Source organism: Denticeps clupeoides, chromosome 19 (assembly GCF_900700375.1).
Source record: "Denticeps clupeoides chromosome 19, fDenClu1.1, whole genome shotgun sequence".
NCBI lineage: Eukaryota > Metazoa > Chordata > Actinopteri > Clupeiformes > Denticipitidae > Denticeps > Denticeps clupeoides.
In genome coordinates, this window is record NC_041725.1 from 18,753,953 (window position 1) to 19,037,260 (window position 283,308).

The 283,308-nt window shown below is 47.3% G+C and overlaps 17 protein-coding genes across 33 annotated transcripts in view; 6 read left to right on the forward strand and 11 right to left on the reverse strand.

Annotated features, from left to right (window-relative positions):
• Positions 1-10,681: 10,681 nt before the first annotated feature.
• On the reverse strand, positions 10,682-14,857 carry gfi1ab (growth factor independent 1A transcription repressor b). Its single transcript, XM_028961511.1, has 7 exons — positions 14,719-14,857; positions 13,617-14,032; positions 12,718-12,855; positions 12,369-12,631; positions 11,673-11,810; positions 11,408-11,573; positions 10,682-11,297 (listed from the first exon to the last, which is right to left on the reverse strand). Exons 2-7 carry the CDS (start codon positions 13,726-13,728, stop codon positions 11,119-11,121), a joined length of 996 nt encoding a protein of 331 aa, XP_028817344.1. The 5' UTR covers positions 13,729-14,032; positions 14,719-14,857; the 3' UTR covers positions 10,682-11,118.
• Positions 14,858-15,128: 271 nt separating this feature from the next.
• On the reverse strand, positions 15,129-55,140 carry evi5b (ecotropic viral integration site 5b). Of its 6 annotated transcripts, XM_028961505.1 has the most exons (21): positions 44,961-45,339; positions 43,785-44,014; positions 37,326-37,515; positions 33,504-33,728; positions 32,484-32,558; positions 32,082-32,207; positions 31,856-31,999; positions 31,558-31,647; positions 31,303-31,400; positions 31,073-31,133; positions 30,606-30,659; positions 29,659-29,691; positions 29,161-29,307; positions 28,330-28,461; positions 28,118-28,258; positions 26,988-27,146; positions 25,473-25,619; positions 23,966-24,061; positions 20,574-20,669; positions 16,318-16,327; positions 15,803-15,985 (listed from the first exon to the last, which is right to left on the reverse strand). In XM_028961505.1, the coding sequence occupies exons 1-21, from the start codon at positions 45,129-45,131 to the stop codon at positions 15,936-15,938; spliced, it is 2,475 nt and encodes an 824-aa protein (XP_028817338.1). In that variant the 5' UTR covers positions 45,132-45,339; the 3' UTR covers positions 15,803-15,935. The 6 variants fall into 6 exon arrangements, with proteins under 6 accessions (XP_028817334.1, XP_028817337.1, XP_028817336.1 ...); XM_028961501.1 differs by lacking the exon at positions 16,318-16,327 and having other exon boundaries at positions 15,129-15,985; positions 44,961-45,336; XM_028961503.1 differs by lacking the exons at positions 16,318-16,327; positions 44,961-45,339 and adding an exon at positions 54,994-55,140 and having other exon boundaries at positions 15,698-15,985.
• Positions 55,141-56,047: 907 nt separating this feature from the next.
• On the forward strand, positions 56,048-60,094 carry scamp4 (secretory carrier membrane protein 4). Of its 2 annotated transcripts, XM_028961772.1 has the most exons (7): positions 56,053-56,262; positions 56,575-56,609; positions 56,712-56,840; positions 57,688-57,844; positions 58,671-58,772; positions 58,978-59,095; positions 59,197-59,523. In XM_028961772.1, exons 2-7 carry the CDS (start codon positions 56,603-56,605, stop codon positions 59,377-59,379), a joined length of 696 nt encoding a protein of 231 aa, XP_028817605.1. In that variant the 5' UTR covers positions 56,053-56,262; positions 56,575-56,602; the 3' UTR covers positions 59,380-59,523. The 2 variants fall into 2 exon arrangements, with proteins under 2 accessions (XP_028817604.1, XP_028817605.1); XM_028961771.1 differs by lacking the exon at positions 58,978-59,095 and having other exon boundaries at positions 56,048-56,262; positions 59,197-60,094.
• LOC114769070 (semaphorin-4E) lies at positions 60,053-71,707 on the reverse strand. Of its 2 annotated transcripts, XM_028961769.1 has the most exons (15): positions 71,624-71,707; positions 68,588-68,905; positions 68,365-68,510; positions 68,221-68,283; positions 68,028-68,126; positions 67,860-67,959; positions 67,649-67,759; positions 66,682-66,833; positions 66,423-66,595; positions 66,184-66,337; positions 65,883-66,105; positions 65,687-65,802; positions 61,955-62,124; positions 61,822-61,874; positions 60,053-61,739 (listed from the first exon to the last, which is right to left on the reverse strand). In XM_028961769.1, exons 2-15 carry the CDS (start codon positions 68,676-68,678, stop codon positions 61,105-61,107), a joined length of 2,286 nt encoding a protein of 761 aa, XP_028817602.1. In that variant the 5' UTR covers positions 68,679-68,905; positions 71,624-71,707; the 3' UTR covers positions 60,053-61,104. The 2 variants fall into 2 exon arrangements, with proteins under 2 accessions (XP_028817602.1, XP_028817603.1); XM_028961770.1 differs by lacking the exon at positions 71,624-71,707 and having other exon boundaries at positions 68,588-70,213.
• Positions 71,708-72,283: 576 nt separating this feature from the next.
• Positions 72,284-76,155, reverse strand: LOC114769487 (uncharacterized). The gene is made up of 6 exons (XM_028962546.1): positions 76,088-76,155; positions 75,155-75,496; positions 74,931-74,951; positions 73,687-73,791; positions 73,137-73,226; positions 72,284-72,810 (listed from the first exon to the last, which is right to left on the reverse strand). The coding sequence occupies exons 1-6, from the start codon at positions 76,128-76,130 to the stop codon at positions 72,650-72,652; spliced, it is 762 nt and encodes a 253-aa protein (XP_028818379.1). The 5' UTR covers positions 76,131-76,155; the 3' UTR covers positions 72,284-72,649.
• Positions 76,156-77,735: 1,580 nt separating this feature from the next.
• On the reverse strand, positions 77,736-108,047 carry p3h2 (prolyl 3-hydroxylase 2). The gene is made up of 15 exons (XM_028962166.1): positions 107,367-108,047; positions 87,597-87,725; positions 86,763-86,952; positions 85,085-85,216; positions 84,553-84,680; positions 83,218-83,307; positions 83,063-83,103; positions 81,762-81,853; positions 81,550-81,677; positions 80,964-81,059; positions 80,738-80,888; positions 80,187-80,304; positions 79,706-79,781; positions 79,485-79,625; positions 77,736-78,919 (listed from the first exon to the last, which is right to left on the reverse strand). Exons 1-15 carry the CDS (start codon positions 107,760-107,762, stop codon positions 78,827-78,829), a joined length of 2,001 nt encoding a protein of 666 aa, XP_028817999.1. The 5' UTR covers positions 107,763-108,047; the 3' UTR covers positions 77,736-78,826.
• On the reverse strand, positions 81,368-114,717 carry LOC114769289 (claudin-1-like). Of its 2 annotated transcripts, XR_003743202.1 has the most exons (6): positions 114,567-114,717; positions 113,231-113,494; positions 112,883-113,047; positions 112,726-112,804; positions 112,455-112,642; positions 81,368-81,425 (listed from the first exon to the last, which is right to left on the reverse strand). XR_003743202.1 is itself a non-coding variant. In XM_028962170.1 (5 exons), the coding sequence occupies exons 2-5, from the start codon at positions 113,451-113,453 to the stop codon at positions 112,510-112,512; spliced, it is 600 nt and encodes a 199-aa protein (XP_028818003.1). In that variant the 5' UTR covers positions 113,454-113,494; positions 114,567-114,714; the 3' UTR covers positions 111,787-112,509. The 2 variants fall into 2 exon arrangements, 1 of the variants encoding a protein (XP_028818003.1); XM_028962170.1 differs by lacking the exon at positions 81,368-81,425 and having other exon boundaries at positions 111,787-112,642; positions 114,567-114,714.
• LOC114769288 (claudin-1-like) lies at positions 109,732-111,797 on the reverse strand. 2 transcript variants are annotated; one of them, XM_028962168.1, is made up of 4 exons: positions 111,417-111,797; positions 110,851-111,015; positions 110,673-110,754; positions 109,732-110,585 (listed from the first exon to the last, which is right to left on the reverse strand). In XM_028962168.1, exons 1-4 carry the CDS (start codon positions 111,763-111,765, stop codon positions 110,432-110,434), a joined length of 750 nt encoding a protein of 249 aa, XP_028818001.1. In that variant the 5' UTR covers positions 111,766-111,797; the 3' UTR covers positions 109,732-110,431. The 2 variants fall into 2 exon arrangements, with proteins under 2 accessions (XP_028818001.1, XP_028818000.1); XM_028962167.1 differs by having other exon boundaries at positions 109,732-110,754.
• A 5,806-nt stretch (positions 114,718-120,523) lies between the features above and the next one.
• On the reverse strand, positions 120,524-134,265 carry LOC114769720 (coiled-coil domain-containing protein 50-like). Of its 2 annotated transcripts, XM_028962990.1 has the most exons (12): positions 133,990-134,265; positions 130,879-130,941; positions 128,525-128,654; positions 127,244-127,334; positions 126,900-127,002; positions 123,669-124,436; positions 123,319-123,458; positions 122,977-123,030; positions 122,636-122,740; positions 122,476-122,555; positions 122,298-122,398; positions 120,524-120,954 (listed from the first exon to the last, which is right to left on the reverse strand). In XM_028962990.1, the coding sequence occupies exons 1-12, from the start codon at positions 134,042-134,044 to the stop codon at positions 120,935-120,937; spliced, it is 1,710 nt and encodes a 569-aa protein (XP_028818823.1). In that variant the 5' UTR covers positions 134,045-134,265; the 3' UTR covers positions 120,524-120,934. The 2 variants fall into 2 exon arrangements, with proteins under 2 accessions (XP_028818823.1, XP_028818824.1); XM_028962991.1 differs by lacking the exon at positions 123,669-124,436.
• A 4,005-nt stretch (positions 134,266-138,270) lies between these two features.
• Positions 138,271-140,689, forward strand: LOC114769342 (platelet glycoprotein V-like). The gene is made up of 2 exons (XM_028962274.1): positions 138,271-138,389; positions 138,721-140,689. The coding sequence occupies exon 2, from the start codon at positions 138,729-138,731 to the stop codon at positions 140,631-140,633; it is 1,905 nt and encodes a 634-aa protein (XP_028818107.1). The 5' UTR covers positions 138,271-138,389; positions 138,721-138,728; the 3' UTR covers positions 140,634-140,689.
• Positions 140,690-143,560: 2,871 nt separating this feature from the next.
• LOC114769360 (regulator of G-protein signaling 21-like) lies at positions 143,561-144,578 on the forward strand. The gene is made up of 5 exons (XM_028962297.1): positions 143,561-143,754; positions 143,837-143,896; positions 143,970-144,034; positions 144,111-144,277; positions 144,357-144,578. Exons 1-5 carry the CDS (start codon positions 143,696-143,698, stop codon positions 144,546-144,548), a joined length of 543 nt encoding a protein of 180 aa, XP_028818130.1. The 5' UTR covers positions 143,561-143,695; the 3' UTR covers positions 144,549-144,578.
• A 3,299-nt stretch (positions 144,579-147,877) lies between these two features.
• LOC114769356 (regulator of G-protein signaling 21-like) lies at positions 147,878-149,307 on the forward strand. 2 transcript variants are annotated; one of them, XM_028962293.1, is made up of 5 exons: positions 147,878-148,080; positions 148,147-148,212; positions 148,297-148,358; positions 148,438-148,604; positions 148,753-149,307. In XM_028962293.1, the coding sequence occupies exons 1-5, from the start codon at positions 147,992-147,994 to the stop codon at positions 148,945-148,947; spliced, it is 579 nt and encodes a 192-aa protein (XP_028818126.1). In that variant the 5' UTR covers positions 147,878-147,991; the 3' UTR covers positions 148,948-149,307. The 2 variants fall into 2 exon arrangements, with proteins under 2 accessions (XP_028818126.1, XP_028818125.1); XM_028962292.1 differs by having other exon boundaries at positions 147,878-148,212.
• A 1,567-nt stretch (positions 149,308-150,874) lies between these two features.
• On the reverse strand, positions 150,875-156,755 carry uchl5 (ubiquitin carboxyl-terminal hydrolase L5). The gene is made up of 11 exons (XM_028962284.1): positions 156,565-156,755; positions 156,225-156,288; positions 153,533-153,638; positions 153,301-153,426; positions 153,146-153,207; positions 152,856-152,986; positions 152,558-152,621; positions 152,170-152,272; positions 151,800-151,913; positions 151,627-151,725; positions 150,875-151,310 (listed from the first exon to the last, which is right to left on the reverse strand). Exons 1-11 carry the CDS (start codon positions 156,638-156,640, stop codon positions 151,266-151,268), a joined length of 990 nt encoding a protein of 329 aa, XP_028818117.1. The 5' UTR covers positions 156,641-156,755; the 3' UTR covers positions 150,875-151,265.
• A 1,663-nt stretch (positions 156,756-158,418) lies between these two features.
• On the reverse strand, positions 158,419-176,275 carry glrx2 (glutaredoxin 2). 6 transcript variants are annotated; one of them, XM_028962301.1, is made up of 5 exons: positions 160,699-161,669; positions 160,535-160,601; positions 160,242-160,418; positions 159,420-159,608; positions 158,419-159,137 (listed from the first exon to the last, which is right to left on the reverse strand). In XM_028962301.1, exons 1-4 carry the CDS (start codon positions 160,782-160,784, stop codon positions 159,447-159,449), a joined length of 492 nt encoding a protein of 163 aa, XP_028818134.1. In that variant the 5' UTR covers positions 160,785-161,669; the 3' UTR covers positions 158,419-159,137; positions 159,420-159,446. The 6 variants fall into 6 exon arrangements, with proteins under 6 accessions (XP_028818134.1, XP_028818138.1, XP_028818137.1 ...); XM_028962305.1 differs by lacking the exons at positions 158,419-159,137; positions 160,699-161,669 and adding exons at positions 171,670-171,813; positions 176,215-176,275 and having other exon boundaries at positions 159,279-159,608; XM_028962304.1 differs by lacking the exons at positions 158,419-159,137; positions 160,699-161,669 and adding an exon at positions 176,215-176,269 and having other exon boundaries at positions 159,279-159,608.
• A 2,219-nt stretch (positions 176,276-178,494) lies between these two features.
• On the reverse strand, positions 178,495-183,979 carry b3galt2 (UDP-Gal:betaGlcNAc beta 1,3-galactosyltransferase, polypeptide 2). Its single transcript, XM_028962283.1, has 2 exons — positions 183,341-183,979; positions 178,495-180,708 (listed from the first exon to the last, which is right to left on the reverse strand). Exon 2 carries the CDS (start codon positions 180,375-180,377, stop codon positions 179,094-179,096), a length of 1,284 nt encoding a protein of 427 aa, XP_028818116.1. The 5' UTR covers positions 180,378-180,708; positions 183,341-183,979; the 3' UTR covers positions 178,495-179,093.
• A 91,169-nt stretch (positions 183,980-275,148) lies between these two features.
• On the forward strand, positions 275,149-279,695 carry LOC114769345 (leucine-rich repeat-containing protein 15-like). Its single transcript, XM_028962277.1, has 6 exons — positions 275,149-275,333; positions 276,415-277,727; positions 277,792-277,860; positions 278,530-278,646; positions 278,826-278,893; positions 279,029-279,695. Exons 2-6 carry the CDS (start codon positions 276,419-276,421, stop codon positions 279,089-279,091), a joined length of 1,626 nt encoding a protein of 541 aa, XP_028818110.1. The 5' UTR covers positions 275,149-275,333; positions 276,415-276,418; the 3' UTR covers positions 279,092-279,695.
• A 325-nt stretch (positions 279,696-280,020) lies between these two features.
• LOC114769651 (complement factor H-like) overlaps positions 280,021-283,308 on the forward strand; it is a 19,007-nt gene continuing 15,719 nt past the window's right edge. Inside the window, exons 1-8 of the mRNA XM_028962846.1 lie at positions 280,021-280,244; positions 280,323-280,493; positions 280,575-280,680; positions 280,931-281,007; positions 281,280-281,462; positions 281,822-281,992; positions 282,082-282,267; positions 282,767-282,952. Of these exons, the coding sequence (XP_028818679.1) occupies positions 280,175-280,244; positions 280,323-280,493; positions 280,575-280,680; positions 280,931-281,007; positions 281,280-281,462; positions 281,822-281,992; positions 282,082-282,267; positions 282,767-282,952 (1,150 nt within the window). The 5' untranslated portion in view covers positions 280,021-280,174. The remainder of the gene's footprint in view (positions 280,245-280,322; positions 280,494-280,574; positions 280,681-280,930; positions 281,008-281,279; positions 281,463-281,821; positions 281,993-282,081; positions 282,268-282,766; positions 282,953-283,308) is intronic.

Consider the following 283,308-nt stretch of genomic DNA (forward strand, 5'->3'; position numbering starts at 1 on the left):
GGGGCGCCTTACAGTCAGTAGTTACAGGGACAGTCCCCCCCTGGAGACACTCAGGGTTAAGTGTCCTGCTCAGGGACACGATGGTAGTAAGTGGGGTTTTCTGCTTCATTGGTTACTTTTCTATAAATCCATCAGCCATTACATGTGTTGGAAGCTGAAAAAAAGGGTCAACTGTAAGGATTTTGGCGACTTTGACAAGGACCCCTCTCGGCTCTTCTGGGGTCTGCCGAGGTGAAACCCGGTGACCTGGCGGCAGCGTCATGGTCAGCCAAGGCTCGTTGATGTGTGTTGGGAGCAAATATCTGCTCTGTCCAGCAGAAGAGGCGCCCATTCTGAGCCGTGTCCAACCACCAAATCTCCCAACAACGACCATCGGACCTGGACCATGGGACAAAGAATCATGTCAATGTCCAACTGGAAACCTTGGGGCCGGCATGCATGTGGAATACCTCAAATTATCCCTTAAATTATGTTCAGATACACGCATGGAATATACACAAAGCAGCAAAAATACGGTGAAATAATAATGTGGATCTGTGTTTCGGCCGAGTGAGAGAGAGAGAGAGAGAGAGAGAGAGAGATCAACTCTGACTACTATGAATATTTTACACCCCGACACAGGACACCCGGAGTGACTCGCAGTAATATTTCCCGCCAGCGGGGGACGCCAGCTCGCGGCCCAGGAGGCGAAATGAAGCCCGTTTGTTTATCTTGCGCAGAGTGTACAGGCCAAACACCGGCACGACAAAAGAAGCCGCGAGTCGTCAACCGGGCCGCAATGAGCCGCGTTTACCGCAAACACGGCCTGTTGTGTGTAGGGACAGAAAATCAGTTACGCACACTACATAAATCTCGCATGTCACCCCAAACAGCGGCGGCGGGGCGCCGGCTCTCGGCCTCGGCTGCAGGCCTGTGGCGGCCGGCCGTGCGCCGAGGGCGAGACGCGGGTCAGCGCTATCGCGTAGCCGGCTGCTGCATATTTAATAAGCGCCCGCAACAACAACAACAGCGGCGTAACCCGACTACCCCGGTGCTCATCAGCTGGCGGCCGAATAAACAAGCAACCTTCCTGGGCCGGACAATACGCCACTTTCATCCAGAGCGCCTTGCGGTCGGTAGTGACGGGGACGGTCCCCCGGGAGACACTCGGGGTTAAGTGTCCCTCTCAGTGAGCGGGGTTTGAACCCGGGAACCTCGCCTGACCGGCATTATAACGTCTTGGGCGTCCCGTAAATGGTGAGATGCAGGCAGGGGCCGGGCCCTCGTGCCTGCGGCCCCCGGGGAGCGCGGTGGGAGCAGCTTAAACCGTCTGCCCCGGAGCTCCCCGGGCCCCGGCGCGCTTGTCAGGAAAAACTGCCATGTTTAGTCGGCCTCCCCGGGGCGTCCGCTCTCTCGGCCGGCGGCCGCAGACGGATTTCATGTGATTTCAAAAGGGGGGAAAAAGGCTCTTGGCCCAGATTTTCCTCTCTCTGAACATCCAGCTCCCCGAATACCAATTTATTCTGCGGAGGAGATGAAGGTCAGTCTTCCACTTGGTCGGGTACCAAATAAAACTCCGGAAGCACATCGTCATTTGGGGTGAAAGCAGAACGCAGCACCATGATCATCGTGGCTGAAACGTCCTCTGGGGTCCAGATGACGCCTTCAAAAGGAATATACGGGCTTTATTAAGATCCCGCATTAATATAATAAACAGGACATATATATATTTTTACCAGTTAAACAGCTGAAACATCACTAGAGTATTATATCACTTTCACTCTTAATAACTATGAGGAATTTCTGTGTGTTTGTTTAGAAAGCTGAAAACCTTTAAATAGTAAAATCATTGTATGCAAACTTAAATATTAAAATTATACTGTAATGTATAGGGCATGTTATAAAATAGCGGCAAATAATATAGTAAAATCCTTATATGCAAACTTAAATATTACAATTATAGTGTAATATATAGGGCCTGTTTATATAAAATAGCTGCAAATATTATAGTAAAATCCTTATATGCAAACTTAAATATTACAATTATAGTGTAATATATAGGGCCTGTTTATATAAAATAGCTGCAAATATTATAGTAAAATCATTATATGCAAACTTAAATATTAAAATTATAGTGTAATATATAGGGCCTGTTTATATAAAATAGCGGCAAATATTATAGTAAAATCATTATATGCAAACTTAAATATTAAAATTATAGTGTAATATATAGGGCCTGTTTATATAAAATAGCGGCAAATATTATAGTAAAATCATTATATGCAAACTTAAATATTAAAATTATAGTGTAATATATAGGGCCTGTTTATATAAAATAGCGGCAAATATTATAGTAAAATCATTATATGCAAACTTAAATATTAAAATTATAGTGTAATATATAGTGCCTGTTTATATAAAATAGCTGCAAAGATTAATATTGCACTGGTCAGTCATGATATATGATATGAAACATGATGGAAACACTGGGAAAGGATTTCCTGTCCAATGACGGCGTACTTGTGTGTTTACTAGAACACACACACACACACGCCCGCCTTTCCGCCGAGGGCGCGGAGAAACAACAGATCCATAGTCCTGTCGCTGCGACAGGCCCCGGACCTGCATGCCCGTTTGTAAATCGGCATTTTGATGGCAATTACCAGTGTCACGTTTGTCCCCAATCGATACGCGCGCAGCGGTGATCAATACCCTCCGTGTCTCCGAGAGCCCGGTCCCCGCCCGTGAGGGCCCGTGCGGCAGCCTGTCAGAGCGACTTTGCGTGTGCGGACGCTGACGGGCTGCTTTGGGGGGCGCGGCGCGTCTTGTTCGACGTGATGGAGGCTTTTAGGCCGCTTTTATTTATTTATTTTCCTTTATCCATCTGAGTGCTTGTTCGAGTGTCAGAATTCCTGTTCCACCTGCCTCGCCGTCTCTCGGGGACCCGCAGCCATGTCTCTTCCTCCTCCTCCTCCTCCTCCTCCTTCTTTCATCCTTTCTTTCTTTTGGTAAAGGGTTCGAATGTGATCACTCTCTTTTTTTCCCAGGTTATGTCCTAGAGTTCGAAATAAAGGAAATTCGTCGCCAGGCCTGACGGGACACGCCCACAGTAGGAAAATCCACGGGAGTCTGTGGCCGGATCAGGTTCCTCTCGCCCTCATGAATGTTTAACGCAGCGCCAGCGGGGGAACGGCTGAGCCGAGAGACACCGAACTCGGCTCCGGATCCCGGATCCGTTTCCCGGCGGCCTCGGCCGCTCCTCGCTTCGCTGCCCCCTCTAATAGCGTCTTCTGACCCCGGAGTGATCGGACCGAACGGCCTGACGCTTCACCGACTTTTTCTCCGTTCTGCCCGGGTCAACTTGAATTGATCTAACGGGTTTGAAGTTAAAGGAAATTGATTTAGTCGTTTTTAGTAAGAAGCTTGAATTGGTCACTTTCTGAACCTCCTCACGAAGGTCCACAGATGTCTGTGGTCATATTAAATAACTGGATGGTCTGCTAACCCTGCCGACGGGAAAGGTGAGCAAAAGTCTGATAATAGGGTGGACTCAGACGTGTAGAATCTGGGTAGACCCGAAAGTCAGTGAAGAACACTTTACAGCCACCAATCCTAGAAGAGGCAGAAGGGGGAAAAAAGGTTGGCAGAAATGAAGACGTTTAGGAAGTATATGTTGTGTCAAAGAACGTGCGCGGTTGTAATCGGGTTAACAGTAATAATTACTGTATGGGTGATGTTGTGGTACAGAGATGAAGGAAAGGTTGAAGAGAAAGTAAATGGGACTATGGTCATAACCGCTACATCTAGAGTGGCCAGAGCTAGTGCTTGGAAGCGGAAGTACTTCACCATTTATCGATGTAACAGACGGTATAAGTACACCATATATCTTCCCTACTCCTACGGTGTGTGTAAGCGCCAATACCACCTCGATCGTAACTGTACCAATAACTGCCCTTGTCAATGGGGAGTATAGAGCAATTTCTTATGCACAGTACCCGTGGTATATGACAGGTCAACAAGTTAATAGGGGATGGGATAACTTAGTAGCGGACCCAGCTGACTATGATTGGAAAGACTGGACAACCCACCCTTATGCAATACACCATAGGAAATTAATTTTGTTTGTTAAGTCCACTACTGCACATCACGTTGCTGTATTCAAGATGTTTTTCAATCTCACTGATCTAGACCTGTGGCTACCATCTGTCCACGGGAAAAATGATACGTACCAAGAAGACCGGGGTGGAAGATGCTGGGTATTCTTTTTTGGCCATATATTCATGTTCACCAACCTCCTTATTTTCCACTCCGAGTTTGTCAAATACCCGAGCGTAAGATGTACCATCCAACCTCTACAACTCATACAAAATGCAGCAGCACGACTGACCTTCAACCTTCCCAAGTTCTCCACACCGCCCCTCTGCTACCTTCCCTCCACTGGCTCCCAGTAGCTGCACCATCAGGTTCTAAATACTGATGCTGGCCTACAAAGCCAAACATGGAGTAGTACCATCCTACCTCACAGCCCTTATTACACCTCACACTGCACCTCGTATACTCCGAGCCTCCAGTACTGCTCGCCTGGTCCCTCCATCTCTGAAGGTAAAAGGAAGACGCTCATCTAGACTCTTCTCCGTCTTGGCCCCTCGGTGGTGGAATGAACTTCCAGCTCAGTCACTGAGCACCTTCACACGACAGCTCAACACCTTCCTCTTTAGAGAATATTTAGATGAACTTGTAACCTTCTTATTGTCGAACTTGTGTACAGAATCTAGAACAGAGTGAATAAAAAGATTGTATGCATATTTGGGGGTCCTAGTGAACCGGAATTGATCTCTTCATCCATGGTAACATGGAAGCACGTTGTAAGACGCTCTGGATACGGGCGTCTGCCAAATGGCGTAAATGTAAATGTAAATGTAATTATTAATACTGAGACAAGGTTCTTCATTTAGTGCCGTCGGTGCGTTCTTGTCAGAACAGAAACAACAGAGAACAAGATGCAGGTTTCTCTGAAAGCGCCGTGCTTGAACTACTCATCTCGTCTCAGAACGCATCACGCGTTTCCGTTCCGTACAGGTCCTGCGCATCAAAATAGACTTCGCGTCGATGCCTCATGCACCCTTTCCTGTAGGCCATCCAGATGATCGGTCCCCGGCGTCCCTCCTGGCAGGTCTCGGTCTTAACTGAACGTCCGGGGTGTCAGAACTGAAACATGCAAGACGAACTCAGACACGACGTGGGCCGAGTGCTGAGAATAAGAGGGTTCCCGACACGGGTCGCTGTGGCACACCAAAACTCTCTCTCTCTCTCTCTCTCTCTCGCTTTCTTTCTTTTTTTGTCTGTTGTGCATTTGTACTCCTTGTAGGCGTCTTGGAAACCACAGCAACCCAATAACACCAGTAACATCAATATCACACCTTTCAGTGTTTTCTTTCCTGCTCTTGTGTAGATGTAGAGTAAAATTACTCAGTGTGTGTGTGTGTGTAGATGCTGGGCCGTATTTCGAGGTCTCCTTCTCTTGGACTGAGTTTGGTTTCGCTGCAGTCTGACACATGGCCTGGCCTGCAGCGCGGGAATTACCGCCGCGCCGCTCCAACCGTTCATTAAATCACGACATCAAAAGCAACTTTACTTCAACGACTCGCCATCAAATATTCATCGGGCCTGAGAACAAATCTTTTGTCTTTTTTTAAAATTCCACCCTCCCCTCTTCCGGGCCTGTTCGGGTGCGGCGTTGAAATGGATCTTATGAATTTTTCAGGGGGATTCATAGCTCCAATCAGGTCCGGTTAAGTGGAGAGGCCCCGCCCACCCTCTATCAGCAGCCCTTTCAGGGGATCCGGAGGAGATTTGACTGGTACCGTGGTCTCCCATGACGCTGCTCTGCTGTGTGTGTGTGTGTGTGTGTGTGTGTGTGCACCCTACCCTACTTTCACTCTACATGACAAGCAGCGAGCGGAGAGCTTGGAGAGCAGCCATTACCGTCAAATGCAGAACAAGCGTAGCGGCTCTTACATAAAAGATTTTTCGGCCTTTCGCTCCTGTCACGTCGTTCGTCTTGTCACGTCGTGTCTGTTTCCTGGCGGAAGAGCTCTGTGCTGCTCTTAGCGTTCAGCCTCAGGGTCACGGTCAAGATTGGAGACGTAAAGAACCCCAAATCAGTTCTGTTTCCGGGGTTCCACTCGCACGGAAACATTCGCAGCCACAAACACCGAACGCACACAGCAAGACTGAGGATTAAAAAAAATTTTTTTTTTTTTTTTTTGTGAAATTTCATTTATTATAAATTTTTTTTTTTATCAAACCCGACAAAAAACCCAAATGGCGCGTTAGCAGCCAAAAAAAGCGGCGAGATGTCCGGACCCCCGAGTGCAGCCGGAGTGACAGCTCGCGTGCGGGTACAATGGTGATCTGTGATGCTAAATCAGGCAGATAAACACGTCTTTAAACGAGTGACCCCGCACGTCCACTCGGGCCCCCCCGCCGGACGCATGCTGTTCGGGGCCCGCCGTGGGGCCCGGACGTGTGTGCCGGGCTAATGGAAAGCTTTCAGGGCTCCGAGCCCCTAGAAGAATGTCGACTCGAATTTGGCCTCATGGGCTGGCCAGGCTCGCCGTAACAGATACTGGAGTGGCCACACACACACACACACACACACACACACACACACTCCTCCTTTGAAAGCAGACAGTGTAGAGTGCTTTGGGGGTTTGTGGGGACCTGAGGGACCTGCTTTATCAAACAGTCCTGAAGACAACAAGGCCCGAAACACAGTGAGTTTGTGTCACACGAGGGGGTGGGACATTGGAGGTGTGGCTTCCAGCTTGGGGGGGAGGGTGGGGCCAGGACAACAAACTTTCCCGTTTTCCTTCCAGCAAAATTTGAATTTTTACACTCCAAAACTATTCCAACATTTTAAATCAAAGTGATTTATTGCTTCTTAATTTTACTAAAGAGAATTCTACTAAACTGAAGTAAGTGAAAATTTGTAAAAACTTTGCAACGAAACGGCAATCCTTTTTTTTAATGAAAAGAACACCAAATCCGGCTTGGGACTTTTTAATTGACGGGATTTTTGTCTTTTTCCTGAAGTTACTGGACATTTTTCTCGCTTTAACATAAAGCCTGGCTGTGTTCTCTCCTCCTCTCCGCTCCTCCTTCATGAATAATTTGTGGCCGCGCGGTGACAGCTGCGCAGTTGGCCTGCAGTCGGTTTTTTTGGCTCAGGTGAATAATGGATAAGCTCCCTGCAACAAAAGAACGTGACCTATCCGAGGCGCGACGCGCCCGTGGCTGTGTACCGCGGCTGGCGCTGCCGGGCCGGAGGACAGGTGAGAGGGGAGGGGCCTTCTTCTTTTTTTAATCCCGACCAATGGCCGGGCTGGAATCCCTCCCTTGACCCTGACCTCTTCCGACAGAGTGAAGCTGTGCTTCGGAAAGCCGCTTTGATCTGCGAACAACAGAGGTGAGGTCTGTGCAGGTGAAGCGGTGGATGAAGAAGGCCACGAGTGAGAGAGAGAGAGAGAGAGAGAAATCTCCACATCTCCTACCTGTCCGCCAGGTGAAAGGCTTCGCGGGCCTGATGTCGAAGCTCCGTCGCTGCCCCAGAATCTTCAGATTTGCCCGGATTCGCAAAGAGACCAAATCTTTTCCACCTTTTATTCCACATCAATTATGCATGGCCCCAGACCAGCGAGAACCTCGGTTCTGCGGGTTCTAATTGCACAACCATGTCGGCTGCAGTGAGACGTTATTAAGCCGTGACCAGAGGCCCGCGCTGCCCGCGTGCTCGTGGCCGGAGGGCTGTGTGGGAGGGAGAGAAGATGGCTTCTGGTGGCTTTGGATTCCAGGCCCCAGAATGCAGCGCTCTGATTACTTGGCCATTTCCGACGCCCTTCTATCCATATTTGATGTGCCTCGGGGTAACGGCTGCAGAAATCTGGCTGCCGCTGTGCATCCTGGGTAAATACGTCCCAGAACTGGACCCACAGGGCAGACAGAACACGACGTTTCTCCGGAATCTGGTCCATACGTTACGTGCGGACATAAAGCAACTGGCGACATGAAATATGGGACACGAGCAGCATGGGAACAATGAAGGCAAACAATCATGTAGAGAACAAAGAAGACAGAGAGACAAACAGACAGACAGAGACAAACGGACAGATAGAGAGACGGCACTAAAAACCAGTGAAATAAACAATTACTTTGCAGAGGAACAAATATGCAAATACTGCTGTGAGAGAAATGTTATAGAATTTTCTGACCATATAAGGTACGTGAGTGGGCGTGCGAGTGTGCAATTTCGATTTGACAGATCTGTGTAAACATCACTGATCAGCTGTAGTTTATTAATGTTTACTAATCATTTATATCTCCAGGAGTCACGGCTAGTTACCTGCAAGTTGTAGAGGACTCACTAACTACCCACTTATTTCTGATGCCCAGAAGATGAACTTTAAACATGTTTTTATGAACAACTTTTTTAAAGGTGGAGGAGCCTGTAGGCATGATTGACAGGTCTCATACCCCCCCCCCCGTAGTGCAGCGTCTGTCTCCTCCCTTTACTGTTTTTTTTGCTCCTAATACAACTTGATGTGACAGAGGCATCGGCTAACGTCACTTATGTGACCACACCCACCACAAAACATTCCGTCTGATTAATTAGTCTCAATATGGTGATCATGTCACACCGTGATTGACGGCTGCCCGTAACCACTTCTGTTTTTGAATCTTTCTAGAACCATAAAAAAAACTGTGGTGGGGGGTTATAGATTATTATTATTATATATAATGTTTGCAGTACTGTGTGGAGAAACCAGTCAAACCAGTAAAACCAAAACCAGTTGTTGACCAGAGGTCAACAGTTATTTTCTCCAATCTTCCACTTTTTAATTATTACTTTTTACACTAATACTAATTTCAGCGTTACTGTATTTAGTTTCACTACTGTGTGTGTGTGTGTGTGTGTGTGTGTGTTTTACACAGTACTGTATGTTTATGTGTGTGTTAGTGTGACGTCAGCAGGTTTGTTTTATTTTATATTAAACCCGGGCAACTGGTGAGCATTTCAGTGGGAAGCCCGTCAGATGGTGTTCACAACTTCAGGCTGGATGCGAGCGTCTGTTCGGGATCCGCAGCTCCACTGTGGGAGTTATTTTCAGGACGTTGCAGAGCAGGTCGCCCATAACGGAGCCCATTAGACCAGCAGCAGGGGGTTCCACCTCCCTTCTCCTCAGACAAGCTCAGCAAACTTTACAAATCCTCCATTCCCTACTCCATCCTGCCCAAACAACAGGACTTTCTGTCCGGGTCAGTTTATGAGCGGGTGAGTTTGTAAGCGGGTGGGTTAGTTAATGAGCGGGTGAGTTAGTTATAAGCAGGTGAGTTTGTGTGCGGGTGAGTTTGTTAAGAAGCAGGTGAGTTAGTTATGAGCAGGTGAGTTTATAAGCGGGTGAGTTTGTTATAAGCGGGTGAGTTTGTGACCGGGTGAGTTTGTGAGCGGGTGAGTTAGTTATAAGCAGGTGAGTTTGTGAGCGGGTGAGTTAGTTATAAGCGGGTGAGTTTGTGAGCGGGTGAGTTTGTGAGCGAGTGAGTTAGTTATAAGCAGGTGAGTTTGTGAGCGGGTGAGTTAGTTATAAGCGGGTGAGTTTGTGAGCGGGTGAGTTTGTGAGCGAGTGAGTTAGTTATAAGCAGGTGAGTTTGTGAGCGGGTGAGTTAGTTATAAGCAGGTGAGTTTATGAGCGGGTGAGTTAGTTTTGAACAGGTGAGTTTGTGACCGGGTGAGTTTTGTAAGTGGGTGAGTTTGATGAGTGATTTCAGTTACTGCTTACTGAAGCTGAAGAGTCCTGATTACATGTTGATGTGTTCTATAAAAATGTCCTGACTCGGTGGGATCTCCTCACATCTGCTCAGCAGATATTCCGAGCGGCGAAGATCTGACGACCCGCATCTCCCACTGCGCATGCGCGCGGCCGCCGAGACGGACGTAAAACGTCGCCGAGTAAATAAAGGCGAGTGGGGATGTGATTCGTGCAAACAGCGTCCCGCTGCGGGCCGCGTTCTGATTTCTGCTGATTCCGTCATATCGTCCAAAAATTACAGTAAATACATAAAAACGAAACGCCGCGCCGCGTACAAAAAGTAGTAAAACTCGAATCAGTTCAATTAAACTTCGTTCATCGTCCAGAGAGGATCTGCTTTGTTATTAGTAGCGATATTCATATTCGCATGATTATCGGCATTAATAACTACTTTGAGATCATAATAAATAAAGAAACAAATAGAGACATGAACATAAAAATAAAACTTTATTCTGCGTCGGAACTGACGAGAAGCGGAATTTTCTCTCCCCGGTGCAGGAGCCGAGTGGCGAAAATTCGTTCAATTCGATTTTCTTTCGATGCTTTCCGGACTTAATCTGTGTTTTATGGCGGATTTGAAAGCGGAAATAAATCTTTATCGTGACGCGGAGAGACCTGAACTCGTCCCGTCTTCCTTCTCGCTCCGGGCGCCATTAAAAATTTACAGTTCGCCACAATGGCGTGTCATCCACTGTTACTCACATCTCTCCCCCAAAAAACCTTTTACGAATTATTGTGAATTATTGTCTGGCGCCTTTTCGGTTTCGGCTGCTTTCGTCGTTTCGTTTTTTTTGCGAATTCAAAGTAGAATAAATTGTGACAAGAAGCATCGTGGACAAGATCCAATGTATTTCATCAATAAGCGTTTTTATTATTAATAATAATATTCATACGTCAATACAGTAATAAATAATTCAAGGGCGTATTGAAATACTGTAGCCTACTGCACAGAAATATTTAAATACAGGCCTCTACTGCAGTCGGGCGTCATCATATAAATAATCGATGTGCAAATTCCAGTAAAAATATAAAACAGGAGCGAAATAAAAACACGACAATATCGAACGTTTCCACGTACGTCCTGCCCGCCGTAGTGCCAGCCACGCCCGCACACGGACGCGGGCCAATCAGAGCGCGTATGTCAATTGCGCGGCCAATCGGAGGCGCGGCCAATCGACCAATCGGCCGAAAGGCGAATAACGAAGAGAGAGAGACAGGGACAGAGAGAGAGAGAGAGAGAGAGCGGGAATAATGAAGGGACGCTGTCTCCGGGTCACTTCAGTCCGTGCTGCGTCTCCTTGTGTCGCCGCAGGTCCACCTTGCGCTGGAAGCCCTTCCCGCACAGGTCGCAGCCGAACGGCTTGAAGCCGGTGTGCTTGCGGCTGTGGGTGATGAGGTTGGAGCTCTGGCTGAACGCCTTGCCGCACACCTGACACTTGTGCGGCTTCTCGCCTGCGGGGGGGACGGGGGACGAGGCGCGTCAGCGTGGAAAGCGGCGCCCACGGGTGGGTGTGGGTGTCATGTGTGTGTGTTTTTTTTTTTTTTTTTTGGTCGGTACGCACCCGTGTGGATGAACGTGTGCTTCTTCATGTCGGACTTCTGGTGGAAGCGCTTGCCGCAGTACTGGCAGGGGTAGGGCCGCGTGTCGGAGTGGATCAGGAGGTGCGTGGACAGCGTGGACGACCTCTTAAAGCTCTTCCCGCAGATCTTGCAGTCGAAGCTGCGTTCCTGCGCGGATTTGTTCCGTCGTGGAATTAGTCGTGTTATTTCGTTAGTGTTTTGTTGGTGTGTGTGTGTGTGTGTGTGTGTGTGTGTGTGTGTGTGTACCTGAGAGTGCACCGCTTTGTGCTGCTCCAGACTCACTGCGTGCCCGAACGTCTTGCCGCACAGCTCACAGGCGAAGGGCCTGGTCCCGCTGTGGGACCTCCGGACGTGGACCTCCAGCCCGTGGGGGGTGGAGAAGACCTGCAGGAGGCCAATAAACCTTTATTTAAATGTCCCCTTACAAACAGAACCGAACTCGGAGCTCCAGGTGAGGATGGAGGATGGATCCACCACTGGATCATTTACAGTATTTACCAGACGTCCTTATCCAGAGGGACTTTCAGTCAGTAGTTACAGGGACAGCCCCCCCCCTGGAGACACTCAGGGTTAAGTGTCTTGCTCAGGGACACGATGGTAGTAAGTGGGGTTTGAACCTGGGTCTTCTGGTTCATAGGCGGTGGGGTTACCCGCTAGGCTACTACCACCCAACCACAACGAATTATTATTATTTTCATTTTTTTCTTTTGTTACTTTTATTAATCCCGAAGGAAATTGCTTCTCTGTATTTAACCGTCACCCCTGGGGAGCAGTGGGCACCATGACAGGCGCCCGGGGACCAGCGTGTGGGGACAGTGCACCTTGGCGGATCGGGATTCGAACCCGCAACCTTCTGATTACGGGGCCGATTCCAGAAAGCGGAAATCGTGGACGGGTGTGTGTGTGAGTGTGTGTGTGTGTGTGGGGGGGGGGGGGGGTCACCTTGCTGCACTTGACGCACTTGAAGGCCCCGCCCAGCACCAGGCGCGCGCACAGCATCTCGGACCCGGGCTTGGTCTCGGCGGCGCGCTCCGCGCCGCGCTCGGCGTAGAACCCGAGGCCGGAGTCCAGCGGGTGGTGCGAGTAGCTCCGCTGCACCAGGTGGCGGAGGTCCGAGCCGGAGTAGCCGCTCCACGCGTAGGGCCGGAAGGGCGCGGAGAACGGGTGCGCGTCGTCCGCCGAGGGCGAGAAGGATTTATCCGAGTCTGGAACGACGGGCCGTGTTAAATACATGCGTTCATAACGCGTTAAATACAAGCTTGTAACGCGTTATAACGAAGGCGGCGCTCACCCGGGGACGCGGACGGGGACGGCGGCCGCCAGTAGTCCGGGCAGCTCAGCGGCGACGCGGCGGGCCGCCCTGCCGGCTCCGCCAGCCGGGAGTCCGGGGAGAGTCCGCCGCAGCATCCGGCCTCCGGGAGTTTGGTGTCTGGGGACGAAACGCACTTTTTAATGCATAAAACAATTCAATTAAATGAACGAAAACGAAATATCGGTAGAATGCAAATGCATAAAAAAAAACCAAATACTTTACCAGCAGAGGGAATCATTACGGAAATAATTCTAATAAAATATCATGTAAACTGATGTCCATTAAAACGACTCAAGTGGTTATAAATGAATAGAATTAATTTATCAAAGCAGCTCAGTTGCATTTCGTCGTAAATATTTAATCATCCCGACTGGAGATTTTGTTACGCAGCGGCGACGAAGAGTTTAAAAAAAAAAAAAAAAGCACAAAATTCCCGACGAGTGTAGAACCGCGGTGCTGAATATTGATCTAGAAATCTGGAAATACAGATCCGCCCGCGTGTGTCTGGAAAACCAGGAGAAAAAGACCAACCAGGAGAAAAAAGAACAGGAGAAGAAGAACAGGAGAATAAACCAATCAGGAGAAGAAGACCATGAGAAGAAGAAGATCAGGAGGGGAAGAAGAAGACCACGAGAAGAAGACCAGGAGGAGACGAAGAAGACCATGAGAAGAAGAAGATCAGGAGGGGAAGAAGAAGACCACGAGAAGAAGATCAGGAGGGGAAGAAGAAGACCACGAGAAGAAGACCAGGAGGAGACGAAGAAGACCATGAGAAGAAGAAGATCAGGAGGGGAAGAAGAAGACCACGAGAAGAAGATCAGGAGGGGAAGAAGAAGAGCATGAGAAGAAGAAGAGCAGGAGTCTTGGTGCCGCCCTACCTGCGCAGATCTGCGCCAGGATGGAGTCCAGGCGGCTGCGCTCCTCGTCGCAGGAGCGCGGCTGGTGGTAGCTGTGCGCCTTCTTGCTCTTCACCAGGAAGGACCGGGGCATCGCGGCGTGCGTCTCTCGTCCAGAAGCCCCGGCAGCGTCCGCGTCGCGGCTTTATCTGCGCTCGGACGCCCCGTTCTGGCCGCGGTCGGAGCATGCGCAGTGGCCGCGCCCGTCTGCCAGGTGTTCGCAGGACAGGTGCTTTAAAAGAAGCCGCCGCCACCCCGGGCCTGTCCGGGCCCCGCCCACCGACTCCGATTGGGCCGCCGCGACAGGGGGGGGGGGGGGGGGGGGGGGGGGGGGTTATCGGGACGGGCACCGGGCACCCGCCACCGCGGCTGTAAATTTATAAAAGTGGCGGAATAATCTGTGAAAGGAGAGATTTTTATCAGATAAAAACGAACAACTCACGACTGTCGCGTGTGTCGTGCTTTAGTGACATTTTACGATGTGTCGCATCTTCTGTCCTAATTTGAAGAAACGAATAACCGCACTTTTTTATTTTATTATTATTATTTTTTTTAACCCAAAACGTCTTTCATGAATAAAAGCATAAATAAATAAACGACTTGAAAAGTAAGTTTGTCGTCTCGGGTTCCCGCGACAGTGGCGCCTTGTTCTCCGGACCCGCGGGGCGCGACGGCAGGAGGGGAGATGCGATCAGCGGCGATCGGCGCACGAAGCCGCTTATCGATCATCGCCAGTCCGCCGGTAATGAGCGCCCCCCCCCCGCGTAATTACGCTCGAATGAAGCTCCTTCGGACGCGTCGTTGATAAAGTTGAAGTTGCGTTGCTATAGAAACGGCCGGTGTTGGGGGGAGGAGGGGGGTTCCCCCCGGGCCGGAAGTCGGATCTCCACGTGCCCCGCGCTGATTAGACCCGCCGCGCCATCCGGGGAGATAAGACGGGTTTTTTTTTCCCGCGCAGTAAATACATAAATTAATAAAGGCGCGCATTGCGCATTAATAAAGGAGCTTCTTCCTAGAGGTTCCTTCTTGTTTGGTTGGACCAGCAGTAAAAGTAAAAAGAAGAAGAATACAAATATATAAATACCTGCCGCGACGTCACCGGCGCTCCGGACCAGCGCGGCGACTTCCTCAACCAGAACCCGCGACGTGACGTCACCGCGTTATTTATTTATTCAAGTCGGAGCCGCGCTTCAGTTCAATCAGACAATAAAAAAAAAAAAAAAGTGTCACTTTGATCAGCAGGTCGCCCGCGACACCGCGATTGGTCGCCGCTCTGGACCAATCGGAGGCCGGAACCGCGGGAGCCAATCAGCGCGCGCACAGGATGCGGCCCGCGGCCATCACGAAGCCCGGCGGGGGCGGACGTGAGGGAGAGCACCTGGACTCAGTCGCCCGCCGTCGCTGAAGAAACGTGGGAGACGCAACACGAATGACGTCACATGCCAAGAATAAATAACGCAACTTTATTTGGAACAAAAAAAAAAAAACCCAAACAGCAGCAGCAGATTCAGATTCTGTCGGAGGGGAGAAGAGACGCTTTTATTCGGGCAGCAGCCGCGTTCCTGTTCTAGAAAAATTGATCAGTGATCGGATCCGTTGAACGGTCCTGTGGTGGCGGAGACGTCCCCTGGGTGGAGCCCAAAATAAAATGTAATAAACATGTATTACACCTGAAAAGAATTCAGAACAATACACGTCACTTCCCTTTCTTTCGTAAAGAATTTTGGCTTGAAAACAGTCGTTTATTAAAAATACATTAATAATAATAATAATAATTAATCTCCCAATCGTAGGTGCTTGATATAAATCTGTAGCGTGCTGTCTTTAAATAAGAGGACATGCTGGAGGACGTTATCATGGACGAAGGAGAAAAGATGCAGACATGTACATATATACACGGGTACTCTGCTCCCTCGGATGACCCCTGACCCCTCCAGGAGACGGGACAGTGTTCGGGGCCCTCGGCGGGAGGGCGCGGGCGTGTCCCGCGTCTGGTACAAGTCGGTAAAACGCGACGCGGGTCCAGAATAAGGCAGCGGTGTGGGACATTCCTGACGGGTCTGTCACACTGTGGTGGTCTTTCGGCCGACGCCGGGTGGCACGGAGAGGCGAAGGTCCGCCCCGTCCTCGTCCCCCTCGCTGTCCGTCTCGCCCAGGTCGGGGTGCAGCGTGACGCGGCCGCCGGCGGCCTGCCGAGCCTCGAGGTGGGACGGGAGACTGATGGTGATGGCGGCGGCGTCTTCATCGGAGGAGCGGTCGGACTCGTCGGCGGCGCAGTAGTGGTTAACGATGTGGATGCCGTCAAAAGAGGGCGGGGCGGCCACGCCCCTCTGGCCTCTTAAACAGCGGATCTGCGGAGAGAAGAAGACGACGGCGATTTTACCAACCGGCCCAGACAATCACAACACCGCACGGCATGCTGGGAAACGGGCAAAACACGTACACGCAGGCCGAGCGCGATCTACAGAACCTAGAGAACCCGGGGAACGTGGCGGTTCTGCAGCAGCCACCACGGAACGTCCCCGCCACGAATGTGAGGACGTCAGGACGTTTTTTTTAACCGCCGGTAACTACTGCAGAACACGAGAATGAGTCGGGCTGGAAAAAGAAAATGGAAAAATAAAACGATGACGGGTCGGGTTTCCTGATTCAGGCGCGATCACGGCCACACGAGCACACTTACCTGGAAGCGACTGTCCCATCGAGACAGACATGTAGGAAGAGAGACAACGAGACACGTTTTTTACAGACACACACACGTTTCTCCTTTCATGCTTCGCTTCGAGAACCAGGACAAAATACGTCCTCCCGTTGGCTTTAAACATTTACATTATTCACCAGACGCCCTTATCCAGAGCGACTTACAATCAGTAGTTACAGGGACAGTCCCCCCCTGGAGACACTCAGGGTTAAGTGTCTTGCTCAGGGACATGATGGTAGAAAGTGGGATTTGAACCTGGGTCTTCTGGTTTATAAGCGAGTGTGTTACCCGCTAGGCCACCACCTCCCTCTGACATCGCAGTCACGGACCGGGTAACACCAGAATACCACAGGGTGTGTCCAGGGGGGACGGTCCCCGTCTCACCAGCTGGGATTAGACTCTGTGGAACAGGTTTTTCGCTCCAAAAGCAACTGAGCAACTTTTGAAATTAAGTTATTGCACTAAATTCACTTTTCCGCAATTAATGGCCAAATGTTCGTACAATTTCATTTTACGACTTAATTTTAAACCTTAAAACCAGGTTCTTTATTCTCTCTCAGTGTGACTCGCGGGTTCGCGACACCGATGCGGCGCCGGGTAACGGCAGGTAATTATTAGCGCCGCCGCAGCTTTCTGCAGAGCGGGCAGGCGTGTGACGAGGCGGAGGGGAAATGTGCAGGGGGGGCGATAGCGGCAGAGAGTAGAAAAAAAATAAAAAACACCACACACACACACACACACACACAATGCATGATTTAGTACGGGCAGGTTCGAGCGCGAGCTCCTCTCCTCCTCTTCCCTCCCCGGCCCGCCTCTATTCTTCCTTTCCGCAAATCTGACTTCATCCTGCCCCAGTAAATCATTTAAAACGTCCTTCTGTTCGCGGCCGAGATGCCGCTCGCTCGGGGCCAATCGCGAACAAAACAATCAGGAGCTCAGTTCCAGGGCAAAGACGATCTCCTCCGGTCCTCCACACCTTCTTCCGCCAAGTCTGATGACCTGAGAACGAAGTTCTACCCACTCTGAGTGAGAAATTTTCAAGAGCGATTCGGCATGTCATTAGCGAGAAGGCTGCAGATGAGTAAAATCACCACGAGAACGTTTCTGCTGAGCAGGCCCATGGATGGTGGATCTGGTGGAGCTAATAACACGAATACACACACACACACACACACACACACACACACACAACAGGGGTCCAGAGGATTAGACAGGAAATCCCACTCTGACCCAGCAGATGAATGGTGGTGAGGATCCGGGTTCTGATCAAAGCCGCACTCTGCAGTCAGATCTTCACCGCCTCACCTTCTCAACATGCCACTTAATACAGAGGGGAACAGAATTCTACTGGACTGCTTAATAAGCACGCCACGCCCAGCTGGTGTTCTAGCCTGGCAGGTGACACACTCACCTCTGAACCAGGAGACCACCAAGTCCCAGGTTCAAACACCCCACTCGTGTCCCTGAGCAAGACGGTTAACCCTGAGTGTCTCCGGGGGGGGACTGTCCCTGTCACTGCTGATTGGAAGGCGCTCTGGATAAGGGCGTCTGGTAAATGCTGGAAACGTAGATGTAGATTCCTAAGGGCGTACCCGCCCCTTATCTTTCAACACAGGCCACCCAGATACTGGTTCAGTCCAGCAATCTCACGACTGGACTACTGCAACTCCCTTCCAGCAGGTCCAGTATAAAACTCGCGAGGACCCCGGTCCAGATTAGTGCACGCATGTGGGCCCTATTTTCAGAACGCCATAATAAACACATAGCACTTGCAGAAATAAAGAAGTTGTGACAGGAAGTGGCTTGCTTGCTGGTTATCTGCAAGTCGGAGAGGAGGAACAAACCACCCGGTTCAGCCCTTTTTTGTTTGGGTGTAATTTCTCCCGACGCACAGAGGATTAATGATGTTTATATGAAAAATTTTTCCCAAAGGGGAGGAGCCTGTATGCATGATTGACAGCATGCCCGAATAGCGCAGCATCCATCTCCACCGTTTTCCTCTGTACAGAAATTAGACTAATTACAGAGCCTTGAAAAAGTACTCACACCCCTTGAACTTTCACATTTTGTCACCTTACAACTTTTTTTTATTGAGATTTTATGTGAGACCGACACAAAGTAGCACATAACTGTGAAGTGGAATAAAAACGAAACATGCACTAGTGGGTAACACACTCGCCTATGAACCAGAAGACCCGGGTTCGAATCCCGCTTACTACCATTGTGTCCCTGAGCAAGACACTTAACCCTAAGTTGCTCCAGGGGGGGACTGTCCCTGTAACTACTGATTGTAAGTCGCTCTGGATAAGGGCGCCTGATAAATGCTGTAAATGTAAATGTAAAAAGTGTGCCATGCATTTGTATTCAGCCTCCTGTACTCCGATACCCCTGAATAAAGTCCTATCAGAAGCCTTCAGAAATAACGTAGTGAGACAATTATGAGTCCACACGGGTGGAATTTAGTCTCACTATAAATACACCTGCTCTGTGAAGGCCTCGGTGGTTTGCTAGAGAACATTCATTAGTCATGAAGACCAAGGAATGTACCAGGCAGGTCACAGATAGGGGACACAGCAAACCTGTGGAATGAGGTTCTCTGGTCAGTTGAGACCAAAGTTGAAATTTGGGCCTAAAAGCCAAGCGCTGTGTGTGGCGAAAATATAACATGGCTCATCACCCCGAACCCACCATCCCCACTGTGAAATGTGGTGGGATGCTTTCCTTCGACCTGGACAGGGAAGCTGGTCAGGGATTCACCTTCCTGCAAGAAAATGACCTGAAACATGCAGCAAGAGCCACAATGGAGGAATGCTTTAGATCAAAGATGTGTTAGAATGTCCTGCTCAAATTCCCGTCCTAAGTCCCATTGAGCGCCTGTCATGGCTGCCCACTGCTCACTCAGGGCGATGGGTTAAATGCAGAGGACAAATTTCACTGTGTGCACCGTGTGCTGTGCATCACATGTGACAATCACTTCACTTTAATTAAAGTGCTTTTTTGCATTGGTCTCACATAAAATCCCAAAAAGAAACACTACCAACAGCAGCCAAATGCTGCGTGGCACAGAGGCAGAACGAAACGTCTCAACATCAAAGAAAGAAAGTCCAGTTGCTGCGACTCAACCATCGCGACTTCACCAGGATGACTGAGAATCGTCACAGACATTCAACACAGTTTTACAGGGTCACTTCCCCCCCTTTTTAAATGCCTGTTTAAATGGGTAATATTAATTTGTAAATTGTTAAGCGAATTGTTAGTTAACCGAGTTCAAGATACATGAAATGAAAAAAGAAATAAAGTGCAAGTGTTTTAAGGGCTTGATGACCTGTTGTTGAAAGGCAGCGGGGAGAGGGGGACGCTGGACCAGTACATTTATCACGGCACGTAACGTGTTTTATACGCGCACCGTGCTTTTTCAGAGTTTAAATTCGATTGTTTTACCCAGGCTCGGGGCGTGCAAGGTCAGGTTGTGCGTTTCAATTAGTGCAAAAAATCTGTGGGGTGTCACGTGTGACAACTTTCACTGTCAAATGGGCACTGAGGCAGTGAAGTGAAGACGAGCCAATGCCGATTACAAAAGCAAAGTCTGATGTGTCGGGAAAAAAAAAAAAAGCTTTGACCGTGAAAAACTGTGCTATAAAATGTATAAATGACGCACGCAAAGCATGTCGCAAGTTCGGGCTTTTAAAAATCTGTACTTGGGCTCGGGTCTAACTAACGTCCTATCAGAAAGCCGGCCCCGCCCTTCGCCATCTTCGATTGGTTTAGAACATGACCTGTTCAGAACACGTGTGTTTGGGCGCTTACAGAGACTTTATTTACCCCGAATGGATGGTCTCATCGACAAAATTGGACGCACGCTAGAGAACTGAGAGGAGGCAAAAAATGTATTCTGAAGGACGACCACGGTGAAGAATAGTGCATTCTTGAGTGGGCTTGTGGAGAGCCGCCATACACCTCTTCCTGCCTAATTTCCTGCCCACACACAGAATTCGGGGGCGAACTCTGGCCATTTTCGGTGGTGAACTGCAGCGTGTGCAGGAGAGACGCGCACTTGCCCGCTGAGAAGCAGAGACGCAGGAAGCGCTCTGCGTGTAGTCAACACGTTCAAAGGCCTGTTAATCCAACAGAAGGAACGTGAGTGGGTCAAAAACCAAATGGTGACAATGCCGAAGAGCCCCCTCGCACGGCCCCTGCTCATCGAGTGCTTTCATTACCCAGAATGCCTGCGGCCCCACCTCATGCTTCAGCTCGGCGATCTGGTCCTTGAGGTCGCGGATGTACTGGGTGGAGTCGGTGTGGTTCAGTTGGCCCTGGACCTTCCCCTCTTCTTTCTGAGATGAGAGAAACACGCACACGAAAAAAAGAAATCAACACACGACCAAAACGTTCTTCAGATTTAATACACGCAGCTCTACTACCGACATGACGGAGGCTTGCACTCATTTTTCGGTTCGTATGAAACCTCGATTGACTGTTTCGCAAGTGTCAAATTTGCCGCGGGCTACCGAAGCATCTGTGATGGAGGCTGCAGGTGCGGCTCGACGCAGGAAGACAACACAACGCCGTTTTCCCTTCGGCGGGTCTTTGGGGACCCGAGAGGCCGGAGGGGTGTTGTGTCTTAATTTTATCGCGTTGCCGCTTTAAAAAAAAAAAAAAATCCCGCACTAACCGAATCGAGAAAAAAATATATATATAAAAAGAAAGAAAGAAAGAAAGAAGAAACAGATACGGAGCAAGGTGACGAGAAGGGGCGGGGCCACGAGGCGCAGAGTTGTGATTGCCATCTCGGTCACCAAAGACCGCAAAGGCTCCGGGTTGTTTTTCTCTCAATTCCTGTGGTGAAGTGTGCACCGGCCCGATAGGCAGCGGCCCCGCCCCCCGCTCTCCCAGGAATCTGTGTTTTTGACTTGAGGTTTCACCCCCCCCCCCCCCCCCCCCCCCCCCTTCCCGTCCACCAAGGTGACGGCGATAAGGCAAGAGAGACGGTTAGCCGACTTCCTCGCGCTCAGCTGCCCGGGGCCGGCCAGGTGCCAGGCCGCGGCGCGGCTCGGGGGGCGTAAATGTCAAACGGCTCTAACTAATGGCTTCCTACCCGGCAGCTCGCAGTCAGCGGCCGGCGTGACTGACTTTCTTCCCCTTTCTACGGCAGCGCGGTGATGCAACGCTCCTCGTTTGACTCAAATCTGACGAGTAACATCGCGGCCATTTAAAAAAAAAAAACGCCAAGGCTCCATTTTACAGGAATAAAATCACCACCGGCGATGAATAGATTTCTTTCAAATAAAGCATGGTTTTGAGAAGATTCTACACACCTCTCAATGCTTTACACACTTTAAGAATATTTTCCTTCAAATTCTTCTGTTAATGTCCCCAAAACATGGCAAAATGCCAATTTAATATCCCTTCATGCCAATTTTAACTCACAAGAACTCCCAAAGTAACGGAAGCTGGACAGTTTCTGAAGACAGAGATCATACGAGGGGCTTCAACAAGTCAAGCAGGAAGCCAGACGTCTTCTCAAATGATAAGAAGCCGCCGTTTCATTTTTTTTTGTCCCGGGACGTGAGAGGAGAAGCATGAAGGACGGTGAGGATGGAGCAGGAGCAGGTGCACGCCGAGACCCGAGGAACCGACCTCTCCGGGAGGGACTGAGAACATGGCCGCGCGCTTCTCCTCCTACCCGGCAAAAAAAATCTCAGAGTTTTCATCTCCCCACAGCAGAGCGAATTATACAAAGTTAGCTTTGATTCTGAAAGCAAAAGCATGTTAATCTAAACCTGATAGGATGTGGTTTTGGGTGTGATGGAGAACACTGGTGAGCTGTGGTCTCGGCAAAGTGCTCGCATGCAGCAGCTTCCCCTTGACACAAGTTCAGTGCTCGGGGCGCTATTTACAACAAGCAGAGGTGGGCAAGAGAGTCAACATGTCAAAAGGTTTATATATATATAAAGATAAAAAAAAAAAAGCTTCAAAAAAAAAAAAAAATATATGAACTTTGACCCAAAGTTCAGAATCGGTGTCTGAAACCGAAACCTGTGGGTGACTGGAAAACATGTTGGAGGACGGGGTCACCGAACGCCATCGCACCGTCGCAAAATCAATGAGACACAGACTGAAAGCCACAACCTCCCGGAGCACCAGCCAGGTACACGAAACCACAGACCAAACGCTCACCGCAGCCAGCCGGGCTGAACAGAGAGGTTCGGGGAGCCACACCCGCTGGAGGGCCACGAGCCTCGGCTGTGGTTTTCATGGCACTGATTTCCCACAGATCACAGAGCAGGCTGGTTCTAGGCCACGAGATACGAACACGGCCAGGAGATCAAAGGATCTTCTGTCGGCAGGGTGGAAGAATCTGAGGGCCCGAAGACTTTCCAGTCGCGAAAAGACGCAGCGCCGGGCCTGCCGATGGTGACTGAAGATAGCGAGTCGCGCCCTGACTGTGATTAAAATAAAAGCCATTTCTAAAAAAAAAAAAAAAAGTGCACGTAAGCGCGCCAATTTACTCGCCAAATAGGGCACATTTGACTCATCCGCACAACTGACCGCACAGACACACACCTTCCACCTTCACACCGCGACGAAAATAGAGGCTGACTCGGCGCGTAGGTCGTGTAAAAGCACAGGTCCGGCGCCACTCACTCCAGACTGGGTTCTTATTTCCCCTCGACTTGCCTGAAAAGGAGCGAGGGACGCTTTTCTGTACAGCGCTACACATTTAGAATGGATAATTCGCGTTTCCTGTACATCGTGTACGTTTTTAACGCGGCTGAATGTGTCTTCAGGATTTATCAGATGAAATAAACAGATAGAAACAGGAAGTGACTGCTTGCTTGTTATCTGTATGTCGGCACCAGCCCTTTTTTTAGTTATTTCCAACACCCTACACAACATTAATGATGTTCTTAGGAACCATGTTTTAAAAGGGGGAGGGGCCTGTAGGCATGACTGACGGCCCTCGCACGCCCTACTTCCTCATTCTGGACTATTTAAGCCCCTCCTCCTCGCAACATGGCACAAACAAAGAAAAAGGGGAAGCAGCGGCAGATACGTGATTTTCCCCCCCAGTCCAAAAATGTGCCCTGACCATAACCGTAACCCTAAATTTAATACGGTGCCTCAGCCCAACATTTAAACCTCAGCACGCCTCACAATATCCTGGATGCAGTTCATATGCTGACCAGAGGAAGATGGCTTCCCCTTTCAGAGCCTTGGTTCCTCTTCCAAGTCTCTTTGATCTTTTCGAGTTTTACCTCGCCGCCGTCACCATTGGCCCGGTTCAGTGTAAAAAGTTCAATGCCGACGAGGAAGAGGGGAAAACTAGAACCCCAGTCACTCAGCTACTTGCCGGCCATCTGCAATCTTATTGTTAATCACAGTTGCACTTATCATGCTGATGAATGTTACGGAGCAGAAACGGTTGCTGCAATCTCTCCTTCCGATTAAGGACGGCTGTGTTGCAAATCTCTAAAAGGAGCCGCTCTTCAATAAGGAGTCCAAGGGTTCTCAACACCGCGCACATGTTCTCTTATTCGGCGTGTTTAGGGCCACTTTTCTTATTTTATAGGATGCGATATTCGTACCGAAACGGAATAAAGTTGAATGCGTCCCGCAGAACGCGCCGCACCTGAATCTCCAGCTCGGAGATCTGCTGCTGCAGTTCAGCCATGGCGGCGATGTTGTCCGCCTCTCGCAGCCTCACGGCCATCACTTCCTCTTTGTTCTGCCACAGCAAGAAAAGAAAGACAAGCAAACAACAGAAGGGTTGGAAGCGCTTGGAAAGTCAGACCTTCAGACCTTCGTTCTTTGGAGAACCTAAAGCGCTCCTGCAACACCACAGGGTTCGGTGTGCTGATGAGGGACAAACTATGAGCAAAAAAAAATCACTTTGCACAAAATCACTTTGCACAAAATGACTCTGTGCTTTTTACCTTACTGCTCTTTTTTTTTTTTTTTTATGGCTCTTTTTCTCTTTTCTTTAAACATTGTAAAAAAAACTGTAACTCATTTGCACACCTTCACCCTACCAGTTACACATATTTTATGTTAAAGACGTAAAAGTGTTATACTTGGTTATGTTTGCAATATTTGCATATTGGTTCACTGTTTACTTGCAACATTTGCAATACTGTGGTCTGTACAGTCGCAAAAAGCATTTCACTGCACATCATACCGTGTATGACTGTGTATGTGACAAATAAAATTTGAATTTGATTTGAAACTAGTTGGTCTGTTGACCACCACACACCCTAGAGATGAAAAACATAAATCACGTTATTTATCTTTCAGGGAGCCATTAACACTTATGCTAATGAGGGTCAAAAGGTTGAGGCTGCACAGGAACCAGCCGAGGGTTTGGCGGAGAAGCGAGGAAGGGCCGTGTGGGTGAGGTGTTGAGCTCTACCGGGCAGCAAACGACACCAGGGTGTCAGCGTCTTTCCACCTTGATCTAATCTCGGTGTTGCAATGAGCCAAAAAAAAAGAAGCAGAACTTCCGTTTTGCCCGTTCTAATCTTCTCCACGTGTTCTGCAGTTGATGGAGAACGAACTGGTGCACGAGACAGAGGAAACATCTGCCCCCAATCACAGTGAGCAGCTCTGCGTGATCTTTAACCTTTAACATACAAGTCCTACATAATAATTTGGTGGTGGGTGTAATGCAAATTACGTGTTTGCACATTTGTTCGAGATGGGCCGGTCTGGAATATGTTTCTGCAGAGTAGTAATTTTGTAATTAAATTTACATTTACAGCATTTGCCAGACGTCCTCATCGAGAGAGTCTTATAGTCAGTAGTTACAGGGACAGTCCCTCCTGGAGACACTCAGGGTTAAGTGTCCTGCTCAGGCACATGATGGTAGCAAGTGGGGTTTGAACCTGTGGCTTTGTGGTCTTCGGCTTCATATGCCAGTGTGTTCCCCACCAGGCTACTAACAGCAATTCTTTCATTCATGGGATGGTGGCGCACAGAGCACTCGAACCGATGCATTTTCTGTAACATCTGCTGCGCTGACAGGGAAAGTTGACGGGTGGCCATCACAAATAGAAAGGCAACGGGCCAAAGGGACGCGTGCTGGAGCACCACGTCGCGCGGCGACCCAGCTGAGCGTCCCCTCCCTCGTCGCATTGCCTCACCTTGCACTCGATCTCGGCCTGCTTGCGCCTGGTCTCCTGCAGCTCTGAGCACAGCTCCTTGTTCTGGCCGGCCAGCGCTTGCAGCCGGTCCTGCAGGTTCCGCGCCTCCTGTTCTGCCCTCCGCAGCTGATTGCTGTGGATCTGGTTCTGTAGGCGAGGAGCACAATAATGTGAGCAGATGCGTTTGATCGCATATCTACTGCCCTCTGTTGGCCACTGCATGGAAGAGTCGGTTTCAGAGCAGGATTAATTTGGTACATTTTTTTGCACGTTAACTAGTGTTGTTTTTTGGCGGCCTGTGTTCATTTTAGTTTTTATTAGTCTTAGTCACGTCCATACTCATTTTATCATACTACAAGTCTGAGCATTTTAGTCTTATTTTAGTCAGAATTATCCTGTGGAACTCCAAAATGTTCAAAGTTAAATAAATACGACACTGAAATAAATACCCACATGAATAGAGAATGATATATAATATCAGCATAATAATCTGCTGAAAAGTCACATTACGAAATAAATCAGGAAAAACGCCAAATAAAGGCAGACTCAGAAAAAATACGTTTTGTAATAAAAACTTCTGAAACTAAATAAAAAGCCTCCAAATAATAGCCATGAAATAATATTTCATTATAATAAGCATATTTAAATGTCAGAATGCAATATATTTCACAATAATAAGCTCTTTATCAAAACAAGTTTAATTATTTCACAATTTTGCTATCATAATTTTACTCTCCTTGTCATATATATTCATATGGTTATTTATTTCATGATGTCTTATTTATTTAATTCATTTCGAACACTTTGTAGTTCCATATTAATCATGACTATTTTAGTTTAAAACTGATTTTAATCTAGTTTTAATTAATGAAAATAGCATTTTAGTCGGTTTTTCTAGCGAATCTTTTTAACCCAGTCAATACAGTACCAAGCAGAATAGATAAAAACAACTGTTTCTTTTACCCATTTCATAAAACAAGATTATTATATTATTGTTACCTTAAAGACTCAAGAATACTCGACAGCCATTACAGACACAGAAGACGCTCTGATTTGTTCTATGTTTTTCCGACAAATATTGTTTCTTTTACAATTCAAAGTGTCAAAAGATCGCTTCGTCATTTTCTCCCAGCCATCCGCTAACCCATCTAATAAAATGAATTAATGCTGCAGTTGTGTATTGTGAAGCCATGAGATACAGGAAACAGAAAACGCAATATATTAATGCGACTAAACGAGGAAATAACGTCTCATTTTACAAAAATCAAGAGACATTATAGTATAGTTTTTATATTGTAAATCATATTTAGTCTTGTTTTTATTAGTCAACAATATAACATGATATGTGCTTTGTTATAATTATCAACACATGACCAGCATTTACTGCTCATTTTAATCACGTGATAAAGGTTTTTTTATTTAGTCCAAAATTTGGTTGTCGAAGACAATGCTACACATAATCTCTAGACCCGTAAATCCTGGAAGAGCGTACGCGCGTGTGACCTCGTGTGTCACCTGTGTCTCCAGCTCCAGCAGGCGGTGCCTGGTCTCTCTCAGCTCCGCCTGGGCCTCTGCTTCTCTCAGTCGAACACTCATCAGCTCGTCCTGCAGCTCGCTCACCGTGTTCTTCCGCGCACTGTCCTTCCAGCGGCCCGCGGTCCGCACCAAGTGCCTCTGTTAAATGTTCACGCACACAAACATCACAATGTACACACTCATTAGTGTTGGTTGGTGTGTGTGAAGTGTTTTTAAGAGAACAGAAATTAAAGTTAGTGAGTAGCAAGAGGCATCATCAGAACACAGTCAGATCTTTATCAAAACTGTAAGGAACAGAAAAGACGAACAAGACGCTTGCACAACTCTCAGAAAAGCTGAGGATGCTTGTTCACCGTTCCAGAACCATGCTTATCAAACTTCTGGCAGGAGAAGTGTGGTGATTTTGAGATCGAGTGACAAATCTGTTTCAGTTTCGAGCGCAGTTTCGAACCTTGCTTTTTTCAGTTCTGTTCCAAGCGAACCCTTTTTGCTCGGATTTGTCACTGACTGTTAAATTTCTGTTTGCATAGGTTGACCTGTAGAGGAGCTGGATGATGGAAACGGGGCGATTCAAACGATCCTCACCACGCCAATTACACACAAACAGGAAACCACGAAAGACGATAGTCTATAGATTTTTTTTTTCAGCTGTGGGCCAGTGGCCTAGCGGTTAAGGAAGCGGCCCCGTAATCAGAAGGTTGCCGGTTCGAAGTGCCACTGAGCAAAGCACCGTCCCCACACACTGCTCCCCGGGCGCCTGTCATGGCCGCCCACTGCTCAGTCAGGGTGATGGGTTAAATGCAGAGGACAAATTTCACTGTGTGCACCGTGTGCTGTGCTGCTGTGTATCACACGTGACAATCACTTCACTTTATAACTTTACATGCATGTTAGACGGAGCATAGTGAAACGAAACAACGTTTCCCCGGATCCTGGTGCTACATGCAACATTTGAACAGAGTTACGTGCTGACAACGTGACCGCGTGCAACACAGACAAACCGGTGTTTCAAGTAGCACAATACATACATCTCGGCACCTTGTCAAGAATAAAGACAAATCACGGACCAACGTTTGTCATGCGCATCATGAAACATGCCAACAACGCACCTGCCAGTGCTCCTCCAGGCCTCTGACCTGATGCCGGAGCTCCTTGAGGGAGGTCAGGGCTTCGGCCTCTCTCAGCTTGACGCCGATCAGCTCCTCCTGCAGCCGGACCACGTTGTTCTCCTCCGGCAGCGCCGTGTTTCTCTAAAACACCGAGACGTCGTCAGACTGGTACGAACGAACGGCGACTGGCGCGAGCTGCAAGAGGTACGCACCTTCTCCACCTCCAGGATCTTGTCTTGCATTTCCTTGAGCGCGCACTGAGACTCCGCCTCCTTCAGCCGGGCCTGAACCAGCTCCCTCTCCAGCTGCAGGACCGACTCCTCAGAGTAGCGGGGACGGCTCTTCTGGTAGTCGGTGGGAGAAAGGGGGGGACAGGGGGATCGAATGGAGAGTGGACAGAGAGAGGGGGGTGAAAAAGAGGACAACCTCGCCACAAAACTCCCAACAGACGGACACTCATGTTCTCGCCGTTGTCCACAATCAACCACGCTCGAATAAAGCGGCCAGCGTCTGTGGAACGAGGCGTTTCCATGTCGAACACGCACATTAAAGAAACATGACTTCTTCGGCGGGCTACGACACCCCGATAATTTCACACCTCATTATGTTTACAGCGGCGCCCATGAATACGTGAGCAGCATCTCAGACGCCCGCTCACGTATTCATGAGGCACGAGCGGCGAACATGCAAATGTGGCCGCGCCGCGGCAGCCCGTCGTGTTCTGGTGTGAAGTCGGCTGTGTGAAGAGGGCTCCAGCCGAAGGGAGGGGAGATCGCTGTTGCTAGGCAACCGATGGAAACGACGCCGTTCACGATTCTGAAAGACGGGTGTATGTAAATGTGAATGGGTGTGGCTTAAGGACGCCAGGCCCTAACTTTACGAGAATGTTGAATGCACTGTGCCTAAATATGATGGTTTCAAAAACCGATTCTGCATTTGTGAACAGGAAACACAGGAAGTCCACCAGCACCCGGGATTTCGGGCTCAGGCCTGGGTAAGTTCCTCCAGGTTGGACGGGAGGGGGCGCTGTGGCCATTCCTTACCCCTTGCGACGCCTGCTGGAGCTGCCTGCCGGTGCCATGGGCCTGTTCCAGCTGGGCACTGGCCTCCTCCAGCTGCTGTTTGACCGTGGCCAGCTCCCGTTTGACCAGGTAGTTCTCCTCGGCCTCCTGCGCTCGCGTCACCTGCCCCTTTTTCGGCGGGGAGGGTGGGGCGTATCGTGAACGAGGAGAGAGGTCAGCGTGAGTGCACGGGAAGGAGATGGCGGGGATGAGCGGTGAAGGGAAGCAGGCCGGACGGATGGGGATGTCGAGGGCACAAAGGTTGCTTATTGATTTGGCCAGCAGGATGATTTTAATGGATTTAAAATAAAACAAGAGGCATGCGGTTATTCTGGGGTTATTTATGGGGCTGAACGTGGAGTCTGGATCTGGTCTGATTTCAAGCACAAATCATGAGCATGCTGGGCCGGGCTGGGAGGGTTAAAATGGGAGGGGGGGGTGAGCGAAGTGATAAAAGATTTGTTTGTTTTTTTTTTGTACCTGGATCAATCTATCTGCCAGGGAAGCACTTTCCTACAAGAAAGAGGGAGAAATCCACAAGAGAAACCAAGAGAGAGACAACAATAATGATTTCCTTTTAATGACAGAAATCTCCAGTGTTCCTTTATCCGTCCCCGGGTTTGAGTTGCCTTTCGCTTTTATTACACTTCACAAAAAAATAAAACTAAAAAAAATCTGGGACAGATAGAAGAACATGAAGTGAGTGTGGCGGTGAAAGGGGTGCGGCTACAGCAACAACAACGTGAAGGACGGTGACGAGTAGAGGGCAGACAGAGCGAAGGATCTACGCCATGCTCGGATTTCGGCTTTATGAAACGGATTTCATAAAAGCCCCCCGCGTTGGGGGTTTCCAGGAAGGCTTGGGGCGATGGGGTTAGAGCACAATGTTCAGGTTCAGGGCTGAGGACCAGGAAGGCTGTGGTCACGGAGGGAGGGGGGTTGCATTTCCTCAAGCATGCGACAGTCCAGCATGCAGCGCTGCAGCCACGTGGCCTGGGCTACTGCTGTATCCGCTCGGGCATGCCCCGTCACAGCCGCAGTTAGTGGTGGGTGAGTGATATGGTGCCACCCGCGGGACCCTCAATGGGAGACCCTCAGTTCACTTACCTCCATCCGGTACGACCCGAGAACGTTCTCCACACCCGGAACCCCACGCGGTGACGGCGGGTGTTACGGATGCAGAAGCCCGGTTAGTGGAGACATGCTCTGCGCGTTTATGACGGACAGGAGACGGACGAGGGCGAACGGCGTCATAAACGCGTGCGCCGCGGCGACGGGCGTCGCGGTGGACACACACACTGGGGCGGCGACCAGAGGCCTACACGTCTCGCGCAGGGGGCGGGCGCTTTCCTCGCCACCTCGCTCGACCGAACTCCTCACGCGTTACCGAGTGAGCGTCAACCGCCTGTCCTCCGACACTCACTTACTTTCTCTAGTGTGTCAATCCTCTGCTTCAGGAGCCGGTTCTCGGTGCGAAGCCTCTGTAAGGCAGCGGGAGACAAGAGTCAGCTAAATCACTCTATTCACTGCTTTCACGACATTGCCCGCACAAATTTATTTATAAATAAAGTGATATATATGTGTGTGTGTGTGTGTGTGTGTGTGTGTGTGTGTGTGTGTGTGTGTGTGTGTGTGTGTGTGTGTGTGTGTGTGTGTATATATATGTATATATATATATATATATATATAAAAAACACATTTGTATCAGGATGCCAAGATGCAAATAAACGTTTACAATATTCAAGTCTTTTAAAATGCAACGACTGCAACTGCACAACCAATCAAGCTAAATATCTCTTGTGGATGTGTTGTCTGGGTTAGGGTTTATCTGTGACAAATAATCTTCGAATATATTTGCGTGAAATCGCATCACGTGGAGGTCCAACATTCCTACCTTGATCTCCACCTGCTCCTCCATCTCCTTGGTTTTGATAGTAGTGTATTCCTTTTCCAACCTGGGGAGTCAGAGTGAGGATATCGTGATTCCATCAGGACATCGCCTTCCTGACAATCTCGTTGTACTCCCTTCTCCTTTCCACCGCATTTAATTCACTTTGGCTTCGTAGCCGAAGCAAAGGCAGCCAAAGGACAGAGAGTCCAGAAAGAACGAGAAAAACCGCTCACTTCTTCATTTTCTTGGCATTATACTTGACTTGGTAAGCAGCTTGGATGACCTTATCTGGCCCACTGTCCAACTGATGTGGGATGACCTTCTGAAAGTGCTGCAGAGAAGTACACAGGAGACAGTAGACTGATTGCCTTTTATTTGAAACGTGATTTATTGCATGCGATTTACTTCCTTTTAATCTCCTTTCATAATAAAAATTTTAATCAGCTACAGTACAACACAAGTGTAGGTGGGTAAATTCCTGATTGAACCTGTAACATTCCCTCCATGTCCAACTGGACGAGCTCTGCCTGGTTCATCTGCAGGATGGCCAAGCCGACCCGGAACACAATCTCCAGACCCTGCGAGAGAGTCGGAGAAAAGCCTGCAGTAACACCAAGCGACCACCAGGTGGGCACAGAGTCCTGAACAATAAGCCCTCTACCCTCATGCATCACAGTGGCAATTTGGTCTTTCTACAAGGATGCTCTCCACTCAGCTCTGGTTAAAAAAAAAAAAAAATCTGCAGCTGTGCTGCTGATTCTCAGAATACTGACAAATAACACTCACCTCACACATGAAGATATCGAAGATGCGTGTGGCCACAGGGAGGGGAAAGGAGGTGAGGAAGATGGTGAGGAACCAGGAGGAGGCATACATGGAGGTGTGGAAGCTCTGTGCCTGGAAATGCATGTGCAGCTCAGGGAGGTGCTCCTGTAGAGAGCAAGGATTGGTACATGAGTCTCCAAAACTGCACAACGTGGCTGAAGTACAGACGCCTGTGCTGGCAGCTCACCTGGATCATGCACTCAAACTGGTACATGCAGAGGCCCAGCTCCGCCATGCTGGGCTTGAACAGCTCTCGGAGCCGGTAGTCCTGCATCAGTTTCACGAAGACACAGAAAGCCTCCTCCTCTGGCATCTGGAAACAACGCTCATTCTCAATATCTACAGTTCCAACAATAAACTCATATCACCTACACAGATTCTCTTTCAAAAGTTCTCTGTGCAAAATGCAAGACAAAATACTTCAGTATATCTGTGCTGCTCACAAAATAAAGTGCGGCAAAAGAACAGCAACTCTTTCCTGAACAGTTTATACGTTGCTGAGCAGTTTATGTACAGCGTAACTGCGATTTTGTTGCTAACGTAAAATGTATTCCTCAACATAGACGTGAGGAGCTGTGAGGGGCGTCACCTGCATGAGCAGCAGACCAACAATGAAGGCACTTCCCTGGCAATAACCCACTTCCCGATCCACCAGGGAATAAGCCTGAAAAAAACGAAACATTACAAATTTCATCAATATGTAAAAAAAATTTTTTTTTTTTAGATTAAATACACGTATTCTGGTCTGCCAGTTTGCAATGACTAAAACAGTTACGGCAACAAAACTAAAGCTGAAAATTTAATTTATATATATATATATATATAAGCTGTTTTAGTTCATGTTTTTTGCATGTTGTAAAAAACAAAAGTTTACTAGCAAACTCTACCATATTTTACAGTAGAGAAAGCACCACCCCAAACCTCCAACTGGTTTCAGTGTTTCTGTGGGTGTCAACCGAGGTGTGACATTTCTCTCTGTTCCTCTCTAACACACACACACACACTGTTCGTTTTTATTTCATCTAAGCCTCTAAGGGTCTGGATGCTGCAGGTATCTTTAAGTGCAAAACCAAAACAACGTCACAAAGCTGGAATTTAGCATGAAAAACTCAAAACGGCAATATACGGTTCTAAATTTCCATACATGTAACTTGAACACTTCACACCGTCTGTGAAAAATACAAAAACTTTGAAGAAAATGGACTTATATGGTACATTAAATTTACTATATAAAATGTTTCTAATTTTGCAGTGATTTATGATCAAATAAAATTCCGTTTTTAAACTTTTGACAAGGAAGTGCCCTGCAATGTATCGTGTACAACAGAATCCTCATTAATCCTGCTTTCATTTAATTTCATTTATATACATTTTGATTTAGTGCAAATTCAACTTTAAAAGCACACTAATTAATAACTTTAAAAAAAAAAAGTTTTGTGTTCTGATGTTCAGCAGCGGTGTATTCATCCATGCTTTTCAAAAACTCAAGGTAAATAGCTGGATCAACAAACGGCATGCAAAAGAAAACGTATCGATCAAGGCGGGATTTGTTAATTATGCGGTAATCCCGCAGTTTTATTTAAGTCCCTCCTTCAGTGTGAAATGTCACCTTCATGACGTTGAAGAGCACCTCCTGCCCCAGGCTGTCCTTCTCTTTGAAGAACTCGTGCTCGGGGTACGTGCGGGCAATGTCGCGGCGGATCAGCTTCTCGCAGGGTGACGTCATCTTCAGCAGTTCCGAGTACTGGTCCTTGATGGGCATGTTCTGGGCGTTGCACAGCAGCTGCCACACAATCGCCCGGAAGTGGTGCGGGATGCCCTTCCTCACCAGATCCTGGTGAATTTCATTGCATGATTGTGAAGGGTGTGAACAAAAAAAAAAAAATCAATAAATCATTAACAACTAAAGGACACTGGACTAAAACCTACTCTGCACTGTCCTGTGCCTCCAAACATGGACAGATGCTCTCTTATTGGACAAATCCTCACAACTCCTGCACTGATACCAATTACAGGCTGACTCTACCCTGGAAGGGTATCACTCCTTCCCAACGTTTCTTCCCACCTTTTTTCTAGTAGCCTAGTGGGTAACACACTCGCCTGTGAACCAGAAGACCCAGGTTCAAATCCCACTTACTACCATTGTGTCCCTGAGCAAGACACTTAACCCTAAGTTGCTCCAGGGGGGGACTGTCCCTGTAACTACTGATTGTAAGTCGCTCTGGATAAGGGCGTCTGATAAATGCTGTAAATGTAAACAATATAACAAAAACACAAATAAAACTTATTTATAATAATATATAGGCTACACTTGGTTAGCAACATATGATTTGTTTGAAAATTAGAATGAGTGTCGGATTATGTTATAAATGGATGAACAGAAATCTCAGGAGACCGAGAGTCTATTCTAGCTCCAGTCAGGAAGGAAGAAAGACTCTTGCTCTTTGTTTACATTCCGCTTGCCTTGCCTTGGGGTGCCCTTCCCATTGGGTATGGCCGAATGAGTACAAAATATACCAAACAAATATATATTGTATGGTTCTTATGCTGCAGGGTTAGTCTCAAAATATATCTAGTATCTGCCACACCTTATGAAGTCATTAATAGAAGAGAAGAGTGTACTTCTGGTCAGTTGAGTCCGGCTGGTTGAGGCACGTGGCAGCAACAAAGCAGCCATTATAACACCGCAGCAACGGTTTAGCTGACTCATACATTTAAACACCACATGTCATGTTAAATACGGCATGAAATGCACTAACAGAGCCACCACCGTCTCGGGACGGGCTAGAGCTTCTTTTAAATGGCACACAGAATTAAACCTAAATCTTCAACTCTCAGAAGCGATCTTTAAAAAGTCACATTTACATTTATCAGGGCTCTCAAGTTTTGAAGTTCTGGACAAGATCTTCCCCTTGCATCGCAATAAATTCCACTTATTCTCACAAGAAACGAAATACCTTTGCGTTAGACGTAAAACAATTGCAAATTCGTTGAAAGGAATACAAAAACATTTTTTGACTATCTTGTTGAAAGCTAATTAGACAAAGAGCTCAGGTAAGAGTGACATTCTCACCGTCCCGCCACGGTCCCGTCAAGAGTACTTAACCCGGATTTATGCATTTGGCAGATGCTTGTATTTAAAGCAGTGGGCCTTTGAATAGATTTGTGGAAAACTACGGACAATGAACTCTACTCTACACAATACATTTTCCAGACAAGAATTTTCCATTTAATATGAAAGCTGAACATCCATTCACCTGCTTATTTGGAAAAAGTACTATAGACAGGGCAGGTCACACCGAGCTAACTATATTGTATTATATTTACATATATATATATATATATATATATACACACACACACACACACACACACACACACACACACACACACAGGTGTCAGAACGAGTAGAATGAGCTTGTAGCCCCGTCCCAACATGGCAGCGGTACTGGCACGTGCCGAGAGGCCGAACGAGACATCCAGCGTTTATACCCACGTCGCCGACTCAGCACTTTCGTGCTTCCCTGTTTTCCGCAAGTCGGAACTTGCGCGATCAGCAATAAACAGAGGCCGCGGCGGAGCAAACGTCCTCCCGAGCTCACGCGGCACAGCAGCAACATCAAAACCGCTTCAGGCACCAGCGGGTCAAACCACTCAATTAATACTCATTAAGATTTGGGGTGAAGAAAGAAAAAAAAAAAGCGCCCAAAACAGGCAGTATTTTGGGTGCCTGCAGGCTGCAGCAGGGATCGATACGTCAGAGAGCCGATACGAGATGGCCTCCGGCCAAAAAGCCCGCGGTATTGATCGTAAACAGGAATAGTAGTGATCGCGTTGTGCTTCCGGAACGCTGGCCCCGGCCGCAGGTGTCGGCACAGATGACCGAGCGAGCGAGCGACTCCGGAAACAGGTGGCCGCTCCCGCGACAGACCACTTTTCACCCGGGCGGCGACGGGGCTTCTACTGCGACCGGCCAGAACGCTCACGTTCAAGGGCGCCGGGGTCAGGAGGTCACAGCTGTTGTGCTATCTTTACCCGAGGGGCTTGAACCCAGAAGTTCCTGGGTACAAATCACGGCAGCGTTCGCACATTCTACTCAGGGGGAAAAACGCGTTACAGCCAGGGCGTAGGTCAGAACTGGGCGTGTCCAAATCGGTCTCGTCCACACGGACGCTCTGCATTCTGGTCAAAAGAGTTTGGCTATTGATCCAGTTTAAAGTACTACATCGTCTGCACTATAATGTTTCCTAATAGCAGCTCAGAGTGCCTACAATGTCACCAAGGGCCAGCTACTGTACTTTTTTTTTTTTTTTAACCTACGATGTCACCAAGGGCCAGCTACTGTACTTTTTTTTTTTTTTTTAACCTACGATGTCACCAAGGGCCAGCTACTTTACTTTTTTTTTTTTTTTTAACCTACGATGTCACCAAGGGCCAGCTACTGTACTTTTTTTTTTTTTTTTTAACCTACGATGTCACCAAGGGCCAGCTACTGTACTTTTTTTTTTTTTTTTTTAAACCTACGATGTCACCAAGGGCCAGCTACTGTACTTTTTTTTTTTTTACCTACGATGTCACCAAGGGCCAGCTACTGTACTTTACTTTTTTTTTTACCTACGATGTCACCAAGGGCCAGCTACTGTACTTTTTTTTTTTTTTTTTTACCTACGATGCCACCAAGGGCCAGCTACTTTAGGCCACATGATCTGGAACTGCCAGTCATTGTACAATTTCTGGGCAAATATTTTCATAGTCTTGTCATCTTTATGTAATAGAATGATTGAAGCTACACCACACCCCTCCCCCCTCCAGATATAATTCTTACGATGTCTCACGACAAGGTGGCAGCTTTCGCCTCATTAATGGCCAGAAGACGTATTCTTCTGTTTGGCAGTTTTTGAGTTCTTGAAATGAAGAAAAACCTCAATAGTTGTGATATTTAAATATGTAAAAGCGTGACAGTGGCCTAGTCATTTACATTTACATTTACATTTATGGCATTTATGAGACGCCCTTATCCAGAGCGACTTACAATCAGTAGTTACAGGGACAGTCCCCCTGGAGCAACTTAGGGTAAAGTGTCTTGCTCAGGGACACAATGGTAGTAAGTGGGATCCGAACCCGGGTCTTCTGGTTCATAGGCGAGTGTGTTACCCACTAGGCTACTACCACCCGTCGGTAAGACACTTATTAATCAGAAGACAAGAAAGTCCCAGGTTTCAAACCCCACTTACTACCATCGTGTGCCTGAGCAGGACACTTAACCCCAAGTGTCTCCAGCGGGGGACTGTCCCTGTAACTACTGATTGTAAGACACTCTGGATAAGGATGTCTGGTAAACGTAGTTCTGCATGTAATAAAAACCATTCTGATCACAGGTATTGATGCGGTATGAAGTCTGCAGGAGGACAAAAGGTGTTCTGGATTTTACCTTCAGCAGCTTGTCCTTCTTCTTGCGCACCTCCTCCCACTCGTTGACGATGCGCCCCCACAGGATCCATGAGTCCTCCTCCAGGTGGGAGAGGTTGGAGGAGGCCGAGGAGCTGGACACCAGCGAGGAGCCGCTGTTCCGACGCGAGCCGTTCACCGAGCGCAGAGACTTGCAGTCCGTCTCCAACAGCCTGTCGACAGGAGACGCACACAAGCCAGGTCACATTCCGTCCCCTCATCCAAGGACCACACAATGACACGAACGTGGCCAAATGACAGCAGGGCTGTGTACTGCTCAGAATCCAAACGTCAAAATACTGGGGACAGATTCAATGTCGTGTGAAGCAGTATACACACACACACACACACACACACACACAGATATTTGAAATTGTGAAAGTGAAAGCGATTAGTCGTCCCATGCGACACCACAGCGCAGCACCCAGTGCACAGTGAAATGGTGTCTCTGCACCCCGAGGGAGCAGCGTGTGGGGACACCTCGGCGGTCGGGCATTCGAACCGACAACCTTCTGTCAACCACATCTTCTAACAGATGTGATCGTACCACACGTTATTCCGGGGCGCTGGCGGTTAAGGACGCGGCCCCGTAATCAGAAGGTTTCTGGTTCGAATCCCGACCTGCCAAAGCGCCACTGAGCAAAGCACCGTCCCCACACGTCGTCGTGGTGCCCACTGCTCACTCAGGGTGATGGTTAAATACAGAGGACAAATTTCCCTGTGTGCACCGTGTGCTGTGTATCACAATGACGATCTCTTTCACTATTCGCTGCTACAGCAGACTTGATTTCCTGGACTGATTCACTTTTTTTGCTGAGGTGTTGAAAGGAACTAAACTCCCTGCCCACGATTTTGCTCATTTTGCATTTAGAAGATGCCGCGCTGCTCTTCGAACCCGACCGCGAGCCGCAAGTCGTGAGTCGGCAGGAGCGGGAATCACGACAGCCGCCAGACGTAAACAGAGCCTTCGACTCTCTCGGAGGAATTAATCATCCGGATAAAACTGGCATCTGGCTCAGAGGAACCGGCACGGCTGATCTGAGAGCAGCGACCCGGCAGTGCAGGGCGAGCGGGACTGGGAACGTCGCCTTCTATGGCATCGCCCCATAGTGCGGGAGAAAGTCCCACACGTTCTGTTCTCCTGGGGAAGAAACCTGCTCACAGACCTGAAAAGTCCGGCCGCAGGCGAATTCACTTGTTCTTTTTCCCGTCACGTATGCGTCCTGCACAGATGAGTTAAACGGAATCTCTAAAATATCCCAGTGTACATTGGCAATGCTGGGCTAACCTTACACTGGCGGCATGGTTACACTCCCTCGACAAACGAGAAACATGGCAGACCAAGGTGGCTGAGACGGAGACCAAAGAGAGGAGGACATCAGCGTAGGACATGTTACCAGCGCAAGTGACTTTCATGTCCTGGCTGGAGCCATAAAAGCCCTGCAGATGGTCCAGAACATGGCAGCCCGCCTCATCTTCAACCAGCCTCTCCTCGCCTCTCTCCCGGTAGCTGCTCATATCGAGTTTAAATCCTTGATGCTGCCTACAGGGCTGTAAATGGAAGTTCTCCCTCTTACACCAACACACTACTAGCCAGATACACTCCTGCACACCCGCTCAGATCCGCACACTGAAAATTCCCTCTTCACGGGGTCTCCGATCCCAATCCACTCTGTTCTCCTTCGTTGCCCCTGTCTGGTGGGACAACTTGTCCTGCTCCATTCGACTAGACGAGACTACCACCGCCTTCAAGAAGCAGTTCAAAACCCTCTTGTTCAAAAAGTATTTCAGACGAATCTAACACATGCATACACACTCACAAAATAAAAAAAATTATTTGTCTAGCACTTAACAATTGCATGATGTAATCCTGACAAGTTGGGCCTTATCGGGGCTCTCAGTTTTGTAGCTAAAAATCTGTAGAAACCGAACGAGAATTGCTGGTGTCGTCTTCTTGTAAGTCGCTTTGGATAAAAGACCACCTGTTAGACCACAAATTAAACACTAATCCTGTACTAAAGTGCAGATAATGTAAACTATATGATCTACAAGGTACAACAGAAGAAGAGTTATCTTCCGCCGAAAGCGGTGGTTGGAAGGCATGCTGAGTGAAAATCATGAATGCAGGACACCTGGGTCACCAAAACATCGACCGGACACAAAGGCCCTGAAAGCAGATCTCCTGATTCCGAGACGCTCGCGTTCAGCCGGCGACGTCACGGTGGGTGTGGGTTTCAGGCGGTGAGGGCTACAGCCGGATCTGGGTCAGGAGGGTGCGTGATGGAATGATTGGTTTTGGATTGGTGTGTTTGGGCAGAATTTTGAACTGTAGAGGACGCGTTCCACAACAAAACCCACAGGGGGACAGGAACAGCTCCTCCAGCTTGTGTGTGTGTTCAAATTCTCATATCTGACATACAAATATCTAGATCTACAACTGAATTTCACTTAACATCATTACGTTATATATTTACCCCTTATAATATAGTCTCTCTAATTAATAAGAATTGAATACATTCTTCTTATAATCCACCCCCGGTGTACGAGAGGGCCAGCCCTGCACAGAATGGCACGTTCCCTGATCCACCACACCCGACTGAACTCAAGAACTTGGTGGAGTGTCGTAAACGCCCTCCAGGATCAGGGTTGGACGGACAATTATAGTTATATTTTCACGTAGCTTTTCGTTTATTTTTTAGCAGTAATGAACGGCATTGTTAGCTTTTTCACAGTGTCCTTTTTCCCCCCCATACTGATACAGACTTGGAAAGGGTTTAAACACGATTCTACACGTCTTTGGCACCATCTTTTCAGGAGCTCGGCGTTTGATTTACCACGTGGAGTCTGACCGACGAAACCCAGACAACCACAGAGGCATGAGGTCTCCTTCATTCTGACAAGCCGAATAAAGAGGGGAGAAACCCTCTCTAGACTGGGGCTGAGGCGGGACATGGCAGCGGAGCACCGGAACGTGACGCCGCCACAACACAAACAGTACAAGGTTCACTGAGACCGAAAACGTCCTCCGCTTCTGAAATTATTCACAATATCCAGACGTAAATCAGCTGTAAATTACATGACTTTTAAAAGGAGACACGCGGGCTGAGGAAGTTCTGGAATATGGAAGCATTGCACGCAACAGCGCGTGACGTGGTTCACTACGTAAAGCCAGCAAAGACACTACAGACCTTTACACTACAGTTTTACACGTTGAAAAACATCGTTATACGGGAACTATGTACTTCATTATATGTTCATGTGTCGATCAGATTTCAATGACTTTTCAAGAACTATATATGTATTTATTTCGTATTCCAAAACTTTTGAGGGCCTGGAAAATTCTCTTCAACACTATAAACATCAAAGAAAATACCCAAAACCTCTAATTTGGCAAGAAACTGCAACACAGAGTTCCCACACGAGTTGTGTTATTGTTACACGGCACTGTGGACCTTGTGGATCAAAAAATCCGAATGGTGGTGCGATTTATTTCCCCGAAAAATCACACAGCCCCGTTCTACGGAAACCCCAACAACGGCGAATTATTAACCAGTGGCTAAACAAAGAAACGGCCGTACGGCGAAACTCACAGAGAGAAACTTCAAGCCTGTACTGACCTCGGCATGGCTTCAGAATCTCAGCGCGTACGGATCTCAGACAGGGGAACTCCAGAGAAGCGCTCCGTCCAAAGGGACTTGCTGCATGGACTGTGGAGGCCACAGGTCTTCAACACACAAACACCAACGCTCCCTACTGTCTCTGGTCTGCTCCACCAAATGCTCACTTTTACTTTTATCAGCTGAGTGCAAAGGTCTTTAGGCCTCAATGGGCCATCAGCCCAGTCCTCATGGCCAGGAGCCGGTCCACGTTTTCCTTATGCTCCTGTTACAGAACATGAGGAGGAACGAAAACCTGGACAGGCTGAGAAACATGGCTGTAGGTAACCAAAGTACAGCAGAAGAACCAGCTCATCAGCTGCAACTGCAGGCTGTAGGTTGGCATGATGTGTAAAGCCATGAGACAAGAGTGACAGACAGAAATGACACAATCTTTAAGTGTGTAGGTGTGTGTGACACAAAGAGAGAGAGAGAGAGAGAGTGTGTGTGTGTGTGTGTGTGTGTGTGCGCGAGTGTGCATCGATTGGAGGGGGTGAGTGTAATCAGGTGTGGACTGAAGACCTTCACGATGGAGGTGGACTCAAAATATTGCACCAACAAGAAAAACATTTCTTTAAATGCGCGTAACATGTCAACATTAAGTTCCTTTGATTAAGTTATTTATAATGCAGTACATGTGACCGGGATCTGCTCATTCTTTTTTTAAGAATTATTGTCTCCGCTTGACGGGGAAGGTCAACAGGTATTTTTCATGAAGGCTCATTCACTTCTGGGACGGGCACGCGGTAAAAACCCAGAAAAAGGTTACCCGCATGGGGCTGAGCGGCAGGGAGCCCTTCAGGCATCCGGTGAATTTCTGTCGTCAAGGAGACCTAGAAACTCAGACGTGAGAAAAAAAAGACGACCTCAAAATGACCGAAGCTTCCGCGGACGCAGTCTGTACGTCTGAATAAAAGTAAAAAGATGTATTATTTACAAGCTAACGACGCGCCCGATAAACCACGATGACAAGCCACGGAAGCACACAGGACTACAACGGAACTGAAACTGAGCTTCGCATTTTTTTGTTGTGGCAACTCCTGTCACTATAAAAAAAAAAAAAAAAGCAAATATACATATTCTATTGGACCTTCCCAGAATCCACTGCTCTCGTGACATTTCTGCCAGTCTGTTACCTCTTTCTGTCACCCGAGGCCGTGAGTGGTGAACTCGTTCAGGAAAAGGAAGTCTCTGTGTGACGTGCAGGCTTTACGAGACGCGACAGATGATCGGCCATTGTCCTCCGGGGGAGGCGTGGCCAAAGGAACAAGTGGCGTCTGAAAAGGGCCCAGCTGTGTCCCTGCGAGCCTGAAAGGCGGCCGAGGTCAGAGGTCGGGTAGAGCCCCCTTCTTCACATGCCACGCGTTCCTCGAGAACAGGTCGGCCAGCTCGTAGGGCTGCATTTGTTCAAGAACACCGCGTTCGTAGGAACAGAACTTGTGGCCGTCGCTAATTAAAATATCAGACCAGAACACGAGCAGATCGAGCGCAGTCCACCGCGAGCGTGAAGCAGAGTAGAAACACCCGTCCCCGTCCCCGAGCGATACGGAGGGCAGAAAGGCAGCACTAATGTACGCGGCTCACCGACATAAACGGTATTCTAACGAAAAGTACTTTTTCTCACGCCTCACACCGGCCTCACCAAACATGGTACTGACACGTCAACAGTTCCAGTCCTACATCAGTAGGACAATCAGTAGTCGTGACATTTTTAAGCCAGATCACAACATTTCCTCTAAATCGCTGTATAAACGCAAAATTTGCGAAATAAGTGCTGAATTCTATTATATTATTATGGACACATTTCCGAGTCCTCCGGGTCCCTGTTGTCCAGTCTTGCGCTCCCGACTACTGTGATTATTGGTATTCACCATTTTGCCCCGTGGTTCGAGTGTTCACGTTTCATGATCACACGTCACTTATCTTCGCCGATACTCCGGTACGTAACGCGCACGAGAGTTTTCTGGTTGGGCGGGGCAGTGACCATACGTGCTGCCTGATTAACAGTAAAGTTAGGATTTACATTTACAGCATTTACCAGGCGCCCTTATCCAGAGCGACTTACATTCAGTAGTTACAGGGACAGTCCCCCCCTGGAGACACTCAGGGTTAAGTGTCCTGCTCAGGGACACAGTGGTAGTAAGTGGGGTTTGAACCTGGGTCTTCTGGTTCATAGGCGAGTGTGTTACCCGCTAGGCTACTGCCACCCCATATCATCGCACATGGAACAAGCTGAGACACATCAAGCGCATTCCATATAGCGCCGACCCCTATAAATACGGACGCCAGGGAGTTGTGCAAGCACGTGGCTGGAATGGTGAAACTGGTGCGCCACAAGAGCCTTCTACAGACGCTCACAGCAGCACTTACAGTCCACGATAAGGCCTCGTACCAGCGCCCACGGGTCAAATCTTATCACCACGTCGGAGCTCTTAACAGCAGTGCAGCGAGGACCTCCGGAGAACCAGCGTCAGCATTTCTGCAGAGTCTTCTCTGCGCTGCTGTCATGGAAGACATGAAAACTGACGAAACAGGACGTGAATCACTCCTGACCCTGCACGAAAGGCAATAATTCCTGGGTCGAAACCTCAACACAAACTCCTTTTTACTATTTTGCAGTCGTAGGACTGAAGTGTACGATGGAAAAGACCCAACATGGACGAGAGGATCTCACGGAATTACGAACAGCTGATCTCTACTTGACGTAGAATGGACCTGCCAGCAGACCGGATCTCCCGCGTTGCACCTTTAACGGACTTTAAACGGCGAGGTTACGTCGCTCGAACCTGTTCTGCTCCTCGAGCTTGGCCAGCAGCTCCACGTCGTCGGGGCTGAGCTGGGCGGGCGAGGACGGCGTGAGTGCCGGCGACGACGGCGAAGGCGCGCCGGCTGCTGCCATGTGCAGGCTGGAGGGCGCCGCCACCTGGCTAGCCATCTGACTGACCGTGTGCGACACCGAGTTCTTCACCCATGAGAGAGTAGAACTCAGCTTGCCTGCAACCTTGTCTGTCGCCACCTGGAGAGAGAGGGAGAGAGGGAGGGAGGGAGAGAGAGAGCGAGAGAGAGAGGGGTTATTAGTTGGGCTGGGGTGATGCATCCACGTCATCGATTGCGTTCATGCAAATACATTTTTTTTTTAAAAAACCCTGTTGGATCCGAAGCAAAGATGGCGTCGCAACGCGAGTGACCACAAAAGCAAAGATCATCAAAGATGTGGGTGTACGTGTAATTTGTACCTTGTACGCGATGTTGGAGTGGGATAGAAGAGGACACCTCAGAGCAGGGGCGGGACTGGGCAGGGGGGACGTATGTTTAAGCATTTACATTTAGGGCGTTTACCACACGTCCTTATCCAGAGCGACTTACCAACTTACAATCGGTAGTTGCAGGGAGAGTCCCCCCCTGGAGCAACTTAGGGTCTTAAGAGTCCTGCTCAGGGACACGTTGGTAGTAAGTGGGTTTTGAACCTGGGTCTGGGGCTACTACCACTCCTTAAGCATCTCCAAAACCCGTTTGTTGTTTCAGGCCAGACGCGATTCTGGGCCAGAATTGACTAACAGTGGCCATTTTTTCCCCAAATCATCTTTTCATGATGATGCCACCAAACGGCCTCCACCCTCAGTGGATCAGATCAGGTGATGAATGAAACGGCATGTCTCTATGACCGGCATTTTCAGCACGACTGTTAAATTCTGTAGGTTCAGGAGGTACACTGTAGGTACACTTCAAGCCCCCAACGTTGCACTTATTTCACTCTTACGTGAACCTTATTTTGTAATTTTCAGTTTAAGAGCTATAAATATGTTAAGAAATTGTACATCAGAATGCATACATTTCTAAATTAGTCAATTAATGGGGAAATAAAAATGAGAACCAAATCGAACTGATTAAGAAAAACTTATTGTTAGGTGCTAGATGAGTTGTTTAAAAAAGTCGTAATGAGCTGTACGTGATCTACACACCGTCGGTGGCGACCCTGTCTCCTGTCGGGCTGGTTGAGCTGCGACGCAGCAGAAGATGACAATCTGCTGGCGTTGAATTCGGTCATGTGAGAGGTGTGAAATGTGCAGGCAAGAACATCTGCGAACATTTCGGCGCAAGCGCTGCACGCGGCCAGGAAGGAAGCGCCTCATCGCTCCTGCCCGTTTAACGCACACACCTACGGGGTCAGCCGGCTTGACCTGTGACCTTAATTATTTTCATTCCGAACTCGGCAAACGCCGCCACCCCCAAAACCGCAACGATTCCCACTAATCACCGTTTACCCCGATACCCACAGCGGGAACGGCTCATTTGCAGATCAACTTCACCACCACCCTCTTATTTTGGGCTTCTCAGCATTAGTCATTAAAAATCCTCAAAGGCATTTATTTAAAAAAAAAAAATTATAATAATTTTACGAGTAAAAAGATTAATAATTCAACGAATATCACGTCACCTGCAGACCTCCCGGGAGTTCGCCGTGCGTTCGTATTATGGGCCGTAGTTTTGTTTTGTGGTTGCGGGCACGAGGTTAGTGCAGTAAAGGCGAACGTGTGATGTTTTACTGCGGAGCGCCTGATGGTCCCGTGAGCGCCGCGGGTAAAACTACGGCTGCTGCATTTAAACCAGCGAGGGCCGCGGTTAACTCCAGACTCTCCGCACAGCAGCAGAGTCCACGAACAACTGGGTGAACTGCAGCAGCCACTTGTTCAAAAAGTCTAACACACCCAGAAAATATATTATTTCTTCGTCTGGCACCTAACAATCCCCGATCATTTTCTTTTCCTGATAAGTTCGGCCTTATCGGGGCTCTTAGTTTTTTAACTCAAAATTTATAGAAACCGAAGGAGAATTGCTGGTGTCTCAATATACACTCGCTCACTTGGTCACATCATCCAATCACATGGCTTCTCGTATCACTCTTATGCTGATGACACCCAGCTCTATCTGTCATTCCCACCAGAAGATGCTACTATAGCAACAAAAATTTCGGCCTGCCTCTCAGACATATCGGCATGGATGTCTGAGCGACACCTCCAACTCAACCTATCCAAAACCGAGATTCTGATCTTTCCGGGCAACAATTCCCCTCAGCAAAACCTTTCAATTCAAATTGGATCGCTATTGTTAACACCCACGGCATCTGCAAAAAGCCTTGGAGTCTGGATAGATGACAAACTGAGTTTGAACCATCATGTTGCTGCGATCTCCAGATCCTGCAGGTTCACTCTCTACAACATTCGCAAGATTCGGCCTTTTCTCTCACAACAGGCTACGCAGCTCCTCGTCCAGGCAATGGTCATCTCCAAACTCGACTACTGTAACTCTCTCCTGGCTGGAGCCTCTGCAGTCACCATAAAACCACTCCAGATGGTCCAAAATATGGCAGCCCGTCTCATTTTCAATCAGCCAAAATACACCCATGTTACACCTCTTCTTACCTCCCTCCACTGGCTCCCGGTAGCTGCTCGCATTGAGTTCAAATCCTTGATGCTACCTACAGGGCTGTAAATGGAACTGCGCCCTCCTACATCAACACACTACTACCTAGCTACACTCCTGCACAGAAGCTACAATACTACCTAGCTACACTCCTGCACAGAAGCTACAATACTACCTCCTACATCAACACAATACTACCTAGCTACACCCCTGCACGCTCTCTCAGATCTGCAAACGAAAGGAGACTAAAAATTCCTTCTTCACGGGGTCTCAGATTCCAATCATCTCTGCTCTCCGTTGTTGTCCCTGGCTGGTGGAACAACCTGCCCTCCTCCACACGACTAGCCGAGACTATCACCACTTTTAAGAAGCAGGTGAAAACCCTCTTGTTCAAAAAATATTACAGACAAATCTAACACTTACACACGCACATGCGTACACATTGCACAAACAATACAAAAATGTATAAATATATTATAATTTTTCTTCGTCTAGCACCTAACAATCTCTGAGCATGCTCTCAACTGACAAGTTGAGCCTTATCAGTTTTGTAAACTCAATATTCTATAGAAATCGAAAGAGAATTGCTGGTGTCTTCCTCTTGTAAGTCACTTTGGATAAAAGCGTCTGCCAAGTAAAGTAAAAGCCGGTCTGCGTGAGGTCTGCTGGAAAAAAAAATCCACCTCACTCTTGCCAAGAGTAAAGATGGCTGCTTTCACTGATTTACAGGGTGGGCCATTTATATGGGTACACCTTAATAAAATGCGAATGGTTGGTGACATTGAACACATTTTATAAGTGGTCAGAAACTTGTAAATAGCTCACGAAAGAATAAAGTTACGTTAAAACCAAGCACACCATTGTTTTTCTTGTGAAATTACCAATAAATGTATTGTGTCACATGACCCTCTTCCTATTGAAAAAACAAAAGTTGGATCCAAGATGGCCGACTCCAAAATGGCCACTATGGTCACCACCCATCTTGAAAAGTTTGCCCCCTCACATATACTAATGTGGCACAAACAGGACGTTAATATCACCAACCGTTCCCATTTTATTAAGGTGGATCCGTGTAAATGGCTCACCCTGTAGAATGATGATATGATGATGTGGTGCAGGATCTAGCATATTTCTCCAGTCTGGTTTTAAACTGGACGTTTCGGCTGAACACATTACGGCAGTAACCTGTTTGACTGCAATTTCATTCAGCCGGCGGTGCGAGCGAGTTGAGCCCCGACTCCGATTCACATTCACGCACGTAAAATTAGCGAGTCGCGTTACAGCCTGGCAAAACGTCGGCTGTTATTCGCCAAACGTCGGGAAAAGGCAACGCACGGGCACATCCGCAGGGAGAGCATCAGCTTCGTATCTCAGAGTTCTGTCTAGATCGTGTGGGGTCTGACATTTACATTCATCCAGAGCGACTTACAATCAGTAGTTACAGGGACAGTCCCCCCCCGGAGACACTCAGGGTTAAGTGTCCTGCTCAGGGACACGATGGTAGTAAGTGGGGTTCGACCCTGGGTCTTCTGGTTCATAGGCGAGTGTGTTTCTGTAGGGGCAGCAGTGGCCTAGTGGTTAAGGAAGCGGCCCCGTAATCAGAAGGTTGCTGGTTCGAATCCCGATCTGCCAAGGTGCCACTGAGCAAAGCACTTTTTGACAGTTTGTCTCGCACTGAAACATTATTACAAAAGCTGTTGGGAATAAAATGAGCCATATCTTGTAAAAAAAGAAAAAACAAATCTTGATTAGAAATATATTTCAGCGCCACTTCGGGTCAATTTGTGCACAAGCGACGAGACTTCTGTCAGGGACTGAAGGGGCAGTGGTGGCCTAGCGGTTAAGGAAGCGGCCCCGCAACCAGAAGGTTGCTGGTTCGAATCCCGATCCGCCAAGGTACCACTGAGGTGCCACTGAGCAAAGCACCGTCCCCACACACTGCTCCCCGGGCGCCTGTCATGGCTGCCCACTGCTCACTCAGGGTGATGGGTTAAATGCAGAGGACACATTTCACTGTGTGCACTGTGTTGCTGTGTATCACGTGTGACAATCACTTCACTTTCTGTAGTCCAAACGTCGAGACGACGTCACTCGAGTCGCTTTTTGACTTTTGCCACAGTCTCTTTTCCCAGAAGAACACCTGCTGCCTCCGCTGTCGCACCTCGGGGCAACGGCAACGTGCGGATCTGAGATGCTGCCTGACAGACGTGACGTCAAAACCCTCCACACACACACACACACACACACACACACACACACACACACACACACACCTCAAACAGCTACTTACATGGGATTAATCATCTCTTGGTACTAAAAGAACGTGTCACGAGCCAGTCACGGCGTCACCGCGGGTCGGAGGGGCAGAGCGGCGCCCCAGGAAATCCACCGGCAGGCGAAACTGACACGCGCGTCGGTTAACCGCGAAAAGCCCGCCGGCTGCGGCCTCCCACCCAGCGGCGACTGTAAATTACCAACGGAGGTCGGCGTTCTGAAATTCACGATATTAATCACCGTAGACACTGCGCCAGTTTTAACGGCACGATCGCACGACTTTTACTACATCGTCGTTCCTTTAATTCCGGCCCACGTAGAACCTGCAGTGCTAGACCCAGCTCCCCGCGGGCCGCGGGACGTCCAGACCTGAAACGCTGCCGTGGAAACGTTGCCGAACGCCAGAAGGTCACACGTAGCTCGGCTGTTTTTTTTTTTTTTTTTTTTTGCCCGCTCTGACGCGAAAGCCACAGAAGATTGTTCCGGAGCTGTAACGGCATCGCGTCCCCGGCCCGGCCCCCTCAATTATTCATGGCGCGGCGATTCTGCGGTGCGGCGGGACGAGGGACGGGGGAGCTGGCTGGACGCCAGGTGTTTTCTTCTGGTTTCACAACTTTGGACCTGTAACGACGCAGCTCAGCGGCGGCTCCACTTCTCCAGGGCGGAGGACCTGCCGGACGGTTTATCCTCCGTTTTCACGAGAACGAGAGAGAGAGAGAGAGAGAGAGAGAGAGAGAGAGAGAGAGAGAGAGAGAGAGGGGGAAAACCTGCTGACAGGAACCAGGGGCGTCCCGTAAATAACCTGTCGTTTCAGCAAAATGCACACGCAGCACCCCCATAAAAACAGGAAACGGGACCCACAGATTAACACTCCCGACCCTAAACCAGCCCGAACAGAGCGAGGCGACTGGACCTCGGCAGGGCGCCAGCAGGGAGGAGCCAGAGAGGGAAAAGGGTCCGTCTTGACAGCTGTACGCGCACCGAAGTGCTTTAGAGAACACTTAAGGGGTGGTAGTAGTCTAGCGGGTAACACACTCACCTATGAACCAGAAGACCCAGGTTCAAACCCCACTTACTACCATCGTGTCCCTGAGCAGGACACTTAACCCTGAGTGTCTCCAGGGGGGGACTGTCCCTGTAACTACTGACTGTAAGTCGCTCTGGATAAGGGCGTCTGGTAAATGCTGTAAATGTAAATGTAAAAAGCCCTGTGATCTGATTACATATCTACATGATTACAGACAGATAATGAGGGAACAGCCCCCAACCGGGGCAGCAGTGGTGGCCTAGCGGTTAATCAGAAGGTTGCCGGTTCGAATCCCGATCCGCCAAGGTGCCACTGAGCAAAGTACCGTCCCCACACACTGCTCCCCGGGTGCCTGTGATGGGTTAAATGCAAAGGACACATTTCACTGTGTGCACCATGTGCTGTGCTGCTGTGTATCACAACGACAATCACGTCACTCTCACTCTCTCGCTTTGGCCTGAACCAGTCGGCGAGCTTGTGTCCTTTTCCTTGTTCAATTTTAGAATACGTTACATGCACGTACCAGCTTAGGTGAAACGTGCGCTCTGAAAACGTAGCGTGGCTACGTCTTGAGTCTCCGAAGGCCCGTAACAAGACGGCACGCGACGTGGCGCACATCCATCATACGGAAATGCGAAAAAGAAATTCACACGTGGCTCACGGGGCACTGAAGAAGCCCGCAGGCGTGGACGCGGCCCGCGTAAAGGAACAAACGCGATACACTGACAACCATTTAATCGGCGCAATTAAACGCATTTCTATCCACTTATTAACGGGTGGCGATTTACAGCCGGCTTTTGAGTAAACGCCACAGGCGGCCACACCAGTGTGTGTGTGTGTGTGTGTGTGTGTGTGTGTGTGTGTGTGTGGTCCTCAGACGGTTTGTGGTGTTTACGGTGGGCCAGCTGTATAAACCGTCCGGAGCCGAGGGAGTCGAATTTCCCCTTATCGGATGAGGGCACCAACGCCGCATGCGTATAACGGAGAGCCTCACACATCCCACAACTGAACCGAGTCGACCGGTTGTGCCGAGCAGCGCGGCGTTGCAGATAAACGACCCGGTTATCGGAGTCGTTATCTGACGATATGACATTCTCCTTCACGCTTCGTAACAGTCAAAAATTCAACGGAACTGTAAACAATGGCGCCACAAGGTACATTGCGTCCGTAGCGCCTGGACGCGTTCCTCACCCGTCCCTCTCTGAACCGGGACGAGGAGCCGGAATACGATCTTTACGGTATTTATCACTCGGGGGGGTTCACTTTCCTGCTCGGCAGCGCAATGACGGTACCTGAACCTGGGACTTGTGGTCTTCTGGTGCCAAACAAACCACGCTCTGGACCTAAAGGCCTGCAGAATCTCACGCTTCAACCCGAAGACCAGTGAGCGTAACGCCGGTGTGGACGGAGCAAGCTCATATGGACGCCGCAGATGGAAAAAACATGAAGACACGAGGAAGATCTGGGGCGGCGGCGGTGGCCTGGGGGCCCCGTAATCAGGTTCGAATCCCGATCCGCCACCGAGCAAAGCACCGTCCCCACACACTGCTCCCCGGGCGCCTGTCATGGCCGCCCACTGCTCACTCAGGGTGATGGTTAAATACAGAGGACAAGTTTCACCGTGTGCACCGTGTGCTGTGTTGCTTGCGTCCATTAAAATTCGTTTAGAAAAAAAAAATACTCATTAATAAACCAACTCCGTTCCTTCATCACGCCAACCAAGGCGGCGGTCCGGTCTAGAGCAGAAAACGTTCCTGCTCTACGGGGTTTATCGTCTGGTTCGCTTCGCCTCGACTTCCTGTTGGAAAAAGGGCTGCCCGGCACTACGCACAACGGCACCGCCGAAGCGAGAGAGACCTGCCACCAGCGGCGGGGAATTTCAATGAGGGGAGAGCGCGCCGTCACATTCAGCCGGCTGGGGGGGGGCGGAGGCGCCGAGAGTCGGAATAAAGGGCCCGGCGTTCCCACACCGGGGGACGGACAGAACAAGAGACCAGACCCGTTTCACGGATAATGCCAACGGAGTCCAAATCCTTCTGCAACTAAACTACTTTTAATCTGTGGCAGGTAGTAGCCTAGCGGGTAACACACTCGTCTATGAACCAGAAGACCCAGGTTCAAACCCCACTTACTACCATCGTGTCCCTGAGCAGGACACTTAACCCTGAGTGTCTCCAGGGGGGGACTATCCCTGTCACTACTGGGTGGTAGTAGCCTAGCGGGTAACACACTCACATATGAACCAGAAGACCCGGGTTCAAACCCCACTTACTACCATCGTGTCCCTGAGCAAGACACTTAACCCTGAGTCTCTCCAGGGGGGGACTGTCCCTGTAACTACTGACTGTAAGTCGCTCTGGATAAGGGCGTCTGGTAAATGCTGTAAATGTAAATGTACTTTATAAACCAGATGTTCTGGCGATAAAAGCAGGAACGCGACACCGGTGGAGTGGGGTGGGTTTAAAGAATTTACACTGGGCGTGCAGAGACAAGCAGGGGGCTCCGATTGTCTCTCTGCGGAGAAGGACGCCGTCCACACTTGCATTGGGAGTGACCTCCTGTACGCCCCTGAAACAGGGTGGTAGTGGCCTGGTGGGGTAACACACTCGCCTACGAACCAGGTTCAAACCCCACTTACTACCATTGTGTACCTGAGCAAGACACTTAACCCTGAGTGTCCCCAGGGGTACTACTGGTTGTGAGACACTCTGGATAAGGGCGTCTGGTAAACGCTGTAAATGTTAATGCCATACGCGATGTAAAGTTAAGATGACATTGCGGCATCCGCTCTGCCCCCAGACAAAGCCCCGCGTAACCGGAGGACTCGGTGGCGGCGGCGGCAATTTACGGAGTGGAATTACAGTAGAAGAAGGGAGCTGGGACGCTGCGGCGTCGCGACACCGTAATCTGCTCGGCCAGGGCCGTTTATAGGCGACACCGACCTAATCCAGACACGTCTGCAGGCGATCTGTAACGTAATCCCAGAATATTGCACACCGTTAAAACGTTATTCACATTTACGTCCAGAGCGACTTACAACCAGTAGTTACAGGGACAGTCCCCCCCTTAACACTCAGGGTTAAGTGTCCTGCTCAGGGACACGATGGTAGTAAGTGGGGATTGAACCTGGGTCTTCTGGTTCATAGGCGAGTGTGTTACCCGCTAGGTTACTACCACCCAGTAGTTACAGGGACAGTCCCCCCCTGGAGACACTCAGGGTTAAGTGTCCTGCTCAGGGACACGATGGTAGTAAGTGGGGTTCGAACCTGGGTCTTCTGGTTCATATGCGAGTGTGTTACCCGCTAGGGTGTAACACATACACTCTTATAAGTGTATTGAGAGTTAACGGAGCGCTTTAAATAAATACCTTGCATGTTTATTAGCCACTTGGAGGAAAGTATTTCTATTGCATCTGTCATTTGGAGGCTGTGTACGCGACACATTTGTCGAGGATTTATGCTTATTTGGGTTCCGTTCGGAGCTAAAAGCTAACAGCGCCGCACAAGGCTCAGAAAGTGACAGAAGAAGCGGAAAAAAAAGTGACAAATTGACTGTAACGCGGGCGAAAGGCGTTCTAAAAACGTTCTCCGTCGACGGTCCTCGACACCCCGTGAGCTGTCGCTCGGCTCGTAAAAGATTAAAACAAAAAAAGATCACGGCGATAAAAAAAAAAAAAAAAAAACCAAAGAGCGGCGGGCTTAGCGGAAGGCGACGGAGCCGCGACAGAATAAACGCTGAATAAACGACAACGGGGCCGCAATAAATAGTTAAAAAACGGTGACAAAAACAAAAAGTAAAAACCAAGGGACAAAAGTAAAAGTTTGTCTTTGCCGCCCGCTGACTCCGCGTAGTCGGGAGCTAGCCAGGCTAACGGTAGCAGCTAACAGTTTAAAGGGTGAATTTTCCAAAAGCGTCGAGCTGGCCGACAAACGCGTTTAAACTCTTTAAATGTTGTTTAACGCGAAGCAATAAGAAGAAGAAGAGGAGGAGGAGGAGGAGGAAGAGGGCCACACCGCCTGCGCACGGAGAACCTGTATGGGGAGGGGAACAACCAGCTGAAGCCCGTCTCTTCTTACCTTGGACGCGTTTTCAAATCCCGCAGTTTAAACGCGAACTTCCCACGGACCGCGACGCGGCGCCATCGTTAACTCTCGCTCACACCGGCGACGTCCGCCGTCCGCGCATTATGACGCGCCGAGCGCCGCCGAGTGCCCCGCGGGCTGCGTCCGGACTCGGAGCCGGTGCTGCCGGTGCTGCCGGTGCCAACGCGCGGCCGGCCAGCGTCAGCAGGCGGCCGGCCACGACCGGGCATGCGCGGAGAGCCCCGGTCAGCGGGGCACAACACTGCCCCCTGCGGCCCAGAGTCGGTGGTGCAGCGCCACAGAATGAAGTTCAAATGTTTACGTTAAACAGGTCAGTTCTTCATTTCTAGTTAAATCTGGCACGGAGTAACACTTTATATAGTACGGAGGGGGACTGTCCCCGTGACTTCTTATTGTAGGTCAGTCTGGATAAGGGCGTCTGATAAATGGGTGGTAGTGGCCTAGTGGGTAAGACACTCGCCTGTGAACCAGGAGACCCAGGTCCAAATCCCACTACCATCATGTCCCGGAGCAAGACACTTAACCTTAAGTTGCTCCAGGGAGACTGTCCCTGTAACTACTGATTGTAAGTCGCTCTGGATAAGGGGGTCTGATAAATGCTGTAAATGTAAATAGGCTTAATGGTGTTGTTTGATTACATTGTTAATTTAAGTTAAACCATTCGGTGATTTATTGTATAATAATTACATGTTTATTACAATTATATGTTTACGAATGTAAAAGAGTATTTCTGTGTATTTATTTTTTTAGAACAACGCAGTCAACATTGGTACTAGTATTAGCTTGTGAATTGTCAGTATTTTACAGCTTATTAATTCTGGCATGACTGAATAAATGACCGAAGGAATGAAGGTAATGAAGCAATTGCTTAACACCATAGGAACTGTGGCTAATCATTGACAAATGTGAAATGTTTACCAAGAAATAGTTTAAAGTGTTGGTTTTCTTTCAAACCCCTGGTGCGTCAGTGCTTTAAAGTGACAACTAAGGACAAAAATATTGCAAAACACGTTTTCTGTTTCCTGACATGGTACCAAATCATTTCCTTCCTGTCATCTTTATTTACTATGCAGAAACTAGATCATCTTAAAGCTGTTCGCCACCTGCATCTGTTCAGCACTGCTCTTTCACGTTGCGACACAAGTAAAAGAACCCAAAAACACTCACCATTCGTGAAAGCCATCTAAGTTGCCATCAACTTATGATCCAAAAAGTCCATAACGTTAAATAATCGCAGAGGACAGTTTTGGTTCCCAGGTGACAACAGCTCATGCAACCAACTTTTCTGGTTTTTCACAGACATGCGTACGTACAGGTCTTCCTCCACTTTCCCGACACTCCCTCACAAATTCGAAGGACTGATGCAATAACCCTGCCTACGTAACAGCCTATTCAGTGCTAAAATAGCAGCTATTGAAAGACACGCAAAATGAAAAAAGAAACGTGGCCTAATATATGCATCAGCGTCATCTGTGAATACAGAATGAAGCCGTTACAGAAAAAAACAGATACAGCACTTTGCAGTAGACCAAATGTCCAGGAAGGGACTATCTAAAAGTGTAAAGCACACAAATAACTATTACAAGGAACTGAAAGGGCCAATAATTTATTTTTATTGGCGAAATAGTTTATATGTAGTAATGTGATAGAATAGCTGGGTGTCAGTCTCTCACAATTCTGTAAAATAATGAATGGAAAGTCTACAGATGGAGAACAACACTGTGTTGCTGAATAATAGAAACGTAACACGTCATTGTTCAATAAAAATATGCGTTACGTAAATCTATATTTGATCACTTTTTTGTTGTATTAACAAAATAGCTTGCAGCTTACACAGACCGGGTTTTTTTCACTGGTTTGAATGGGCTTGCAACACTTTTGCACGGTACTGATTATTAATATTACACACTGGTAATGTGCCAATTAAGATATGCAAGAGATATAATTATGGACATAGCTGCCGATTGCGTTAATACATCCTTTGCTGTTAGCTTTTGTGTCTGGTTTCAGTCTAGGAGTTCTTAAAAACATCTAGACAACAATAAAAAAAAATATTTTTACACACCCCAACTCAAATGTTCTTTGTTTTCTACGTACATTCTTAGAGGGGTGTGGCCACTCCCGTTTTCTTTATAACAGAGGATTATGCTTGCGTTTCATAGCACTTCACTTCTGTTTAATTTGCCATCGAATGCCATCGTGCTTTTTAAAAAGAAAATTAACTCTGTTAAAACTTTCTTCTAGTCACGCAGTGCGCAGAACGCCCCGGGATTACACCGGGAAGTGTAGTTTTTAATGTTGTTAACATGTCCTTGCCGGTGCGGAAGCGTGGCTCCGTTTAGACTACAACTCCCACAATGCACCAAGCGCGTCCACAGGAGCCACGAGATGAAGGGAGGCGCGACGCATCCTCGTTCGACCAAACTTCACAGACAGGTAGGCTGGGCATCGTAAATACAGGGCAAAATAAATACTATTCTTAAATATAACGGCCGACGGGTGATGGTTTGATTGTAGATTGCGTGCATTTTGTATTTTTAAACAGTCCGAATTTGAACTTTGGTGAAGCAGTGGCCTCATGACTGCGTTGCGCGCCGTTAGTGGTTAGCCGAAGTGCTAACTTCACAACTAGCGTTGGTTAATGCATCGAGAGCTCAGCTGCAGGGCAGTCGTTTGTTTCAGCTCCCTGGTGTCCGCTGGATGACGTACGTCGGGCTGATAATGTGCTTTTCTACTGCATTTCCACAGTGGCGGTCACCGCAGCAGGGCGGAGATAATGACAGGTACGTTTTTAATGTCATGCCCTTTCTTACGGTGCTTTAAATGATCGTCGATGCATATGGTGACTTTTTTTTTTTTTTTCCCCTCTCTCTCTGTCTCTTAAGAGAAAGTCAACAACTTCCCCCCGCTGCCCAAGTTCCTGCGCATCAAGCCCTGCTTCTATCAGAATGTGGAGGAGGAGATCCCCCCCGCGCATCGCCAGCTTGTTCGCAGGGTCTTCAACCTGTGGATCTGTAAGCAGCGTGCAGGTTCTTGGTGCTAGTAGTGACCTCCGTACGGGCCACAATCCTAGCGTTAGGGAAGCGGCCCCGCAATCAGAAGGTTGCCGGTTCGAATCCCGACCCGCCAAGGCGCCGCTGAGCAAAGCACCGTCCCCACACACTGCTCCCTGGGCGCCGGTTAAATACAGAGGACACATTTCAAATGTGCAAAATGACAATCACTTCTCTTAACCCTTCACTGTAGCCAAGGGTTTATTTCTGTTCCGAATGCCAATGAGGAACGTTGCAATAATTTTTTTTTTTACAATGGTACTCTTCTCAACAACTAGTAGAACAGTAACATGTTTACATGAGGTGTGGGTTTCCAGATGCTCAGTCTCAGCCACACAGTCTACCAGGGTGGTAGTAGCGTCGTGAACCAGGAGACCCAGGTTCAAATCCCACTTACTACCATCGTGTCCCTGAATAAGACACTTAACCCTGAGTGTCTCCAGTCACTATTGGTTGTATTACAGGGACAGTCCCCCTCTGGAGACACAATGGTAATAAGTGGGATTTGAACCTGGGTCTCCTGGTTCATAGGCGAGTGTGTTACCCGCTAGGCTACTACCACCAGGTCAGAAAGGCAGACCCATCAAGGCAGAAAGAAGCACTGTTTGACTTTTGAAGGCAGTGGTGGCCTATCGGTTAAGGAAGCGGCCCAGTAATCAGAAGGTTGCCGGGTTCGAATCCCGATCCGCCGAGGTTCCACTGAGCCAAGAACGTCCCAACACGCTGCTCGCTGCTCACCACGGCGGTTTGACTATGAATGAAATGACGCGTAATTCCGTACTTCTGACCGTTTCTCTGCTCCCTGCAGTGTACTCTGTCACGCTGTGTGTGAACGTGGTGTCGTGCATAGCCTGGTGGGCCGGCGGTGGCAGCGCGACCGACTTTGGATTCTCGCTGCTCTGGCTGCTCCTCTTCAGCCCGTGTAGCTACGCTTGCTGGTTCAGACCGCTTTACAAAGCTTTTCGGTGAGGTGTGTGTGAGTGTGAGATGGCGGGGTGGGGCTCCATTGTTTTTATTCAATCTTGCAGGTAAATAACCATAGAACTATGTGCTTATAATAATCTGCCATTGTTTGTGTAATGAATACGATGCTGAAATTTCAAACTCAATAACGATACTAAGGATGGTTCTCGATGCTATTTTGCATACTACAGGGGGAGAAAAAACTATTAATAATACTTATTAAATAAATAATATTTTTAAAAGTCAGATATATACGCTGCACACACATATATGAATAAATGAAAGAAATGCATTTTTTAATGCTCATGCTGCAAAAGTGAAAAATGTATGTGCGTTGTGCAAAAACATCATTGTAAAACATGGAGAGAGAAGCGAGGACGCAGCCGAAAGAAATTCATATTACGTGTGAACAACAACTTTACTCCCCTCTCGTATAATTCGGAGTGATGTGGCCGGGGCAGGGGCTGCCCGCTGCAATGCCTGTTGAAAATTGTTGCATTCTGTCGACAATTTCCGTGAACCGGCAGATGCGAAACTGGCATTTAAGTATCGATACCATCCAAGTATCGATAAGTATTGAATAATAATACATTTTAGCATCAATTAGTATCTGAGATTACTAACGACTACCAAGTTTTAGCTTTTTTGAGACTGATGTGGACTACGTTCATTACGTACCAGATGACTAAGAACCACGTGTGAATAATTATGCAGCCCTGGAGCTTTTTTTGCCTCACACCCCAATATGTAGATTAGGAAAATGTGAGCAGAGTGAATACGCAGTCAAAGTGATCTTGAACCTACCTTTTTACCCCGCTGTTTCTCAAGGGCTGACAGTTCCTTCAACTTCATGGCGTTCTTCTTCGTTTTCTTTCTTCAATGTGTGCTCGCCCTCATCCAGGCCATCGGGATATCAGGTTGGGGCACCAGGTGAGTTGCGGACCCGCCGTTGAAAGGGTGTCACGTGTGTCTGAATAGCCTGCTTGGGATTGGGACGGGGGACACTTGAATAATACCTGCCGTCGCCCCATCTTTCACCCTGACCCACTGCCTAATGGCCAGTTTGCACAGACACCATTGGTTTTTCCACTAACCCTGTACTTTAAACTTTATTAATGCCACCATTGCATGAAAGTGGCTGGATTGCCACGGTGCTGTTTTTTGGGACCAACGTGGGCTCTGGAGTGGTCATGCTCATCTCCGCCCTGCTTTTCACTGTGGTGACGCTACTAATGGGCCTGGTTCTTATGCGGGTGAGTGGAGGCGCACGCGAGTTAAAAAAAAAAAAATAATAATAATAATAATGTTCCTGAAGGCGATGCTCTGACACGTACGATGCGTCCGGTGTGGACAGGTCCACCGGCTGTACCGTGGCGGAGGCGGCAGTTTGGAAAATGCCAAGGAGGAGTGGAGCACCGGCTTGTGGAAGAGTGCCCCCGCGAGGGAGGCTGGCTTCAACGCCGTCGCCGAGACGGGTCCCAGCTTACCGCAGTATCCCACGACCGTGCCGAGCTACCCGGAGAACAGGCCGTGGTGATGCCGGAGCTGGACTCCAGGGGGAGCGCTTAAGCAGGCTCAACTCTTCACTACATTTCATGTTTACATCAGACGCAGCGTTTCTGTTCGTGCGGTCGGATCTATTTAATCCTGGGCGATCCTGGTATTTTATGCCAGGTCCGTAGATTTTTTATTTTTTTTTTTACTGCCGTCTCTATGAATGCATGGAACCAGCGTAAGAATAACTTTCAGGCCAAATTCCAGTTAAGGAAGGAATAAGAGCCCAAAAGTACTAACACTATGAATTAATATTAAATGGTTATTGCTGATTTTGGTACATAACTCAAGATGAATTTAATCCTGTGCATGTCTTGTCCATTGATGCTTTATTCTTTGTGCGCATGACTCCTTAACCTGGAGCTGGATAAAAGTGCACTTTTTCCCCGAATCTGTTCCTCGTGCAGCTATCGTCTGTATGGGTTGGGCCTTAAATCAACGTGCAAAACTGCATGCGAGGGACTCTCCGCTTGCCTGGCGCCGCCTTTGCTAAAGCCTCGTGCCTGACCACACGTCCAGTTTTCTTTCACTTTTTAAAAATGTCAATTCCAGAAGCACCTCCCTCCCTGTGTCTTCATCGTATGGACGTGGCTTTTATTTTGTTTTCTTTACACTATTAATTGCATGTATTAACATTTCAGATTATTGATGAGTCATTTTTTGACTGGTATTTCAAATAAACATTTATTTACCAAATACTTTTTGTGGTTGCCGTGAATAAATCAAAAACAAGAAATTCTGCACAATTACACACATTTTTTACAAAGATTTATTACATTCATAGAAAATGTCACATTTGGTATTAAACAAAACAAAAACAAAATGCGGCATGTTAAAATGGTGACAATCTACAATATGTAGAAGGTGACCGAATGTGCCGCTTAGCCTGACCGAGGGGCTGAAAGGAAGCAGCCAACAAATAACTGGAAACTGCACGTTAAATGAGGTAGACGTTGAACGTTATTCATCGGCGATTTTTCCGGGGAGATGTGGAGCCAAGTTGGCTGCATTTAATAAAAAGCGAAAAAATGTCGTAGATTCTTCAGATTTCTGCGTAGTCCAGTTGGTCGGTGCGAAATCTAGTGACGTGGCGCAAGTTTTTATAACACGGTTAAATCTCCCAGACGGCTTTCCTGTGGGTTGCAGAGCTGCTGGGGTCTAATATGCATGTTAATTACATGTTAATTACTGCGTCAGAAACGGGTAAATGTTGTGTGTGAAAACTGGACAGGCCGAATGTCTTTATCCTGAGAGGCTTCAGCACAGAAATGTGCACATGGTGGAGTGGGGATTTAAATATCTGTCTGGTCAGGTGATTATCATCTGGTCACGTGTATGCATGTTAATTACATGTTAATTACTGCGTCAGAAACGGGTAAATGTTCCGTGTGGAAACTGGACAGGCCGAATGTCTTTATCCTGAGAGCCTTCAGCACAGAAATGTGCACATTAAATATCTGTCTGGTCAGGTGATTATCATCTGGTCACGTGTATGCATGTTAATTACATGTTAATTACTGCGTCAGAAACGGGTAAATGTTTTGTGTGAAAACTGGACAGGCCGAATGTCTTTATCCTGAGAGCCTTCAGCACAGAAATGTGCACATTAAATATCTGTCTGGTCAGGTGTAGTAAAAAGTCTTGTCTCCTTATAATGGAATAAATAGAAATATGAAATTGGCGAACGCGGTGGTCTGATGGGGGCAGGTCAGATCTCCGACTCGTCCACTACGCTGGAAATGGCCATGGACGGGACGCGGCACCCCCCGTTCCTGCTGAAGGAGACGTGGTTGTTGTTGTAGCTCATGCTGGGCTCCGGCCTCTTCTCCTGCAAAGGCGCCGCGGCGTCCGGCGGCCCGCCGCAGTCGCGCCGCTGTCCCCAGGCCCTCAGGCCGCCGCGCTTCCTGCAGCCGAGCCAGAGCAGCACGGCGAGCAGCAGGACGAGGAGGACGGCCACGGACGCCTGCAGCGCCGTCACGTGGCCGGCCGCCGCCTGCGGCAGCGGCGCGTCGGGCCGCAGCGTGGGCGGGCCGGTGGGCCCCTTCCCCTCGGCGGGTTCCTGTCCCGCGTCCGGACCGGGCCGCAGCCGGTACACGGCCTGGGTGCGGCGGTACTCTCCGCCTCCCGCCCGCTCCAGCAGCTCGCAGGCGTAGTCCCCGGCGTCCGCCGCCGACACGCTGAGGACCAGGATGCCGTCGGGGTGGCGGTAGAACTTCGGCTCGGACGCCTGCAGCGGCTTCCCGTCCAGGAGCCAGCGGACCTGCGCCAGGTTGGAGTCGGAGCGGCAGCCCAGACGCACGTTGGTTCCGGCCACCAGGCTGATGTCCTCGGGCCTCGGAGACGCTGCAATTCCCGGACACGAATACGGTCAGTACGGATATTAAAACATGTTTGATTGATGGCAGTAAAGTTTGTGTGTCCACACCTGGGTCGGGACAGAGGGAAGCGTTTCCGTCTCTCAGACTCTGAATCATTGTCCTAGAAGACAAAAAGGCCATTTGATTAGTTTCCACGATCGAAGACTACGTCCCCGGTTCCTTCCGAAGCTCGGCGCCTACGTGTCGGGGCCGGACTCGGCGCGGGCCGCACGGGAGCAGGCGGAGGCCGACAGGCTCCAGGCGCAGTACGGGTCTCTGGCCAGCACGCAGTCCTGGCAGGACGAATGGCGGCCGCAGTCGCTCAGCGGCATCTGCACCGCGCCGGCGTCCGAACCTGCGTACAGCAGGCCCTGCCAAACACACCGAGCGCCGTTATCCATCCTTCTCGTCCCGGGAGACAACTTGTCTTTTACATTTACGGCATTTACCAGGCGCCCTTATCCAGAGCGACTTACAGTCAGTAGTTGCAGGGACAGTCCCCCCCCTGGAGACACTCAGGGTTAAGTGTCCTGCTCAGGGACACGATGGTAGTAAGTGGGGATCGAACCTGGGTCTTCTGGTTCATAGGCGAGTGTTTTACCCACTAGGCTACTACCACCCAGTAGTTACAGGGACAGTCCCCCCCTGGAGACACTCAGGGTTAAGTGTCCTGCTCAGGGACACGATGGTAGTAAGTGGGGATCGAACCTGGGTCTTCTGGTTCATAGGCGAGTGTTTTACCCACTAGGCTACTACCACCCAGTAGTTACAGGGACAGTCCCCCCCTGGAGACACTCAGGGTTAAGTGTCCTGCTCAGGGACACGATGGTAGTAAGTGGGGATCGAACCTGGGTCTTCTGGTTCATAGGCGAGTGTTTTACCCACTAGGCTACTACCACCCAGTAGTTACAGGGACAGTCCCCCCCTGGAGACACTCAGGGTTAAGTGTCCTGCTCAGGGACACGATGGTAGTAAGTGGGGATCGAACCTGGGTCTTCTGGTTCATAGGCGAGTGTTTTACCCACTAGGCTACTACCACCCAGTAGTTACAGGGACAGTCCCCCCCTGGAGACACTCAGGGTTAAGTGTCCTGCTCAGGGACACGATGGTAGTAAGTGGGGTTTGAACCTGGGTCTTCTGGTTCATAGGCGAGTGTGTTACCCGCTAGGCTACTAGCACCCTAAATAGGCCCGAATCTCGACCGAATAAAAGGCGAGCATGTTCCTCTGCAAATACAACACGGTAGGTCGGCATCTTCTTCTCATCATGTGAAAACCAAGACTTTCACACGCTCTACACCACAACTCTCACAAACACACGACTTTTGCTTTTTCTCATCACATCCACCACCAGTCAAAAAAAAAAGCGTGCACACGACTGTTCTATGGAAACTTATGACTGGTGGTATTTTGGAGAAAACTGCGTTTGATGAGTCAGATCGTAGCACCGTCCGTTTTACCTTCATCATCATACGATCTCAGCACAACAAAACCATCCAAAGTGAAGTGATTGTCACATGTGATACACAGCAGCACAGCACATGATGCACATAGATCTACATACATGCTGCGTCCAAAATCTCTGCATGTCTAACTGACATCTCGTCTTGGATGGCAGCCCATCACCTCCAACTCAATCCCACCAAAACCAGCAGATTCTTCACCACATCAGGATCTTGCTATTTACGTGGACAACTCGCAGCTCTCTCCTCCTACAACAGCCCGCAACCTTGGAGTAACAATAGACAACCAACTCTCCTTCTCGACTCACATCAGCAATCTTTCCCGCTCATGTAGATTCCTTCTCTAGAATATCAGACAAATCCGTCCTTATCTATCAGCACAGGCCACCCAACTACTGGTTCAGTCCTTAGTAATCTCACGACTGGATTACTGTAGCTACCTTCTAGCTGGTCTACATCTATGTTCCATCTGACCTCTACAACTCATACAAAATGCAGCAGCATGACTGATCTTCAACCTCCCCAAGTTCTCCACACCACCCCTCTGCTACGCTCCCTCCACTGGCTCCCAGTAGCTGCACCATCAGGTTCTAAATACTGATGCTGGCCTACAAAGCCAAACATGGAGTAGCACCATCCTACCTCACAGCCCTTATTACACCTCGCACTGCACCTCGTATACTCCAAGCCTCCAGTACTGCTCGCCTGGTCCCTCCATCTCTGAAGGTACGAGGAAGACGCTCATCTAGACTCTTCTCCGTCTTGGCCCCTTGGTGGTGGAATCAACTTCCAGCTCAGTCACTGAGCACCTTCACACGGCAGCTAAAGACCTTCCTCTTTAGAGAATATTTAGATGAACTTGTGACCTTCTTCTTGTCTGACTTCTGTATAGAAACTAGAACAGAGTGAATAAAAAGATTGTATTCATAGTTGGGGGTCCTAGTGAACCAGAATTGATCTCTTCATCCATGGTGACATGGAAGCACGTTGTAAGTCGCTCAGGATCAGGGCGTCTGCCAAATGCCTTCAATGAAAATCCCCACCGTCTAACTTCAGGAGGCTTAGAGAAGCCGAGAGTGTGAAATGTTGCCATCGCTGCTTTGGAGAGACGCACATATGGAACATTTGCCTCTCTTTACTACATAACATGAGTCACGAGTGTTGATTCATAGTTATGAGTCTTCATCTTTCTTCTTTTATGTAAAAAGAGTCAGAACAAAGTCAGAATGAGTAGGTGTGTTGAAACTTTTGCCCCCGTGCACACATAAGAATAAAACTGAATGAAATCAACGTCCAGACTGGCAATTTGTATTAGTCATAATGATGAGTGATTCTTTGCTCAGAACCTCTGAATGACCATGACATTAAACATTTGTATTTTTACATCCTTAAAAATATCCTGAAATATATTTGCACTGTGCTGCAGAATAAAGGTTATTGGTCAGATCACGGAATCATTAGTCACAATTAGTCAGTAAGTCATTCAGACGTTGCTAACACAGTGTTTCCCAACCATACTAGTGACGTGGTCATTAAAGTACATTATTTCTCATCTTAGATTTCTGCGGTGACTCAACGACAGATCAACACCAGACTCTACGAACCAGTTTGGGGGATGTTGTCCATGTGTTCACTCATAGCGCAATTTATATAGCAAAAGACGCTGATGAACTGGGTGGTAGTAGCCTAGCGGGTAACACACTCGCTTATAAACCAGAAGACCCAGGTTCAAACCCCAATTACTACCATCGTGTCCCTGAGCAAGACACTTAACCCTGAGTGTCTCCAGGGGGGGACTGTCCCTGTAACTACTGGGTGGTAGTAACCTAGCGGGTAACACACTCGCTTATAAACCAGAAGACCCAGGTTCAAACCCCACTTACTACCATTGTGTCCCTGAGCAGGACACTTAACCCTGAGTGTCTCCAGGGGAAGACTGTCCCTGTAACTACTCGGTGGTAGTAGCCTAGCGGGTAACACACTCGCTTATAAACCAGAAGACCCAGGTTCGAACCCCACTTACTACCATTGTGTCCCTGAGCAGGACACTTAACCCTGAGTGTCTCCAGGGGGGGACTGTCCCTGTAACTACTGGGTGGTAGTAGCCTAGCGGGTAACACACTCGCCTGTGAACCAGAAGTCCCAGGTTCAAACCCCACTTACTACCATCGTGTCCCTGAGCAGGACGCTTAACCCTGAGTGTCTCCAGGGGGGGACTGTCCCTGTAACTACTGGGTGGTAGTAGCCTAGCGGGTAACAACACTCGCTTATAAACCAGAAGTCCCAGGTTCAAACCCCACTTACTACCATTGTGTCCCTGAGCAGGACACTTAACCCTGAGTGTCTCCTGGGGGGGACTGTCCCTGTAACTACTGACTGTAAGTCGCTCTGGATAAGGGCGTCTGGTAAATGCTGTAAATGTAAATGGAGATTCCTCGCCTGGACACCATGTGCCCGCAGCGGCGCCTCACCCTGCCGGTGGACAGGCGTAGAGTTTTAATCGGCTCCGGCGTCTGGAACAGCTGCACCTCCTCGATGACGAACATCTCCTTGTCGTAGTTCACGGCCTTCTGTATGAAGCCGTCCTCTGGGAATGAGACAGAACCCGCGCCATGAGGACCGGCGGCCGCGGGGAATTTACTAATCCCGCGGCGAAGAGGCTCGTACCCGTGGCAGCGAACATCACCGCGTGTCTGTGGCCGTCCAGCGCCAGGACGCTGTCTACCACGACGCGGGTCAGCAGGGTCCCCCGCTTCAGCAGCAGGGGGCCGCCGGTTACGGGGTGCACCGCCTCGTCCATGAGCGGCCGGTCCCGCACGAACTGCAGCGTGGAGTCGGGCAGGTTGCGTGACGAGCGCATGCCGAGCCTCCGCGCCCCGTCGTCGACGCACTGCAACGCAGCGCCGGGCCGGTTAGTACGGGAGGGGGGGGACGGGGACGCCCCGCCGTTACCGGACCGCGCACTCACCGCCCCGGGCCGGGGGACCGGCACCTCCCCGCTGTACGTCACCCACTTCACGTGCGAGCTCTCCACGTCCACCGGGGTCTTGTACTTGCCGCCGAAGGCCCTGCCGATGGCCGCCATGCTGTACGCGCACACCGCCGACAGGTCGGTGGAGCCGCTGCTCAGAGACAAAGGCACCGGAAAACTCTTTATGCACGGCGGCGGCCGGTAGTAACGGCGCAAGACCAGCCAACGTGACTCACGACTGCGGGGTGAAGACGGCGTAGAAAAGCGATTCTCTCCAGTTTGGCCTCCGGAGCAGGAAGACGTCCTGGACGACGTACGGGAGGCTCAGTTCAGGGACGGGGCAGTCCAGGCGGGCCTTCAGGAACGAAGTCCATTTCCTCTGAAGGGTTCTCTGGCCGCCCATGTCCCCCTGGACAGGAGACGCGAAGCCAAGAGGTCGCGTCAGAGGAAGGGGTCACCGCAGGGTCTGAAGGAAGGTACGGTGGAACACGATACCTTGCAGACGCGGGCGACGCGCGACACCATCAGCTTGCTGTCGTAGTCGTACTCCACAGCGACCTCGCTGAAGAACAGGTACACCTTATCGTCGTCCCCGTCTGGGCTCTCCTCGCTCTCTGGAACCAGGTCCATGTAGATAAACTGGGGTTCTAGACGGACGAGTTTATAAAAAAAGATCTGGATTCAATCTCATTTCAGAACTCATTGGTCCCCATTAAGCCCAGGAAGTACACATATAATGGAACATATTTTTATGTCGCATGTTCAAGAATCATAAAGCAGCCAGCTGACCGCTTTATCAAAATATATCACCATTCTACAGGGTGGGCCATTTATATGGATACACCTTAATAAAATGCGAATGGTTGGTGACATTGAACACATTTTATAAGTGGTCAGAAACTTGTAAATGACTCATGAAAGAATAAAGTTACGTTAAAACCAAGCACACCATTGTTTTTCTTGTGAAATTACCAAAAAATTTGATGTGTCACATGACCCTCTTCCTATTAAAAAAAAAAAGTTGGATCCAAGATGGCCGACTTCAAAATAGCCACTATGGTCACCACCCATCTTGAAAAGTTTGCCCCCCTCACATATACTAATGTGCCACAATCAGGACGTTAATATCACCAACCATTCCCATTTTATTAAGGTGGATCCATGTAAATGGCCCACCCTGTAGATTCTACAAATGGAGAACACACGAGGGGTCAGCGTTACCAGACAGATGTGGGCTCTCATTGATAATATAAAGAGGATCCTGTTCGCACGCGAGCTGCAGTCGTTCCTTATTAATACGCAAATCCGCTCGGCCTGTTCCGCCAGAGGCCAGTCGCGCATGTACCGTACAAACCAAGTAAAGCCGGCGGCCCGCTGGCGCATCAGGAGGAAACTGAGGGAAATAAGTGATAAACGCTGATAAATGCTGTAAGTGTAAAATGTAACTGCGAATGAGTGAGACCATTCAGCCACGAGCTCTTGAAGTCGGAGCGGAGCACCGTCGAGGAGCTGCGCAGGACCGCCGGCTCCGACCCCAGGAAGTTCAGCGAGGTGGCGGTGTACAGGTCAGCACCTGGTCAAGAGCAAGTGAGGCCCGAATGAAATCATTCCACATATAAAAGATGCCCGTTCTCTCCCCCCCTTTCGTCCACCTCGCGTGAAGAAACACCCACCGACCATGACGGAGGAGTATCTCTGGAAGGGATCGAACGGACACTTCCCTTTCCCCTCTTCCTGCTCTTGCATCAGTTTCAGTTGCCCGTCGGTGTACGTCTGGACGAAAAAAAAAATTCAAATACTTTCCCATCGATCCAACTGTGAACCTGAAGCGACACGCCTACCATGTAGTCGCACGTCGGGCTGAAGGCGTTGGTCCCGCACACGTACATGCTGGTGGCGTTGATCTTGTGCAGCGTTCGGATGTAGTTGCGACACTCGACCTGCATTTTACCGCCAACAAATGACTAACTGCCGCACAAAAGCACGCTGCTTCCTGCCAGATTGTGTGAAATATTAGCCGGGGCCAGAACTCACGTCCATGTGCTTCCCCTTGTACGTGCACTCGGTCTGCTTCTGCGGCTTCACGTGCCACCGTACCTGCGCGAAATCGCACATTTTCACAATGATAATGTGTACACACACACACATATTTTTTAAATGACGCGGCCACAGACTTACCGCGGACTTCTTAACAGAAATGTCACCGACGTCCAGGGCGTAAATGGCCTCCCGCGCCCCGACTATCAGCACGCCCAGATCCTCCCGCAACAGCATGGTGGAGTAATTCCAAAATCCGTCCTCCTGGAACAACCTCAGCTGCACATCTAAAACGCGAGGAACATGCACTTTACTAGCACTCTGCCGTGGCAGCCTGGAAGGGAACCCTCGGGGGAAGACCTACTGGGCTGAAGAACGGTCTTCCTGGGGACGAGGCTGAAGCCGAGAACTACTGGAGCTCCAAGGAGGAAAAGAACGGCGAGGAGAAAAGACATGGCTCGGATCCTCTTCACAAGAGCCGCAACGGCCGGACCAGTCCTGACGGGTCACGCATCCTCCAAACCTACGGCCAGGAGCAGACCTGGGGAAGTTCTCCAGCAGATGCTTGCTGGCGCCTGGCTTGTGTCCAGTGGAAAACCATGTTCTTTTCTTTCAAACCAGTGGACGTCCTCGGCGAAGGCCTCAACCTTCCAGTCCAGAACTAGTCCATCACAAGCGAGCCCTGAAATGCAACCGAGAAGAAAGCCGGTGTGGAGCCGCTGGGATCGGCGTGTTGGACAGAGCTGCATACCTGCTGGGGGGAGGAGCTTACGGTCTTCCGCCGGCTTATGGCGTGCGAGCCGGGGCACGCCACTAATCACCGCTCTCCAGGCGCGCCGCTTACGTTACGAGCCACCATACCTGTTTCACGGCGTCCAAGTCGACCCACGCAAGACATGGCCATCAACACGTACGATAAACAGTCCAAATTAAATTGACTTTTTTAATTATTTTAACAGTTAACATTTGACTAAAATAAGAAATATGAAGCAGGAAGCTACAGATTCCCTTCTTGTGACTATTCAAGTGTTTCAAAAACCACTGTAGACCACTAGATGAAGTCACACATCTCCATAGGATGCTTCACATCAAGTTTTACTAAAAATACGAACTGAAATATTTTTAAGCACATGTGGTTGTTATTATTATAACGGAACGTATCAGGAACATTTCTTTGACTCTGTAGAACTGGTGTGGACAGTGAAGAGTCCCAGGTTCAAACCCCACTCACTACCATCGTGTCCCAGAGCAGGACACTTAACCCTGAGTGTCTCCAGGGGGGGACTGTCCCTGTAACTACTGACTGTAAGTCGCTCTGGATAAGGGCGTCTGGTAAATGCGGTAAATGTAATTCGTCTGTTTCTAACCAGTAACCATGATGAATGTCCCACAGCCACCGATACACGTTCATTCCCGGACAACCTGGTGCGCAAGGTGTTAAGAACAGGACTGGTGTGTTGTTCTTTCCTTTTCTTTCTTTGATTCAGTAAGTGATGCATCAGCGGTGACTCGAACAGCTATGCTGACAGATACATGACTGTGCGGTAAACAAAGCCGAAGGTTACGTTCTGGTGATGGATGCAACTTCCATCATGGGAGCCAAACCCAGCCTGAATAAAACGATTAAAAAAAGGAAACAGACATCAAAGTTCTACCAGAGCTTCAACCAATCAGCATTCCGAATGAGTCCTCAGGCTGTCTAACATACCCTATTTACAATAAAAATATGAAACACGCTTGTGTGAAAATGTGTGCAAATCTAATTGTGCTGTGGGGCCAATCGAAGCAAAAATTACATTGAAAACTCAAATAATGATGCCCTTTCTCCCCCGAACAGACAGGACTAACGTTATGGCATTCTGGTCACATAACAAAAAGTGGAGACCTGAACCCAGTCCAGATGGTTTGGGGTGAGCTGGACCAACAAGTGCTAAACACCTCTGGGAACTCCTTCAAGACTGTTGGAGAAACATTTCAGGTGACGACCTCTTGAAGCTCATCGAGAGAATGCCAAGAGTGTTCAAAGCAGTAACCAGAGCAAAGAAACTAGAATATAAAACATGTTTTCACTTATTTCACCTTTTTTTGTTAAGTACATAACTCCACATGTGTTCATTCATAGTTTTGATGCCTTCAGTGAGAATCTACCAACGTAAATGGTCATGAAGATAAAGAAAATGAGAAGGTGTGTCCAGACTTTTGGTCTGTACTCATCACATCTCATGTATGAAAAGAGAAATTAGACCTTAAACCAGTGCAGAGCCCTCTGGGGGAAAAACGTCTGGATTAATGACTGACCGACGCAGGGGCTGCACAGTGGTGAGTGTGAGCAGGAAGTTGGCGGCACGAGGGCGTTCACCTCGAGCACGCCCAGTTCAGGATAAGGCTGTTTTCCCTCCCAGAGATAGTACAAAGTTACTACACCGTTACACAATCGAAGTCACACGAGCAGGTGGGTGAAGGCACAAAGCAGAAGAAGAAAAACAACACTTCACTAGAACTTCACCAGAACAAAGAAACTGGTCTATTCAAGGCGTGTGAAGTGTGAAGTGGAGGCACAAGGCGAACAGGATCAGGACAAACAGCTCAAGGCCGCCGGAGAAACGCGACGGGCAAGTTGTGGCAGGAGGCAGGCGAGGGAAGACGAAGGAAAACAACAGCAAGGCTCGAGTGAGGCCTTCAGCACCTCTCATCCAAAAAAACAACTCCACGCTTCCAGCTGGCAGACTCGCCCTTTAGCCTGATGCTTCACGTCCTGTTTCAGGTTGCATAAGGCCCTCAGTGGCTACTAGGAAAGACATGAAATGAATGAAAACAACTCTGACGTCTGCTTGCTGGTGGTCGTTCTTACTGTCGCACAAACCGAAACTGCATCAAAGTTGGCAGTGACTTTTGCATTCAACAGACATTCATTGAACTGCGCTCATTTAACAAAAACCTAGACATGTCCGCTTTCAAAAAGTCACGAATGTCTGTTTTTTTTATATTGCTGCAGTTGATAAATTGTGAAAATCTTTCAAAATAAAACCCTTATAAATTAGCCTGTTATGTACGGCTTGCGCAAGAGTGAAAGGTCATGTAATACATGGATTTACACATGTCGTTTAACCCCAAGATGAAATATTAATGTAATTTAAATCGTTCCCGGTTTTTCCCATTTGGAACTTTTATTTTGAAACGTCGCATACAGTCGAAAAAAAAGACCAATTTGACCAGCATGTCGCCAGGTCCGGTTTTTAATTCGTTAACGTTATTATTAATTAAGCGCCGTGTAGGAACAAGAGAACACGGGCTGCAAAACGACAAAGACGCTCATATTCGGGGGTGACGGTGGACCTTTAAATTCCTCTCCAACTAAAACGTACAAAAAACAAACAGAGAAGAATCAGTGTAGACGCACCTTGCTGGGTTCGTGATTATTCCGGGATTAAGTCCGGTCGCCGATCGTGGGGCGGAGCTCCGGTGAACGCCCACCTGCGAGACCACGCCCCCCGTCGACACGTGACCGGAGGTAGAGGGCTCTGCTCCAACGTGAGCGCCACGTTGCCAAGTCTGACTTTATTACGCGAACACGCTCAGGACGGTTGGACCACCGTTCAAGCTTGTGGTCGTTGGGAAATGTTCTTGTTTTTCCATTAAAACCCATGAAAAGAATAATAAATAGTTTGAAATAATGATTATGTAATTGAACCCACATCTACTAATCCATTAGATAATTACTTGGGTTAGTTTGCTTGTGATCGACACCCTAATTTAAAATAACGAAATAAAGGCTTCGTGAAAATTGCCATGTATCAGAATCTATTTTAATCTCGTTTCATTGCAGACAGATGAAATTCAGTCTCAGTGATGTGGATCATGAAGGTGAAATAATACTGGACCAAGAATCAACATGCATGGTGCATTTCAGCAGCAACCTAATGCAAGCACACAATTCATAATTTTATGGATCAGTGGTGTAACATCACCACAATTCCTAATTGCCAAAATGTAAAAACAATAAAATAATTAAATAGAATAAAACCATTAAATGTGTGCTATGCATATGCATGTACCCCCATGTCTCTTGTACCTATATATTGTATATGTAGTGTTATTATATATATATATGTGTGTGTGTGTGTGTGTGTGTGTGTGTGTGTATATATACACACACATACATATATATATATCTTGTTTTCTTGCATCTTTGTAGCATCTTTGTAACTGTACAATGACAATAAAAGTCTTGAAGTCTTGAAATAGAATTGTGGTGGCTTCTAGTGTCTGGTGTCCGCAACTGTTTAATGAGTGTAAGAGATCAGGCCAACAAGCATAAAACCAGGACGTTCACATTCTGTCAGGAGTAATATTTAAAACAAAAAACTTTTATTCATAATGATATGTGATAATTATCACCCGTTCACAATGGTCGCTGTGCGCCACGTCATTGCTGTGAGGTCTGGCATGTCGCCTGGCTCCTCGCTGGACTCCGGTCTCTCACGTTGTGATAGGCCGGCGTCTGGCCGCCGGAGGAGGTCAGCACTGCCGGCCGCGCCTGTGCTGTCCTCCGCGGAACCGCGTGCATATTCACATAAATGTGGTTCACTACAAGCGACACACAAAGAAGCCAATGCAGTTTCCCCTGATGTTACACTGCCAAACCCAGACCGCTTTGCCACCTCGATATAGCATTTGTGGCCACACACAAGTCCAATTTGGACTTTCTAAACCTATTTCTAAAATCTTATGTTCACATTTCATCTCTCTTTACATTCTCATTAAATTGAACTTACATTTTTAAAAGTATTAAATGAAATATCTCAGTACTTTCATCATTGTTGCATTTTAAACATTGTTGTGTAAGAATAAGACAGGTCAGATATGTCCCAGACACAAGTCACAAGTCTGGGATGTGGGACCGGATGATTTACTTTGCTGATTCCTGGATGCTGTCGTGGCGGCCAGGTCTTTGCCGGTCGCGTGTCTGTTCGTGACTTGCACGTTGTCATAAACGGGGTTCTCTGCAGAGCAACAGCAAACAGGACAGGCCTCATCAGGGGACGCAGTGGCGGTACCCGCGGTAACCACGCGCTGGCTGATGTGCAACTATTCGAGTAACGCTCTGCTTTCGCGTCCTGTCTGAAACCGTATAACCACACGGCCGAGCGCCTCTGACCCGCCCCTGCATGGAGGCCTGCACACAAGCAAGCAGGCAGCGTGCACACGTTACTGTATTTCCATCTAACTGACCTTGATCTTCAGTGCATCGAGCAGCACAGTGACTTTGCAAGGCTGTTTTTCACAGAAGTGAAATGTTATAGCGGTGACACGTCTTTCCAGGGTCTTTCAGTGGGAAAGAACCAATCAGACGTTGAGGAGATGGCCTCTGGACTGCCAATTATCGGCTTGTGCACTGCTGTATTCACATATCTATTCACACATCAGTGTAATAGAATATTATATAAAAATCTTAATAAGTACCTCTATCTTCACGCAACCTTCGGCGCCAGATTGCACAGACAGCAATAACAGCAATCACAAGGCAACATCCTGTGGCGGCAGCAGCGGCCGGCACCACCGGGTCACCTGAGGGGGGCAAACTGCATGTAGACTCAGATTCTTATTTAATATCAGTTCAGTGTTAATTCACTGTGGTTACTAGGGCCGTGCACAGACAAGCTCGCCGAATGATTAAAATGCCCTTATCCAGAACAACTTACGATCAGTAGTTAGAGGGACAGTCCCCCTGGACACATTGTCTTGCTCAGGGACACGGTGGTAGTAAGTAGGGGTTTGAACCTACGCTGAAAAAAAACTGATAAATATAACGTTCAAAACTCATCACAGTTAGAAAAAAATTATTTGATCATGTAAGAATAACGTCTTTCGGGGGTAACACACTCGCCTATGATCCAGAAGACCCAGGTACAAATCCCACTTACTACCATTGTGTCCCTGAGCAGGACACTTAAACCTGACTGTCTCCAGGGGGGACTGTCTCTGTAAATACTGATTGTAAGTCACTCTGGATAAGGACGTCTGGTAAATGCTGTAAATGTAAATGTCTTTAATTTGGATTCAATGATAAATTACATTTGCTCAATTTGATAAAATCATTTGATATTTAAAACGAATTAAAATGTTCTAATTTACTTAACAGTACTTACTAACTTGTAGTTATTTACTCACTTAATGTGTGGTGAAATTATGGCAAGGAATTAGGAAAATTAGGAAATTAGGAAAATTAGGAAACCCTAAATCAGAGGAATGATGTGGAACCAACATCCTTTATTCAATTAAATCCAGTGATTTATTTTTCTTCCTTTTGGGCTTCTGGTTCATAGGCGAGCAAGTTTGGCACTAGGCCACCACCAGCCATTTGTCATTTATCAAGCATTACACAATAAAAAAAAATCAAGAAAAAATTCAAATGTGAAATTGTAAAATACATTTTAAAAACAAAAAGTAAAAGACCGCTTGTCATACGGCAGGGGCTTGAACACCAGCCGGGGTGCCTGATCATTTCACTACTATTCCAGCACTACATAATAAGGCAATATAAGTACAATTTACTGCCATATGAGGCAAAAACAATAAAACGTGATATAAAACTATTAAGAGGAACTTTAATTCGTCTGTAGAGAGTTTTCTAAAACATTAAAATAATACAAAAAGTGAGCAAAGAGTATATAATGTATGCAGAATGTATAAATGTGTAGATTTACCAGATGAAAAGGATGAGGCATCTACAGAAGATAAGAAAGGAAAAACGTCATGTAACATGTGTTCATAATTTACGTAAAATTCTACAATTCGAATGGACTATATAACAATAATGCTGAGAATATGTAACAATGAAACTATGAATACTGAAGTCTATGACATGATGATTTATCTCCAGACTCTAGATTATATTTCTTTTGACAGAAAAGCCGGGCCAAACACTTACGAATGGTAACTTGGGTCCCGTTGCCTCTGGCCGTCTTCACAACAGGAATTTCGATTTTAACCTGACAGAAATACCATCCACTGTCTGTTGTTGTTGCATCTTTGATTGTCAGTGTGCATTTTTTTTTGCAAGGACTTGATGCATTAAAGCGTGAAGACAAAAGATTCATGGCGGACACGTTCACACGCGTCCCGCCGTAGTCCCACATCACTTTGAAGTACTCGTAGTCCCATGAAGGAGTGCACGTAATCCCCACTGTGGAGCCGGCTGCAGCTGTGATGTTCTCTGGAGACTGGAACACGCTCATTGTAGATCCAAGAGAACCAAAATACACTGATGCTCCTGCAGAGATGAAGAAATAACCAATATTAATTATTCATTTGCATACAGCAACATTACAGTAAATGGAGAAGGTCTCCAGGGATCTGAACTCTGATTATCTTCTCATAACAAAATTCAAACGATTAAATAAATGATTAAATTAAAATTCAAACCTAACATATATGGCTTTATATCTTTTAGAAAACTGCACATGAAAAGCATGGTCATAGATGCTCATCATGCATTGACAGTAGTGCTGATGTCCTAAAGTGTCCAAAAATAAAATGTAATAATACGAAAAGCAGCACCGACAACATCCGATGTAACAACATGAATGGACGTGAAGGTTCATGTAGGGGTTGCATCAAAACCACCAGACATTAATCACATGATTCAATGCATCCCTTCCAGCGGTTTTTGGAAATAACCAATTGTTTAAGCCTTTAAGCCTCTGCAGCTATATAATGTGTTACTAATACGTAGCTACTGTATATAACATGATTATCAAATGTTGAAAAAAACGTGTGATTCTTTAACAGTATTTACTTGTTTATAGAAGCACAGTGTTGTAAATGTATTTATGTGTATTAAGAGCATAAATGTCATTCTTACCCATATACAGCAGTAAGAAGGCGACTCTGTAAACAGGAGCCATTCTGACTGACGGTGCCGTCTGTGTCAGAGCGAGAAGCACCGTCTTCCTGAACAATCAAGATAAAAGCACTCGGCGTGGAGGAGGAGTTATGAGAGACAATGTGAGAAAGAAAGAAAGAAAGAAAGAAAGAAAGAAAGAAAGAAAGAAAAAGACCCCAAATGTCAGATGAACTGCTGGTTTCTTTCATGTCCATGTGAGAAGGTCTGTAGAGGCTGCTGGGTTCCAGTGTGGTTGGGCTGTTAGACATTTTGGAAGAAAAAAAAAAGACGGATTGATCTTGCACTGGTGACATTTAAAGCGTGACACTGAGAGAAATGATCATGTCATTTTCAGCCCAGACTCATTTCAAGTATTCTGGCAAGTAGAACTGGACCACGCTCAACAAGTAATCATCTTCTCCAGAGGCATCGCAAAAGCGCCATGGAGGACCCTACATCAAACTTGCTTTTTGATGAAAATTAATCTGTGCATATTGCATGTGTTTAGATGTGAACATTTTGCAGAGTGTGCAGTCGTTTGTAGACGTTGCCTTGTTTGGTAGCACTGGTGAAGACACAAACTCTGATGGTATACAAGATCCATCGTAGTGTTTTTGTAAAATAAGTTTGGACGCACCTACTCATTTATGGCTTTTAACAATATAAAACAGAACTGAAGACGCGGGACTATAAAATGAGGTTGACGTTGTAATGTAATAAATAATAAGTTGAAGATTTGTGTCTCTCCAAATCAGGGAGCTTTTGCTGTGATTGCAGTATTTTACACTCTTGTCTTCTCCTCCACCTTGAGGACAACGGGGACAGTGTCCAACAGTCCTGAGGGTTTATTCTGAGCACTTCCTTTTCATTCACTCACGATAAAGAGCATCTCATCAAATGGTGACAATAGTGCACAAAGCAGCCATGAAGGTAAAAACAGGTTCATTAAACATACTTCACTTTCTCCTCATACATCAAATACCAAATACAAATGTTTCTTCAAAATGTCTCCATTTTAGTCTTAGTCTTTAGTCTTTAGGGCGTACATAACTAGCAGGTTTGGTTCTCAGTAGGTTCCAGGGATCCAGTTTCGGAGCCTGAGCTGCAGAATGTGGAAATATATTGATTCCGAGCAGCACGACTCAACCCACAGCTGCAACCAGCGTGGGCACAAAAAGCAAGTTCAGCACAAACGCAGTGGTCCAGCAGCAGCAGAACACGGAAAAAAGGAAGCCGAGGTGCAACCATAGCACTGCCTGACTGCCTGATTAAAAAACTAAAAACTACTAAAAGCCATCTCACGCATCGCAATTTATTTTTAAAAATTATATTGTACGCAAAAAAAATACTATAAAAAATGGTAATTTCTGTGTTACAGAAAGTATGAGTGTGTTCTGGATTTCAATTTAAAAAATGAATTGAAAAGCAAGAATTTGTTTTTAAAAGGGGCAGTTTGATTACAGAATATACATTTTTAATTTCTAAAACGAGAGGTTTTTTTTGTCGTGATTTTTGGGCAATTAGTGTTTGCTTGAAAATTGTGATTTTTTTTCACTGTCCATCTGTTAATAAGATGCACAAATAATAATATTTTCACAGCCGCTGCAATCAGACACGAGATAAACCACAAAGGAAATATTGAATCTTTAATTTTAAATCCTTCTCGATACAGAGATTACATGTGGCATAAATATTACTGGCATATAATGCCAGCCCAAACTCCGGAAATGAGGCTCTGAGAGGACCGAACAGGCACATTTCACACCAAAATATCCATTCCTTGAAACAGGAATAAAACAGAACCTTTTATCATAAAAAGTTTCTAACATCAAACGCGTCCCTACTGTTCACATATAACAGTTATGAAGAGTTCATGACTCCGGAAAACTCCTCCAAAATGGCGAAAACGTGTCTGCGGAAGACATCTGCTGTTTATGGGAGTCAGCGAAGGATCGATGGACAGATGGTCCTAGACTACAGGCTGATGAGGTCCAAAAGTGCAAAATGACACGAAAAGCCTGGTCTGGCGGCACGCTGACATCTGGCATCACTGGCCGGCATGCAGGTCCCTTCAGAGCAGGAGAGCTGTGACCCATCTTTACAAACATGCCTCAGCATTCTGTGTCTTCTGCGGGACTTATGGAAAAAGTGCCAGTTACAGTGTAATATGCAATATTTCTGACTTACGAGTTGTTAAGGACTAACGACATATCAAGCACGAAGCGGTACATAAGTAGAATTCGCCGTTGAGGTCCAAACTGTGAAGAACTGGAACAGAAGTGAAAGGATGATTGATCAACACTGTGTTGTTGCAGCTCAGTGTTCTGATGAGCTTCCTACATCAAATCATCGGACTCATAAAATCCCACAAAAAAAGAAAAAAAAAATGGAACCAAACCACACTGCCAGCTGCTCCAGTCAGTTTTGTTAAACGTAGATTAATTTAAAGAGGAACAGTAAATAGGGTAAAACTTCCAGCCCGTACCCCAGTACAGTGTTAAGGCTTCTAAAAAGTTCAGTGTATCATCAAAGTCGTTCACTTGCGTCTGTCCATTGGAAATAACTGCCGGGAATGGGAGGATGTTGAATTTAGGAACCGGCGTTAAAACACGAAACACACAGCACACACGTTTACAACCAGTCGAAACCGTAGAAAAATAGATTTGTTCTAATCACACGTCATTAAATAAATAGATGGGGACACAGTTTGATCACGCTTTACAGCTCGTCTTTGGGGTTGATGTGGAGCCCGTGTTCCCGCTGCTGGTGGCCGTCCAGAGCCTCCATCACCTCGTCCGCCTGGAGTCGCTCCTGTGGGAGTTGGAAGCAGACCTTCTGTTTGTATGAAAATATGCAAATAAAATGTAGTATTATTGTTGAATTACATGTTAAATACCTGTTATAACTTGTTGGTACGACCATAATCAGTGGTGCGGTGTGTATTGATAAACGCTACAGTTATAGCAATATAATACAGTTATATGCTTTAAGTGTCTATTGGGACATCTTTTCAAAATAAATTCTTTCTAAAGACCTAACAGGTTGGTAGTAGCCTGGCGGGTAACACACTCGCCTATGAAGACCCAGGTTCAAACCCCACTTACTACCATCGTGTCCCTGAGTACTGTAAATTCTGTAAATGTAAATGCAAATGTAAATGTCACAGCCGTGGTCCACCGTCAAGCCCCCAGGGGGCGCACAACTCAACCCAGACTCGCCAACGAGCGAGTATAAAAGGGCCGCTCACACCTGAAGACACAGCGAACTCATCGCAGGATATTTTCACGTTGCTGTAAGCCTTATTCTGACAAAGACAGGTCTTGTACTATGATTAATGATTTTCTGAAGGCCAGAAAAGAGCTTCTCCACTCCTCACCAGCTCTCGAAACAGGGGGTCCAGCGTGAACCAGAGCGCCACGGCACACCGCTGACCACTGGTGACCGCCCGAACTCCATGCGGGTTCTCGCCGCCAGACGAAAAGCCCACCATCCGACCACACTTGGGCTTCACCGCCGCCTGCAACGGAGGAAAAGCAGCTCAGACATGGTGACTTAGCGCCTACAGCCAGGCGTCATCGGATCGGGCGTGGCTCTTACTGTGACGGTTTTGGCGTCCATCTCTGTGAAGATAAACTCCCCTCCTTCAAAATCGCCATTCAGGTACAGCAGAGCGCTGCAAGACACACAGCACGTCTGGATTTAGCACTCATGGATTTCACTCATCCCTCACGTCACCTGTACCAGATACCAGCACCTGACCCGCTCACATTTACATTCACAGTAGTGACAGGGACAGTCCTCCCCTGGAGACACATTTACATTTACAGCATTTATCAGACGCCCTTATCCAGAGCGACTTTCAATCAGTAGTTACAGGGACAGTCCCCCCTGGAGACACTCAGGGTTCAGTGTCTTGCTCAGGGATGAAGTGGGGTTTGAACCTGTGACTTTGTGGTCTTCTGAGATGAAGTCATCATCACACCCTTGAGTAAAGTGCTGCTGGTGTGAAAACCGGCGAGTTGGTGGCAGCCTCTACTCTGCGGTAGCTGTGATGGACCAGAGGGTAAAAAGGCATCACCTGTAGTCGCGGTAGGTGTATGCCGGCGCCTCTCTCCAGCACTCGTTTGCGTCCGGGTCCAGCAAGCAGTTATCAGCATGGATGGGGTGACTGAGGTCATTCCGGTGGTCTTGCTGCCCTGGAAGCCAGATAAAGTCAAATGAACTTTATCGCCTCTGTCAGATGGATTTTTTCTTTTATATTCTTTAAATATATGTTCATATTTATTTATAAATGGGTTTATGTAGTAAAACTCTCAGTAGTACAGATAATGGGTGTTCTATGGATTGTAAATTATATTATATGACGTTTATTACATTTACATTTTACAAACTGTGAGTGGACAATATTGCGATGGTATTTTTTCATACATTGAATATCAAGTTTTTTTATTGTACAGATAAATAAATCTAATACCACAACCATTAAACACTTCCTTCATCCTTTATTATACTACACATTTTTGTCCCCAACAGCCAAAAATACCATTAAAAATATGTATGTATGTGTGTGTATATATAAATATGTGTGTGTGTGTGTGTGTGTGTGTGTGTGAGACGCAGTGAGGATACCTTGAATGGCCGTCCTGCACACCAGATGAGTGTAGGAGAAATGCAGTGTGCTGTTGAGCATGAAGTAGGACTCAACAATGCGCCGCGCCTTCTCGCTGACATCGTAGAAGAGGCGGGCGCTTCTCAGCGGAACGCGGCCCTCGTAGCCGTACTGGAAACACACAGATCCGCCGTCATGCACGGGACCGCTTATGCGACGGAACGTGGGGCATTTAAATAAAAAGACCTGAAGCGTTCTCAGCACGGTCGCTCCCTCGAACCGTTCGTTGGGCGTGTGAGGGGACATTTTCCCTCTGTAGCCGTCCCCCGCCATGGTCACAGCCTGAGGAAATGTGAAACATCTCATCAGCAACTCCTTTAAATACTGTGGCCCAATGAGAAATGACATATTCAACTTAATATTTTCCATTTACAGACGGGCAATAAACAAACAATAATGTATTTGCACATTGTGGGATGAGTATTAAATTATTGTGCACTTAATTAAATTGTGTGATCATCTTAATTGAGAGTTTTTACATTTACCAGACTCCCTTATCCAGAGCACCTGTAGTTACAGGGACAGTCCCCCCCTGGAGACACTCAGGGTTAAGTGTCCTGCTCAGGGACACAATGGTAGTTAGTGGGATTTGAACCCGGGTCTTCTGGTTCATAGGCGAGTGTGTTACCCACTAGGCTACTACCACCCCATACTGATAATCATTTAAAATGTTAGTAGTTAGTAGTTTGTACTGCTCACGGTTCAAGTGATTCTTTTCTGATCACAGCTAAAGAAACGGGGGAATTTGGTAACGTGTTCTCAAGGTTCTCACGTGCGCCATGTTCTTCAGCTCTGTGCACTCGTCCTCGCTGATGACATGGTCCAGCAGGACCCTCTGCGTGCCGTTCAGCGCCTCGGAGTCCAGCGCCACCATCACCTGCTCGTACGGCAGCGGCCCTCCTGCGCGATTCGGCCCTCGTCAGTCAAGCAAAGCAGCAGAAGCCTTAACCAGAAGAAATGGCCGATCGGCCTTCTTCAGCTCACCTTCCCTGAGCTCCGGAGCCGCCGCCGCCGTGGCGTTCCTCTTCTCTGAGATGGGCACGTATTCCAGCCAGCCGTCGGTGCCGGAGGGAATTCTGACAAGGCACCAACAGATCAGAAACATACACTCTGCATGTCGAGGGGTGAGAAACGTGTGGGAATAAGTTCCAGGAGAGCGAAAAAAAAACCCACACAAATGGGCAAAAATCAACTATATTTTGTCTGCCGTTTTAAATGCTAAAAATACTGCTTCTGGGTGTTCAGTGCTAAATATTCGATTTTTCTGTCTGAAATTTGCTCACGTCCTTTGCCAGTACAAAGAGCCGATCAACTTGATTTAAGTTGATATTTGTATCTTGGTTTCACACAAAATGTCCCCATATGCTTCTCACCCCTCAATAAATAATATTACGAACCCTCAGAACATTTTATCACTGTTCCAATACAGTACTGAACAGTGTTTTTACTTTTGTATAGGTCTTAGTGGTCCCCTTAAGTCATCTCACAAAGTCACATTTTCATGTCGGGGGACCTTTAATGCTTCATCAATGTTCTGTATTTTTTTAATTCTTAAAAACTGAGATTACATGAAAGTGATAGAAATAAAGTCAGTGTGAACAGATGAGTAATAAAAACAGATGTGACCTGTTTCTTTCTGACTGTCACCAGTGCAGTTGGTGGGGTTTTTTTTTGCCCTGATGAGAGTGACAGGAAACTGAATGGGGACAGCATCTCGGGGCATCATACTGACACCGTCCAGAAGGCGGTGCTGCAGGCCAGCTCGGGTAGAGTTTACACAGGTACCCAAAATCCATCACAAAAACTACTCAATTACCGTCACTTGCGTAAAATGTAATTCGTTACTTTCCACCTCTGTGTACAGGTATCGTTAGGACAAGTTCGAAAAGCAAAGTTAAACCTTGATGTATGCTAGGTTTGTAACACAACAAAGTAAATGTTTTACTTTTTATAACTGATCAGTGAGAAATGTTATAAAAGGTTATTAAACTTCTTAAGACAACACCACATTTAATTGAATTTCTTGCGATGCACTCCCACCTTGCAGGTTGAGTTACAGACTCCCTGCAGACTCTGACCGCATTTAAAAGACAATTTCACACTTTTTTTTTCTGAGCTGTGAACCTAATAATATCAAAAATGATCAGATTTGCACTAAAACCAGGGAATCGTGTGGGTTGCATTCAAATATGTTGGTGCTGCAATATCAACACGCGAATTGATAAAGCACAAAAGCACACAACATTTAATAATCATAATCGTAATAATGATAACAGTGTCCTTACCTGCTGGCATCCTCTCTGCCACCTGAGCTGCTCCAGTAATTCTAAAACGCATGAGGACCCGATAATTAATAAAAAAAAAACAGACGCAGTGTACACATTCCTAATATAAGTACATTTAATAAAGGTTGCGGGGTGCGTGTAAAGGTGGCACTGACCCCCTCGGCGTAGTCCACCCCCATATTCTGGCTCCCCAGTACGAGCAGCTCCGACTCTTGCTTGTGGCGCCGGAGGTACCGTTCAGCTTCCTGCGAGAACCGGCGAAACGGGGCAAGAAACAAGACGGATGTTAGGTGGCACAAACCAGGTCCCCGTCACACTCTGCCTCCCCCCCCCCCTTGATATGCTGATGGACTTGTCCTCCGTGGTTGGGACTGAAACCGAAGCTGGCCTTGCCTCGGGGAGGAATCCGGCGTGGCGCGGTGCCCCCTCTCTTGGCATCTTCTTTGGTTCGCTGCTCCTGGCACGTATTAGAATGGAGCTGTTTTAACTGGAGCCGAGCCCGGCGCTTATGTACGGAACAGATGAAATACGGGGCCGCTGCTCCCGGACTTCATCAATGGCCGGGAAGGAAGGGGGCGGATCGGCAACTGCGAGTGTTATGAAATGGGAGAAGCCGGTAGCTTCTGTGGCTACGGGAGGAAGAAAAAGAGCCACGGACACGACTCTCCGGCACAGTCCCGGGGGGGATGGTGTAGGAAAAGCCTGGTATGGGGGTCTGCAGCTGGAGGGAAGGCCTGATGGCCCTTCAAGTGGTTCCCCTCATGCACTTCATATGCTAATCATTCCCAGACTTTCCAAGAAGCGCTCCTCCAGAGGTGCACTGAGCCGAGTGTGCGATTTCACACAGAACGAAGGATATAAAGGCGCCAGGCCAGCACTTTACCGCCGAGCGGCTTCAGTCTCAGCTCTTATAATATACATTCCGCTGACATACGTACATTAATATTTTTACATATTTGCTTTTGCTGTGTATTTTACGTTAATATATTGTAGCCTGGAATTATGACTTATTCAGCCAGTCTATAAAACGATTGTGTTAATGTGGTGGTAGTAGCCTAGAGGGTAACACACTGGCCTATGAACCCAGGTTCGAACCCCACTTACTACCATTGTGTCCCTGAGCAGGACACTTAACCCTGAGTGTCTCCGGGGGGCAGTCCCTGTAACTACTGCTTGTAAGTCGCTCTGGATAAGGGCGTCTGGTAAGTGTAAAATGTTAATGTAATAAATGCTGTAAATTAAATGTTATAAGAATAAAGCAAAATTTCTCGTATATTTCGTTTGTGATGCTCCCCAGTTGCGTGGCTCCATCTAGTGGGGCTTCCTTATATGATGCCGACTGCTGATTGGCCGTTTCAGGATTTATCTTTTTTAAACTAATCCGCTTCCAGCTCTGATGAACAAAATGCTTATTTGTACTTGATTCTGGCTTTTTAATTAAAATAGGTTTATGGCACAGTATAAATAATAGTCCTAGAGAACCTGCTCACCTCTCGAGGCTCCCCATCGTGGCCCAGAACGTCCGTGTAATAAGCCACGTTTTCCATCATGAACTCGGCCGCCTTGTGGAACAGGAGGTAGGTGTGCGCGCAAGCCAAGGCCTCCTGGACGGCGTTCACTGTGGGAGAAGTTAAAAAGGGGACAGGGACGGGAGGAATCAGCAGAATGCAAATGTCCAAGCCGATTGGTTAAAGGCCACCACCGTCGCCCGGCCGGCCCACGTGCAAAATTCCGACCGTCACAGAGGCTGAGAAAACAACAGGCAGAGAGATTCCTGACTCACTGATCCAGGACCAGTTTTCCCAGCCCGCCTGCAGCATCTACTGCTTATTCGCTGAGTGAAAGCAGGAGAGTTGACCTTTCAGGGCCAAGCGCTGACATTTAATACAGAAAAAACAGTAAAACAGGAACGGGGAAAAGCAGTAAAAGTGTTGAACATCCCGCTGGCCACTTCAGAAACATCTGTTGCCGGGCACAGATCGTAATCGTGGAAAATATCCCAGCTCCTGCTGGACAGCTTACCCTGGAAGTAGGCGAACTGCAGGTAGTCGTAGTGCAGCGGCAGGAAGTTCTCCATGGGCGAGAGGCGGCCGGGACGCGTGGCCAGGTCCCTCACGCACTCGTGCTGGCAGTGGAGGACCTGGGTGAAGTGGTCTGCAACAGAGACATTGGTTCGATGTTTCTGGTCTTTTAGGTTACACTACCTAACACATCTATGGGTCTGAGGACTCAAAACTACGAAATAATTCACATTTCGTATTTCATGTCACGTTTCGTATTTTGAGTTTCTTAAATTGTAAACTATCGTTCTATCTACCGTCGTGGCCAAAGGTTTTGAGAACGGAACAAATACTGGTCTTCAGTTTGCTGCTTCCGTTTTTTATTACGACAATTTGCATTTTTACATTTATATTTACGGCGTTTACCAGATGCCCTTATCCAGAGCGCCTTACAGTCAGTAGTGACAGGGACAGTCCCCATGGAGACACGTCCTCAGGGACACAGCGGTAGCAAGTGGGGTTTGAACCTGGGTTCATAGACGAGTATGTTACCCACTAGGCTACTAACACCCATTCATGTGTTGCGCTGCTTCTTATCCAAGCGAGTGCGCTCACTCACAATTTTGCCTAAAAACACAGCCATGAATAAAGAACAGTACCAAAAATCATCCAACAGCAACTCCTCCCAACCACCCAAGAACAGTTTGGTGAAGAACAGTTTGGGACTTAAATCTAATTTAGAACTTCTGGTCGATCCTCAAGAGGCGGGTGGACAAACAAAAACCCACAAAAACCCACAACTCCAAGCTCTGGTTATGAAGGAATGGGCTGCAATCAGTCAACCCATTCTCTCTCTCTCTCTCTCTATTCATCTATCAGTGTTTTGATGATGAATGAACAGCTGGCTGGAAAATTGGTTGGAATAATATGTTTTATTTTTCTATTAAATTAAAAGAATCCAGAAATCCAATAAACAACCCGGTCTGCTGCTTGGTTTACATGCAGGGGCACCACGTTCCTCATGGCGGCGCGTCTCACACGCTGATATGATGGTTCTTGCTGATAAAGTGCGGCTGGGAGAGCGGAGGATAACTGGCACGCCGCCTTCGAGATTCCACACACACACACACACACACACACACACACCCGCTGTGTGGGCCGAGGGGTTTACGATGTTGTTTAAGGGGATTTATTAGCTCCGAGGGCCGTGGCCGTCCTCCCCGATACCCCTCCCTTCATGCAGGATGTGTTTACAGGACGACTCTGAGTCCAATATACAAAACTTCATTGGCCATAAACAACTTCTGCCGGCGATTAAATTCATTTTGAAACGGCGTAAATAATCGCTCCCAGCTTCCAGTTTAAACACTCACTGGCCTCAGGTAATCCCAGATGGACATATGGAGCAAATCTGCATCACGAGCAATTACCCATAATCAAAATGTCTAAAGTACTGAGCGAGGCCCTCGCAAATGGCTCCCGGTGAGGAATTTTGTGCTGATGGAACGTGTCAGGTTTTCAAACAGAGGGTTTTTTTTTCCTGAACGCAGACCAATCTGGTTAGTCATCAGACGTGAGGTAACCGCTGCGCTTCGCATCTAGGTGATTAATCTCGTAATGGGAGCGTCAAGATGGATCCTCGACTCGTGTAAATGATGGACTAGTGCGCCGGGCTGCAGGAAGAGCATCGTATTTCTCACCCGAGATGAGCTCGTAAAGGCTGTGGCGGTACAGCACGTGGTCCTGCTCCTCAAACCTCTGCGGACCCTCGCACAGCACCCGGCACTCCACGTCGGCCCTGTAGTACTCGCTCAGGGCCTCTTCGAAGAGCCCGGCGGCCTCCTCGTACCTCCCCTGGTCGTACATCTTCACCGCCTCGCTGAAGGCCCTCTGAAACGGGCATCGGTTCAGCATTATCACCCTTACAATTTTACTCCAGTTCCCCCTTTAAAATAACACTTGAGTAAAAGCACAAAAGTACAAAATTAAGTACCAAAATTACAGAAATTTATGATGGTTCTGATGTTCCATTATCACATTTGCAAGTGAGATGTTGCTTAATCGGCTAATTTTACTCATTTACCGCACTTGTATCTACTAACTGCAAAATGTACTGTTAATATGACTTATATTATATGCAGGGATTATATTTTTATTGTCAGCCATGTTTTTGGAAAATAAATCTGGTTTCATTTCAAAAGTTGCAGACTCCCACGGACATCAAGCTTAACATCTGAAACAGTTATGTCACTACCTTACAACTCATAATTAACAAGGCACGTCAGACTTTGTGTAATGTAGTGGAGTAAAAAGTACGATATTTGACTTTGAAATGTGGTGGAGTTGAAGTAAAAAGTCTCTCCCGTGGGAAGACTTACGTTCCTGTCCATCTCTGTTGTGCTACGAGCACCTGATCCAAGGTCAGTGCTCATGCCAGTGTCTTCTACACTACCCTCACCACGAGCGTCACTACTTCAGCTCCCACCAACTCGACACCAACATTCCCATATTCTGGTAGCGTATCTGCTGGTCACCTGGTGTGGCCGCGCCTCCCTGTCGACCAGCTGCTCCAGGCCCTCCGTGCTTTTGTACTGCTCCACATGCTCCGGGTTGGCCTGGAAGTAGGTGTGCGCTGCCGAGGCGGCTTTGTCTACCTCCTTCAGCTGAACAAAACAGAATCGGGAAAGAGGGACGGAGAGACAGACAAAACAGGAAGACGGATTAGAACAGAGGCCTTCACGCTGAGGTTGATTTCAGTCTGTGGTCGCCGCCATTTGGCCTTGGACAAGTGAGACATTGGTCACCTGACACCTGAGCTGCATAAACCTGCCTCCAGAGGCTTTTCTCTACTTCTTCTCTAACGTGATTTTGACTTAAGAATTTAACAAAATTCCTCTTGTCCTTGACAAACATGCGGCAACAGTCACGTTGTGAAAAAACATTTGTGCAAAATGAATTATGGGATTGGAGGAACCGTAGGAAAGGAAGGACGCCTCCAGATAGGGAACGCCTCGTTGGGCCATTTATAACTTCAAATGCTGTCTCTGAACTGAGACACGCCCGGAGACAGGGCGATGGCGGTATCACCCTGGGGGTCCAGAGTTGGAGCTCCAGCCACAAAGATAACTATAAATTATAATAGAAATAACATCTGAACGTCTTCTGCGGGTGGATTTAATAGAAATTACTATGGCCTTGTAGTAATAGGTGTAGATCAGTGGTCCTGGATTATATTGGACACCGTCAGGGGGCTTCAGGGATAAAAGGTTGGAGACCAGTGGTGTAGTGTGGTTTTCGTCAACCAGATTTATGATGAAATATCTTCATCAACAAAACTTTTTGATGGGAGATAAGATGAAATCTAAATGCTGGTCATGTGATGATAGCTATAGCGAAATATTTCATGTAATATTGTTGACGAATAAAAACAAGTCTAAATATGATTTACAAGGTAAAAACTATACTAAAATGTCTGTTCATTTTCATTGACAAAAACGAGACATTATTTCTTCTAGTTTAATCATGTTTCTGCTTCCTGTATCTTCCATCTTCTCGCTCTTCCACGATAAGCAATCGTGGCATTAATTCGATTTCAGGATAATTCTGATGGGTGAGCAGGTGGCTGGGAGAAAATGACGAAGCGATCTTGGATCTTTGAAGTGGAAAAGAAAGCAGAATGTCTGTCGTAACAAAAACAAGGAACAAATCCGAGTGTCTTCCGTGTCTGGAACGGACGTTAAGTATTCTTCAGCCTATAAAGGTAACAATAATATAATAAAAAGATAATCTTGTTTTAATTATGAAATTGGTTTGACTAAAAGAAAATGTTGTTTTTGTCTGTTTTCTATGCTCGGTACTTGTACTATATTTACTGGGTTGAATAGAATGTCATCAATCACAGATTAAAATACAATTTTAATTGACTAAAATTAGACAAAAATGTCATCAGTTTTACATTTTACATTTACAGCATTTATCAGACGCCCTTATCCAGAGCGACTTACAATCAGTAGTTACAGGGACAGTCTCCCTGGAGCACCTTAGGGTTAAGTGTCTTGCTCAGGGACACAATGGTAGTAAGTGGGATTCGAACCCGGGTATTCTGGTTCATAGGCAAGTGTGTTACCCACTAGGCTACTACTAGTTTTCTTTGACAAAAATATTCATGGATAATTCTGACTAAAATAAGACTAAAAAAGGGTCTAGACGTGACTAAGACTAATAAAGTCTAAAAGACTGGACTAAAATTAAAATTAAGAAAAAATTAACTATACGCTGGTGTAGATGAACACAAAATCCCGCTCAATTCATAATTCTCTGTATCTGCTCTGTAATATGAAGGCCAGGACTCCACTGTTTCATGCGTGGTGACGCTCCTTCCCCGCCCCGCTCGGGCTTTGATCCTCTGAGCACTCCGCAGTAATGAGACAAAGGCCCGGCTGACCAGACCCGAGTCCCGAGTTTACAGATGTAGTTGTTGAGTGGACACGGGCGACTGCTGCAAAAAAGCGAGACAACATCCAGGACCGGGTCTCCCACGGCAGTCCCATAGCAAATCAAAGTCGGGGGAATAATGCTGCAGCGTGTTCAGTCACGTCCTGCATGCAAATGATAAACACAATGTGACGTGTATCAGCAGGTCCTGATTCCAGACACACAGATGCCAATCACAGGCCCGCATGCAGACGCTTTACTGCTCTGGCTGTATTGCAAACGGGACTAGTGAAGTGAAAGTGAAGTGATTGTCATTGTGATACTCAGCAGCACAGCACACGGTGACACAGTGAAACGTGTCCTCTGTATTTAACCATCACCCTTGGTGAGCAGTGGGCACCATGACAGGCGCCCGGGGAGCAGTGTGTGGGGGCGGTGTTTTGCTCAGTGGCACCTCGAACCGGCAACCTTCCGATTACGGGGCTTCTAGGCCACCACTGTCCCCATCCGGAGATTTTTTCCCTTTAATCCATTAATCTATCGAATAGATAGCTACATCAAAGCCAGAAATTGTTTCCAGAATGAATGGAAAGGCCTTTTTTATACAAGGTTATTCAAACTGTAATGATGTGAGATTGTGGCGGTTTTCTGAAAATCTACCAGCAGACTAATGACTACAGGACTTTCACCAGATCTGACCTCGACACATTCACTCGGACTTCATTTGGGAGTCAAAGGTCAAGGCCAAGGACATCGGGGTGGATTAGACAACTTATGAAACATCTCTTGCCAGCCCATGTCAGTGTGTGACATTTGATTTTCCCAGCTGTCCAAATCAGGACCGCAGCCTTGAAGCGTTTAAACGCGCTGGCATTCCGTTGCATTTTTTTAAAAGGCCATCTCATGTTGATGTGTGCTCTAAACAGGAGGCGGGTCTCGGGGTAAATATTTTCCCCGTGCAGAGACACCGTGTCCAGTCAGTCCCACCAACACTGGAGCCAGTGTCCAGCAGCCCACGTTCTGTCGTATTTTGGTTCATAGTGACGCTTTGAAGACGACGGCCTCGCTGCTCTCTTCTAAGAATGCGACCGGCGCAGCCCAATCCCGGTCTCACCACAGCGACGGCCTTCCTGGAACACACACATTACTCGTCCGGCCGTAGAGAGAAATGCTGCATCTGCAGAGCAGACATGCGGAATATTTCATATGTATTCACCTGCAGCTCCTCATTCTTGTAGTTCCGCTGCTTCAGACCTTGGTTCACGGTGCATGTTAACAGCAACGTCATGACACAACCACACTGATCCCACATTTACATAGGACACCGTGACCTTCTGATACCCGTATGTTCAACAATGTCATCAGGAAATATGCTGATCTGAGGCGCGTGTAAGGTTATTAAAGAGGAAGCTTCCATCTGAAAACAAGGACCTTCTGGTCAAGGATAAAATTCCACAGTAGGGCCTGTCAAAGCCCGCTGAGACCAACTGTATGTGATGTTGGGCCGAATAAGAAAGCAAATATTCCACGGAAATTAGTTCTAAATGAGAATTGGTTCCTATCAAAGCACATCTATAAAGCCCAACTGGTGAGACTGGAATGAAAGACTTCTTAGCGGGGTGGTGAGAACATTTGGACTGCTGAATTCGGTTAGTGCATCTCCCCCGGGATTTTCCACACTATTCCCACCAGGCCTGGTGACGTGAAAGTGACAGAATTCTGCTCCTCGTAGTAAAAAACCTGAGAGATTCGGTCTGTCCGACCAAGTCAGTAAACTGGAAAAACTGGCCATGAATCAACTCAGGGTGGTTAGATTTAGGGTTCAATTTTCGTAACCGGAGACAATTAATCTTGAGGCACAAAGTAGCGCGACGTGCAGAGGCGGAACGCTGTGGAATTCTGGGAGTCCTGCACAACAAAAAAGCGCTTTTGTTTTGTTTTGGTTGCTCGCAGCCGGCCTGCTTTCCCCCGGGCAGATAAAGAATCCACCAGCGTAAGCAGATATTTCAGCAGCGATACACACACATCCACAAGTGCATGATGGGAGTTCTGGATTTTTCCAGCCTTTGCCCTCTTTCTGTACACCGGATGCATGTACAGGCTGTCCGAGTTCATCATACGCACATGCACATAAACGGTTGTGCTAAATTTCACATGAAATTAATTTCATTTTAAATTAATAAAACATACAGCTTTCTTAAGATTTTTTTCCCCCGGTTGATGACCGAATCATAATAGTTAAGGATCATGTGACAAATATAACGAACTGCAATGATGTCACCGCACCCACCACACCGATGACAGTGTGAACTAATCGGTGAAATTGGTAATATTGGGCCTGAAACACGGCGAACGCCCGGAAGGACAGTGGAGAAACAAGCCGGATCGCTGCAATGTTTGGCGACATCAGATCATAGAAAAGAGGCGTTAATTAGGGGTGTTTAATTCGGAACGCCACACACGTTTTTACCGCGTTCCTTCGCCTGTCGTTGGGATTTCAGTACACATTGTTGCCAAGATAACGTTGCAGCAGCGTTTATTTCGAACGTGCAGCCATCGGAACACCGATGGAGAAAACGGCGGCCCGAATGAGGCCGTTACTCTCATCCCACCGACGTATGTGAAAACATCATGTGAAGTAATATAGGAGGATTAAGTGATGCAGGGAATTGAATTGTGCGACCGGTGAATGTTCACGCCTCCGGCATTAACAGCGAAAGTAAAATGATTTACACACACACACACATACACACTAACAAGAACTAACACAAAGAAAATGGTTCAATTTGCTAGGAAGCAGTGCATGATGGGAACCCTGCAGCTGACATCACTTCCGCAGGCCCCCCTCGACACACTGGGCCCCTGTTCAGGCGCGTCAGGGCCACACCCTCCCGCCACATGTGTTGACCCAGAAAGGTAATGTGTCAGGAATGCGTCCGCCGGAGCCGCATACTGGACCCTTTCACTGCGGGCGACTTTACGTGACGGAGGCGTGACGGGAAACCGCGGTAATAATGCGACCGCAGTCAAGGTGAATGCGCCTCTGTCCAGCTTGGCGGGACGTCCTGGGTGGGACCGGCTCCTTTGATGAAGTGGTGAACATAAATAGATGAAACAGTAAAGAACCGCTTGGTTCTCTTTTTTTCCAGTCACCCAGACCAAGGGCTTAATGACGATTTCAGAATTTAAAATTGGTGATTGACAGGTGTCAACCTGGAGGGCTTAAACCAGTCAACATCATTAATAATTGCATATCTCCCTTGATGTATATAGACTCATTTATATAAAAAAGTACGTCTAAAACAAGAAAAAAAGCTGCTAAGTCGGCATGTTATTTTTTAATTCTCGCGACGCGTGTCGAGCACCAGCCCTCCGCTCAAGCAGTCCCATTCGCCATCAGAGACCCGGCTGCGGTCGAGCCACACCCCCCCTTCCGGTAACGACCCGACCCCCGGACCCTCACAGCGTGGTGAGCAACGTCATCTCTATTAGATGGAGGTATAAGACCGTGTTTGTGACGGCGCTGGCATGCTCAGGCCCCGCCCTGCTCAGGCACCGCCCGCTCGCACCTACAGCCGAGCCAGAGCTGATATTCAGTTCTAACCCAGTGGGGTCAATAGTGTCAAATCACAACATTTACAGTCATTTCTGAACACAGAATTTGCTCATCCGTTGAAGATGTCCTTCTAGACCATGCATTCATACATTTTACAGTTTATTAACACGTAACATGCAAAATCTCTGGTTTAAATACCAGACACAGAAAGAACATTTTTAACTGTTTTGGATGAATTTCCTCTAAAAGTCACAGGCTGCATTTTAGCAGCAAATTTGAGGCAGTCTGGTTTACGATAAACTCTGCTGATATTGTTCCCTTTAGGTCACATGAAGAGGAGTATATTAAAAGCAACTTTGACCTCCACTGTGACAGCGCTCCTGTCGACGAAACGGTCCAAATGGACACATGGTCCTCGTCCAGTCTGCCCATATCACATCTGTTCAACAAAAAGTCCCGAAGGCTGGAATAAAGACATGAATGGACGTAAAGGTCGCAGCAGAGCCGAGAGCAGGAGATCCAGGAGGGCTGCTGATGTTGGATGAGCCGGAGGAACTTCTGAGCTTCCCTACTGTCAACATGAAAGTGGTCAGCTTAGTAAGTGGGATTTGAACCCTGGTTCATAGACGAGTCATTTGACTTCTGGTTCATAGGCAAGTGTGTTACCCACTAGGTTACTACCACCCTCGTCGCAACACGCTGCTCTTTTTTAGCGCTCGACGCAGCACTTCGCCGCTCTGTGTAGCGCTCGTCGCAGCTTCGCCGCTCTGTGTAGCACTCGTTGCAGCTTCGCCGCTCTGTGTATAGCGCTCGTCGCAGCTTCGCCGCTCTGTGTATAGCGCTCGTCGCAGCTTCGCCGCTCTGTGTAGCGCTCGTCGCAGCTTCGCCTCTCTGTGTATAGCGCTCGTCGCAGCTTCGCCGCTCTGTGTTGCGCTCGTCGCAGCTTCGTCGCTCTGTGTAGCGCTCGTCGCAGCTTCGCCGCTCTGTGTATAGCGCTCGTTGCAGCTTCGCCGCTCTGTGTATAGCGCTCGTCGCAGCTTTGCCGCTCTGTGTTGCGCTCGTCGCAGCTTCGCCGCTCTGTATAGTGCATCACAGCACGCTGCTCTTTTTAGCGCTCGACGCAACACGCCACTGTTTAGCGCTTCGCCGCTCTGTGTAGCGCTCATCGCAGTTTCGTTGCAGCTTCGCTGCTCTGTGTAGCGCTTATCGCAGCTTCGCCGCTCTGTGTAGCGCTTATCGCAGCTTCGCCGCTTTGTGTAGCGCTTGTCGCAGCTTCGCCGCTTTGTGTAGCGCTTGTCGCAGCTTCGCCGCTTTGTGTAGCGCTTGTCGCAGCTTCGCCAATTTGTGTAGCGCTTGTCGCAGCTTCGCCGCTCTGTGTAACGCTTGTCGCAGCTTCGCCGCTCTGTGTATAACGCTTGTCGCAGCTTCGCCGCTCTGTGTATAGCGCTCGTCGCAGCTTCGCCACTCTGTGTATAACGCTTGTCGCAGCTTCGCCGCTCTGTGTATAGCGCTCGTCGCAGCTTCGCCACTCTGTGTATAGCGCTCGTCACAGCTTCGCCGCTCTGTGTATAGTGCTCGTTGCAGCTTCGCCGCTTTGTGTAGCGCTTGTCGCAGCTTCGCCAATTTGTGTAGCGCTTGTCGCAGCTTCGCCGCTCTGTGTATAGTGCTCGTTGCAGCTTCGCCGCTTTGTGTAGCGCTTGTCGCGGCTTCGCCGCTCTGTGTAACGCTTGTCGCTGCTTCGCCGCTGTGTATAGCGCTTGTCGCAGCTTCGCCGCTCTGTGTATAGTGCTCGTCGCATGTTCGCCGCTCTGTGTATAGCGCTTGTCGCAGCTTCGCCGCTCTGTGTATAGCGCTCGTCGCATGTTCGCCGCTCTGTGTATAGTGCTCATCGCAGCTTCGCCGCAGCTTCAGGAATATGATAGAACCAGATAATGGATTTATTAAAATTGTCCAGCATTTAAATTCCATTTTTTTTGTACTTTGGAAGGACAGATTTTGGGGACCACAGTTAGACTTGATCACCAGACAACTTGCTAACCTGTTTACAGTCAGACAGCGCCACCTAGTGATTCTTTCTTATATGGTTGCATGATGTCAGTGAACTCTTTGTTAACTGAGGTATGAAAATGATGATTTACATGGGCCAGGAAAGACTGGGAATTTCTTGGACCAGGTTCCTTTGATTTCCTGTATCATTAAGGACTTTGAGATGCCTCGTGTGGGGATAACTACTTAAGCCGTACTCTCTTCCGAAAAATAAATACAGGGCCATGGTCATAAATCTCTGTTGTTTCTGCATTATCTACTGAGGTCATGAACTTCTGACCCTCTGTTGAGGTCATCGTGTCCGGGGTCACCATGTTGCTACAACACGTCATCCTTTTCATCCTCAGGGTCAGCAAATGGTTTCATTTCCATCTCATCCCATTCACAAGGCAAACGGTTTGCATCACAACGCCGGACCAACCCACAAAGAAGCCCTGGAAGAGCTTCAGGCCAAATCCTTTCACCAGACACACACACACACTCAGTCAGAAGAAATGACTCAAACAGATCCAAGGGAGGCAGGAAAAGCAGATGTTCCCCTCACTTTAGCAAAACACTCACATGAATCAAATTATTGCGCGTACAGGGTGTCGTTGTGGAAGAAGCAGAAAGAATCATCCTAGTCAATCCGTCTCATTATGCCCGTCCAAAGATTTAAACGACCCGGTGACCTGATCTCAGGGGGTTCTCCTGGCCTCCCGAGGTGGCCAGGATTCCTGGGAGGTCGGAGGTCAGTCTCAGCTGGGAGCTGACATGCTTCCTCTTACAAAAACAAAGGTGGAGCTGAGAATCGCTGGGGCGAACCAATCATTGTCAGAGATTATTAGGGTAATTATGAGATTATGGGCTGCATTTTCCTGGTGCTATATAAAAAGTACAGCGTGGGGCAGGTTCACATTATGTCACATAATTCTGAATGTACAGAAATGAAGCAGGAAACAGTAAGTGGTTATTTGCATGGTTTTTTTGTGTTGCCGTGGACTTTAATGATGAACAAAGCTTAAAAGGGGAGGAGCCTGTAGGCATGATTGACAGCTCTCATACGGCCCATTCATATAACGGGTTAACTGGAACACGAGTTATCTCCTGTTTAATCATCTCGAATCACAGATGCTTCTAAAATGGAGCTGTGCCACTCCCACATACTGCATGCAGCTCATTCATGGCCCTTCCATGCTATTTGTGGTCTTCTTTAGATCTAAAGTTCCCCCCTCCCGGCTGACGTAACGGCCGGAGCCGAGATCCCTCGTCATGTCTGCAGCTTTGCAGCAACGTCGGATGAAAGAGGCGGATTAGCTTTTCTTTTCCAAGCTCTCTGAAAGGCTCTCTGATGCTGCTCTGTAATTAAACGTCGCCTATAAAGGGCACACGATCGTTTTACTATCGGAGATGTGCATGAGTGAAGACCCCGACTTTACAGACACTTCCCTCCGAGGACGAATGGGGACATTCCCAGCTGAAGAAAAAGATGGAGAACACACATCTAACCACAAATCCCCACGGGCGTTTCACAACGTGAGACACGTTCACCACGCTCTATTGTCTATTGTCATCGTGGTGACGCCCTTTTAGTAAAAGCAATCAACGCAAATATGTCCCGATTGGCCAGGGGCTGTGATGGAGACTGTGACAGCGGCAAACCAGGACTGACGCTGGCAAGATATCACGAGAATTTCAATCATTCATCACAGCATTCGTAAGTTTCAGAGTTTGAATGAACATGAGGATCAAATAACGATGGATCATGTGACCAGTATAATACTGATAAATAAAGGTAATTATAAGAAATATGATGATATGTAGGGTTGGTACAGCGCATTAAAATGGCAAAATCCTCCTTGAATTTTGGTTTTGGGAAAAAAACAAAAACAAAAATAGAACAATTTCCAGTGATGGACACACCGATTAAGCATTAAAAGAGAAAGAAGAGCTTCAAGTTTCTATCTTGACTCCCACTTTGCGTCATTCAGATGCAGCTTCCAACGGGCTGATGGACTCCACGGTCTCCATGGTGACAGACAGGCCTTAAGTGTCTTATCTCCAATCTTCCGAGCTTCTGCGACTCCTACGTCATCAGCCATTAAAGGTCCCACTCGGACTAAACTGCCATGAAGTCTCCAAGAATCGGGACACGCACGGCAAACATCTGTTGTGCGTAAAAAAAAAAAAACAACAGACCGCTTCTCAGCCCAGAGGCCGCCATACGAGCCGCTTCATATACTTCCGCCGCATTTGGAAGTATTTACTCTCTGCGCGTATTTTTTTATGTACCTGGCTGGTTTTCTGAAGGGGGGTGCAGTGGTTGCTCAACTCGAGCAAAGAAAATCCGTTTCGGGGGAAAAGGTCTGAGTGCGTTTTTTCCAAACCGTATTCGAGTTATAAATAAGTGCTAGAATTTAAAGCTCTGCAGAAACAGGGAACGCTTTCACAACAACCTTTTTAGAACTTTTTCCACCTGAACAATCCCGCGAAATGTAAAACAGACCCAGTAGAACGTTTCAATTCAGCGAACGGAGGGGCCCTGCGGGGGCCAGCGGACCACTTTAAGTGGCGGTTCTGAGAGGCGAGTGCTGGCAACGCCGTGGAGGTAAACAGGAGGGAACGGAGCTGGCAGCAGGAACATGAGTGGGAGGCGTCACCTCTCCCCCCCGTCACAATCGTCTGGAGCTGTAACCTGTTAAAGCCATTCGGAGTTTTCTCTTGATCTGGAAAAGGGCCGCTCCAATCTATACCAAGAACACAGCTGAGCATAAAACAAGCGCGTAAAATTAAACTGTTTATTTTATCAATTATATAAACTGCTAAAATGAGAAAGAGCTGCTTGGTAGTCATCTGAGCGTTGGAAAACAGCGATCGACCTCTGGGGCAGCGGTGGCCTAGAAGCGGAGCCGAAATCGGAAGGTTGCAGGTTCAAATCCTGAACCGCCATGGCGCCACTGAGGTCTCCTTGATGAAGGTGCCGTCCCCACACACTGCTCCCCGGGCGCCTGTCATGGTGCCCACTGCTCACCAAGGACGATAGAAAAAGACACGTTTCACCGCGGAACCCGTTTTACAAAAGAACCGTTCTGGGTCCCGTGAAACGGTGTTTCCGATGGAATTGCAATTTTCCCGTATAAAAGAAAAACGTGGTCAGGGCCAAACTCTCTAATTATTAGTCCCACAGAACACAATCTTTAACTATGTCTTTATGAACAGTTTAAAACGAGCAGAGCCAAATGATTGACAGGTCTCACATTGATTTAAACCTGCGTCCGCCAATGCAAAACATCGCTGAACAGCCTGTTTGCTTCTGGTCTGATCTGTTCGCTTTCGTAAATCCACGTGAGAAGCTCTGCGCTCGGTGCTGGTTTGAAACGCTTTTGATAAGTAGGCGCCCGCGGCCTGAGCCAGAGCGGCGGTTTATAACGATGCAGGTCGGGAGCGAATGGCGGGAAGAAAGGGAGATGAAGAAGGCTTTGATGTGGCATCCCTCCCTCTGGGGCTGAAGAGCTGGATGAGTAAAACACGTGTTCTAGACGTCCGTGTCCGCCTCCGTCTGACTGCAAGGTGTGACCCCAACGCCCCCACGCCGCTTCCGCCCGACCGGGCACGGCGATTGGCCCGGGACCCGGGCTAATAATAGACCCGGAGCTCAGCTCCCGACAGTCACCTGACCCCCCTCCCGACAGACTTAATAGTCATAACACACCGGGACGCGTGTTTCCTATCGAGTCTGGGTGCCCCAGACGCGCTCGTAAAATGCGCCATGTTCCGAGCCTCCAGGAGCTGAAGAACAAGCAGCACTACTGTGGAAAATGGGGGACGCCGCGGCGGCGAGGATGATACAGGCACAATCGTTTCCCCTGGCATTTACGTACGATTACAATTCACGATCGTTTTAGTTATCGTCAGTGGAACGTAATTTAAAATCTGCGGAATTTACCGTAATTAAAATGCGGTTGATCGTGGTTTCTCACAACTTTTCAAAATGTGGAATGAAAGAGAACGCCAGCGTTTACACTTTCTTGTCATTTACAAAACGAGCATCGATTCATACACCAGCAACTCAGTCACATATGGAAGACATCACGAAGACTTACGGCCTCTTCTTCTTACGTAACCGGGAAGATCCGATATATATCGGCGTCTGTCATTTCCAAGTGCCACAGAGCTACGATTTTGGAACATACAGAAATATCCATAAAAAGACAGCTCTGCTATCGGGGAAAGTGGTATTTTAAACATCGGCATGCTGGTTCATTCCGAATCCGTTCCGAAGTCATGATGTCACGGCCTCTGTCCACCGTTATAGTGACATTCACGAACATCTCCAATTTCTCCATCTCTTATTCCGAAAAATAAAGTGACATCCAGGGTGGCAGCATGTGGACGGACAGAAGACAGACGAGGGGACAAAGTTCTCCCCCCCGCCATGAGGAGAGGCTGAGGGAAGCGTGCGAGTAAACGCTGAGTCACAGTGGGACAGATGGCAACGCTCCAGAGGAAGCGGAGGAGGTGGTGAGGGCAACGTGGCCTGGACCAGGCTGTCTGGGAATGTGCATTCAGGGGCAGAAAGGGTCCCCATAAGGAGAAATGCGAAACATTTTCATTTAGTAAAGTTAAAGTGAAGTGATTGTCACATGTGATACACAGCAGCACAGCACACGGTGCACACAGTGAAATTTGTCCTCTGCATTTAACCATCACCCTGAGTGAGCAGTGGGCGGCCATGACAGGCGCCCGGGGAGCAGCATGTGGGGACGGTGCTTTGCTCGGTGGCACCTCAGTGGCACCTTGGCGGATCGGGATTCGAACCGGCAACCTTCTGATTACGGGGCCACCGCTTTCCCAAAGGCCACCACTGTCCCCTTTAAATGGTTGTTTACAGAAAGACAGCTTGAATATAAAATAAGTGTGTGTGTATGTGTGTGTGTTGGTAGGCTGATGTAAGTGAAATGCCGGTTAAAAGCCCTCCTGGGGTATTTCCAGCAGGTCGCTCTTAATTACACAGCAGACGCCAGGCGTCCAAACTCTCACCGGGTCTTAAACACCTTGCTCCTCGCCGGGCCGCGGGGCGCGAAATCAAACGCTGTCAATTATCGGGGTACCGTTCCCACGCTGATGAAGACAGGAATCCACCTACGGCGATGTAACGGGCCGATAAAAACCATCGTCATCCTCATTCCACGTTTTACTGTTCGGTTTGCCACCAGGACCTCTGAGAAGAATGAACTTCTTTCCCTCTGGAAACAAGACTCGCCTTTCAGCTCCGAAGATAGAATTTCCCCGCCTCCTCCCGTCATAAAGCCCGGCCTGTGATCTGCGGGGTGAAATGAAGGCCGTCCCGGTGCCACTCTGGATTCCCACCAGACAGGGAACTGAGTGGAAGCCCATGTTCATGTTTCATGGACAAATGTGGACACAATGCACCGCCCAATTATGGAGTGGGGGAATGCAGAATCTGTCCAAGGGGACAGGATTGAGGAGAAGACGGACGAGGCCATGAATCAATGGCTCAAAACACACAGCCAGGGCAACTGAGGAGTGGCTCCGTGAAAAAGCTCCTTCAAGCTCCTGGACCCTCCAGACATGAACCCAACAGAACATCTATGGATGGAGGTGAAACTCCCCAAAACGTGAAAGATCTGGAGAAGGTCTAGTATGGTGGACTGGGCCAAAGTCCTGCTGCAGTCTGTGCAAACTGTCCATGCGGGCATGACGAGGCGGGTGCACAGAGAGGAGGACGAAGAGTGACGAGGAGACGAGGAATGAAGGACGCTATCACCTGACATCACGAAACAGGGGTTTAATGGTGAATCACAGGACATGGGGAGACATCCGAGACGTAGACACTGGTGAACACAACGAACATAACGTTAAAGACCTGACAGCGGACAGAAACGAACAGGGCAGCTTTATACAATTAACACAGGTGAGAACGATTAGGGAACATTACACAGGACAACAATGAATCCCGGACCGGAGTAACCCCTTTTCGGACCGGATCGTGACACAAACCTGGTCTAGAACTACAGGAAACATCTAAGCGCTGTAAATGTTCTGTTTTTCTATCGTATCAAATGCTTATTTTATGCAACACAAAGGCAAAAAAAAATAAAAATTCAAAAGCCAAACTATGTGGTTTTCTGGATTTTTATTTCAGGTGTACCTACGATGTAAAAGACAGAGCTCTCCAAACTGTAGCACATACTGTACGGTTGCATGCCAGCATGCCAGAAGCAGCCATTTCTGTGTTCCTGCGGTAATGAATATGTTCAGCTGTGAGGGTGACAGTGCAGGTGACAAGTCGGCCACCGCTTCATAATCAAAGTAAAACGAGGACACAGACACACGAGGCGAGACCGCGCTCTTCTCCAAACGAAAGCCAAACATCAGGTCCAGACGGTCAAGCCCAGCATCGGCGGGAAGAGACTCCTCCTCTTCCACAGTCCACCACCCCCGCGTCTATTCCGGGTCCTTCCGTGACAGATGCCCCAGGCTCCAGATAAACCGACGGATGAGTTGATGGAAAATGTGGTGCAGGGAACCTCCAACGTCTGGCCACATGAAAGTGGGAGGTGGGGAGATGACGCAGACATCCATCATCAAGCAGACATAAAAAATGAGTCTGTGTCTTCAGGATTTGCCGAAATGAACAGACAGAAACTTGCTAGTTACCTGTATGTTGGGGAGGAGGAGCTTTACTGATGCTTTTATAAACAGTTTTTTAAAAGGGGAGGAGCCTGTAGGCATGATTGACAGCCCTCAAGCACCCTGCTTCCTCCTGTCAGTACGTCACATGCCCAGGTGCCATGGCAACCTTCAATGTATATTAATAAGGCCTCAAACCCCAGCTTCAGATGCTGGGCACGTGTGGCCTTTCGTCCAGCTCAGCCCGTCAAGATTCCTTCATGGTGAAGTGATGGAGTTTTACTGACGTTACTGTTTGTGTCCCGGTTGCCTGGCAACCCCTTTAATAAAAGGGGAATATATATATATATATATATATATATATATGCACGGCCTGAACGCATGCTGGGGTTGTGAATAGGCTACTGTATTTTTTCCCCTCTTTGGTTTCCTGTAACTTATGAAACAAGTCAAGTTACTTTCCACTAATTTAGGTTTTCCAAAAAAAATTCCTGACATCCATATATTTTTATTAAATCACAAAATCCCTAAAAAGCGCTGAACAACACCGCGGCCGGAGTGTGTCCCGAGACGAGATCGCACCAGTCCCCAGGAGCGGAGGCATTCTTGAGAGCAGATATGAAAAGGCCGGCGGGTCCGGGGTCAAACGCTGCACCGCGGAGTTGCGCAACCTGCGGAAAATTCCCCGCGTTACCGGATCGGCCCCGGCGGCAGCCAAGAATTGATGATTGTTGCGCTCGATTCTCAGAGGAAGCGCGTTGTGGGACTTCCAGGTGGATCGCGCGGCGGAGGAAGAACGGGCGCATTGTTTCCGTGGATACGGGCCTTCCCGGCACACGGCCGGACTGTTTACCTCGCGCGCCGGTCGCTTATTAAAACCAGAACGGACGCGGCGCGTTCGGCATGGCGGTAAAACGGCACGTTGACCTCGCCTCTTGTCCCGCTCTGGCCGGGTGTGTTTTGAGGAGCAACAAATGGACCATGTGAGGACAACCGCGAAGCCGCAGCGACACAAGCTCTCGTCAGCATTGAGCGATTACTGATCAAAAGTCAAAAACACGATATTCATTTTTAAATAATAGACCCTCCCCAACGTAGACAGCCATCGGTGACCTTGACCTTTGATCTCTGACCACTGAGGTCACAGTTAACGTCAATTTCCTGACTCCCGATCTGTTAAAAAAAAACAGGACGCGTCACAAGTGCACTGAAATGACGCTGGGACGAGTTTCTCAGGCTCAGACATTTACATTTTTTTTTACATTTACAGCGTTTACCAGATGCCCTTATCCAGAGTGCCTTACAGTCATTAGTTACAGGGACAGTCCCCCCCTGGAGACACTCAGGGTTCAGTGTCCTGCTCAGGGACACGATGGTAGTAAGTGGGATTCAAACCTGGGTCTTCTGGTTCATAGGAGGGTGTGTTAAACACTAGGCTACTACCAGCCAGTAGTTACAGGGACAGTCCCCTCCTGGAGACACTCAGGGTTAAGTGTCCTGCTCAGGGACACGATGGTAGTAAGTGGGATTTGAACCTGGGACTTCTTGTTACACACCACACGTAGTAGTCTAGTGACTCATGATACGACTGATTACGCAACTTCATCTTCTCCGTACGCTGACGATGACAAGACGCTCCGGCTGTAAGCACGTCCCTCGCCGCAGCCAAAAAAGGCCAAATGGGAGCAGACGAGAAGAAGAAAGCGATAAATCTCTTCCTGTCAGGAGCTGCGGCGAGCGAGAAGACACCCTGTTTACACGTCTCATCTCTCGCATCTGGCGCCGTGGGTGACAGATGCACAGGTTCCACCGTCACCAAACTCATGGTGTCAGATTATCGGTGCCTTATGCTGGCAAGAAACGTCCAATTTCTACTGGAAATCCACCACCGTGCAACCGAAACAGAAGGAGAAGAGGTCCGCACTCCTCCCTCGCTTCTCCCCCACGCCGAGGTTTACGTCTCGGCCCAAACACATTCAGCAAGTGGGGGACATTTCAACCTCGGCGAGTTCCCAGCGTCCTCCGCTCGGCCAGGAAGTCAAGTGTGGAAGGAACGTTGGGAGGCCGCTTCTCATAAACCCCGAGCAACAGAGATCCAGAGGTCCAGAGGAGGCGGCGTCAAACCTACTGTCTTCTACCGAGCGGAAATGTCATTGAGATGTGATCTCAGCTGCTGCCGTAGCCTGCAAACCCCCCCCCCCCCCGCTGATTTAACATACCCTAAAGGTCGCTGGGGTTAAGGTCTGACACATGGTTGTAGGTAAGCAAATATGGGAGCGCCATGTCTTCACCATTCGACTTGTGGAGAACATAATCCCCAGGAAACTGCAAGGTAAAGCCAGCAAGGCTACACAAAGGTCAAATGTCAAGAAGGCTTGTGCAGCACGTGAGGCCTGATGTCTTCCTCATGACTGCAGGCCAACTTGCGTCTTACAAAGACCATAGAATCGGTGGGACTGCCAGATCTCGCCAGGTTTTATTCCAACGCTGCCTGTAAGTACATGTAGATTCGATACAACGATATAGAATTATGCTGCTTTAACACCCAATGGAGCAGAACAAGAAGAGAATATGAAGATACGGTGAAACGAGCCACGACAGTAGAATATTGGTTTAATGAAATAGACTGAGGCAAAGACAACTTCCTGAACACTTGCCCCTTTGCCCCAGTCATGGCCCAGCCTCAGAAGCTCATTGATGGTCAAACTTCCTGAAACCGCTCGGGGGGGGGGGGGAGTGTAGTGGCCAAGCAAACACAAGCAGAACCCAAAAAGGGCCAGAATAACAAGAACCTCGCTGAAAACCCCGCAGGGCGAGTCAACATTTACTATGCCGAACAATGGAAACTGAGCCTGCATCCATTGTCCTCAGACCGACCTCTCACACGGGCGGTCATGTGATCTCGAGCATCGCTCAGCAGGCCAAACCCACAGGCTGGTCTCCCAACAAGTCTCGTCCAGATCTGGACCTTTCAGGAAGGTGGCTTTAGAGCGGCACCAACGCCGGACTAGAAGTGGAAGTATTATGAGCAGGGGTGGCAGTAGCCTGCTGGGTAATTGAGCGTTTTCACAGTGACGTGCCTTCAGAAGCGGCCCCGTAATCAGAAGGTTGGCGGTTCGAATCCACCGAGGTGCCACCGAGGTCCCCCATGACGAAGGTCCCCACACGCTGCAATAATAGAAAGTGCAATAAAAATGGCTTTAACCTAAAACAACGAATAATCGCGATTTATAATCGCGATTACAATACTGATAAAAATAATTGTGATCATTATTTTGGCCATAATCGTGCAGCCCTAATGTATCGTGTCACGACATATCACGATATAATCGTATTGTTACTACCATCGTGTCCCTGAGCAGGACACTTAACCCTGAGTGTCTCCAGGGGAGGACTGTCCCTGGGACTACTGACTGTCTGGTAAATGCTGTAAATGTAAGTACATGGTGGATTAGAGGTTGCCGCTGGGAAACGTTAACCGGAAAAGCTCGAGCTTGTCATATTTCGCTGTTCGACCATGTAAAGTCGGGCGGGTTCTCGAGATTTAGCTAAATAAACCGCTAAATTCGAGATTTAGCTAAATTACACACAAAGTTTATTAACGTTGGCACGCATGCCAGGTTCCGTGTCCAGAAGGACGAATCAGCCTCGTCCCATTTTAAACGTTCCGGGCGTAATTACGCCGTCAGGGCTTCAAACATTCCGACGCTAATTGACAATAGAGCGAAGACGACAGGAGCCACTGGGGGGGCTCCACCCACCAGGCCTTGATGTTCCTTGTCGGATTTGTGTGATCCAGCAGTCACGCTGCAGCCCCCCCGTCCCCCTCAGCAGGACTGGGAATGCCGATCAGAAGAATAATCTGCAGAGGAGCAGGATGAAATAACCAGAGGAAAAAAAGCCCCGAAAAAGTTTGTCAAACCAAACAGATGCCGGCTTGGCAGCCAAGTTCGGCCTTTTTTCCCGAGAACGATCTGGGACGGGGTTCCAGGGACACACATCTTCAAATGTCCCACAGTGGTATGAGGCCATGACGCATTTTTCCTATTAGCAAGAGGAGCCAAGAGGAGCTTTAACGCGCCGTAAATCAGAGCCGAACAACAATGTGCCTTTCGGTCCCTCAAAATCGGCCCCACGCATTCCGGGGGCGGGACGCCGCGGTGGACGGGACAGCTGCCTCGGCCCTCTCTCGCCCGCCGGTGCAACGGGAAGCCCGGCCCGCCGCATTCCTGCGGCGCTCTTATCCGCTCAGAGGCGGTCATCCGGAAAACGGCGGTGGCCCGACAAGCGGCCGCTTTTACGTGCGTTATTCCCCCCGAAAACACCCGGAACGAATAGATCACGTCTCCTGGAACCGCCGCCGTGCTCCATGCATCGAAAATGATTGTTTGACATCTGAAAACACGTCTGTTGTCTCTGGTCTTCTGTTAAAGTCCCAGACACGGCGTCAATTATAAAGTCCAGTTTATCACATAGTCCCCCTGTTAGACACAGTGTTAAATTCACCCTAGTTAGGCTGTCCTAGTTAGGGTACCGGGCCACTGTAGTACCAATATAGCACTATAACCACATATTTCAGTATCGGTCGTACAGTGCAACCGTCTGCCGCTGCTTCTGTTAGTTTTTCTCCGAGACACGGAATCAGGCGCCCAGACTACTGGCAGACCCCAGTGAAGAGACCAGCAAATAAATCCTGGTTCCTGACAACTGCTTAACAAGGACATACCATGAAACAAACCAGAGGGTCACCACAGCCACCACCACCGTTACAACTACAGCTTCAGGGATCTTCAAATGGACCAGTAACACCATTATGGACACGTAATCTACACCATGACACTGACTACATCCTGGACTTCTCCAACCCTACAACTGTAGGACATTATTATATCATCCCCAACCCTGCACTGACACCATTTGCAGGCTCACTCTACCCTGGAAGGGGGTCCCTCTCTGTATCACTCCTTCCCAACGTTCCTTCCCACCTTTTTTCTCTCTACTAGAGTTTGTGTGCAGAAGGGTCAACTGTAGGGCCTGTCAAAGCCCATTGAGACGTACTGTGATTTTGGGGCGATATAAGAAATAAATGTTGTTGTTGTTGAAATCCTTCAGCAGATTTTGCACGACGTTCTGCCGACTAAATAGAATTTTTTTTTTCCTGAAGAAATTCCTCAGTAATGAGCTGAGGGAGCAGACTCGCCTCCGTCCCACCGGCGTCCAGGACAGAAGAACCCTCAGAAGGAGCCGCTCACTTGTTACTGTGAACGTTCCAGAACGGAGATGGATCCCCGTTTCAGTGCTGTGCTGCAGGTTCCCCGGGGAAAGTTGGGAATTGCGTTTGATATTCGTGCAGATTGGGAAATTAAATGAAAATAAAACATGCTATATTGTAATATTCTGGGACGAGAGACCCCCTGAGTTGCGGGGAAGTGGGTTAAATAAAGTGGCGTGCGATCCAGGTCTCTGCTTCTGAAGACCACGAGATGCTGGAGACGCACCTGCCAGAAAGCCACCTTCTCTGAGGACTGGCGCAGCATCTCCTCGGGGATGTTCTGGTTGGCCAGTGTCTCCAGGCGACCTCCTGGTGACACCAGGCCACTTCAGGCCGCCCCAGGGACACGAATGAAGCCTTTACCTGGTAGTAGGCCATCTGCAGGTAGTTGTAGGGGACGCGCCGCTGGAAGTCCTGCGCCACCTCCTCGCTGACCTTGTGCAGCGACTGCGCGCCCACGCTGCGCTCCAGGCAGCCGCGGAGACAGGCGGCGCGTCGCAGCACCGTGTCGCACAGCTGCGGCTCGGACGCGGGGCCGCGGAAGCGGTGCTGGTCCTCGCAGGCCAGCCGGCAGCGGATCCTGGCGCGCCGGAGCTCGGCGGCGCCGCGCAGCGCCTCCTCCATCAGGCGCACGACGCGCCGGTAGTCGCCGCCGTGGAACGCGTCCACCGCGTCGCTGTACAGCGCGTCGTAGGGCTCCGGCGCGGCCGGCGACAGCAGCGACGACAGGAGAGCCGCAAGCGCGACGGCCGAGCGCATCTTCTCCAGGCGGGACGGGTCACAGTGAGGGTCCGGGGTCACCGGGACACGGACGGGCGCTCCGCGCAGGCTCCGCCCCGTCACATCCCGCGGTGACAGCGCGACGCGCCCCGCCCCTCCATTCACCGTAATGAAGTTATAACGCGGCTTCACTTCACTGCGTTTCCTGGTGAACAGACTGATACAAGTCAGACATCAAATAAAATAAAACCAGGAGCGACACCGTGAAACTTCCCACAAGTTCAAACTTTCTCACGCCGCTGATGTGGAGCGTAACGGCGCGACCGACTGCGGCGGCAAATGCAATAAATCGAGGCGGAACAACAGCGCCCTCTGTCGGCCATACCTCCGAACTGTGATAATATTGACGCGGAACAACAGCGCCCTCTGTCGGCCATACATCCGAACTGTGACAATTTTGACGCGGAACAACAGCGCCCTCTGTCGCCGTTACAGCTCATTTTTAGCGCAGGGTTTTCTCTGGCCAATCTACAGGCTGGGCCATTTACATGGATCCACCTTAATAAAATGGGAATGGTTGGTGATATTAACGTCCTGTTTGTGGCACATTAGTATTTGTGAGGGGGCAAACTTTTCAAGATGGGTGGTGACCATAGTGGCCATTTTGAAGTCGGCCATCTTGGATCCAACTTTTGTTTTTTCAATAGGAAGAGGGTCATGTGACACATCAAATTTATTGGTAATTTCACAAGAAAAACTATGGTGTGCTTGGATTTAACGTAACTTTATTCTTTCATGAGTTATTTACAAGTTTCTGAAGACTTATAAAATGTGTTCAATGTCACCAACCATTCCCATTTTATTAAGGTGTATCCATATAAATGGCCCACCCTGTACATGAACGAACGTTCAAAACAAAATGTAAATATTAATTACTAACATACTTATTGACTACTAATAATGATATTAAGATTAGGGCCGTGTTCTACTAAAAAGTGTGACAGCCTTGTTGTTTGTTAATTTGTTTAAAAGGTTTGTGAAATTATTTTTAGAAAAAATGAAAGAGGTCATTTTATGCACTTTCAAGATTTTTACAGCCCTTTAAAGACTGCTGCTTCACATCACCACTAGAGGTCTCGCTTCTTGCACAAATGAAATGACACCAGATTTCTTTTTCACACCAGAAGTTTGGGCCCGCCCAGCGAATCGAAAAATAAAAAACCCTCCTCTTTCAGGATTTTACTCCAAATGTGCACAACTGGTTGCTGAAGTGCAATGTAAGTGATATACGCCGTAAGTGTAATTTGCCCAAAGTTCCATCCAAATCACCAGACTCTAGCAGAACCACAGATTCGCTGCATCCTATTCAGCAAAAAAAACCAAATATTACAGTCACCTGATGCGTGAGAATATTACGGAATAATAAAAAGCATGGATCCGCTCTGCTGGTACCTGCCTGGGGACACATCAGGTGCTGTTTCAGCGAGGGGATCTGAGGACGGGAACTGGGCCTGGCGAGACGGGGGGAGATAAGGAAGGGAGTGCACCGGTGTTTCCTCCACTAATGGAAAACAAGCAAGATCAGGAAGTTCTACGTTTTTTTATAAAAGCACAAACCCTTTTGAAAGAGGCAGAAATTGTGATTTTTTTTCTAGTAGAGCAAACACTGTTAATATCACTTTTAAAATATTAAAAAGAGAGCACGGGAGAGAGAGAGATAGATATATGTAAAGCTTTCAGTTTGAGTTTGTCACGCTCGACTCTGTCCTTTGGGTGAGATAAGCCAAGAATGGCACAGAGCAAAACGCTAAACAGGAAATTTCTGGGCAATTACCGAGCCATCTTAGGCCGTAACAGCCAGGAGTGGATGTTCCTTCACACGGCGTCTGGTCTGGACCAGAAAACAATGCGTCGTGAACAAAAAATCAAGAAATGTCTTCTCTGGGTGGACAATAATACACGCAAATTTTTCATTAGAACGGAAGAATAAGAGAAAAAAGAGCTTGAATTGAGGTTTTATGTCTTTTATTACTAAAAATCAGGGTTCATATCACAGGTTGCAGACTTATACAGTAAAACTTCATTTTTGAGTCTTTACAGTACTACAGAATAGTAATATAAACACAGACAGTAATAAAAACTCAGAGAAGGCACTTTAAAGTGATCAGAAGGTATACATGATTTTAGGTATGTGGAGACATCTTCGGAAATCCCTGGCAGCGCCTGGCCGTGTGGCAAGGACGCGAGAACAATATAAAAAGACGCAACATCCTCGCTATCTGGAAAATCTGGAAAGGCCATCAGTAGTTCTAGCTGCAGATGAAGGGAATGCACGGTTCCCGCCTTGTTCAACTTGCAGTTCAGGCAAGAGTTTGGACGCCCCTGCTCATTTATGGGTCTTTTTTTAGAATAAACCTGAAGATGCAGGACTATGAAATAACAAACGTGAGGCTATGAAGATTTTCTTCTCTCCAAATCAGGGAGCTTTTGCTGATTCACCTTCTCCTCATACAACAAATACTAAATAAGTTTCTTCAACATGTCTCAAGAGTCGGTGTGTCCAGACTTTTGACTGGTAGTGTGTATATATGTATTTATAAAGAGGTTCTCTGGGTGTCCACTACAGACCTGAGCGCGGATCTCCACCCGACCTTTAACCTTCGTCAGGAGAAGCACATCAGGAGAGCTGTGGATGTTCTACCAGACCTCTACACGTATTCGGTGCCCCCCTTGTGGGAGGGGGGGTTGTAGTACGTCGGGGTCCGGCCGGAACGTCGACTGGAGCAGCAGAGGAGAGCTCCGCCCACGATGGACACGAGCGCTCCGCCCCATCCCACGAACAGGGCCCTTCCTAAAGTGAACCTGCAGGAAGGAGAAAACGGACGGGAATTGCACGATACACCTTCAGCCACACAGCGGAAATTTTGGTAAAAAGTGCCACCACCGTACTTTTCATGGTGGTGGTGGTGGTCCTGGAAGTCCGCCACGATGCTGTGAGCGTACCATGAAATGATCAGAAGTGAGCAGATGCCTGAGGGAGAAAGAGAATAAAAAGCAGGAGATTAGATATTTTGCACGCTGTGGAGGAGCTGCTCCTCACAAGATGGAGATCTGACTCCAGTCCCACCGCCAAGGATGAAGAGAACTCCTCCAGCAGTCGCCACCTTGTTCTTCAGCTCCTTCTCGTCCTCCATGCAGGTGGTGCACTTCATGCCCACCAGAGCGACGGTGACGCCGCTCAGCGACAGGACGATGGAGACGATCATCACAGCTCTGGACATCTGGATCTCCACTGCGTCCACAGATGGTCCAAGTCAGAAGACACGTTCCATTTACATTTACAGCATTTACCAGAGCCACTTACAATCAGTAGTTATAGGGACAGTCCCCCCCCTGGAGACACTCAGGGTTAAGTGTCCTGCTCGGGGACACAATGGAAGTAAGTGGGGTTCGAACCCGGGTCTTCTGGTTCACAGATGATTATGTTACCCTCAAGGCTTCTACTTTACAGAACCTCACAGAAGCTTCCTCCAGAGACTATTTTACTGGCCCTCCGCATCACAAACACTGTAAAATCCTGAACTTTTTAAAAATCCACTCATTTTCTCATTTTCTTGCTCCACACCTATATAAATCACCTGGGTGGGGACTGTCCCTGTCCTCGTCCTGCGGCATTAATAAACGTCCACTCACCCGACTGGTGCAGGATGGACTCGAACTCCTCGCAGATGACCTGGCCGGTGCTCATCTTGCTGCACTCCTTCCACAGCCCGGCCGTGATCTCCTGGCCCTGGATCACGCCCCCGTCCGAGTGACCGAACGTCTTCCACTCGTTCAGGCAGGTGGCCGTGATGGCGCACAGCAGGCCCAGCGAGGCCAGCGCGTAGGCGGCCAGCTGGACGGCCGCGTTCGCCATGCGTCCGGGGGGCAGAGAGACGCCGCGGGGACTGAGCCGGGCAGGACGCGTCCCGCTTCTGGGCGCAGGAATGCGCGCCGCGGCGCCCCCTGCTGGTGATGGAAGGTGTCGCGCCAGGCGCGTCATCGACAACGCAGAGCAACTTTGTTGCGCTTTGACTTATTTATTGTCGCCAATTAATAATTTACATCACAAGCAGAACACTGTTACAAATCAATTATTAATTCAAAAATACAAAAAAAAATTAGATAAAAATAACTGCAAAATTTAAATGATCCCAAAAAGTCATAAGTCAAAAAGCCAAAAAGCCAGAAGAAGGACGCGTCCCGCTTCTGGGCGCCGCGGCGCCCCCTGCTGGTGATGGAAGGTGTCGCGCCAGGCGCGTCATCGACAACGCAGAGCAACTTTGTTGCGCTTTGACTTATTCATTGTCGCCAATTAATAATTTACTTCACAAGCAGAACATTGTTACAAATCAATAATTAATTCAAAAATACAAAATTTTTTTGACAAAAATAACTGCACAATTTAAACGTTGTTTTTTCCCAACACATCCTGAGACAGAAACTCATTCCTGAAGCAACAAGGTAATAGATACACGCAGCCACGCTGCAATAAGGCGAACACGTCTGTTTGTTGAATGGCGAAGTGCTCATGTCAGTTGTCTGATTCAACTTTTATTATATCGGTGTCTCTGAAATATATAAATCTGATGAATAATAGGCTTTTACATGCATTCATGGTGTCCCGCAGTGCATATAAACCACCTGCCCAGTGACTTTAGCAGAAAACTGAATTGTGGGAGGAAAGGAGCGTAAGACCACGCCCCATCTGTCCGTTAGCTGATGCTCCTGCAGCGCTGTCGGTCTTCTACACGTAGTCGGCGGCGGGCTTCTCCGGCACAGGGTCCGAATGTGGACAGCTGCAGCACAGGAGGGCGCCGCCCACGACGGACAACAGGGCTCCGGCCCAGCCCAGGAACAGGGCGCGGCCCAGAGTGAACCTACGCGGGTGAAAAACACACAGCGTCTGGGACCATGCGTCCATTCCAGACGTCAGGACGAAGACTGAAGTGCAGGGTCTGACCTTGTCACGGTTTTTGCATCGTGGAAGTCCTTCACTACTTGGTCCGCGTACCATGAGACCACACCCAGGGCACACAGGCCTGATGGAGACGGACAAAAGCACGTTCCTGAGCTACTTAAAGACCACGTGGCTTTAATAAATGATCTCTGGAACTCACCCCCGAGAACGATGAGACCTCCTCCAGCAGCCGCCACCCTGTCCTTCAACGTCTTCTCCTCCTCCAGACACGTGGTGCACCTCATGCCCATCACAGCCACGGCCACCCCGCCCAGGGAGAGGAGGATGCTGGCGATCATGACGGCCCTGGACAACTGGATCTCCACTGCGGTGGAGGGGAAATGGACATTGGACATCACGTACGTCTCAGTCTCTTCATAACAACCACAATTATTTAGTTAAATGATGAAATGTTTGCATTTATGTTCTCTTAATTATGGGTTCAGATCTTCAGGCGAGTGGTCCTCCAGGACCAGGACCAGGAGAATAAAGGTCCGGTTGAACTCACTGGGCTGGTGGAGGATGGAGTCCAGCACCTCGCACTGCATGCGGCCGCTGCTCAGTCTGCTGCACCGCGTCCACAGTCCCACGCTGATCTCCTCGGACGTCAGCGCGCTCCCGTCCGAGTGTGTGTAGCTCTTCCATTCGTTCAGGCAGGTGCAGATCACCAGGCCCATGAGGCCCAGCAGGGCCAGAGTGAAGCCGATCAGCTGGATCCCGGCGTAAGCCATTCGTGGACAATCCCGAACTCCACTGCTCTTCAAGAAGGGAACTGTAATTATGGACCAGAGGCTGCAGCGGCGGCTTTTTAAAGTCTCCAGAAGAGACGTGTGAAATGTGATGAGTAATGAGTGTGAAGGAGGGGAGTTCAGATCACTGATTTCTCATCACACGGCTGTCGTAAGAAGAAGACAGGACAGCATGCAGCCACAGAAGTCATGAACGAGAAAGGATGGACCATCAGCTGAAATTTGACATGCCTCGTGCCTCCGTAGGACTCGATTCGCCGGTGACGGTGATTTTCCCAGTTACCGACACTCCCTGGACGGGATGCGGATTGCGCGTTTCACTTTCCTCTAGGGGGCAGCACACACAGGAACATCTACACACACTTCAGTGTCCCGCTCAGGGACTCGATGGCTACGCGGCTCCTCGTCCAGGCAATGGTCATCTCTAACTCTCTCCTGGCTGGAGCCTCCGCAGTCACCATAAAACCCCTCCAGATGGTCCAGAATGTGGCGGACCGCCTCATCTTCAACCAGCCTCTCCTCGCCTCTCTCCACCGGCTCCCGGTAGCTGCTCATATCGAGTTTAAATCCTTGATGCTGCCTACAGGGCCGTAAATGGAAGTTCTCCCTCTTACACCAACACACTACTAGCCAGATACACTCCTGCACGCCCTCTCAGATCCGCACACCAAACCAGACTGAAAATTCCCTCTTCACGGGGTCTCCGATCCCAATCCACTCTGTTCTCCTTCGTTGCCCCTGTCTGGTGGGACAACTTGTCCTGCTCCATTTGACTAGACGAGACAACTACCACCTTTAAGAAGCAGCTGAAAACCCTCTTGTTCAAAAAGAATTTCAGACGAATCTAACACATGCATACACACTCACAAAATAAAAAAAAAAAAATTGTCTGGCACTTAACAATTGCATGATGTAATCCTGACAAGTTGGGCCTTATCGGGGCTCTCAGTTTTGTAGCTAAAAATCTGTAGAAACCGAACGAGAATTGCTGGTGTCGTCTTCTTGTAAGTCGCTTTGGATAAAAGCGTCTGCAAAGTAAAGTAAAGTAAAGTAAAGTACAGTAAAGTAAAGTACAGTAGAACGTGGGGTTTCAACCTGGGACTTTGTGGTCCTCTGCATGTTGGCCGAGTGTGTTTCCCACGAGCTTCTTGTTTGCACCGCCTGTGCCAGGATGCCAGTTTGCGGCATCCACTAACTTCCTTACCTGCAAACCGCGGGAAAACTGCTGCCACCGATGTTTGGAGGTGACACCGGAGGTGCGTGGGTGGAGCCTGCGTTTACTTCCTTCCTCGGAACGCCGTTCCGCTGATGGTGCACATGACACATTAAAAAGGACGAGCTGATGATGGGAAGAGGAACTCAACTCATCGCCAGACCTTTGACCCGGGCTGACCGTACGGTGGAAGGGTTCGTGCGGAATGTTTTTCCGTTACACACAGCGCAGTGATTCATATTTTGTTCTATTTTTGGAGAGCAGCTGATTCCAATGACGACGGACAGAAATACGCCTGAAATACGTCCTGTGATGAGAACTGTCCCGTCGGAAAAAAATCAGTGATGTATTCATGACATTTTTCAATGGCTACCACTGTCCTGCAGACAAATATAGGCCTGTGGGTGGACGTCCATGTTCTGTGTGGGTGTCTTCCCACACAAATGTGTCTTCCCGTTAGCCCATCTGTCCTCTGCAGTGTGTCACATACATATCAGTGTCATATCAATCTGACCCTTGCCAAACAGCACTGACCTGATAACCCCGATGACAACATGTCCAGCTACTGGAAGTCCAATGAACGTATGTGTATGGCCTATATGATGCAATCGGATCAGCTTCATCCTAAACGTTTTATACAATTCCAGCACTCTGTTATTTGATTTGTGGGTCAATAATTGATGGGACACCATTGCTGTCAAGCTTCACAAATGACTCCAAGACTGGACGTCTGGTCCCAGTGTGTAGGTTTTCATGTTCTCCCCGTGTTGGCGTGGGTTTCCTCCAGGTTCTCAAGTTTCCTCCAGCATACATACTAGGCGGAGTGGTGCCTGTAGGTGTATGTGTCTAGGCAGCGGTGGCCTAGTGGTTAAGGAAGCGGCCCCGTAATCATAAGGTTGCCAATCCACTGAGGTGCCACTGAGCAAAGCACCGTCCCCACGCACTGCTCACTCAGGGTGATGGGTTAAGTGCAGAGGACAAATTTCACTGTGTGCACCGTGTGCTGTGCTGCTGTGTATCACATGTGACAATCACTTCACTTACTTTTAAAATTGAGTACATACGTGTGCATGTGATGTCCACACTGGATCTTTATCTACATTTACAGCATTCACCAGATGCCCTTATCCAGTGACTTACAATCAGTAGTTACAGCGACAGTCCCCCCTGGAGACACTCAGGGTTAAGTGTCTTGCTCAATGACACAATGGTAGTAAGTGGGGTTTGAACCCATGACTTCATGCTCTTCTGGTTCAGAGGCAAGTGTCTAACCCTGTCTAGGCTAGTACTATATTTATTGGGACCTGCTCATCTTGCTAACATCTGAACTGGTTCCAGCTTGATTTCATGACATTACAGAATTATGACCTTTGTTGAGCCAGGACTGTGATGGGTGGGGCTGGTGAGGACGGAAGTTGTCCCCCCAGCTGTGGCTCACTGGTCCTCGGACTTGACGTGACTGCACTGTGCTGGAACACATCTACATGTTTCACTGGTTTCTTCCAGTGGTGAAGAATTCTACTCTTCAAAACCTGCTAATCACACAAACAGGATCACAATTCGTTTTTTGGCTGCATCTTCCGCTTCTTTTAGAGTTGAAAAACTCTACACATAGTACAGGCCAAAAGTCTGGACATCTTCTCATTCAGTGTGTTTTCTTTATTTTCATGACCATTTACGTTGGTAGATTCTCACTGAAGCATCAAAACTATGAATGAACACATGTGGAGTTCTGTACTTAACAAAAAAAGGTGAAATAAGTGAAAACATGTTTTATATTCTAGTTTCTTTGCTCTGGTTACTGCTTTGCACACTCTTGGCATTCTCTCGATGAGCTTCAAGAGGTCGTCACCTGAAATGCTTCTCCAACAGTCTTGAAGGAGTTCCCAGAGGTGTTTAGCACTTGTTGGTCCAGCTCACCCCAAACCATCTGGATTGGGTTCAGGTCCGGTGACTGTGGAGGTCAGGTCTCCACTTTTTGTTAAGTACAGAACTCCACATGTGTTCATTCATAGTTTTGATGCCTTCAGTGAGAATCTACCAACGTAAATGGTCATGAGGATAAAGAAAACACGTTGATGAGAAGGTGTCTCCAAACGTCTGGCCTGTACTGTATATTTAATAGTTTTCGTGGTTAGTTTGAAGACTGGTTTCCTGAAATGGTGGTTCTGCCCCCTGCTGGAGAAGGGAAAGGCCAACAGAAACTGTGCTCAAAGTCTTTAAACTCTCTGTAGGTAGTATTAACGTTGATGGCGAATTGTAAATGTGATTTGTGGGATTTTATTTCGCTGATATGGGAACGAACAGCACTGTAAAGCAGCCTTGTAAATGGCAGCGAATGTCTGTCTGTGTGTGTGTGTGTTCCAGAGAAGCCTGCCCATCTTCAGCCGAAGGCATGGCGGTGAACGCCTGTGGGGCCAAATCATCCCAAACCTGTCTGATGTCATTCCTCGGCTGCGGCAGATGCCCTGAGCCAAACGGCCGCGGTTTTCATTCAGACTGAGAGAGTAGAGGAGGGCGTGCGGCCCGCCATCCAAGCCACCTGCACAACTTCGTCTTCAAAAAGAAGACAGGGAGAGGACGCGAAGGCTTCTGAGGGACACCGAGGGACACCGCGGGGCTCCTGTTTACACAGAATAACCGCTCGTCTCTGTTGAGCTTTGACGAACGAACCCGCAGCAGTTCCGTCCTGGATACGAAGCTTTTCACGGGCCTCTGTAAACCCCCGTTTCTTAGTCAGTGTGGAGGCCCCGCGGCTCCGGGGCCCGCCGAAGACTGCAGCGTGGAAGCCGTTCACACGCTTGTGCAACGGGGGAGTTAATGCCGAGCCGCGGGACACGCCCTCCCGGTTTTTCAAGATGTCGTGCTCACAGCTCATCTGCCTGTGGGTAGGGTGAAGCGTCGCGGGGGGAAGAGGACGGCCGGGGCGTGCGGGATTAAAGCGGGGACGAGAGACGCTCGTCCCCAGTGCATGGAAGGCGGCTCGGAGATCCAGAAACCGAGAGGGCGCCTGGGACGGGGAACCTGGGCGGGCGTCGCCGCGCCGTGTCTCGACACGTGAACAGAGGTTTGCTCTGCAGCCTCAGGTAAGAACCTCCGGAGCGGTCCTACAGAAGGCCCGTGGACTAAGGGACCGCAGAACCTGGTCAGGAACCACAGGCCCGGCCCGGCCCGGCCGCACTCACAGCTGGAAGCTTTGTCTGAGATGTGTGAGGAAATTTCAGTCATAGTTTCTGGTAGTGCGCGCGGCGGGTTCTCACCGGGTTTCTCACCGGGTTCTCAGGCACAGGCCCGCACATGTGGACCGACCGAAGAGACCTCGCACGCGCGCCGCTTCTACTTCGGGTCGGGGGACCTTTGACCTCCGGGGTCGGCGCTGCCGCCGGGATGGGTGTCGCGCGAGGCATGCGGGGGAACCTGCTCACCCCCCGACTACCAATCAGAAGCGGCGGAACATCGACCACGGAACCAAGAAGCACAGCCGTTCTACAGGTTCTCTGCGAAGCAGCATGACTTTATTGCTCAAAGCAGCACAGAAAAAGAAATTACAATCGTTTTTTTTTTTTTTAAACAAGTAATTCACTACAGTTTCTGCACCATAGCAAAAGTACAAAATAAATATGGACAGAACGTACATGTATACCTGATAGGAAATAAAACAGATTGCAAAAAAACTTGTCACCTTGTCCATGAACACCACCACAACGATTAATTGAGCCAATGACCCCGCCCAAGTGCCAGCAGTATCCGGTTTGAACGAATGAATTCTTCTTAGTGGCACTTAAATATTCGTGACGCGCTGCTGCCATGCCGATGATATGACATGGCGTGATCAGTCACACACACTTACGGCTTCAAGAAACACTAACGGTATTTAAAACCACTTCCCCGGCGGACCACCAACAAACAGGCATCGCCATGGCAACGCTGGGCTGGGCGATGGGAGGTCAGCATCATTCATAATGCGGCACCATTTGTGTGCAGATGGGGAATATACGACACACAATTTCTTTATGCAATAACTTTCATTCTGTTGATATGAAAAGGAACATTTGGCAACCACTTTAACACTCGTAATATTTAAAGCCATACGTATAACCGCCCAGCCCGGAGAGAAGATTCCAGTACAGTTCACAGACACGGTAAGTGCTCGGGATTTAAAAAGAAACCGGATTTGGTGGTGGCCACGTCAGGTCGTCACATGACCCCTGGCAACCAAACAGCAGGACGCAGAAGAGAAAGTGAAAAGGAAAAGTGGCCCAGGGCTCTACTCAGCATGCGGGCGTCGGTACGAACTCGGTACGTGCAGGGACTCTTATTTCTGACGGACACAGAACAGCATGTGCTCATTTAAAAAAAAAAAAAAAAAAAAAAAAAAAAAAACACACACACACACACACACACAATAAAGATATTAACATTAATACAGATGCAACTTTACTGGGAGAGGAGAGAAAAGGGCAAAACCAAGTTTACAGAAGTTCTAGTAGCACTTTGGCAGCAGATCTGCTGCCCTGAAGCCCCCACTTCACATCTCAGGCACTGGTGGAATGCTACAAAAAAAGAAGAAAGAAAAAACCTTCCCAGGCCTCCACGGGGCGTCCATGAAGGCTCTACAACGATGCTTCAGCTCGGGTGTTAAGACAGAGGTGCGTCCATCGCAGAGTTACTCGCATGTAAAGGAGCTGTGCAGCCTTTAGATGGTTTCAAAATTAAAGCGCCTTCTCACCGATATGAGAGAAAGTGAACACGACTTACAGCAGTCAGAAACCACGTTCAGTTAAAATATTTGCCCTTTTAATCACTGTCAAAATGTACAAAATATAGATCTATATGTATGCATATTGTAAACAATATAGTGATGCCCACATATCAACAAGACGAGTCCTGATTTCAGGTGACGACGATGATTTGGCTGAAAAGTCGTACTGGTAATGGTCGCATTCCACAGGCTGGTCCCTGAAACAAGTTTGGCACAAACTGCATTGAGCCAAATAAAGTAAAAAAAAACAAAAAAAAAAAAAACGCTCAACATGAAGTTTGATCATATAATCAGAAAATCAATTAACTGGAATGGAGGACGGAATGACACACACACACACACATACACACACTCTGTCTCTCGCACTTTCACAGACATACCAGAAAGATCTAAAGCGCTGCTGCCTGGCAGACTTCCACGCCACACCGCCCAGTGCCCAACAGGTGACAGGAAGTGAAAGCACCTCGCGGCCAGACACGGCCAGGCCGGCGTCCATCTAGACGCGACCTTGTCGCATCATTCGCGGCGCCCACCAGCACCCAGATGAAATCTGGGCCGTTTTTTCCAACTAAGCAAAACTAAGGGGGGTGGGGGTGATGATTCCCACTGGTGCCATTTCCCTGCTTACTGCACATGCAATAGTAATAGTTTGAGTGTATAAATTTTGTGCTTGTTTTATAAAAAGTAAAAGAAAAGAAATTGCCCTTAGCTTGCATGCTAGCATTTCCCACAGGAAACATCAAATCTGAGAGAGATATGAGAGAGAGATGTACATTAAGAGACCTGAACATTTTGGCTACAATTTCCATAATACCATGAATAAATATACAGTGAATGACCAATCGTTCAGTGTTCCTCCTTCCAGCATTCCATTTCTCTTTCTTTGTTGCCATGAATATAAAAAAAAATAAAAAATAATAATAATAGGTCCACTGATTCATGCACTCCAGCTGAATTAAACACATATATATATATATAATAAAAAAAACTTATTGACGTATTTACGCAATGTATTTACACATATTGACTAAAAAAAGGTTGAAAATTAAAAAAAAAAAAAAAAAAAAAAAAAAAGGGAGGACGTGCTGGCAGACTGGGTTGGACAGCAAAATGACAAGGTGCAGAGGCTCCGCCCACAGTCGTGTGGAGGGATGACATGCAGCACGACTCCCACCGGGGTCTGATCCTTCCACTTAAAGTCCACGTACAAAGAAAAATAACATTTAAATAACATTTATAAAAACAAAGAACTTTCTTCATGGTGCTTCACAACTCATTTATAACATGAGGTCAACCTTCATTCTTCTGGGTGCTGAAGCCAATTTTAAAAAGAAAAAGGAAAAACTAAAATAAATTCATCATTGATCAGCTTCAATGGGTCCCATAGAAACTTGAGGGGAAATTTCCATTTCTGTTTCGACTTGGTCAGAATTCTTTAAATCTTCATCTTTCTGGGGAAACAGGGGATGCAGAGAGGGTCTCCCAGAGTCACTGCCTGTAGTAGGCACCTACCGAGGAAAAAATAAAATACTGGATAAATAAGTGAAATACCGTTACTTGGACGTAAAGCTGGCAGATGGAATCTATTCAGATCTCTCAGCCATTACCGATGGGACTCATAACACCATATGGTACAACCAGAAGATCTGGGAATCACAAACAGCGAATCGTCTGTCTGCGCAAGACTGCGTTGTTTTCTCCTCCGCAATATTTCACAGCGTGCATGATGCGGAAAAACTGTAACGTGAACAATAGACTACTGACTAATTCTACTAGAATATCTAGTGATTTGCTGAATGTAATTCGGATCTTTTACTGTTCTGTAAACCCAAGGTTAGAGTACAGATTTGCGATGAATGCTCTTACTACATTTTTCGGTTGAGGACCATAAATTACAAGAAATGTAATTCTAACCGGAATGAGAAGAACGTCACAGCGATTCGGTCCTCGCTGCATTGGCAATGAATAAAAATTTCACATTGACTACAAAATTACATACAAAGCTCAACGCAGACTGGTCCCTGCTTAACAGAGTACTGGCCTAACGAAGAATTACGCTCAAAGAACTTCTCAACAAGTTCTCAGCAGGCGGACGAGCTTCTGCTACAGACCAAACCTTCCTGCTAATGTTCGGAACTTAGCATTCCATAAAAGTTAAAACCCCCAAATACTACATCGCTCATCTCACCTAGGCTGTCCGAGATAGTCCGCCGTGGCCACGGACATCTACCAGAGTTTAATCTGTCTCTGTCTGGGTTACTTGAGACCCTGGTTCCTGGTAATGAGCTGCTGATGAGGGTCACCACAGCCGCCACCACCGTAATGGCTGAAGCTTCAGGGATCTTCAAATGGACCAGTAGCATCAGCACCACGACACTGGACTAAAACCTACTCGGCACTGCCCACTGCTCCAAGCATGTAGACGTTCCTACCACCGCTTTCCTACCATTTGACTTCTTGGACAAGAAATTAAGCACATGCTCATTTTAATGGATGACTAAACTTAAACTGAGCTTAGTGGAGTTTAATCAGAAAACATTATTGGAGTTGGATTTGAGCAGGCTGAATAATATTACTTGAAATTTTCCTCCTTAAAAATCTTTTTACTGTGAAATATTGACTAATATTATTTACAGCAAAAATTGTAGAAGCAAAATATTCAGAAACATTGTTTCAATACAAATTCCAAGGCTAATAAAATCCATAAAAATTTTTTAAAGATGGATCCACCTTAAATTATAATTAAAAGTGAATACAACATATTATTCGTATTACAAACTACAAATCTGAGGAAAGAAAAAGATCACGTTCCACTTTCAGTAATCAGTAGAAATACTGCGGTGGTACAGACCTTTGTAGGCAGAGTCAGGTCTGGACGCCGGGTGGGGTGGGTAGGGCGACTCCTGGTGGGCGTAGCTGATGTTCTCGTAGATGGGTTGGCGAGTGGGGGGCCTGTGGACAGACCTCCAGCTGTTGGTCTGGTACATGGTCACCGGTCTGGGTTTACGTGGAAATGTTCTGTGTTGTACCTGGCAGGTTTGTTGTTTCGGGCCCTCTGGTACTCGTATTCGTCTCGTGAGCGGGGCTGCATCATCTCCTCTGGTGCAGGCTGGACCACACACAAGCACAGTTACATTTTTAATTCATACATATTTTTAAAGAGTTTTATCAGTTCATTCAGCTTTATACCTTCCAGTCTCCTTCGGGCCTCCTCTTCTCCATGGGCAGTTTCTCTTTGTCACGGGACTTCTTGTACATCCGCTTCTCCTCTTCCATCCACAACCGAGCAATTTCCTTCACGAAAAAAAAAACAAAAAAAAAACATAATATTACTCATTTGCAGTAATATTACTATTATTACTAGTATTATTACTATTATTAGTAGTATTAGTGCTGGTTTAGCTCAAACTGCAGTGTTTAGCATTCGGCTAATCCCAACATCGATATCAGTGGCAACAGTATAAACCAGCCTTCTGTAGATCTGGTTACAGATCATGTAAAGTGTCCAGAGGAGCTCGGACTCAACCCACCTCATCCTGAGCCACCTGGGCAGCTTGAGCCGCTTGTACGTCCAGCTGGTTGGCCTGGGATGCAAATAAAATAATCCATCCGTTTTACTCCAAGTTCGGGCAAACAGCCATATACAGTGAGCATTAATCTTATAAAACATAAATCAAATAAAATATTTAACTCATATATTTAAATCCAAATTCTCAATAATGTGGTGAAAAGAATACATTTTGCAGGGAAATTTATATTGAGGGGCTAATTCTACATAAACAAAAAACAGTATTAAATCCCTGCAGGCGATTATAGACATGATTATTCATTATGATTTACGTGTTAATTAACACACACACACACACACACACCTTTAGCTCCTCCTCCTGCATGCGGCGTGCCACCTCCATGTCCCGCAGCTCCTGTTCACGCAGGTCCATACGGGCCAGGCCCTGACTGGCCTCCCTCAGGCCGTACTCGCCGCCGCGCACCATCCGCCCTGCAGGGGGAGCTGGAGAGACGGAGGAGTAGTCAGGCAGACGTCTGGGACGGGGGGACAGAACCGAGAAGCGACAGACCCACCGCCACCACACAAGCAACAGCCGAACGAGTCAAATCAGGACACCCAGATAAGGAAGCAGGTGATGATGAGGGATGAAGAGAAAGAAGCTCCACCTCCACCTGGCCACCCAGCAGGAAAACCACAGCACCACCCTGTTACCTTTCTCCCTAGGGGACTGGGAGAGGGAAGAAAGGTCCGCAGAGTGAGGACGTCCGCTCTGGATGTCCTCGTCCAGGTCCAGAGCCTCTTTCCGCTCCCCTCTCCTCAGGCCCCTGGAGGTGCTGGGCTCCTCAGACCCATCCCTGGGGCCCAACGTGGCCCTGTGATGTCCCCTCTTGGCCAGTTCTCCATCACTTCCGGACCATGGCCTGGTGGGCGTCAGCGTCTGTCCCTCCCTCTCACGCCCCCGGTATCGGTCCCTGCCTCTGTGTCCCACGGGTCCATGTCTGTCCCAGTCTGGATCCCACGTCTCGTAGAGGCTCTTGTCTTGGGATCTGTGTCTGTCCTTGTCCCTCTCGGGGGGGTTGCGAGGCTGTGGAGGCCTTGGCGGCTTCTCCTTCTTCCGGACTACCGCCTCAGATTCGACAGGACGGGCGTCGGCTGCCTGCGGTCCCCGCCCCCTCCTGTGATCTGAAGACGTCTCATATTCGCTGTGTCTCGCTCGGCTTTCGGGGGGCTGCTGGTCAGCACCGCGGCCCCGCCTGTCGCCATTTTTGCCCCGGCCGGGCACAGCGGGGTAGCTGTCCGGGTACCGGGACCGGCTGGCCTCCGGTGGCTCGTACTCCGCGTACCTCTTACGCGCCTTGTGGCCGTCGCTCGGCTTCTTCCTGCCGAGCTCGGGGGAGCTGTAATCTACCGAGCGGGACGCAAGGTCATAATGTCCACCTCGCCCCCGCGCCGGACAGAGGTCAGAGGGCAGCCGTCGGGCTGGGAAGAGGCAGACAGGAAAAGGTGGGTTGTGGGACAGGTAGTGGAGTACGGAACGAAAGGCAGCGCAGGGGGACAGAAAAAGAGTGGGCGGGGTTAGTCAAATGAGGGGAACACAACAAGCACATGGTAGTGGGTTAAAGTCTCAGCAGCAAATAATACCAGATACGAGCCGTACTTCCAGCAAGAACAATTATTTACATTTACAGCCACTGAACAAGCTTTCCTTATTCCCATAATTAATGCCTTTTGATCTAAAATAAAAGCATTTTTTGGTGAAAAATGTAAACGCAATAGTGAAACTAGTCCCGTCTGCCACATTTTCACACCACGAGGGGTTTAATCCCCCCACAAACAGTTTCACATTCGTTTATAACCGCAATAAAACGTCACTGTAAAATACAGCACAGCGATGTTTAAAAGGTGCGGTCGATCATGTGACTTTACAGAAACCCGCACCATCGAAGAAACAAAAAAAAACAAAACTTGCAGGTGTGCGAGAGGCAAAAAAACAGGTCGACAAGGACATGTGACCACGTTCCACCTGATGCCACCAAACCGGAATGTCTGGTATTCCTGCGTGTGTGCCGGAATGTTTACACGGACAGGAAGAACTTTATGTTACGGCCGCTTCAACCGTACCGCCTGTCTCAGCACAGGTTAAAATATACATTTTATATAGAACCAACACACTGAGACACACTTCTACTGATAACTGCAAATATTCTGCCCTGATGTTTAAGGAAGACAAATGTAAGACTTTTTAAGGCCACTTTCAGCAGATTTAACGCCCTGCATCAGGGAAGCGGTCCCGTAATCAGAAGGTTCGAATCCCAAACCACCAAGGTGCCACTGAGGTCCCCTTGATGAAGGTCCCATCCCCACACACTGCTCCCCGGGCGCCTGTCATGGTGCCCACTGCTCACCAAGGGTGACTGTTAAACACAGAGGATGCATTTCGCTCGTTCATTCTTTCAACTACATTTGTCCAGGGACCAGTGTTTTTCTCGACAAACACAGTAAGGCCAGGTGCCTTCTAAAATACAATATGAATTGAGTTATCTTAAATAATACATTATTTTTTTCATCTGTACTGCTTCTAGCCACTAGGGGGCGACTGCAACATTGTCGGTTTGTGGTATTTGTGAGTCATTTCCTGTGGCGGATTTTGATATTTACATTTACCGCATTTACCAGACGCCCCTTATACAGAGCGACTTACAAGGAGGAGATTCGGCGGCAGCCACTGAGCATCATGTGATAACCATGGGGGGTTTGCACAGGACACCCAACAGGCTAGGACCGCCCCTCATTTCCATGCACACTTAGACGTGCACAGCGCAAAGTGACCAGCCGATTTACTGACAGACTGGAGGCTTGTTTCAATTGATTTATTGGGTCTGCTGTATTTTTATGACAAACTCCGGATTTAAGGATTATTAGTTATAATAATATATTAATTTTGTAAAATAGAACTTAATCCAATTTTTTAGGATCCGTGGAAACCCTGGGCCTGTCCATCCAGCATCGAGAACCCGTAACAGTCCATCACTATGATTACTAAAGCGCTCAACAAAAATCTGTGCTCTGCAATGAATGCCGGCCCCGCCCACATCTCAGGTTCAGCACCTGCAGCTGCGTGACCCGGACTGTGAAGGAAGCCATTCCACCTGGAGACCTTCCATGGAGATGAACAGCGGGGGGCTAAGGATGCTGGGAATTCATACTAAAGACAACCAGATGATTCAAATCAGTTTACTACAAATCAGAGATGCACAAAACAAGCAAATGGACGCAAGATTTAATGCAAATTACACCCACACACAGAGCTCACAGGGAGACTTGAATTCCGGGCTCAGAAACACAACGAGGCGGGAAAAACGTGACACGCCCACGCAGCAGGACGTCCAATCGGGGGTTACATCACACATGCATCCAAACCCCCACAGAACCGCACCGTCCAGAACCACGTTCCTGACAAGACATCGAGGACAAGAGCAATGCACCAAAACAAGAACAAACCAGAAAATGCGGCAGAGTTGGGGTGGTAGTAGCCTAGCGGGTAACACACTCGCCTGTGAACCAGAAGACCCAGGTTCAGACCCCACTTACTGCCATCGTGTCCCTGAGCAAGACACTTAACCCTAAATTGCTCCAGGGGGGGGACTGTCCCCGTAACTATTCATTGTAAGTCGCTCTGGATGAGGGCGTCTGATAAATGCCATAAATGTAAATGAGTTCCAATTTTAATTAAATAAATAAATAACTAGCAATAATAGTAATAATAAAACTGTGAATGAAACAGGACTAGCAGGATTAAATCAGGCACATTTTATATAACTTCATATAAAACGCTGCCAGGGAACATGAGCTAGCGTCAGTTTCGCCAACCACGCCGCCCCGCCCGCCTTCCCCCACCACACCCACACCGATACCGGGAGGGTGACGCGCCGCAGAACTCACCGCCCTTCTCCTCGTAGTACTCCTCCTCGAAGTTGGCCTCCTGCTGCTTCTGACGCTTCTTCTCCTCCTTCATCTCCCTCTCCTGCATCTTACGGGCCATGGCCTGCACACGAGCATGGACAACGCGTTAAAAAGTGCGGCAAACGTTGCACATGGAATCTGATTATTCAAACAAAGATTAAAAAAAAAAAAAAATAGAAAAGAAAAGAAGGTCCTGAGAATCAATATCAGCACAGGGATTCCAAACGGGATCTGCAGTTACAACGATGAAAATCGGCGGTACAGATTTGGCGTGAACGGCGGCCGTGATAGTGCGGGGGCGTGGCGTGGTCTGCTATGCTGACCTCATCTTTCTCCTCCTGCTTCCTCTGCTGCTCCGCCTGCCGGACCAGCTGTTCCTGAATCTCCTGAGCCATCTCATTATCGCTGCGCTCTCTGCAACGAAACGCACCAAACCTGCTCATCACGCCGAGGAACGCGGACATCGTTTTTACACCTATTCCAAAGATGCCAAACGAAAAAAAAACATTTATTGTTGTTTCGTTAAAAATAATAATTTCACTTGTGACCTTTCACCCTTCTTGACCCACTTGACTTGTCACAATGAGAAAGTAAATCAGCAGGGGAAGAAGGCGGCGGCCCAGCCGCTCAACTACATCGAATTTCATAACGTGTGAAAACAAACCAACAGAAGGCAACAAAGACGAGAAAAGTGGCGCCTGCACACACACATGCACACACATATACACACACACACACATATACAAACACATATGCACACACATATGCACTGAAATGTAAACCGGGAAGTGAACACCAGGAACCAGGGGAAATGCAGTAAAACGGTCCAGTTAGAATACCGGTGATATTTGATGCTATGCAGGTCAATTATCTGCAATAATCTGCAATATAAAGATGCGTACAGCTGGAGGAGAAACACATTTCTCAGTATCATTAAATGTACAATTTTAAGGAAGCACCACATTATGATGAATTAAATTGACATGTTTGGTCCTTCTGGTCGGTAAAACCGTGCCCCCATCAGAACATCACCATCCAACACTGTAGGTAGTAAGTAGCAGATACTACACGATCTTAAAAAAAAAAAGCAGCGGTTACCAGCCTGGGGAACTGTATTAAATGTATAAACAGCACACCAGACCCAGAAGAATAATCAGAACTATATAATCCGGCATGCTGTAAATCTTGGTCCGGGTCGGGTCCGTACTCAAATTTCTATAAAATGTAGTCGGGCTCGGCCAACACGAACGTCCGGTTATGATTCGCTGCTGAAGACAATCATCGGGCGATTATATTTTAAACTCCTTTTCCCTCTTTAGGGCCGATTACGCCGCTAATACAGACTGTACACATCCTGCAGTGTAAACCAAGGAGAATAAGAACGAAAAAAAACTACAAATGCAGTTTATTTCTTTATCTTTTTGCTAATAAAAGATTGTAATTGATGATTTTATTCTTTTAATGTGTGTGTGGAGGAAGGAATTGGGCTTGGACACCGGGGGAAGAAAGGTCCAAGTTGTGAGTTTCTCTGCTGGGGCTCTGAGGAGGGTGGAGGTTTGGTGGAGGTGTTGTGGAGGAGTGGTGGAGGTGTTGTGGAGTCTCACATGTCCTTGTGTCGCCGGTCTTTCTGGGCTTTGGCTCGCAGGTCCTCCTCCTCCTGCAGACGCTTGGCCACCTGCAGATCCTTCTGGACCAGCCGGCTTTTGTGGACGTTGGAGGCCAAGTGGCTCTCAACTGTGAAGACACACACACACACACACACACGTAAAAGGTGTAAATAATCCTGTCCATTCACCCTAACGGGGGTGAGACACACACCGTGATTTATGAAAGGGCTGCAGACGCGTCACGCCGCTGGCGTATACATACAGGAAATAAAAAAGAATCCATCAAGGTAATGAATCACACGCTTCCCATCGATCCGTCGAACGGAGAACAATCTGTTAAAACCACCAGGACCATTCCAACCCTGCCGAGAAGATGGCCAACGGGTGACACGTTCCACTCCTCAAGGCCAAACCGAGCCCGATCGAGGCCACGCCTTAAATGAGACGTCTTCATGGACGCGGGTTAATTGCAGCCGCAACAGGCGTGTTCGTCCTTGACAAACGGTTCTAACGCGCGGTTCTTTAACACGTCGTCCATCAGATGTTGTATACAGACATGAAGGCCTCTCTCTCTCTCTCTCTCTCTCTCTGACAGGAAGATGGCCTTTATTTAGTCTCTCTCAAGGTCTCAAATCAGACAGAGGAGACACAACAGCGACCATGAAGGAACAAAAGAAGATGAAAACGTGGAAAAATGCAATCGACAAACAAGAGGTTCTGTCCTTCCACTAACTTTGTGCCATAATGGCCAGAACCAAACCATCGCCATACGACTAACCCCGCGCAACCTTCCTCTCCACAACGACACCGGCTTCAGAGAAGACGCCATCGTGGTCACTCTGCTCGTTTCCCTGGACGACAGTGGACTGAATGGACACGCCCAGGGTGGACAATCGACGTGTACGATCGTCAGCAGGCCCTGCTATTCAGCGTGAATTCACCGCCGCTCTGCCCTTGAAGGGTCAGATACCAAGTTCCTCCGTGACCACAGAGCAAAGTGACCAAAAAGTTATTTGAACTCTAAATCAAGAGACTCCGGTTCTCACTTCTCTTTTTACTGAAGGTCATACGGACCAACGCTCAATTTAGACAAGAGCGTTGCTCTGTGGCAGCAGAGGATGTTGCGGCCGAGCTTCGTCCCTTACGAAGGAGACATGGTCGCATGTGCGACCACAAAAAAAAAAAAAAAACGTCTCATTTACATTTTACATTTACAGCATTTATCAGACGCGCTTATCAGAGCGACTTACAATCAGTATTTAAACTCAGGGTTAAGTGTCTTGCTCAGGGACACAATGGTAGTAAGTGGGATTTGAACCCGGGTCTTCTGGTTCACAGGCGAGTGTCTAACCCACTAGGCTACTACCACCTTACGGTCCACGAAGCACACGGTCCATGAAGCCACCATGTCCACCTTCTGCTCAGGAACATCCGGCCACATGTTTAATAACGAGTGCAACGGACCCTCCGACTGCTGCGTTTATGGTTCGCAGCGGCGATTCACGTCCCTCCTGATGTTCCGAGGAACACCGCGGGACCCCGACACGCTGCTGAAGGGCCGTCGGATTGAAGGCCGCCGACGCTGATCTTTCGCAGAACTGACGCACGTCCACAACAAGCTCACGTCTTGCTGATATGAAGAACAACGGCGCGATAATAAATGTTTGGGTTCGAGTAAAGGAGACCTTGAGCCGCAGCGGCGCTCAAATAATCCTTCAGACGAGGACAGAAAAACCGAACCGGCAGCTTCCTGGCCATTAAACCTGGGCGCTAGTAGCCTAGCGGGTAACACAGTCCAACCAGAAGACCCAGGTCTCCAGGGAAGGACTGTCCCTGTAACTACTGGGTGGTAGTAGCCAAGTGGGGTAACACATTCGCCTATGAACCAGAAGACTCAGGTTCGAACCCCACTTACTACCATCCTGTCCCTGAGCAGGACACTTAACCCTGAGTGTCTCCAGGGAAGGACTGTCCCTGTAACTACTGGGTGGTAGTAGCCAAGTGGGGTAACACACTCGCCTGTGAACCAGAAGACCCAGGTTCAAACCCCACTTACTACCATCCTGTCCCTGAGCAGGACACTTAACCCTGAGTGTCTCCAGGGAAGGACTGTCCCTATAACTACTGGGTGGTAGTAGCCTAGTGGGTAACACACTCGCCTATTAACCAGAAGACCCAGGTTCAAACTCCACTTACTACCATTGTGTCCCTGAGCAGGACACTTAACCCTGAGTGTCTCCAGGGGGACGACTGTCCCTGTAACTACTGACTGTAAGTCGCTCTGGATAAGGGCGTCTGGTAAATGCTCTAAATTTAAATTAAACAAGTGGAAAAGCATCAAACGGACTCACTCTCTTGTTCCTGAAGACTGTGGGCCAGGCAGTGATCCTCCAGCACGGCAAAATCCCGGCAAACTGCAGAGACAAATGCGACAAGGAGGATCTAATTAACAATAAAGCAAAATCCAGAGGTGGAAGCACGAGGAAGCCGGCTTGGTGCCGGTTAAATGTGAACTTTGAAATAAAACGAAATTAAAATTGTGATTAAAACAGATGACAATATGCTACATGTTCATACGAGGGAAAACCACGTTTTACAGCGACGCAGATTATTGTATTAAATTACGCAGCCAAACTTTATACGTGTTCACACTGTCATTGATTTAAACACCAAATAATATTCCATTGCATCCCGATACGGTTGAAGAGCCCAGAGAGGCGGAGTTTATTCATAAGAGAGAGAAGGAACCGAAACAAACAGTCTTGGTACCAGGAAACAGATGTGCGGAGAAGAACTTCCACAATTTACGTACGGTGAAGTGGTTATTCGTCTAGTTAACCAGGCATCGAATGATTATTATGATGATGATATTAGAATGATTTGGGTGTTTCGGGCTCCAACGTTCTTATCAAACTCTCAGCCGGGACAAAAGTCTTTTGTTCAATCTCACACGCGCAGCCGGGTCAGAAGGCAGCGGCCAATCAGCATCGACCGCAATCCTCTTATCAAACCCGGGCGGCGAGCGCGGCGCCACAGTTCGCCAGCGGCTCTCCGGGTGTTAAAAACGTCACCGCGGCAGGGGAGACGGGAACGAGGACCGGTATCACGTATCAGCTCACAACACCACGTGGTTTAGGTTGCCGTGGCGTCAGACGGTTGCGGTCGAGTCTCTAATCGAGAAAAGAACCAAACAAAGAGCCATTTTTTATAAATCTGTCTGATAGTTTGATTAAGATCGAGGAACGATGTCTGATGGCACAGAGAAATAAACCTTTCTTTTTTTTTTTTGAATAAACAAGGACAGATGAGCGGATGAGGAAGAAGGGTGGTAGGTAACCCTGGGTGGTAGTAGCCTAGTGGGTAAGACACTCGCCTGTGAACCAGGAGACCCAGGTTCAAGTCCCACTTACTACCATCATGTCCCTGAGCAAGACACTTAACCTTAAGTTGCTCCAGGGGGGACTGTCCCTGTAACTACTGGGTGTTAGTACCCTAGTGGGTAACACACTCGCCTATGAACCAGAAGACCCAGGTTCAAATCCCACTTACTACCATCCTGTCCCTGAGCAGGACACTGAACCCTGAGTGTCCAGGGGGGGGACTGTCCCTGTAACTACTGGGTGTTAGTACCCTAGCGGGTAACACACTCGCCTATGAACCAGAAGACCCAGGTTCAAATCCCACTTACTACCATCGTGTCCCTGAGCAGGACACTGAACCCCGAGTGTCCAGGGGGGGGACTGTCCCTGTAAATACTGGGTGGTAGTACCCTAGTGTGTAACACACTCGCCTATGAACCAGAAGACCCAGGTTCAAATCCCACTTACTACCATCGTGTCCCTGAGCAAGACACTTAACCCTGAGTGTCTCCAGGGGGGGGACTGTCCCTGTAAATACTGGGTGGTAGTACCCTAGTGTGTAACACACTCGCCTATGAACCAGAAGACCCAGGTTCAAATCCCACTTACTACCATCGTGTCCCTGAGCAGGACACTGAACCCTGAGTGTCCAGGGGGGGGACTGTCCCTGTAAATACTGGGTGGTAGTACCCTAGTGTGTAACACACTCGCCTATGAACCAGAAGACCCAGGTTCAAATCCCACTTACTACCATCGTGTCCCTGAGCAGGACACTGAACCCTGAGTGTCTCCAGGGGGGGACTGTCCCTGTAAATACTGACTGTAAGGCGCTCTGGATAAGGGCGATCGTGACGGTGACAGTGTTGTTGTGCTGATCCGGAATTCGGCGCCATATGGCGCACGGGCTGAACTAAGTGGAGCGCCTTCTGCCGGGCCGCGGGCCCGAGCTGGCCGCCGTCCACGCTCCAGAGAGCGTACGATCTTCAGCCGCGGTTACAAAACACACCGCCGCCGCCGCAAAGTAAATACAGAGACAGGAAAGGCCAAAAAAAAAAAAAAAAAAAAACAAAGAAAGAAAGAAAGAAAGAGAGAGAGAGAGAAAGAGAAGGCCGCGGATCTTCAGATGGAGATAAAGACAGACGGCAAATCACATAATCTCCTCCCACGGGGTGCATCGTGCGAGGAGACAAACAAGCGAAATGCACCGCCGAGAACGTCCCTGCTGCAACGATTCGGCTTTTAACCTCAAATTCTAATTTTATTAGTCACATACACAGTCGTACACGGTGTGATCTGCTTTAGCGACAGCTACAGACCACAGTATTGTAAATATTGCAAGTAAACAATGCACCAATATGCAAATATTGCAAACATAACCAAATACTACACTTGTACGTCTTTAACATAAAACATAAAATGTGTGTGTAACGTTAATGAGCTTCTAATTCCAATCAGAGTCTGTAGTACCCACACAAAACCCCCCAAAAAAGCCACCACGGCCACCACACCGACTTTCCATCATCCACCCCCCTGGAACGCATTCATTCACACATTCATTTTCAGAAAGTGGGCCGTTCAGGACCTTCTTACGAGGCGTCGAAAATCGTGACTCTTATAAAGAGTCGGAATCGAACAGTGAAACGCGCACTTCGACTGAACATGAAGGTTTTATTCCGACCAAAAACGTTTAAAAAATAAAAGACCGAGGCGCAGTTGTGGATTCTGGACCACCACGTATTGCCGTGTGCTGCGGATAAATAAGATATTTTAATATAAATATATATATAAAGAGAATAGTGAATAAAAACGGGACCGTGGCGGCAGATGCTAACCGGCTAGCCGGACGCTAACAGCTGGAACCGATGGCAGGTGAAGCTGAACGCAGCATTTTGGCCTCCTGCTTTATTATTATTATTATTATAATTATTACTATTATTATGTAGGTTATTTATTTTCTTTTTTAATACACTGGCCGGCACAATGTTGAAGTCTCTTTTTTAAAATAATAATAAAAAAAAGGTTCTGACATGAAACGACAACGAAGCCGCGTTGACCACAGAAACCGAGATTCGTTTCATTTGCGTATTTTGCGTGGAAACTCACCCTCCTTGACTCGGGGCAGCCGGGACTTGTCGATCACGCCGCTGAACTCGGCCATGTCGAAATCGGCGACAGTTCGCGTCCGAGGTCGCCGCCGCGGGGTCCGGAGAGGCGGGTTGATCTGGAGCTGAGCCCGGGCCCGGGCCCGGAGGAAGCGCACCTTCACCCAGCTACGGAGCGCGGCGTGGGCCAAACCCCGTTTAGCTCCCGCGCAGGACGTGGCGACATTTACTGTCACCGGGGACACGGCGGCGGTTGGTGGAATTCGAACCTGCGACTTCGAGGCCACACGAACGAAACTGAGAATAAGACCGTTCTAAAACAACACGGAGTCCCGTCTTAAAGAGACAGTCCACAGAAATAAAGAGGCCTGGGATTAACTGGTGCGTCTCGTAGCCTGGTGGGTAAAACCACAAAGTCCCAGGTTCGAACCCCACTTACTACCATCGTGTCCCTGAGCAGGACACTGAACCCTCACTGTGGCCTGGAGGGTCAATGGAAAATTGTGTCCCCGAGCAAGACACTGAACCCTTAGTGTCTCCAGGGGGACTGTCCTTGTCACTACTGACTGTAAGAAGCTCTGGATAAGGACGTCTGGTAAATGGGGTAAATTTAAAAATGTGTCCCTGAGGAAGACACTGAACCCTCACTGTGTTTAGATGGACTGTCCCCGTCACTTCTGCCTGTAAGAAGCTCTGAATAAAGACGTCTGGTAAATAGGGTCAAAATATAATAAATGGTGTTCCAGAGCAAGACACTGAACCCTAAGTGTCTCCAGGAGGACTGTCCCCATCACAACTGACTGTCAGAAGCTCTGAATAAGGACGTCTGGTAAATAGGATCAATGTAAAATTGTGTCCACGAGCAAGACATTGAACCCTGAGTGTCTCCAGGTGGACTGTCCCCGTCACTAGTGACTGGATAAGGGCCTTTGATAAATGTCTCCATATGGGCATTACAGTTTTCGTCTCTCCCAACTCTGTAAAATAAAACAAGTCTTCAGATGGAGAACGATATTGTATTGCAGCTCAGAGTCTCCTTGTCCACACACATCGCGTCACAGTTTCACGAGATTCTGCAATAATCGCTTTATGCAAATCAATATCTGATCAGCGTGTAACTGGTTAAGCAAATTGCGCGCAGCGTAAACATTCTATGTATTTTTTACATTTTGAACCGTTTAAAATGCTTCGATCCTCGTTTCCAAGGTCGGGCGCAGCTTGACGTGAGCGGTTGTGTCAGGCGTGGGTCCGGGCCGAGATAACGCTGCAGATCTTCAGATCCCCGGCGAGGCGTCCGTCTTGTCCCCGCTAATTAAAGTAAAAGAAAACATGATGGACGTGCCAAGATCTCCAACTAACAAATGGCCTCTCCTGGCATGCGTCATTCAGGCCCGCGCTCTGTCGGGACGATATCAATCACCGTGATGGGGCGATGGCGTTCCCGTTCCCGTTGCACTTAGAGTGACAGGGTTTACGGCCTCGTGTCACCTATTGATCTGAAGGCATCACCCTGGTCCCCTCCCCCCCCCGCCCCGGTGAGATTAAAAGTGCGGGCGGCGCCGGGGCCGGGCCAGAAGACGCCTGGGACGGACGAGGCCAACGCCTGCTGGGACCGTTTCTGCGGGTGCGATGGACACGATCGGCTCTGCGCACGTACTCCCCGGATTCCTGCTCATCCTGCTCCTGCACGGGCTGGTCGGCGTGGAGGCCCGGAGCGCCCTGGCCCGCGGTGAGCGGACTCGCCACGAAGCCACCATTTCCATCGCTCAAAACTCATATTCAAGCCGTTTTCCTCCATCACAGGGAGCCAGATCTTTCACCCGGGCGACGAAACAGACGTCCAGAACAAGATCCTGGCGCTGCTGCTGCGTAAAAACGTGGCATCTGCAGAGCGGCACGATGCTGCTGGTAAGGCATCATCTCGGCTCCACATGACCTATATGATGGATATGATGCTGAATTTTTAAACCCGATTCCTTCCAGGTCTGGAACTGGCCAGCAGGGTAGCAGACCTGGAGGAGGTATGAATCCGTTCTTTGTGGGGTTGGGTTCGATTTAATGAAGCCCTGACCTCAAATGAAACCTTCTCCCCCTTCCAGCTGGAGGCGTTAAAACAAGAGCTGGAGCTGCAGAGGGAGATGGCCTCAGAGCGGCTGGGGAACAGACCCGGGAAGCGAGCCGAAGGTGAGTGTGGTGCTCGTCTACATCTTCTCCTCGGTCTAAAGTTAAAACGCCTTTCGTTTGTCTGTAGGCTGCTTCTGGAAGTACTGCGTCTGAAGCACCGGACCCTACTGGAAGCTTCTTCTCTCTCTCCGTTGCCCACCAGCTAGATAATCAGTCCAAATAGCAATCGCTCTTCCCCTCCCTCCCCTCGTTTCTTTTTTAAATGAAAAGACTTTGTTTATACGCATAATCTGCATATCACTGATGGTTTTGTTCTTTGCATTGGTGGTACTGTAAAAAAATACACAACCTCTTTCTTAAACTGTAAATATTGTTGTCTATAAAAATTCTGCAACTTTTTATTTTTCAAGCATCAATAAAAAGCTGAGAGACAATGTTGCTGCTGCTGCTGCTGCTTTTTTATATCTGGATCTGATGCATGGACCCATTTACTGATTTTGACATTTACATTTATATTTACATTTATGTCATTTGCCAGACGCCCTTATCCAGAGGGACTTACAACGTGCTTCCATGTCACCATGGATGAAGTGGTCAGTTCTGGTTCATTAGGACCCCCAACTATGAATACAATCTTTTTATTCACTCTGTTCTAGTTTCTATACAGAAGTCAGACAAGAAGAAGGTTACAAGTTCATCTAAATATTCTCTAAAGAGGAAGTCTTGAGTTTTGAAAATGGTTCTGTGATAGACTCATATATTTAAATGAATTAAACAGAAGAACAGAACAGAAAACAGAAGAAAACCCTCATTAATTAGAGGTGAATGTCTCTGGGTGGATCAGGTGACCACGCCCTGTCCCAGATCTATGCCCGCTCTGTAGCGTTTTTCAAAATGATGCAGTGGGCGGAGCTACACTGCAGCACATAGGGCATTCATTGCCTCCACCTAGTGGTCAAAATCCAACAGGTGTCCCGACATGTCGAGTGCCGCAGGTTTCACAGCCAAGGGCAGATGTCCGATGGCGACGGAACAGAAGATGGCCTGGCACTTTACACAAAAATCGGATATTTATCGGATTTTTAAAACCAGAATCCTTTGTCAAGTATTTTAACACTTACACACGCACATGCGTACACATTGCACAAAACAATACTATATATATATATATATATATATATATATATATACACACACACACACACACACACACACACATTATAATTTTTTCTTCATCTAGCACCTAACAATCTCCGAGCATGCTCTTTTCTGACAAGTTAGGCCTTATCAGGGCTCTTAGTTTTGTAAACTTAAATCCTATAGAAATCGAACGAGAATTGCTGGTGTCTTCCTCCTGTAAGTCGCTTTGGATAAAAGCGTCTGCTAAATAAAGTAAAGTAAAGTACAGTAAAGTAAAGTAACACACACATTTGGTTCTGGCTGTTGGTGTCTCTCAAGCAGCTCAATGCAATTTACAGCACAGAGCAATAGCGTATACAGTAAAACTATACATAATACAGTCAGGTTACACATGATATACGTAATGTGCAATAAACAGTAAAGTGCTGGTATAGAGTGTATGGGACCCGACCAGGTGGCATCGTGGATAAGGAACACGGTGTTCTAGATCAGCTGTTTGTAAGGGTTCAGGCACATCAGAAAGTATAAATATAGCATTTACATTTAGAAAAGCCAAAATTGTGACAGTTGAGTCCCCTGCGATTAATCAGATGTTCAGTTTCCGTCTGAGTGACTGGCTGCTCCCGCCGCACTGTATCTCCGACGAGCAGGCGGCCTGCGAGTGGCATCTGCACGGAGGCGTCACTCCACGGCCGAGGCCAGCGATGGCGGCCTGAGGTAGAGCAGGCGGTGCAGGTGAATGCATGGGGTCCTTACCGAGTCTCCAACAATTCCCCGCAGACGCTCGCTTACATTTACATTTACGGCATTTACCAGACATCCTTATCCAGAGCGACTTACAATCAGTAGTTACAGGGACGGTCCCCCCCTGGAGACACTCAGGGTTAAGTGTCCTGCTCAGGGACACGATGGTAGTAAGTGGGTTTTGAACCTGGGTCTTCTGGTTCACAGCTTCATTAAAGTTCTCGATGATGCTGTGTGCCAAAGTGCGCTGTCGTCTGTCTATTCATATTAGTCCTATCTGGTTATCGTAGTGGATGCAGGCATATGTGCGATGGCGACATGTTTCCTGTTGGGACACATAAAACACGAGCCGTTTCTCTTCAAGTCACTCGGCGCTGAATTTCAACTTGAGAGGTGGGTCCGGCAAAACGAGCCTTCGGAAAATCTAATGTGGCATTGCGATATAGCTATTAGTTTGTCACCAGGGCAACGAATGCATTTTAATTGTTGGTCGTCGTAGAGTGATGTATGGTGAAGTTTTCATAATGAACTTTCCCGATGAGCCGTTTTTGTTTGAGTCTGTTGGTGTGTGTTTCACGTATGAATTTTAGAACATATTGTTCTTGCAGTAATATCATATCGTATAGCGGTATGGTGGAGTTTTAGCACACATTCCAACCCCATTTATGACCTCTTTCAGAACCATTTTTTCGCTGTAATGGTTTGTATTTTTTGTGCTGGGCAGCTGATGAAATGGCGCTCGGCCTCGTCCTGGCGCTCTGGCTGGCGCCCCAGCTGGTCCGTGCTGAGTGTCCTGCCGGCTGCACGTGCAACAAGAACGGGGCGGTGATGTGCACCGGAAGCATCGCCGATATTCCGTCGCCGATGCCCGTCCACACGTATCACCTGATCCTGCACGCCACCCACGTGAGGGCCCTCGGCAAGGACGAGCTGGCGCGGCTCCCCCTCATCACTCGCTTCGCGGTGACCCACAGCGGCCTGGACGCCCTGCACCCGCAGGCCTTCGGCCAGTCTCAGCAGCTCCGCTCCATCAAGCTCTCGGAGAACAACCTCTCCAGCCTGCCGAGCCCGGTCTTCATGGGCCTGTCTCTCCTGGAGGAGCTGCACTTGGACGGGAACCAGATTACCAGCATCGACCGAATGCTCTTCGAGGGCCTGGTCAACCTGACGGAGCTGGACGTCAGCAGGAACAGCGTCACGTACCTGGACGCCGACGTCTTCCGGAGCCTCGGGAGTCTCCGCTTCCTGAACCTGGGGAGGAATCTTCTCGCCCGTCTGCCGCCGGCCCTGTTCCACCCACTCGCGCGCCTCCAGCACCTGATGATCTACAGCAACCGGCTGCAGACACTGGAGGCCGGGGCTTTTGACGGCTTGGCCGAGCTCCGTGAGCTCAAGCTCCACAGCAACCGGATCCAGAGCCTCCCCCCGCGCCTCTTTTTCTTCACGCCTGAACTCTCAACCCTGACCCTTTCATCGAACGCTCTTCAGAACGTCCCGGAGAGGACCTTCTACCACTTGCCTGACATCACCAAGCTCACGCTGTTTAAAAACCCACTGCTCTTCCTGCCAGACCAGCTGGTTGGTCACATGCCGAAGCTGAAGGAGCTCTACCTGTATGGAACCAAGCTGACCACAGTCCCATGGAACCTGTTTGCCAACATGACCGGACTCGAGAGCCTCAATCTTCATCTGAACTCAGAGCTTCGAGACCTGCCCAGAGACCTGTTCTGCTGCCAGCCCAACCTGCAGAAACTTTCTCTGAGATACAACAACCTGGAGAACCTACATCCTCAACTGTTCCATCACCTGACCAACCTTCAAGTCCTGCTCCTCAACAACAACCGGCTTCGGGCTCTGCCCGAGCACATCTTCTACAACCTTTCAAACCTGCAGAGCATCCAGCTACACGAGAACCGCCTTCGCTCCCTCCCGGCTAACATCTTCACGCTAAAGATGAACAACCGGAGTGCCCTGCAGAACGTGACCCTTGGAGGAAACCCATGGGACTGTACATGCAGCACTGCAGGCATGCTAGACTGGATTTGGGACCATGAAAACCACATCCTAGATGATCCAACGTGCCAGGAACCCTTTGAATTACAAAACATCTCTGTGGCGTCTGTGAGGCACGTTCCATGTCCCACGTCTCCAGCAGTTCGTGTCACCACAAGTCAGGGCTCCGTCGCCACCCCAGTGCACAACCCAACCTCTGTAACGTCAAGTCCCCATTGGACAACTTCAACACTTGCAGCTATTTCGAATCACTCTCCTGACACACCCACTGCACACACCTCATCCTCCGCCTTCTCCGATCACCTACGGCCGACACCAACATCTCCACCTCCTCTGAGCAACGCTGAGATCTCCACCCGATATTTCTCCAGCAAACTGGTTCTTGAAAGTGGGCCAGACATCATCCACAACAATCACCTGGGAGGCTGGGTCTACCTGTGGAGCGTCCCGGCCAGCGGGCCCTACAGAGAGTTCCTGCTGACCCTTCACGTGGTGCTGCTGCTCGCGGGCGCGGCCCTGATCCTGGCCAGCGTGTTCGCGCTGGTCCGCCTGCACCAGGCGTTGGTACATGTGGTGAAATGTTCTGGGCGGGAAAAAGCACGGGTGGTACGGGACAGTCTGTGATCACAACGTTTTACATTCCGACGAGGAGCTCCTCAGGCATCAATGCAATAAAAATGTCAGCCAACGGGTATCGTTCCTATTCGCATATAGAATAATTCTGACTTTAAAAAAAGTTGTTTCTATGTATTTCAATCAATTTTATTGTAGAAGTACAAATGCCGGTTGGAGAATGTTGTACGCTTGCTGTGCCCATGTGGAAAAGACCTAATTTCCTACAAATCTGACAAAAAACATGAAGATGAAGTTCCTAAATGAGCTCGTAGCCTTGTCTTATTTCCATGCCTCCTGCTGCATTACACACAGAGAGAAATAATGATTGACATGTCACAGGACCAAACGTGTCATGGGTGCATCAAAGCCTGAGAGAGGAGTTTGAAAATGTCAGACAGCCGCGATCTTGTGAGTAATTATGGCATTACTGCCACTCGTGAGCCAGAACAGGGTGAAGAACCTGGACAGTGATGCAGGCCGAAGTGACAGAGGGACGTGCAGCACGGCGGTGGCGGAAGTGCCACTTGCTCTGAGCTATAAGTGATCCGGGCCGAATGGCTCATGGCAGTCTGATGCTTATCAGTGGAAGTTCTCCTCAGTCTGCTGACATTACTCACCGCCTGTGCCACTCCCACTGCTCCTTCCGGTGACACGTCCCTTAATAAAACAGCAGCCCTTGTGTGACTGGTGTGACGTTTCATCCGTACTTCCTATCATACTACCGAAAAATTCATAGTGACATTGTTAATCGTCCAGTAAATGACACTACAGTGTCTGGATTCAGACATCATTCTGCATGTTTTTTACCGTAAACGAGCCTGAATGAATAAAAAAAAATAACTGTGACCCAGTCGCTATTAACATATATTTTCTTAAAAATAACAGTTAATCATGAGGAGGAGATTTTGTCTCAGATTGACAACAACCGGGTGGTAGTAGCCTATAGGGTAACACACTTAAACCCCACTTACTACCACCGTGTCCCTGAGCAGGACACTTAACCCTGAGTGTCTCCAGGGGCGGACTGTCCCCGTCACTACTGACTGTAAGTCGCTCTGGATAAGGGCGTCTGGTAAATGCCGTAAATGTGAATAAAAACAAGAGCATCACAATAGCTTCTAGGGGTCATAGGTCAACAGTGAAAATCAGCACAGAACTTTCAACGCACACATTTCAAGTGAGAAAGAGCAACGCGCTGGTGATCTGGTGCAACGTGACAGCAGTCGGTTAGAAGAACGGAAAGTGAAAGTGTGCAGAGTGCAAGAGAACATCCTTTTTGTCTGAGATTCTGGCTGAAGATTAATCCAGTGACACGACTGTCGCTGACTTAATCGCCACACTTATGTTAAAAAGGACAATTTCCCGAAAATGGCAAAGAAATACTCAAAATGACTGAAATGGACCATTTGCAATTTGGAAATTAAATAGTAAAAAATACAAATGCTTTTTTTTGCAAACATTAACTAAATTCTAAGTTCACTGTTAATGAAAAATGAAATGTGAATGTTTGCCCTGTTTTTTATTCATTTATATTTTTTGGAGGAATAGGGGTTTAGGGAAAGGGACGTTTATTACCTGGCTGTCCCTTTAGAATGAGGGTTCCTCAGTGCTCCACTGTGTTCCTAAATACAGAATTAGGATGAGAAATAGATTCCGTTAGTGTAAACAGGTACATGATTTATGAAGTTTTATTACTCTGAGCGCTGTGAGTAACCGTGTCACAGAACATGCAAATTGACAAAATTGACCTCTGACCTTTTCTCAGAGTCAAGTCTTTAAAAGGTAATCTGGCCGGCCCAAGAATATCCGGCGAAATGTCCAAAATATTCCACCCACGGATTTACAGGCTTGGGCGTCATGAAGCGTGAAGGATGGCAATGAATGTGAGTCCTTGTTAGGAAAGTAATCTCATCACCACGGAACAACGCTCTAAACGTTGTCATTCAACTCATCCTCTTGAGTATAACCACCAAACCAACGCTGCATCAATTTCTACCGAAAGCCGGATGGGCGTTGAACTGCGACGAGTGAACGGCAATCGCACGCAGCTACAAAGCGCAGTAAGGCGCATGGCGTTCAGAGGGCATTCGTTTCCAAAGTCCGCTTGGACGAGGCCGAACTCCGACCTGGAGGCCGCCACAGTCCCTACCGGCACCGAGCAACGTCATTATGGTATGAACGGTAGAATGGCCCACGTCTGCATCGTGATGCATCCATGATGAGGTCCATTTCTACCCTCGTGCGAGGGGAGCATCACTTGGATGGATTGTACGGAGCCTCAGATCCGTCGCTTCCTCTTGCTGACGGAAAAAAAACGTATTTGTGCCGGTCTACAGATTCCTAACATGTCATGCGCGGCGTAATGTGAGTAACGTGAGTAACGCAGCCCGGGGCCGAGGCTGCCGCAGGATGCCATGGGTGGCAGATGTTGCATTACTAAGCAGGACGGTGAGGAATCGTCTCGTGTTTTCCTCCAACCACAAACGTTGCCATGGCAGACAGACACGTGGCCGGACGCCCGCTGCCTATATGTGGAAGTAGCCGCACGGCCACGGGCCACGGGCCGCGGTCCGGAGCACGTAGCCATCTTTGGTCAAAGCGGGCGCTGGACAGGGGTCAGTGGCATCGACAGGAGACTCCAGTCCAGGTGCTTAAGCCCCACCCGCCGGGACGAGCAGACGGGATTTCTGGTGAAAGAAGAAGGGCCTCTGGCGGTTCTGGAAACGGTCCGGCTCCTTTGTGCAGAGCAGGTGATTTGCTTGTCGGCGACTCGGGTCCGTTGGCGCCCTGAAAACAGAGTGGGGGAGGAGGGAGGAAGAACAGGGAGGGTGTGCACGAGGCGGACAGACGACTGGAAAGGAGAAGGAAAGGCAGGGAGACACCGAGAAAGAGAGAGAGGGATAGAGAGAGAGAGAGAGAGAGAGAGAGAGAGGGGGGCTTCCTCTTTTTTTTCTTCTTCTTCTCGGATGTCTGTCACCAACCGTCCGCCGCGCTGCCGGGTATAAAAAGCAGAGGGGACCCGTCTGAGCCGCAGACGCAGCACGTCCCTGGGTCTCCGCCGCCACCTTATCATGCCCAGCCCGGCCACGCGAGCCCTGACCGAGCCGCCCAGCATGGAGAGGAACAACCTGTGAGTTCCTTCACTTCACCTTCGTCCTGGTCGTCATCTCCTTCCACACCATGCCCCATGTGTTGTGCCGCTCTGTTCGTAGGGGGAAGAACTTCATGTGCCGCCTGCAGGGCATGTTCTCCCACCCGACGCTACCGGAGAGGTGAGGACCTCTGGAGCACAAGGACCACGTATTTGCAGGTGACGAGCATTAAAATCTTCTTCCCGCCCTGCAGCAGGCTGACGTTAGAAGACACGCAGCAGTGGTCCAAGTCACTGGAGGAGCTCCTCCAGTCCAAGTGTAAGCGTTTAAAACGTCCCGATCACCTCGTGCGGAAAAGCCACGGTGGACGGTTCTAACGCTTCCTTCCCAACAGATGGGCTGGCTTCATTCAGGACGTTCCTGAAATCGGAATTCAGCGACGAGAACATGGAATTCTGGCTGACCTGCGAGGACTACAAGAAAACCAAATCTTCCTTCCGGATGATGCTGAGGGCCAAGAGGATCTACGAGCAGTTCATTAAAGCCGAGTCTCCTAAAGAGGTGTTTTAGGGTTTGGAACCTTGGCATGAGAGTAGATTGTGACGGAACCGCTCTCCTCACCTTTTTTTCCCTGCCGCAGATCAACATCGATTACCAGACACGTGAGCAGATCAGGAGGAACGTGAAGGACCCAAAGGTGAGCTGCTTCGACGAGGCCCAGAAGATCGTCTACGGGCTGATGGAGCGTGACTCTTACCCACGGTTCCTCAGGTCAGACATGTACAGAACCCTGCTGGAGTCGCTCGCCGCCGATGCCGCCATCAGGGGCTGAAGCAGGAAGACCAGAGACGGACAGAACTGGAACTTCTAGAGAGGTTCTGGCGAGGAGCCTCCAAAATAACGTGGATCCACTTCCAAATAGAACGTCTGTGGGGCCTCAGGAAGGACGAACGTTTTGAAGGTAGTGATGATCGGGACCTCGCCACGGCCGTGTTTCCTGCAGCGGCCGATAACGGCCTTCCGGCGCTTTCCAGAGCTGCCCACGGCGTAATCGCCTCCAGAACGTTTCTACGTTTCTCGCAGGACGTGCACATTGCGATAAACGGAACGACCACGTAGACTTTATTTATTTATTCTTCACCACCACCGGCTGGACGCTGACATATCCAGCGTGTGCAGATTTCGCAATAAAAGCCCGTCTTGGTCCGGAAAAGCGCGGCTTCCTCCATTCGTCACAGTGACTCGACGGGCCTCAGACCGGTGACGCCGGGTGACAAAAGAGGAAACGGACCTTTTAGCCACGAGGATGAATCCTGCTCGTCGTTTTCCAGGACAGGCCTTCAGCTTCCATGCACGTAATAATCTGGGCAAACAGGCGTCCCCCGTTGGGGGACAGCGTCCAGCGATTCGCCCGTTGCAACGCGTTAACAGGGGATTTCAAAATTTCACTTCTGCAGTTTCGCTTCTTTTCCTAAAAATGATACGTGATGATAGACGCAGAGAGGTGGAGAAGTCAGGCGGTTTACTGAAATTCCCGCCACGCTGCGGTTATCACCGGTGGCTTCGTGGACGTTCACACCGAAACTGTCACTGAGAAATAGATGACATCACAGGCACAGTAGATGACATTCATCCAGTGATGAACCAGGCTTATAATCCGCCGACTGCGGGAACATACGTGTTCCTAGCAAGGTTCTTCACCGTAGACGAAGCTACCACCAGCCCAATCAACGGTATTAATTTCATCTAAAATAATATCGGATTTCAACATATTAATATGGGACCAGGTATGAAATTCAATATTATATGTTTTGTGTGAGTTTATTCTCATTTTTCAAGATTCTGTTTACTTCGGTTACCTTAGGTTTCTCTGCAAATGAAGATTCTTCTCATATTTCATCTTCTCAAACACTTATGCAATGGAACAGCCTCCTGACCCACGCCTAAACCCGTAAATATGCTTACAGTTCACTCATGGAACATGGCCGCTGCCAGACTGTAGAAAGGAGAATTTGGCTGATTCACATGGATCTTCACTGAAATTACATTTCTCTTCCTTTGCTGGCCACATACAAATGCCGAGTATATAAATAAAGATAAAAAAGTTATTTCCTGCAGACATAAATAAATATGAACTGTAATTACAGTTAATATTCAAAGAAAATTACAGAATGATGTGCAAATGAGTCTTAGTGTGCAAAAATGACCAGGTGGTTTCCAGGAGACATGATATTTACGCTGGTCAAGCTTCACAAGCGATCAATGTCTGAACAAGACTCCAAAACTCTCCCCGTGTCAGTGTGGGTCTCCTCCCGGTTCTAAAGTTTCCCACAGCCCTCCAACTGCTAGGTGCCTCTAAACTGGCTGTAGGTTCGAGTGTTTGTGTTCAGGCTGTAAAGTTAATGGAATAAATTTTGGATTTGATTTGTGCCCGTCTGGTTTATAGGCGAGTGTTTGAGGAGCGGTCGCTGCTGACGGAGGGGACACTTTGTTCTCCTGGTCAGCTTGGGAAATGCCCTGAGGGAACAAAACCGGTGTCAGTGCTGGGAAACACCTTGGGCGTAAAGATTTTGATGTTCTCGTGGAAACTTGGCTCGTGGCTGCTCCACTCGAACACGGGCAAGTGTTTACACAGAAGAAGGCCTGAACATCCTAACAGACTGGAGCTGGGAGATAAATGCAGCAGTGCGAGGGCGTGGGCTGGAAGTGGTTGTTGTACGGCGCTCTCGCCAGACATTTACCCTCCAGACGCAGCCTGCAGGCCCGAGACCAGGTCCAGAGAGAAGCAGCCAGCTCTGTATATGACACCCAAAAATTTGGGGTTTGAATAATCCATCTGGCTGTGAGCTCTGCTTCTGTGCTATTTTTTCCCCAATACGTACTCTGAAGAAAAGAACCGACTATTTAACTGAGCATTTCATTTTCACCATTTTTATTACAGCTGAGGCTTCCTGCATTTTGTATTTAAGGATAATGTTGAATTGACCTCTTTTAGTTATATATATGGTTAGGCATGGACATATTGAGGGGTGAGCATTACAATATTGAGGAGCACAAAAACAATAGGATGAACATATTTCGACAGTATATATTTTTAATATATATATTTCTTCATTTTTAAACTAATTTGGCACCAAATGCTTAAGTTGTTTGGTTTTTCAATAAATATGCACTTCAAAATTTGGTACCGGACTGGTGTCTTTTCAGCCGAATCAAACTTTACCGAAACAAAATATGAAGATCCCTAAGCTTCAAAGCTCAAAGAACGCACTGGAATGTTCTAGTAGATGCTCTATACCGATAGAACCAATGTCATCAGATTTAATAATGCCGTAGTCCGAAATTCTGTCGAACCCACAACTCAGCTTACATCCTCAATCCCAGTCAAATGTAAATGTAAAGATTTAATAAATTTTTTACGGTTAACGGCAAAGCATTGCAGCACGTAGGTGGTGTTAAAAACTACAGCAGCTGCATGAAAAAAAAGTGACAGAATTGACAGAAGTCTAGTAATGTCCACGGGGCCACGTGAGCGCGCGTCCAGTTATGTCACACGGTGTCACCCGCCAGACTCATTTTTCTTGCGGTGTTTGCCGTGTTTCCTCCGAAGCGTTTGCTCAAACGACTGCATATATGCTCACTGGGCCGAGGCTGCTGACAAAAGTCGGGAAAGACAAACTGTTCCCTGGAAAAGGATGTTCTCGAGCGTGTCTTCGGAACAGGGTTCTACATGACACTCGTGACGCTGCCGAACGAGAGCTAATCGAAAAAATCCGAACACTCATATTTTCCAAAAGGCGTGTCCAATCCGATCGGTTGTGAGTTCCAGACATTCTGTACTATTTTCAGAACAGAGTGTCTATTATTAGAAGGCGCAAGTGGCGTCGGACCGGTTTTTGATGAAAGGGCGCAGTGTGGTCGGCCTGAATTCGCCCTGGGAACCCACGTTGCGTCATCACGAGACCCTCCAAATATATATCAGCACGTTTAATGTACTTATTTGCGTTATCATCGGCTCGATCGGGGATAAATATGCCACTTGGTGACAAGCCAGACCAAAGGTCGGCCCTTTAAGGGCCTCTCAGTCCAACGTGCCGTAACGCCCAGTTCCAGATCCTGTTGTGTGTGCGTGTGTGTGTGTGTGTGTGTGTGTGTGCCAAGTCAAACGTTTACACAGAGCAGCCTATCGGGTTGCACATCCGGGAGCGTGTGCGCGTATAAATCCGCCGGCAGCGGCGCACGGCCGCCGCATTTCCACGCCGGGGCTTCCGGAAGATGAGAGCCGTGGACGCGGGCGGGAGGGACATGTCGTGTGTGACGCTCGCCAAGGCCTGCAACGGCTCAGCGTGCAAGACGCGGGACAGGTGGGTTACACCATTTACGGCATTCACGCCATTCACACCGACTGAGCCGCCGCCCCGTTTCCTCAGGAAGACCAGCTGGTCGAGGTTCGGCTACTTCCTGAAGAACAGTGCGCTGCACCGGAGACCCCGCATGTAAGCTGAGATCTCGTGCTTGTGAGCATCAGTGTAGATCCAAAGCGAATCTTGAACAACGTCCTCCTCCTCATCTTCTGACAGGCCGACGACGGACGAGCTGGACCAGTGGGCGGAGTCGCTGGACGTCCTGCTCGGTCACAAATGTAAGTTTCGTAGCACTTTTTCGGCCCACGCTTTCGGAATCGTGTCTTGGACCTCACAGACCTTCTCCCCTCGTACCAGATGGAGTGGTTGCTTTTAAGATCTTCTCCAAGATGGAGTTTTGTGAGGAGAACGTGGAATTCTGGCTCGCCTGCGAGGAGTTCAAACGCATCAAGTCGTCCAGAAAGCTTGCGGCCAAGGCCAAGCGGATCTACGAGGAGTTCATCGAAAGCGAGTCGCCTCAGGAGGTGAGAAACATCAATGTCACATACATGGTGGCCAAGCGGGTAAGGAAGCAGACCCGTAATCGGAAGGTTGCGGGTTCGAATCCCAGGCCACCAAGGTCCCTGTCATGGTGCCCACATTTCACTAAAACAAACCACCGATGCTCTGCAGATCAACTTGGACTTTATGACGAAGGACACGATCCAGAAGAGCCTTCAACACCCAACCATCTCATGCTTCCTCCCGGCTCAGAAGAGGGTCTACACCTTGATGGAGAACAACTCGTACCCGCGGTTCCTGGAGTCGGACGTCTACGGAAACCTTCGCACAGCCGCACTGAGGAGCGTGGCGCATCGCGGAGGTTAAATGGACCAAATCAGCACGTGCCTCAGACCTCTTCTGGGCTGAGGACGTTTCAGGAGCTTTTCATCCACTTCTTTAATCCTCACAATGTGGTACTTTCATACCGTGCTTTATTAAAGCTCTCGAAGGGCGTTGGAACCGGGTTCTGCAGATCTGGATCGACACTAATTCTGACCTACAGAAGACTACTTTGACTGGGTTTTTTTTTTTTTTACTGTATTTTATGTCTTATTTATTTCCTATGTCCAGTTTTGCATGAATTCACACTATTTATTATTTTATTTTGTGCATTTTATTTCATTATTTTCCTGGACCTAAAGCAGCGGGACTGTAAAAATGTAAAAAAAAAAAAAAAAGAGGTATGCATGCTGTAGTTGCACAATTTTCTCAGTTTTGTAAAATAAAACTGAAGTGATTTATGGTGGTCATATTTGACACAAGACAGGAGCTTCTTCTTCTTCTGCAGGTTCCTCACGCTGTGATGGCAGGCATGGCTGAACCCAATACACATCTTCAGTCCCCTTAACCAGCATGAGTAGAAAACCCACGCCTGAAAAGCAACAGTAGAAAAGTCATGTGACCTAAAAACTACACAAATGAATAAGAACAGTCGCAGTAAATCTCTGCTGGTAGACGGCGAAATGGCCAGACTCCATTCCAGGCCAAAAATAGCCGAACCCTCTTCATTGTGGAGAAACTCCATCCGCTGTGCCACGACTCTAAAGTTTTAAGAGTTCCGAGCATCATCCTCATTTTGATGATCTCATTTTCCAGGTTTGCTGTACCTGTACGGAACAAAAGGTTCCGTACAGCAATTAATAAACCGAAGGAACGCTGCATGTCGCCAAAATCAGATTTGGTCTCAGCCCGACACTAGAAAGTCATGAGCAGGATGAAATATGTGAAATCTCGTCATCTGACGAATGTTACGTCACAGGACAGGAAACGTATCCTGTTCAGTGCGGTAATGTTCAGGTGGAAGGTTGTGTGAAGTGTGTTTGTAATTTACAACATTAAAGAACAAAGAAATAAAAGAAGAAAAAGGGGGAAACCGACCCTTAGCAGAGGATCCCCCCCCCCTTTTTACGACCACTTTAAATGTAATTTAAGACCAACATCACACCTTTCCTGGCATATGAAAGAAATCTATAATTTGTCTATGAATAAAAAAAAAACATATTAGTGCAATAAACATTAACCAAACCCCCTGAAAAGTCACAGGCACATTCAGGGTTTTGTATATCGCGTTTGGACACGGTTCATTAAAACCATGAGACATTTGGTCGTTCCATTTGAAGCACTGATAAGGACTTGATCAAATGTTGAACCGTGAGTTAATGCCGACATTTTTTCGTCCTGTGGAAAGACAGTTTAACCTACATGCACCAAACACCTTGCTAAGATGCGTAAGAAATTTTAGTTTTTGTATTTGTGCGCTCACGTCCCAAATTTTTATGCCCAGCTCTTTTACCACAACATTCCACAAACCCCCAAATTGCTGAGCAGTTCAGAATTCCACTTGCAAAAAGCTTATTTCTGTCTTGGAAGCTGTGTATGGCTGTGAAGATGCTTGAAATTGAGGGAGGCGGAGTTTGGTGACGCTTTAGTAACTGTCTGCTTGTTGCCGATTAGGGTTAAAAACCAAACCACCACACAGGCAGTTCCATCCTGTGTTCATCACGGGACCAACTACATTAGTAGTTGCTAGAATAGCGTTAGAATTGGATCAATGACGATGGACCTGCCCCGCCGGGCGACTTTTCAAGGACTTCATTTACAAAAACTTAACACCTGTAGAAGAGAACACTTTTAGTCTGAGGCTGGTCTTAAATCCAATGGGTCTGATTTGCTTTCCGAATGGAGAACGTCATTGAAGGTTTAATCCATGAATAGTAAAGAAAATCGAAGACAAATTCACATCTAGGAGTCGTCCAAGAATAAATAACTTTATTCCCATTTATCCAACTCCAATAGTTTGCCTACAGTTTTTCAGTGATTACATAACTGCTGTCCAAGGTGATTTTAAACGTTTTTTTGTAAAGACACCGTTGTTCAGGCCACGAAAGAACATTTAAAAATCTTGAGTTTTTAAATGTGGGCGTGGCCAAAAAATGACAACACAGTCAAATCAATTTCAGTAGTCAACAAACGAATAAAACCACAGCATTCGTGCACACGTATGGAGTTTATATGAAAATACAGGCTTCTTTGAGCATCTCTTGGCATGCACTGACGGACAGAAACACTGGAGACAACCCTGTAGTGATGGTGGGGGTTTCAGAAGACACGAGTGAAGGGGATGAATGGACCACACCGCGCCGTCACTTCGCTTCTTGGATCTTTTTGGCACTCTGCTTTTCCTTCGCCTGGAGAGAAAGGGAGACGACGACACCTATTTAAAGATCTGCTGATTTTTCCACCTCCGCCTGATGACTAACCGTAAGGAGCATTTCCTTGAGAGCGTGGAGGTGCGGTATGAGTAAGAAAGATCACAGAACACGTTACTACTCCCTTCATTCACGTCACCAGGACTGAGAAAAGCTCCTCGACAACGACTTTATAATGATAATTATTATTAATCAGTACTCCTCATATGGCCGTTGTTTTAAAATTCATTTACAAAACGTAACATATGACTGAGCTTGGCTTATATAATAAAATACGGACGTGAACATTTCTCACTTTTTCGACCAGCGGTATCAACTGCTGGTACTCGGCCAGCGTCTTCAGCAGCTCCATGATGAACGGCAGGTAGTTATGCTTCCGTCTGATGTTTTCAACCTGAGGGCACGTTAAATGGGTTATTTCACCGGCACGTCACTCCGCAGGCGCAACGCCGGAGCACGGGGACCCACTTTGTATCGTTTCAGCTTCTGGTTTTCCTCCTCGATCAGGAGCTGGTACTTGGCGATCTCCGACTGCAGCGAGCTGAGCAGGTTGCTGCTCTGGTCCGTGTCCATCGGCTCCTCCTAACGTCAGCATGAATCAGGAAAAATTTATATCCTGACTCCAATTAAACAAAATGACTGAAGTGATGTAAGATGCAGGAAAGTGTAGATGCGGCCTTCTTATGATTAAGAAGGTTTGGAAAATAAGCACATGCTGCCACCTTCTGGTAGAAAACCATAACTTCCTTCTCATGCATGTTGTATCATGAACAGGATGACAGAACATAAAACCCCCAAAAAACAATCACTAGAACTAGCTCCTTAAAGCCATATTTACCTCTGTGAGCTGAGCTTGCAGCTCTGTGATTTTCTGTTCGTAGATCATTTTCCTGTCGGACACGATGGCCATCAGGTTGAAGCGAATTTCTCCTTCACTATATCTGAGAGCCGGAGCGGTCAGAGGTTGAAGACAACAAAATAATCCATTTCACATTTTATATTTAAGGCATTTACCAGACGCCCTTATCCAGAGCGACTTACAATCAGTAGTTACAGGGGACAGTCCCCCCCTGGAGCAACTTAAGGTTAAGTGTCTTGCTCAGGGACACGATGGTAGTAAGTGGGATTTGAACGTGGGTCTTCTGGTTCACAGGCGAGTGTGTTACCGGCTAGGCTACTACCACCCACCCAATCCGCGGTGTATCAGGAAAAGAAAGACCACTCACTTTTGTATTCTTTTCTCAATAACCGGTCTGACTGCGCTTATCCAGTCATCCTGGTTACAGGGACCTAGAAAGTACAAAAATGAAACAAATTGCTGAGAAAGGGTGCTGCACACACTAAAATAAAAGTTTTTTTTTTTTTAAGATATGGGGGTGCTTTAATACATATAATTTATATGTACATATTTAAAATTTATATTTATATATTATTTTTTAAAAATGGATGATAGATTTCTATTTGTTAAAAAAAACAAAACAAAACAAAAAAATTGTTTTTGCATATTTAATAGGCACGACTGACCGAGATCTATGGGCCCTTCTCGAAGTCCGTCTAGCTCATATAATCTGCCGTTAACCGGAACGTAGCTCACAAAGTGAAATGCATCTTCATCTTTTGACAACGATTTCGCATCAAACTCAAACATCTGTTGTCTGTCAGAGAGAGAGAGAGAGAGAGAGAGAGAGAGAGAGAGAGAGAGAGAGAGAGAGAGAGAGAGAGAAGACGGAGAAAGTTCTGATTCAGTTGCGGGATCTCAGTAAATAATATTTTAGTCACAACAGATTTTTTTTTTTTTTTAATGAAGCACCAACCTGGCAAAACTATTGTGGACCTGTCGAATGACTTCCGAATTGCTGAGAGCAAGACCCTTCATCTGAAGAGCAAGAGAGAAGTTTGACAGGACAACGGTGAGTTGGAACCTCACAGACGGTCCTACACGCTTCCAGCAGCTGAAATAAAAACTTACTGCAGCGTCGAAACTTGACGAGAACTCTTTGAACTCAGTCAGCGTCTCACCAAGATGCATGTCGGGATGAGTGCAGTTCAGTAACACACTGACAATAGCTTGAGTTGCACAGGCATTGTTAATAACCTTAAAAAAAGGTGAAAGAGATAAAAGGCATGACATCACAGGACATGAAACACTCAGAAGAAACTGATTTCCAAATCGGATTCAGAAATAGAGCAGAAATTCGCACCTGCTTTGCAAAGAAAATGTGGTCGAGCCGAGAGTCTTGAACGATGGAGCCTGCTGGCTCCTCGCCTGGCTGCCACTTGAACAGGAAAATCAAACCGTGAACTGGTCTGGAATGAAAGGGAACAGTCGATGAGCAGAAGGGCTGAAAGTATATCTGACGTCTTCAAGATGGATTATGGATTGTAAAGACTAGTGTCATAGCAACAGTCTCGAATGGACAACGTGCAAATTTTACACCGATTATTAATATGAAATATGTCCCCAATCTGAAGAGGTCGGATGGAACATAGATGGGTGGTAGCAGCCTAGCGGGTAACACACTCGCCTATGAACCAGAAGACCCGGGTTCGAACCCCACTTACTACCATTGTGACCCTGAGAAGGACACTTAACCCTGACTGTCTCCAGGGGGGGACTGTCCCTGTAACTACTGACTGTAAGTCGCTCTGGATAAGGGCGTCTGATAAATGCTGTAAATGTGAATGTAAATGAAAGAACATAGAGGTAGACCGGCTAGAAGGTAGCTACAGTAATCCAGTCGTGAGGTTACTAAGGACTGAACCAGTATCTGGGTGGCCTGGGTTGACAGATAAGGGCGGATTTGTCTGATATTGTAGAGAAGGAATCTACATGAGCGGGAAAGATTGCTGATGTGAGTCGAGAAGGAAAGTTGGTTGTCTATTGTTACGCTTACTAACCAGAGTCAGTGCATCCGGCGGTTCCTCTGGCCAGAAACATAGCCGAATCGGAATAGCTCAGAGATCCGGCAAGCATAACCGAATTTGAATAGCTCAGAGATCCGAGTTAGCGCTACTGTCCAGAGTCAGTGCATCTGGTGGTTCCTCTGGCCGGACTCGTAACCGAATCGGAATAGCTCAGAGATCCGAGTTAGCGCTACTGTCCAGAGTCAGTGCATCTGGTGGTTCCTCTGGCTGGACTCGTAACCGAATCGGAATAGCTCAGAGATCCGAGTTAGCGCTACTAACCAGCCAGTGTATCCGGCGGTTCCTCTGGCTGGAAACGTAACCGAATCGGAATAGCTCAGAGATCCGAGTTAGCGCTACTAACCAGTCAGTGCATCCGGCGGTTCCTCTGGCTGGAAACGTAACTGAATCGGAATAGCTCAGAGACCCGAGTTAGCACTACTGTCCAGAGTCAGTGCATCTGGTGGTTCCTCTGGCTGGAAACGTAACCGAATCGGAATAGCTCAGAGATCCGAGTTAGCGCTACTAACCAGTCAGTGCATCCGGCGGTTCCTCTGGCTGGAAACGTAACCGAATCGGAATAGCCAGTCAGTGCATCCGGCGGTTCCTCTGGCTGGAAACGTAACCGAATCGGGATAGCTCAGAGATCCGAGTTAGCGCTACTAACCAGTCAGTGCATCCGGCGGTTCCTCTGGCTGGAACCGTAACCGAATCGGAATAGCTCAGAGATCCGAGTTAGCGCTACTAACCAGTCAGTGCATCCGGCGGTTCCTCTGGCTGGAACCGTAACCGAATCGGAATAGCTCAGAGATCCGAGTTAGCACTACTGTCCAGAGTCAGTGCATCTGGTGGTTCCTCTGGCTGGAAACGTAACTGAATCGGAATAGCTCAGAGATCCGAGTTAGCGCTACTGTCCAGAGTCAGTGCATCCGGCGGTTCCTCTGGCTGGAAACATAACCGAATCGGAATAGCTCAGAGATCCGAGTTAGCGCTACTAACCAGTCAGTGCATCCGGCGGTTCCTCTGGCTGGAAACGTAACCGAATCGGAATAGCCAGTCAGTGCATCCGGCGGTTCCTCTGGCTGGAAACGTAACCGAATCGGGATAGCTCAGAGATCCGAGTTAGCGCTACTAACCAGTCAGTGCATCCGGCGGTTCCTCTGGCTGGAACCGTAACCGAATCGGAATAGCTCAGAGATCCGAGTAAGCGTTACTATCTGCTGGTCCTTCTGCCCGGAAATACTGACTCAAGTGACTTACGCACCCGGATCAGTTTACTGATGACTCAGCATGAGCCGGATCTTTAAAAGGATCCAAGTATTACAGCGCTAAATTTAGATCGATACAGTAGATACATGCATTTTCATGTGTAAATTAACAGGAATTCCACAACATTGCTACTAGTGTAATCAGACAATTTGTTCTACAAGGTTTGAGATCTGAATCCAGAAATAGAGATCCAGAATCCCTTCACTTTCTCACATTTCCACAATAAAGAGTATTGTGACACCTATGTACGGTTTACATTTGGTTGACATTAAATCTATTCATTTTGACCAGACGTTGTATGTTTGGAAGCATGAGAAACGGGAGGTAACCTTTCCCCTTATGACGTCATAAGGGGACAAATTCCGGATACGACCGTCTGAGCTGCCGCTCTCTGAAAGGTGAAGCAGAACGACCAAAACGCTCTTTACACCCATCACCATAGACAGTCTGGGGGAGCTCGTATTAAACCAGAATCTTCTATGCTTCTGTGTTAAATCATCTCACAAAGTGACGTTTTCATGTCAGGGGACCTTAAACTGAGGGCAAGGAACAAACATGACACGGCACAGCGGTCAGAAGGGTGAATTCTAGCCGCTTTTAAACGAGAACCAGTCATTAATACAGCCCAGTCGGGCAGCCATTAAAGAAGTCGAGTCGAGTCACGTTGCTCGACCGCTGCGCTTCGGTTTACCGTCACACGCAAACTCAAAATGTCCTTACTTCAGGTTTTCGAAGTTCTCCGGCTCCATGCTCCAGATCTCTTCCACCTGGGCTCCTTTGCACCCTGCGACAAGAGAAGAGCGGGATTTATTTACAGCACACTCGGTGCGCGGCGAGCTACCGTGAAATTACTCCCGGCGCGTACGATTAGCTACGCGGGCACACGGGTGTGCGTCCTTCACATTTAGCCCAGTTAGAAAACGAGGTGGCGGGACGCCGAGACTTGGCTCCGGCGTTTGGGGAGAGCCGGAGGGGGCCGTTGTCGCAGGTGCAGGCGGCATCACCGTTAGCTCCGCGCCGCTAACGTTAGCCTAGCCGCTAGCCGCCGGCGGCGCCTCACCGAAGCCTTTGATGAGCTCCGTGAACACGCCGGGGTCGCTCTCCATGAGGCACCACTCTCCCGCGCTCCCCGACATCTCCGCTTCGCCAAGAGGTTCCCCGCGCCGCGCCGTGAGACAGAAGCGTGTCGCCGAGAGCCCGCCAGCCCGCGTCGGTGTGACTGGACGCGCCGCCGCATAGAGCCACACGCACTAGAGCCGGGCGCGGAGCATAGAGCTAGACTCCCGGGAACGGATAAACATACAGTAACAAAAAAAAAAAAACTTTTCCTCATAAAGACTTCATTTTGACGCAGTGTCAATTATAAAGTCCACTTTATCACAGAGTCCCCCTGTTAGACACAGACAGTGTTAAATTCACCCTAGTTAGGCTGTCCTAGTTAGGGTACCGGGCCACTGTAGCCCCAATATACCACTATAACCACATATTTCAGTACCGGTCGTACAGTGCAACCATCTGCCGCTGCTTCTGTTAGTTTTTCTCCGAGACACGGAATCAAGCACCCAGACTACTGGCAGACCCCAGTGATCAGACCAGCAAATAAATCCTGGTTCCTGACAACTGCTTAACAAGGACAAAACATGACACAAACCAGAGGGTCACCACAGCCACCACCACCATTACAACTACAGCTTCAGGGATCTTCAAATGGACCAGTAACATCATTATGGACACGTAATCTAGACCATGACACTGACTACATCCTGGACTTCTCCAACCCTACAACCGTAGGACTTATTATTATATCATCCCCAGCCCTGCACTGACACCATTTGCAGGCTCACTCTACCCTGGAAGGGGGTCCCTCTCTGTATCACTCCTTCCCAACGTTCCTTCCTTTCTTTTTTTTCTCTCTCCTAGAGTTTTTTTGTGTGGAGTTTTTCCTTGTGTGCAGAAGGGTCAAGTGTGGGGGGTGTCAACTGTAGGGCCTGTCAAAGCCCATTGAGACATACTGTACGTGATTTTGGGCTAAATAAGAAATAAATGTTGTAGTTGTTGATACGTCAATTAAAAAAAATCTTATCTTGCACTGAGACGCAAACATTACATTATCACACATTGTAATTGCACATTTGAGCTTTAAGGAAAATTAAAAGTTAAAAGTCCACAGCCACAGAATTCCAATAATTAATTAATAATGTAATTATAACGTTATTAATTTAAATATATTTAAATTTTTTACAAAAATGTATCCACAAAGCTATATGTGTGAGAACTCCAACATGAGGTTATTGTTACGTCCTTTGGGCCGTGGAGTGGTTTGGGGGTGCTCCGTGTTCGGGGTGCATTTCCCTTTTAGGCTGTTTGCTGGGTGGAGGTTGGGATTGATGGTTGCGTCTACCTATTCCCTCATTGTCAGTCTGTCAATCAACTCATCAGACAGGAGCAACTAAGGAAGACTCCAGCCACAAGACAGGGCCAATTGTTGTGGAGCTAGAGGAGAGTTTTGGGGTGCTTGGAGAAAAGTTTTGTTGCGTGTTAGTTGTGTGAACTGTGTAATCTCTCCTTTTATGGTGTGTTGTTCCTCCTGTCTGTTGTTGGTATGTACAGCACTCGAGGTTTTGGTTGGTGGTTCAGTTCTCACTGTAAATAAAAGCACAATATTCCACTTCGGCCTGGTATGTGTGTATTCCCGCCTCACGCATCCCTCTTCTTCGTTGTCACGTTTCCCAACCGCGAGACAGGGACGTGACCGTTATGATGTTTTCAAATTGCATGTGCCTCCTGTTTTGCAAAGAAGAAATGATCATGTTTGACTTACAATGTCAGCCTGTAACAGGCTAACTAGATAAAAGTGAATTTCCTATTACGAGATTAAAAGTTGTCTGAAACAGGCTTTTCTGAAGTGCAAATATATAATAATAATCAGTCCAGCTGCTTTATTACTTATAACTGCACAGCATCACAAAAAAACGTAATTGTTAATTACCTTTCATGGAAAATATTAAAAAGTTGTAATAAAGTGGCCGAAGGTGCAGGCGGTCGTAAACCAGAGCCAAAATGAAAGGGATTCAACGTGAAAAGAAGAATGCAGAAAATTTGGGTCCAAAACGACAGTTTAAACGTGTCATGGGTGGCGAGATCCAACTGTTTGTGCATTTCGGTCAAAGCAGGGTTTTTTTAATTAAATGCTTCCAATGTTAAAATGCATTCCTATGGGGAAGCAATAGCACACCTCCCACAATAAAGTACAAATCTTTGATATATAGCTTGCCGCATAAATTGCTGAAAAAGGGACTATAAAAATAAAAAATTCCCGCCTCATTTTTTGCTCTTTCAACACTGTGCATGATCTGCAAGTCAGAACGTCGGCCTTGGCTCACGACTTGATATAGAAGTCAGGTGTATGCGCTCCTCTGTGTCGGCGCAAATCCCCAGAAAACTCCCATTTTTGGTCACCGGTGTTTGGGCGACCCGTAGACGTTGTTTCTGTGCATTGCAAGGGCTTAGCACGGAGGTCTTGAATGTAAGACATGGGTTTTTGCCGTTTTCCTGCTTTTCCTGACCCCCCCGATACGTCGAATCGTGAGTCTCGGCGAGGCCTTCGGCCGGTTAGCCACAGGGGGCAAAAACCTGTTAAAAACCAAGAATAAACGGTCTGTCACACTGAAAAAAAAAACATACTGGCCCAAATAAGAAGGAGAAATGAACGAATAAAAAGATAATTAGATGAGAGTTTACAAGGATTGGTAAAAATGTGGTTAAATTGACCAATTTTAAACAGTTTTGGAAGAGCACGTTTATTAAAACAAGACTGTACATGACAGAACAAGGAGGTATATTCATGCGTGCATCACGGTGCTTAGAAAAGGAAAAAGAATATCAATAAATAGTGCGTAACGTGGAACAACATACTACGGCAGCAAAAGGGACCCCGGTGTTCTAGTGATTGGCCTGGAACTGGCCGCCGCCAGAGCCGGAACCATCCGACATGCAGCAGGACGTGCACTGTTCGATCAGCGGCACCAGCTTCCCCTGCTGATGGAGCTCCTTGGTGTCCGAGCCACCGCCAATGCAGCGGCCGTTGATGAAGACTCTCGGTACCTACGGGGAAAAATAGGGTAAGAAAAGCTTTTATTGCAGATTTTCCTTCTTTTCATGAGACAATGACATGGACAACTCTGAGCTGCAGTACATTGTTCTCCATGTGTAGATTTTTAACTTGTATAAACGGTCCTTGTATAAATGGCAGCGTTTAAAACGATCTGCAGCCATTTTAAATACATACACTTTTCAACCTCATCAAAGTGAAACGTTCCCCCTAACAAAACCAACGGTGCACTTCATCATTAAACAAAAATGACTAGACGTTGATGCAGTCACATCATCTAGGATGGCAGTAAATTTCCCACTAATACATGAGCAGGACACTTAACAGTCTCCAGGGGGGTGGTCCTGATCACTACTGACTGTAAGGCACTCTGGAAATGGCGTAAATAAGATACGATAAGAAAGACCTTTATTAGGTCCCACAAGTGGGTGGTAGTAGCTTAATGGGTAAGACAGAAGACCCAGGTTCAAATCCCACTTACTACCATTGTGTCCCTGAGCAAGACACTTAACCCTATGTTGCTCTAGGGGGACTGCTCTAAATGTAAATGTGTGACCTAAGGTGTCAAAACAATAAGTGGGAAATTGCACAAATGTAAAAAAAAACAAAAAAAAAAACGCCCTCACCGTTCGTGCGCCGGTAATCTGCGCCAAAGCTTCCTGAAGTCTCCGCCCATCGCTGTGCTGATCCAGTTCGATCACTTTGTACGTCGCGCCTATTTCGTTGAACAGACTCTTTGCCATCTTGCAGTACGGACACGTTGTCTTAGAGAAGATGACGACACAGTTGTGGGACACGATATCCTGGAAGAACACGGTGGTCCAGACATAACCTCAGATAACCGCGATTATGCACCTCATAACCGGGGAGGGAACGGGCCCGGTTTTCAATATTTTATCGGTCGGTAAAAGCTGCTCACCTGGACGAACTGCGTACATGCTGTGGTGCTTGACAGACCCCCGGATGATGATGTTAAATTGCCCATCCTGCAAAACACACACCAGCACAGTTGGGGTCACACTGTGGCACGATTCCCACGGCAGAAAATCAGCGAGACCACACGTTCCTGAACCGGGTAACGACCTAGCGAGCGTAACTTTGCGGTACGTGAACAGCTTCGCTGGAACGAACAGAATCAGCAACAGAATCGGGGCCAGTTTTGGGTCCATCGCTTCGCCAAAAGCCGGCGAAAAAGAAGCACGGCGGCGACAGAGGCACTTAAATCTTTAATCCCGTTGAGTCGACTTGTGCTCAGAGTCACCGTTTTCATCTTGGCCGAGGATTACGATCCGCAAGGCGTCCAATCCTGGGTAAGAATCTAGGTCACTTGCACCCACAGGGACGGGGACTCTCCGGCCTCCGTCGGGTTCCGCACCCTCCTGTGAGAAGTCTGGTTCGGGTCTAGTTTAAAGGACTCAGAAGAGGTTGAGATTACTACTTTCAGGCACTTTTATGTCTGAAATTTTGACTGTAGCTGAATTAAATGCCAATCTGTGGCATTTGGTTGGTATCCGGATAATAAAATAGGATTTTAAAGACAGCGCCACTGTCAGAACATCCCAGCGACAACTGAACATTCTACATTTACAGCATTTGACAAACTTATACAAGTTGTGTTTTAAAAGAAAATTTAAAAGGTGCAGTGTTGCCAGATTTTCAATTCGATCCACTGAAAAAGCCGAGGCAAGAGTATCTGGCAACCTGCAACCTCACGCAAATAAAGTACAGTAAGTACTCAGATTAAGTACCTATCACACTGTTTTACATATCAGCACGGTCTTTCCGAGGTTGATACGTTCACATAATTCAAATGGTGCTTTCGTTTTTCTACATGCGTCTACAATTGGATTCAATGGCTGCTGGTAATTTACTAAATGCAACAAGGACTTTGTACTTTTACACGTGTTTTCAACACCAGCACTGCTTGTGACCTGGTATTATTTCGGCGACGTAACTGCACTTGTGTTTTGCTGCAGGTACCCAAGTGAAGCCCCGCTGGTTTAAAACGCAGCGGATTAGAACCGCGCGGCACCGATTCGTCCCGCCGAGGAGGAGGAAGAAGAAGAAGAAGAAGAAGAAGAAGGGACCTTTGCTGACGGAAGACCCCTCGGGTCAACCTGGCGAGAAGTGACGGAGCGGACGGCGACATGCGTCGGATATAAAGCGGCGTGAAGTGCGCCTGCTTGGGAGACTCTACCTGCCCTGACGGGGTGTTCTTCCTCCGGCGGTAGAAACCGCGGCGCTCGGCCGGATGTCGCCACCTGTCGGCGTGGGACTGCAACGCCAGCGAAATGCTTTATTTACATTTCGGAATTTATATTTCATGTATTTGAAGCAGAAGCAGATAAATCCTGGTTCCTGGCAACTGCTAGACGAGGACTTAGTACGAAACGAACCAGAGGGTCACCACAGCCACCACCACCGTAACAACTACAGCTTCAGGGATCTTCAAATGGACCAGTAACACCATAATTTACACGTAATGTAGACCATGACACTGGACTTCCCCACCTCTACACCTGTAGGACTTTTTTCATGGACAAATCATCACCAACCCTGCACGGACACCATTTGCAGGCTCACTCTATTCTCCTAGAGTTTTTCCTTGTGTGCAGAAGGGTCAGGTGTGGGTGGGTGTCGTAGGGCCTGTCAAAGCCCACTGATTATGGGCTTTATAGAAAATAAATGTTGTGGTTGTATTTCTGTTAATTGGGGAACTGATGTGAAAGGCTATTTGGCCAGTTGCACACTTGATCGTGGTGACAGGGTGAATGGTAGGGCACGCGGTGAAGAGGCATGAACAAGCATTTTACACAACACGTGTGCATGTAAATAAAACAGCGTTTTGTCTTTTATTTGATTAGTTAATGACGCAGTAGTTGCTGTTAATGATACAGTGAACCAGATGTTATCTCCTAACGAAAGGACATAATGAAATATGTCTCTGTATTTAACCATCACCCTTGGTGAGCAGCGGGTACCATGACAGGCACCCGGGGAGCAGTGTGTGGGGACAGTACCTTCATCAAGGGGACCTCGGTGGCACCATGACGGATCGGGACTCAAACCAGCAACCTTCTGATTACGGGGCCGCTTCCTTAACCGCTAGACCACCACTGCCCCACTTCACAGTTAATGCACAGTTGAACTGTGCCCTCAAACGGCTCCGCGGCGAGGTAGAATCTGTAAATAATTTAGCGGTTCGATTTTTTTTAAGTTTAATGTCCTGGACTCATCTTTATTAATAACCCCCCTCTGCCCCTTCCTGCGTATATCTGCACCATCAGTACACGCTTCTGTCTCCGCTGTGTCCAATTCAACATGTGACTCTGACATGGGACATCATATATCAGTGTCACTGGTGGGTAGGAGGTGGGTCACCCACCACCCGAACATCTCCAGCCAGCAGACCACCTGGAAGCTCCGTGGATGCTGGAAGCTGTGCCACGCTCATCACTGGTTGGTGATCCACTGCTATGGATTTTAAAATCTATTTAGAGAATTCATCACGATGTGGACGGTTTTCAGTCTTGCAGAAAAGGTGGTGGTAGCCTAGTGGGTCACACACTCGCCTATGACCCAGAAGACCCAGGTTCAAGCCCCACTTACTACCATCGTGTCCCTGTAAGTACTGATTGTAATTCGCTCTGGATAAGGGCGCCTGGTAAATGCTGTAAATGTTAAATGAGATAAATCTCTAAAAGCACAAACGTATAACTCTGTACAACCCTGTAAGATGGGACGTCGCGGAGCCGTGACATTTCTGTGCCTTTGCTGTGCATGTCTTTGTCGAACGGCATTGCAACAGTTGCCGGCCCTCCCCCGAGCCAAACGTGTGAGGTGCCGGCCGTCGGGACCGTCCACTCTCTTTGTCTTCCCCAGACGGGAGGCACCGGGGGTGTGACATCAGAAACAACAGGTTCTGATTGGTCTGTGACAGCTTCCTGTAGGCCAGGTGTACAAAGATCTGTTCACATGTGGGGATGGGGCTTTTTGTTTCTTTCCTCAGCTGTTTTTCCATCGGAAGCCTTCCGGCTTCCGAGTCTTGTCACTCCTCCCAATTTTCTCCTGGATCAGGTAATGTCTCTGAAACTTAGTTCAGGCTGTTCTGTCTTTTTCTATCTTTTCCTCCTGTCTCTCATTTTAGTTTTCTCTGTAACCTTGGTACCTTTTTACATACAATATTCACATGTAACTGCAATAATAATTTACCGGTGTTAATAAATTAGAAACGGTTCATCTTTTAACCTCTATTGTGCCACGCCTCTTTCTGCCAGGTAACACCAAGTTGGAGTGGTTTGAATACAGTGCTTTTGTGTGTAGGGAGAGAGAGTTTTTTACTCTGTTCTCCACTAGTTTTACAAACCCTGTCCATGTTGAAATTCTGGAACTTTCTTTCTTTCTTTGCCTCTGGATATGAAATATGTGTTAAAATGCATACATCGCAGTCTAAATTTCACCAGATTTGTAATTTTCTCATTGATCGGACCTTCTTCAGCCCGACTTGAAATTGTGCAACGTTGGCGCTGCTGGAGCGCACGATCGTTCATTATTAGCTCGGCCCTCGATAAGCTAACTCTAAAATCGATAGCTGCTCAGCGCTGATGAGCGTAAAAAGCTTTCGTCTGTAATTTTTTTTTCTATTTCTTTTCATTTTAAACTTTACTTTGTAACAACAAATTTATTTCTTATTTCAAAGACGACCCCGTGGCTCAAGCTGACCAGCTTTAACTTCGTCCGTCGCAGAGGCAATATATTCCCCACGCCGTTTACAGCCACTGGACAATTAATCACTGCCACAGCCGGCAATATGGGCCAACCCATCCCGCCTCCGCCCAGGTCTCGGCACTAAGCAATGGGCACCCACGCCGCGGCACCACAATAAAAGCCGCGCTGATTTAATATCTGTTGGCCATGTAATCAGGCAACACGGTGCCATGCTGGATGTCCTCATAAATCACCCTCCCTGGTGGACAATCATGGCCCCGGCACACCACTGATTACTCTTACAGGCCCATGAAATCGGCTCTGCCCGCTCTTATTTATTTCCCCCCGCCGCGGTAAACGCCGGCAGGAGCGATTCCGCGGCTCCAGGGCCCGAGATCCAGTTAGGACCGTCCGACGTCTCATTCGTCTTCCCCTCCTGCCCACTCACCGCCGGCTCTGAGGGCCCCGTGTCGGCTTCTCACCGCGCGTCTCATTATCGCCACTGACGTGTGTATGGGAGGTTGCTGCACCGCGCCGGGAGAAAGTTCATCTGAAGGCTGTCAGTGGCGGTGACAGCGGCAGTCGTTATGAGGGAGACAAGTGGCTGACAAGAAAGGGGACGGCCTGGAAACACATCTCCTCGTTCTCTTTTACTGTGTGTGTGTGTGTGTGTGTGAGTGAGTCCTACTCATGTTGGCAGAACTGTGGACACAAGGTGACTACTAATGAATGGTCACGGATACACTGGGTAGCAACCAGTCTCCCATAAAAAAAGTTCCTGAAATCAATCTTAACAGCAATATATTTTTTGTTCCCAGGTCATTGGGGATCAATTTGTGTCATCACCATGGGGGATTTATGTGTTCCGGAACCATAATTCAGTAATGTTATCAGTTAGGGTTATATTTACATTTACATTTACAGCATTTAACAGACGCCCTTTTCCAGAGCGCCTTACAGTCAGTAGTTACAGGGACAGTCCCCCCCTGGAGACACTCAGGGTTAAGTGTCCTGCTCAGGGACACAATGGTGTAGGCGAGTGTGTTACCCGCTAGGCTACTAGTGCGTTATTGTCCTACTGTTACAATGTTAGATTTTTTAAATCGTTCCCATTGTTACTTTATAACGTAACATTCTGAGTGTTATATCGTAACACCATCCCCATGTTACATTCTAACAGTGTTGCACATTATTACACTGCTTGTCAGTCACGGTTGTGAATTGTGTTGCACACATGGAAGCCACATTAATGCTCAAAAAGAGGAATCAAACCGACCGGTTGGCCCACTGGGAGAATAATCTGATTCATTTTAACCAAACACTCTACAGAGGGGGTGGTGAGGGAGCACATTGGAACTAAATTGATATTCTGTCACTGATGTATGGTTTGTTGCTCTGAGCCAACGTCAGATTGCCGCTGTCGTGCATTAGAGCTTCTTCGCCAGAAGAGGGCAGAAACGAGCCTTTACAGAAATGCACATGTGCTATGCGATGCTGGTTGTGCCTTCATTCATTTTACAAGTGACAGACTCACATGCTCGCACTTTCTATGCATATATTTCTTACTGATGACGCGTGGCTAACTGGATGCCGGAGGGGTTTATGCATCAGCCAGTGAACTGACCATGTGGCTGTGCGTTGCTTTCCAATCGGAATGCAGAGTCCCAAGGCGCCACGGCGGATGGGTCCGTGTGTGACAGTGTGCATTCTTATCTCTGGTTCTTCATGGCCAAGGTACCGGAGAGCACAGTGGCCTCAGATGTGGCTTTATCTGCCGGCTTCAGAGGCCTTGGTGCTCTGATGAGACCACCGACTCCTCTGTCTCAGCCGAGACTAACACTGACCTTCTTAACATTGATGGAACGATCGCCTCAAGGTAAAAAAAAAAATTCAAAAACAACTCACAAGTCGCAGTTCAAGTCATTGTATTTTTTTCCTGTAACACAGCCGAATGCAGGAGCTGCCTTGCTGTGACAGGGGCCTTTACAGCAGGAAACGAGTGTCATTTCCACCCTGGCCTGCATTGTATAAAACACCAAGTGCATTATTTAGTTTGGGCTTGAAGGACCTGCAAGTTGCCACTGATGGCGGAAGAAAATCCCCCGACGTGGAGGAGATTTTTTAAACGCCATATTTGTGTAGAAGAAGGTGGGGGAAAGAGCCGCACCTCGTAAAGCTACGTACTCTTATAGTACGAGCGCCGGGCATCCCGAACAGCAGTATAGACGCCTGTCTTCACCATAAACCGGATCCGGAGCATTGTGTGTAATCCAGAGATGTTCTCTCACTGCATGTTCTGCGTGAATTCTGGGAAAAATTCCATGTTGGTTGGCCTGGGACGCGTGTTCGTCACGAAACCCGGTCACTGAGAATTAGATTGGCCATCAGAACACCATAAAGAGTGCGTGGTCCCGAGAGGAGATGGGCTGGTCCTGGGTGTGTAACGTATTACCAGGATGGTCGAACTCGCTGAAATACAGTCGTAAAGCCCAGAAAAACAATACTGACTGGGTGATCAGCTGCGGTTTTCCACACTCCAGCCTTTTAAAAGTGGCTTTGGTCAAAAGATTAGTTGTAATATGGGTTTTAGAAACAGACCCTAATGGTTTTAATGGAGTTTAGTGGCTTAAGGAACGAGTTCTGCTGTAGCTGGAAACACGGAACAGTAGGAAAAATGAGGAAATATCTGTTCATAATTACGGACCTTCATCAGCCTGCTGTACCACGGGGATGCAGCGCAATGCGCGCCTCAATCAGAGCCCCGAAATGTGAGGAGATGATATTAAACAGAGCGGCTGCGCGAGACGCGGGGTGTCCTGAGCGCCTGGAGAATGTTGTTTTACGATGAACTACGTGTTCCCCTCACCTCTGCCCGCTTCTCTACCTGTGTCAGATCCTGTCAATCACACACACACACACACACACACACACACAGTCACTACGCTGTGTGCTTTTCTCGCTGGAGCACAATTCACCGAGATCAATGGCCGGTTTCCATGGAAACCAAACAGTGTGGAATACACCTGCCTCATGCATTTTTGCCTCCAGGTCTCTGTGAAACATGCAGCTACGCCCGGCAGTGGCCAGACCCGGACCAGATTACCCAGGCAGATATAACTCCTCGTCCTCAAAACCTCTTCATCCTCGCCGCGGCGTCCTTGCTTTACCCCGTTATTTCTCTTGTTTCCCCATCGCCGGGTGATGGGCGCTGCCCTCTGCTTCTGCCGCGCCCCCACGAGGCCGCAGATGGGCTAATTATCGCCTCTTCACAAACAGTTAACTTTATTATACGCCAGTGCAGACACTGGACCTCTCCATCACCTTGTGGAACTCTGGTGCCAAACGTACTAATGAGGCACGTGCGCTGAGGGAAGTAGATCTGGCCCAACGGGAAGGCTATCTCGGGGCAGCAGGAAGTGAGACAGGATGTTCGCTAACTGGGTTACGTTTGTTCATGGATCCAAATGAGGCCAAATGCCACTGAACTGGAAAAATGAGTCCAACCAAGTTCATGCCCGCTCGGCCACAAGTCGATCGTCACGTGGCTGAGAGGTTTACGTTCGTGTTGAATTTGGGTTGATGAGGTGTAATGTGAGAACGGGGCCATATTTTCCAGCACCAGGTCACTGTTTTACATCGATGAATATCGATATCTGGCTTACAGTGACATTGTTTGGACATTTTGGTTTTATGTCCTGTGACATAATTAGGATTGGAATGAAACAATCAATGCAGGCCGGTCACTGTAGGTATAATCAATCAGAATCAAATGTAAATTGACCAGTGCTAAGCTCATGAATAAAATAAACTAAAAAAATAAAAAATGTAAGTGTGAAGATAAAGTAATTTTTGAACAGGCTTAATCCAGACCAGAAGTGATGTGGCAGTACAGGTGTGGGTGGAAGTGGTCAAACATTTTCACGTTTCAAACGAAACAATCTGTGCAAATTAAAAGCCAAGCAGCTTGTCATATTCCTAGGGGACTAGGGGTTTAAGAAACGCCACAAGGGTGTGGAGAGGAGGACGTCCACTGTTTCATACAGGACCAAACAAAGGATACAAACAGTGCTTTTACTTACAGAGAGCTAACAGGTACAATAAAACACGGACTCGCACAAAAGTTAACAAAAAAGGGCACATAAAGCTAACAGGCTAACAAAGGGTCTATCACACAAAGCAACAAGAAACATGAATGAGATCCCCAACAGGTCTCCTTGCAGATCTTCGTGGACCCTGGAGACCTCCCAAAAACCATCCGGTCACCTCCTTATATAGGTGGAGGTGACCAATAGGCAGATGGTAGGAGGAGCTTGTAGGCTTCAACTCCTCCCACAAAGTCAAGCTAAAAGAGACAGGACACAAAAACACAGCCAGCCACACAGAACACGTTGGAGTGTACGTCCAGGGACTTAATACAGCTCGTCTGGAGGTTTTACCGTCATCTTAGATCCGTCCCTCTTAACGAGTGAGTTTGGGGTATGAATAGGCGATGCCTGATCCCAGATCAGTGCTCCAGTTGAGAACACGGCCCTCTGGCCTCTTTGTCGTAAAGAAATCGAGGGTGGCGGGCTGCATGTCAGCTGCGTGGGTGGGTGGCAGTACGCAGGGCTGCAGGAGTCATATCTCACACTCTCATCCAGGCATCTGGCTTCAGCCCACCGCGCATTGTACATTATGCGAGCAGGCCTGCGATGTCATAAATATTTTACACGTCCCTATATTTAAACCCATACATAATATCCCCGGATTTCCATATTAAGAGCTCTGAAACATCATCGCCTCATTTTACCTATTAATGGGTCAGTTTCATTATGCCGCCCCATAAGACACTCACAGCACCCATAATAACAAATAAACATGATAAATATTGCAACATTATAGTCTATAGGATGGATTTAGTGCCAAATGTATTCATGTTTGTGGTCAGTTGGATCGGGTGATGAAAAATTCATATGTTCCGAAGTCGACTGCACCAGTAAGCCCCACAATCTGAGATGTTCATCTCAGCTGAAAGCCCCTGAGTTGCCGAGGCAAACTGTTTTGTTTCCACTGATAACGGCTTTATTTATGCCGCAGAGGATATAGCGCCCGGAAGAGAAGAGTTCGGTGGTTGGCAGAGCGTTTAATTTAAAAGTTGCTCTAACCGATGGAACTGATTGATGTGGCTTCTGCCAAAACTTTTTGCAAGATCCTGTATGACTTTTGCTCATGTTCAGGGCAGTAATTTTAGCTTTTTGGATTTACAGAAATAAATAGATGCAAACTTGATACTTGTCTATGTGTTGGAGTGGGTGAAATAACAGCCAGCCCTTTTTGTTGGCGTGAAATTATTCCTGACGCCAGGAAGATGAATTTCAATGAAGGGGAGGAGCCTGTAGGCAATGATTGACAGCTCTGACCCACCCCACTTCCTCATTCTGGACGAATTTCCTGTCAAAATGTCAAACACCTATGTGTGTTTCTCCATTCTTTACATTTCTAATAGTGTTGATGAAATTTATGATGAAATATCTTCATTAGATAGATGAGACAAGATGTAAATGCTGGTCATGTGACAATAACTATAACAAAATATATCATGCAATATTGTTGACAAGATAAAATCTACATTTAAATGACTTGTTGAGGAAAAATGAGAGGAGACGTGACATTTGGACACTCTCTTTACAATGAAGTGCAAAATAAAAAGTAAAAACACAGAACAAATCGAAGCGTCTTATGTGTCTGGAATCTTGAGTCTGTAAGGTAACAGTAATACAATAATATGATAACCTTGTTTTAAATATGTTGCATTTGTCTGTTCATCACTTTTCTTTTACTAAAACAGTCATGGATAAATTGGACTCAAATGCTCAGACGTTTATTCGACTGAAACTTGACTGGAGTCTGGACGTGACTAAATGACAGCTGGATGCAAAGACCAGACTACAGCTAAAATTAAACAACTATAATTCCTAATACCCCTTGTACTCAGGGTACGTCAGTGGGCGTGGCAAACCTGACCACGCCCATGACCAACATGCAGATTATGAGAGCTTTGATTAGGGAACTAATACATGACACACTAGTCTTATTTAACTCTAGCAAAATATGGCCAACAGAGACCAGCCGCATGGACGTAAAAGCTCCCCGTCCTTCTAGGCCTCCGTACATCACGATGCATGAATAAAGAGAGCGCCAGGATGTGGAAGTTAGATGAGAGAAATTAGGAGATTTTTCCTGGACGAGCGGCACGGCTCATCTTATCCACGCCGCGGCGAATGTGCTGAGGCGGCGCGCCGCTGTCACGCGGAACAAACGACGCGCGTGGCCTGGCGCTCGCCGTGACACCGCGCTTAATGACACCCTTCCTGTCAGCAGATAATAAAACAAACAGGCTCGCTGGTTAAAAAAAACCCAGATAAATAAAAGAAATAAATGGCGCTCCGCGATGTGGCCCTCCGCGATGTGGCCCTCCAGCGCCTAATTAATGACAACCGGAGGAACGGGCGGCTCGGAGGCGAGATTGGCATCGATCACTGTCAACATGGCCGCCGTCGTGCGCCGCGGCCTCTTCTCCGCTCGCCCTGGAGACTCCGGACGGCCTAACGCCTCCCGCCGCCATTCACGCCGCGACCCTCCCTTCTTCATCTTCATTCCGTTCATATTTCACTTGACGCTCGCCTAATAATTGCGGCGCGCTAATTGCGGATAATCTTCGATGCTGCGATAACGGGGATCTCTTATCGCCGATGCGCGTCGGAGTTGCCGTTCCGTGCAGACAAGGAGCTTCTGGAAGTGGAAGCCTGCGGTTGAACCGGGTCCGGTGCGCCGTGGCCGTTTCTCCCAAAGCCCACACTGACCACGCCGCACCCTTCCCCCGCCGCAGCCCCACAGCGCCCGTTATTTAATGGCTCATTACCGCACAGGAAGCATATTGAGCTCGGTCAGAATATCGATCTGGTTTTGCCGGGTTAATTGGAAAGGGTTACGGCCACGAACTGAATAAAAAAAAAAAAAAAGATGTAAAATTCATGCAAACAAGCTGGTCCTGCTGAACTAAATGGCGCTTTAGCTTGCCGTGCACCGAAAAAAACCCCACCCAACAGAATGGCTTTAGTGTGGCGGCATTCTGGGTTTTATATCTTTGAAAATAAAAGCAGGAGCACTTTAATCAGCCCGCCTGCCGATACCGGCATCTTCTCGGTAAGCCCTCCACTGTAAAACTATCGAAGACGGAGGGAGGCGCACACCGGCGAGGGGGGCGAGATGATAAAGGACATTTCCTCCTCCAACCCCAGCAAACGACGGAGACGGTTTCCAGGAGAGGCCCATCATCACAACGGCAAAACCGGCCATCGGACGAACCTGCGGCGGCGGCGGCGGCGCTCGGCACCTGCAGGAAAACGGCAGAGGAGCCAGCGAGGCGCGTTGCAGGAATCCTCCCGACCCGTTACTTCAATTTCACAGCAGGATGCCAGTAATTATTCATCAGCGAGCAACGCAATATACCTGTGCAGATATTTGAAGAGAGAGAGAAAAAAAGTTTTGTTTACCTCATTAAATCACATTTTTCATTGATTGCATTCATTACTAAATTAATAATGCACAATGTTATTGTTTTAAAAATACAACGTTGCTCTTCCTGATATTTCACAAACTGAGCATGAACGCATGGATTTTGTTATGATGTCTCTAAACAGTAATGATTATACACACAGATTCCTGTTTATTTATGGCTGCTGGGACAATAATGGCTTCCACATTGAAACAGGTCACCTGCGCTGCATCTGTTCCTAGGCAACATCATTCAGCAGCAGTTGACCTTGTGACCTTAACGTAACAAGAGATAATCAGGAATCCTCTCAACCAATCAGAATGGCAGGCGATGGACCCACCGCCACCCTTCTCCAGCCAGTTCCGTTTTAATGATCGACTTGCGTATGTTTCGTTCTGATTCCGCACCAGGAAACAGCGGAAGCTGAAACGCCGGTTATAGATCTGCAGTCATGTAGATCTGCACTGGCCTGCCGGTTGGAGAACTGACCCCCTCCCTCCATGGTTATTGAATGTGTAGTCGCTCTGGATAAAGAGTGGCGGCCTAGTTGGGGGGAAGTGGTGTCCTGCCGGTTAAGGAAGTGGCCCCATAATCGGAAGGTTGCCGGTTCGAATCCCGACCCGCCAAGGTGCCACCGAGGTCCCCTTGATGAAGGTCCCGTCCCCACATGCTGCTCCCCGGGTCACCAAGGGTGATGGTTAAATGCAGAGGACACATTTCACTGTGAGCACCGTGTGCTGTGCTGCTGTGTATCACAATGACAACCACTTCACTTTACTTTTAAGATGCGGGACCAATTTTGAAGTATGACCGGTGTTATTTAATACACGTGAATGCTGAAAGTAACGAGCAAATGAACTCGCGTGCAGACGCATGGCGGGAAGGTGACGGACGAGGAGCTCGCCGCTGGAAACAAACGGACCTTCTGAGAGTTATAAAAAAAACGGGCTCCAGTCAAACGATTTCACGCACCGCGGGACGAAGGTAAAAAATAATTCACCGGCACCCAACCCCCGTTTTTATTGCCAAAGGGACAAAGCAAGGTGCTAAGAGCCCCGGTGTGTGCAGGGAAGCTGGCACCCGTGTGTCTGAGCTGGCAGGGTGAAGCGGGTGAGTCACACACACATCAACATTGTCACCGGCAAACGCACATTTCAAAAATAGCTTGCTGGCTCCGAACAGGAAGTGCCCGATCTCCGAGTCCTTGGGGCTGGGCTGGAATGCGCCATCTGTTCGGGTCCAGTGGACCCACGCCAAGGCTCCACATCATGTAGACCATCTATTAAAACCATCTCGACACCTTTTCAGCAATGTGCCATTGCATGCAGGTGTAATGTAGTCACCGCCAACTGAGGTTTGTCACTTTTGAGCATCTCATTAGTAGAAATGCTGCTGACGCTCATTCGGAGTCTGCGAGGTGGAGAACAGAGGTCGTCAACAACATTTATTTTCAAGTCACCGTCTGTCTGTATCGGAAGATGTTTTACAAATTTCCCTGAAGGAGACGATGAAGTTTGGAATGGATCATCGTCAGTCGTTATTAACGTTTTGTCAGTACAGTCCAGTCTCAGAGTATTTGAAACAAGATGGGCTAGAATACGTCAATTTGTGCTGGTAGTAGCCTAGCGTGTAACACACTCGCCTATGAACCAGAAGACCCAGGTTCAAACCCCACTTACTACCATCATGTCCCTGAGCAAGACACTTAACCCTGAGTGTCTCCAGGGGGGGACTGTCCCTGTAACTACTGACTGTAAGTCGCTCTGGATAAGGGCGTCTGATAAATGCTGTAAATGAAATAAATTAAATTTTGGCCTATGGAGTAAAATGACGATAAAATGACGTAACAACAATTACAACTGCTCAGTGTGCGCTTTAAACTTTAAAATTGTGACAGTCAACTCCTTTTATTCAGCGAAGTGCCCAGATGCTTTTGAATAGTGTGTTTTATTTCTTGTCTCAGAAATGGTGTTATTTTTGGTGTTAAGTTGATAAAAAAAAAGCAGTCCTCCCAATTTAGGGCAAATGGGGGGCATGAAGATAAAATTAAGGGCTTGTGGAGGAGGTCGAGACATTCATCTCAGCCCCAGGAGCATTTCCCTCGGCTTACTGCGGCTGCAGCTAAGCCTGCTGCAGGAGGGCCCACTTCATCACGGCAGACGTCTCAATCCGTTTTCCGCCGCTTCACTTTTAGCGCGTTTAAGAGAGCGCAGGTTTTCAATACTCATCAGTCAGAGCCCCTTTCCTCTTCATTCATCACTTCCCCGCTGCTTCCTCACAATTCCACTCCTTGTTTCCACCCCTTGCCTCCGTCTTTCTAGCCTCACGCGTTCCCCCGGACACCGGAACGCCGTCCCGGAGTTGTGCTAATCTCTCCTGGCGATTGTGCCGGGCACGGATGGATGGAGGCCGACCTTGTTTCCAATACCCTCTCACCTGGAACCACCACTCTGACTCCCTTAATAGGGATGAATGTGGGGCCGAGTTGAGGAACTCATGAATCAGCTCAACTATGTCTTTGCAGCAATTTCTCGTTTTGAATCACTTTGCGTGTAAAGCGGCGATGCAATATGCAATACGAAACACTTCTCTGTTGCATCACACTGCCGCTGTTCGTAGTTCTAAAGAAAGCACCTCTCTGTTAAGGGCCCAGTAATTTATTTGCGTGGCACATTTGACATCCACGATTACAGTGACATCCACACTGGGGCAGTGGTGGCCTAGTGGTTAAGGAAGCGGCCCCGTAATGAGAAGGTTGCCGGTTCGAATCCCGATCTGCCAAGGTGCCACTGAGGTGCCACTGAGCAAAGCACCGTCCCCACACACTGCTCCCCGGGTGCCTGTCATGGCAGCCCACTGCTCACTCAGGGTGATGGGTTAAATGCAGAGGACAAATTGCACTGTGTGCACCGTGTGCTGTGCTTCTGTGTATCACAAGTGACGATCACTTCACTTCACTTACGGAAATAAAGCGTACGAGTGGTAATGGCAACAAATGTCAATTCATTTTAATGAGATCACATTGTTCAAATACAGACAGTCGCTGTTTAATTACTGAATCTGACGTGTTGTGGTAATGAGCGATATTTTCAACTCCCCCAGGGGTCAAGCAGGTTGGAATGTTCTCTTAACCGTCCCTGTCTGGGTACGTTCAGTACCGTAATTGGCTGAAGAGGGATACAGGCCATCATCACCAGAGCAGCTCCCGTCTACACGGATCAAACGCTCAGGGTATTTGTGCCGGACAGGGTCAAATTATTTATCTATTATCGGGTTTACCCACGGCCTGTAAATGCTGAAAATGCACAATGGTAAAATTAAGGACAATTTACTGCAGAAATTGAACGTTCTGATTTTGCCCCCTCCACGTTACCACCGAGCTGTGCCTCAGCTTGCTAATAGGAAATCATTAAAGGAATCTAACGCTGTGACGGGTTTTTACATTCACATTGTCCGTCCCATCGAGTATAATTAAAATTTCAGGGTCACAGGCCGAAACTCCCCTATGATGCTCACCCACGAGGTCTTCATTTGCATTGACTTCGACGAGCTCTTTCTTTCCTTTTAAGGACAATGCGAGAGAAGATATGTGGTAAAATATGAATAATTTCCCCTTGAAATGGAAATTTGCAGGATTACAAAAATGTGAGAACTTTTCATGTGTATTAATGATATATAATGAACCAGTGTGAATACCTATTTTTAATTGTGTAATACTGCCAAACCCTTCAAGGACTCATTTGCACATTTTTTTGCGGTGTCACTCGTATTAAGCAGTTCAACATGTTTTTTCAAGAAGATAATTGTTAGAATTATTTTAGCAGAAAAGCCTTCAATCAATAACAGTTTTTTGCACTTCCATCAAAGCTGCAAATGTGGATTTTAAACCGCTTTGTGACACTTTTAGCAACATCACAGTTGTGGTTTCTGATTTTTGACAGCAGGCTCCCTTTGCAGCTTCCTGTGGCGGTAGCGCCCACTCGTCTCCTTGGCCATGTTCAGGCAATCGGAAGGTCGTAATCGGAAGGTTGCAGGTTCGAACACCGAGCAGTCAAGGTGCCACCGAGGTACCGTCCCCACACACTGCTCCCTGGGCGCCTGTCACGGTGCCCACTGCTCACCAAGGGTGACAGTTAAATACAGAGGACACGTGTCACCGCGCGCTGTGCTTCAGAATCACTTCCCCGTTATAAGAATACTTTGTGACCGCACTATAATCTCCAACCAGAAATGCAGCAAAAAGACTTTTGTTAGCCTGTTCTATGTAGCAGCTAATGCTAAAAGAGCTAGCCAAGCAACATGAAGTTATATCTATCTTGACACTTTTAATATGTTAATTGTTTCCCGTAACTTACCTGCTATTCGGAGAACTTTCCTCCGTAACAGAGTGTTTCCTGTTGAGCGTTTGCAGCTGGGCCGCCACATGGCCAGGCCGGAAGTGCCTCTGCTGGGGCTCCAGTGAACGTGATGAATTAGTTAAAACCATGTTAAAGACAAATTAAGAATTGTACATAAAAACATATTTAATTGTAAAAACTTTTTTAACCAGGCTTTGACCTTTTCTTGTCCAGCTTCTGTTAATTTTGCACTTCAGAATCAACACCCTCCAACCCGAGGATCACCGCAACGTAAATTAACTGTGTCACATTCAACCGTGACCGACAATTTTATGAATGAAATTTGCTTTATTTGGAAGCAGCACGCCTCCCGTCCCGGATCATTCGGCTCAAATCTTTGCAAAATATGTATTTTTGAGTTTGAGTCCGCTGGTGTAGCTAATGATAAATTGTCTTTCGGTGTGCTGAGATATTTTATCTTACATCAATTATTTTACCTGTTCAGCCCTGGGTCCCTTTTTTTTTTATAATGGGCCCAAAATTAAAGTGTATGGGTGTTTTCACCCTGTGAATCTTCTGCGCACGAGAGATCCTCATCATCAGATGAAGATTCAACAAGACAAACTGCTATCCTACACTAGAATATCCAGCACCTCCTCATTCGTAAAAAACTCATTTAGTTCTTCCAGAATGTACAGAAACGGTTGCGCCGTTTGGTCTGTAATTCTCAACAAATACACGCAGAATTGTGTTTTGTTTAGGTAGTTTGGAGTTTTGTGTGCCTCTAGGTGAGATTCTCCATGTTAAGACGATATATACAATATGTGCATGTTTATGGATGTTAATATTGTGCTGCCCCCGGGGGTGGGGCCCTTTGTTTTGGATTGGTTAAAGTTTTAAATTGTTCTATGAAAGAATTAACATAGAATTTAAGTTTAAAGTGATGTTAAAGAATCACTTAAAAAACATTACCACACAATGGCAGGACAGTTAGTGATATGGCCTCTCACCTCCAAGCTTGTGACATGTGACAAAGACATGTACACCAGATGGATTGCTGACACTAAATTGCCCATAGCAAATGGTTTCACTCTGGTGGGCTGGTGACCCACACTGCACCCAATATATATATGGCATGGGTGCTGATGCTCAGTGAGTGAGTGAGTATCTTAAACAATGCCACATTACAGCACACAAACGGGATCTTATGAATACAGAGAGTCTAACGCTGCCACGCAGTAATGCATCTTATCCTCAAATAAAACCTCTACTGTTTTCCTCCCTTGAACCTGAATAGATGAGCTGTGAGCAAGGATCCCTTAAAATTACAGTATGCACGTTGCAACTGAAAGCCTTTATGATCATGGTCAACAAAAGCATCATCAGCTTTGCCTCCTTTATTAAACTATACACTCTATTGGCAAACATCTTAAGTTAGACTGGAAGAACATCTACAGTACAGGCCAAAAGTGTGGACACACCTTGTCATTCAATGTGTTTTTTTTATTTTCATGAACATTTACGTTGGTAGATTCTCACTGAAGGCATCAAAACTATGAATGAACACATGTGGAGTTCTGTACTTAACAAAAAGTGGAGACCTGGCCTCCACAGTCACCGGACCTGAACCCAATCCAGATGGTTTGGGGTGAGCTGGACCAACAAGTGCTAAACACCTCTGGGAACTCCTTCAAGACTGTTGGAGAAGCATTTCAGGTGACGACCTCTTGAAGCTCATCGAGAGAATGCCAAGAGTGTGCAAAGCAGTAACCAGAGCAAAGAAACTAGAATATAAAACATGTTTTCACTTATTTCACCTTTTTTTGTTAAGTACAGAACGCCACATGTGTTCATTCATAGTTTTGATGCCTTCAGTGAGAATCTACCAACGTAAATGGTCATGAAGATAAAGAAAACGCATTGAATGAGAATGTGTGTCCAGACTTTTGGCCTGTACTGAGTGTAAACCCTTTGTTTACCAGGGTTCTTTATTATTTTTCTCTTCACTATGGTACTTGCAATGATTCATGTACTAAAGGACTGTTAAGGCATGTCAGGGGAAATTCATCCAGTAATGAACAGATGTGAGACAAATGATGGCAAAAACCTTATTATGACCAACCTTCAAGGACGTATGCATATGCATACATTTGCAACCAAATGCATGACTTTTTTATGCATTGTATAATCAAGCTTTTCCCAGTGTGTGCAGCCAAAAATGAAGAATTCTTTCCCACAAATTAATCCCTTCAAATCTGTATTAACTTTTTTTTTTAAAGAAGACAACAGTTAGAGACATTTTTGGAGGAAATACATTTAATTAATTTTTTTGCACTTCCAACAAGTGCAAATGTAAAGCTCTGAAAAATACAATCTTAATAATATCTGACATTGGTAACGAACTATTCACCTGTTCAGGATACGGTGTATAAACCATGTGACAGACGCAGTTTAGGTAGACTTCATCGTTTTGGTATATACTGGGCAGTTTGGGGTTTGGAGGTTTGGGGTTCTGGCTATCGGAATGTCACACAGTAAATGTGTGTTTCCCTTTGTCACCGACGTCCTCTGAGTTAGGCCCCAGTGCAACCTCCTTCATCCTGATTCAACAGCCTTGCCATATCCATTTATTGGCACCTGACATGATTTTTTTAGATTCCTATAAGTTATTTTTTTCTTCATTTGTGCATGCTTAATATTGCACACTGACATACGTACAGTCCACGGCCCTTTTAAAAAGAGTTACATTTTCACAATACTTAACATTTGCTCTCAAATTAAAAAAATAGTTTTAATTCGACTGTGTACAATACCAAAAAACACTGTGCTGTTGGTTATTTGTTGTGGTGCAGAGCTTTAGACAGTACATGTGGTGGGGCACATGGAGCTAACTGCTATCACCAGAGCCTGTCCGAGTGCAGCTTCCTGTGGCGGTAGCGCCCATTCTTCTCCTTGGCCATGTTGAGGCAGGCGTTGTGCTTGTTGCTCTGTAGGTGGCTCCAGTACTTGATGAGTTCGTTGGGCTGGAACTGGTGGGAGGTGATCAGGTGGCTGTACTTGCAGCTGGAGTAGGAGACGCGCCAGTGGTTGAAGAGGAACTCGTTGGGCGGCGGCTCCGGGTCCACGCGCAGCTTGGCGAGGCAGATTCCCACGTACACGTCCTCCAGGTGCAGGCGTCGGATGCCCAGCGAAGCCTGATAGATCTTCTCCGCCAAGTCGCCGGAGAAAACGTAGCCCGTGCCCGAGCAGAAGATGGGGTAGCGCTCGCTGGAGTACAACTCGGATGGCATGTACCACTTGCTGTCCTTGTTCCGGTTGGGGGCGTAGCCGCGCATCAGGTAGCCGGTGAAGTAGTTCTGCCTCGGCGGGAGGCCTGGCTTCAGCAGTTTCTGGATCAGATACTCAGTGTTGACGAACATGTCACTGTCAGTCTTCATCACATACCTGACACCTGGGCAGTACGTGGCCACCCAGTTCATGCCCATCAAGGTCTTGATGGTCAGGTTGTAGTATGTATCCTGGTACTCTTGCTGGACGATGTCGTGGTACTGCCGGCTCTCCTCCTCGATGGCGCTCTGGGGGTACGCATCTGGGCCGTTAGACCCCATGCCCAGCAGGAAGAGCCGCACAAAGCCCAGGCCCGGGGCGACGCTGTCATTCCCCCAGGTCAGCCTGATGGCATTCCTGGCATCCGCTTGTCTGGGCTCGGCGGCGATCAGCAGGATCAGGAAGGGGTTGCTCTCCCGGCATTTGTGCGGCTCATTCAGGACATAGCCGTACGGCTGGGCGGCCAGCCTCCCGCCTACTCCCATCTCCCTGTGCAAGCTGCTGTTGGTGCTCAAGGAATTCTGCAGTCCCGAGTCCTCCGGCATGGACGAGTCGTCCTGATGTGAGCTGGAGTTGGCCTGGGCTTTAGCTGCTGTGTAGGCCGTAACCCGCCAGAGGTTTCGGAGGGAACTCTGGTTGCCCTCGTTCCTGGAGCGGAATCCTCTGATGGTGTAGGACACTGGGTTGTCCCTCAGCCCTGCATGACCGAGGAGCCAATCCTGGTGACACAGGAAGAGGAGGGTTGCCGAGAGTGAGGCCAGCGACACCAGCCCCATCATGTGGGTGCGGAAGAGTGAGCGCTTAACATTCCAGGGCATCTTGGCCAGGCAGCAGTGACGCCTTCGCCACTGCATGGTGCCGATTGGAACCACTTTGCCAAGCGCTGCGGTCACATCCAATCACGTCCAACATGTATTAGCGAAACAGCCTGGGAGGGTTGTCTGGACTGGCAGATGGGTGGGTCCAGGGGGACTCCCTCAACACCCGACTCCACCTCCTCACCCCCCCACTGGTGGAGCTAGGAGGGAGGTGTTGTACCAGCCATGAGTGCTACCGGGAAGTGCTTCCGTGACAGTACAAAGTGACAGGCGTTCATGTTTGACGTGGCCGGAGGGTTCTCTCTGAAGCGTGGACGTCCCTTCCTCTCTGGCCTTCTCTCTATCGTCAGACCTGAATCTCAGTTATCTGGGAAGACAGGAGAAGAGAGACATTCACAACGAGGGTCATCACACGAAAGACTTTAAGTCGCTGCGGACAACATACAAAAAAACCCAAATCCATTGAGTCACTTTGAGTCCATGCAGGAAAATAAGAGTCACCAGGGGGAGCTGGCCAACAGCACCAGTCTACTCGGCACACGGCCAGGTTTTTAACCAACATGGCACTCGCATGGGTTCAGTTTGGAGCTGCGGTGGCCCCGCACTGGATGCGACACGTCGGTCGAAACAAATTCTCAACGGAAGCAGCGATCTGATTGCAGCCTCCGCCCGCTCCTCACCTTCTGCCTTAAACTTATCAATGCTGTGGCGGCAGTAGGCCACCCCGCCAGCCTCATCACATCCACAGCTGCTTCTCCATGTGGGGAGAAACTGCCACTAATGCACTCCCTTCTCAATTAATCCTACAAATCCCGCAGTTCTGTGTAGCATCTATTTTCGTTTTGCTTTCTATCATAAAAATGCTGGAAAGCCTCTAGTGTTTCTCTTTTCTGCAAGGTAAATAGCTAGAATACAGTCCCCAACCCCCCGCGCTCCCCCAAAATATTAATTTGGGACGTTTGTCACTACAACCAGATCAGAGCATGCTAACCTTTTCTGCAAAATGTGCTTACCCCACGCTAGCAATTACAGGGAAATGTTAGGCGCTGAGCCTGGCTTTGCTTTAAAGGTTAACAGTCTCCACGACGCAGCCGGAAAGGTTTCTGTTGCCTTCCATGTGCGGCCCAATTATTAGAGTCTGATGAAGCTGCATGCATGATGGGTTATTATCCTGCATGTGCATTTTGTAATAATAGCGAGTGCTAAATAAAGCCATCGAAAACGGCTGTATTTTTCTAATGCGCTGTGCTCCGTAATTCTGAGTATTTTCCCTTTTAGTCATTTCCTTGCAGCCACATCAATGTCATTTCCGTCAGGATCAATCTAGTCGTTAGCCTAATTAAGACCGTGGTGCTGCCGCCGCGATCAGTAATTAGGGAAGCTACATGATATCATTAGACATATGAAAAGGAAGCACCTGCAGTCACTATTAAAGTGACAGGGATCAGTCATTTCTGGCCCTGGACTTATTACCGCTGGGGAAGGAAAAAAAATATTTTTCAGTTTCGGTCTCCTGCCATGTCTACTGACGAATAAATTGCATTTCACGTTGTCAAAATAGCATATTTACAATTTTCAATGGCAATTTGACACAAACAATAGGAACAGAAATTGCATTATGCATTCTTTAATATTTCACTGTAAGACGGGAGATTCCAGGTCCATGTAATGAAGTCCCCCACTTTATCTCCAGGGTGCTTAAAGACCAACAAATGGGTGGACGTCAGAGATTGTTTTGACCTTTTTTATCTGACTCCATTAATTATCATATTAATTATCATTAATTAATTATCTGATGTTACCTGGAGATGCAAAGGCATGGCACAATGGAAGTTATAGAAATGAGCCATTTCTAATTTATTAACACAGGTAGATTAATAATTACAGGTAGAGTACCAATAATAAAGATAAACCAAAGTTGAGGGAGCCTGGACCTGGAGAAACGGGGTGAAGAGGAGCCGAGCCCATCAGCTCTACGGGAGAAAACCAAGCAGCTGAAGGAGAAAGAGCCCTCCGTATGAGGACCAAAAAGGTTGCCACCGACTAATCAGATTGCGAATGTGAAGTGATTTAACCATCACCCTTGGTAAGCAGTGGGCAGCCATGACAGGCGCCCGGGGAGCAGTGTGTGGGGACGGTACCTCAGTGGCACCTCGGGATTCGAACCGGCAACCTTCTGATCGTTTCCTTACCCGCTAGGCGGGTCATCCACCCAACCCCAATTTGGCACCCTATAGATAAAGTGGGGGTCTTCGATACAGCATGAAAAGTCGTGGACCTGGATTGTCCCACCTTACATCACCATGCAAACAGTATCTTTGCTGATGAATACTTTGATGAATACTCTAATCTTTGGTGTGACCATGTGATGTATCACATCCCTTTTTTGTCTGCTGTGAACCTGAAAAAATGAGCTGCAAATGGTCCCCCGAAGGAACAGTGTCCTTGCTGCAATTTTTTAAAAATCCGATTTTAAAGCTGGTCAGCAGGAAATTTTTCTTTACTCTTTCACTCTCGGTATTCGCAGTGGTCTGTGCGCCGAATGGTGGTTAATGGTTTCTTCCGGTAGTCTAAAGAAATTGGCTTTATGTGAAAACGTTCTGTTTTCTCTACTTTTCCGAGTTTGGACGCCGTCTCCTTGAATGGCACTGATTCGTTTATCTCTGCCGGCTCCCGGTTACTTGTTTTGCCTGCGCCAGCCTTTGAAAAGGACCAGGGAACTGGAGCCGCGAAAGGCTCCGGCGATCTGATCCTTGGCGCCTGGGAGCCCGGGCTGTGCAGGGCTGAAAGAGCGAGGTGGGGGCCTGGCGATTCTCGCCGATCTCTGCTTCTCCTGAACTAGGACGAGGGGACCAAACTACAACCGGCGCAACGTCCACGTCCTCCTGTTTTCCTGTAGATATGGCACTCTGTTCCGGTGGGTGGAGGAAACAACTGATAGAAAGTAGGAATATTGCGGAATAACGGAGAAAAAGAGAGCAGGAATGCAGGAGACCTACCTTGTTCTTGTCGGCAGATGGAGGGGTGGGACGCTGTTGCCGTTGCACGGTGCATTCGACACGCCATCCCTCCCTACAACAGGAGGAACGACTGAATAGGGATAGAATCCTCTTCTCCCTCTTGCCCCGATCAGAAGAACACGTCTTCTTGTCTTGTTATTCCGTGTCTCACTTCTGGCGCGGAAACCCGTCCATCTGTCACAATCTGTCAGTGCCGATGATTTCCTGGGCACGCTCTGTCCCCGGGCTCCTCTTATCAGCCTTCTCGACTCTTGTTTACATCTACATCCTCTCCCACTTTCACTACTCCATCCCTGCCTTCGCTCCTCCCTCCTTCTCTTCAGCACGGATCCGTGGAAGGAAGAGGAAAACTTCAGCGCCCCATTTCCTCCCCGCCTATTGTGCGCGTCTGGCCATTAATCTCATGCCGGCGAGGCGACAGATGCAGCCACAGCAGGTCTGATGCGAGCAGGCCAGTCCCTCTTCTTCCCTCCCTCCTTCCTTCCCTCCCCGGGAAAGAGGGATGAAGAGAAGCCACGGAAGGAAGGCAGGAGCCGGCAGCGGCAGAGCACGAGGCCAGGGGAGGGGAGGCAGGCAATGGCTTCTCCACCTCTCCTCCGCTCTCCGGCGCTGGAGAGAGGCACAGGAAGGGAAGGGAGCGGAAGAGAGGGGAGGGGAACGATAGAGAGAGAGAGAGAGAGAGAGAGAGAGAGAAGCAGCTGCTGCTGAAGTGCGCCCCGGCCGACGTCACTGCCTACTTAGCAGGGGATCCCACGTGACCTGTTTAGATCCACTCCCACCCCCACCACCCCGCTCCTTTCAAACAGGGGGAAAAGGGGGATTTAACTCACCGGGTGCATAATGGATGCGTGGACAGAGAGAGATGGAGGGGGCCACTCGTTCTTTTGTCTTTTCATTCGGAGGCAGTTGATTCACGTGATGAGCAAGAACGTTATGTGATGGTAGCACGTCTCAAAAAATCTGATCATCAAGGTCATTTTTTTTTATTTAATTCCAAAAGTTAAACCTTCAGCTCCGGAGCACTGGCTGTTGAACATCTCTGCATTCTAAATTCTAATAATACAGGATACTCCAGGCATAAAAATACATATTCCACGTTTTTTACGTGTGATCACTACAACACTAATGACACTTTTTACATTTGGGATAAACACACCAATTTTGTATGCGGCAGCACAATTTCTGTTCCAGCCAACAGGGGCGCCTCGTTGGATGCAACCGTTAGAAGCTGATAAAAAATGCGCGGCCCACCAGGGCAACCCACCCGGGGGCCCACCTGCGCGGCTCGGTGCCACGGCCCGCTTTGTGAATATTGTAAGGCAGCGCCGCGGTTCAGGGCCGTGGGAGATTTGAATAATTAATGGCGGCCCCACCGTTGACAGAAATGCTTTGGGGGCCATTAGTTATACTACCTGGCCGGAGCTGGCGTGTTTGTCAGGGGAAAGTAACGTTTGGCCCGGTGACTGATTGCCTCCGCTGCCAGGTTAGAAGTGGCGTCGGTGCATTAATATCGCGTGACATCTATTAAAGACGCCGCTTTCTCAATGTCGGGCCCGGCTCGCCCCGGGAAGGGCGGAGCGCGGGGATGCAAAGTGTCATCATTAATTGGGGAGTCTCGCACACTTCCAGGGGAACCGGTGTTCCACAAACAACAAAAAGGAGCCATGTTCTCACCATAAAGAACACAGTAAGAACAGATAAACAGAAACAAGAAAAGGGGAGGAGCCTCCACTCCCTATACCCCTTGTACACATCTCGGAACCACGCCCACTTTGTAGACTAGCACAAAGGTTATCAGAGCTTAAATGCAAATGCAGTCAAGCTGACCTCTCGACCTTCAGAGCAAAATCATCAATATTATTATTCCATAAGTGCCATTTCTACCGATATTGGCATTTACAGCATTTAAGTTTAAGTGAAGTGATTGTCACATGTGATACACAGCAGCACAGCACACGGTGCACACAGTGAAATTTGTCCTCTGCATTTAACCCATCACCCTGAGTGAGCAGTGGGCAGCCATGAGAAGCGCCCGGGGAGCAGTGTGTGGGTACGGTGCTTTTGCTCAGTGGCACCTCAGTGGCACCTTGGCGGATCGGGAATCGAACCGGCAACCTTCTGATTACGGGGCCGCTTCCTTAACCGCTAGGCCACCACTGCCCCTTTTAGCCGACGCCCTTATCCCGAGCAATTTACAGACAGTAATTAGATTATTATGCCTTTTCAGACTGGAAGACAAGCAGTAGAAAATTAGCTCAAGGCCACTGGTTTCCTTTGTTTTCTCTTGGTCCACCAGAAAAAGAAGTGAAAAGTGAGCTGATGAGAAGAACAGCCACCAGTGTGAAGCACCGCGGGACTCCAGAGATTGTTACAGTAAACAGTCGTATTTTGATCCAAGATTAGGGTTCATGGGTGAAATGTTTGTGACAATCTTCCTTTGACTCCAATCTCTGCAGCTTCTCTCTGGAGAAGGAGGGTGGGGGGAGGTTCAAGGAGGGATGGCTGTGGAGAAATTGCTAAATTGCACATGAGCAATGGCTGTTAAGGGGAAAAAAAGCAACCAGTGTGAAGCTTTAACCACCATTCCTATCAGTCTAGACATCAATACCTGCCTTTCAAACCCGGTAACCCGGCAGCGTGCACAGACAGAGCCGAATGGCAGACCTGAATGTGTGCTGAAAATAGTGCCATGGAGTTTTTCTCATGGTGTCTTGGGGCCCAAAAACTTCTCCAGTTAGCAATTCAAATGGTTGCATGGATTCGACTATTTAAGTTGCTAACTACACTGAGATGTACCCAAGGTCACAGACACTGACTGACCCCCATTTGGCCTTATGTAAGATTTGAGTTAATTAGTTATCAACTAGTCATATGGCTAATAAAAAATTAGAACTTGAACCAAGCAGATAAAACTGTAATGGTCTTTGGAAAATACCAAACTTTCCTCCTTAACCCTTCTGTTGCACAATGGGAAACTTTCAAGAGACAAAAGCAGAAGAATCATGCACATTTCAGATGCTTTCTCATGTTGCTTTAATGAAGGGCCATAAATCCTCAGAGGTGGGTAGTAATGAGTTACATTTACTCCATTACATTTCATTGAGTAGATTTGTGAAAAAAAATACATTAAGGGTAGGTTTACAATGCAATATTTTTACTTTTACTTGAGTGCGTTTGTGAATAACAAACTCTACTCTTATTTTGCTATTTTGGGCAACACTCGACACGTTTCTTTTTTAAAAACATGTATGTGCTTGATTTTTGGCAGACATATACCTGACATATACCAGACATAACACGTTTCACCGTTCAGACGTAGCAACAATAATCACATGACGCTGTTTCACCAATCAGACGTAGCCGTACAGTCACACAAACTGTGCCGGCATAGTGCAGAAAATGTCAGATGCGGCTGTCACCAGTACTACAACCAAAGGTTACAGAAAGAATTCAGAATTTCAGTCTTTCATACCAACACTTTTTGTGTATATATACAGTACAGGCCAAAAGTTTGGAGACACCTTCTTATTCCACATGTTTTCTTTATTTTCATGACCATTTACGTTGGTAGATTGTCACTGAAGGCATCAAAACTATGAATGAACACATGTGGAGTTCTGTACTTAACATAAAGTGGAGACCTGACCTCCACAGTCACCGGACCTGAACCCAGTCCAGATGGTTTGGGGTGAGCTGGACCAACAAGTGCTAAACACCTCTGGGAACTCCTTCAAGACTGTTGGAGAAGCATTTCAGGTGACGACCTCTTGAAGCTCATCGAGAGAATGCCAAGAGTGTGCAAAGCAGTAACCAGAGCAAAGAAACTAGAATATAAAACATGTTTTCACTTATTTCACCTTTTTTTGTTAAGTACAGAACTCCACATGTGTTCATTCATAGTTTTGATGCCTTCAGTGAGAATCTACCAACTTAAATGGTCATGAAGATAAAGAAAACACGTCGAATGAGAAGATGTCCAGACTTTTGACCTGTACTGTATGTATATGTATGTGTGTGTGTGTGTGTGTGTGTATATAAATTTATGATATATGATAGTTCACTCAAATTTAGTCCATCAATGACTACAAATTTTACTTTAATGATATAATTATAATAGTATTTAATTACATTATTAGGAAATACCAGAATTAGCACATTTATATTTTTTCATCATTCTTAAAAAATTATTGAGATATTACAGTCCAACAGTTACCCAGTAGTTTTTCGGTGTCCCCTTTTTGGCCCTCGTGCCATTTTTGTTTGTATTTATAATAAATGTATTTACTAGTATTTTGGAGTAATGCTACTCATATGTTTTGGCTGCTCTACCCACCTATGCAACTAATTCATCTAAAAAATTTGCTACTGTACACATTTGTGTTCTGGTACACTTTTGCATTCAAAAACGGTATTTTGTGAGAGCCAAATAAAAACGAGGGGGGAAAAGTGCTATTTAGGCTATTCATCAAAATAGACACAAAAACTGCAGCACAGTGAGTTTGGAAAGAATTCTGGGTCATTAGGAACAGAAGGGAAACAGAACAGAACAGGTTATTTCAACACTCTTTTTTTTTTATCAATCTTCAGGGGAAAAAAGTATTATTTCACAGGCCAGTCCGCGCTGAGACAGGAAAAGTGGCGGGATGATTGATGCGAAGCGCTCGCCTCCTTCTCCGGAGGAAGTTAAGAGCGCGGGCCGTAGAGCTTTCAGCGACATTTGAGAGGCCCGTGCCGCATTACGCTGTGGCATTACGGCCCATCCTTTAATGTAGAACAGGCCGGGGAAGGGGGGTGGGTGCCAGTATCCATGCGCGATTCAATAAAGCTGAATAACCAGAGAACTCCTTTACCCTGCGGAACATGTCCGTTTTTCAAAGCGGAATGGGGAAGTGGACGCTTTTGATGCAAACCCCATCGCGTGACCCGCGGAAGATAAGATGATGAAAATAGCAGCTTATTCACGGACACGAGACAAACTGGCTGTGACACACACGGTACATTTCCCGAGCCTGACTAACGGTGCTAACAGTGGCACCCAGTTTCTCTACTGCAGGTACGGTTGCCATATGTCCCAAATTGTCCAGGACATCCTGAAGTATGGGTAATTGTGCTTTGTCCCTTCCGGGGCAGCTACAGTCCCGTATTCCCATCACAGCCTTGCCGGCCAATAATAGGCTACTGTAAGCAGGCAAAACTCATGCTAATGTTGCCGTGAGTTATAGACTGTTTACATTTACGGCATTTACCGGACGCCCTTATCCAGAGCGACTTACAATCAGTAGTTACAGGGACAGTCCCCTCCTGGAGTCTCTCTCAGGGACACGATGGTAGTGAGTGGGGTTTGAACCTGAGTCTTCTGGTTCACAGGCGAGTGTGTTACCCGCTAGGCTACTACCACCCTATTTCAGGGGCGTGCCGGCCACATCCTTCGAGACGACTTTATAGATTATTATGGCCTGGCAATATGAAGCACTGATAACACTACAGATCCCATAATGTAGCGTCTCAGCTGCTTTCGCGAACGTGATCTTTACATCGCAGCTTCCAGTTCCCACCGGGGATGTGCGATTCCACTGATTTTCTTCTCGATCCAATATGAACTAAAATTCATGCTGGTATCAGCGATACTGATAACTCGTTTTAGTTTATTCGTTTAGTCGTGTTTCAGTTGACTCAACGTATGAGCATTTTATTCTTATTTTAGTCAGAATCATCCAGGGCTGTTTTGGTCTAATATCTTTTTAGTATCTTTGTTTAGTAATGCAATTCTGTTTAACCCAGTAAATACGGTACAACACAAATGCGAACGGTTGATGAAGACACGTCTTCATGAATTACGTTGATGAAAGCACTAGTGGTTTGGGCTCATTTCCACAAAAACGTAAGCACCTGGATTTTTGACATAAAAAAAGGAAGTAACACTGCACGCAGCACTGGCTCGTGTTTTGCAGGGTCCCGACATGCCCGATGGGTTTTTGCGCGTGGCCATGTAAATGAATACCCTGTCTCATGATTTTGTACCGTGACAACTGCATATATTATTTAACTTTTATGCTATGTATAAAAAAAACAGGCTACTGTGTTGCTTGTGAACTTTTTTTGTGGTGGTGGGGAAGCGGGGGTTCGTGAAGATGCACATGTGTGGATGGGAGGAGGGGGGTTGTTTTCAGTGTTTACTTTCCTGATAAATTGATACCCAAGTGCATTAAAAAAAATCATATTTTACATTTTTCCAGTTGTTGTCTTGACTTGGGCCCCAATCATGGACGTTCTCACCAAACAAGGAGAGTGGGGAGTTACAGCTCCACCCACAGGTGTGGAGGGGGTTAAAACAGTGCTCTGGATGTTCTCACCAAACAAGGAGAGCGGGGAGTTACAGCTCCACCTACAAGTATGGAGGGGGTTATAACAGCGCTCTGGATGTTCTCACCAAACAAGGAGAGCGGGGAGTTACAGCGCCATCTACAGGTGTGGAGTGGGGTCAAAACTGCGCTCTTGACGTTCTATCCGAACAAGGAGAGTGGGGAGTTACAGCGTCGCGTGTATGTGGCCTTGGTCAAAGTCTATGCCTTTGAAGTCTTGGGCAGGAACTAGACATAGATGGTCACATCCAAGTCACAGGCATTCCAGATGCATTCTAGCATCTTGTTCATCAATTGAGATCATGTTCATATCATGCTAAGCTTATAGAAACGTCTCTGTGGTCCCATGTGAGAACAATAATTTCATTAATGTTTACTGGACCAGATTCGGGTATTAAACTGCAAATGTTTGTCCTCCAAAAGCCACGTTTAATTATAGTCAAACAACAATGGGAATTATCCACCCATGTGATGTCCTAATGCCATTCATCACATCTTAGCCAATATGTAATTGGACCACCGTAATTACGCGTTAATCCCGTTAAAATAATGAAAGGATTCAGTGGTGTTTAATTGAATTCCGTGTGTAGACAATGTATGTTAATGCTGGTGGAGAGAGAGTAATGAAGTCAAATGGAGCCATGCTGCTGGCAAAGTGTACAACACGAAATGGCCACCTTAACATTCATACCCTCATTTGCACTGCATTGACTTTAAAGTGACTGATTTAAGATGTCTGTGTTGCAGACCGACAAAGGGTGGGGCTGCAGAAAGGTGGGAGTGCTGGCGTCAGCGCGTCAACAAGTATAAGTCACTGGTAACTGGGTCACCGCCGGGGAACCTATGGGAGTCAGAGGGACCCTGGGAGATGCGCTGCGATTCGTCAGCAACTCTCGAGACTCGAAAGTGAGTCACGTCCCATCACATGCATGGGAGGAGACGTGGCGGCCCTCGCCTCACTGGACCACACCGCGGTCGGGATGAAAATAAGAAGTGCAGGTGTACGTGTACCGCACGCTCCATCTGATCAACGACGTTTTCTGCCGTCGTTGGCCAGATCAGAGGCGTTTGTAGGTTTTGCAGAAAAGATGTTTACCACAGGAACTTCTCACCAGCTTTACTTTTCTCCTTGTAGTGTACTACAAGTGTACTATAATTTAAAATTACAACTACACTGAATATTAACAATAATCTCAGAGACTCCCAGCATACCAGGAGAGTTTCAGAACAAATCCTCACCACTGAGCAAATTTATTAGTGCATCTAAAAAATAATATAATATAATTATAATGCTATTTAATTGTTGATTGTCTAAATGTGGACATTTTTCAGTTGGACATTTCTGCATTGTGAGTTGTGGTTTGAGTGAACAGTTTTGAATGAAATTCTGAAAACAAAAGAACTTTTCCTTGCCTTTTCATGCTTTTTGCTTGGATGATGATAAGCTGCAGATTGACTCTGATCCTGGTGCACAGCAGTTAAGCTTTAAATGCATGTTCTGGTGCCATCAAAATAATCTCCCTGATGAGAAACGTGACCTTTGTATGAGGGGTCAGTATAATATATCTTCTTTAAGTCTGCTGTTAATCAGTCAGCATTTCATTATCGGTCGTAATTTGCTCTTATTGCTGCGTTTGTCCCTGATTTGGACTCTTTGGGATACTGGACCTAACCGCAACTGTGTTTATTTTAACAAATGATCTGTAACTGGCTGCGTGGGGACGCGTACGTCCTGGTTTGATGAATGCCGGCATGCCCGACTTTCTGTGCAGTTGCCGCATCCATGCTGGACCTGCCCAGACTGCATATTTTAAACCATGAAATATGCACGTGAACATGTCTAACGTGGGACTCTGCCCTATCTGGTGGAAAGATGCATGCCATTCCGAAGTCTGATTGACTCCCAGCACCCCAGAGATGGAAGTGGAAACGGGGGTAAATAAATACACGGCGAGTCCACGTGTTTCTCCATTTGCAGTTTGATAATTGGAGAATCACGCAACGCTTTGATTTCTCGCCCGGCGAAGCAGACATCTTTAATCAGTGTGCTTCATGTAAAATGAGAAAACGAAGCCTCCCATGCAACCTGAGCAGATATGCAAGCTGTCAATCAAATGCCATCTTTGTATCTGCGGCGAGCGACTTGGGAATAAGGAACGAAATGAAACAAGTTTTTTATTGCAACATGGGTCTCTCTCCATTAAACCCAGAGCGCATCAAAACTCGGCGTCTGACAGGTTGGTTATGTGTGGTTGATTTAATTAAGGCCATTGATTGCTGCAAAGTGTCACCATCAGCAGATGCACAATCCCATGGCAACCGTAACATGAGTGACCGCCAGATGCTGGCCATGTCGTCCATCGGCCAATCAGCAGTGAGTCTCTAATCCTGATTGATCCGCTTTAAAATGCAGGTGACAACTGCAGCCAAGTGAGCTTCACTTCTAACAAAGGCTGAGAATGCAGAACCGTATTACCTTGATGTGTGTACTTCACATGCAGGGGATGAAAGTATTGAATGCCAGTCATCCAGTCATCAGAACACTTGAATTAAAGCGCTGATAACCTGCATGTTGGCGTTGGTAGTGGGCGTGGTCATGTTTTGTGACACAATCTGCGCACATTAGGAGAGCAATGGAGGACAAAGGGAGGAGATGGACACTGCACTACAACTATGGTTTAAATCATCCCGAACGAGGAAGTAGGACACAACTTTCTTTGCACTCGACGAGGAGGGAAAGGGCACAAGTGAGTTTAAACCGGCAGTTTCTCCTCCTCAGCGTCCATGTTTGCAACAATGAAAATTGACGACAGTGGCCGAGAATTGCAAATTAAATGAACATTTCATTAAAAATGTTTCATTCAATTAAACAAATTTACAAGCAGCGAATCATATGGAAAGGATAGGTAATAAAAAGTTTGCTGCTCGCACATTTACCGTGTGAGCTCGACCCGACCAGACTACAAATACAGAACTCGAGCCCGAACCCAACGTGTCGGGTCAGGTTCTGGCCAAGGTTTACAGCTCTAAAGGAAGCTGGGTGCCTCTTTAAAAATGATGTATATTCATTTTTACTCTGATGTATATTCATTTTTCATTCTGATGTTAATAAAACTTATTAATTTGGTGTTCATTTTAGAAGCCATGTTTCCAGAGAGCAGCGCTCTGCTCCGTCACATCAAGAGATGAAAGCGATGCACAGTGCTGCCCCTCGTAACCTCAAATGTATTCCTGATTCATTTAATCGTACAGTCCTCTTCACCCATATTTGTTCCCTTTTGCAAAAAACATGAGGCCGTGTCATCTCGGGTTATTTCGGGGTCTTTGGCAGTCCGTCTTCCTGTCTGTTCCCTAATTTTATCTCCCCCTGTGGGCAGAGCCACGACGGCCTCTCATGATGTGCATGTCGGGAGCGCCTCGGAATACGGAATACGGCCCGCCGTGTAATGAGCGCTACGGCAGCAGATCTGAGACGAGGAGCCCCCCCCTTCCCCCGGACGGCAAACAGAGCGAGAAAAGGAGCTAGGCAAGACGAGAGGGGCGGAAAAGTATTCCGCTGCGGCTCCATTGATCTCTCCTAAAATTCCGAGGTACCATACGCACAGAGACGAAATCAATTCGGCCAAACCGCCACGTAGATCAAAGGGACGTCCCAGATTGTTCCAGTACAGGCTGGCATGGAGAAATTATCAAAGTACATTTTAAAAAACAAGCCGTTGTCAGCAAACGGCGTCGGCGTGTTTCATCACGGTGAGGTTCGCGGAGTCGAAAATGGCGAAACGTTTCATCATCCTGACACGGCCTGACACCTCGGCGATCTCGGTGCCTCCTCCCCGGGTGAGCAATTACACCAGAATGGCCCGTTTCTCACCGCCTTCATGTCCCCACCCCCCCTCCGGTGACCAGAGGACCGGGCGAGTGACCGCCACCACGGCGCTTTAATTAGCCGCTCTTCCCAGGCCTAATCACCCCGGCCATCTCCGGCGCCCGGGTCTCCGCTCCTAAATTCTACATGAAGGTGACTTTAATTTTTATCAGTGTGAGCTTTTGTAATTGGGCGGTGTTGGCTGACTTTGTGCCCTGCGATAGCATCAGTCAATGTGCCAGAAGGTTCTTATCGTCCCTCGGCCTTTGAAAGCTGCCAACTTTTCAGATGAGGTAAAGGGTGAATTTATATCCCCACCATGCGCGGTGCTTCTTCATCAGGATCGTCCCTCCACACAAGACACATGGACATTCTATTACTGGCTGTTACTTTGGACCTCAACAGAAGAAACTTTCCATAAACAGACACACTTATTCATTTTATTTTAATTAGAGCTGCCAAAATTAACGGGTTAATCAATGCAATTAATTTGAAACTGTTAGTGTGTTAAATGAATGCCATTAACGCAGTTGCATTTCGTTTACCGTACGTGCAGCCAATCATTTTCTCACTCGCTACTGTAGCGCCATTTTAAAGCAACATGAACATGATTTATTGCCTTGCGTTTGCACGTAGTAATGTGCATTAATGTGACTGATTGGTCAAAATGTTTCCAGGGAAAGTGGCATGAAGCGATTTGATTGGCTGTCGCTTGCTCTGAACTCCAAAAGTTTAACTTTCAGTCGCAAAGCCACGACAAAGCGGCGGACCCACAACTCAGTACGGCAAGCGCACAACATCGCCCCCTTCAAAAGTAAATGTTGTCAGGGCCGGGTGCTGCACCCGGCATCAGCGCTGATTCGGCATCCATTATGTAATGAGGGTGGCAGAAGCCTATCGGGTAACACACTCGCCTATGAACCAGAAGACCCAGGTTCAAATCCCACTTACTGCCATCGTGTCCCTGAGCAGGACACTTAACCCTGAGTGTCCCCAGGGGGGGACTGTCCCTGTGACTACTGATTGTATGTCGCTCTAGATAAAGGCGTCTGGTAAACACTGTAAATGTAAATGTAAGGAAGGAGGACGAAGCATGACAACGCTGCTGCATTAATGTGGGAGATTAATTTCTTCTTGCCAATCGCCACACGCATCTTATTAATAATTCCCTTTTGCCCAGATGTCCCGTCTCTGCGCTTCTGTCCTCCTTCAGCCCTTGGTTGTGACATGCAAACATACCAATATGGCTTCCCACAATTCAGCAGGCTACAGACTAAATAATTCATCATGAATAATGACGAATAATTCCTTGCAAAATGTTTAATGTGAGTGATGCCAGGAGAGGAGGAGTTCCCCAAATTATTTTGATCTTTCTTTTATTCTGGGAGATTTAACCGTATCTTGTTATTATTTGTATTTTTGAGATTTATTATCAGTACAACAGTATACAGTGTCTTGAAATGCTGTTTCACACAGACCCTCCATAGTGCAATTGCAAAAGAAATGTATGTGTGTGTGTGTGTGTGTGTGTGTGTGTATGTATGTATATATATATATATATATATATATATATATATATATATATATATATATTTTTTTTTTTTTCAGGTAAAACACTTTTTGACTTTAATGAAGTTTTTGACGTGTTTTAGACATTTAAGTTTAGCTCCAGCTGCAAAGCTTCGTCTTTTGTTGTATCATTTGCACATGAAATGGCTTGTTAACGGGCATCCGGCAAGCGAAATGATTTCTCTGCAGCCTCTCGCTCATTTGCACATGTGGGGAGTTGTGATGGGAGTGATAACCGGGCAGGTTGATGCGTAGATCCGAGCCGGGGCGTCTCCTGTCCCGCAGCGGTGGCTGGATGCTCTGAACTGTCTCCCGGCATCGTGGTGGTGTCCTCGTTTTCATGGGTCAGTAAAAGCGTGCATAAGAAGTGGGGAGACCTGACCGAAGCCAAATATAACTTCCATTAACGTGCATTTTCTGGAGCATGGATGGAAACTCTAGCCAATGCCGCCCTCGTATCTAAGTGCACTTTTCGCCTGTTGTGCGGCACAAAAGCAAACCTCAATCTATGTTCAGTGCTCGGCGAAGCCAGGCACTCAATTGATTGGTGGAAAGCAAAGTTGATTGACTTGTCTGGAACATGTTTATTTTATGTCCTTTTTCCCCCCCGACATTCCCTCACAAAGAGGCTCGTCGTGAGACGAATTCTGCTCTGCCCACAACTCAAAAGCACTATTCATCTGGTCGATCCACGCGCATCGGCATCATTACGGCGTTGGCATTCACACGGCCTCTGGAATGCACGCTTAATCCCGGCTAGGTTGCCGTTATAACTGTTCCAGGCTGGCCGGTAATCCCGCCAGGGCTTCTGCTGTGGGATCTGTGTACATCTGCCTCTGTCTGAGCGGGAAGAAGACCGCTGCTCGGCTGGAGCTTTAAAAATGGATGCGAGATGGACCTTAAAAGGCGAGCTCTGCTGAAAAAATGACGAAACGTTCCACGGTTCTTGCAAAATAAAGACAAACGCAAACCTCCCGTCCTGTGCAGCACTCGTTATCGTTACCTCGGGGTCAAGAAAGCCTCCTTTTCAAGGTCGTAGGTCATGCATTTGTTTTTTTTATGCTGGTAGGATCCAAGCCCGACCGCAGGTAAGCGCTTTAAACAGTACTCATTAGCATAACTGCGAAAAAAATAACTCTGGCCAAATAGCCCGACCAATCACGTATTCATCCACGTGAGAAGCCGCAGTTGGTGCCGGCGCTCTGCCACCCCCCCCCCCCCCCTTTGTTCTCCAACATGAAAGAGCCCCAAAGACAAAATAAATTGGCCATTTTCTTCAATGGCTCGCTTTGTGCCCTCGCGCAGTTGCCAATATTTTAAAGCGCAAACATTTTTCTTTGAAATGAAACACGGCGGCGGACGTTAAGCAGACAAAGAGTCCTGGAATTTATCGCGGGCTCGCCGCCGAATGTGGGTCCGCGGTACGCAGCTGGCGCCGCCGTTCCCAGGCAGGTTCCCTGATCCGAGAGTACACCGGCGGCCCCGTTCTGTTTCCATGATGAATGCATGTGGCCCGCGGCCCCGCCCTAACACCCCACCACCGGGCGATGTGGGCTAATTACGCTCAGCGGTAATTGCAAGCGAAACTTGTTCAGTCACGTTACATTAACCTGATATTGGTTTGTTTCAGGAGACGAAGAAGCAGCTGGACGCTAATTCACGACACGGTGCGGCTCGTTATTTTTCCGGTGACGTGATGTTGGCCCAGCGCTTATTATTCCCCCTGCGTGGACTGACACGCTGGGGCAGTGGTGGCCGTTGGGGTCCAGCGGTGGCCTAGCGGTTAATGAAGAGGCCTCGTAATCAGAAGGTTACCGGTTCGAATCCCAATCCGTCAAGGTGCCACTGAGGTGCCACACGCTGCTCCCCGGGCGCCTGTCATGGCTGCCCACTGCTCACCCAGGGAGATGGTTAAATGCAGAGGACACATTTCACTGTGTGCACCGTGTCACCGCGTGCTGTGTATCACAATGACAATCCGAGCTCTGCCACTGGCGTCTAAGCTCGTCTAAGTGGGGAAAAGTCTCACCTCTGTAGGAGCTGGAGACTGGTAACCAAGGAAACCCCGATGCTGCGTTTCCACGCGCGGGGATGGATGAGCCAGCGGCGCCGGGAACTGGCTCGGCCCGGTCTGGGGAGAGTTAATGGGACCGGACACCTTCGCCTGTATTTACACATTAAAGAGCTGTTAGCAGACAGGCTAGCCGGGGCCACGGAGGTTGGAAATAATCACGTCTCCGACAGGGACGGCTAACCCGGTCGATACCTGCTTAAACCCCGCTGATAAAGATTGTGCGGCGGACACATGTCGTGAAGGACGGAATAAGGGACGGCTCGAGAAGCGAGTCACAAATGATCCAACCTGCCATTTGTATTTATTGATCGTGCCCCGCTGCTGCGGCGCCGCTTTCGGTGAGGTGCGCTGGGTTTAACCTTTTCAGACAGGCGCAGCATGTGAAATTGCGCCGTCTCGGCGGGCATTAAGAATGTTCTAGACCTCTGTGGTAAGTGTCAATACTAAGCAGCATTAGAATATCGCGGTTTATTGTCTTCATCATCGCTGTGTGACCTCCCGCCGCTCCAGTGTTTTATTGACGTCCTTCGAGCCCCCGCTGCTGCTTTTTAATGTTGAGGGTTTTGCACAAACACGCTTGACCTTTCTGCTGCCGAATCATGTCGCCACTCGTAATTCATGGCCGGCCGCCTCACGAAGACACGGCGACGGTGGCACCTCGCAGGGGCCACGTGTACAAGCTCACGGATCTCCACGGATTTTGAAGTCACCAGAAGACAATGTCATAAATAATGTCTTACAGCAAAATTTAACTCTTATTCCAGCCATGTGAGACGTGATTAAAGAATGATTTAAAAAAAAAAACTACACAAGAGTAAAGTCAGGTATAAAAGTAAAAAGAAATAGATTGTTGTTGCCTTGTAAAATGTCTTTTCCACAAAATGTCATAATTTGTCAGAAGTTAGGCATGAATACAGATAATTGCACAGTATATATGAAAATACATATTAAGGCTGTTCTTTTTTTTCGCACCAAATCATTGCAAATTAATCAGAAATCATTAATAAGAATTGATCACTATTATTTCTTTGTTTCTTAAATAATACAATAAACAATAATACTTATAAAATACATCAAATGAATCAGATTGATTAAGGTTCTTTTTGATGTTCTGGGAGAACTGTACAATTGATTGACTGGGTGTGGAGGGGCAGGAGGAAATTCATTTTGGCCCCATCGAGTGATGAGGAGCCGGGAGTCGGTGCGCTCTGAGCCGATTTCCCAGAGGGCCACTAAAATACATACGGGGTCATTTGGAAACCAGCAGAAAAATGTCCCCCCTTTAACAGAATTATATTTGGCCGATCTCAGCAATCATGGTAACGCGCCTTTTACATCATTTTTACGAGTCAGCAGGGTCGGAACGGCACGCCACAAACTGCTAAATTTCACAGGTTTTGCTTATTGTAGTCGAATTGGGATTTCCCAAGGGAACAATTGTGGTCTCTGAGCTTTGTGACGAAACACAGTGTGTGTGTGTGTGTGTGTGTTATGTATGTTTGCACTAGCCCTGAATAAATAGGTGCTACGTGAGGCATAATTACTCGATCTGAGGTCAATCCATACTGTAATGGCTCCAAACTGGCCATGCACACCTGAAATTCCCTCTGACTACAGCAGAAGGAGACACATTAATATCCTTCAGAGACAAATTATAGGAATTTCACAGGACATATGTTTATAGCAAATGCAATATTTACAGATACGTTTCTGCAGAACGAATTTTATGAATGTAAAACTATTTTTGTGCTTAAATGCTTTAAGAACATAGTTGGTTTGTTATTTTTTATTTTTTATTTTTATATGCAGGTGTGTATTTTACATTCAACCTAAGAACAATTGGAAAGTGTCTTATAGAGAGGTGTTACTGAATATTTCAGTATTGAAATGTCAACATATTCTATATTTTCTGAAATAAACAGATATAAATCTGTAAATAGATTTCTGAACTAACCTGCCATCATTGCAGGTGTGTAACCCAGAAAATGAACTTTAATGACGTTTAACACTGACTACCATCACCAATATGTAGATTATCAGCCTTTAATACAAAAACTCTGACGGGCGAAACTGGCGAATGTGACATCAGTGAACCAGCCCCAATTTATAGGGCCTAAAGGATAAACTTTTAAGTAGATTAACTTCCATAGTGGAGAATGCAGTTAGAGTTTGTTTAAACGTGCGTTTATAACAGTCAAGCACAGATCACAAAGAATATGATACACAATATGAATAAATGGGAGTAAAATGCCGACCCAGCTGAGATGAACGATGCGTTTTTTTCAGCGCAGAAAGTTGAACGTCTGGGACAGAAACTGAAGGGGAACGAGGCAGAGTGTGAGCATGAATACGATCGGAGAGTACAGCGAGGGCCGACTCTAATCCCCCGTCCCAGTCGGTGGCACGTCCTCAGCGTTTACAGCACGCCAACGTCACCGCTGGACGGAAACAGACGTCCTTTGAGGCCCTCAGTTCGGTCTTGGTGAAGCTTCGCCTGAGGTGAGGCACACTGTGATGAATCACAGCAATGGGAGGAGGAACGGGAGCGGTGCACGGCTGATAATAGGTTATTAGAGTCCATTTGCACACTGGGAGTGCAGTCTAAAGAGCTTTAAAGCAAAACAGGATCTTATCATCCATGCCAGGCTGATCTTAATCTGGAAGAGGTATGAAAGTGTCTGGAATATTGCACCGGTGGCCACGCTAACGTGCTGCTGAGGGTGGTTTTCTCTTGCTTATTGGACATGTTTATTGGATAAAGGAATAATTATGGGGCACAATGTGCGTGTCACAGGATGACAACTCGTCAATAATTTTCCGCTCTGATGTATATGAGCCGGCCCTTTTAACAGTTTACAGCCCGGAACTTTTGAAGCACGTACGTGCATGATGACTGCCTCATTTATCCCATATCCTGCAACGTTCTCAGTAGTTAATGTGGAGACAGAGTTGATGTTCCCAGTTCTGGAGTCGCACATTACACATCATACATTGCTCGGTCCTGTAGAAGTGACATAGGCCTGGCCCTAACAAATACGTCGTTTTATTACTACCGCGAATGCGAGACTCTAGTCCATCCTGGGTTACACTCGATACTGAGGGCGTTTCGGAATGCTGCTTTCTACAGCACTTGCATGTGGGGTTTAACACTTAAGCACCATAAAACGTTGTTGTTTGGAGTTTTTTACGCCATTGCCTTTACCGTGAACCTGCCGATTACTGGCCCTTTTGGCTTGCCGTAGTGGAAAGAGGAGAGGGAGTGCATCGCGGTATCCTGATAGGAAAGTTATGCATCATTATTATTACTATTACTAGTACTACTACTTCTTAATATGATCCCTTAGGGGCAGTGGTGGCCTAGCGGTTAAGGAAGCGGCCCCGTATTCAGAAGGTTGCCGGTTTGAATCCCGATCCGCCAAGGTGCCACTGAGGTGCCACTGAGCAAAAGCACCGTCCCCACACACTGCTCCCCGGGCGCCTGTCATGGTGCCCACTGCTCACTCAGGGTGATGGGTTAAACGCAGAGGACACTGTGTGCACTGTGTGCTGTACTGCCGTGTATCACACGTGACAATCACTTCACTTAATCGGCGTTGCTATGCAGGTAAATTCATGTAGGCTTGTTCTTTTCATCTTAAGATACAGTAATACCATCTACTTTTAAGAAACTGCTTTTTTTTGTCCTAAGATTGTGGCGCCCCCTGGATGGATGGCATTTAACATTTGCCTATATTGCCTATGCCATGGGTCAGCCCTGGTATTAAGGTATCTGGTATCTGGCCTCTCCTACCCGAACCCTGCTGAAAATAGACCATGCAATTTTGGAGAAACCATGATATGGTCAAAGTACCCAAGATCTCTCCACTGTAAAAAAAAATCTCAGAAGTCCTTTTTGACAATGCCAACACCAGATTTACCGCCATCCTGGCTGGAATGCTGTTGTGTGGCTCACCGTATGCATCTCGGCAGCGCTGTCAACAGAAAATGTCCTATTTGCGTCACCAACTGTCACTTCTACCCAATGGGCGGCCAATAAACGGACCAGAAACAGGAGTGTTTGGATCTTGGGAGAAGAAGGGTGCATCGCTGAGTCACTTCTGAAGAGGACCTCTTTGGGCCCTGGGCGAAGCCCTCGGCGGATGGACAGCTATAAACTAACGATGTGTGCGTCAGTTTAAATCCCGCCCCACTTCAAATCCACGCCGCGCGAGCGGACAGGTACGGGCGGGTGGCTGCAACTGAAACATGCGCCCCAGTCTTCTCCACGGGGCACGTTGAATTATGCATCACACCTTTAAAACGCGGCGCGTGTGATGTGTATGGGCCGCAAGCGGTGTTGACATGATGTAATTATGGAAGTGATGGGAGTTGGTGCACCGCCGTTTGATGGATGGCTGTGGCCTCCTCGTATTTTTACAGTTCACACGCGTGCACGCCCATCCGCGCCCGCTGTACTGCATGTACTGGGGTCAGGGGGCGACGCGCTCCCCATGCGTCAGGGAGTGCAACTAGCAGTGCCACAGCAGGCTTGTTTCCAAATAAATATGAAAATATGAATTCGTGCCCGTCAGTCAATGTCAGCGTCGCTGCACAGACTTCTGTCTGAGGCAACACGTCGCAGCGCCCACGCCGGGCTGATTGCGGGCCTGTCACTGCAGACGTCATGAAACGCACAATCACTGCAGGTCAGTGCAACACCGCATACGCTCCGACAGTGAAGCTGGGGGCTGAATTGCACTGCACCGCTTTAATTGTTCAACTAGTGTTCAACTATTGAAACCGTAAATATGAAAACGTATGGAGTTAAAAAATATTTGCAAAGGATTAATTAGGATTAATCACATTTGACTCATGCAATCTTTTCTTGAATGCGAAGTGTTGAAACCATTGTTACGCTGCATGGCAGACACGCCCACCCACAGCCTTTAATCAGCGTGCACTTGTGAACGTGTAGTTAATAAAACACAGCTGCATTAACTGGTTTAACATGCATTAACATCATTTCCGAAAAAGTGGACCACAGGTCTAGCGCCCCCCGCAGGCTGGCTTCGGTACGGTTTCTCATTCCACCCATCCTCATCTAAACTATCCTTATTTGCAGTGTTCAGTGTCTCTGTTCTTCGCTGATTCGTGCAAATGTTTCGTTGTTCTGCCGCATCGTAAAAATGGCTAGAAGCAGAACCTGGCCGCAGTGCCCGCATCCTGGGGCCAAATGAGAAGGTGTGAATCACTTCCTCTACACAGGCTCATAGAAAGGGAAAAAATGGAGCAACGGGGTCAATTGTACAGAAACAAAAGCAAAAAAAGGTTTTTATGTTCATTGTTAGCCTAATTAATCCAAGAAGGCAGAATATCTGTGCAGAATGTAGAATTTGCATGCTGCAGATGTCATTTTTTTTCTTGTATCGTGTCGTTTGTCATCCTCTAGAGCTACTGACCAATTTAATGGCGAAGTGCACATTTGTCAGCGTGACTGGTGGCTTCGACTCATAAATATATACACAACAGAGAGAGAGAGAGGGAGAGAGAGAGAGAGAGAGAGAGAGACACCTTTCTCTTTTCCAAGCCATCACATTCGTGCTCAGAAGTACAGAAATGTGTTCCCTGTGAGATAAAGGCCAGGCCGAGACACATATTCCTGACGGAGCATTATAAACACGTCATTAGCGAAGCTGCCTACTGCCAAATGCACACCGCATTTATTTCAGAAATGGCTCCTTTTCTTTCATTCCTGTTGCCAGTCTGTAGAGTGATGGCTGTGTACGTGTGCAGGGATGTTTGCATTTTAAAACGCTCCCTATGCTTTTTAATCAGAGTTCTTATTTTTTTTCAGCACTTTAATCCAAAGTTGGGCAGCAAGACAGTAGATTCTCATGGTTTTATTTGGAACTGACTGAATTTTTGAATGACCTGTGCAGGTTCACTAGGTGGACTGGCGACTCTGAATTCCCTGGTGTGAGTATGTCCTGGGACCCGCAGCAACGGGACTAAGCGGTTATGGAAAGTGAGTTAATTGCATATATTTCTTATAACTGGCACAGCTCAGGTTCTCGCAAGTAAAAGCGAGCCGCGATCTGGGCACCGGGGTCTGCAGGATGAATTTTCTGCGTATAAATTATGTATTAAATGTCAAAGAGTTGCGCACAACTCTCCTTCAGAGGGAGCTTTTTAATATTCCAGCCTTTCAGCAAGGAGGGAGAGATTAGGGGGCCGGGATCGAGAGAAGCATCTGAATTTATGGCATTATTATGGTGTTTTTAATGTTAAGCATCAACCCGACTCCACGAATCAATAATCCGTAACGCCAGAGCCTTGTTTCTGTTTTCTTTCGTATTAGGTGTCAGGTGGGGAAGAGTTCCGGAAGAGTCCGGACAGGCCTGGACGGGTTGAGCCTGGAACTCGTGCATGCCCCGGAATCCAGGGCGCGTAAAGAGATATTCGGCACGAACAATCGGAGCTCTGTCCCCACCCCTGCCCGAGCAACAATGGATCTAATCACGGGTGCGAGGCAGGGGGAGGCATGAAAATTCTGCTTCCACTTTCCGCCCGGGCGCGGCTCCATTACGCTAAAGAGCATCTGGCTCCTTCTTCTGCCGCTCCTGCCTCATTTCCTCCCTTGATCCATGGCTCTGGGTCTTCCACGACTGCTTGATATTTTGTTGGGGCGCAGCTCAGCGGTTTTGTTTCAGGCGACTCGGTGTGCCCTAAAAAGCGATTGTTGGAGGCGCGGGGAAGAAAGGAACTGAGGAACATCTACTCGGTGGTGGTGCTACTCTCTCGTGTGGAATTAAAGGCTGACGCGTCTTCAGCATGCAGCACTTCCACTACTCCCATGGGCCTGGCAGCAGCACGTTTCCATGAACAGCTCGAACCTTCTCAGCTCGGGCTTTAATGTTGCTATTATTATTCAATTACTCATTTCATATTTGTTACAGTACATGATATTACATTACATTACGAAACAACGATTGGCAAAATTTGCTAAATAATGCAAAATTGGATGCAAGGATTAACTATGAAACATAAAAATGCTCCTTGAAGCGGGTTTGTTCATGTAGCCTGAAGAACAAACGGAGATAAAGCGGATTTATTTCTCTTTGAAAGGCGTATGTGTACAAGCTGTTATTATTGTGTGCACTGAGAACTTTTACATTAAAGGGATCTCGTTCAAAGTTTTATGCAAAATGTAATTTAATCCTCAGCACTGATCTACTGAGCTCAGGGGCAACTGGAAAAAAACAAACAGTATTAATATTAGAGTATCATAATAGCCCCGGCTTATGCAGATAACTGGTTTTAACCAATCTTGGCTATATATGCTGGTTATAAAAAGCTAAACTGCCTGGAATGGCCAGCATAGGCTAGTAAAACCAGAGTAATCAGTTTCATATTGTAATAATGATATTTCTATTCACACGGTAATAAACGTTCCTATTGCTGTTGTTGTAGTGTAGCCAGGTGGAATATGCAGAATTCCGAAACGGCCCTGAAATCGGAAAACGACCCCGCAGTGACCTTCTGCATATTTCTAATACAGGTGCTAATTTGAAACAATAATGAGTTAAGCTGGTTTCCGCGTTCCACTTCCCACTAAAACGAGCTCTAATGAGCGCCGGCTGTTTGCAGCTCTCACTTCTATTTCTGTTCATTAGCCCCAATCATGTATTAACCTCGTATTCGCAAAATCCGCCGAACGGAGCTGTGGGCCTGCCGATGGCGGCGTGTAAAGCAGGGAACTTGATGTTTACGTGGGTCGGCCGTGGCCCGGTCATGGCGAGTTACGGCTATGGTGGGGACATCTCCACCTGCCCCGCCCGCCGCCTCCCCGCTTCCTGACGTGACGGACAGGAATATTTATCTCCCGCCTGGTGTGACGAGCAGTGTTCAAATGCGGGAGTGATTAGATCCCTGCCGTCTCGGACCTTTAATACGCTGGGGGAGATAACAGATTCGTAAGATTCGTACCCACCGCACACAGTCATCCGCCCACCGACAAGTCTGACGCTCATGATTGACACATCTAGAATATCTTTCTTTTTATATATCATCTATACATTATTTTCAAAGACATGGCTGCCACAACAAAATCGAACACATAAAGTGAAGTGATTGTCACTTGTGATATACAGCAGCACAGCACACGGGGCTGTGCTGCTAGGGGCAGTGGTGGCCTAGTGGTTAAGGAAGCGGCCCCGTAATCAGAAGGTTGCCGGTTCGAATCCCGATCCGCCAAGGTGCCACTGAGGTGCCACTGAGCAAAGCCCCGTCCCCACACACTGCTCCCCGGGCGCCTGTCATGGTGGGCACCTTGGAGGATCGGGATTCGAACCGGCAACCTTCCGATTGCACATATTTATTATACAGTATTGTATCATTTACATCTGTATCCGAAATAAAAAAAACAAAGTCTACCAAGTGAAGTATTTGTGTAAATGTGTATTTACTGTAAAATATCATGTTCATCAGCCTGGTCTCTGTGAGGTCCCTGGTCTCTGTTTGTGCGTCGTACGCCACGCGTGTGACGGAGAAGCAATTTCCTTCCTCCAGGCACAAGCGCGGCGGTGTCATGAGTGGATGGCAGAGGTGGAACCAGGGCCGTGCAGCCACTCCACGGCTGGAAACGGCTGAAAGCCGCCTTTAAAGACGCGAGTTGTGTTACGTTCCATTCAGGTCGGCTGAACTCGGCGGACCTGCTCTTCTGTGTGGGCCCGACGCAGCTGCTTGCAAGTCCAGAACACACCGAATTGCTTTTCTGGGGCTCTTGAGAGCGCGCTCGTCTTCTGGAGACCACTTTGTGACTCACACTCAGCTTTTATGTTGAACTGTGGAACCGCATTTACGCCGATGCAGTTGAATATGGAGAGTTCGGTAATAAAAAATGGACAAACCATCAATTTCACTGTGATTCCCTCTCTCAAATAATGGCAATATCCTCAAGCATATTTAAAATTTCAGCAAAAGTTGTGTTGGTGAATCTTGTAATCCACATTTTAAACGGAAAACGCCAAATGACAGGTTTGGAAAAGGATGAGTACAAATGTTGGTCATTCCCACTCTGACAAGGTTACAGGCTTCATAGAAATCAAAGGCCTATTCACAACACATAATGCACACAATCACATCCCACGGTGTAATGGTGATGCCGCGCATTGACGCGCATTCTCCACACCGCCTCTTTCCAGCCCAGCTCCCTCATTTCAACTCATTCAACTCTGCAGCGGTGTGAACTTGTCATCACCAATCGTAAAATCACAACTTGCAGGCAGCCAGACACGTACATCAGTGCCGTAAATGTCATCTGTTAGATGCTGCAGCCCACAACTACTGAGTTACTAGCAGCACGGGCCACTTTAAGGACAGAATGCACTGGTGCATTAGTGCTGAGGAACACGGTTCTACCTTGGAAGGATCTTGATGGTCCTGTACGCTCTCTGAAAAAAATTATCGGAAAAGATTTTCAGGTCAAGTTTCCGAAATACTAAATGTGCCTCTAGATGGAATTATATAATGACAAAGCCAACCTACACCTTATTGCATTTCGTCCACAGAAAGCTAAACACCCATCACATTTTGTACACAACGTACAAGACGTTGTCACTTTATCATGTTTGTGCAAAAAATTAATGTTTATTAGGCATTTTGTCAGCATCTTACATGGCCAATAATCATGATTTCCACAAAATGCGTGTTGCTAATGTGACTATACGATTAATATCGTGCACACAAATAAGGACTTGTATTAGAGACTGTAACCGTCCATGACACTAGATGTCTCTCTACATATAATGTAGTGTTGGCATGATGTTTCCCCTCAGCATGGGCTGGGCTCGGCGGAGCAGGGCATGTGTGACAGCTACAAATGTAAAGAATAAAATTCCAATTTTATTTGTCACATACACACATACACGGTATGATATGCAGTGAAATGCTTTTAGCGACTGTACAGACCACAGTATTGCAAATATTGCAAGTATACAATGAAAACCAATATGCAAATATTGCAAACATAACCAAATATTACACTTTTATGTTTTTAAAAAACATAAAATATGTGTAACAGGTAGGGTGAAGGTGTGCAAATGAGTGAAGTCCAGAAACGTCTTTATGTCAAAATGTCACTAAAAGGTCAATCAAATTGAATGATTATGGTTCACACAAGTAGAATATTTAATGCATTTTCCAGTATTATTGTGTGCACGTTTAGTTCCTTTCTGCCACCGGCGGCTCTGAAACAATGTGACCGCTGGAGAGCCGCCCTCGGTTTTAACGCCACGCTGCCTGGCACTGCCAGCGCTCGGAGACAAAGCCGAGGCTCATTCCCCCCCCCACAGCTGGCAGAACAAGATCCACCACACCCGCCCGGTGGTGGCTTCGGTCCTGAAGGCCCTAAAAAGCACGATTTGGGGGGAACCGTGCACCGCTAGACACTTTTTCGTCTCCTTCCGACCCGGTTCTCAGTTATTAAAGCCCTTCTTCACTGCCAGAACCGGACCAGATCAATACAGGCGGACTTTAAGGTGGCAGTTAGATCCATCACGCCGCCTTAAAGTCTCAGAAGTCTGTCAGATGAGCGGCCGTGTTGATTATGTTCACGAGCCTAAGGGGCCCGATCCCAGTCATCCGATATCAAAAGCAATATCCCGCCGTTCCTCCCCCCTCCATGACATTCAAAACCTGATGAAAACGCCCCCCCCCCCCCCCCCCCCCTTTCCCGGAGCGACACGCGTCACACGCCACAAAACCGGCAAAAGCCCTTCAGTAACAACGAGATGGAAACCTGTGTTTTTCAGACAGCCGAGCATTATGGGATTTCTCCCATATCAAACTGCAGGGATAAGGCTGAGCCCCCCCCATCACCCAAAATACCCCAAAATACTATTATTATTATTATTATTATTACTAGCATTTCGGTGCTGCTCCGTGTGGTTGTGATTATCTTTTGTGTAATTTCATTTTCCTGCAGAAAGGCAGGAGGCAATTACCGAGCGGTGAATGACACGGAATAAGGTCCCTCGTTTTTACAAATTAAAATTTTATCATATTTTTTTTTTTCATTCATGTTTTGAATGAGCTGGTTTTGCAGCCTTATCAGTTATGTTGCTTTAATTTATCCTTCATATGTTCTAATAGCTCTCATAGCTCCTGTTTTTTCATGTGTTCACGTGAAATTACTTTAGACTTTTCTTTTTTGGCACGAGGTTCATTTTGATCAGCTATCACCAAATCGTGGCTTATCCGCCGGCTGTAATATTACAGGGGGGAGATGATGAGAGCGTGATATTATAGGGGGAGTGATGAGAGCGCGGCAGGGCACGCCAACCAGAACGACGCGGGCTCGGGCATCTCGCTTCCGATGCTGATTTCATCATTTCGGCTGATTATGAAGCCAATATGTGGTCTGGCCTGCTCAGCATATCCTCTGAGCCACTGTCTGTAATATTTTCCCCATCTTTGGCCCATAATAATTAAAAGCGTCTCCTCCAGGTTTGACCTTGGCAAATATTAGCGGAAATTCACTGGAAGTATTGGGTTAAACACTCAGGTCTTACTCGGGCAAAATATTGGGGTTAAGTATCTTGCTAAAAGGCCGCAATGCTTGTAAATGTGGCTTGAACCCGTGACCCTGCAGGTCACCGCGTTGACAGGCGACATTATTACCCACCGGGCATCCATATGCGCTGCATAAAGGAATAAGAGGCCGCCGTTTCCTGTCCACCCGTGTATGTGGCATGAGCCGCTTTCTTCTAATATCCTTTAAAAAGGTGTCTGGTACAATGGGCCCTCCTCTGATCGGATTAAAGCATCCGTGCTCTCTCGCATGCGCCCCTCGTTTTTTTAATGACTTGAATATGGCAGATGCGCCAGAGTCCGCTTTTTTTCTGACCTCGTATGAGAACGGACGGAATGCAGACAGCGGAGCAGAGCTGCTTCTAACAGTTCCAATTAGGGAGCTCGCCTTCGGAAACGCGGCCCTTTTTCATCTATAATTCATTAGTGTGACGTATGCAGCGGCTCGAGAGCATATTCTCTTTCAAGCTTACTCCAATTATGAAGAAAATCTCTCTGTCTTGCCCATTCAGGGGTGACTGGAAAGAAGGAAAAGCGAGAAAAAGGCGCGTTTTTCTTCCCTCTCTCTTTTTTCTCCACTTCTCCTTTCAAAAAGCTTCTCCACACCGTGAAACACACATTGTGGTCTGGAATTGTGACGATAAAGCCACTGTCAGAGCATGACATTAGATCCCGGGGAGATGGACATGGTCGCTGGAAATGGTTTAGAGAGCCGGGCCCCGCGGGCTTCTGTCCCCACTTCTAATGCCGTCCACACCAAGCAGCCAGGTAATTCGGCCAGGCCTGCAGGAGCAGAGCCAACGCAGCCAACGCAGCCAACGCAGCTGATAGGGTGCCGTATTTGACAAGGACATCGCGTGTCCTGTTTTTAACCACAATTTGTGTAAAAACACCCCTGGATTGATTTGTTGGGGTCTAAGGCATCAGTTATTGGGCAAGACATGCTGGAACTTTGACATTATGGACAATATGGACCTTTGATATAAAACGCTAATTCCACTACCACTGAATTGGCAGTTCATAACTATAAGTTTTATTAAATTCTGCGTATGTTTATGAAATACGTTTAAATACTAAGCATGAATTCTAATACTTTTCTTGAGACCGGGGTTCACGTTGGCACACAGCGGTTAACTTTTCTTCATGAAAAAGGTGGCGAGCCCAGCAGCTACAGTGCTTTTCAGAAAAACGAGTGACACCAATGCAACGCATTCCAGGGTGTCTGCACCTTTAGCTCGTCATTTTAACCTGTGGGGCGGATCCTGGATGAAAATACAGATGTGGGCCCGAACGAGAGTCGATGGCGGCCGCCGGGCCGATTCCAGGCGAGTTGTGGAGGCTTTGTGAGCTTCGATCCTCTGTGTCACCGGTGACATTCGCTTTTTTCTGCCTTGCTGTCTGTTGAGGGCCGACACCCACTCCGATCTCCAAAATCCTTTCCTGCAGCGCAGGAACGTCGGTTTCGGCGAGAAGCCCGTCCATCAGGGTAGAGCCTTCACACTAATGATGCCGCAGTGCCATTCCGTAATGAAACCAGAGCCGAGGTTCAGGTGCAGGAAAATATGTCCGTTTACTGAAGCTTGTGGTGCCGGTTTAATGTATGAAATACAAGTAGGCCTTTCATTTTAGTTCTCTGTGCAAATCAATTTGCTTTTATACATCAGACATTCTGTTTAATTAAACTTATTTAATGAAAGGTATAATTTATCATAGGAGAACCTGTACATGTGTACATGTGTAACGTGTACATGTTTCTAATTATATTTCAAATGTCCATCTACATATGCTAATTAAGTTCTAAATGGGAAAATTTGCACATAAGTACATATTGGCCCTCACATTTTACCATGCTTCTGGTAAATAGATTGAAACAACATTTTATTTAATGTTACGACAGGGGATTGGAAGGAGAAGGAGGTGCAGAAGTGGGACATTTTAAGGATTTTATTAAATACAAAGCAAACCAGGCACGATGGCCAAAAAAGGAAATAAATATAAAGTGAACCGTAGGTGAGTGACTGCTGTCAGGAACAACACCACAAGCACCAGGTAAGAATGTCCACACTAATGTGGCGGCAACATCCTGCATTACTGCTTTTAACTGGGCCAGCGGTGGCCTTGCGGTTAAGGAAACGGCCGGTTCGAAGGTGCCCTTGAGGTCACCTTGATGAAGGTGACCACTGTCACCACTGCTCACCAAGGGTGACGGTTAAATGCAGAGGACACGTTTCACCGTATCACCGTGTGCTGTGCTGCTGCGTATCACAATCACTTCACTTTCACTTTTCATCTTTAAGGACTCCTGAATAATCGTGCCTAACTGGCTTCAGCTTGGATTGACGAGGACTCCTTAATCAGGTGCTTGAGCGTCACATTTACCACTAAATATAACGTTGCACCTCCATCATTAGCACAGAAATACCACAAAAGTAGTGAACTGCAGCACACATTATCATTTATGACGAACATGCTGAATATACTCTCTATTTTTTGGACAGATTGTTAAGCCACAGCACCATTAATCAAGGGGCATGAATGATGAAGATGAAGAGGAAGAATAAGCCACGCTTTCCTTATAAATAACGGAGTTCCAACATCCGACTCACGGCCTCCAGACCGAATCACACACGCTGCGGCGGCGAAAACGACACCAGTTTTTCCATACGCTGCAGCCGGGTACGGTAACTCTCCAAATGCAGGACGCGCCCCGTAATCGTTCGCCTCAGAGCTGTCTGCGATTTTGCGGAGCTGCTGCTAAAATAAAGCGAAGCTACAGAGATTACCCAAAAGTACAAGTACATTAAAGCTGCGGTCAGCCTGCGGCCTCGGGCCTGGCTCGTGGCTGCCGGGTGGCACGTCGTTTTACTATTATTTAATGAGACTCTACTTCCTAGCAAGGCTGTTCAAATTAATATGTTAATGTGCAATTAGAATTATTATAACGCGTAAAAATCAATTCAAGCAATGAACCCAGCTGCGTTTTAGATGCGAAGGGCATGTAAATCAGGTACGGCAACATGAGAACATTTAAACGCACAAGGTACAATGAGACGTGCGGTTCGCAGGGTGTTCGGGCGAACCAGGCGCTGACAGTCACCTGACTGAACTGTGGTCGTTTTTCTTCAGCCAATTTTATAAATGTTTGGAGTTCCATACACATGAGCCTCACTTGTCTACGTCACAGTTTTAAATTTGGCCTTAAGAATGGTCAAAATGTAAATCGAATGAGTGGAGCCAATGACTTTCGCCACCGGTGAAAAGTTCCAATTATCAGGTGGATCAAAGCACAAAAAGGACATTTTTGTGGAAGAAATAAAAATGAAAACAAGGAACTGTGTGTGTGCATGAGAGGGAGACTGTTGAAGTGTTTCATCCGGACTAAACAAGAAGAACTAATTGTACATTACAGATGCAAAGCGTTCCCACCAGGGAGTTTTGATGGATTGCGTGTAACAGGATTTCTGCGGCTGTTCCCAGAGGAGGCCGGTGCATCCTGCACGCCAAACTTATTCCCCTTCTCCCGTCAACGCCTGGAAACAAAACAAATCACGGCCATTATTCTCCGTTCGATGGCGTCAGCGTTGCACACCGTGCTGTTCTTTCAGCCGGTTGGGTCTAATCGACTCATTGTGGGGTCAGAGGTTCATTATAAAAAGTCCAGGCCCAAAAAGTACAACTTTTTATGGAAATATGCGGGGCAATGAGAAGGTTAAAAAGCACAATCACCAGAGACTAGACTCCATGTCACCTCCTCAGCATCCATTTTCACATCCCTCGTGATAATTACCTGCAATTGTACAACATGCGAAACACAAATCACTGAAACAGATGAAATGAATGAACAACAATCTGCTCACGATCTTTAATGGCAACCTGATGAAGACGGAGAAGACGTTGTGTGGTTGAGGCTGTATGAAAATCAGATGGCCGGTTACCGCAGCACAGTCCTCACACTAACCAGACGTGAGACCTGCTGGTCTACATGATTGTAAGATTCATCACACGGTGGAAATGTCTAGCCACCATCTATATTTATCCGTGTTTCAAATTCAAATTTTATTTGTCACCTACATAGTCATACACGGTATGATATGCAGTAAAATGCTTTTTGCGACTGCTACAGACCACAGTCTGTATTGCAAATGATGCAAGTAAACAATGAACCAATATGCAAATATTGCAATAATCAAATATTACACTTTTACGTCTTTAACATAAAATATGTGTAACTGGTAGGGTGAAGGTGTGCCAATGAGTGAAAGACAATGTTTAAAGAAAAGAGCCATAAAAAAAGAGCAGTAAAGTAAAAAGCGCAAAGATTTTGTGCAAAGTGATTTTGTGCAAAGAGTCCGGAGTGATTGAAGTCCGGAGTGATCACATAGTGATTCTATGTACTGTTGTTGTTGAGAGCTCGGACAGCCTGCGGGAAGAAGCTCCTCCTCATTCTTAAGTGGGTTAAGTGTCTTGAGTCGATGGCGGCCGGTTCGAATCCCGATCCACCAAGGTGCCACTGAGCAAAGCACCATCCCCACACACTGCTCCCCGGGACCCTGTCATGGCCGCCCACTGCTCACCAAGGGTGATGGTTAAATACAGCCGACATATTTCGCTGTGTGCACCGTGAGCTGTGCTGCTGTGTATCACAAGTGACAATCACTTCACTTCCTCTTCTTCTTTAGAGGCAGCAAATCATATGTAAAGTGTAGGTACTATAGATTGGAAGTTCGCGTTTGCTGACCGATCATTAATCCTGACCCGACCCGACCCGAGGAAAATGCTAGAAATTGATTTACAGCTCTAGTCTGGATTTCCTCTGCTTTGTGAGGGGAATTTAATATCCACACGGCACGTTTTTTGGCAGCTCACGTCCCTCAAACTGCACAACCGGCGTGCGAATATCGGTGACAGATGGCGTAATTACTGGTGAGCAGGTGGAATGAAAACAGTGTCTGTCAAGACAACAGCGAGGGTCGGCGGAGGCCATGACCTCGACCGCGGCCTGGCGCGGCCCTCTCGGCAGATGGAGCCGGGGGCCGGATTAGGATCCGCTGAGAGTGATTGCGCGCTGGGGGGTCGCCGGTGTTTATTGAACGCGCGGATTTATCTGATCCTCTCTGGGTCGGCTCGGATCGTTTAATGCTGCCTGGCCGTTCCTCAAATGAGTTCCCGAGATTAAACCGGGCCGCCGCCACCGCGAATCAACGGGGGAAACGGAATAAACAAATGCCACGCCGCCCAGCCCCTCCCCCGAGAGCAGAGCGACAGCAAGCGACCAAAAAAATATGCAAATCACGGAATCGTGCAACATTTAGGCTCTTAAATAAATCCATAAGCGCACGGATAAATAAAAAAAGAGAGCGGAACATCAATCCTCATCACTTCCTCGGTAAAGCACCACGGATGCGTCTCACAAATAAACGCAATCCTCTCCCCGCCTCTTACGCTATCACCGCCGACAGGCCTCCTCGGCGGGTGGCGAGACAGACTTTGCGCACAAACCTAAGCGGAGTCGCTTTGATCGAAAATCTGCCAGACTTTTCCCATTTCCAGCAACTCCCCCCCCCCAACAAGCCGCCAGGCTCCCAACACGTCCCCCCGCACCCCGAAAAAGCGACCGACTGACTACATCAGAAAGGGCCAAACAGCAGCCGACTTCACATGCAGACACCGGCAACGGATACCGGCTTCTTTCAACCCTGTAATGGCTGTTTGCATTGTGTTTGCCGTAAAGTTAGACGTGAATTACAACATAAAAGCAGACGAAAGGACACAAATTCTGTTGCTTGCTCCAACGACACAATCGTTTTGGTGTTTAAAAAAAGGCGTGGCCGCAGCTATTTTTACATCTGACCTTATAGCGAATCCATTTGTATGTGTGGAAAGGATTTTTAATCAATTTAAGGTTCCCATGGCTGCGGCGGTTGCCAGATGAAGATGTTATTCGATGGACCAGGACTGTTATTCTTAATTTGCTGGAAGAAATCCAAGGTGACCTGGAACCTCTGAATAAAAAATAAAAAAATCCCAGAAGGTCAGTTAGAGCTAGAAAGACTTCATCTTGTATCTTCAAATGGTTCTCATAAAATGATCTGTATTGTCTCAGTTTTATATTTTATTTTCCTTTCTCACCTTAACCTTTGAGAAAAATGTTCAATGTCATTTACAGCATTTATGAGACATTTACATTTACAGCATTTACCAGACGCCCTTATCCAGTAGTTACAGGGACAGTCCCCCTCCCTGGAGACACTCAGGGTTAAGTGTCTTGCTCAGGGACACAATGGTAGTAAGTGGGGTTGGAACCTGGGTCTTCTGGTTCATAGGCGAGTGTGTTACCCACTAGGCTACTACCACCCAGTAGTTACAGGGACAGTCCCCCCCCCGGAGACACTGAGGGTTATGTGTCTTGCTCAGGGACACGATGGTAGTAAGTGGGGTTGGAACCTGGGTCTTCTGGTTCATAGGCAAGTGTGTTACCCGCTAGGCCACTACCACCCCTACCACCAAAATTCCATTGGCAATACTTGAAATGAACCACAATCTTTAATTGCAACCTCATGCATAGAAAACCACCGGCATGGACACTTAATTACCACCCCACCTCCCCTCTTCAGTTGTGACATCTTACGGACGTTGGGCGGTTGAGACGGTATGAAATCGGATCAGCAGTTACCAGTATCACTCCAAGGTAGCACCAGTGGGACCTGTTGGTCGTGGTGGGACCTGTGGGTAGTGGTGGAACTGCGGTTCTAACAGCGTCTAGCCGTCATCCATGTTTATCCGTGTTAAACCTGCACTGAATGCTGTGTGAGAACCTCTTCTGTAAGCTAGTTAGCCCTGGTTCTCAGACTAGTCGCCATCGCTGATTGGTTGAAATTGTGCCATGATTCTGACACGTCTCCCTTTGTTCTGTTAAAGGTGTGAAATTTGGCTCATCAGAACTGAGCGCGGCCCCCCGTTCACGCTTTACGTTCTAAATCTTACAGTTAAAACTGAAGCAGATATACACGTGCGTCACACTCCTACTAATCCCCAGAGAGAACTGTTCTTATTCCATTTCGCTAGAGCACGGTGCCATCTCTGCCAAATCTGTCCGAGCCGAAAGCTAATTAAATGCTTTTCTTCATTATTTTCCGCTGTGCCACTCAATCTCCCTGCTCTTCCTTTTCTAAAAGTGTTTCCCAACAAACGCGGCCTGAGAGAGACATCAGCCTTGCAATTACCAAAGCTGCCAATGCACACGTACGATACACCCACTGCCTTAATTACTTCCTTACTATCGGCCCAGTTATTATGCAAATGAGCACAACCCCTTTTATATACAGGATCCCCAAAAACGTGGACATTGCAAGGATTTTATAGTGTTGTTTCTGTGAACTTTGACTTTAAGTGAACTTTCTGAACAAAGGCTGCAAACAATATACTGATATGCATGCATAGAATAAATTAGTTAAATTTTAATCCCAATAATCAATCCCAGTAATCAATCTATATACAAATTTATCAGACAGAATTAAATAGATAAACAAGTATTTGTTGGCCTAGCAGGTGGTCAGTCAACACATCTCTCCTCCCTAATAGACAAGAAGTGGTGGCCTAGCAGTTAAGAAAGCGGCCCCATAGTCAGATGGTTGCCGGTTCAAATCCCGATCCGCCAAGCTGCCACTGAGGTGCCACTGAGCAAAGCGCCGTCCCCACACACTGCTCCCCGGGCGCCTGTCATGGTGCCCACTGCTCACTCAGGGTGATGGTTAAATGCAGAGGACAGTGCTGTGCTGCTGTGTATCACATGTGACAATCACTTCACTTTAAAATAAATAAATAAATATATTCATCCCAGATTTCTCTTTAATAGTGTAGCCAAACTAACCAGAAATAAGACAGACTTGAAAACTATCACTCGATACAATCATTGTAGTGACGGTTTTAGGAACTAAATGCAAAAATTTGTAATGAAAAGCGATAAGATTCGAAACATAGCAAACAGCTCCGTCGATATTACTATGGGAAATCTTCCTATACTAGACCACCAACCAGAACGCTTTAGCCTCCTTAGAGAACCTGAATTAATTAAACTAATCTCATCATCAAATCAATGTACTTATGTTAGATCCTAAATTCCTACAATGGACTTGTATATTAAATTCCTACAAGGTTTCTTAAAGAAGTAGCACCGGATGCTACAAATCCCATCCTTAAAAGCAGAGGACACATTTCGTTGTGTGCACCGTGCGCTGTGCTGCAGTGTTTCACGATCCCTTCACTTTCACTTTTGGACTTTCCTACCACTACACCTATTGGACAATTTCATTACCAGCCCTGCCACTATACAAACATTAACCATATTTACCCAGCCTAGATGTCCCAGAGTCTGCTTGGTCTTACACAACATGACGTGCATTTGGCTTTCTGTGATCGATCAGTTGTTGTACAGATGGAGGAGGAGCGCTCTTAACCCAGAGGTGGCACTAATCCTCTACTACCAACACAGCATCATCAGCATCATCAGCAGACATCGTCAGTGTCACAGCTGTGTCCAGAATAAACCCAATGTCATCACATCTGTCACAACCTCTTATCTTATTGATTAAAACAATGACTAATTAATTAGGTTTTCAAGTAAAAACGATGTAATTAACCTCTTCACACCAGTATAACCAGACGACCCCCTGTGCTCCCTTCGGGTCATGGCCTGCCGGTGCATGGGCGGGGCTCAGCCTGGATGGTAATATCTTTATTGATTACACCTGTACATATGATGGGGTTATAAAAGGGGGTGCACTTGTCTCAGTTTGTGTTGGCACCTCATGCTGGTACATTTCTCTTTCTCTCCTCTCATTTATTCCTTTTTCTTCTCTCTCTCTCTCTCGCTCTCTCTCTCTCTCTCTTTACAACTATCATACCGACTCTTGCATTGCCTCCACAGCACGTCACTTCACACCCCAGATATTGCTGTATGCGTTCAATTATTTCTGGTTTGTCTTCAATAAGTCGCAATTCCACTGTAAACCTTGACCTTTATACGATGTGGTGAGGAACGGAGAAACCGGAACGCTGACATGGACCGACTGTAGTTTCGTAAACATGAGGAGAACAGACAGTGGCTGGTGTTGCAGCGTTGCCACAGCAACAGACCGCTGGAATCAGCCTCTCCGCCCGCAGCTGCGACAGCACCTGCTGCTGCGGCGCTCTTTCCCGTCCACTGTTAATACAGGTTATAATACTTCACACTTACACACAACAAGATGCTAAACGCTGCATAGATCATGCACAGTTTCAGCGTTTGGATGATGGACAATAAAAGCATTCCAGACGCCTCTGTATATACCCACAAAAATACAGCGTGATAAAATAAAATATTCTCACAAATGTGTGATTATGCTGAGAGTTGTACATTCTAAACACTAAAACTTCGCACATCCAATCTTTCAATACAATTTCACACTGCACTCTATGTTACCTGACAATGAATATATATTCTATCAAACATCTACATTTGGAATATCAATTATTGATGGCTTACGCTTTTTAATTCATTCATTTGCTCTTACATTCAGTGTAATCTGGATGTACAAAATAGTGCTATAAATTCAATAGACTCTTGTATACTACATCACCTGGCAGTGGTGGCCTAGCGGTTATGGAACCGCCAAGGTGCCACTGAGGTCCCCTTGATGAAGGTCCCGTCCCGACAAGCTGCTCCCCGGACGCCTGTCATGACTGAGGACACATTTCTTTGCGTGCGCTGTGCTGCAGTATTTCACTTTTCACTCAATTTGTTTGCATGTGTTCAACCAGACAGCTCCATCTAGTGGTGCTTCCTTATATGACACCTGACAGTCTGTCAGTCTGTTTTTTCTTGCTGCATAGGTTTTGATACACCAACCACATCCTTTTCCCTTCCATCACCCATGAATCTGAAGTCATACACTAGGAAACTGTGGACCGAGGTGATTATTTTTCCAGCCGAGAGCCCGACTTGAGGCCAGTGCTCTCCAGCCGTGCACAGAGCCAATCAGCTCCATCCGTTCTGCCTCATAACCGCCACCTTGTTATTGATGAACAGCCACTTCTTGTTTCTGCACACAACTGCAGGCAGGGCTGCACAGGCTACCTTCAGTAAGTGTGAAACACGGAGTCTGTACCCCATCTACAGCACGGATTCCGCTCGTGTCAAGGCGCTTTAACCTTTTTAAAGGGGAAATAACATCTGTGCTGGCTAAAAGAAGACAGGCAATTTACACTGCCCATTGACCAATCGTGTGACATTACAGCAGCAATATTGCATTAATTATTTAATGTTAAGTAATAAAGATACTTAATACTATTCACCATGTTCAATTCTAGATATTTGGTTGTTATGCAAAATCCTAACACAAATTTCACATAGATAAAGGCCATTTGAATGTAATTGATCTGTAATTGGTTTAGGGCCAATCTATAGACAACATTTTAGCCAGAATAAATAAATATGAATTACTTTGGATATGTACTTTTGGATAAAAAGCAAATTTCATTCCTTGGCAAAAACCTTTGGGCATCTGTCCATCTTGACAGTCTGTCATCTTCAGCCAAAAATAAGCCGCTGCTCCATGAGCACAAGCCCACGTCTCGGCAGAAGCCTCACTTAACTGATGCCGATGTGCCGCAGTGCATATTCACATCAACTCACGTGTAAAATTGATTTCTACCTGACGAGAGATTTCTGGGTGGCCAGATAAAACGCTGAATATGTCTGAAGATGATTTTTTTTTCATCACTGGGTTGCTCATGTGTTTATATTAGAAAGATCTTTATTAAGGTTCTGTGCATTATTCTAAGCGGGCAGTGGTTGCCTAGCGGTTAAGGAAGCAGCCCCGTTATCAGAAGGTTGCCGGTTCGAATCCCGATCCGCCAAGGTGCCACTGAGGTGCCACTGAGCAAAGCACCGTCCCCACACACTGCTCCCCCGGGCGCCTGTCATGGTGCCCACTGCTGACCAAGGGTGATGAACTAAATGCAGAGGACAAATTTCACTGTGTGCATCGTGTTGCTGTGTATCACATGTGACAATCGCTTTACCTTAAAGCTTATGTGGCCACAAGCACTATACTCTCAATATTTCACTCAGTTGCCAATTTGCTATTATGTGTTTGTATAAAATATACCAGTTGGTGTTATTCTAAATCTGGCTCTTACCAGATTTTATCTGTAGAATTGCAGCTGGTAAGAGCATTGCACAGTGTTGCACATCATAGCAAATAATGCACATTGCAAAAGCTGATTTATATTACTAAATAAATATAAATTATTATGTCCTTGTCTTGTGTGTTTTAGCAGTTATTACATAAACAATTTCCTCCAGGATTTTAATAAAGTTTTCTGATTCTGAAATCAAAACCCATTGGAACGCAAAAACAGCTGGACAAAATTGTTCAAATAAGTCTCAACAGGAAAAAACTCTGAACATGAGCCTCTATAAATGAGAAGAACGCGCCGATTTCCCTCCGTCTGTAAGCTGAGAGGGATGTACGGGGGTGTATGGGGGGGGTGTACCGGGGTGTATGGGGGTGTACGGGGTATGTACGGGGGTGTACGGGGGGTGTACGGGGGGTGTCGGAGAGACGCTGCTGTGATGGACAGGACGGATTGAAAGCCGGCCGCTGCGTGGAAGGTCACCGGGAAGAAGAAAGAGAGTTCGCCCCGGGAGGTGGGGGTAGAAGATGGCGGACAGGAAACAGAATTTGAAAAGATCCAGAGTCACTCGAGCCCCGAGGGGAAAACCCTGGCGATAATTCATTAGCGGCGTGGCGGTAAAATCCAGACACACGTTGCGGTCCACACCCAGTAATGCGTTCCACAGCAAAAGAGTATTGCTTTATGACTCAACTGCTTGAATTATTAATATCTGATGTCGGCACCCTGCAGGGAAAATGTAAATGATTTAAACGACGAACTCACAGGCTAATAGCTTACGAGTGTTGCACTTTTATTTTGCTTCTTTGTCGCATCTGCACAACAGTACAGTTGAGAACATGGCTCCAGAACCTCTTTACTTCAGTTCCCCACAGACATTGATACCGCGGCTCTCCGCCGGGACGGATCTCGCTGGCCGCCTAAACAGACGTCGGGGGGAGGAACTACATTTGCACGACCCCCCGAAGGTTTCCATTTCCCTCCTTTGACGTGGGCTGCACGGGCGGACCCTGTAGAATGTTATAAATGATTAGCGGTGTGACTGGTGTTATTACAGGCGGCGGAGTAATAAACCCGAAATGTCAACCAGCACCTTGGCTGCGCGAGGCCTAATTCACACCGGTAATGAAAGTCATCTTCTTCTCAGCTGGGCGGTGTGTGTGTGGGTGTGTGTGATGAAGATGGATGCAGTCAGTTGCTCACCTGTATGACGCTGCTCTGTTGCCTGCTAGAATATTCAATAACAACCCCATGTTAATTGTATAAATTGAGCGAAATTATTGGATATTAGACCGATCGTATTGATTTGTTGAACCCACTCAATGCATGTCATATGGATTTTATCACAAATAAGGAACAAGGCCTCCAACCTTCATATTGTTTTACAATGTACTGTACAAGAACCATTTTACCGTGTTATTGAGTTAAAAATTGAAAAGCTAGCAGACAATGGCAGGTTTTGTTCTTTTATTTTCTCTAAACAGAGAGGACAGAGTTGTGACCCAGCGTGACCCGGCTTTATGATTCGTCCCCTCCGTACACAAAGAAAACAGATAACCGCCGCTGTCCGCAATTCATCATCCGTGCCCTTGGTTTCACACTGGCGGAGATCCGGGAGCCGGTGCGAGGTCCGAGAGTTTCATATTAAAGGAGGAGGAAGAAAGTGGATAATTAAATCCTGTGGGTAATAACCAGGAAGGGCCACACAAATACCGACATCAACAACCCAGCTTTACACCGTCAGCTTATTCATTAAAGGAAACAGCTAAAGCACAGAAACGGACAAGAACAAACGCAGCAAAGACGTTAGGAAGGAGCAGATAAACCGCTTTCAAAATCCTAAACATGGCGTTTATAATGGCTGAACTGGGAAACATATGAAGGCATATGTGTTGTTGCACTGAAACAAAGTTGTCATGATCCGGACCGGCAGGGGTTGACTCCGGATCCGGGATCCGGACCGGAGTTTCATGTTCGTTTCGTGTAATGTTCCCTGATCGTGTTCACCTGCTGTCTATTTATATAATTGTATAAAGCTATCCTGTTCGTGTCTGTTCACCGTCGGGTCATTGTGCGTGTTAATGTTCCCCTGTCTTGTGAAGTCTGTATTAAACCCCTGTCCTGTGATCGTGCGAATGCGTCCTCCTTCACCGCCATGTCCAGCCCACCCGTGACAAAAGTACATAAAAGCGCAGAATAGGAGGATATAAAGAATGCACGGGATTAAGCAAATTTTCAGAATTTAAAGTGAAGTGATTGTCACATGTGATACACAGCACACGGTGCACACAGTGAAATGTGTCCTCTGTATTTAACCACCACCCTTGGTGAGCAGTGGGCAGTCATGGCAGGCGCCCGGCAGTGTGTGGGGACGGTACTTTGCTCAGTGGCACCTTGACAGATCGGGATTCGAACCGGCAACCTTTCTTATTACGGGGCCGCTTCCTTAACCGCTAGGCCACCACTACCCATATTAGACTGTAAATAGACTGAATTTAAAATGTAGACTGTTCACTAGTCAATGGTTTAAAATGGGAGGAACCCGGTGATTGACAGCTCTCATGCACGTGCTACTTCCTAGTTTCGGATGATTCAATGTTTAAACAGATAACCACTTATTTTGTACGTTTAGCTCTTATGCACAGGTATGGCTCAGCTGAAACGGCTTCTGATAGAACATCCAGATCCTGGCACTATTTTCTTAAAAGATGCCGTAAAATAAAACAGGCAGCTTCTCCGTCTGTGACTTTCCCTTTGTGGATCAGCTTTCCTGAATCCCGGGAAAACTACACCGAAATCCCACAAAAAGCCCATCTGGCGAGGTAAACACAGACACGCGCCAGGCAGCCAGAGTGGGATTCTTCAGGCAGTTTGTCTCCATATGCGCTAAACGGAGCTATCGGTTGTGCAAGACTGCGTGCATTTTTCTGTGCAGTCGCCTTAATGAGGAATATTCAAACCGACCAGGTTGGGTTGTTCCGCTACGGCAATAAAAAACAACTGCGGCCCTATCTGGTGCATTTTTTCCTTTTTAAAGGTGCACCTCTGCGCCTCGGCAGGGTTCATAAAGCCTCCCGCGAGGGGTGTTGCTAGGATGCAGTGCTGCTCACGTTCATTACTGCAGTTAAAGTGCGATGGCGGCGATAAATTAGCCGCAGTGGAACCAGGTGGCCTTTTATAACATTTCAAGCGTTTTTTTTAACGCCACTGCAGTCGTGTAAAAGGGGGTCTGCAGCCACGGCAGGAAGGTGCGTCGGGCCGAGGCGAGCTTCACTTTCACGCTAGATTCGCGCACGTCACGCGCTCTGGAAGTGCTGCGGAGCGCGGCTGGCCAATCAGAGCGGCTTGTTCGGCCACGAGGTACCGTGTAGGCCCTCGGGCGTCGACTCCGGAGCCGGCTGCCAGCACCCTGCTGAGGGGATTCAGTCGAATCCCACCCTACGCCCAGCAGGTCTCCCTGACATTCCGCGGTGTTCCGGAATGTTCCGCACACTTCTGATCATCTGACTGAAAGGGGGGGGAGTATTTAGGGATTACATGTGGGGATTATATCCGTACCAATTTATTGGCGTGCCACACGGATCATGCCCTCCCTACGCCAGCCCCCCTCTCCTGTCTTTTAGAACGTGTGTGTGTGTGTGTGCGGATTAAGGGCTCCACTCCAAGTCATGCTTTGATTCTTTCTTCTACTTCATGGCGAAAAAGCTGATGCTGAACAGATGTTCCACTGGATTCAAGTCAGGGAATGCTGAGGATGCTTTGTCTTTCTTCTTGCATGGTTTCAGCTTTTGTGTTCTAAATCAGCGCAGCATCTGTTGTATTGCATCAGACTCCACACGCAGAGTCAGATCTTTCAACATATTGCCATTTTTTTTAACGTATCCAAATAACAGCCAAGGACGAGCTTATTCTATACAATTCAACATTTAAATTAAAAATAAATGCTAAATTGAAAGGGTCGTGTCCTTTGTGCCACTGAAAGGCTGATGGTTTCAGTGGTTAATATCATGAAAATCATAACGTAATGAAAACCTTATAATTATATATTGAAATATAATAAAATATGAATTTCTTAAGAACATCTGATCTGATGTTTCATGACATGAAAGAGTGAACAGTTTATAATTTATTAACACTAGTAAATTACTATTGCAGTTACATGTATTGTATGTAAAATTGGTATCAACGTTACAGAAAAACCCAAAAATAAAAGAAAGGATAAAGGGATTGAAAAAGAGAGAAAAAAAAGCCATGAATCAGGCTTTAGAGATGCAGAGAGCAAAAGCAAGAGAACCCCCCAGCTCCTGATGCGCCCCTCAGCCCACAAGAGAAAACTCCTTTTTACATTTGACCCCCACAGAAGTTCCCACAGACCAATCAGGATTTCTCCTTTTATGTCTCTGCCTTGTTGTTCTCGTTGTGACACCTCAAGCCATTTGATGGGCTTTTGACGCCTCTTGTTTGGGGGTGTCACGATACGGGCGGGGGACCTTTACGAAAGACAAAATGCCATGGACCTGGGATTTCCCATTTTACGCAAGACAGGGTACAAAACCACTAAAACATAAAACGACCCGACACAGACTAGACAACATGAGCCTCTATTTACACCCCGAAAGGACAGCAGGAAACTCTGGACCGGAACATGGACCCGGAGCTCCCAACCAGAGACCGAACCGTGACAGCGTGGATCTGTTTCCATCGCCATCTTTTAAATGCTTCTACTGTGTAGGATGCTATTAAGATAAAAAGAAGTTCGTTTTCAGCATTTTTCAGGACAACACCAGACTAAATGCTCATTTGGGCCCCGAAAAGTGGCTCTACTGGCGCAGTTCCTGCGGTCAGGCGGTGGAAACGAGCCCCCTGCGGCCGCTCCAGGAGGCAGAAACGTGGCCCCGCCTGTGGAAATGCGGGCCATTTACAGCGGGGTAAATTAGGCCGGGGCCTGAGCGCCGCCCCCGGGACCCCGGAGTGTGCCGACATAAATTCAACTTTGGAATTAGCCGCACAAAATCAATAGTGGAGCGCCGAGCGTCTTCTTTAATCCCGACGTGGAGGGGCCCGACTGCGAGAACCGGCATTGCGGTGCTGTGATTAGGCCGGATATTTCCAGAACTTTTCCCCCATCTCTCCTCCACTTTACCAAAGCCTGGAACAGGTCGCGGCGCAGCGAGCCTCCCCCAGCCTCCCTCGGTGTTTTCTAATTCACCGCTAGGCAGAGAAACTCAATCAGCCTCACCGCACCGTACAAAACAATGGCTTCTTTTACCATGTCTCCCTCCACCTCAACCACGCCAGGGGCGACGGCGCGGCATACGTCGCGATGCCGGCTAATCGTTCTGACGAGCCATCTAATAAGTTATTTCCTCCAAGGGACGGAAAATTCCTATTTACACATGAAAAGGGAGCCGCGCTTCTTCTTCCCCCGGCAGACGCATGCTGTGCGAGTTTCAAACATGCCGCTGCACATTTGCCGACCACGTTGAGAGCTCATTATTTTTAGACTTAATAAATTGGCACGAAAGGGAAAGAGGGACGAGAGGGGGGAGAAGGACTCTGGTGACGAAAAACAAGCAGCAGTCGTAACGCTCCGCGGCAGAGCGGTGAAGATGCCCCGGGACGTAATAAGACAGATGATGCTGCGTTTCGGCGGCCATGAGGCTTCATCATTGGCTAATGGGACGGATGTGTCGAATACCCGGAATATTAAGGTTCTGGAATTTTCCTCAGGGCAGGCACACATAAACATAATCAAAATAGCATCATGTCTCGGCGCAAACGTCCTCCGGCTGAGGAAATTAAACCGGGACGCCTTATTAAAGTCTTGCATGCGTTGGTGCGTTACAAAGAAATGATTGTAACTATGAACCTGGTGCTTTTGCACTGCTGGCCTCGTGTCCTTTATTTCAGCGCATCGTGCGCGTCCTCTGTCTTATTTTAACGCATTTTATGTTTAGAAGTATAAGGACATTGAGGACAAATTTAGTTTTCTTGTGAACCAGGTCGAATGGTTATGACCTTCACGACATTAGTACTAGTAATGAATGTGTGGGAAGAGGCAGCATGTAAAATTATTACGTTCCATCAAATCTCCAGCTCCAGTGGACAAAGCGGGTCTGACTGCGGTTTGTTTTGGACGGAAAAGTCTCGCCTTTCATCTCTGGCTGGAATGGATGGATGGACGTGTCCAGCTCGCTTCCATTTGATGTAGAAATAAAAAAAAAGAAGGAAGGAAGGGAGGAAGTGAAGCCTGCCTTCCGGCTCTGCAGTAATGTCGTCTTCACTGGCGGAGCTGTGCGCGAGGATGGCCGACCGCACGTCCTCGAGCGTTTGAAGAAGTGTGACGAGGTCCAGCATCGTCCCCGACTCGCGTCTCCAATCCTCACGTTTATGTAGACATTGGCGCAGGCTTGTTTCCTCCTAGAACCACAGACTCAGATGTGAGAGAGAAAATGTCTCTGATGGGGGGGGAAGTTGGAGTTCTCGCTTGAAGCCCTGCCTGCTGAGGGATCTCATGGGGCCGGGCTTTTTGAACCAGAGAGAAGAAAAGAAGTTCACTGAGACAGAAAGCAAAAAAAAAAACAGAACGTGTTCGTGTTTGGCACAGAAAAGAAAATGAAGTGGGAGAGGAACCTTGGCCACGAAAAACCTGGAGACGAGAGGACTTTCCGCCATTTGCATTTTTAGGAGACAAAGCTGACAGTAAAATTGCAGGGACTCCTTCCTGTTTCTGGACGCCGAAGACCCACCAGAGTCATCTTCAGCAACCATACAAAACTCCAGAGTGGAATGGGACCCCAGTAAAGAAGATATCTGCTTCCTGCAGGTCCTTAATTACCCGACCTGCTTTATTAATATAATAATAATTTTACAGCCAGTTCCTTATTTTATAATCTGCTTGTTAGCACATCTCGCCCTGAAACGGTGCTCATCTTCGTCTAGGAGCCGCTTGAGAAGTTCCAGAACATTCCTGAAGATTTTGCAGCTGTTTCACACCAGTCACTACTCATTAGCCCTTTCACTAAAAGTTCAAGTTGTGACCTTAACCCATAAATGTTGTTGGGTACCACAACATGGAAACCTGGGTATCCATTCTCCTTTTAAGGCTCTTATCAAATGTAATTTTACTAAGCGAAGGGCCGCTGATTTCTGAAACATACTAAGCCCTGGGGTGCTAACATGTAGAGAGTGTGTAGGCTTGGTCCCCAGGGACGTTTCACGATGAGGCTGAAATATGAAGACTGGCTACGCATTGCCATCAACAGAAACGAAGGTTTGCTGCGGGACCAGTATAGGAAACATTCCACTAACATCCCCGCAATGTAGACAGAGCAGAAAGGAAACCCTGCAGAAGACGTTTAAGAGAACATTCTGAAGGGACCTGCAGGAGACACTGTGGAGCACTATAGAGCTTCTTAGGAACATCTTGGGGACGCATGTGATGGTTAATTTTTTGGTGCCAGTGCAGACGGTTGCGTCAGGAAGGGCATCCGGTGTAAAACCTTCGCTAAGTCTGCATGCAGACAACCAGACTGAAAGGAGCCACACCAGCACGACCAGTTTACATTTTACATTTACCGCATTTACCAGACGTCCTTATCTAGAGCGACTTACAGTCAGTAGTTACAGGGACAGTCCCCCCCTGGAGACACTCAGGGTTAAGTGTCCTGCTCAGGGACACGATGGTAGTAAGCGGGGTTTGAACCTGGGTCTTCTGGTTCATGGGAGAGTGTGTTACCCACCAGGCTACTACCACCCCGGTTTAATTGTCCATCGAATGTGTTTATATGGGAGTATTGTCATATTAAGCAGACGTCCTCTCTGCATGACAAACTAATTCTCACAAATGTACTAAACTTAAAGTAGTGACAGAATAAATTTAGAAAAACACGATTTATTCTTTCATGCTTATCATTGTCCCCCAAAAGCCCGAGAGCTGCACAGAAGGTGCTTTTCAGCATTAACAGCATTAACACATCTTGCAAACACGAATGCACAGATTGAACTGTAATCACATCTCTCAAAAAGAATTAACCATGAGGGTGCATTCCGAATGCCAAATTGTCCGAGCCAGGGAATGGTGACATCACAGCCAAGTGTGATGGACAACTGCGGGACAAAATGCTTACTGAACATGAGCTTGTCTGAAAGAAATGGTTATAAAAGTGGTCAAGTGAACATCTGCACTTGTCAGGGTTTGATCCGGAAGGTTCGTGTTATTCCTGATTGTGCTCTGTGTCTGTCTGGGGTCGTATGCGTCCTCCTTCCTCGCCATGTCCACTCACCAGGACAGCACTTTTTTAATTATTTTGAGAATATGACATGCAGAACGGTTAATAGAATGTTATGGCCGCTGTATTTTTCACGGTATTCTCCCTGCCATTTTGAATTTTGATGCATGTGCGGGATGTGGGTGTAGATTTGTCACCCGGGTTCACTTCTTCCTCTGGCATGACATCTGTGTCTGTAGTAATCTTCTGAAATCTCTTGGTGGCCAAACGAACCGGGCGGAGTGTGGCGGTGAGATTTAGTGGTTAGATCTCACATCTGCTTTGAAGTGAGCGCAGAAGCCTTTAAGGCCAAAACCGTCATTCCTACATCGTTTCATAACCGATGAAAGGACGGAGCGCTTCGCGAAACAAAAGTCCCCCACGACGGGACATCCGTCTGATTCAGGCCACTCTTACCGCGTGCCGGAAAATCGGAGAAAAGATGAAAACGTTCCTGAACCAATATTCTCCTTGATGTGAAGACATGCTATCGTAATGATAACTGTTGTCTTTAGTCATTTTAAGACCATAAGTTTGATCTCCTGTCTACATAATAAATTAGAAATTAGATCAAAAAAAGCAGCGATTTCAAAAGCTCTTTGATTTTATAATACGGTGCGAAACGTTCAATTAAAAAAAATCTCGCAAGTTCTCTCTGAGATTCTATCATTGTAAGTTTTTTTGCCTTTTTATCGGCTACAGTTTAACATGGCAATGCACTTCATCTGAAAACCCAAAATTTGGAAATGTTCTCGAACCAAAGTAGTTTGATTATTTCCTTCTCTTCTCATCACATGCTCGGCGCCGGTCGATTTTTAATTAGTCGGCGAGGTGGACGGGTGTCGGGTGCAGCGAGGTTTTAATTAGCGGCTTGTTAGTTATGACGGGCAGGTAGAGATCCGTCTCCGGCATCATTAATGCCGTCTGGAGAGGAACCCTCGGCAGCGCACGTCTGGGAAAATGAACAGATTCCGTTCTTCTGCTCTTACTGCACTTCAAATGCCAAAGTATTGAGCAGAACGTGAGGAGGGCAGACGGGGGGGGATGAAAAGGTCTGGAAATGGAGGCCCCTGTCCTGGTTAGTCCCGTTCGTAACCCCGGACCCCGCAGGAAAAGTAATGAAGCTCTGTCACATGCCACAGGAAGTCCATCAGTTATTCTGCTGCTGTCCCTGGACCACTGGCATGGAGGAGCTCGCCGTGACAGCAGACATCTGAAGAGCAGCAAAACTGCAGCGACAACGGGACACGGAGACAGCGGACGGCGCGGGAAAGACAATTACACGAGAGGGAGAGACATGGAGCTGTGGCCGGAGAGTCCTGCCGATTCGGAACTTTTCGTGGATTCGGTCTGTGACAGATGCTTCGTGCTAAAGTGACACTGAAACAGTTCTGTCCCTGTATGGAGAGAAAACGAGCAGCTACTCGTGCTGCTGCCCAGGAATCCCAGAGATCCGATTCAAATGTCCACGGCTGTCCACTCAACCCCACAAGGCCCTGAAAAGGAATCACGACTAAAACTGGACGGATAATCCATATCATCAATTAACAGGATTTTCCCGCTCCGTGGTGATATTTTTTCTTCAAAAAAATGTTACATTTGTCCACTCATGTTAGTAACTGTAACTAAAGGGGAACTAAAGCCACAAAAGTGCTGAGTAGTCTTGTGTCCATCACAGAACTGCAATGGGCAACAGTGCTATGCGCTATAGGTGTGATGATTGTTTGCTACAGTCCAAAATTGTCCACTGGGGCAGTGGTGGCCTGGCGGTTAAGGAGGCGGCCCCGTAATCAGAGGGTTGCCGGTTCGAATCCCGAGCTGCCAAGGTGCACCGTCCCCACACACTGCTCCCCGGGCACCTGTCATGGTGCCCACTGCTCCTCTCAGGGTGATGGTTAAATGCAGAGGACAAATTTCGCTGTGTGCACTGTGTTTCACAAGTGACAATCACGTTAAGTGAGCAGTGGGCACCATGACAGGCGCCCAGGGAGCAGTGTTTGGGGACGGGGCTTTGCTCAGTGGCACCTTGGCGGATCGGGACTCGAACCAGCAACCGTCTGATTGCGAGGCTGCTTCCTTAACCGCTAGGGCCACCACTGCCCCACTGAGCTGCTCCTGGGGTGCCTGTCATGGTGACCACTCAGGGTGATGGTTAAATACCGTGTGCTGTGCTGCAGCGTTTCACAATGACAATCACTTCACTTTCTTTTTTTTTTTAGGCATCTTCAATCAGTGTAAGAAACTACGTCGGTGTGTAACTACAGCTGCCATGCAGGCTACTACCTCACTCTCACATGAACAAGACTCGTGCTGAATTGGTCAAAAACGTGTGTTCCAAACATGGCGCATAACAACGGCACTGCTTTTATCCCGGGGTTTAAGGAAGCGGGTTGCAGGTTCAAATCCTGAACCGCCAAGGTGCTGCCGAGCGTAATGGTCCTCCCAGCGTAAGCGCGGAGGGCAGGACCCGCCCCTTCCTGATTCCCTACATGCTTTTCTGGTCTCCAGGTTTTGTCATGGTCACTGTGTGCGTACGGTGTTTGGTCCGTGGGCTGGCGTGGACCCAGTCTGCCCTGTGATAACGTCGGCTCTGAATTCTGCCCTTTTTTATTCAAATATTACATCCTGCACTTTAATCTTTAATCTCTTACCACCTCACACTATGCTGCGATGTTATAGCCGTCCTATAATTTCATACCACCGCTACTGCCGTTATTGTCATAGCGAATCATACAGCACGCACACTCAGTGCTGCTACTTGTCTAGTTTGTCTCGACCTGCACTGTTTTATGGGTCAGTGCACAATGTCCACAATGTCCCTTGTCATGTTGTGAATCTCCGAGGCTTCGCAATCTCGTCTGTCTGTGTACTTGTATATAGTGAGAGGACAATAAAGTGGACTTTGACTTTGATGTCCACAACATAGACTCACGGAGAGGGACTTTAATGGTGATGGCGCTCTCCTCCCCGCTGTGAACAATGTGCTGTGCTCTGCTGTGCATCACAATGACAAAAGCAAACTTTCATTATTACTGAGACCATGTGAGTAATTATTCGCTGTAACAAAGTGAATACCTTAATGACATTTACAGAACATTAATGCAATGCATTCGTTTACTAGCACAAAAGCAATTATGAGACTATTATGTCAATTGAAACAATGTAAATGTTGCCGTTACAATGCATAATGTTAACACTTTATTAACACATTAACTTCATTAGCACTGTTTACATGTTCAAAAGTCATCAACCAAATCCATAATTTCTCTTGGCACAGGTAGCTGCCACCAGATAAAGTGAAGTGAAGTGACTGTCATTGTGAAACACTGCAGCACACGGTGCACACAGTGAAACGTGTCCTCTGCATTTAACCATCAGTCTTACTGAGCAGCGGGCATATTGGCGGATCGGGATTCGAATGCCCCATAATGAGGATGGAGTAAAATTGTTGAGATTGAGAAATCCGGTGTCGGCCCAACCCTATTAATTGCTCCGCATTGTTTTCCTCGCTCTCCGCGGAATCACAGCGCTGGACAATTTATTCTTTCAGGCCCGAGAGGAGAGTAATATTTAGTAAGCTGCTGGTGATGGATTGTCAGGAAGAGGCGTCTAATGGAGTTCACCGGTGATTGGGCACCCCAGGGAGATTATAATACTGCACTGTTCTAATGAGCAGAATTACAGCAGCTCCTAACGACTTACGAACTGCCGTCGCTATCGGAGTGGGCAGCCCGTGTCATGCACGGCCGCGCCTTATCAGCCCTCACAGGTTCTCCCGTGTCAGAGATTAATGCACCGTTTGCTGTATGGCGGCGCCCTGCGACTCACCGGCCAGCCATTGTGACCCCCATGTCAAGAAATGTGCGTTCGTCTAAAATGAACATAGTTTTCACTAATGAAAAAGTGCCGGGAATTTAAAGTAATGCATCATGTTGTTTTTTTATGTCATTCATTTTGTTTGCCATATTTATGCATTTTGTTCATCTCTAAACAGGTACGTTGTGTTTTGATTTCCAGCATTTATCAGACGCCCTTATCCAGAGCGACTTACAGTCAGTAGTTACAGGGACAGTCCCCCCCTGGAGACACTCAGGGTTAAGTGTCCTGCTCAGAGACACGATGGTAGTAAGTGGGGTTTGACCCTGGGACTTTGTGGTCGTCTACGAACGCCCTGCTATTTTAAATGCACGTTATCTATCTTGTTACTAAAACCCACTTCAGAATATGAACTGATTATTCACAATGAGAACGAAAAATAAAAAATGCATCCTCAACTCGGGGAAATGTCATATTCTGAAAGGATATATATTGTCACCCCTCAGTATTAACTTATGTATTAGTATTAATGCTGTGTTTATTTGTATTGTTGTACTGTTGTATAAATTACACTAACAGTGTAGCTAATAAGAAAATAAAAAATGAAGCTGATAAGCACAGTGTTGTGGATAAAATCCAAAGGTCATCCATCACAAATGAAACAATGTTCCATCAGATCTGAACACCAATTTGACCCCCACGGAACAGTCCAGGCGCCCCGAGAAGACTCGATTGTTTGCTCGATTAAGCCCCGACGTCATGCCTGCCTGGCCAGCCACAGTCTCTCAAAGACGTAATGATTAATGAGTCCCCCGCCATCGCTGGTCCAAAATCCTTCTTAGGCAATTAACCTGCTTCAAGTGTGCGCCTGACCCTGGACCAGCACAAAGCCCAATCTCATATGCCACCGCACAACAGACCCCACCCCACATATTTCATATATAGACAAATCATGCCTGAATATATACACACACATAACCTGGCCACACACGTATATATACTGACACTGACATTCACACACACACACACACACAAAACACACTGGCATAACATTGAAAATGTCCAGCGATCTGAACCCATACACACACACACACACACAACCTGGCCACACACGTATATACTGACACTGACATTCACACACACACACACACAAAACACACTGGCATAACATTGAAAATGTCCAGCGATCTGAACCCATACACACACACACACACACAACCTGGCCACACACGTATATACTGACACTGACATTCACACACACACACACACAAAACACACTGGCATAACATTGAAAATGTCCAGCGATCTGAACCCATACACACACACACACACACAACCTGGCCACACACGTATATACTGACATTGACATTCACACACACACACACACACACACACACACACACAAAAACACTGGCATAACATTCAAAAGGTCCAGCGATCTGAACCCATACACACACACACACACACACACACACACACACACACAAAACCTGGCCACACACGCATATACTGACATTGACATTCACACACACACACACACACACACACACACACACACACACACACACACACACATAACCTGGCCACACACGTATATACTGACATTGACATTCACACACACACACACACACAACCCACTGGCATAACATTCAAAAGGTCCAGCGATCTCAACCCACACACACACACACCTCCGTGCACTTTCCAAGGTCAGGAGGATTCCCGTCTGAGTCTGGCTTCTAGAGGGGGGTTTCAGACTGACAGGGTGAATTGAAAGGGCCTGTCCAACACCAGGCAGATAAAGCGCACGACTTATCATCTGGGGGGGCGGGGACTGGGCAGGTGGAGGCGGGTCCCGGGGGACGGCGCCTTGACAGACAGCCGGGATTTTCCCGACACTCGCGTCTAACAGGATCAGATGTTATGTCGCGGCGAGGTGCAATTTTCATTAACCTCCCGCCGAGCTGTGATCTGAATCATCGCTCCTGCAATTAGCTGATTGTGATTGATTGATAAAGACTCTTTTGAGCGGGTGCGTTGCCCTCCGACGACGTGCTGGAGAAACCTGCGGCCGCAGCGAGGGGCAAATGCCCGTCCGCCACCCCGTCACAGCGTGGCGGAGTCGTGTTAACGAGTAACGTGCCAGAGACCCGTCCCACTTATTAATCTCCCTGACGGGGTCTGTTCCCCCCAAAACCACTCAGCGTTTCTGGAGCACAAATGCAACATTTACACAGACGTTCCACACTCTCAAAGTAAACTAAGGTCCAGGCTTTTAAATAGAAGCTGCACATTTTTGTCCTTGTCCATCCCATGGTAATCCGGTGCTGAGCATGGGATTAGTTCCTCGTTCCTCTCAGGGTTCTCCTCGCCACTGCTGCATCTACAATGTACGCTGTACAACTATATACGCTGTATCGTGCTGAGCATGCTAAAAGATGTCTCGTGAATTTACAGATATAATCTAGAAACAATGACTATGATCAGCAAACTACCCACCCAGCCATGGTGTGCAGGTAATTCTTTAAAAAGAAGAGGAGCCTTGACAGGTGATTGACAGGTGTCACAGACCCCACTTCCTCATTCCGGTTGATTTAAAGCCCGTCCTGTCCATTCGTGACACGCCCAGGTGTCTCCATCTCCTCGGTTTCTGGGGACCATGCAGGCCTTCTCATGGGGGAACCACAGGGAATATTCCATCTTATTTAACGCTTCAACTTCAATGGTGGTAGTAGCCTAGCGGGTAACTCACTCGCCTATGGATCAGAAGACCCAGGTTCAAACCCCACTTACTACCATTGTGTCCCTGAGCAGGACACTTAACCCTGAGTGTCTCCAGGGGGGGACTGTCCCTGTAACTACTGATTGTAAGTTGCTCCGGATAAGGGCGTCTGGTAAATGTAAACTTCCATGTTCATTCCCACCACACATCCGAGAACATGATCAGGAGGAATGGGAGGTTCTAGGTGTGGTTGCTGTTTTACCTCGGTTCTTTCTTTCTGTAGATCAGTGGCAACAATGTCCTGAAGAACGTCCTGAAGAACGTTTTCATTATGTGGTCTAGCTGGTGCAAGATCACACCGAAACAACCAGAAACAGTGGAAATTCGAGGATGAATCCAAGCTGATCCTCCCATTTCTGATCGATACGTCTGCTGTTTATGTCCAGACATCCAGATGCACTCCAGAAGAGCAGAAACTCTGAAGTTCCTTTGGCTGGAACAGTCAGGACCTTTAAAACGTGAACTGCTCTAATTGAAGAACAATGCTTCCAGCCTGCCAGCTTGGCACAACTGTAAAATGATATTAGAGAATCCTGAAAGCCCTTCTGCATCATGCTTCATGCATTGGTAATGACAAAAGAGCTTAAATTGCCTTTTCCTCCCCGCCGTTGGAATTTTAAATTGCGCTCTCTGTCTTCTCCCATTTATCTTTCATGCTTCTCGATCTTCTCCCTCGGAGAGCCGCCGTCTTTCACCAACGCGAGCAGATGCAGATAAACACAGCAGTCGGATGCGTGACTCGGGCCTGTTGGCAAAATCTGTGCTTCCGGTTGGTGGATTTAGTGGATCTTGCTTATAAAGATGTTTGGCGGGCCCTTTCCACCTTTCAATTGTTCCGTTTTCTGGTAGTTTAAAATGGCACGACTCCTCGCCGAAGCACTGCAGCACTTAAAAGTTTAATGAGCGGCTTGGCACAATGCACACACACACACAGACACACACAAACACACAGAGTCAGTATGTTTATAAGCCTCCTGACGTATTGAGGTCATGTCTGCGGTGAGATTGTGTGTTTTTGAGTTTTTGAGCTTATAAAATTCAACAAATTACGCAGAACACAATACATTTTTTTTTTTTTCTAAGGCACAACGAGGGTCCACCAATCTCCACAGCCCACGCCATCCTTCTCGTGGTTCTGAGAACGTAGGGAAACCTTCATCATCACGCTGGCAGAATTGGAAGATGTCACAATCCAGACCTTTCCCAGTACTCCAGACCGGGATTTCATGTTTGCTGATTGCTCTGATTATGACTAGTATAAATGTCTCCTCGCCTGTCCTGTCCTCAGTTGTTCACTGGGGCAGTGGTGGCCTAGTGGTTAAGAAAGCGACCCTGTAATCAGAAGGTTACCGGTTCGAATCCCGATCCGTCAAGGTGCCACTGAGGTGCCACTGAGCAAAGCACCGTCCCCACACACTGCTCCCCGGGTGCCTGTCATGGCCGCCCACTGCTCACTCAGGGTGATGGTTAAATGCAGAGGACAAATTTCACTGTGTGCATCGGTTGCTGTGCTGCTGTGTATCACATGTGACAATCACTTCACTTTATTATTATTATCACTTGTGAATTTGCTTCCTGCTTCCTTCCCTGCCTTGCATTCATGACAGTAGAACTTGGAAGCTGCAATTACTTTTAAATGAATTACTTAATTAAAAGGTTTCCTGACTGAACTGAAACGTGTGCTCTGTATTTAACCAAGCACCCTGCAGCACCCAGTGGGCACCATGACAGGCACCCGGGGAGCAGTGTGTGGGGACGGTACCTTCGTCAAGGGGACCTCAGCGGCACCCTGGCGGCTCGGGATTCGAACCGGCAACCTTCTGATTACGGGGCCACTAGGCCACCACTGTCCGGGTAGGTTCGGGTTGTGACAGCTTGGTCATTTTGTCAGGGCGAGGACGTTGTCCGGGAGACGACATAAATCCAAAACAATAAAAAAAAACCTTGCAGCGGCGTGCCGTTAAACAGCCAAGGCCTGGTGGCGTGGCGTGGCTCTGTACGACATGCGTGGAGCGCGAGGAAAAGAAAGCACTGGAAAACCGCCTCGCTCCTGCTCGGGTCAAACTAATTCAGCGTTGCTTGCATTTGAGGAAATTGCCACAGTATTGAACATGAAGTGGCTGCGGCAGCAGATTAGGAATGAGATCCTGCGAACCGGGGACTGCGGCGGAATACAAAAGAGATTACGCCGTGGCGTGGCTTTAAATTTCAGGCTTTGCTCCCCCACCCCATTAATCCCAGACGATGATAACCCCGCGCCGCGTTACATTACAACAGCACTCGGCAGGATCAGATACATCCATCACCGCGCCCGGTTTATCAGCCCAGATTCGGGCCGATGTCGACAGATGGCTTCTAAAGCGCTTCGACTAAAACGGCTGCGCAAAGTCCTTCCAACAAACAAGAAGGTGCCGCAGCCGCGGCCTGCCGGTCATTTACGGGATAATGGAACCATCAAGAAGTAAAAAACAACCCACAGACATTTCTGTTTCTACCAGCTAGCCAGGTTGCTGTCATTTTCTCGCCAATTTAGCAATTTTGTATTGTAGTATTAAACGTAACGCCTATAAATTGCGTGGATTTTTACACTTTTGACAAGGTTCATTAGCCATTTTAAATATCCTTCAGTATGATTTTAGCAAGACAATATTAATGTAACACATGAATTTGAGTGAGTGAGAGTTAATCATTAGATAATGAGATGTTGAGTGATTGTCATTGTGAAACACGGTGAAACATGTCCTCTGTATTTAACCATCACCCTTAGTGAGTGGGGACAGTACCTTCATGAAGGGGACTCGAACCGGCAACCACTGCCCCTAGTATTAGGATAGACGCTTTCCGTTCTGAGACTTGTTATCATTAGAATTCCGTTACCGGGCGTTTTCCTGCAATCCGATTCTGTGACTTGCTGCTTTGTGTTTTGTATCCATGCCGTGTCCCGGCCATCTCCTGTCTCTCTGTCCCTTTCCTCATAAATTAATGAATCCCACAAAGACCTTATCCGCTGTAAAACAACTCTGTACGTAAAGCACTGTATTAAAACACTCCAATCTGATGTTACCTGGCAGAAGGAGGCATGATGCCTGATCCAGGAGAAAAACAGGTAGAGGGAGAGGTCCCCAGTTCCCGATGGAGAGGAAAAAGAAGTGCCATAGACCACACAAGTATATTTATACGCTTGACTCCCAGGAAGTTGCCACAGACCAATCAGAATTAGTTGTTTCCGCCCTGTCGCTCTCCTCGTCATTTGTCGGCCCTTGGCGTCTCCTGCTTGGGGGGTGTTGCAGCCCGACAAAGACAAAGTGGGGGACTCCAACCATACAAATGGCTGGCCTTTCACACCTCTTGCTCAGGGGGAAGCCGTTTAACAAAGATATGTGATGAACCTCAACGCAGGACAAAAATGCAGAAAGTCATGGACCTGCGACTTCCCATCTTACGCCACACAAAATCATTATTTTAATCAACAGCAAATACAAAGAAATGCAGCAGCAATGGGACAAAGACACAAAAAGAATTTGCACAAAGTGTGTTAATTGCTGTATTAATGAACACAATTTTCCTGCTCTTTGCAGGATTTCTGCGACTTTGATGGGCCGTGTGAAGTGACTGTAAGTGTTTATCATGCTAAATTAAAACCTGTTTTAGCACAGATAACAGATATCTGTACTCACGCCTCCAGAGTGCTTAATCTCTGCATTTCAAGCACGGCCCGACTGTCTAATATGGGAATAAATGGTGTATTATACGATGAAACATGCAGCTTGTGTTCGTGCATTCAGCCATCCTGCCATATCTTGCTTCTGCATCAGGTGCTAATTTGGTGGCTTTAATGATGAAAAACGGTGTCGAAGGAGCAGATTGTGTTGGAATCCAACAGGTGGCCGGTGAAGATGCTGCGGCGGCGCATTATTTCAGCTCCTGTATCAACGTGCTTTCCTCCCCCCGCCTCCGGTAATGAGCTAAGCAGCGGAGCGAGGGGGGCTTCCAGAATAATGAAGCCTCGGTCTCCCTCGGGCGGGGCCAGAAGTCCGCGTCTGCGAGGCCGAGATACGAGGAGCGAAGCGTGGCGGTGCTGCCGTTTCGAAATGAAGATCGATGCCTCCTGCTGCTGCTAAAAGATCCACGCAGCCAGCCGCCCAGCACATGGAGCTCTAATTGGTTAAACTATTTGACCTGACATTTATTTATCACTATTATTGAGATGTTGCCCAGTTTTGGAGTGATCGGGGTCACGAGTCTGTATCAGCGTCTTAAATCCTCAATTTACGTGAATGGCGATAGATTAACACCAAACATTCGTCTAAATGGTTATTTTGTTGAAAAGCTGCATTCCGTGTTCATGCTCACCGGCTCTCCGGCGGTAAATTGCTCAACAAAATCAACTCGCCGACGTAAACTGGGGCAACAGCAGCAAACGCCTGGATGCACGTGTCCCGTCCCCCCCCCATCTGCAGGTTTACATCTCTATAACAGCCTCATTATTCACGGCTGAGCCCGGGAAACACGGAGGTTGGAGTAATGAGCTTCTCACTACTCTGCTGAGTGTAGCCCTGCCGGAGACGACGCCCTGAGAATTCACACTGATTGTGAGCACTGCGGGGAAATCTAGGCCGGCCGAGATAATGAACGTGCTTAGCTGGGCTTTTTTGGAATAGAACCTGCCCCGCTACGGTCCGAGCATCACAATAACCTACACTCAGTGTGGGAAAAGGGGGTCTCAGTTCTCCACTGTCACAGGTCTATCTCACGTTCTTATGGCTAATCATATTAAGGCCATTACTGGAATTATTTTAAGGTTTAAATGAGCCCCCAGGACAAAGTTAAGATGGTGAACGTGAGAAGATAATCGGTTAATCATGTTACTCTACTGTATTGGTAGCTTTATTACGTATGAATGATAGATGGATGGCTAGACAGAGCAACAGAATTCTTATTAAAATAACCAATCACCATAAACATCAGCAGGCTGTTTTCTCCCCATGCAACACGATTGTGGGAGCATTTCTATGGCAATATTCTGTTAACACGCCTGACCGTTTCAAATGCACCGTGCCGCTTTATTTCTGCTACAGATGTTCCAAAATAGTAAATAATGGTGTCCGGATTATGAGGCGCCCACTAGGCCATAAATCAAGAAAAGCTCGCACATACACTACCTTTCCTCACACATATAAATACAAACCTCACACATACCCCATATATTCCTCACACCTCAACATACAAACCTTGCACATACACCATATATTCCTCACACATCTACATACAAACCTCACACATACACCATATATTCCTCACACATCTACATACAAACCTCACACATACACCATAGGGGGCAGTGGTGGTCTAGCGGTTAAGGATAATCAGAAGGCCCCATAATCAGAAGGTTGCCGGTTCGAATCCCGATCCGCCAAGGTGCCACTGAGGTGCCACTGAGCAAAGCACCGTCCCCACACACTGCTCCCCGGGCGCCTGTCATGGCTGCCCACTGCTCACTCAGGGTGACCTCACACAAACACCATATATTCCTCACACATCTACATACAGACCTCACACATACATCATATATTCCTCACACATCTACATACAACTCCTGAGATCAAAACTGTAAAATATAGAACATAGGTCATGGTAAATCAAACTTCCTGGCCTTTTTTAACAATAAAACTAACCAAAAGGAACAGGGTAATAATTTATTGAGTTGCATCATTATTTTCTTCCGAACCCCTAAATAACAATAACACCAGTCCTTGCTTCCAAGATAAAAAATGCACCACGGAATGATTGTAACTTTGTGAATTTGTCCATGAAAAAAAACCCCACACATTTTTGATATTTTGGCCGACGCAGGCGGTAAGAAGCAAAAACAGCTGAGGCGGTAGATTTCGCAGCAGGGACTGTGACACTGGAAGGCAGATGGACGCATGGTGAGGGGAGAGAATCATGGATGAAAACCTGCTGCAGCCCACGAGAGTTCTGGACTTCCAGGATGATTTGGGTCAGTGGTCTGCTGCAGACGCCAAAGCAGCACTGGAGTGGCTTAACACCAAAAATTCCCGGATTGGCCATCATCTGTGGAATGGCTTGCTTCTCCCAGACTGTCCATATCCACTGGACCAAGGACACTATCCAGAATAGCTACTGATGTTTTTACTTCTCGCGTTAATAGCTAATAAAAGCAGATAAATACATTTACATTTACAGTATTTACCAGACGCCATTACCCAGAGCAACTTACAATCAGTAGTTACAGGGACAGTCCCTGTGGAGCAACTTAGGGTTAAATGTCCTTCTCAGGGACACAATGGTAGTAAGTGGGTTTTGAACCTGGGTATTCTGGTCCATAGGCGAATACAGCAGTAAACAAGCTTTTTCCAACTCCGATTACTTACAAAGGGGAAGCCAGCCCATGACTTTAGGGGTTTTGAAATGTCATCCATGCCTTCATCTCACCTCGACCGAACCATTGTAATAGTCTATACACAGGAGTAAATGGATCATTCATTAACAGACTGCAGTTGGTGTTGATCACGTGTCACCCACACTGACTTCTTTACACTGGATCCCTAGAATAGATTTTAAGATTTTGCTGTTTAAATTCATTAACTTCCTAGCTCCTCAATACCTGGGCATGGCCCTACTAGATCACTCCTCAGTGTCAGGCTGAAGGAACAAAGGACGCCAGGTGTGCAGCAAAAAAGGAACAGAGTTTATTTGTATGAAGGACAGTGGAATAAACATGGAGAACTCATCCTTGCCACTGAGTAAGGGTTCTGTCACGGGTGGGCTGGACATGGCATGAAGGAGGACGCATTCGCACGATCACAGGACAGGGGTTTAATATAAAATACACGAGACAGGGTAACATCTACACACACAATGACCCGACGGCGAACAGACACGAACAGGATAGTTTTATACAATGATCTAAATAGACAGCAGGTGAACACGATCAGGGAACATTACACAGGACGAACATGAAACTCCGGTCCGGACTACGGATCCGGAGTCAACCCCTGCCGGTCCGGATCATGACAGGATCTTTATCTGTCCTCGGTCTGTGAAGGTCTGTGTGTGAACGCAGCACGTTATTCTGTGTCAGACCCGTCCTCCGCCATGAGGGGCTGTTCGATAGGCGCAGGGTTTCCACATGACCTCAGGATTCGTGTTGGATAGCCGCTCTGTAGACTCCGGATCACACAGGGTTTATATAGGGGAGCGCATAAGACAAAACGAGCCACACCTGACGTGCAGGAGTATCCGTGCCCTGATCAGAAAACCGTAACCCAGAAGTGCGAGAGAGGTATCGCAAGTGCACACTACAGGATTGTGACTTACCAGGGCGCCCGCAGCGACAAGCGACACGACACACAGACACGGATCCTAATACTCAGGGGAGGAAAAGCATCTTGTGGGGGCAGAGCTGTCGCAGACGTGACATTCATTTACATTTACAGCATTTACCAGACGCCCTTAAAATCCAGAGCGACTTACAATCAGTAGTTAGAGGGACCGTCCTCCCCTGGAGCAATTTAGGGTTAAGTGTCTTGCTCAGGGACACAATGGTAGTAAGTGGGATCTGAACCTGGGTCTTCTGGTTCATAGGCGAGTGTGTTACCCACTAGGCTACTACCACCCAGTACCATTCAGGGTTCCAAGATCCAGGTAAAAAAATGTGGGTGATTTGTCATTTGCAGTTCCCAGACCTCCGCACATCAGATCTTCTCCATCTCTGTATATTTTCATACATATTTTCATATCGTCATTGGCTTTTAACAGATTGACTGTATACATTTGTGTGACTGTTATTTTGAAATATTTTTTCTTTCTTTTTTAAATATTAATTGTAAAGCACTTTGGTCCACTGCTGTTGTTTATAAATGTGCTCTATAAATAGACTTGACCTGACTATCAAAAATCCATCAAAAATTCAGAGGTTGTGGAGATGGATAAAATAATTGAAACATGCAGTTTAGATGCCAATTTTCAATGTGGTCTACCAACAGCATAAAGCAAGCGTGACATAAATATTATTCATACCTACAACAGAAATGTTGACCTTTTAAAAACGTGTGAGTTCTTACAGTTACAAGGTCTGTACACCGTTACAAGGTTCTTTGAAAAGTGCTGTGAAATGCATTGATTTAAACTTTTTGGCCAGACACAGAATATCATTCATGCTCCCGTAACTGGCCAAATGATCACATTTCACAGAACATATGCATCCCTGCCATGTCAGACCAACGTTACTGGGAAAATCTCACCTTAAAAGAAAAACAGATATGCTAATTAAGAGACTAGAGCAGAGCGAAAAGCATGCAGGCAAGTACTTTCATCTTACGCCTGGAGAAAAAACGGATCTATTTATAAAGTGGAGTGTTAAAGCCGCCACTCCTGCAGTGCAGGGTTACATTTAAGTACTTTTGCAGATTCCCTTATCCAGACCGCCTTACAATCAGTAGATATACGGACAGTCCTCCTGGAGACATTAGGGGGTTGTCTTGCTCAGGGACACAATGGTAGCAAATGTGGTTTAAACCTGGGACTTTGTGGTCTTCTGGTTTTTCATATATGGTCTAGAACAACATCATAAGAACCTTCAAGAAGTTCAATAGCCTAAATTTAGCCTAATTAGCCTAATTGTTCTCATTAGAGAAGACAGATGTTCGGAAAATGGAATGTAATGAGCAAATCTACACAAAATAACATTGTCATACTTACACTATTATGCATTTTTAGAAATGTAATTAACATTAACAACATTTAGGTGGGCAGCTTTTTAGAACTCCTCCTAGACATCTCTTGGAATGCTTTAGATGTTTTTTTCATGGCAGCCAAGGTGGTCTTAGCACCCCCTAAAATCAAACTTTTGACATTTGGTTGGAGGGGTGGAGCTTATTACATCATATAGAGTTGGAATCTGAGTGAGTAGGAGGGGTGGAGCTTATTACATCATACAGAGTTGGAAGCTGAGTGAGTAGGAGGGGCGGAGCTTATTACATTACACAGAGCTAGAATCTGAATGAGTAGGAGGAGTGGAGCTTATTGCATCATAAAGAGTTGGAATCTGAGTCAGTAGGAGTCTGTGTGAGTAGGTGGGGCGGAGCTTATTAGATTATAAAGAGTTGGAATCTGACTGAGTAGGACGGGCGGAGCTTATTACATTATACAGAGCTGAAATCGGGAATGTGATGGCGAGTTTTGGGAAATTTTACCCTGATCTAATCAAAGAACATCCATTCTGATTGATTGTTCATATAAATCCTGAATTGTTTATTGATGCATATCGTGTAAATACCCAAAGTGATCTTAAAAATACTAAGACTTGATAAGAAATTGTGTGTTGTACTGTAGTCACCCTCATCATGATTCCCAGTTTGGGAGAAGTGCAGTGACCCTTCACCTCACGTCAGGAATGCCGATTTTTTTTGGAAGAGCGCCTGACTCAGATAAATGGAATTGGCACACTGCTCTTTGCCATTTGGCCTGTAGAAGTTAAGCGTCTGCAGGTGATGTAAGGGAATATGCCGGAGCCCAGCTGAAACCATGCAGAAAAGCCGGCCGGCGGCCTGGTGACGGATGACACGCCCGCATAACGCCAGGCTCGCTTTGGCGCCCGTGATAAATTTTGCAATAAATACAGGTTCAGGGGTATAGCAGTAAACCCTGCAGCCACAATCATCACTGGAGCCTCCCTGCCAGAACACACACACAGCGATACACCACCCCCTACCGAAAACCCGATCAATGGCACATCTCTGAGAGCCGTCACATACCGTTAACAACGTGAACCATCTTCACTTACTGCCCTTTCCTTCTTTCTGGGCTCTGAAGCGTGGAAGCATTGTTCTAAAAAAAAAAAAAACCTGTTCATGGAAACGGGCCCTGATTGGACGGTTTTAATGGACCAATGGCTCGAGCTGCACCCATCTTTGTTCTCCATCGCCCACCCGAGCCTCATCAAGCCCGCCGCAGACCCTGTCCAGGCCTCGGTCGCCGCTTTGAAGCCCCCGGCGCGACCGGCGGGCGACCTCAGAGTCTCGACGAGCGAGGAACAGACCCAACACATCTTCACCGCGGGTAATGAGCAAACTTTTCTCCCCCCTGCCCACCGCTTCCTCCATCCCCGTCTCCGACAGGTGAGGACGGGCGAATGGAGACCCGTCCGACTGGCGGATTTTCGGAAGTGAAGAAAATAAGCCGCCGCCCTGTCTTCTCCCCCGTGATAGATGTGAACTGTCACGCAGTTAGTGTGATTAATTAAGGTTTCGCCTCCTAAATCCCAACCTGAGGAGCGGATGCTTCGCCATTCGCGTTGTCACGGATACGAAGAGAGAAGTCAGCTTCACCAGGGACAGCTGCTTAATCAGAGTTGTAATGAGCAAGCTGCCACGTGCATGTGTGTGTTGAGAGAAAACCCACCGCGAGCCCTCGGTACCGTACCGCACATGCGGTGGCAATAATGTGAATAATGTGCCATAACGCGAAGCATCGCGTCGCAAAGTGGAAATAAAGCGAGGCGCGGCCCTGTAAGGTTGTCTTTAGCGCCGGCAAAACCGGCTTATCTGTGACAGACGAAACACAGGAGGCCGACGTCAAGATGGAGTGAAAAGAGAAGCGTGCACGTGGCAAGAAGCCATCATACATCCAGAGTGTGACTGTTGGAGACAAAACGCAATCATTTCATCCTAACAGACCACATCTGTTAGGATGAAATGATTGCGTTTTGTCTTATTCAGTCACGTTAGAAATGGAGGAAGCAAAAGTAAGCCGTGGTTCCTCCTGCAAATTCATAAAAATTTCGACTGAACAGCACGGCGTACGTATGGACGTAATGATGCAATAGAAGATTTTAAGGCCACAAAGTGCTGTTCTCTTTCTGTTTTGTCTCATAATGAGCTGCTGACAAATTATCATTGAAAATGTTTATATAAAAGTTGACTTATATAAATTGCTATCAAAGTAAAAAGTAAAGTAAAATGGTAACAAAATAATAAAAGTAAATACATAAACCAACGAAATCCACCAAGTGTCGCATTTATGTGTCTGACTTCTGTATAGAAACTAGAACAGAGGGAATAAAAAGATTGTATTCATAGTTGGGGGTCCTAGTGATCCAGAACTGACCACTTCATCCATGGTGACATGGAAGCACGTTGTAAGTCGCTCTGGATACGGCCGTCTGGCAAATGCCTTCAATGAAAAATGTAAATGCATTTGTAGCTGGAGGGACGCAGGGACCGAAAGAGGGACTTGACCCAACAGTGTCACAATACGTTTTCAATCCGCACACATTTATATCAAGTTTTAGCCGATTCACGGTGCAATTCATCATCACGTCCAGATATACTAATGACCATGCAACTTCATTTAAATTGTCTTCTAGGACATTGAATGAAAACGACAGTTTGAAATACTTTTGTAAGACGTCTGTACCATATTGCATCCTGAACAGCACCGATTAACCGTGATCAAATCTGTTCCATTCTGATACAAAAATGGCCACAGATTTTTTTCCAACAGGCGTGAAACCACCAATTTCTCGACAGTTCCCCCCTGCAACATTTGTCATTTAGAAAATGAACAGGTTCGCTCGGGTAAATTGATTTCTGATTTTAGCCTTGGTTTGTCCCGAGTCATTTCCACAAGAACACATTTAGGCTTTTCCGTTTTTATTTCCTCTCTTTCCATGTGGAAAGAAAATGGACAGATTGCTTCTTCACACTTTGTGGATCTGTTTTCCTCTGCAGTTCCAGCCCAGAGGACCGCATGTGTGCTGACAGATCAGGAACCTGCTGCTGAACGCCTCACATCTGTCTGGGCGCTTTACCCCAGTCGCATGGACAGACACCTTCCATAGCTACAGATGCTGGAGTTGCTCTGTCTGCTGCAGTTCACATCAACGGCGGCTGTCTCTAAATAATACTTTCTTGCAAACTTTGATATAATAAAAGGAACGATGATAGGGGCAGTGGTGGCCTAGCGGTTAAAGAAGCGGCCCCGTAATCAGAAGATTGCCGGTTCGAATCCCGATCCGCCAAGGTGCCACTGAGGTGCCACTGAGCAAAGCACCGTCCCCACACACTGCTCCCCGGGCGCCTGTCATGGTGCCCACTGCTCACTCAGGGTGATGTGTGCACTGTGTGCACCGTGTGCTGTGCTGCTGTGTATCACAATAACAATCACTTCACTTTCATTCATTCATTTCATAGTGAATGTCTACTGAACTGAAATGATCCGGTCCGGGAAGGGGTTACTCCGGGTCCAGACCAGAGTTTCACGTTAGTCCGGTGTAATGTTTCCTGATCGTGTTCACCTGTGTAAGAGTGTATAAAACTGCCCTGTTCGTGTCTGTTCACGGTCGGGTCGTTCTGTCACGCTGACGAGGCAGGTGATCTGACGATGTGAAGGATGCATACGCATGATGTCATGAAACAGGGGTTTAATACATGATGAACAGGACCAGGACCACTTAACACTAATGATCCGACGGTGAACAGACACAAAGAGGGCATCTTTATACACTCTTACACAGGTGAACACGATCAGGAAACATTACACCGGTCTGGATCCCATACCTCGAGTAACCCCTTCCGGACCAGATCATCAGATCATGGCACATCCGAGGTAAGCGTTATGAATGAAGTAGCCATAGAGCCAGAGAGGAAATGGCATATGCCACACAATTATCAATAAATATCAGCATTTCTCAGATAAAAAACAGAATTGTTAAAATTGCAACATCGGGAATTCCTGGTGTGATATACCCACAATAATCATATTTCTAAAGGTTTAAAAACAGCATATTAAAAATGTCAAAAGCTTTCATGGTCAGAATGAATTTCACAGGCTGCACAATTTAAATCAATGAAATGAGATATTTGCTGAAGGTGATAGACCTTAATGTGTACCCCTGGATGCTAGAGTATGAAATCAGTACCATTTCAGATCTCCAACGTGGACACGGTCCAGTGTATTTTTTAAGACTGAATGCTTGTTTTTAATGGTTCCTTGTTCTGCTGCGGCTTTCTCAGTTATCTGAAAAAGGACTTGTGTCACTCTGTGCTTCATCTTGCCAGATCTGTGCCCTCTGACGGCCGGGTGTCTTCTGGGTTTTCTGTAGGAAACCTTGTTCTGCTTTCTGCGGACGTGGTTCTCAGCCTTTTTGGAAGGGGTGTAAATTGGGTGGGTAGCGGCATATGACAGGAGTCAAACATTATGTGCACCAACGTGGCAATGCGCAGTTCCCTCTAATTTGCTCTGTGAGGCTTTGGTCTCTTTTTTGGGGTTTTTTTAACCCAGAGACGTGACCAAGCAGAGCAGCGGGGAAAGATGAAGGGATGCTCCTCTTGAGGGGGAAGACCAGTGAAGCGCTGCTGAAGGAACGACGCCTCTTACAGTGGAACTGAAGTGAAACGCCGATGGAAGTATTTCTCTGTGATTAATGAACTGCATGCACAGCACCCGACGTCTGTGCACAAACAAGATCTGAAGGGCGTCAGAACTTCAGTCGGTGTGGAGCAACCCACCGACTTCTGGATTTAACAAGATGACAAATTGCTCAGCAGCATGCCGGACAAGTAACCTCTAATGTTACCAGGGTAATGTTCCCGGTGCATAAACCAACCGCAACTGTAATTGGGCCTAAAAAGTTAGGATCTACCCGAGCCTGACAGAATTTGGCCCAAGACCGACCGAATTGAGGTGAAGTAAAAGCGATTACAGAGTCCAGAACCCAGTACACATGGTGAAACGTGTCCTCTGTATTTAACCATCACCCTTGGTGAGCAGTGGGCAGCCATGACAGGCGCCCGCCTGGCGGTTAAGGAAGCGGCCGCGTAATCAGAAGGTTGCCGGTCCCCACAAACTGCTCACCAAGGGTGATGGTTAAAAGCAGAGGACACATTTCACCGCGTCACCGTGTGCTGTGCTGTGTATCACAATGACAATTGCTTCACTTTCACTTCAAACCGCCAACCTTCCGATTACTGGTCGACTTCCTCACCCGCTAGGCCACCACTACCCCAATTAGGCCCAACCCCACAAGTACAGCTCTTTAAAAGCTCGGCTACAAGCGCTAGACTAACAGGGAAAGGAAATGAGCGGGTTTCAATCCCGTTTTAACTCCTCTGCATCCATTTTCACATTTCTCTCGTGTACGAGGGAAAACGTGCTACATTTAATATATCGCATGCAACAGTGGCTAAGAATTGCAGCTCAAATTAACATTTCATTAAATAACACTTGCCAAACACTGAAACAAATTTACCAGCATCGAATCATACAGAAAGGATAGGTACTATAGACCGGACGTTTGTGTTTACTGCGTGAGCTCGATGAACGGGTTCTACATTGGCACTGCTGCCTTGCTTGTGGTTACCTGACTTAAATATCCCACAATGCAATGCAGTACGGACAATAACAGTTGGAATTTGGAACAGTCTGGAATTTCATATTCATGAATGTTGTCTAACGCCACACCCCTCGTAAATTAACAGCCATAACCCTCATAAACCCTCATAGCATGTTTTGTTTCCCCCATTCGAATAATAAAGCATATTACTGCTGAACATTTAGATGATAAAAATGTCATTCATCCTGCAGGGAATGGCAGAGAGTACTGCACTTTACTCCAGCCTTTCCCAGCTCGTTCTCCAGGCACCTCTTGGAAACGGGAATATTGGTTATGCGTCGGTTGCAGGGGCCACGCCCGGACGTGACGCCTGACGCATCCTAAAAAATAATGGAAGCACAGATATTTTCACTCCAGAAAGGTATCGCTCTCTAAGACAGAGGAAGGTGCGGTCACGGGGTCAGGGGTGGTTCTAGAAAGAAATGAATGGTTATTACCAGAACGGTTAATGCTTGACGCCTGTTCGATATTTCAATATTTCCCGTGTATAACGAAGACCGGAGAGTCGGGAAGCCCAGCGGATCGCTGCGCCGAGCCTTCTGCTCATGACCGTGTTAAAAATAACATTTGAGGATAAATAAGTGAATTTGTTTTAATCGGGAAGAGTCGTGCGGCTTCGTTTCGCTGCCTGTAATTGGACGGGAGTCGGGGAGCTGAGAAAACGGCCCAGACCGGCTGTCGGCAGTCCGCCGGGCCCGAGGAGGGGCTTGGTGGGAAGACGATACGGTGTCTGTCAGAGTGCGCTGCGGCAGGGCCCCAGAGAGGGAAGCCAGTGTCGGGGATCTGACAGGCGAACGTCAGGCCCAGACAGGGGCGGCGAGATATGAAATCCAACTTTATTCTGTTTGCGGAGGGAAAGGTTGCCGGGCTGCATGGCGAGTGCCGAGGTTGACTGGCAGGTGAGCTTTTCCTCCGCCGAGACGAACGTAGGAGGCCTGACCCCATGGTACAGTGTGTAGATCTCCTGCCACAGAGGGGAGGAGGAGGAGGAGAGTGTGTTCCTCCTGTCAGAGCCCATGCCCACGCTGCATTTTCACAGCAGCAGTACAATCAATCGCTAAAATAACAGATCGCCACTAACACGGTAATTGCAGAGCCGGCGCGCCAGAAGAATTTAATTTGCGTCTGAGCTGGTGGACCTTCTGAAATCCAGCAAGCATAAAAAGAACAGAAGCAGGTTAAAATGAGCAGAAAGTGGCTTTATCTATAGAGGCAACATCCCGAGACAAGATGTTTGACCAAAAGAAGAATTGATTATACGTGGTCATTTCCCTCTTTCACACGACATGAGTAGCTAAATGCTACTAGATGTTAGCAGAAACTACCTTCATGGTCATAAGTGAAAAAAAATGTGTTTGTAGCCTTGCAAATAATTAAGAAAGTAAAGTATTGTCATTGTGAGACACTGCAGCACAGCACACACGGCGACACGGTGAAACGTGTCCTCTGTATTTAACCGTCACCCTTGTTGAGAGTGGGCGCCATGACAGGCGCTCGGGGAGCAGTGTGTGGGGACCTCATCAAGGGGACCTCAGTGGCACCTTGGTGGCTCGGCACTGCCCACTGTAGCACCGTAGACGAGTTTATACTGTGCGATCTGCTCCCCTGCACCCTCCGCATCATCCGATGAGACCCCCCCACTCATCACCCAACGTCCGTTCCACCCGGTCCGTTACGGTGCGAAATGTGTTAACTGTTAGTTAATTAACTGTATAATGAAGTTCTGGGTTTGCTTGCTTGGTTTGTGGCAGAGAGTCAAAACAGGTCCAACTTTTCTAACACTGCCATGAGCGCGAGCCAATCAAATTCATTTATTCAGAATAGTTGCCGTGGTGAAAAACAATGGGATTGGCTAATGGATTGGACTGGATTGACCACATAAAAACTGGCGGAAGTCCCCGTTAGGGACAAAAGTCGCGTGTGTGTGTCAGCGTCAGGTTATGTGAGAGGTCAGTTATTAATATTCATCCAGCATATGTTTTCCTCGCGGTATCCTTGGCTACCGACCTGAGCTGTAAACGGCGGCAGGTTTATTCTTCATCGTTCCAGGATGAATAATTGTAATTACGCGTGCGGCCCCTCCGCTTGTCAGCCGCGTGGATGAAGAGACGGATCTTGTTAAATGGCGGAGCGGTGAACTTTTTAATTGCCACCCATCTGTTCCTTGTAGCGCTGCGAGACGCAGATTAACTCCACGCTGCACCTGCAGGACCTTCTACCGCCGCCGTTGCTTCGATAAAGCAAATGTTATCCTGCAATATTTACTACGGCGCGCAGGGAACGTCCCGGAGACGCGGCCATCGATTCCCCACTAAATGTAACCGCTCGATATTTGCATGATTATCGATCCGTTTATCGGGCCTGACAGGGTCGCCATGAATTATGCATGTATGAGCCGGAGACTTGGCCTCCGCAGCCGAAGCCACGGGCCTGTCAGAGCTGCTGGCGTCTCTTAATTCAACATTTATTTGAAGAATTCGCAGTCCGCGGCGGTCTCCGCTCCTTTATTTATTCCTTTCCAGGGAGGGGTGGGCTTGACAGCTCCGCCTGATTCCCTCTTCAAATATTCTGTGCGTGCCAGGATGCATGAAGCCATCGTTCTGCCCGCATCTGTCACAAGAATCGGGGTTTCTGTCCAAATTCAATCCACTTCCTGTCAAAGGACGCCTAAATACCCGCTCCGGAGACACGCCTGGCCTTTTTCCGCTCAGGACGTCATGATGACAGTCATGTGACTGCTCAGCCGATCACAGTTTTATATTCGCTCTATTAATTACAGACCTCCAGACAGGAAACCGTATAATTAACCTTTAAAGTGACCTTTCTCTTTATTCTCCGGAAAGTCTAATTACCTGCAAATTCTCTTAATTCCACTTTAACGCTCCCCGCGTTTCGGCTTGGCGCGTTAATCCGCTGCGAACGGCCATTACGAACTCACCTATCGGGACACGATCCTTCTTCATCCGTCAGTGGATGTCTAGACGTTCTGAGGCCGAGGGGCAGGATGGCAATTCAAATTTCATGACGTATCTCAAACAGCGCTGCAGAATAATTCGCTCCATATTCATCAACGTGAATGAGCCCGAGGTAGAGGCCTGCCCGGGCTCCTCACATCAGCGTTTTTAGTTTATTTTAGAGTTATACATTCAAAATGAAGATTGTCTAAATCGATGGAGCTTATTTCCGCTCCGACACTCTGTGGACGGTAATGCGAGGCAGCGCTGCAAAATGCAGATTCCTCTTTTAGGGAATGAGTGATGGAGCGCAGACTCCGGGGTTTGAATTAGTTATGGCCTCGCCTTCAACCACTGACACACACACACACACACACACACACACACACGCTGAGCTTTAAAGAAGCTTCCACAGAAAGACTCCACTTTCTCACCTTTTGTCACTCGTAATTTAAAATGTATGGAGCTTATATGAACCTGACCACTGTTACGGCCTCGCCTTCAACCCCTTTCAGGCTTCAGGATTTTCTGAAAACGATTAAATTTCACTGTAAGAATGGGCATCGCAGGAGCCTGTTTTTGTCTTGCATAACAGATGTCTGCAGGGGGAAGTGTGACATTCCTGTGTCGATGGTTGAGGGTGAAGATTCGACACCCCAGTTTTTACATGCCTTTTGTCCGACGTCAACGTGCGAAGTATCAGCCGTCAGGACCGCCCACCCTCTTTGTCTTCCCCAAATGGGAGGCAGCACACTGCCGTGGTGGTTAGTGTGGGGGGCGTGACATCAGAAACAACAGGTTCTGATTGGTCAGTGACAACTTCCTGTAGGCCAGTGACAACTTCCTGTAGGCCAGGGGTATAAAAGCCTGCGCACATGTGGAAAAGGGGACCTTTGAGCTATCTTGCTCAGGGGGGTTTTTCCATCGGAAACCGGAAGGTTTCTGAGTCTTTCTCTCCTCCTCTTTTTCTCTTCTCCCTCTTTACTCTTTCTTCTCATGTTTACTTTCTCTGTAACCTTGGTACCTTTTTACATTCAATATTCACATGTAACTACAATAATTATTTACCGGTGTTAATAAATTAGAAACTGTTCATTTTTAACCTCTATTGTGCCATGCCTCTTTCTGCCAGGTAACATCAAATTGGAGTGGTTGAATACAGTGCTTTGTGTGGAGGGAGAAAGAGTTTTTTCTACACACTCTATTCTCTTCTCCAACACCACATGGTCTTCATGGTCTTTTTTACAAATGGTGACCCCGACGTGATACCTTTGCTCGGATGTGGATCTGTGACCGTAAGTCTCTTTTATCTGAATTTTACTGCATAGGGAGGAATAGAATCTATGTGCTTTAATTTAAATAAAAAGGATCTACATATCCTAAAAAGCCCGGGACCGTAGAAACCGAGGCATTTCTAAATCCAGATCCACTCCGACAAGGTATAAAATGAACATAGACTAATTACTGTATCACTTACAATGTGGCAGGTAGATATGGCTGGCACAATAGATGAACCCACAAACCAAACTGTAACCAGTAATAACCAGGATTTGTGACATTTTAGATTACTGGTATTACATTGAACATCATAAACCATGTCCCACGGTGAACAATTTGATAATAACTGATCAGAGATTGGAAATTGCACTGTTAAAATTCATTGTTTTTATTTTAAATTCATGTTCAGTATGATCAACATGTTTAGGATCAGAATTTAAATTTATGTGAAACTGTTTCTCTCTCTGAACACATCAACAATGCCATAATTTCAAATAATAGCTTTTAGTGATAAAGGTGTAATTCTCTAATCACATGGCAACAAGCGGGATTTTATTTGTGTTTATTTTTCCGGCCACTGTTGTTGATTGAACTTCGTTAGCCGATGCAAATTCGCAGAGTTATGAATTCCCTAATAAAGGTGTAATTCTCCAATCACATGGCAACAAGCGGGACCTTTTTATTTATTTATTTGTATTTATTTTTCCGGCCACTGTTGTTGATTAGACTTGATAAGCCAGTGCAAATCTGCGGAGTTATGAATTCCCTGATATCATTTTAAGCCTCCCACTATATTTACATGTTTTTTTTTTTTTTTTTGCATTACAGTATCTGATCATTGTTGTCATTTGTTTTTCTGGTTTGGTTTTAATGTACGATGAACACTGTTTTTCTACATGCACAATCTGTATGCAAACCTCATCACACTCCAGACAAAGAACCCAACCAAGTGTGAAAAGCCCTGGATCAAGTTGAATATTCTATGTATGCTGCTGTGTTTGATCTATGTCAAGAAGGCAGGTTTCCCTACAAGGGTGACCTCAGACGCCTGAGGATCACAAAGGACACAGAACCACAACTATCGGCTACATTTGAATTCCCGACTGACCAGGAAGCAAGCAGATACACAATCATGACCCAATTGTGATCCCCATGGACCCTGAATACTCGAGTGCCCCAGGGGATCAACCAGCCGTCTGTAAGAATGGGCATCGCAGGAGCCTGTTTTTGTCTTGCATAACAGATGTCTGCAGGGGGAAGTGTGACATTCCTGTGTCGATGGTTGAGGGTGAAGATTCGACACCCCAGTTTTTACATGCCTTTTGTCCGACGTCAACGTGCGAAGTATCAGCCGTCAGGACCGCCCACCCTCTTTGTCTTCCCCAAATGGGAGGCAGCACACTGCCGTGGTGGTTAGTGTGGGGGGCGTGACATCAGAAACAACAGGTTCTGATTGGTCAGTGACAACTTCCTGTAGGCCAGTGACAACTTCCTGTAGGCCAGGGGTATAAAAGCCTGCGCACATGTGGAAAAGGGGACCTCTGAGCTATCTTGCTCAGGGGGGTTTTTCCATCGGAAACCGGAAGGTTTCTGAGTCTTTCTCTCCTCCTCTTTTTCTCTTCTCCCTCTTTACTCTTTCTTCTCATGTTTATTTTCTCTGTAACCTTGGTACCTTTTTACATTCAATATTCACATGTAACTACAATAATTATTTACCGGTGTTAATAAATTAGAAACTGTTCATTTCTAACCTCTGTTGTGCCATGCCTCTTTCTGCCAGGTAACATCAAATTGGAGTGGTTGAATACAGTGCTTTTTGTGGAGGGAGAAAGAGTTTTTTCTACACACTCTATTCTCTTCTCCAACACCACATGGTCTTCATGGTCTTTTTTACATCACGTTCGTTTGTAAGCAACCGTTTTAATGCAAGCTTGTGCCTGTCCATAATGATGCCAGAAAATTATGGGAAAATATCCTATTCATGTCAGGGCATCCCTGAACGACTGTGGTATCTTCAGCAAAACAAAGTCAGAACACTGATATGAAGATGTGGGCTTAAAAAAAGGTTATTGATGATTTTTTTTAATACTCAGGCTTCTCTTTCTTGTACAAGACTTTTTAAAACACACATTATTTACATGACTGCAGCATTATACGTGCATGTAAATGGAGTGGGCGTGTCCACCGCTTCGTGTCACTCCGCTACACTGACGTTTGGGCCCAGCGCGGTAATTAATATCCCCTCGGATGTGGACAAAGATAATGGAATTAGGCCGTCTGCTCGGAGTATTAGGGATAAGTAGCCTAATCAAAGCATCGGGCGCTGCGCCGTCAGTGCATTCACTTAATCACCCATTACAGCGGCCACACCAGCTGCCCACTGGCACCCCTTTTTAGTAAATTGGTATGAAGCGAGTGGCAGATGCTCCTCCAGGAACAGGGCGTACACACACACACACACACCTTTATCTTGGGCTCTTGATCTTCCCCGCAGCTCTCAACATCTGTAGCCTGAAGGGAGGTGATCAATGGCGGTGTCTGAAAAAGGGGGCCTTTCAGCAGCAGATGAAGGAGTCAGGTGGAATAAAAGCACCGTCCAGGGCAGTACGTGGACAGGTGGAGAAAGAAAATTAACATTTGGTGGAATAATAGGTGCCGTCAGGCCTGAACGAAACAAATCTGAACTCCATCTAGTGCTGTGTTCAATTGTGTGTAAATTCCCGGTATCTTTCAGATGTGGTGAACTGGACATGAGTGTCATTAACCACCGATCACACAATGGAAGGAGGCTTTCTGGTCTGATCATTACTGCCCCCTTATATCCAGACGTGGATGAGAGTTCCGTTGGACCAGGAGCTGTGCTTTCACAAGAGGATGATCATCCAGAATCAGCTCTTAAAGCACCAGTTGAACCGTAGCCCTGGCACTACAGCATTTGAAGTGTGTGTTGGGTCCACGTCACTCCCTGTCCTTATTTTTACTGATTGAAAACGGCGATCAATGCAACACATGCATATTTAATAAGTAAAAATCTGATGTGCATATCCACCACACTGAAGAATGTAAGAGGGTCCGATCACAAATGCAGTCGTCAATGCGGCCGGTGATCTGACCTGGGGCATCTGTGGACGCCTGCTGGAGGTCACCACAGAATGCCCCAGAAATCAAGGCACTCGTTGTAAATGTAAAGTGAAGTGATTGTCACATGTGATACACAGCAGCACAGCACACGGTGCACACAGTGAAATTTGTCCTCTGCATTTAACCCATCACCCTGAGTGAGCAGCCATGACAGGCGCCGGGGGAGCACTGTGTGGGGACGGTGCTTTGCTCAGTGGCGAGTAACCGCGAGTAAATAAACAGCAACTGCGTCTTTAACGGCCGCGGAGCTTCCTCGGCACGGGCTGGAGGGAATCCCGATGGCACGGCACAAATCTTGACTGATGTTGGTCGGGGGCTGGACGATCTGATAAAACAGCCGTGGGTCTCTGCCTAATATATTTTTAGCCCTCTCATAATACCCCATGGCCCAGATGATATTAGAAAGCTGCAGCCCCAGAATTCTCAGCAGTGGTGGCATCAGGCTAATATCTGTGAATACGAAATGGCCTGAAAAGAACCCATGCAACAGTCTGTATGAATTTTACCCCTTAAATCGCATAATATGACTCTAATAAAGTAAATGAATATCTCTGGTAAATAAAGCCGGAAATTTGGACCCGGCAATAAAGCCGGATTTGAACCCGGAAAACCCAGGTTCAAATCCCACTTACTACCATTGTGTCCCTGAGCAAAAACAATTAACCCTAAGTTGCTCCAGGGGGGACTGTCCCTGTAACTAGTGTAAGTCACTCTGGATAAGGGCGTCTGATAAATGCTGTAAATGTAAAGTAAAGTAAAGACTCGGAATTCATCAGGTGAAATCCAAGGCATCAAAACCATCCAATTGGAAGTCAGAATGACCAAAGAAAATGTTCATCTAGCGATATTTCAGAACGAGTGATTTATTACGGTGTCGGGCCCCAGAAAATGCACCGTGACACCTGCCCACCCTTCGCTGCCAATTAAACAGAAGTGGCCTTCGCCGCAGCGCTTGATTAATGAAACGCGAGCCCCGGGTGAACAGTGACGGACTCGCTCAGATCGAGTTCATTTGTGCCCACGGAACATCTATCTAATGAAATCTCTCTCTCTCCGAGGTTAATACGGCGTCAACAAAACACGCAACATGGAGGGACCCGCGGCCTCCAAAACGCTTCTTTATCGATGAACGTATTTTCCGAAGGTTCCACCCAACCTGTTCTATTCTGCGGGACGAGAACACTTATTTCCTGCATTCTTTTCTGACGTTCTCTGCCCTTTCCCACAACGCACCTGGAAAGCTGAATAGAGCATGCCCTGTAGCAGGTCCTGAAGGGTGCTAGATATGACTGTTACCTGGCGACCATTTACATCTGAGGTTGAAGCTACCATCAGGATTCATTTCTCACCTGTTCCAATGTCTGAATAAGCTTTTTGGTTTTTTTATATTTCAGGATCCAACTCTGCCATGAAAAGCCTTTAAATCCATGTCAAGCTTCACACGATACCTCCAACATAACAATTTTGTGTTTTCTTCACCTTCTTCATCTTCCAATGCACAAGGCCGTAGGTTAGTTGTGTAACATCTAGCATTGAGGTTGCTGCATGCAACATGTGCTAGAACCTGAGGTGGCCATCAGTCCATTCTTGGAGCCACGAAGCCACATGGTGGTCCAGTCATTCACATGTACAGATGATTCGTACTTTAGATTACGTTTTACACCGTGCACAGTTAATGTCGAGCCAAAGTCATTGTGCTTGATGAGACTGGAGCAGCGACATGATTCATTTACTCCAGTGTATTTTATCCACTTATTTATGGCATTTTGATGAGCAACTCGCTGAATAAATTAGGCAGGCAAATTGTGAAATGCGAGGCGCGGCCGCGAGAGACTTCGCCCGACTGCCCGCCGTGCTCTTATCCTGCGTGTGATCCCCTTATTAAAAGCATGATTAGCATATTTCATCACCGATGCCAGGAATGGCTGAACTCGTGTGAACCGTGACTGTGGGAATGTTTTGCCTCTGACAGACGGTGTAATTTGCTCCGAAAGTTCACATCTCAGGCTTGATCCGGAAAGGAAGAAGTTGTCCGCGTTGAATTAGCGGCGCGAACCTTATACAGGATTACGATTCAGTTGCGATATTCAACGGCTCAATTATCGATGCATCACGATGAATCCGATATATTTTTTCATTTGACTTTTTCACCAATTTTTTTTAAATACGTCAGTGAAATGAGGGTTTTTCATGGCATCAGGTGAGCAAGGACTGAATGTAGTTTTTCGAAGAGTCCACACTGTAAAAGTAAAGTGAAGTGATACACGGCAGCACAGCACACGGTGCACACAGTGAAACTTGCATTAGTGCCTGGTCATTCAGCACCTGCGCTTGGACGGCTGAGCGTTCACATGCCGTCAAATAAACGCTGAATGCAACGTTTTCTTGGTGTTCAAATTTCACTTTAACCAAACACAGCTACAAAAAAAACGCAACAAGTTTAATCAGGGCGGGGTTACACACCCCGATCTCTCCGATTCGAAAATCATATTTTACCGCTCGCAGGCTGTGAAAACGCTCGGCTGATTGCACAAGGGGCCACAATTCACATTTTCAGGCTCCGATTCAGATTTTTCACACGCTGCAATCACACAGAATGCAGGCTGCTTGGTGGGGGACGATCAGAACATCTGTTCCTTAACATTACCACCATCCATTTCTCTGTCTAATAAGTGCACACTGTCCCCGGTTTTCTGGTACATTTCCATTACAGAGCATGTCTGATCCTCTTCTCCCAGCTGAGATTTTTAAATACGACCAACTAACATGGCAGCAGAATACTTTGAATTTTGCCTATTTGCACATCACAGAGTGTAATTATTTTCGCTGCCATTTCGCATGCCGCGTTCGCCGTCTCCGCTGCGCATCTGCTGTGAGAAGCTACTTCTCACGTACGCAACTCTTTGATCACTCGCGAGGATCTCGGCAGACTGCGCTTCAATAATTCATTTTTCTCTCAAATCCTCCGGAAACCTGAGCATCCCGTTTCTGCATGAAGTTTCTTCAGTTGGGAAATGTTTACACGTCCCACGGTTATTGAACTGAGGTCACATAAAAAATAAATAAATAAATAAAGTGTAGTGATTGTCACATGTGATACACAGCAGCACAGCACACGGTGCACACAGTAAAATTTGTCCTCTGCATTTAACCATCACCCTGAGTGAGCAGTGGGCACCATGACAGGCGCCCCGGGAGGAGTGTGTGGGGACGGTGCTTTGCTCAGCGGCATCTCAGTGGCACCTTGGGATTCGAACCGGCAACCTTCTGATTACGGGGCCGCTTCTTTAACCGCTAGGCCGCCACTGACCTAAACCAGGGATTGAACCAGGGACCTTTAGATCTGCAGTCTAACGCTCTCCCAACTGAGCTATTCCGGCTCAGGGAAGCGAAGGTACGGCGAGGGAAACGATGACAACACAAGACCTGTCCGTAGTACTGCAAAAGTCAAACAATTCCAAAAGTATTCTGACGTTCTAACAGAATACAATCCCAAATGTATTAATGGCAACGTATTAGTTCAGTATTCAGTTACAGAATGCCGAAATAAAAGCGTGAAAGTGTAGTGATTGTCATATATGATACAAAGCAGCACAGCACACGTGCACAAAGTGAAATTTGTCCTCTGCATTTAACCCATCACCCTGAGAGAGCAGTGTGCACCATGACAGGCGCCCGGTGAGCAGTGTGTAGGGACGGTGCTTTGCTCAGCGGCACCTCAGTGGCACCTTGGCGGGTCGGGATTCGAACCGGCAACCTTCTGATTACGGGGCCGCTTCCTTATTCGCTAGGCCACCACCGCCCCTAGTTCAATGCTTACAGCACCTGGTATTCCCAGGCAGTCTCCCATCCAAGTACTAACCAGGCCCAAGCCTTCTTAGCTTCCGAGATTTCTCTGGCTGGTCTGGCCGTAAGCACGGACCTGCGTGCAGCTTCGCATGTGGTGCCATGCAGGTCCGCCCCCGGCCTTGTGCACCGTCAGTAGCGCCGGCTGACTAGCTCACTTTCTAACCAGAAGCCACATCAGCAGCAGCGGCTTGTGATGAAACTGACCTTTGAGGACGGAGGAGCGGCGCCGCGCCCGGCGGAAGGCCTATTAATAGCAGCGCCATCACAGAGCGCTTTTTAAAAACACATCAGAGCTCCCAGACACGGGTCCTTTTATAACACCTCACTTTGCGAGTCAGCCGTCGCAAAAACAAGTCGGATCTTTCTGACAGACTGACAACACTTGCCGCTACCGGCCGGCGAACGCGGGGGACCTGCTGTCCCCGGAGTTCGGGGAGGGCTTTCAGCTGCCACCGCGTCCTCGACCTGCAGTGTGATGTGAGTCTGGCTCAGATGAAGGCCGCCTGGCCTCACGGGGCCCGAGTTAAGAAGCTGTTAACATCCGTACTGCTCTAATGTTAACTACACAGCTACACACAGAGTTACAAAAATATGGATGTGCTAAATATTAGAATATTTGGAGAGAAATAGCAGTAGATGAAACCTGTTTTAATGGCTGGTTATTTAGTGTCATATGAGGAAGCACCACCAGATGGCGCACAATGAACATGTAAATGAGTTGTGAGGCGATCACATTTTTATAGAATTTTTATATCTCAGATTTCTATAAACCCTAGATACTCAACAATATTACATATATTTAATATGACCTATATTTCATATATAAGTAGTGAGAATACTCTACAAGTGGAGTCTGTAGTGTTATACATTGTGTGAATTACATACATAATCTCCCATTAAATATATTTTTAAAAGTCACTGCTCAAGCTATGCAATAATGAATGTATTTACACATGAGCCGCTTATTGCATCGCTGATGAAGCACATATGAAGCTCTTTTGCTGATGTGAAATGTTTCCTTAATTATAAAGTGACCTATCTGACATTTCAGCGTGCTTCTCAGTGTCACCAGTAACATTTTAATGAGAACACCGTCGCTAATATATCCCTGTCCACCAGGACTCACAAGGGATGACCATAAATGATGAATGCTAATGCCATTTGTTGCATTTTATTAATTGGTTGCCAGTACTGCAGAAAAATCTGCAAACAGGCTGTAAACACGATCGGAGAGCGTGGCAACGGAACGATGGCTTCCTCCGAGCAGGAAACCGTCAGCATGGCGACCACCGTGCAGATAATGCTGCACTCTTTGACTGCACCTTAACACCCACCGCCATTAAATCCCACCGCCTACAAAACAATTATTCCGCAACGGAGTTTTAATAGCGCTGCCATTCCGAGGCGGGGACGGTGGGTGTAATTAGCAAGTGCAGGGAACGAACGAAGGAGGTGGAGGTGCGGCCGCTTTTAATCTGCAGGAGACGTGTCGTGCACTCACACACATGCTGACGAAAGGAGACTCTTATTAAATCGTCTTCGCCGAGTGGCTGAACTGTAACGGGAGGGTGAAGAACATGATAAAGTGGCGAGGCCTGAAGACGTCCGGTGGTTTCATGGTCAGGCTTGAGAGAAGCTGTGAAGCTCTGCAGCTCTGGAGCCCGGTGTCCTCCGGGCCGAGGGCCTGCACCGAATCATATCGCAAACCCACTCTCCTCATTACAGCCCAGTGGCTGGGTGTCTTGGAGGAAGCTCCTCGGAACGATGTCCCCGAAGACGCCGGGTCCACACTCGCTCCTCTGCCAGCTGGAACCGCACACACACACACACACACACACACACACAGATTCTTCACAACACACACATCTTTGATATGCTGGAGCTGGTGTCACCCTCCTGCCGGACAATTTTTCCCCTTTTCATTTACTTGCCAATTACTTGAACTATTGGCCCTGGCGCGGCACGGCGCGGCATCGATCCGGGCGGGCGAGGGATGGAGTGCATCGCCGACTCTCAGCGCTGAAAGCACTAATTCAGACTTCTGCTATAAAATTTGGAGCCGTGACGGTGCACACTCAGACAAAGGGCCACATTCACGGGGGCGGGGAGTGTGCATCGAGTGTGCATCGATCTGAACGTCGCCATTTTACAAGAACACTATTTTTGCACATACTTTGCTAAACGAATTTATTTCGGGCTCAAACGTGTTCTTATATTGGGGGGGGGCGCTGTCAAAATGACCATGTTAACCGGTGGAACTCGATTTTTCGATTGAACTTTGTAACTTTCAGCCGCAAGTAACACGGCGCAACAGTTAACCGTATCTGGCCGCGCGCGGCACTCGGACTCGTTTAATTGGCTGATGTTAAAAACGGAGATGAAAATACGTGTCTTCCTGCTTAATAAGACTTGGCACACAGCGCCATGTCACAGCTATTTGTCTTCTGGATAAGCAGTAATAAGCGGATGTAAATGTGATCTCGGCGTCCGTCACCGAGCCAGGCGTGCGCGTTATCGTCCCCCTGGCCTGGCTACTGGCCGCGCGTCTCGTACGCCTTTACAGACTCCTTCTTCTTTCGCATTATTAATCTGGCCTCCTGCTCAGTTATAAAACTGCCTTGTCACTGCCCTACAAACTTCCTGTTGATTTGGCTATTGATCCACGGGCCGGTGCAGCTGCCCACATTACTGAATCTCATTTATCAGAGGCAGCATTTGGAATTCATACGGCCAAGTGGCAGCAAATCAATCGCACTAAATCAATCATTCTAATCAGTTTAATATTTCATCGTGAATATCAAAAGTAACCGATGGAACAGAAATGCGCAGTACTTCGCTACTCTCGCCTCTGGCCCGCCACCCCCCAGAATGCACGGGGTGTGTAGAATAGTCATTCATCTTCAGCATCATGATATTTCCTTTGATTCATCGGATATTAATCAAATGAAAGAGAAATTTAGATTAAAATATCGTCTCATTTTCATGGATTATTCCAACATGGGGAAAAGTGGTTTATTTGACAGTTTTACAGTTCATTTCATCGTGTTTTTCTATACAAACCAGACTGTTCTTCTGATCTATGCATTTTATGTTATGTTGTCCGTGCATCGTGGAGTACGTGCTCGCTCACCGCTGCGGGTTCCGTGACGGTGCTGGGGACAAGTGACTAATGCCTGACTGACTAAGACTCATGCATGTACCATTCAAGCATGCATGCACAGCCTGGAGCAGGACCGCCGGGGAGTGTGGGGCACCACATTCACCCCTGAAGCTCTGCTCAAGATGGCTGTTCTTCAAAACCTAACCCTAACCCTAACCCAATCTGATTGGCAGGCCACGCCCGAGTCACCATCATCGCTGTGTGGCTGAGGATAAGTAAGTAATGGCGTGCTACGATGCCTTAATAGACCGGCGTGACTGATTTCCCTCCATAAGGAGGGCCACAGCATTATGGAGCGTGGCGAATCAAATTACTCCGCGGGCGACTTGCACTCGCTCTTCGGGGAGAAGTGGCATCGCCCCGGTGCCATGAGGCAAGGTGGCACTAAAAGGAGCTCATAAATTGCCGAGTGTGTTGGCATGGCCTTGGCCTGTTGGAAGTGGCGCGGAGCGCACCTGCGGTGTCCATAAGTCAGACGCTTGTCAGGGGGGTGATGGTGATGCATGGCGATGCCAGGGTCCGGTGCGTTCGGGAGCAGGTCCTGCCCGTCAGATAAGCGACCCCTTTACTTCCTCCCGCTGGCCTAATGTGTTTTTAATGCAGCCCCTGACTTATGTTGCTGTCAGCCGCGCGGCTACGTCGCGGACGCCGCGGCGCCAGTGGGCGGAGGGCGGCGGCCGGGAGCGTGGCAGAGATTAATCGCGTGGCAAGGGTGAGGGATAGTTGATCAGACGTGCATCGACTCAAGGAAAAGAAGCAAGAGCAAAATCTATAGCTCCGAAGCCGGATTCCCTGTTAACGTTCCTGCTCATAAATGAGTCCATTGTTTGGACGGCCCCTGACGGATCTGTGCACCCATTTCATCTGACAAAGCGCTGACTCCGAACCCAAACTGCTCACGGCAAATCAATCTCATTCGAGGATTATATATAGCCGATTGGTCCACGCCGTACTGTCCGGACGGTGAAGTATAAAACCGACACTTTTCAATTGCGGAACACTTAATTGCACTGCCTGGTCGACAGTGCCAGAAAAGTAGGAAAAATACGGTGTTTCTATATGAAATGAAACAACAGCAATGCAATCCAAAAAAAAAAAAAAGAGAAAGAAAATGCAGGTGTTCTGCTCCGGTCCTCCGTCCTCCACACCCTCCACCCCCCGGGAGTGAAAGCTGATAAATCCTTCTGTGGAGTAATGACATGCATGACTACCATCTGCATATGGCACAGGCGATAGATCATCCCGGCGAGCTTAATATATCCCGGGGATAGAATTTTTTTACAGATGACCAGTCAGCTGCACGTCCAGTCGTGAATTCTTACCCGCAGGTAAAAAGGTCGCGGGTGGGCTCACTTCACGACTGGTCACGTCATTAACCTTGTGCAAAAGATAACAGGCATCGTGTGGAAGTACTTTCGTGTTCAAATGACTTCCATAAACAGATTAAGTATGGAAATGACAGGATTTATGAGGGTATAAACTCGTCAATGTCAGTTTCAATTGTTCACTTTAATGAATTGTAGATTTGGCCCAGTTGCAATAGGTTCCTTGTTGCAAGGTCTAAGTAACTTGTTGTTTTAACTAATTAACTAATGAAAATGTGATTCATCGAGATGCCAAACTAAGAAAAATTTCACGGTTCTGACATTGGGGGGTAATCTGGCTCTGCGTGCCACTCCGGAGCTTCATGGTGTCTGTGTTGTCTTTCTAATTCCTGTTCGTGTTCACCTGACGTCACCAAGCCACGCCGATCCATGACATAAAAACCATGCAGCTTATTGAGGACCTCAATGTAACTTTACAGGAAAGTGAAAGACAAAGTTTTAAAGTTCTGCGTGTTGGAAAGAATCTCAGTGGGGATGGTAGGAAATCCAGAAGTGACCCCCGCACTGGCAAGAATTGTAGTGTAAGGAGCCAAGTACAATCCAAGCATCCAAGATGCAAGCTAGTCTACTGGCAGCATCTAACTAGGGCAGACCTCCTGAACCACAGACCCAGGAGGAGCATGGGAATGGTGAAGGTTTTTTTCAGCCAGTGGGCATATTTACACTAGCTGAACACTTGGAGGTTGCATGTTACAATCCTGACTTTTGGGGTGTGCCTAATTTCCTGATTGTGTGCGCCTGTTGTCATGTGTGTAGTGCATGTCCGGTCATTGTATTTTATCGTGTTATTGTGTTAAAATTCCCTGTTCGTGAGTCAAGCGACTTCTCGTGGCATTACAAAATGAGGCTCCTCATTACACGAGTGGTTGTTAGGCAGTATTATCGACACCAGATGCAAAAAACAACTCACCACTAGCACCGGCACCCAGGAAAGCGTTTTTTTCGTCCCCGAATGATCCATTCCAGATGAACCGCCGCAGCTTTGCATTCATTTTTAGAGTCATTGCGCCAGAATTTATTACAAAATGCACCAGAGCAAGTAATTGTTAAACTCCTCGCATGCAGCCTCATTGGTTGGATAATTAAGCGTCCACATCCTGCCACCTCTTTAAGTCCAGAGGCAGCGTATGTTTTCGTGAATTTGTGCTGGTTATGAGCATCAAAGCAACGGATGCACAAAGGTGAAGGACATAGCCGGAGGCGTTTGATCCCCTTGACATTTATCATCTTTGTACATCTCCGACGCGCATGGCTTTTTTTTCCTGAAACAACACAGCAGAAGCGATCTCGCGTCCTAGTTGGATCGTGAGCGTGGAGGGCCGCCCGTGCAAATTTTAATGAGCGTGCGGTGTGGGGATTTTCTGATAAACATTCAAGGTGCAATTTTCTCACTGGACTGAACATGTAAATGAGGGTGGTGCAGCGTTTCCTAAAATAGACTGCAGCCTTCACTACCGTGTTGGGATCTTGATTTGCCTTGTATTTAAGCTGTAAGATACTCCGTAGGTGTCTCAGCACTTTTCCGTAGTCTGCATGCTTCTGTTTTATTGCATTTTTCATATCCAGACTGTAATGCAGACTGTATAATGACTTTTTTTTTGATTGCCATATAAAAACTCGGGTCGCCTGCTGAGTGTTTTCGATCAAAAAAAAAAAAACAACATGTATGGTATGACGGCTGCACTTTAGCAAGTTCCTCATAGTTGCTTGGTTCGGTATCGCTTTTTTTCAGAATTACGTGTGAACTACATCATATTCTGCAAAGAGCAACTGACTTGACTATATCTGTATGTGGAAGGTGGACTAACTACATTCTGATGTAAACCTACACTACCAGTCCAAAGCTTGCATTTATGGCACTTAATGCATTTTTACATTAAATGACAAATCTGAAGACACATGACTATGAAACAGCACACACAAGGATATGTAATAAACCAAAAAAAAACATAAAAAATTGTGATGTGATGGCAGCATTTCACACTGCTGGATAACGGGGACGGTTTCCAACACCAGAAGGTAAAAAGTGGAAAAAACAGATTCTCCTCGTACAACAAATATTAAATATGTTTCTTTAAAATGGCTCCATCTTAGTCTCCGTAACCGCCACAGAGTAGGGGCGTCCAGACTTTTGACTGGTAGAGTAAAATACACAAATCCATCTGCTTTTGTTATACGTTGTCGATAATGCTGAAGATCCCAGTGGCAGTTGTCCCCTCACGGGTTCCACCTCTATCAAAGGAAGCAGCTGGACGCTGACTGTCCGCCCGCTTTCACAGCACTGCGTTCTGAAGGAGCATCTTCCTGATGGCTGTCACCGATGATAAAGCCGCCCCGAGAGCTGAGATGTTGATAATGAGTCACCGGTGGATTCAGGTGACCTCCAGGATGGTCACTCTGACTCTGTTACGCGGGCAGGATGCCGGGCAGCGTAATCTGCTCGGGCAAGCGTGGGTGATGCAATTGTCGCCAGGCTCCATCTGACGAGTGTGTGATATTACGGTCTGTTGTTTTTTTGTGGGTTTTTTTGCGATGCATGATTAAAGTTTGCCCTTTTCCAGCCAAAAAAGAAATCTACATAACAGGAACCTCATAAGAAAGGTCACCAGTTAGAATTACTCTGAAGGTCACCCTGGTCCAAATCATGCAGATGAACAGCTCAGGTAAAACAAAACTTCATTAACTTGCATTTGAACAAATGTCTTTCATTTTTGTCATTAATGTAAAAGAATATTACAGACCATTTCAAGGCAGCCATCAAAAATGATTTTCCTGTCAAAATTTCCAGCAATAAACACAACTGAAAAAATAACTACGAACCAGATTTTTATTTTTATTAAGAATTACATAAAATATCAATATATGGAATATATGCATGTTCCTTGGATATATTTTGAAGTAATGACTCTTAGCGTAACCCTGCACATTAAAATATGTTTAAAGCACGTGGTGATCGAGAATGACGAGTTTGCGGCAGTTTGCCTTGGGTCAGGGATGCACCGTATCTGCACAGGTCTACAGAACCGCAGAGATTTAAATATTCATCAGCTGAACATCTCAACACAAAAAAATCTCAGATGGGACCTGTGACCCAATTAGCTCGGAGCTGGTGAGTAAAGAATCACACACACACACACACACACACACACAGATAACATAATCATGACTTTCACGTGCAGTCTGAACAGAAACCACTGAAACCAGTTCTATACCAATAAAAATCAGGATCGCAGTCAAGTTTTTTTTTAATTAACCAACCAACCAACACCAAATTCAATTTTATTCATCTGTACCTGATTGGGGCAGTGTAGGCCGAGGTAAGGAAGCAGACCCGTACTCGGAAGGTTCAAATTCAAATTCTGGACCGTGAAGGTGCCACCGAGGTCCCCTTGATGAAGGTCCCGTCCCCACACACTCCTCCCCAGGCGCCTGTCATGGTGCCCACTGCTCACCAAGGGTGATGGTTAAATACAGAGGACATGTTTCACTGTGTCACCGTGTGCTGGTCTGTGATGTCACATTTGATAAATTATCACTTGCACCTCTCTTTAATGGTGCATTCTGTTAATAACTGTGTTATTAATATTTCATTATATATTATAACGTTGTGAATATTAGTATTTGCCTTAATAGGAAGCTGGAAGTCTCATTAGGCACCACTAGTGTTTTGTCATTAATGGAGTAAATTCTTCCCACATTCCAATTAAATGACATTTTTTTGGGATTGGCTTTTGCGCCATGAGATGATGACGCCTTTAGAGAATGGAGATGACTTGGTCAGCAACAACAAGATCACCCCAGGCCATGTTTCTGCTGTCACGGAGTGTCCTGATTTGGCGAGTCCGAGTAGCTCTCTGTTCCTGGCTGACAGAAGCAGAACCCCGACGTGGTCCTCAGCTGGTGTAGCTCGTGGCCGTAAGGCAGGATGTGTGATGCATTCTGAAATGTAGCCTGTCGACTCCAATCAGTCTGACCCCTTATTACTAAACCACTGATATGAATGATGATTATTGAATATAACATCAATTATCATCATTAAAAGTACACATAAAAAATTCCCAAAAATCCCAATTTTATGCATTTATAAGTGACAGTGGTGACCTAGTGGTTTAGGAAGCGGACCTGTAATCAGAAGGTTGCCGGTTCGAATCCCGACCTGCCAAGGTGATGGTTAAATTCCACTGTGTCACTGTGTGCTGTGCTGCAGTATCTCGCAATGACAAAAACAATCACTGGATGGGTCTGAATTTTACACCGATATGGTAATTCTCCACGGATTTCCAGCCGTTGTAATGTCCCTCTTTTTAAAACGCATTCTGAGCGTGTTTGTATTTGTCTTATTGAGCGTTATTTTGCGGACGCGTGATGTTTGATTGTGTGTGTCGTCTTCGTAACAGCAGATCTCGATTCTGCCTGAGCGAGCCACACAGCTCTGAATCATGCATTATAAATAAGCAGCAGCGCGCCCTTCATCTGCGTCGAGGAAGGCGAAGGCCTTGCGATTCTAATCAGCAAATTGGGCACCGCTTACACGATTTATTCCCCTGATCGGACGCCGAAACGGGGGCATTTCCGCGGGGTGAGAAAATCATCAAATGGCCATCGATCCTGCATGCTTTTTGCCGTGCGTTGGGGCCGGCAAGTTAACTGTCGTTTATGCGTTGAACACACTGCACAGATTATCAGTTTATTGTAAAATATGATCCGCTTTGACTGGGTCATAATAATCACGTTAATTTAGTTCTTGATCATTACTGTGCAAATAGCAACAGCGAAATAAATGTGTCGAAATGTGTACTGAACGGTGCGTATTGTTTATTGCTGAAATATTAGTATTTATTGTCCTTATTGCAGGGTGCAGGAACGCTGTTAAATCTCCCGCTGCCATATTGAGGGTCCGGCTGTGCAAAAATGAACAAATGAATAAATAAAAGAACGCACACATGGAGTGAATATTAGCCGAAGCCCTGGTTATTTCTGTGTCCCCTGACATTGACCCATGTCCTCCGTATTAAAAAAAGGTATGTGCGCATATCTTAATTAAATCAATTGCCGTATTGTGCTCCTCTTCGCTCCACCTAACTGCCGCTTCAGCCATTAGAGTCCATTGTAACCTTCAGAAGCTTATATTCCCCTCGAATTCGTATTTATTTGACGGAAGCGTCTTGCCGACCTTCAGTGCGCGGTCCCCTGTGTCCCCCATTCGTAATTAACAGCTGCACGCGGCTCTCCTGAGATGTACAGATGTGCGTCGTGCTAGTCGTGTTGGTGTTTTTCCCGCGGCGGGTGAATTAGTATTCTCTGTAAAGCCGCGTAATTAACAGAACCCCCCTTGAACTTTGGAAAAGTCCTGCGTGAGAGGAATGAATGGGACTCATTTCCTGGACTGTTCAGCAGATGTCATTCAGCAGAGAGGACGTCCGTCCCCAGAGGAATTCCGAGAACTTCAAGAGCTGCACCAGAAATTCAGCAACATTGTCACCTGACTGTCATTCAGCAGTCGCCGCATTACGAGCACGGAATAAATATAATACAAAGCCTGAAGCTTGGCATCGTATTAAACCTGTGCGGTGGCACCGAAGTGCACCGTGACAGCCAATCTGACCCATCAGTCAGCTTCATTAGCTGTCATATTGTCACGAGTCCGGTACCAACAGCCTGTTGCTGCTCCTGTGACACGCCCACCGTAAAGCACGTACAGGTGAACGTACAGTAAATGCAGCAGCGTTGCACGTGTTAAATATTCACAGTGATTTCATGTGATTATATTGAATGATTAAAGAGAGATGAGAATACTAAACCCTTGTAAAGCAGATGTGGTGATAATTTGAGCTCTGGTGTATTGACTGTTTTGTCTTTTTGAACTGTGGTATAATGAGAAATTGTGGCAGTTTGTTGCAGTCAGTAGATGCTGCACTAAAAACAGATTTATTTGAGGCACATTGATAAAACAACAGTTACCGAGTCTGACTGGGCTTGAATCACATTTAATCCTAATTAATACCAGCTCAACTGCTCCCTTCAGAATTGCTTTCTAATCTCTTTCATTATTTGCAAGGAACCCTGAAACCAATCTGCACCTCTGTCTCCAGGGTATCCTCCAAAATGCCATGGGCTCGGTTCTGAGAACGGTTAAAACTGTCAGAAGGACCCTGGAGTAGAAGTCGTGTGCAATTCATTTTTACATTTTGTGGGTAAAAGTAATAAATGTGTTCAGTTGCAGCCACGACTGCCTGTGGCGGCTGGTTAACCAAAAGGTTAAACGCGTTTTGACCTTTCTGGGGATTGTAGCACCTCCTAGTGGTCAAGAGATGATTGTTCCCGCTCACGAAATGGTTTAAAAAGTGAAAAATGTGCCATGCATGGTCATCTGGTAAAGGACCTTCACACACTGCCACGGATGATTGTGGGGTGCTAGTAGCCCAGAAGAGCCAGGTTCAAACCCCACTTACTACCATTGTGTCCCTGAGCAGGACACTGAACCCTGAGTGTCTCCAGGGGGGGACTGTCCCTGTAACTACTCTGGATAAGGGTGTCTAGTAAATGCTGTAAATGTAAAATGGTTTATATCCTCATTTTGTAACTTATTGCATGCCCCAGGAGGAGGAAGTCCATCTGAGAATGTTTGCTGCTATTTCATGACCTTTGTGTTTTAGACGTTTCTGTTTTTTTCGTTCAGAAGCTTGCCTTGTGACGGCTGTGAGGAGTTTAAACTAGCAGGGAATTGGTCTCAGTAAAATAAAAATCTAAAGTAAAAAACTACATTTAAATGAAAGCTGAAGAACTTCTGCCCCCCAGCGCTTGTTCGTGGCCATTGTTCACGGCTCTTCATTCGTGAACACTCCTGGGAATGGAAGCTCAGGTGGAGGTAGAGGAGAAATTGGATGCTTTCACTTTTCTTGGGTGATGCAGGATGACATCCATCAGGTCAGAACATGGGTCGACCTGACAATTTCCAGGCATAGTTCAGCAGCAGAAGATTTACATTTACAGCATTTACCAGACGCCCTTATCCAGAGCGACATACAATCAGTAGTTACAGGGACAGTCCCCCCCTGGAGCAATTTAGGGTTAAGTGTCTTGCTCAGGGACACAATGGTAGTAAGTGGGATTCGAACCTGGGTCTTCTGGTTCATAGGCGAGTGTGTTACCCACTAGGCTACTACCACCCACCCTAGAAGATAAGGTCATCTGCTGGGACCAAGGCCCACTCAAGTTTCCAGGACACAGCGTGACTTTGTTGTTTTCGTCAACTAAATTTTGGATAAAATATCTTCGTCAATAAACATTTATGATGTGATGAAAACGAGCAGTAAATGCTTCCATTCATTTTAAAGCTGATCTTTCTGACAGAAAACACAATCATTAAATGCTGAGGGGCTCAGAATAACAACTTGAGCCAGATTCTTGGTCCATCTACAGGAAGGATGGACGCCATCATCCCAGAACATTCTGAGTTGTGTTTACACCTCATGATTAAAATGGTTTTTGTTCTCTAGCGAGGAATACAATCCTTAAACTGGGTCTTCAACAACTGGAACCCGATCTCCCTTGCAGGCCAAGTCCCCTGCACTTTCACCTCTGGACCAAAAAAATGGAGAACTACCAAAAAGGCAAATTTGACTGCGTTACAGCCCAGAGCCAACGAAGAAGGACACCAGGATGGATCAAAGACCAAATAAAAGGTCACATCATGGATCCCCCAGGGGAAACAAAAGACTGACCCACCCACCCCACCCCAAAAAAAGCTGCAGGAAAAGAAACAAAAGGCATACAGACCAACAGGAAGTCGCAGCCCAGAAGAGGATGGAGATGACTTGTAGATGAAAGGTGTAGGAAAGCATGATGTTTGGATAATGGACAGTCATGGAATATTACAAAACATCGGAGGAAGTTACAGTTACACAGGATGGTAGTAGCCTAGTGGGTAACACACCAGAATCCCACTTACTACCATCCAGTGTCTCCAGGGGGAGACTGTCCCTGTAACTACTGACTGTAAGTCTCTCTGGATAAGGGCGTCAGGTAAATGCTGTAAATGTAAATGTAAATTTACTGCAGCTTCTCTGTAGAAGTACAACAGAAGGATCTTCTATTTACAGCTGCGCTCTCATTTCAAAAGTGAAGTGATTGTCATTGGGAGACACTGCAGCTCAGCACATGGTGGCACGGTGAAACGTGTCCTCTGTATTTAACCATCACCCATAACAGGCGCCCAGGGAGCAGTGTGTGGGGACATCAGTGTTTTAAGAATTTGAACATCCAACCTTCCGATTATGGATCCACTTCCTTACCTGCTAGGCCACCACTGCCTGTCAAGGTTGGTGCTAATGTCACGGCGGCGGCAGGAAGGAAGCGTCCGCAGAACGACTCACAAGACAGGAGATTTTACTTAAAACAAAAGCACAAATGACAGGAAATAACTCAACATGACCCGTGTTGTGACGACACACGATAAGACTGCATTTAAACAGGATCACATGCGCAGGGCGATCAGGGCGACAACGATGACAACACAAAACTCCGGCCCGGATCGGCGGGACCCCTCCAGGCCATGACAGTCGATCACTTCATCAATATTTCATCTCACACCAGCGCTGGACCACCGATTTCACAGAATTTGTGATTCTGCATCTGCGAATTCATCACCTTTGGTTATCGTGACGTTACTAGCATGGGGACTTTTTTTTCTTCGTGCTTGTTGCTTTTTCCATGTCCATCTTCCCAGGCCGTTCGGCAGGATGCGGTTAGTTTTCTTGGCTCATATCAAAACTTATCCATCCACCACATACAAGAACCAGGCCTGGTTACGTCTCCGCCCGTAAGGAACAATGAAATCCCTTTTCCAGCGTCCAGAGAGGAAGCAGCTGTCCTCGGTCCTCATGAAAAACATTCCCTCAGACTGAACAGGGCCAGATGACAACAACCTGCATCGTCTGTAATATATCTGATGCATGTTTCAGTGTGATGGTTCAGTTTATTCCCTTAGATGACAAGACTTTAAAATCGGTCTTCCAGAATTGAACATCCTGGGTTGAGATGTGATGAGCGGAGGGCAACTGTTCCTCAGCAGTTTTACTAAATGACGGGGAACGTGTTCATTAACTCTCACAAATGCATACTGTCCCTTTCAAATGTTCCAAATAAAAACAGCAACACACCGAATATCATAAGAAATTTATAGTGCATCTGGGTGGAAACCTAATCTTCAATGTTTTATTAAAGTGTACTAGTAATGCAATTAAGAAGTATTTATGTAAAACATTTTATACTTTGCTGCACTGTTCTGAAACACCATTCAGTTGCAATTATATATATTAATAATTGAGTGAGACAAAAGTTCTAAAAATATACATTTACAGTACAGGCCAAAAGTTTGGACACACCTTCTCCTTCAATGTGTTTTCTTAACAAAAAGTGGAGACCTGACCTCCACAGTCACTGGACCTGAACCCAATCCAGATGGTTTGGGGTGAGCTGGACCAACAAGTGCTAAACACCTCTGGGAACTCCTTCAAGACTGTTGGAGAAGCATTTCAGGTGACGACCTCTTGAAGCTCATCGAGAGAATGCCAAGAGTGTGCAAAGCAGTAATCAGAGCAAAGAAACTAGAATATAAAACATGTTTTCACTTATTTCACCATTTTTTGTTAAGTACAGAACTCCACATGTGTTCATTCATAGTTCTGATGCCTTCAGTGAGAATCTACCAACGTAAATGGTCATGAAAATAAAGAAGACATGTTGAATGAGAAGGTGTCTCCGGACTTTTAGCCTGTACTGTACATACATAAAATTTGAAAAAAGTTCTAAAAAAATTAATAGTGCAACTTAATCACTGCTAATCACATTTTGTAAATATGTAATGATGTTAGATTTGACATAAGCCGATGGGGTAAATTTATCATGTGTTACAGAAATATTTTCTGCAGTTATGCATTATTTTGAGGTGGTATACTTTTTATGAATACATACAACCCTAATTTGATATAAATTACAAGAACAAGTGAATATTTCTCACTATATTGCCAGCTTGTAATACCTCTTTCTTTTAAAAATACTATTAATACTATTTTTCAATCATTAATTACATTATTTCCTTTTCCACACAGACCATATCCAAAGGAATTCCATTCCCTGCAGAAAGTCCAGTTCCTTTCCACACCCTGCATTGTTGCTATTTTCCCCCCATTGGACAGGAAACACTGAATTGTAATGTACTGAAACACAAAAATGAAAAGTGCAAATGGGAGAGTTCACTGGAGACCAGGAGAAGCAGCATCTGGCCTGATCCAAGTTAATAATATACAGGTGGGTCCTTCTCTTTTTCACCCAATTTTGTGTATTCTTAAGCCTTTTAGAAACTAAATCGCCTTGCCAGTAAATTCTGGAAAAATGGAGCAACACAAATACTTTCTGCTACGACATCTCCTACTGGCTCCTCCCACCCAACTATGATGTGGGCAGTGTTGGGGAGAAAGGGGTTACATACTGCGTAATAATTAACAAAATATATTAATGGTAAACCTTTACAGTTACTGAAGAAAAATGTGTATTTAAAGGTGTATTTTGAAAGATTTAATCTTAATATTGGCAACAAAATCTTTCTAATGTGTTTAATGATTGTGGCGTAGCGGGAATCATGGGAGTGGTATTTGTCAGCCAGTCGGCACTTTATATGCCTATAAAAATTCTGTTTCTAATACATCGACCTGCCTGTTCAGATGTTGGACGTGGACTGTGGTGAAGGACCTCAGATTCCTCACATTATTCAATGCTCTTGAATGTTGAATATTTGATTTAGCAGTGGGTAATAACTGTATGTTCCTGTCGTAAAATGATGCCTGAAGGCTATTATTATATGTTCATTATTAAGCTGATCAATTATATTGATAATTCATGTAATGAAAGGAATTTGTGTAGTCAGTGTTTAGTAAGGTTAACACTGCCAGGTTGGTTACAAAATTTCAAAAATTAATCAAATATAATTACATTTTAAAAATGGTACTTTGCAACTGTAACAAATTACATTAATACAAATTACAATTTACATACAGTAATCTTCGGAGGTGAGTCTTAGCTACATGATGTTTTAGTAGTAAACGCTATTAAAAGCTTATCGGGGAACCACAGAACATTCTGGACTGTCTGACTTGCGTGTAGGTTCAGCAGGTCCATCAGATGTTCTATGAAGGCCTTCATGTTTGAGTTTAGGTTGATGACGCTGCATTTTAAATTGACTCAATAATATGCTCTTGGTGGAGGTTTGACCAGGTTGAAGACTAAGCCACCATGCATTAGGTACAACACAAAGCACTGCGGTCATCTGTTTTTCACCCCAATTTCACCACTTTTACTGTCTCTTCTCGTTGTCTGATCTTCTCTGATGCAGGAACATGTTTTGGGAAGTCTTCTGCGCCGTCCTCTCAGCATCTCTAGTCCATCTTCAGTCTTCTGCCCAGTCGTGTACGATGTCCCAGGGGCTCTGTGTTGGTACAGAAGTATTTAGCAGCAACCAGACAATTCTGCCTGTGCAGCTGTCTGCAGAAACTACCAAGGTCCTGTTTTTCACCAGCCAGATACACACCATCAGTAAAGGGGCCTTTATGAACACTATGCAGCTGGAGAGGGTGGAGTTTATCGGCACACCAACGGCTAATATTGAGGATGGTGCTTTCCAGAGCCTAAGCAGGCTAAAAGTTCTTGAGATCTCTTCAACCAACGTGACGTTGCTTCCTCCTGATGCGTTTAAGGACCTCAGCAAGCTTGAAGTTCTTGTGCTGAAGCAGAACAAAATCACTTCAATCACAAAAGAGCTGTTTGATGGCCTCAGGAACCTAAGAGAGCTTCAGCTGCAGCACAACTCTATAGGTTCAATTCCCGAAGGAACATTTAATGGGCTGGAAAGCCTTCAGATGCTCAATCTGTCCAGGAACAAGCTCACATCTTTACAGGCGTCTCTTCTCTCGGGGCTGAGAAGACTTCAGATATTCAGCGTGTCGGGAAATCAGCTTCAGACGCTGCCTGAAGAAATTTGGGGCGGTGAGCTTACGAATTTAGAGGAGATCAATGCCCAAGGGAACAAAATCCGAGTTCTACCGCCTGACGGCCACAATCTGAAACTAGAGAAGCTCTTCTTGGACAGTAACCACTTGAGCAAGGTGGAGGAAGACATGTTTGCTGGATTCCCCTCCCTAAAAACACTGTCCTTGCAGAGTAATGGCCTGAGCCACCTAAATCCAAGGGTTTTCAATAAACTCACACAGCTGAGAGACTTAAACTTGTCCCATAACCGGTTGGCGAATGTGTCGGTGAGCGGCCTCGGCAACCTTACCAGCCTTAATCTGGAGAACAATCGCATACGCTCCCTAGAAGTGACCAATCTGCCGTCTCTGCACACGCTCCGCCTTGCGGACAATGTCCTGACGACGATTTCAGGGGCGGCGTGGGACCAGATGCCGAACCTTGGAGCTCTGTCCCTGGGCGGGAACGCGTGGCACTGCGACTGCAGCCTGATGCCCGTCGTTACGCGTGTTCTGCGCTTCACCGTGACGGATCGGCCGACGTGCGACTCCCCACAACGTTTAAAGGACGAGGACGTTCTTACCCAGACTGAAGAAATGCTGTGTCCCGCAGGACGCGACCCCACACAGTCCACCGGCGACTCCATTGCGGTCACAAGCAGGAAAAACATTTCTTCTTCAGGTAACCTGTGTTGTAACGGTTTCATCTCCTTTTACATCTTCATCATCATCATCCTCCCCCGCAGAAAATAACACACAAGCGGAGGGCGACGCCTCCTTCACCGGCACAAGTTCGGAGAACAATTCATCTACAGGTACTTTCTGAGAACGCTTACATCGCTTTCTTCAGTTAGTAACAGTAATTTAGCAGACATAGTACTAAAATGAAGTGACTGTCATTGTGCAACACTGCAGCACAGCACACGGTGCACACAGTGAAATTTGTCCTCTGCATTTAACCATCACCCTGAGTGAGCAGTGGACGGCCATGACAGGCGCCCGGGGAGCAGCGTGTGGGGACGGTGCTTTGCTCAGTGGCACCTTGGCGGATCGGGATTCGAACCGGCAACCTTCTGATTACGGGGCCGCTTCCTTAACCGCTAGGCCACCACTGGTACTGTCCCCTGTCCCCTGGCACGAACCAGCCAGGAGAAACTCCTTACATTCACCTAACAGCTTCACCTTCACAGAAATTCTTATAGGCATATAAAGTGCTGACTGGCTGACAAATACCACTGCCATGATTCCCGCTATGCCACCACTGCCCCAATAGTAATAAAGGCATCATCTCCGTTTATGCTGCAGATGAATTTATGACAGAATAAACCATTTGGACAGGAATACTTTACTGAAAGGAGAGCTTTGCGGATTTTCGAATGTGAATTTCTGTGAATGAGTGGATGAGGAGGAGCTTCTCTGTGTGGTTGCTTATCTAATCTGATTTGTAACGCTGGCCGTTTCACCTCCATTTCTTTCTTTTTCAGAGACCAACGTGCAGCAGAACTGGTCGAGTTTCAGCCAAGTCATCCTGGCCACAGTTTTCCCCGTCTTCATCCTCATTTTCATCGTCATCCTCCTAAAACAATGCACACAATCCCGAGGTGAGGCTCCCTTCATCACTGCAACATGAGAACCGCTGATTTTCCACTTCTGCAATGTTTCACTTGGAATCTGTTGTTCCTCAACCTGCCACATGATTTATGCAAGATGAGCAGAAATGAATGATTGCTTCACATCACTGTAACTCGTTCATAAAAACACGTTATTTCTGCTTGTTCAGGCTATGCGGTTCGTCCTGTGGACCCCAGTCTAAAGTGTGCTGACCTCATCACAGAAGAAAACTGCAGGGTAATAATGAACAATGTATATAAAAGGCCATTTATAATGAGCATGCATATGCATATTATTATTAACAATAATTAGAAGAACAATCATAGCTGTAGTCCTATGAAGGTTCATATTAATGCAATTGTTTGTTTACAGCTGCTGCATGTCCATGAGCTACAGTATGCAGATCTCCTGACAGAAGGTCCAACTAAAGTGTGATCCCACCAAAAGTCACCATCACCGCAAGATGCAGAGAAATGTGTACAGGCGTCACAGCACTTCTACTGTTACAGCAGTCAAATTAAAACCTCTCTCTGTGTGTGTTCGTGTGTGTGTACAGGGGCTTTTAAACACACATCACCTAGTTCCATTTCCCAGAATGCACAGCTGTACCTGTTGCAACACAAACATGTTTGCTTCACACCAGAATGTTCCTTGTTGAGCACTACACATAAACAGCTGGGATATTTTCCACAAGATGGCAGTATAATGTGTGTGTGGCGCATCAGTTTCTGCGTCGGGGTGCGCGTCCCTACAATCATCATCATTAATCGTTTCTTTATTCACTGGCTGGAATGAACGCTCCATTTGCCGTTTCTGCAGTGGATCAGCATTGCACCTTGAAGCTGATAAATGTGCCTGACTCAGCTCAGCTCGGGTCCATTTGTTAAGAAATTCACTTATTGCACAAGTCCGCTGTCTGTAAACAAGCCAGTTCCCCAATCAGGGCGTCGCATCCTGTCAAATTGTGCAACACCGACACGGAGGGTTCAAAAATAAAAAAAGCTTCTGCATTTCTCCCACTAAAGGGTTCTTCTCCTCGTTGCTACAGAATTGTGATAAATGCATGTTGTGCTTACGGCGGCACCGTCTCAGCCAGTTATTGATCGTCCAACAATGATTTCCAGACGTGGCCTGCAGTCTGAGATAACGTGGCGGCCTTTTTCCTTGTTGGTGAGACCATGTCATGCTCAATAACCGGACACATTGCGTTGCTGAGACCGGCGATTAACCAAAAACCCATTTTTAGATTGCGCACGATGTCTATAAGCCGGGAAGTCGGTGTGCACAGAGGAGAAGATGTCCTGAGGGCCGCCCACAGACCCCCTGAACACGACCCCGCCCACCCCGGCTGAGTTTATGCCCCTTTCTCGCTCATGCAGCATCATACGAGCTTGGCGGCCGGAGCGGCTCCACTGCGCTACGCGGGGGTCCCGTTTACCGGTAAATAATTAACCCGTAGCCCCTGTGGCCGCGGTCATCAGGCTGCGTGCTGGTCATTCGGTCAGGCTCTGCTCCGAAATGCACGCTACTGCCCTCGCAGTCTGTCTGGCGCTGTGGATGTGCCCTTTCACCTTGGTGGGAGGTCAAGGTGAGTGTAGCCCGTCCCCGCGTTTTCACCTTCCAGGCGTCCAAGGGCCCACGTTCACTCTGTGTGGTCTTTCTGAAGATTGCCAGAAGGATGCTGTTGACCGAACCAGTAACATGGACTTGTCCAGTCTTAAAGACAGCTACACCGACGGGGACACGGTCCGGGTGACTTGCCATGTGGGTTATGTGGGATTTTATCGACTCGCTTGTAAAAGTGGGGCATGGGTCAGAACCGGAAGAGGCTGTCAGGGTAAGCGTTCAGACTCCTTTTCTTTTAAAAAGTAGATTTTTGGGTTGGTTTCGATTAACATGCATTTTCATGCCATCGTAGCCAAACCATGTGGGCATCCCGGCGACGCCCCTAACGGCATGTTTGAGCTGTCCAAAGGCGACCAGTTTGTCTTTGGATCTGAAGTCACATACACCTGCAAACTAGGGTGAGCCACCACACGAGCAGAGGCACAAATAACGTGGGGCGTGTTTACACAGATGAATGGCGGGAACTGCCGGAACTTTCCAGTATACGTATTCCCCCATGGCCTTACGAATACTGTTATGACTCAAACTATTTGAGAGCCTGAGTTACTGGTTTTCATGAGCCACAAATATATATATGTGTGTGTGTGTGTGTGTGTGTGTGCATATATCATAATTAATGTCATTATAATGTTATAATGTCCCATTTAGGTACCAAATGGTGAGCCAAAACAATCGGCGAAATTGTCTGGTCAGTGGGTGGGATAATAAAATTCCTACGTGTGAAGGTATTTTCTCTTCCTCTCTTCTGAACACCAAAAAATTGTGCGGATTTCGCCTCTAGGTGTCACAACGCTGCCACAGATACATATGGAATGTGAGGGAGTTTAATTACTACAGCGTGCTGATCCAGTACAAACCTATAATATCTACACAACAGAACTGACTGTTGCCTTTTCAAGTAAAACTATATGGAAAATATTTTAATGGCCACAATAGCTTCATGTTACACTCACATGTAGCAGAAATAAATGTGTTTTAAATCTTGATTTCTTTCCAGCGTTGACGTGTCCCATAATAAAACCTCCCAGCAACATCTTGGCAGCAGGGAACGTTGAGAGCGGAAACTACGGAGACGTGGTCCGTTTCGAGTGCCAGTCGGAACGCATGAAGCTGAAGGGAGCCAGCGAGATCCACTGTACAGAGAGCGGCGAGTGGAGCGCCCAGACCCCCACGTGTGAAGGTGAAATCAGAATAATTCACCTTAACCGATGTAGAGCAACGTATCCAAATAGGTGGTGAACAGACCAGGGACACAAAGGGACCAAGGAAGGAACAGTGTGAACGGTTCAAGTGCATTTAGGGCGTGTCCAGATCCACTCTTGCTAGTTGCCTCCAGGGCCATAATTTCATCAACTTTTAAATGTTTGTCTCCAGTTGGCGCTGTGTGGTGTTGTTTGTCTCTGGTTTGATCTTTATCTACGTGCGAGAACCATATGGGTGTAATTCATAACGGAGATAAAAAAAACAAAGAATATGACAATATTTTGATCTTTCTATGTTTGATTAAACCATGATCCGTCTCCTTTTTCCCTTTGTCAGAAATCCAATGTGAAAAACCTCAAATTCCAAATGGAAAAGTTTTAAATGACAAAGACGTGTATAAAGAAAACGACGTACTGAAATATACTTGTGACGAGAGATTCAAGCGAATCAACGAACGGCAGCCAGTTTGTGGCCGATACGACTGGAGCTACAAACCAGCATGTGAAGGTGAATTAAACCTGATGCTGGAGATTCTGTACTTGGTGTGTAGTTGTGTGTCTTTGTTCAGTATATCTTCCTCCCTCTGGCCAAAACAGAGATCACGTGTACCCTGTCCGTGGCGCCGGGAACAACCACGTTTCCCAGAGGAAAAAACATTTTCAAGCCTGGAGAGACTGTGGAGGTTGTGTGTAATGATGGTTTCAGGACGATTACAAAAGAAACAAGGGAAACGTTCACATGTAAAGAGGATGGAGAATGGGATGGGAGGCCTTCCTGTGAAGGTAAAAAGAAAATGTCATGCATACATCAAAGTTGGTAATATACTGTAGATGAAAAACTTCCAGTATTACAGAATTTTACCATTCAATGTATAAAGTAGGAGAAAAACTAAATTGCTGCCTTCCGCTGGTCTTGTTGGTATATTTGAATATATTCATATATTTGTGTTGTTTGAATAGTGGCAGTATTTTCCATGAACACACTTTAGTATTAACTGCTTGAGCAAATAGTGACCATGGTTCTGAGTTCGAGCAAAGCTGATGGATAAATATACTTAATATCTTCTTGAACCGTGATTCTGTAAACTGCTTGGTAAAATAGCTCCTGCTAAGTGAATGGGAAGTTATGTCATTTGGAGTGAAGTGATAGCATCGTACACCTGGTCTGTGTCGTGTTCCCGCTGAAGGTCTTTCTTGTTAATGATTGGTCCTCACAGCATCTGAACTTGCGTCCTTGACTGACACAGGATGTTGAGATTCTTCCTTTTTTTGATTCCCCCAGAAATCTTTTGCACGTGGCCACGAGATGCTTCTGTACGGATCAGGGGTTCTAGGTGGTGGGAACCTGAGAACACCAAAAAAAATAATGAAAAACTTGCGTATGATTGTGCTTATGGCTACAAGAAACCAGAGGAAGGAGACGCCACATGTACCATCAAGGGATGGCATCCAGATCCACTTTGTGTTGGTAAGTTCAGTTTAAAAGCTCCAAGGTTCTGGATTTCATGGTTCTAACATGGCGAGTACGTTTTCTCGAGAGGAGGAACTAACTCTCCATCCAGACCTTCTTGTTGACGTGTGGTCATTTCTGACACTGAGGAAATGAACTTAAATGGCGTTTTAAAAGAGGAGGACCCTGTAGACATGATTGACAGCTCTCACACACCCTACGTACTCATTCTTGACCGTCACATGTGCAGGTGTAGCACAGCCTCCATCTCCTCCATTTCTCTCCATTCCTACACTCGTAATACACACCCACTTCCAGCACCAACATACGTATTATCAGCGCTTTTTATTCTGCATTCTGATCGGTGAACTGAG

What these genes read in the sequence shown, in the direction of transcription:
- gfi1ab (XM_028961511.1), bottom strand. Translation starts at nt 13,728, where the DNA reads ATGCCCCGGTCCTTCCTGGTGAAGAGCAAGAAGGCGCACAGCTACCAC. An exon ending in GTCCCCGTCCGCGTCCCCGG is followed by an intron (nt 12,632 to 12,717) that starts GTGAGCGCCGCC and finishes CCGTCGTTCCAG; the next exon opens with ACTCGGATAAATCCTTCTCG. An exon ending in AGTGCGTCAAGTGCAGCAAG is followed by an intron (nt 11,811 to 12,368) that starts GTGACCCCCCCC and finishes GGCCTCCTGCAG; the next exon opens with GTCTTCTCCACCCCCCACGG.
- b3galt2 (XM_028962283.1), bottom strand. Translation starts at nt 180,377, where the DNA reads ATGCAGTGGCGAAGGCGTCACTGCTGCCTGGCCAAGATGCCCTGGAAT.
- evi5b (XM_028961501.1), bottom strand. Translation starts at nt 45,131, where the DNA reads ATGAGGCGCTTCCTTCCTGGCCGCGTGCAGCGCTTGCGCCGAAATGTT. An exon ending in AGGAGCAGGTGGAGATCAAG is followed by an intron (nt 30,660 to 31,072) that starts GTAGGAATGTTG and finishes GCTGCCTTACAG; the next exon opens with AGGCTTCGCACCGAGAACCG. An exon ending in TGCTGGAGCTGGAGACACAG is followed by an intron (nt 25,620 to 26,987) that starts GTGACACACGAG and finishes CCTCGCCTACAG; the next exon opens with AACCAGATCCACAGCAATCA.
- glrx2 (XM_028962301.1), bottom strand. Translation starts at nt 160,784, where the DNA reads ATGGACCCAAAACTGGCCCCGATTCTGTTGCTGATTCTGTTCGTTCCA. An exon ending in CATGTACGCAGTTCGTCCAG is followed by an intron (nt 160,419 to 160,534) that starts GTGAGCAGCTTT and finishes GTGTTCTTCCAG; the next exon opens with GATATCGTGTCCCACAACTG. An exon ending in AGATTACCGGCGCACGAACG is followed by an intron (nt 159,609 to 160,241) that starts GTGAGGGCGTTT and finishes TTTTCCCCGTAG; the next exon opens with GTACCGAGAGTCTTCATCAA.
- LOC114769070 (XM_028961769.1), bottom strand. Translation starts at nt 68,678, where the DNA reads ATGTCTTTTCTCCTCGCCGTTCTTTTCCTCCTTGGAGCTCCAGTAGTT. An exon ending in GCGTCGCCCGCGTCTGCAAG is followed by an intron (nt 66,596 to 66,681) that starts GTATCGTGTTCC and finishes TCTCCTGTCCAG; the next exon opens with GGGGACATGGGCGGCCAGAG. An exon ending in GCCGTCTTCACCCCGCAGTC is followed by an intron (nt 66,338 to 66,422) that starts GTGAGTCACGTT and finishes GTCTCTGAGCAG; the next exon opens with CGGCTCCACCGACCTGTCGG.
- uchl5 (XM_028962284.1), bottom strand. Translation starts at nt 156,640, where the DNA reads ATGTCGGGGAGCGCGGGAGAGTGGTGCCTCATGGAGAGCGACCCCGGC. An exon ending in GGAGCTCATCAAAGGCTTCG is followed by an intron (nt 156,289 to 156,564) that starts GTGAGGCGCCGC and finishes CTCTTGTCGCAG; the next exon opens with GGTGCAAAGGAGCCCAGGTG. An exon ending in TGCAAGCTCAGCTCACAGAG is followed by an intron (nt 151,914 to 152,169) that starts GTAAATATGGCT and finishes TGCTGACGTTAG; the next exon opens with GAGGAGCCGATGGACACGGA.
- LOC114769487 (XM_028962546.1), bottom strand. Translation starts at nt 76,130, where the DNA reads ATGGCTCCTGTTTACAGAGTCGCCTTCTTACTGCTGTATATGG. An exon ending in CTTCTTACTGCTGTATATGG is followed by an intron (nt 75,497 to 76,087) that starts GTAAGAATGACA and finishes TCATCTCTGCAG; the next exon opens with GAGCATCAGTGTATTTTGGT. An exon ending in TGCCTCATCCTTTTCATCTG is followed by an intron (nt 73,792 to 74,930) that starts GTAAATCTACAC and finishes TGCCCCCCTCAG; the next exon opens with GTGACCCGGTGGTGCCGGCC.
- LOC114769342 (XM_028962274.1), top strand. Translation starts at nt 138,729, where the DNA reads ATGGCGCTCGGCCTCGTCCTGGCGCTCTGGCTGGCGCCCCAGCTGGTC.
- LOC114769289 (XM_028962170.1), bottom strand. Translation starts at nt 113,453, where the DNA reads ATGGCTTACGCCGGGATCCAGCTGATCGGCTTCACTCTGGCCCTGCTG. An exon ending in AGGTCTCATCGTTCTCGGGG is followed by an intron (nt 112,805 to 112,882) that starts GTGAGTTCCAGA and finishes CGTCTCCATCAG; the next exon opens with GCCTGTGTGCCCTGGGTGTG. An exon ending in GATGCAAAAACCGTGACAAG is followed by an intron (nt 112,643 to 112,725) that starts GTCAGACCCTGC and finishes TCACCCGCGTAG; the next exon opens with GTTCACTCTGGGCCGCGCCC.
- LOC114769288 (XM_028962167.1), bottom strand. Translation starts at nt 111,765, where the DNA reads ATGACGCGCCTGGCGCGACACCTTCCATCACCAGCAGGGGGCGCCGCG. An exon ending in GTCCATCCTGCACCAGTCGG is followed by an intron (nt 111,016 to 111,416) that starts GTGAGTGGACGT and finishes CTGTGGACGCAG; the next exon opens with TGGAGATCCAGATGTCCAGA. An exon ending in AGTTCTCTTCATCCTTGGCG is followed by an intron (nt 110,755 to 110,850) that starts GTGGGACTGGAG and finishes TTTCTCCCTCAG; the next exon opens with GCATCTGCTCACTTCTGATC.
- p3h2 (XM_028962166.1), bottom strand. Translation starts at nt 107,762, where the DNA reads ATGCGCTCGGCCGTCGCGCTTGCGGCTCTCCTGTCGTCGCTGCTGTCG. An exon ending in GGGTGGACTACGCCGAGGGG is followed by an intron (nt 83,104 to 83,217) that starts GTCAGTGCCACC and finishes CATGCGTTTTAG; the next exon opens with AATTACTGGAGCAGCTCAGG. An exon ending in ACCCCCTGTTTCGAGAGCTG is followed by an intron (nt 78,920 to 79,484) that starts GTGAGGAGTGGA and finishes CAACTCCCACAG; the next exon opens with GAGCGACTCCAGGCGGACGA.
- LOC114769356 (XM_028962292.1), top strand. Translation starts at nt 147,992, where the DNA reads ATGAGAGCCGTGGACGCGGGCGGGAGGGACATGTCGTGTGTGACGCTC. An exon ending in CGTCCTGCTCGGTCACAAAT is followed by an intron (nt 148,359 to 148,437) that starts GTAAGTTTCGTA and finishes CCCTCGTACCAG; the next exon opens with ATGGAGTGGTTGCTTTTAAG. An exon ending in AAAGCGAGTCGCCTCAGGAG is followed by an intron (nt 148,605 to 148,752) that starts GTGAGAAACATC and finishes GATGCTCTGCAG; the next exon opens with ATCAACTTGGACTTTATGAC.
- scamp4 (XM_028961771.1), top strand. An exon ending in CCGCTTTACAAAGCTTTTCG is followed by an intron (nt 57,845 to 58,670) that starts GTGAGGTGTGTG and finishes CTGTTTCTCAAG; the next exon opens with GGCTGACAGTTCCTTCAACT. An exon ending in ATATCAGGTTGGGGCACCAG is followed by an intron (nt 58,773 to 59,196) that starts GTGAGTTGCGGA and finishes CGGTGTGGACAG; the next exon opens with GTCCACCGGCTGTACCGTGG.
- LOC114769345 (XM_028962277.1), top strand. Translation starts at nt 276,419, where the DNA reads ATGTTTTGGGAAGTCTTCTGCGCCGTCCTCTCAGCATCTCTAGTCCAT. An exon ending in GAAAAACATTTCTTCTTCAG is followed by an intron (nt 277,728 to 277,791) that starts GTAACCTGTGTT and finishes CCTCCCCCGCAG; the next exon opens with AAAATAACACACAAGCGGAG. An exon ending in GGAGAACAATTCATCTACAG is followed by an intron (nt 277,861 to 278,529) that starts GTACTTTCTGAG and finishes TTTCTTTTTCAG; the next exon opens with AGACCAACGTGCAGCAGAAC.
- LOC114769360 (XM_028962297.1), top strand. Translation starts at nt 143,696, where the DNA reads ATGCCCAGCCCGGCCACGCGAGCCCTGACCGAGCCGCCCAGCATGGAG. An exon ending in AGCATGGAGAGGAACAACCT is followed by an intron (nt 143,755 to 143,836) that starts GTGAGTTCCTTC and finishes CTCTGTTCGTAG; the next exon opens with GGGGAAGAACTTCATGTGCC. An exon ending in CACCCGACGCTACCGGAGAG is followed by an intron (nt 143,897 to 143,969) that starts GTGAGGACCTCT and finishes CCCGCCCTGCAG; the next exon opens with CAGGCTGACGTTAGAAGACA.
- LOC114769720 (XM_028962990.1), bottom strand. Translation starts at nt 134,044, where the DNA reads ATGGCCGAGTTCAGCGGCGTGATCGACAAGTCCCGGCTGCCCCGAGTC. An exon ending in GTACTACGAGGAGAAGGGCG is followed by an intron (nt 124,437 to 126,899) that starts GTGAGTTCTGCG and finishes GCCTCTTCCCAG; the next exon opens with CCCGACGGCTGCCCTCTGAC. An exon ending in CCCAGGTGGCTCAGGATGAG is followed by an intron (nt 122,741 to 122,976) that starts GTGGGTTGAGTC and finishes TTTTTCGTGAAG; the next exon opens with GAAATTGCTCGGTTGTGGAT.